This window comes from Electrona antarctica (assembly GCF_951216825.1).
Source record: "Electrona antarctica genome assembly, chromosome: 1".
Classification (NCBI taxonomy): Eukaryota; Metazoa; Chordata; class Actinopteri; order Myctophiformes; family Myctophidae; genus Electrona; species Electrona antarctica.
This window is the reverse complement of record NC_136806.1, coordinates 20382810-20662731: the sequence shown is the minus strand read 5'-3', so window position 1 is coordinate 20662731 and position 279922 is coordinate 20382810. Positions and strand designations below refer to the sequence as shown.

At 42.0% G+C, this 279922-nt stretch overlaps 8 protein-coding genes across 13 annotated transcripts; 3 read left to right on the top strand and 5 right to left on the bottom strand.

The window, feature by feature from the left end:
- The first annotated feature begins 39798 nt into the window (after nt 1–39798).
- On the top strand, nt 39799–43919 carry shisa3 (shisa family member 3). The gene is made up of 2 exons (XM_079498028.1): nt 39799–40581; nt 42652–43919. Exons 1-2 carry the CDS (start codon nt 40299–40301, stop codon nt 43254–43256), a joined length of 888 nt encoding a protein of 295 aa, XP_079354154.1. The 5' UTR covers nt 39799–40298; the 3' UTR covers nt 43257–43919.
- A 3362-nt stretch (nt 43920–47281) lies between these two features.
- On the bottom strand, nt 47282–206024 carry atp8a1 (ATPase phospholipid transporting 8A1). 2 transcript variants are annotated; one of them, XM_079509325.1, is made up of 37 exons: nt 205671–206024; nt 182201–182315; nt 171508–171607; nt 166628–166726; nt 158924–158969; nt 158742–158782; nt 155223–155296; nt 151800–151869; nt 149494–149621; nt 148765–148876; nt 148352–148517; nt 144616–144743; nt 142481–142558; nt 141808–141896; nt 138138–138182; nt 133205–133277; nt 122234–122339; nt 119327–119409; nt 118293–118342; nt 117420–117489; nt 116846–116930; nt 115083–115222; nt 109989–110127; nt 104551–104615; nt 98105–98277; nt 94868–95051; nt 89497–89607; nt 76997–77071; nt 74093–74215; nt 69423–69501; nt 65096–65157; nt 64652–64708; nt 63971–64078; nt 54253–54341; nt 52859–52951; nt 51925–52016; nt 47282–50313 (listed from the first exon to the last, which is right to left on the bottom strand). In XM_079509325.1, exons 1-37 carry the CDS (start codon nt 205717–205719, stop codon nt 50216–50218), a joined length of 3495 nt encoding a protein of 1164 aa, XP_079365451.1. In that variant the 5' UTR covers nt 205720–206024; the 3' UTR covers nt 47282–50215. The 2 variants fall into 2 exon arrangements, with proteins under 2 accessions (XP_079365451.1, XP_079365452.1); XM_079509326.1 differs by lacking the exon at nt 138138–138182.
- LOC306926649 (tRNA-splicing endonuclease subunit Sen2-like) lies at nt 128965–130170 on the bottom strand (the record flags this gene model as incomplete). Its single annotated transcript, XM_079506023.1, has 1 exon — nt 128965–130170. One exon carries the CDS (start codon nt 130168–130170, stop codon nt 128965–128967), a length of 1206 nt encoding a protein of 401 aa, XP_079362149.1.
- Nucleotides 206025–213729: 7705 nt separating the features above from the next.
- Nucleotides 213730–220617, top strand: grxcr1a (glutaredoxin and cysteine rich domain containing 1 a; the record flags this gene model as incomplete). The annotated part of the gene is made up of 4 exons (XM_079502412.1): nt 213730–214134; nt 218431–218670; nt 219179–219244; nt 220210–220617. 4 exons carry the CDS (start codon nt 213730–213732, stop codon nt 220387–220389), a joined length of 891 nt encoding a protein of 296 aa, XP_079358538.1. The 3' UTR covers nt 220390–220617.
- An 8112-nt stretch (nt 220618–228729) lies between these two features.
- Nucleotides 228730–249873, bottom strand: slc30a9 (solute carrier family 30 member 9). The gene is made up of 17 exons (XM_079499461.1): nt 249108–249873; nt 248585–248788; nt 243414–243461; nt 242996–243086; nt 240577–240669; nt 240364–240446; nt 240148–240206; nt 239513–239577; nt 237890–238048; nt 236960–237095; nt 235752–235791; nt 235577–235648; nt 234849–234956; nt 234175–234340; nt 232878–233007; nt 231213–231326; nt 228730–230786 (listed from the first exon to the last, which is right to left on the bottom strand). Exons 1-17 carry the CDS (start codon nt 249217–249219, stop codon nt 230742–230744), a joined length of 1725 nt encoding a protein of 574 aa, XP_079355587.1. The 5' UTR covers nt 249220–249873; the 3' UTR covers nt 228730–230741.
- Nucleotides 249874–249986: 113 nt separating this feature from the next.
- gsr (glutathione reductase) lies at nt 249987–258397 on the bottom strand. Of its 5 annotated transcripts, none has more exons than XM_079499472.1 (13): nt 258040–258397; nt 257368–257587; nt 256784–256810; nt 255705–255793; nt 254248–254317; nt 253895–254042; nt 253315–253369; nt 253028–253127; nt 252683–252922; nt 252183–252294; nt 251765–251896; nt 250769–250902; nt 249987–250668 (listed from the first exon to the last, which is right to left on the bottom strand). In XM_079499472.1, the coding sequence occupies exons 1-13, from the start codon at nt 258096–258098 to the stop codon at nt 250519–250521; spliced, it is 1536 nt and encodes a 511-aa protein (XP_079355598.1). In that variant the 5' UTR covers nt 258099–258397; the 3' UTR covers nt 249987–250518. The 5 variants fall into 5 exon arrangements, with proteins under 5 accessions (XP_079355598.1, XP_079355599.1, XP_079355600.1 ...); XM_079499473.1 differs by having other exon boundaries at nt 257368–257584; XM_079499474.1 differs by having other exon boundaries at nt 257368–257554.
- Nucleotides 258398–259635: 1238 nt separating this feature from the next.
- Nucleotides 259636–264137, top strand: znf518b (zinc finger protein 518B). Its single transcript, XM_079499746.1, has 2 exons — nt 259636–259825; nt 260272–264137. The coding sequence occupies exon 2, from the start codon at nt 260410–260412 to the stop codon at nt 263035–263037; it is 2628 nt and encodes an 875-aa protein (XP_079355872.1). The 5' UTR covers nt 259636–259825; nt 260272–260409; the 3' UTR covers nt 263038–264137.
- A 148-nt stretch (nt 264138–264285) lies between these two features.
- clnk (cytokine dependent hematopoietic cell linker) lies at nt 264286–279715 on the bottom strand. The gene is made up of 17 exons (XM_079495994.1): nt 279683–279715; nt 277870–277925; nt 273409–273574; nt 269473–269552; nt 269271–269325; nt 269053–269106; nt 268034–268068; nt 267843–267862; nt 267646–267714; nt 266972–266993; nt 266794–266818; nt 266624–266708; nt 266509–266534; nt 266322–266416; nt 265890–265967; nt 265420–265575; nt 264286–265310 (listed from the first exon to the last, which is right to left on the bottom strand). Exons 2-17 carry the CDS (start codon nt 277870–277872, stop codon nt 265143–265145), a joined length of 1137 nt encoding a protein of 378 aa, XP_079352120.1. The 5' UTR covers nt 277873–277925; nt 279683–279715; the 3' UTR covers nt 264286–265142.
- Between the last annotated feature and the right edge of the window lie 207 nt (nt 279716–279922).

The following is a 279922-nucleotide window of genomic DNA, read 5'->3' as shown; positions in this document are numbered from 1 at the left end:
CAGTATGGAGATCTAAGGGTGGCAGCTGGGGCAGTGTCTTGAGGGCCGGGCCTTCATTTACGGTGGATGCATGCATGCATCCACCGTAAGATTAACCTAAATAGGCTTGAATTTGGTTTCTAGGTGTAAGTATGTGTATGTATTCATCATCAATAATCAGAGTCCAGGCTCTTTCACACGGTTTTATATTAGGACCGGTTTAAATTAGGACCACGATTGTAGGGGTCGATGAGTTCTTTGAGATATTGTGGTGCCTGACCATTGAGAGCTTTATCGGTGAGGAGAAGGATTTTGAACTCTATTCTGTATTTAACCGGGAGCCAGTGATGGTTCTGATCACATGGTTCTCGGACCCCTATAGTATATATAATCATGACAAACTCAGTGTTACATATTACTGCAGAGGAGTTCCAAATCTTTGTGATTGCAACTTTTTTCATTTAGTATTCATTCATTCGTTCATATCATTAATGTAATCCATCCATTTTCATTTATGTATTTATTTATTACATTAACGACATGAAATCGTCAAAAACAGGTAAACAACAAGCATGCCCTCCAAGACCATGGACTATAGCCTTTCGCTTTTCCGTGATTTTCACCTTTTTTTTTCAAATCCTCCGAAATTGTGATAAACGACATACTATAGCATGCCCTCCGAGACCCTGGACTATAGCCCATATCAGGCGGCATACTATAGTTTTTCATCGTTTTTGAGGATTTGAGAAAGTCATAATTTTTTCATGATTTTCATAATTTTTTTAAATCCTTCAAAATCATGACAAACGACATATTATAGTCTTCTGAAACCATGAACTATAATATGTCGATTTTTCATGATTTTCATCATTTTTTAAAAACCTCCAAAATCATGAAAAACGACATACTATAGTATGTCTTCTGAAACAAGCCCAGTATCACAAGTAAAAGTCAAATCTCGACTTTTTGACAGACCCCGGGAAAAGTCACCGTTTGACTTTTCAAAAGTCAAATACTGACTTTTCTCAAGGGGGCGCTGTTTTTCCTTTGTCTTGTCAATATTAAACCGAACGGGGATAAAAACGGTTAAAACACGTGGATTTAATGCAACATAACGCACGTCACTCGCCACCCTAACAATCCTGGGAATATTATGATAATATTGAATATTTTTCAATTAGTATTGTTTGATATGGGCTATAGCCCATGGTCAAAAATGATGAAAAACGAGGATTTGAAAAAAAAGACGAAAATCACTCCGAGACCATGGGCTATAGCCCATCGTCTCGGAGTGATTTTCGTCTTTTTTCTCAAATCCTCAAAAATGATGAAAAACGGCATGCTATAGTATGCCGTCCGATATGGGCTATAGCCCATGGTCAAAAATGAGGAAAAACGAGGATTTGAAAAAAAGACGAAAATCACTCCGAGACCATGGGCTATAGCCCATCGTCTCGGAGTGATTTTCGTATTTTTTTCAAATCCTCAAAAATTATGAAAAACGACATACTATAGTCCATGGTTTCGGACGGCACACTATAGTATGTTGTTTTTGTGATTTTGGAGGATTTGGAAAAAAAATGAAAATCACGAAATAGGCCTGCTATGGTTTCAGACAGAATACTATAGTATGCAATTTTTTCATGATTTTGGGGCACTATGTCAGAGCGAGGACTTGAACCTGTGGCCTCCTGATTCCAAGGCAGGCTCTGTACCCAGTGAGCCACTGTGCTTGCTGTGTACAAAAAGCAAAAAAGATAATGATATAAGAGCCAGAGACTTGTTTCCATTGTGGTTCATAAGCATTCAAACCTCTAGAGATAAACAACAGCACAAGAAACAATAGACAAATCTCCTGTTATTTTATTTTTTGTATTTTATTTTTGTATAAATGTTGTTACTCAAAGGGAAAGGCAAACTGTGTTGTGGCAGGTAGCAAGTGAATCAGTGACTTAGCACACTGACTACATGATCTGGGTTCAAACCCCACTCAAATCATTACTTGCCAAAATCTGCCATTGAGCCCCAGTGTAAATCTCTCAAATTTGAAAGCACTATATTTCTAAAACTATGAAACATTTCAAAGATTCCTTTTCAGGCAAACATGTCCACCGTAAGATGAACCTAAATAGGTTTGAATGGGGTTTCTAGGTGTAAGTATGTAGGACTAGTAGCATGCCAAAGTTTGTGCTATTGCCATTGAGAATGCATTGGGCGTTTAAGTTAAATAACTCAGAAACTGCAAATCATTTCAAAGTAAAAAGTTCCAGCATGTGTCTCCACAGTAAGCTGAATTATAAAAAGTGTGAACGGAGTTTCTAGGTGAAAGTGACTTTTTGACGTGCCATAAGCTGCCATTGAGCCCCATTATAAAGTTCTCAAATTTGAAAGCACTATATTTCTAAAACTATGAAAAATGTCAAAGATTCCTTTTCAGGCAAACATGTCTACCGTAAGATGAACCTAAATAGGCTTGAATGGGGCTTCTAGGTGTAAGTATGTAGGACTAGTAGCATGCCAAAGTTTGTGCTATTGCCATTGAGAATGCATTGGGCGTTTAAGTTAAATAACTCAGAAACTACAAAACATTTCAAAGTAAAAAGTTCCAGCATGTGTCTCCACAGTAAGCTGAATTATAAAAAGTGTGAATGGAGTTTCTAGGTGAAAGTGCTTTTTTGACGTGCCAATTTTTTTCAAATCCTAAAAAATGATGAAAAATGGCATGCTATAGTATGCCGTCCGATATGGGCTATAGCCCATGGTCAAAAATGATGAAAAATTAGGATTTGAAAAAAGACGAAAATCACTCCGAGAGTGATTTTCGTCTTTTTTTCAAATCCTCAAAAATGATGAAAAACGGCATGCTATAGTATGCCGTCCGATATGGGCTATAGCCCATGGTCAAAATGATGAAAAACGAGGATTTGAAAAAAAGACGAAAATCACTCCGAGTTTTTCAAATCCTCAAAAATGATGAAAAACGGCATGCTATAGTATGCCGTCCGATATGGGCTATAGCCCATGGTCAAAATGATGAAAAACGAGGATTTGAAAAAAAGACGAAAATCACTCAGAGTTTTTTAAATCCTCAAAAATGATGAAAAACGGCATGCTATAGTATGCCGTCCGATATGGGCTATAGCCCATGGTCAAAAATGATGAAAAACGAGGATTTGAAAAAAAGACGAAAATCACTCCGAGACGATGGGCTATAGCCCATGGTCTCGGAGTGATCTTCGTCTTTTTTTCAAATCCTCAAAAATGATGAAAAACGGCATGCTATAGTATGCCGTCCGATATGGGCTATAGCCCATGGTCAAAATGATGAAAAACGAGGATTTGAAAAAAGACGAAAATCACTCCGAGACCATGGGCTATAGCCCATCGTCTCGGAGTGATTTTCGTCTTTTTTTCAAATCCTCAAAAATGATGAAAAACGGCATGCTATAGTATGCCGTCCGATATGGGCTATAGCCCATGGTCAAAAATGATGAAAAACGAGGATTTGAAAAAAAAACGCAAATCACTCCGAGACCATGGGCTATAGCCCATCGTCTCGGAGTGATTTTCGTCTTTTTTTTCAAATCCTCAAAAATGATGAAAAACGGCATGCTATAGTATGCCGTCCGATATGGGCTATAGCCCATGGTCAAAAATGATGAAAAACGAGGATTTGAAAAAAAGACGAAAATCACTCCGAGACCATGGGCTATAGCCCATCGTCTCGGAGTGATTTTCGTCTTTTTTTCAAATCCTCAAAAATGATGAAAAACGGCATGCCGTCCGATATGGGCTATAGCCCATGGTCAAAAATGATGAAAAACGAGGATTTGAAAAAATGACGAAAATCACTCCGAGACCATGGGCTATAGCCCATCGTCTCGGAGTGATTTTCGTCTTTTTTCTCAAATCCTCAAAAATGATGAAAAACGGCATGCTATAGTATGCCGTCCGATATGGGCTATAGCCCATGGTCAAAAATGAGGAAAAACGAGGATTTGAAAAAAAGACGAAAATCACTCCGAGACCATGGGCTATAGCCCATCGTCTCGGAGTGATTTTCGTCTTTTTTTCAAATCCTCAAAAATTATGAAAAACGACATACTATAGTCCATGGTTTCGGACGGCACACTATAGTATGTTGTTTTTTGTGATTTTGGAGGATTCGGAAAAAAAATGAAAATCACGAAATAGGCCTGCTATAGTTCATGGTTTCAGACAGCATACTATAGTATGCAATTTTTTCATGATTTTGGGGCACTATGTCAGAGCGAGGACTTGAACCTGTGGCCTCCTGATTCCAAGGCAGGCTCTGTACCCAGTGAGCCACTGTGCTTGCTGTGTACAAAAAGCAAAAAAGATAATGACATAAGAGCCAGAGACTTGTTTCCATTGTGGTTCATAAGCATTCAAACCTCTAGAGATAAACAACAGCACAAGAAACAATAGACAAATCTCCTGTTATTTTATTTTTTGTATTTTATTTTTGTATAAATGTTGTTACTCAAAGGGAAAGGCAAACTGTGTTGTGGCAGGTAGCAAGTAGCTCAGTGACTTAGCACACTGACTACATGATCTGGGTTCAAACCCCACTCAAATCATTACTTGCCAAAATCTGCCATTGAGCCCCAGTGTAAATTTGAAAGCACTATATTTCTAAAACTATGAAACATTTCAAAGATTCCTTTTCAGGCAAACATGTCCACCGTAAGATGAACCTAAATAGGTTTGAATGGGGTTTCTAGGTGTAAGTATGTAGGACTAGTAGCATGCCAAAGTTTGTGCTATTGCCATTGAGAATGCATTGGGCGTTTAAGTTAAATAACTCAGAAACTACAAATCATTTCAAAGTAAAGTAAAAAGTCCGATATGGGCTATAGCCCATGGTCAAAAATGTTGAAAAACAAGGATTTGAAAAAAAGACGAAAATCACTCCGAGACCATGGGCTATAGCCCATCGTCTCGGAGTGATTTTCGTCTTTTTTCTCAAATCCTCAAAAATGATGAAAAACGGCATGCTATAGTATGCCGTCCGATATAGGCTATAGCCCATGGTCAAAAATGATGAAAAATGAGGATTTGAAAAAAAGACGAAAATCACTCCGAGACCATGGGCTATAGCCCATCGTCTCGGAGTGATTTTCGTCTTTTTTTCAAATCCTCAAAAATGATGAAAAACGGCATGCTATAGTATGCCGTCCGATATGGGCTATAGCCCATGGTCAAAATGATGAAAAACGAGGATTTGAAAAAAGACGAAAATCACTCCGAGACCATGGGCTATAGCCCATCGTCTCGGAGTGATTTTCGTCTTTTTTTCAAATCCTCAAAAATGATGAAAAACTGCATGCTATAGTATGCCGTCCGATATGGGCTATAGCCCATGGTCAAAAATTATGAAAAACGAGGATTTGAAAAAAAGACGAAAATCACTCCGAGACCATGGGCTATAGCCCATCGTCTCGGAGTGATTTTCGTCTTTTTTTCAAATCCTCAAAAATGATGAAAAACGGCATGCTATAGTATGCCGTCCGATATGGGCTATAGCCCATGGTCAAAAATGAGGAAAAACGAGGATTAAAAAAAAAGACGAAAATCACTACGAGACCATGGGCTATAGCCCATCGTCTCGGAGTGATTTTCGTCTTTTTTTCAAATCCTCAAAAATTATGAAAAACGGCATGCTATACTGTAGTATGCCGTCCGATATGGGCTATAGCCCATGGTCAAAAGTGATGAAAAACGAGGATTTGAAAAAAAGACGAAAATCACTCCGAGACGATGGGCTATAGCCCATGGTCTCGGAGTGATTTTCGTCTTTTTTTCAAATCCTCAAAAATGATGAAAAACGGCATGCTATAGTATGCCGTCCGATATGGGCTATAGCCCATGGTCAAAATGATGAAAAACGAGGATTTGAAAAAAAGACGAAAATCACTCCGAGACCATGGGCTATAGCCCATCGTCTCGGAGTGATTTTCGTCTTTTTTTCAAATCCTCAAAAATGATGAAAAACGGCATGCTATAGTATGCCGTCCGATATGGGCTAGAGCCCATGGTCAAAAATGATGAAAAACGAGGATTTGAAAAAAAGTCGAAAATCCCTACGAGACCATGGGCTATAGCCCATCGTCTCGGAGTGATTTTCGTCTTTTTTTCAAATCCTCAAAAATGATGAAAAACGACATACTATAGTCCATGGTTTCGGACGGCACACTATAGTATGTCGTTTTCTGTGATTTTGGAGGATTCGGAAAAAAAATGAAAATCACGAAATAGGCCTGCTATAGTTCATGGTTTCAGACAGCATACTATAGTATGCAATTTTTTCATGATTTTGGGGCACTATGTCAGAGCGAGGACTTGAACCTGTGGCCTCCTGATTCCAAGGCAGGCTCTGTACCCAGTGAGCCACTGTGCTTGCTGTGTATAAAAAGCAAACAAGATAATGATATAAGAGCCAGAGACTTGTTTCCATTGTGGTTCATAAGCCTGCATTCAAACCGCTAGAGATAAACAACAGCACAAGAAACAATAGACAAATCTCCTGTTATTTTATTTTTGTATAAATGTTGTTACTCAAAGGGAAAGGCAAACTGTGTTGTGGCAGGTAGCAAGTGGCTCAGTGACTTAGCACACTGACTACATGATCTGGGTTCAAACCCCACTCAAATCATTACTTGCCAAAATCTGCCATTGAGCCCAAGTGTACATTTCTCAAATTTGAAAGCACTATATTTCTAAAACTATGAAACATTTCAAAGATTCCTTTTCAGGCAAACATGTCCACCGTAAGATGAACCTAAATAGGTTTGAATGGGGTTTCTAGGTGTAAGTATGTAGGACTAGTAGCATGCCAAAGTTTCTGCTATTGCCATTGAGAATGCATTGGGCGTTTAAGCTAAATAACTCAGAAACTACAAATCATTTCAAAGTAAAAAGTTCCAGCATGTGTCTCCACAGTAAGCTGAATTATAAAAAGTGTGAACGGAGTTTCTAGGTGAAAGTGACTTTTTGACGTGCCATAAGCTGCCATTGAGCCCCATTATAAAGTTCTCAAATTTGAAAGCACTATATTTCTAAAACTATGAAAAATTTCAAAGATTCCTTTTCAGGCAAACATGTCTACCGTAAGATGAACCTAAATAGGCTTGAATGGGGCTTCTAGGTGTAAGTATGTAGGACTAGTAGCATGCCAAAGTTTGTGCTATTGCCATTGAGAATGCATTGGGCGTTTAAGTTAAATAACTCAGAAACTACAAAACATTTCAAAGTAAAAAGTTCCAGCATGTGTCTCCACAGTAAGCTGAATTATAAAAAGTGTGAATGGAGTTTCTAGGTGAAAGTGCTTTTTTGACGTGCCAATTTTTTTCAAATCCTAAAAAATGATGAAAAATGGCATGCTATAGTATGCCGTCCGATATGGGCTATAGCCCATGGTCAAAAATGATGAAAAATTAGGATTTGAAAAAAGACGAAAATCACTCCGAGAGTGATTTTCGTCTTTTTTTCAAATCCTCAAAAATGATGAAAAACGGCATGCTATAGTATGCCGTCCGATATGGGCTATAGCCCATGGTCAAAATGATGAAAAACGAGGATTTGAAAAAAAGACGAAAATCACTCCGAGTTTTTCAAATCCTCAAAAATGATGAAAAACGGCATGCTATAGTATGCCGTCCGATATGGGCTATAGCCCATGGTCAAAATGATGAAAAACGAGGATTTGAAAAAAAGACGAAAATCACTCAGAGTTTTTTAAATCCTCAAAAATGATGAAAAACGGCATGCTATAGTATGCCGTCCGATATGGGCTATAGCCCATGGTCAAAAATGATGAAAAACGAGGATTTGAAAAAAAGACGAAAATCACTCCGAGACGATGGGCTATAGCCCATGGTCTCGGAGTGATCTTCGTCTTTTTTTCAAATCCTCAAAAATGATGAAAAACGGCATGCTATAGTATGCCGTCCGATATGGGCTATAGCCCATGGTCAAAATGATGAAAAACGAGGATTTGAAAAAAGACGAAAATCACTCCGAGACCATGGGCTATAGCCCATCGTCTCGGAGTGATTTTCGTCTTTTTTTCAAATCCTCAAAAATGATGAAAAACGGCATGCTATAGTATGCCGTCCGATATGGGCTATAGCCCATGGTCAAAAATGATGAAAAACGAGGATTTGAAAAAAAAACGCAAATCACTCCGAGACCATGGGCTATAGCCCATCGTCTCGGAGTGATTTTCGTCTTTTTTTTCAAATCCTCAAAAATGATGAAAAACGGCATGCTATAGTATGCCGTCCGATATGGGCTATAGCCCATGGTCAAAAATGATGAAAAACGAGGATTTGAAAAAAAGGCGAAAATCACTCCGAGACCATGGGCTATAGCCCATCGTCTCGGAGTGATTTTCGTCTTTTTTTCAAATCCTCAAAAATGATGAAAAACGGCATGCTATAGTATGCCGTCCGATATGGGCTATAGCCCATGGTCAAAAATGAGGAAAAACGAGGATTTAAAAAAAAGACGAAAATCACTCCGAGACCATGGGCTATAGATGAAAATCACGAAATAGGCCTGCTATAGTTCATGGTTTCAGACAGCATACTATAGTATGCAATTTCTTCATGATTTTGGGGCACTATGTCAGAGCGAGGACTTGAACCTGTGGCCTCCTGATTCCAAGGCAGGCTCTGTACCCAGTGAGCCACTGTGCTTGCTGTGTACAAAAAGCAAAAAAGATAATGATATAAGAGCCAGAGACTTGTTTCCATTGTGGTTCATAAGCATTCAAACCTCTAGAGATAAACAACAGCACAAGAAACAATAGACAAATCTCCTGTTATTTTATTTTTTGTATTTTATTTTTGTATAAATGTTGTTACTCAAAGGGAAAGGCAAACTGTGTTGTGGCAGGTAGCAAGTGGCTCAGTGACTTAGCACACTGACTACATGATCTGGGTTCAAACCCCACTCAAATCATTACTTGCCAAAATGTGCCATTGAGCCCCAGTGTAAATTTCTCAAATTTGAAAGCACTATATTTCTAAAACTATGAAACATTTCAAAGATTTCTTTTCAGGCAAACATGTCCACCGTAAGATGAACCTAAATAGGTTTGAATGGGGTTTCTAGGTGTAAGTATGTAGGACTAGTAGCATGCCAAAGTTTGTGCTATTGCCATTGAGAATGCATTGGGCGTTTAAGCTAAATAACTCAGAAACTACAAATCATTTCAAAGTAAAAAGTTCCAGCATGTGTCTCCACAGTAAGCTGAATTATAAAAAGTGTGAACGGAGTTTCTAGGTGAAAGTGACTTTTTGACGTGCCATAAGCTGCCATTGAGCCCCATTATAAAGTTCTCAAATTTGAAAGCACTATATTTCTAAAACTATGAAAAATTTCAAAGATTCCTTTTCAGGCAAACATGTCTACCGTAAGATGAACCCAAATAGGCTTGAATGGGGCTTCTAGGTGTAAGTATGTAGGACTAGTAGCATGCCAAAGTTTGTGCTATTGCCATTGAGAATGCATTGGGCGTTTAAGTTAAATAACTCAGAAACTACAAAACATTTAAAAGTAAAATGTTCCAGCATGTGTCTCCACAGTAAGCTGAATTATAAAAAGTGTGAATGGAGTTTCTAGGTGAAAGTGCTTTTTTGACGTGCCAATTCTTTTTCAAATCCTCAAAAATGATGAAAGACGGCATGCTATAGTATGCCGTCCGATATGGGCTATAGCCCATGGTCAAAAATGATGAAAAACGAGGATTTGAAAAAATGACGAAAATCACTCCGAGACCATGGGCTATAGCCCATCGTCTCGGAGTGATTTTCGTCTTTTTTCTCAAATCCTCAAAAATGTTGAAAAACGGCATGCTATAGTATGCCGTCCGATATGGGCTATAGCCCATGGTCAAAATGATGAAAAACGAGGATTTGAAAAAAAGACGAAAATCACTCCGAGACGATGGGCTATAGCCCATGGTCTCGGAGTGATCTTCGTCTTTTTTTCAAATCCTCAAAAATGATGAAAAACGGCATGCTATAGTATGCCGTCCGATATGGGCTATAGCCCATGGTCAAAATGATGAAAAACGAGGATTTGAAAAAAAGACGAAAATCACTCAGAGTTTTTTAAATCCTCAAAAATGATGAAAAACGGCATGCTATAGTATGCCGTCCGATATGGGCTATAGCCCATGGTCAAAAATGATGAAAAACGAGGATTTGAAAAAAAGACGAAAATCACTCCGAGACGATGGGCTATAGCCCATGGTCTCGGAGTGATCTTCGTCTTTTTTTCAAATCCTCAAAAATGATGAAAAACGGCATGCTATAGTATGCCGTCCGATATGGGCTATAGCCCATGGTCAAAATGATGAAAAACGAGGATTTGAAAAAAGACGAAAATCACTCCGAGACCATGGGCTATAGCCCATCGTCTCGGAGTGATTTTCGTCTTTTTTTCAAATCCTCAAAAATGATGAAAAACGGCATGCTATAGTATGCCGTCCGATATGGGCTATAGCCCATGGTCAAAAATGATGAAAAACGAGGATTTGAAAAAAAAACGCAAATCACTCCGAGACCATGGGCTATAGCCCATCGTCTCGGAGTGATTTTCGTCTTTTTTTTCAAATCCTCAAAAATGATGAAAAACGGCATGCTATAGTATGCCGTCCGATATGGGCTATAGCCCATGGTCAAAAATGATGAAAAACGAGGATTTGAAAAAAAGACGAAAATCACTCCGAGACCATGGGCTATAGCCCATCGTCTCGGAGTGATTTTCGTCTTTTTTTCAAATCCTCAAAAATGATGAAAAACGGCATGCTATAGTATGCCGTCCGATATGGGCTATAGCCCATGGTCAAAAATGAGGAAAAACGAGGATTTAAAAAAAAGACGAAAATCACTCCGAGACCATGGGCTATAGCCCATCGTCTCGGAGTGATTTTCGTCTTTTTTTCAAATCCTCAAAAATGATGAAAAACGGCATGCTATAGTATGCCGTCCGATATGGGCTATAGCCCATGGTCAAAAATGATGAAAAACGAGGATTTGAAAAAAAGACGAAAATCCCTACGAGACCATGGGCTATAGCGCATCGTCTCGGAGTGATTTTCGTCTTTTTTTCAAATCCTCAAAAATGATGAAAAACGGCATGCCGTCCGATATGGGCTATAGCCCATGGTCAAAAATGATGAAAAACGAGGATTTGAAAAAATGACGAAAATCACTCCGAGACCATGGGCTATAGCCCATCGTCTCGGAGTGATTTTCGTCTTTTTTCTCAAATCCTCAAAAATGATGAAAAACGGCATGCTATAGTATGCCGTCCGATATGGGCTATAGCCCATGGTCAAAAATGAGGAAAAACGAGGATTTGAAAAAAAGACGAAAATCACTCCGAGACCATGGGCTATAGCCCATCGTCTCGGAGTGATTTTCGTATTTTTTTCAAATCCTCAAAAATTATGAAAAACGACATACTATAGTCCATGGTTTCGGACGGCACACTATAGTATGTTGTTTTTTGTGATTTTGGAGGATTCGGAAAAAAAATGAAAATCACGAAATAGGCCTGCTATAGTTCATGGTTTCAGACAGCATACTATAGTATGCAATTTTTTCATGATTTTGGGGCACTATGTCAGAGCGAGGACTTGAACCTGTGGCCTCCTGATTCCAAGGCAGGCTCTGTACCCAGTGAGCCACTGTGCTTGCTGTGTACAAAAAGCAAAAAAGATAATGACATAAGAGCCAGAGACTTGTTTCCATTGTGGTTCATAAGCATTCAAACCTCTAGAGATAAACAACAGCACAAGAAACAATAGACAAATCTCCTGTTATTTTATTTTTTGTATTTTATTTTTGTATAAATGTTGTTACTCAAAGGGAAAGGCAAACTTTGTTGTGGCAGGTAGCAAGTAGCTCAGTGACTTAGCACACTGACTACATGATCTGGGTTCAAACCCCACTCAAATCATTACTTGCCAAAATCTGCCATTGAGCCCCAGTGTAAATTTGAAAGCACTATATTTCTAAAACTATGAAACATTTCAAAGATTCCTTTTCAGGCAAACATGTCCACCGTAAGATGAACCTAAATAGGTTTGAATGGGGTTTCTAGGTGTAAGTATGTAGGACTAGTAGCATGCCAAAGTTTGTGCTATTGCCATTGAGAATGCATTGGGCGTTTAAGTTAAATAACTCAGAAACTACAAATCATTTCAAAGTAAAGTAAAAAGTCCGATATGGGCTATAGCCCATGGTCAAAAATGTTGAAAAACGAGGATTTGAAAAAAAGACGAAAATCACTCCGAGACCATGGGCTATAGCCCATCGTCTCGGAGTGATTTTCGTCTTTTTTCTCAAATCCTCAAAAATGATGAAAAACGGCATGCTATAGTATGCCGTCCGATATAGGCTATAGCCTATGGTCAAAAATGATGAAAAATGAGGATTTGAAAAAAAGACGAAAATCACTCCGAGACCATGGGCTATAGCCCATCGTCTCGGAGTGATTTTCGTCTTTTTTTCAAATCCTCAAAAATGATGAAAAACGGCATGCTATAGTATGCCGTCCGATATGGGCTATAGCCCATGGTCAAAATGATGAAAAACGAGGATTTGAAAAAAGACGAAAATCACTCCGAGACCATGGGCTATAGCCCATCGTCTCGGAGTGATTTTCGTCTTTTTTTCAAATCCTCAAAAATGATGAAAAACTGCATGCTATAGTATGCCGTCCGATATGGGCTATAGCCCATGGTCAAAAATGATGAAAAACGAGGATTTGAAAAAAAGACGAAAATCCCTACGAGACCATGGGCTATAGCCCATCGTCTCGGAGTGATTTTCGTCTTTTTTTCAAATCCTCAAAAATGATGAAAAACGGCATGCCGTCCGATATGGGCTATAGCCCATGGTCAAAAATGATGAAAAACGAGGATTTGAAAAAATGACGAAAATCACTCCGAGACCATGGGCTATAGCCCATCGTCTCGGAGTGATTTTCGTCTTTTTTCTCAAAACCTCAAAAATGATGAAAAACGGCATGCTATAGTATGCCGTCCGATATGGGCTATAGCCCATGGTCAAAAATGAGGAAAAACGAGGATTTGAAAAAAAGACGAAAATCACTCCGAGACCATGGGCTATAGCCCATCGTCTCGGAGTGATTTTCGTCTTTTTTTCAAATCCTCAAAAATGATGAAAAACGACATACTATAGTCCATGGTTTCGGACGGCACACTATAGTATGTTGTTTTTTGTGATTTTGGAGGATTCGGAAAAAAAATGAAAATCACGAAATAGGCCTGCTATAGTTCATGGTTTCAGACAGCATACTATAGTATGCAATTTTTTCATGATTTTGGGGCACTATGTCAGAGCAAGGACTTGAACCTGTGGCCTCCTGATTCCAAGGCAGGCTCTGTACCCAGTGAGCCACTGTGCTTGCTGTGTACAAAAAGCAAAAAAGATAATGACATAAGAGCCAGAGACTTGTTTCCATTGTGGTTCATAAGCATTCAAACCTCTAGAGATAAACAACAGCACAAGAAACAATAGACAAATCTCCTGTTATTTTATTTTTTGTATTTTATTTTTGTATAAATGTTGTTACTCAAAGGGAAAGGCAAACTGTGTTGTGGCAGGTAGCAAGTAGCTCAGTGACTTAGCACACTGACTACATGATCTGGGTTCAAACCCCACTCAAATCATTACTTGCCAAAATCTGCCATTGAGCCCCAGTGTAAATTTGAAAGCACTATATTTCTAAAACTATGAAACATTTCAAAGATTCCTTTTCAGGCAAACATGTCCACCGTAAGATGAACCTAAATAGGTTTGAATGGGGTTTCTAGGTGTAAGTATGTAGGACTAGTAGCATGCCAAAGTTTGTGCTATTGCCATTGAGAATGCATTGGGCGTTTAAGTTAAATAACTCAGAAACTACAAATCATTTCAAAGTAAAGTAAAAAGTCCGATATGGGCTATAGCCCATGGTCAAAAATGTTGAAAAACGAGGATTTGAAAAAAAGACGAAAATCACTCCGAGACCATGGGCTATAGCCCATCGTCTCGGAGTGATTTTCGTCTTTTTTCTCAAATCCTCAAAAATGATGAAAAACGGCATGCTATAGTATGCCGTCCGATATGGGCTATAGCCCATGGTCAAAAATTATGAAAAACGAGGATTTGAAAAAAAGACGAAAATCACTCCGAGACCATGGGCTATAGCCCATCGTCTCGGAGTGATTTTCGTCTTTTTTTCAAATCCTCAAAAATGATGAAAAACGGCATGCTATAGTATGCCGTCCGATATGGGCTATAGCCCATGGTCAAAAATGAGGAAAAACGAGGATTAAAAAAAAAGACGAAAATCACTCCGAGACCATGGGCTATAGCCCATCGTCTCGGAGTGATTTTCGTCTTTTTTTCAAATCCTCAAAAATGATGAAAAACGGCATGCTATAGTATGCCGTCCGATATGGGCTAGAGCCCATGGTCAAAAATGATGAAAAACGAGGATTTGAAAAAAAGTCGAAAATCCCTACGAGACCATGGGCTATAGCCCATCGTCTCGGAGTGATTTTCGTCTTTTTTTCAAATCCTCAAAAATGATGAAAAACGACATACTATAGTCCATGGTTTCGGACGGCACACTATAGTATGTCGTTTTCTGTGATTTTGGAGGATTCGGGAAAAAAATGAAAATCACGAAATAGGCCTGCTATAGTTCATGGTTTCAGACAGCATACTATAGTATGCAATTTTTTCATGATTTTGGGGCACTATGTCAGAGCGAGGACTTGAACCTGTGGCCTCTGTACCCAGTGAGCCACTGTGCTTGCTGTGTACAAAAAGCAAACAAGATAATGATATAAGAGCCAGAGACTTGTTTCCATTGTGGTTCATAAGCCTGCATTCAAACCGCTAGAGATAAACAACAGCACAAGAAACAATAGACAAATCTCCTGTTATTTTATTTTTGTATAAATGTTGTTACTCAAAGGGAAAGGCAAACTGTGTTGTGGCAGGTAGCAAGTGGCTCAGTGACTTAGCACACTGACTACATGATCTGGGTTCAAACCCCACTCAAATCATTACTTGCCAAAATCTGCCATTGAGCCCAAGTGTACATTTCTCAAATTTGAAAGCACTATATTTCTAAAACTATGAAACATTTCAAAGATTCCTTTTCAGGCAAACATGTCCACCGTAAGATGAACCTAAATAGGTTTGAATGGGGTTTCTAGGTGTAAGTATGTAGGACTAGTAGCATGCCAAAGTTTCTGCTATTGCCATTGAGAATGCATTGGGCGTTTAAGCTAAATAACTCAGAAACTACAAATCATTTCAAAGTAAAAAGTTCCAGCATGTGTCTCCACAGTAAGCTGAATTATAAAAAGTGTGAACGGAGTTTCTAGGTGAAAGTGACTTTTTGACGTGCCATAAGCTGCCATTGAGCCCCATTATAAAGTTCTCAAATTTGAAAGCACTATATTTCTAAAACTATGAAAAATTTCAAAGATTCCTTTTCAGGCAAACATGTCTACCGTAAGATGAACCTAAATAGGCTTGAATGGGGCTTCTAGGTGTAAGTATGTAGGACTAGTAGCATGCCAAAGTTTGTGCTATTGCCATTGAGAATGCATTGGGCGTTTAAGTTAAATAACTCAGAAACTACAAAACATTTCAAAGTAAAAAGTTCCAGCATGTGTCTCCACAGTAAGCTGAATTATAAAAAGTGTGAATGGAGTTTCTAGGTGAAAGTGCTTTTTTGACGTGCCAATTCTTTTTCAAATCCTCAAAAATGATGAGAAACGGCATGCTATAGTATGCCGTCCGATATGGGCTATAGCGCATGGTCAAAAATGATGAAAAACGAGGATTTGAAAAAATGACGAAAATCACTCCGAGACCATGGGCTATAGCCCATCGTCTCGGAGTGATTTTCGTCTTTTTTCTCAAATCCTCAAAAATGATGAAAAACGGCATGCTATAGTATGCCGTCCGATATGGGCTATAGCCCATGGTCAAAAATGAGGAAAAACGAGGATTTGAAAAAAAGACGAAAATCACACCGAGACCATGGGCTATAGCCCATCGTCTCGGAGTGATTTTCGTCTTTTTTTCAAATCCTCAAAAATGATGAAAAACGGCATGCTATACTGTAGTATGCCGTCCGATATGGGCTATAGCCCATGGTCAAAAGTGATGAAAAACGAGGATTTGAAAAAAGACGAAAATCACTCCGAGACCATGGGCTATATCCCATCGTCTCGGAGTGATTTTCGTCTTTTTTTCAAATCCTCAAAAATGATGAAAAACGGCATGCTATAGTATGCCGTCCGATATGGGCTATAGCCCATGGTCAAAATGATGAAAAACGAGGATTTGAAAAAAGTCGAAAATCACTCCGAGACCATGGGCTATAGCCCATCGTCTCGGAGTGATTTTCGTCTTTTTTTCAAATCCTCAAAAATGATGAAAAACCGCATGCTATAGTATGCCGTCCGATATGGGCTATAGCCCATGGTCAAAATTATGAAAAACGAGGATTTGAAAAAAGTCGAAAATCACTCCGAGACCATGGGCTATAGCCCATCGTCTCGGAGTGATTTTCGTCTTTTTTTCAAATCCTCAAAAATGATGAAAAACCGCATGCTATAGTATGCCGTCCGATATGGGCTATAGCCCATGGTCAAAATGAGGAAAAACGAGGATTTGAAAAAAGACGAAAATCACTCCGAGACCATGGGCTATAGCCCATCGTCTCGGAGTGATTTTCGTCTTTTTTTCAAATCCTCAAAAATGATGAAAAACGGCATGCTATAGTATGCCGTCCGATATGAGCTATAGCCCATGGTCAAAAATTATGAAAAACGAGGATTTGAAAAAAAGACGAAAATCACTACGAGACCATGGGCTATAGCCCATCGTCTCGGAGTGATTTTCGTCTTTTTTTCAAATCCTCAAAAATGATGAAAAACGACATATTATAGTCCATGGTTTCGGACGGCACACTATAGTATGTCGTTTTTTGTGATTTTGGAGGATTCGGAAAAAAGATGAAAATCACGAAATAGGCCTGCTATAGTTCATGGTTTCAGACAGCATACTATAGTATGCAATTTCTTCATGATTTTGGGGCACTATGTCAGAGCGAGGACTTGAACCTGTGGCCTCCTGATTCCAAGGCAGGCTCTGTACCCAGTGAGCCACTGTGCTTGCTGTGTACAAAAAGCAAAAAAGATAATGATATAAGAGCCAGAGACTTGTTTCCATTGTGGTTCATAAGCATTCAAACCTCTAGAGATAAACAACAGCACAAGAAACAATAGACAAATCTCCTGTTATTTTATTTTTTGTATTTTATTTTTGTATAAATGTTGTTACTCAAAGGGAAAGGCAAACTGTGTTGTGGCAGGTAGCAAGTGGCTCAGTGACTTAGCACACTGACTACATGATCTGGGTTCAAACCCCACTCAAATCATTACTTGCCAAAATGTGCCATTGAGCCCCAGTGTAAATTTCTCAAATTTGAAAGCACTATATTTCTAAAACTATGAAACATTTCAAAGATTTCTTTTCAGGCAAACATGTCCACCGTAAGATGAACCTAAATAGGTTTGAATGGGGTTTCTAGGTGTAAGTATGTAGGACTAGTAGCATGCCAAAGTTTGTGCTATTGCCATTGAGAATGCATTGGGCGTTTAAGCTAAATAACTCAGAAACTACAAATCATTTCAAAGTGAAAAGTTCCAGCATGTGTCTCCACAGTAAGCTGAATTATAAAAAGTGTGAACGGAGTTTCTAGGTGAAAGTGACTTTTTGACGTGCCATAAGCTGCCATTGAGCCCCATTATAAAGTTCTCAAATTTGAAAGCACTATATTTCTAAAACTATGAAAAATTTCAAAGATTCCTTTTCAGGCAAACATGTCTACCGTAAGATGAACCCAAATAGGCTTGAATGGGGCTTCTAGGTGTAAGTATGTAGGACTAGTAGCATGCCAAAGTTTGTGCTATTGCCATTGAGAATGCATTGGGCGTTTAAGTTAAATAACTCAGAAACTACAAAACATTTAAAAGTAAAATGTTCCAGCATGTGTCTCCACAGTAAGCTGAATTATAAAAAGTGTGAATGGAGTTTCTAGGTGAAAGTGCTTTTTTGACGTGCCAATTCTTTTTCAAATCCTCAAAAATGATGAAAGACGGCATGCTATAGTATGCCGTCCGATATGGGCTATAGCCCATGGTCAAAAAGATGAAAAACGAGGATTTGAAAAAATGACGAAAATCACTCCGAGACCATGGGCTATAGCCCATCGTCTCGGAGTGATTTTCGTCTTTTTTCTCAAATCCTCAAAAATGTTGAAAAACGGCATGCTATAGTATGCCGTCCGATATGGGCTATAGCCCATGGTCAAAATGATGAAAAACGAGGATTTGAAAAAAAGACGAAAATCACTCCGAGACGATGGGCTATAGCCCATGGTCTCGGAGTGATCTTCGTCTTTTTTTCAAATCCTCAAAAATGATGAAAAACGGCATGCTATAGTATGCCGTCCGATATGGGCTATAGCCCATGGTCAAAATGATGAAAAACGAGGATTTGAAAAAAAGACGAAAATCACTCAGAGTTTTTTAAATCCTCAAAAATGATGAAAAACGGCATGCTATAGTATGCCGTCCGATATGGGCTATAGCCCATGGTCAAAAATGATGAAAAACGAGGATTTGAAAAAAAGACGAAAATCACTCCGAGACGATGGGCTATAGCCCATGGTCTCGGAGTGATCTTCGTCTTTTTTTCAAATCCTCAAAAATGATGAAAAACGGCATGCTATAGTATGCCGTCCGATATGGGCTATAGCCCATGGTCAAAATGATGAAAAACGAGGATTTGAAAAAAGACGAAAATCACTCCGAGACCATGGGCTATAGCCCATCGTCTCGGAGTGATTTTCGTCTTTTTTTCAAATCCTCAAAAATGATGAAAAACGGCATGCTATAGTATGCCGTCCGATATGGGCTATAGCCCATGGTCAAAAATGATGAAAAACGAGGATTTGAAAAAAAAACGCAAATCACTCCGAGACCATGGGCTATAGCCCATCGTCTCGGAGTGATTTTCGTCTTTTTTTTCAAATCCTCAAAAATGATGAAAAACGGCATGCTATAGTATGCCGTCCGATATGGGCTATAGCCCATGGTCAAAAATGATGAAAAACGAGGATTTGAAAAAAAGACGAAAATCACTCCGAGACCATGGGCTATAGCCCATCGTCTCGGAGTGATTTTCGTCTTTTTTTCAAATCCTCAAAAATGATGAAAAACGGCATGCTATAGTATGCCGTCCGATATGGGCTATAGCCCATGGTCAAAAATGAGGAAAAACGAGGATTTAAAAAAAAGACGAAAATCACTCCGAGACCATGGGCTATAGCCCATCGTCTCGGAGTGATTTTCGTCTTTTTTTCAAATCCTCAAAAATGATGAAAAACGGCATGCTATAGTATGCCGTCCGATATGGGCTATAGCCCATGGTCAAAAATGATGAAAAACGAGGATTTGAAAAAAAGACGAAAATCCCTACGAGACCATGGGCTATAGCCCATCGTCTCGGAGTGATTTTCGTCTTTTTTTCAAATCCTCAAAAATGATGAAAAACGGCATGCCGTCCGATATGGGCTATAGCCCATGGTCAAAAATGATGAAAAACGAGGATTTGAAAAAATGACGAAAATCACTCCGAGACCATGGGCTATAGCCCATCGTCTCGGAGTGATTTTCGTCTTTTTTCTCAAATCCTCAAAAATGATGAAAAACGGCATGCTATAGTATGCCGTCCGATATGGGCTATAGCCCATGGTCAAAAATGAGGAAAAACGAGGATTTGAAAAAAAGACGAAAATCACTCCGAGACCATGGGCTATAGCCCATCGTCTCGGAGTGATTTTCGTCTTTTTTTCAAATCCTCAAAAATTATGAAAAACGACATACTATAGTCCATGGTTTCGGACGGCACACTATAGTATGTTGTTTTTTGTGATTTTGGAGGATTCGGAAAAAAAATGAAAATCACGAAATAGGCCTGCTATAGTTCATGGTTTCAGACAGCATACTATAGTATGCAATTTTTTCATGATTTTGGGGCACTATGTCAGAGCGAGGACTTGAACCTGTGGCCTCCTGATTCCAAGGCAGGCTCTGTACCCAGTGAGCCACTGTGCTTGCTGTGTACAAAAAGCAAAAAAGATAATGACATAAGAGCCAGAGACTTGTTTCCATTGTGGTTCATAAGCATTCAAACCTCTAGAGATAAACAACAGCACAAGAAACAATAGACAAATCTCCTGTTATTTTATTTTTTGTATTTTATTTTTGTATAAATGTTGTTACTCAAAGGGAAAGGCAAACTGTGTTGTGGCAGGTAGCAAGTAGCTCAGTGACTTAGCACACTGACTACATGATCTGGGTTCAAACCCCACTCAAATCATTACTTGCCAAAATCTGCCATTGAGCCCCAGTGTAAATTTGAAAGCACTATATTTCTAAAACTATGAAACATTTCAAAGATTCCTTTTCAGGCAAACATGTCCACCGTAAGATGAACCTTAATAGGTTTGAATGGGGTTTCTAGGTGTAAGTATGTAGGACTAGTAGCATGCCAAAGTTTGTGCTATTGCCATTGAGAATGCATTGGGCGTTTAAGTTAAATAACTCAGAAACTACAAATCATTTCAAAGTAAAGTAAAAAGTCCGATATGGGCTATAGCCCATGGTCAAAAATGTTGAAAAACGAGGATTTGAAAAAAAGACGAAAATCACTCCGAGACCATGGGCTATAGCCCATCGTCTCGGAGTGATTTTCGTCTTTTTTCTCAAATCCTCAAAAATGATGAAAAACGGCATGCTATAGTATGCCGTCCGATATAGGCTATAGCCCATGGTCAAAAATGATGAAAAATGAGGATTTGAAAAAAAGACGAAAATCACTCCGAGACCATGGGCTATAGCCCATCGTCTCGGAGTGATTTTCGTCTTTTTTTCAAATCCTCAAAAATGATGAAAAACGGCATGCTATAGTATGCCGTCCGATATGGGCTATAGCCCATGGTCAAAATGATGAAAAACGAGGATTTGAAAAAAGACGAAAATCACTCCGAGACCATGGGCTATAGCCCATCGTCTCGGAGTGATTTTCGTCTTTTTTTCAAATCCTCAAAAATGATGAAAAACTGCATGCTATAGTTTGCCGTCCGATATGGGCTTTAGCCCATGGTCAAAAATGATGAAAAACGAGGATTTGAAAAAATGACGAAAATCACTCCGAGACCATGGGCTATAGCCCATCGTCTCGGAGTGATTTTCGTCTTTTTTCTCAAAACCTCAAAAATGATGAAAAACGGCATGCTATAGTATGCCGTCCGATATGGGCTATAGCCCATGGTCAAAAATGAGGAAAAACGAGGATTTAAAAAAAAGACGAAAATCACTCCGAGACCATGGGCTATAGCCCATCGTCTCGGAGTGATTTTCGTCTTTTTTTCAAATCCTCAAAAATGATGAAAAACGGCATGCTATAGTATGCCGTCCGATATGGGCTAGAGCCCATGGTCAAAATGATGAAAAACGAGGATTTGAAAAAAGTCGAAAATCACTCCGAGACCATGGGCTATAGCCCATCGTCTCGGAGTGATTTTCGTCTTTTTTTCAAATCCTCAAAAATGATGAAAAACCGCATGCTATAGTATGCCGTCCGATATGGGCTATAGCCCATGGTCAAAATGATGAAAAACGAGGATTTGAAAAAAGTCGAAAATCACTCCGAGACCATGGGCTATATCCCATCGTCTCGGAGTGATTTTCGTCTTTTTTTCAAATCCTCAAAAATGATGAAAAACGGCATGCTATAGTATGCCGTCCGATATGGGCTATAGCCCATGGTCAAAATGATGAAAAACGAGGATTTGAAAAAAGTCGAAAATCACTCCGAGACCATGGGCTATAGCCCATCGTCTCGGAGTGATTTTCGTCTTTTTTTCAAATCCTCAAAAATGATGAAAAACGGCATGCTATAGTATGCCGTCCGATATGGGCTAGAGCCCATGGTCAAAAATGATGAAAAACGAGGATTTGAAAAAAAGTCGAAAATCCCTACGAGACCATGGGCTATAGCCCATCGTCTCGGAGTGATTTTCGTCTTTTTTTCAAATCCTCAAAAATGATGAAAAACGACATACTATAGTCCATGGTTTCGGACGGCACACTATAGTATGTCGTTTTCTGTGATTTTGGAGGATTCGGGAAAAAAATGAAAATCACGAAATAGGCCTGCTATAGTTCATGGTTTCAGACAGCATACTATAGTATGCAATTTTTTCATGATTTTGGGGCACTATGTCAGAGCGAGGACTTGAACCTGTGGCCTCTGTACCCAGTGAGCCACTGTGCTTGCTGTGTACAAAAAGCAAACAAGATAATGATATAAGAGCCAGAGACTTGTTTCCATTGTGGTTCATAAGCCTGCATTCAAACCGCTAGAGATAAACAACAGCACAAGAAACAATAGACAAATCTCCTGTTATTTTATTTTTGTATAAATGTTGTTACTCAAAGGGAAAGGCAAACTGTGTTGTGGCAGGTAGCAAGTGGCTCAGTGACTTAGCACACTGACTACATGATCTGGGTTCAAACCCCACTCAAATCATTACTTGCCAAAATGTGCCATTGAGCCCCAGTGTAAATTTCTCAAATTTGAAAGCACTATATTTCTAAAACTATGAAACATTTCAAAGATTTCTTTTCAGGCAAACATGTCCACCGTAAGATGAACCTAAATAGGTTTGAATGGGGTTTCTAGGTGTAAGTATGTAGGACTAGTAGCATGCCAAAGTTTGTGCTATTGCCATTGAGAATGCATTGGGCGTTTAAGCTAAATAACTCAGAAACTACAAATCATTTCAAAGTAAAAAGTTCCAGCATGTGTCTCCACAGTAAGCTGAATTATAAAAAGTGTGAACGGAGTTTCTAGGTGAAAGTGACTTTTTGACGTGCCATAAGCTGCCATTGAGCCCCATTATAAAGTTCTCAAATTTGAAAGCACTATATTTCTAAAACTATGAAAAATTTCAAAGATTCCTTTTCAGGCAAACATGTCTACCGTAAGATGAACCCAAATAGGCTTGAATGGGGCTTCTAGGTGTAAGTATGTAGGACTAGTAGCATGCCAAAGTGTGTGCTATTGCCATTGAGAATGCATTGGGCGTTTAAGTTAAATAACTCAGAAACTACAAAACATTTAAAAGTAAAATGTTCCAGCATGTGTCTCCACAGTAAGCTGAATTATAAAAAGTGTGAATGGAGTTTCTAGGTGAAAGTGCTTTTTTGACGTGCCAATTCTTTTTCAAATCCTCAAAAATGATGAAAGACGGCATGCTATAGTATGCCGTCCGATATGGGCTATAGCCCATGGTCAAAAATGATGAAAAACGAGGATTTGAAAAAATGACGAAAATCACTCCGAGACCATGGGCTATAGCCCATCGTCTCGGAGTGATTTTCGTCTTTTTTCTCAAATCCTCAAAAATGTTGAAAAACGGCATGCTATAGTATGCCGTCCGATATGGGCTATAGCCCATGGTCAAAATGATGAAAAACGAGGATTTGAAAAAAAGACGAAAATCACTCCGAGACGATGGGCTATAGCCCATGGTCTCGGAGTGATCTTCGTCTTTTTTTCAAATCCTCAAAAATGATGAAAAACGGCATGCTATAGTATGCCGTCCGATATGGGCTATAGCCCATGGTCAAAATGATGAAAAACGAGGATTTGAAAAAAAGACGAAAATCACTCAGAGTTTTTTAAATCCTCAAAAATGATGAAAAACGGCATGCTATAGTATGCCGTCCGATATGGGCTATAGCCCATGGTCAAAAATGATGAAAAACGAGGATTTGAAAAAAAGACGAAAATCACTCCGAGACGATGGGCTATAGCCCATGGTCTCGGAGTGATCTTCGTCTTTTTTTCAAATCCTCAAAAATGATGAAAAACGGCATGCTATAGTATGCCGTCCGATATGGGCTATAGCCCATGGTCAAAATGATGAAAAACGAGGATTTGAAAAAAGACGAAAATCACTCCGAGACCATGGGCTATAGCCCATCGTCTCGGAGTGATTTTCGTCTTTTTTTCAAATCCTCAAAAATGATGAAAAACGGCATGCTATAGTATGCCGTCCGATATGGGCTATAGCCCATGGTCAAAAATGATGAAAAACGAGGATTTGAAAAAAAGACGAAAATCACTCCGAGACGATGGGCTATAGCCCATGGTCTCGGAGTGATCTTCGTCTTTTTTTCAAATCCTCAAAAATGATGAAAAACGGCATGCTATAGTATGCCGTCCGATATGGGCTATAGCCCATGGTCAAAATGATGAAAAACGAGGATTTGAAAAAAAGACGAAAATCACTCAGAGTTTTTTAAATCCTCAAAAATGATGAAAAACGGCATGCTATAGTATGCCGTCCGATATGGGCTATAGCCCATGGTCAAAAATGATGAAAAACGAGGATTTGAAAAAAAGACGAAAATCACTCCGAGACGATGGGCTATAGCCCATGGTCTCGGAGTGATCTTCGTCTTTTTTTCAAATCCTCAAAAATGATGAAAAACGGCATGCTATAGTATGCCGTCCGATATGGGCTATAGCCCATGGTCAAAAATGATGAAAAACGAGGATTTGAAAAAATGACGAAAATCACTCCGAGACCATGGGCTATAGCCCATCGTCTCGGAGTGATTTTCGTCTTTTTTCTCAAATCCTCAAAAATGTTGAAAAACGGCATGCTATAGTATGCCGTCCGATATGGGCTATAGCCCATGGTCAAAAATGAGGAAAAACGAGGATTTGAAAAAAAGACGAAAATCACTCCGAGACCATGGGCTATAGCCCATCGTCTCGGAGTGATTTTCGTCTTTTTTTCAAATCCTCAAAAATGATGAAAAACGACATATTATAGTCCATGGTTTCGGACGGCACACTATAGTATGTCGTTTTTTGTGATTTTGGAGGATTCGGAAAAAAGATGATAATCACGAAATAGGCCTGCTATAGTTCATGGTTTCAGACAGCATACTATAGTATGCAATTTATTCATGATTTTGGGGCACTATGTCAGAGCGAGGACTTGAACCTGTGGCCTCCTGATTCCAAGGCAGGCTCTGTACCCAGTGAGCCACTGTGCTTGCTGTGTACAAAAAGCAAAAAAGATAATGATATAAGAGCCAGAGACTTGTTTCCATTGTGGTTCATAAGCATTCAAACCTCTAGAGATAAACAACAGCACAAGAAACAATAGACAAATCTCCTGTTATTTTATTTTTTGTATTTTATTTTTGTATGAATGTTGTTACTCAAAGGGAAAGGCAAACTGTGTTGTGGCAGGTAGCAAGTGGCTCAGTGACTTAGCACACTGACTACATGATCTGGGTTCAAACCCCACTCAAATCATTACTTGCCAAAATCTGCCATTGAGCCCCAGTGTAAATTTCTCAAATTTGAAAGCACTATATTTCTAAAACTATGAAACATTTCAAAGATTTCTTTTCAGGCAAACATGTCCACCGTAAGATGAACCTAAATAGGTTTGAATGGGGTTTCTAGGTGTAAGTATGTAGGACTAGTAGCATGCCAAAGTTTGTGCTATTGCCATTGAGAATGCATTGGGCGTTTAAGCTAAATAACTCAGAAACTACAAATCATTTCAAAGTAAAAAGTTCCAGCATGTGTCTCCACAGTAAGCTGAATTATAAAAAGTGTGAACGGAGTTTCTATGTGAAAGTGACTTTTTGACGTGCCATAAGCTGCCATTGAGCCCCATTATAAAGTTCTCAAATTTGAAAGCACTATATTTCTAAAACTATGAAAAATTTCAAAGATTCCTTTTCAGGCAAACATGTCTACCGTAAGATGAACCCAAATAGGCTTGAATGGGACTTCTAGGTGTAAGTATGTAGGACTAGTAGCATGCCAAAGTTTGTGCTATTGCCATTGAGAATGCATTGGGCGTTTAAGTTAAATAACTCAGAAACTACAAAACATTTCAAAGTAAAATGTTCCAGCATGTGTCTCCACAGTAAGCTGAATTATAAAAAGTGTGAATGGAGTTTCTAGGTGAAAGTGCTTTTTTGACGTGCCAATTATTTTTCAAATCCTCAAAAATGATGAAAGACGGCATGCTATAGTATGCCGTCCGATATGGGCTATAGCCCATGGTCAAAAATGATGAAAAACGAGGATTTGAAAAAATGACGAAAATCACTCCGAGACCATGGGCTATAGCCCATCGTCTCGGAGTGATTTTCGTCTTTTTTCTCAAATCCTCAAAAATGTTGAAAAACGGCATGCTATAGTATGCCGTCCGATATGGGCTATAGCCCATGGTCAAAAATGAGGAAAAACGAGGATTTGAAAAAAAGACGAAAATCACTCCGAGACCATGGGCTATAGCCCATCGTCTCGGAGTGATTTTCGTCTTTTTTTCAAATCCTCAAAAATGATGAAAAACGGCATGCTATACTGTAGTATGCCGTCCGATATGGGCTATAGCCCATGGTCAAAAGTGATGAAAAACGAGGATTTGAAAAAAAGACGAAAATCACTCCGAGACAATGGGCTATAATAGCCCATGGTCTCGGAGTGATTTTCGTCTTTTTTTCAAATCCTCAAAAATGATGAAAAACGGCATGCTATATAGTATGCCGTCCGATATGGGCTATAGCCCATGGTCAAAAATGAGGAAAAACGAGGATTTAAAAAAAAAATACGAAAATCACTCCGAGACCATGGGCTATAGCCCATCGTCTCGGAGTGATTTTCGTCTTTTTTTCAAATCCTCAAAAATGATGAAAAACGGCATGCTATAGTATGCCGTCCGATATGGGCTATAGCCCATGGTCAAAAATGATGAAAAACGAGGATTTGAAAAAAAGACGAAAATCACTACGAGACCATGGGCTATAGCCCATCGTCTCGGAGTGATTTTCGTCTTTTTTTCAAATCCTCAAAAATTATGAAAAACGGCATGCTATACTGTAGTATGCCGTCCGATATGGGCTATAGCCCATGGTCAAAAGTGATGAAAAACGAGGATTTGAAAAAAAGACGAAAATCACTCCGAGACGATGGGCTATAGCCCATGGTCTCGGAGTGATTTTCGTCTTTTTTTCAAATCCTCAAAAATGATGAAAAACGGCATGCTATAGTATGCCGTCCGATATGGGCTATAGCCCATGGTCAAAATGATGAAAAACGAGGATTTGAAAAAAAGACGAAAATCACTCCGAGACCATGGGCTATAGCCCATCGTCTCGGAGTGATTTTCGTCTTTTTTTCAAATCCTCAAAAATGATGAAAAACGGCATGCTATAGTATGCCGTCCGATATGGGCTATAGCCCATGGTCAAAAATGATGAAAAATGAGGATTTAAAAAAAAGACGAAAATCACTCCGAGACCATGGGCTATAGCCCATCGTCTCGGAGTGATTTTCGTCTTTTTTTCAAATCCTCAAAAATGATGAAAAACGGCATGCTATACTGTAGTATGCCGTCCGATATGGGCTAAAGCCCATGGTCAAAATGATGAAAAACGAGGATTTGAAAAAAAGACGAAAATCACTCCGAGACCATGGGCTATAGCCCATCGTCTCGGAGTGATTTTCGTCTTTTTTTCAAATCCTCAAAAATGATGAAAAACGGCATGCTATAGTATGCCGTCCGATATGGGCTATAGCCCATGGTCAAAAATGATGAAAAATGAGGATTTAAAAAAAAGACGAAAATCACTCCGAGACCATGGGCTATAGCCCATCGTCTCGGAGTGATTTTCGTCTTTTTTTCAAATCCTCAAAAATGATGAAAAACGGCATGCTATACTGTAGTATGCCGTCCGATATGGGCTAAAGCCCATGGTCAAAAGTGATGAAAAACGAGGATTTGAAAAAAAGACGAAAATCACTCCGAGACAATGGGCTATAATAGCCCATGGTCTCGGAGTGATTTTCGTCTTTTTTTCAAATCCTCAAAAATGATGAAAAACGGCATGCTATAGTATGCCGTCCGATATGGGCTATAGCCCATGGTCAAAAATGATGAAAAACGAGGATTTGAAAAAATGACGAAAATCACTCCGAGACCATGGGCTATAGCCCATCGTCTCGGAGTGATTTTCGTCTTTTTTTTCAAATCCTCAAAAATGATGAAAAATGGCATGCTATAGTATGCCGTCCGATATGGGCTATAGCCCATGGTCAAAAATGAGGAAAAACGAGGATTTGAAAAAAAGACGAAAATCACTCCGAGACCATGGGCTATAGCCCATCGTCTCGGAGTGATTTTCGTCTTTTTTTCAAATCCTCAAAAATGATGAAAAACGGCATGCTATAGTATGCCGTCCGATATGGGCTATAGCCCATGGTCAAAATGAAAAACGAGGATTTGAAAAAAATACGAAAATCACTACGAGACCATGGGCTATAGCCCATCGTCTCGGAGTGATTTTCGTATTTTTTTCAAATCCTCAAAAATTATGAAAAACGACATACTATAGTCCATGGTTTCGGACGGCACACTATAGTATGTCGTTATTTGTGATTTTGGAGGATTCGGAAAAAAGATGAAAATCACGAAATAGGCCTGCTATAGTTCATGGTTTCAGACAGCATACTATAGTATGCAATTTCTTCATGATTTTGGGGCACTATGTCAGAGCGAGGACTTGAACCTGTGGCCTCCTGATTCCAAGGCAGGCTCTGTACCCAGTGAGCCACTGTGCTTGCTGTGTACAAAAAGCAAAAAAGATAATGATATAAGAGCCAGAGACTTGTTTCCATTGTGGTTCATAAGCATTCAAACCTCTAGAGATAAACAACAGCACAAGAAACAATAGACAAATCTCCTGTTATTTTATTTTTTGTATTTTATTTTTGTATGAATGTTGTTACTCAAAGGGAAAGGCAAACTGTGTTGTGGCAGGTAGCAAGTGGCTCAGTGACTTAGCACACTGACTACATGATCTGGGTTCAAACCCCACTCAAATCATTACTTGCCAAAATCTGCCATTGAGCCCCAGTGTAAATTTCTCAAATTTGAAAGCACTATATTTCTAAAACTATGAAACATTTCAAAGATTTCTTTTCAGGCAAACATGTCCACCGTAAGATGAACCTAAATAGGTTTGAATGGGGTTTCTAGGTGTAAGTATGTAGGACTAGTAGCATGCCAAAGTTTGTGCTATTGCCATTGAGAATGCATTGGGCGTTTAAGCTAAATAACTCAGAAACTACAAATCATTTCAAAGTAAAAAGTTCCAGCATGTGTCTCCACAGTAAGCTGAATTATAAAAAGTGTGAACGGAGTTTCTAGGTGAAAGTGACTTTTTGACGTGCCATAAGCTGCCATTGAGCCCCATTATAAAGTTCTCAAATTTGAAAGCACTATATTTCTAAAACTATGAAAAATTTCAAAGATTCCTTTTCAGGCAAACATGTCTACCGTAAGATGAACCCAAATAGGCTTGAATGGGGCTTCTAGGTGTAAGTATGTAGGACTAGTAGCATGCCAAAGTTTGTGCTATTGCCATTGAGAATGCATTGGGCGTTTAAGTTAAATAACTCAGAAACTACAAAACATTTCAAAGTAAAAAGTTCCAGCATGTGTCTCCACAGTAAGCTGAATTATAAAAAGTGTGAATGGAGTTTCTAGGTGAAAGTGCTTTTTTGACGTGCCAATTCTTTTTCAAATCCTCAAAAATGATGAAAGACGGCATGCTATAGTATGCCGTCCGATATGGGCTATAGCCCATGGTCAAAAATGATGAAAAACGAGGATTTGAAAAAATGACGAAAATCACTCCGAGACCATGGGCTATAGCCCATCGTCTCGGAGTGATTTTCGTCTTTTTTCTCAAATCCTCAAAAATGTTGAAAAACGGCATGCTATAGTATGCCGTCCGATATGGGCTATAGCCCATGGTCAAAAATGAGGAAAAACGAGGATTTGAAAAAAAGACGAAAATCACTCCGAGACCATGGGCTATAGCCCATCGTCTCGGAGTGATTTTCGTCTTTTTTTCAAATCCTCAAAAATGATGAAAAACGGCATGCTATACTGTAGTATGCCGTCCGATATGGGCTATAGCCCATGGTCAAAAGTGATGAAAAACGAGGATTTGAAAAAAAGACGAAAATCACTCCGAGACAATGGGCTATAATAGCCCATGGTCTCGGAGTGATTTTCGTCTTTTTTTCAAATCCTCAAAAATGATGAAAAACGGCATGCTATAGTATGCCGTCCGATATGGGCTATAGCCCATGGTCAAAAATGATGAAAAACGAGGATTTGAAAAAATGACGAAAATCACTCCGAGACCATGGGCTATAGCCCATGGTCTCGGAGTGATTTTCGTCTTTTTTTTCAAATCCTCAAAAATGATGAAAAATGGCATGCTATAGTATGCCGTCCGATATGGGCTATAGCCCATGGTCAAAAATGATGAAAAACGAGGATTTGAAAAAAAGACGAAAATCACTACGAGACCATGGGCTATAGCCCATCGTCTCGGAGTGATTTTCGTCTTTTTTTCAAATCCTCAAAAATTATGAAAAACGGCATGCTATACTGTAGTATGCCGTCCGATATGGGCTATAGCCCATGGTCAAAAGTGATGAAAAACGAGGATTTGAAAAAAAGACGAAAATCACTCCGAGACGATGGGCTATAGCCCATGGTCTCGGAGTGATTTTCGTCTTTTTTTCAAATCCTCAAAAATGATGAAAAACGGCATGCTATAGTATGCCGTCCGATATGGGCTATAGCCCATGGTCAAAATGATGAAAAACGAGGATTTGAAAAAAAGACGAAAATCACTCCGAGACCATGGGCTATAGCCCATCGTCTCGGAGTGATTTTCGTCTTTTTTTCAAATCCTCAAAAATGATGAAAAACGGCATGCTATACTGTAGTATGCCGTCCGATATGGGCTAAAGCCCATGGTCAAAATGATGAAAAATTAGGATTTGAAAAAAGACGAAAATCGTCTTTTTTTCAAATCCTCAAAAATTATGAAAAACGGCATGCTATACTGTAGTATGCCGTCCGATATGGGCTATAGCCCATGGTCAAAAGTGATGAAAAACGAGGATTTGAAAAAAAGACGAAAATCACTCCGAGACAATGGGCTATAATAGCCCATGGTCTCGGAGTGATTTTCGTCTTTTTTTCAAATCCTCAAAAATGATGAAAAACGGCATGCTATAGTATGCCGTCCGATATGGGCTATAGCCCATGGTCAAAAATGATGAAAAACGAGGATTTGAAAAAATGACGAAAATCACTCCGAGACCATGGGCTATAGCCCATCGTCTCGGAGTGATTTTCGTCTTTTTTTTCAAATCCTCAAAAATGATGAAAAATGGCATGCTATAGTATGCCGTCCGATATGGGCTATAGCCCATGGTCAAAAATGAGGAAAAACGAGGATTTGAAAAAAAGACGAAAATCACTCCGAGACCATGGGCTATAGCCCATCGTCTCGGAGTGATTTTCGTCTTTTTTTCAAATCCTCAAAAATGATGAAAAACGGCATGCTATAGTATGCCGTCCGATATGGGCTATAGCCCATGGTCAAAATGAAAAACGAGGATTTGAAAAAAAGACGAAAATCACTACGAGACCATGGGCTATAGCCCATCGTCTCGGAGTGATTTTCGTCTTTTTTTCAAATCCTCAAAAATTATGAAAAACGACATACTATAGTCCATGGTTTCGGACGGCACACTATAGTATGTCGTTATTGTGATTTTGGAGGATTTGGAAAAAAGATGAAAATCACGAAATAGGCCTGCTATAGTTCATGGTTTCAGACAGCATACTATAGTATGCAATTTTTTCATGATTTTGGGGCACTATGTCAGAGCGAGGACTTGAACCTGTGGCCTCCTGATTCCAAGGCAGGCTCTGTACCCAGTGAGCCACTGTGCTTGCTGTGTACAAAAAGCAAAAAAGATAATGATATAAGAGCCAGAGACTTGTTTCCATTGTGGTTCATAAGCATTCAAACCTCTAGAGATAAACAACAGCACAAGAAACAATAGACAAATCTCCTGTTATTTTATTTTTTGTATTTTATTTTTGTATAAATGTTGTTACTCAAAGGGAAAGGCAAACTGTGTTGTGGCAGGTAGCAAGTGGCTCAGTGACTTAGCACACTGACTAAATGATCTGGGTTCAAACCCCACTCAAATCATTACTTGCCAAAATCTGCCATTGATCCCCAGTTTAAATTTCTCAAATTGTAAAGCACTATATTTCTAAAACTATGAAACATTTCAAAGATTCCTTTTCAGGCAAACATGTCTACCGTAAGATGATCCTAAATAGGCTTGAATGGGGTTTCTAGGTGTAAGTATGTAGGACTTGTAGCATCTCAAAGTTTGTGCTATTGCCATTGAGAATGCATTGGGCGTTTAATTTAAATAACTCAAAAACTACAAAACATTTCAAAGTCAAAAGTTCCAGCATGTGTCTCCACAGTAAGCTGAATTATAAAAAGTGTGAACGGAGTTTCTAGGTGAAAGTGACTTTTTGACGTGCCATAAGCTGCCATTGAGCCCCATTATAAAGTTCTCAAATTGTAAAGCACTATATTTCTAAAACTATGAAACATTTCAAAGATTCCTTTTCAGGCAAACATGTCTACCGTAAGATGATCCTAAATAGTCTTGATTGGGGTTTCTAGGTGTAAGTATGTAGGACTAGTAGCATGCCAAAGTTTGTGCTATTGCCATTGAGAATGCATTGGGCGTTTAAGTTAAATAACTCAGAAACTACAAATCATTTCAAAGTAAAATGTTCCAGCATGTGTCTCCACAGTAAGCTGAATTATAAAAAGTGTGAACGGAGTTTCTAGGTGAAAGTGACTTTTTGACGTGCCATAAGCTGCCATTGAGCCCCATTATAAAGTTCTCAAATTTGAAAGCACTATATTTCTAAAACTATGAAATATTTCAAAGATTCCTTTTCAGGCAAACATGTCTACCGTAAGATGAACCTAAATAGGCTTGAATGGGGCTTCTAGGTGTAAGTATGTAGGACTAGTAGCATGCCAAAGTTTGTGCTATTGCCATTGAGAATGCATTGGGCGTTTAAGTTAAATAACTCAGAAACTACAAAACATTTCAAAGTAAAAAGTTCCAGCATGTGTCTCCACAGTAAGCTGAATTATAAAAAGTGTGAATGGAGTTTCTAGGTGAAAGTGCTTTTTTGACGTGCCAATTTTTTTCAAATCCTCAAAAATGATGAAAAACGGCATGCTATAGTATGCCGTCCGATATGGGCTATAGCCCATGGTCAAAAATGATGAAAAATGAGGATTTGAAAAAGTACGAAAATCACTCCGAGACCATGGGCTATAGCCCATCGTCTCGGTGTGATTTTCGTCTTTTTTTCAAATCCTCATTTTTCATCAAAAGACGAAAATCACTCCGAGACGATAGGCTATAGCCCATGGTCTCGGAGTGATTTTCGTCTTTTTTTCAAATCCTCAAAAATGATGAAAAACGGCATGCTATAGTATGCCGTCCGATATGGGCTAAAGCCCATGGTCAAAAATGATGAAAAACGAGGATTTGAAAAAATGACGAAAATCACTCTGAGACCATGGGCTATAGCCCATCGTCTCGGAGTGATTTTCGTCTTTTTTTTCAAATCCTCAAAAATGATGAAAAATGGCATGCTATAGTATGCCGTCCGATATGGGCTATAGCCCATGGTCAAAAATGATGAAAAACGAGGATTTGAAAAAATGACGAAAATCACTCCGAGACCATGGGCTATAGCCCATCGTCTCGGAGTGATTTTCGTCTTTTTTTTCAAATCCTCAAAAATGATGAAAAATGGCATGCTATAGTATGCCGTCCGATATGGGCTGTAGCCCATGGTCAAAAGTGATGAAAAACGAGGATTTGAAAAAATGACGAAAATCACTCCGAGACCATGGGCTATAGCCCATCGTCTCGGAGTGATTTTCGTCTTTTTTTTCAAATCCTCAAAAATGATGAAAAATGGCATGCTATAGTATGCCGTCCGATATGGGCTATAGCCCATGGTCAAAAATGATGAAAAACGAGGATTTGAAAAAAAGACGAAAATCACTACGAGACCATGGGCTATATATAGCCCATCGTCTCGGAGTGATTTTCGTCTTTTTTTCAAATCCTCAAAAATGATGAAAAACGACATACTATAGTCCATGGTTTCGGACGGCACACTATAGTATGTCGTTATTTGTGATTTTTGGAGGATTCGGAAAAAAAATTAAAATCACGAAATAGGCCTGCTATAGTTCATGGTTTCAGACAGCATAATATAGTATGCAATTTTGTCATGATTTTGGGGCACTATGTCAGAGCGAGGACTTGAACCTGTGGCCTCCTGATTCCAAGGCAGGCTCTGTACCCAGTGAGCCACTGTGCTTGCTGTGTACAAAAAGCAAAAAAGATAATGATATAAGAGCCAGAGACTTGTTTCCATTGTGGTTCATAAGCATTCAAACCTCTAGAGATAAACAACAGCACAAGAAACAATAGACAAATCTCCTGTTATTTTATTTTTTGTATTTTATTTTTTGTATTTTATTTTTGTATAAATGTTGTTACTCAAAGGGAAAGGCAAACTGTGTTGTGGCAGGTAGCAAGTGGCTCAGTGACTTAGCACACTGACTACATGATCTGGGTTCAAACCCCACTCAAATCATTACTTGCCAAAATCTGCCATTGAGCCCCAGTGTAAATTTCTCAAATTTGAAAGCACTATATTTCTAAAACTATGAAACATTTCAAAGATTCCTTTACAGTCAAACATGTCCACCGTAAGATGAACCTAAATAGGTTTGAATGGGGTTTCTAGGTGTAAGTATGTAGGACTAGTAGCATGCCAAAGTTTGTGCTATTGCCATTGAGAATGCATTGGTCGTTTAAGTTAAATAACTCAGAAACTACAAATCATTTCAAAGTAAAAAGTTCCAGCATGTGTCTCCACAGTAAGCTGAATTATAAAAATCACACCCGTGTGAACTGAGTGGTGTAAGGTTTTATATAGCATGATCAGCTGTGGTCTGACGTAATGTCTGACGTAATGAAATAAGGTAAGGTATTATGTAGCCTGATCAGCTCTGATCTGACGTAATGAAATCACACCCGGATGTGATTTCACAACTGGCTTTTTCTGTGCAGAGAAAATGACCATGGTTGCTACGGTCATCCAGTTCACCCGGGTGTGATTTAATTACGTCAGCAATTATTTTGAACATAGCAACCATGCTCATTTTTTTCTGCACACAAAAGCCAGTTGTAGGAGTGGTTTACACCACTCAAAAAGTGTGAACGGAGTTTCTAGGTGAAAGTGACTTTTTGACGTGCCATAAGCTGCCATTGAGCCCCATTATAAAGTTCTCAAATTTGAAAGCACTATATTTCTAAAACTATGAAACATTTCAAAGATTCCTTTTCAGGCAAACATGTCCACCGTAAGATGAACCTAAATAGGTTTGAATGGGGTTTCTAGGTGTAAGTATGTAGGACTAGTAGCATGCCAAAGTTTGTGCTATTGCCATTGAGAATGCATTGGGCGTTTAAATTAAATAACTCAGAAACTACAAATCATTTCAAAGTAAAAAGTTCCAGCATGTGTCTCCACAGTAAACTGAATTATAAAAAGTGTGAACGGAGTTTCTAGGTGAAAGTGACTTTTTGACGTGCCATAAGCTGCCATTGAGCCCCATTATAAAGTTCTCAAATTTGAAAGCACTATATTTCTAAAACTATGAAACATTTAAAAGATTCCTTTTCAGGCAAACATGTCTACCGTAATATGAACCTAAATAGGCTTGAATGGGGTTTCTAGGTGTAAGTATGTAGGACTTGTAGCATGCCAAAGTTTGTGCTATTGCCATTGAGAATGCATTGGGCGTTTAATTTAAATAACTCAAAAACTACAAAACATTTCAAAGTCAAAAGTTCCAGCATGTGTCTCCACAGTAAGCTGAATTATAAAAAGTGTGAATGGAGTTTCTAGGTGAAAGTGACTTTTTGACATGCCATAAGCTGCCATTGAGCCCCATTATAAAGTTCTCAAATTTGAAAGCACTATATTTCTAAAACTATGAAACATTTCAAAGATTCCTTTTCAGGCAAACATGTCTACCGTAAGATGAACCTAAATAGGCTTGAATGGGGTTTCTAGGTGTAAGTATGTAGGACTTGTAGCATGCCAAAGTTTGTGCTATTGCCATTGAGAATGCATTGGGCGTTTAATTTAAATAACTCAAAAACTACAAAACATTTCAAAGACAAAAGTTCCAGCATGTGTCTCCACAGTAAGCTGAATTATAAAAAGTGTGAACGGAGTTTCTAGGTGAAAGTGACTTTTTGACATGCCATAAGCTGCCATTGAGCCCCATTATAAAGTTCTCAAATTTGAAAGCACTATATTTCTAAAACTATGAAACATTTCAAAGATTCCTTTTCAGGCAAACATGTATACCGTAAGATGAACCTAAATAGGCTTGAATGGGGTTTCTAGGTGTAAGTATGTAGGACTTGTAGCATGCCAAAGTTTGTGCTATTGCCATTGAGAATGCATTGGGCGTTTAATTGAAATAACTCAAAAACTACAAAACCTTTCAAAGTCAAAAGTTCCAGCATGTGTCTCTCCACAGTAAGCTGAATTATAAAAAGTGTGAATGGAGTTTCTAGGTGAAAGTGACTTTTTGACGTGCCATAAGCTGCCATTGAGCCCCATTATAAAGTTCTCAAATTTGAAAGCACTATATTTCTAAAACTATGAAACATTTCAAAGATTCCTTTTCAGGCAAACCTGTCTACCATAAGATTACCCTAAATATGCTTAAATAGGCTCCAGCATGTGTGCCCACAGTAAGCTAGCTAAAAAGTGTGAATGGAGTTTCTAGGTGAAAGTGATATTTTGATTTCAAGGTCCTTTTCTCTACCAACTGCACTATCACTACCTTAGCCTGATGGAGTGAGATTTCCGGGCGCTTTTATCTTCTTCTTTCTTCAAAGTAAAGTTTCAGAGCAAAGACCAGAGTAGAATTTGAACCCACAACATTTGGATCATGTGGACAGCCACTTAAGACATTGAGCTACCAGGCTGTCTGTATGGCGTCATGGTTTCTCCATGTATTATCTGATTAACATCCATGATAACACTTAGTTAAAAGCACTAAATACACCTTTGATGCACAGCAAACACCATTAAAATGCTCTGTACATGATCCCAAGCCCCCATTTGAAAAGTGACACCAAGAAGAACAACTTAAAACTTAAAATCACAGAGAGCTCAGTGGCACCCTTGTTAAGACGATAGTGAGCCAGAGGTTGTGGTTCAAGTCTAGTTGAGTTCCTTCTACTCTTCCCTGTGGACCACATTTTGGAGAATAACACCCAGAAGAAGAAGGTTCTCAGAGAGCATGGTGGCTCTCTGTGATAAGCTGCTGTCTATGTGAGCCACAGGTTGTGGGTTCAAGTCCAGCCCATGTCCTTCTGCTCAACACATGTTTTAAGGAGTGACATCCAGAAGACTCTAAAACTGTGGCAGGTTACAGAGAACATGGTGGCTCCCTCTGTTAAGACGCTGTGTAGGCTTACCTACCTAATATATATCATTTGGGTGTCCTTGACATGAAGATGTTTGAGAATCATTTTATTGAAAAGAAGAGGCAGCTGAATGGGTAGTGAGGCCTGGAAAGCAGAAGGTCCCGTGTTCGAATCCCAGTCCCGTCAATGTGTCAAACCCTTAACTGCTCTTCTGTGGGAAGTAAATTGAAGCTGAAAAACAGAGCTTTACCTGTGGCATTAAAGCAACACTATGCAAGTTTGGGGTGTCCTTGGATACAAATAATACAGCAGCTAACTTCCTTACCAAGAGTCTCTGCAAAGATTTGACTGGCAATTAAACTCTCACTCTCCTATACAAAGTAATACAGTCAAGACCCAGAGATGCCCCCTGTGTTTATACATGGATGGTTTTATTGCTTTGTTAAACAAGTAAGCAAACATATAGTGCTGCTATAAATAGATTTATTTATTACAATTAGGAAGATGGTGCATTTCATTATTAGTCCTTCAGATTTTATCAAATTATCACACAAGTGATCTTTATAGTCATGTAATCACGCCGGATCTGTAAGCCAGCCATTTTTTGAGTGGTGTAAACCACTCCTACAACTGGCTTTGTTAGTCTGTCTGTCTGTATGTCTGTCTGTGCAGACAAAATGAGCATGGTTGCTACGGTCACCCAGTTCACCCGGGTGTGATTTCATTACGTCAGACATTACGTCAGACCACAGCTGATCAGGCTATATAAGACCTTACACCACTCAGTTCACACGGGTGTGATTTTTTTAAAACACAACATGGATTCATCTTTATAACATTACTAAGCATTATGAATATACTGTTACGTCACAAACGATCATATCCTGGTGGAGACCTGTGCCCCGATGAGGCACAGGACTTTGATAAAAAATTATCAAAGTCACGGTTTGCGCCAACAAAATAATGATGAAAACCATGAAAAACATTATACTATGTCGTTTTTCATGGTTTTCATATTTTTTTTTATCATAACAATGTTGGCTTGCCCATAAAGCTTTACTTTACAGCACTGATGCTGCACATCATCAATCCAAAGGGTTGGATTGGGGGGTCAAATCTACTAATCAAATGATTCCCGAGCGCGGCACGGCTGCAGCTCACCGCTCCTTGGCTGCGGCTCACTGCTCCAAGAGATGGGTCAAATACGGAGAACAAATTTCACCGCAGTAACGTGTGTGACAAATCGTACGACTTTGACTTTGATCATTATCATCATCATCATCATCAACATCAGCATCAGCATCATCATCATCATCATCATCATCATCATCATCATCATCATCAATACAGAGGTATTGAAACTTTTTTACAACATCTAATATTACTTCACCTGCCTGCCAATGAGAAAAAGGGAAATTAAGGTGAGCTTCTACCAGGTCGCCCTTATAGTGATCATAACCACACTCTTTATTGCTATAGTCTATACGTCTAGTGGTCTTGATGATGTAGTAGACCTATTGAATATTATTATCGTTTTATTATTGCATGTCTTTAAATGTCTTGATGAATTGAATATACACCGGAGTCGTCAGGAGTCAGGACCTCAATGGAAACAATTCAGCCCTTTAGGGACTTTTGTATTATCCTTATTATCATTGTATAATCGAACCAGTCTACTATAGCAAACTGTAAATAAAGTATTCAATCAATCAATCAATCAATCAATCAATCAATCAATCAATCAATCAATCAATCTCATATAGAGCAGTGAAGAGCACACTTTTCTAGATGAGTGGGATGAGCTCATGATGGGGCATTGGGATTTGGGGGGTCTCTTTAAAGAAAAGATAAGCTTATCTGAAAGAAAACATAATATGAAAGCTTCCATATATTACATTGCATGTCTTAAAGTGGCTTTCTGATGTTGTTTACAAGTTGAAAATGAGTCTCTGCTTAATTGGGTGGAAAGCCTGCTGACGCGAGGTTACTGCTAATAACATAAAAACAGCATGGTGTCGTGAATGCGCACGTCTGGTCAATGGGCTGCGTGCGCGCCTACGGAGAGTCAGTCACAACTCACAAAACCAACAGATTTCAAATGAGGTGCGGACGCACACCAGAGAGGACCGTGCATGGATGCCTGTCCGCATACACTCAACTTCTCCACGGAGATCAACTCCATTTATAGTGGATTATCATGAGCTGCAGTCTGCACTTTCATTTCGCCAGGATTGTTTCGTTGGCGATGCTCCCTGAATTATTTCAACAAACTTGGTCGCGCAGCCTTTTGGGGAGAGTCTGAACTGAACCCCTCGTTCAATTTGGACTAACTGAAGCCTGCGTAGAGTAGGCTAGTCTCCGCACATCGTTTTGGGTAACGATTAGCCCAAATAAATTAAATGGATGGGGATAAATAAATGGTACTCGGACGCCTGCAATTATAAGAATCATGAAACATAGCTGTTGGATCAAGCCGTGCAGGGTTCTTCCAAACTAAACGAATAACGATGAGGAGTTTTTCTTGTAAGCCGCTGATAGAGGAGCCGGGGCTGTATTAGGGGAAACGCGGTGAACAGTGGGGTTGGGGGTCCGTGGGAGGGGGCTTCGTTCTACTGCATGCACGCCGGGATGGTGCGCCTGTTGAACTGCCTGTTGTTCGGGTATCTGACCTGGAATCTACGGATATCGGACGCGCAGGGCGAGTACTGCCACGGGTGGCTGGACAGCAATGGGAATTACCACGAAGGCTTCCAGTGTCCGGAGGACTTTGACACCATGGACGCCACCGTGTGCTGCGGATCGTGCGCGCTGCGCTACTGCTGCGCGGCCGCGGACGCGCGAGTGGACCAGGGAACCTGCACGAACGACAGAGAGATGGACAACACGGAGTTCACAGCGCGTAAGTTCAGCACTCGAACCCCGCCATCATCGCATCAGCAGCAGCACCCCTCAGCTCACACTGTCTGTCACACTCACATACAACGTGGCATTGCGATGAGCTGTTGTGAGCTTGCAGATCTGCTATTTAGGACACAAGTTCACACAGTGAAGTTTTTATAGACGTATAGCCTATATATTTGTATAGCCTACGTCTTTAAATATTCTGATGAATTGAAAAGGGTGGACCCTGTTGTAAACAAGTTTAGTGCATGGTTCGTCCACAAAGCTTTTCCATTGACTTGTGCTTTTTTGATTGATTGATTGAAATATTTATTAACAGTTTTGCAGAATTACAGTACATTTCAAGCACAAACTCAATACAAAGACTGTTAACTGTGAGTGGACGACCCAATTAAGCATTACACTTGTTTACAAGAGTCCACCTTGTTCAATTCATCAAAAACGTCGTTTGAAATGTATCAATCAAGCAGCAGACAGGACATGCAACTCATGATCCGTTTGAGGATAGTTGGTTTAAGTGGTTAAAAGGCGCTCCACTTGATCATGCAGTCATCATCTTTATCTGAGGAATGTGAGAAGTTATAGAAACGTGTAGCCTATATCGCAAAAACGAACAAAGTTAACGCAGGACTATAATAGTCAAACAAATTAGAAATTAATAATGATATGCTAGAAATACGCTGCATGTGCTGATGCTCAGATGGCAACAATTGTTTTATGCATTAGCTATAATAATTATAATTTCGTTTATATATATATAGGAATAAGGCGAGCACGATCTAATTCCAGGTGTGCATAGCACCTGCTTTTTTGCGTTGCTATTGTGTCTATATTTTACCCCAGGTTAGATGGATTGTTATCAGCGTACAAAAAGGAAATGAAGTGGATCCGATGGTAGTCGACAGACGACACCTGGTGACTGTCCTCCACTGACATTGTACATGTGTGTAGTACACAAGTGTACTGCACTAATGTACAATGAAACAGCCCTGGGATACACATTTGAAAACAATTGGATATGTTCGCACACCCAAGAAACGCAATTGTGGTTTCACAAATTAAAATTTCTATCCCTTGGAAAAGATGTAATGTAGGCTATATAGCCTACATTACATTGTTATAGAAAACAATAACAAGGACAGACAGACAGACAGACAGACAGACAGACAGAGACAGACAGACAGACAGACAGACAGACAGACAGACAGACAGACAGACAGACAGACAGACAAACAGACAGAAGTTAACTTTCTTTCTCTTTCTCTCTGGCTTTTGTAGGCTATGCTATAGCTTGCTAAATTACCTATATACAACTAGTTTAGTACTGTATATAGGCCTACCGTAGTAGCCTACCTATAGGCTAATCACTTTTAATAGGCTATATGAGATTAAACTCATTCCCATTGGTGCCATGCAATTTTATTAGCCATCAATATTTTTAATAAATTACATTATTTATATTTAGATAGTAATCGTATTTTATCCTGTAGCTTTTACTGTTTTTCCTTCAATTTCCTGAACGGATAAGCATTCAAATTGACTTGGCACTTTCCCCTATAAAAATAAATAAACTTAAATGAATTTCCCTCCGCAATGAAAACCGCCGTTCTAACACGTAATCAGAGCTTTTTATCTAAACCGGGGACATTTTCTTTAGGCAGTCAAGCTTCTGTGTTACAGAAGTTCGTTAGCCTATTGGTGCAAAGGGGTTTAATATGAACTGCCTTAGTGTTACAGGATAAATCTCTAAAGGTCACAAGGTATACATTTGTATAGGCCTAGTGCATAGTATTTTCTTTCAAATGTTTTGTGTTACAAGCTTGTTACACATCATCATGGGTAGAGATGGCAGGCTGCATTGATCAAGTATATTTCGCATTTTTTGTATGTCCTCAGCTTCTCAACCTTTTGTCTTGACTTAATTGTATAGTGCCTGAAGAGCAATGGGGAAAGCACAAATGTTTAGAAGGCTGTGCATGTAGGCATTAGAGGACAAATTCACTGAGGCAATATTTTCCATTAACTATACATTAAGTCATTCCTTACCCATGTAAACTCTTTCCCCCAGAGCCCATCTATGTGCCCTTCCTGATGGTGGGTAGCATGTTCGTAGCGTTCGTGGTGGTGGGCTCCCTGGTGGCTGTGTACTGTTGCACCTGCCTCCGACCCAAGCAGCCCACCCAGCAGCCCATCCGCTTCTCGCTGCGTAGCTGCCAGGGAGAGACCATCCCCATGATCCTCACCACAGCCCCCCCCAGCCTGCGCACGCCTTCGCGACAGTCCAGCACAGCGACCACGAGTTCAAGCTCGGCGGGCGGCGGCGGCTCCGTGCGTGGTTTCTCCCTGGGCGGTCCGGGCCAGGGGCAGCAGCATGGGTGCCTGGTGTCGGCCAGCATCTCATCGGCCGCCTCCACCCCTGCCCCGCAGCCCCTCCCACCTCCACCGCCTCCTCCGTACACATCCCCGGCGGCCTCTGGAATGCAGGGAGGAGGCTTCCCGCATCCGCACCCGAGCACCTCCAGTCATACCCATACGCACACACAGCTGCCTCCTTCCATGCACTCTCATCCTTCCCAGGGCACAGCGTTCCTCCTGCCTCAACAGTACTTCTTCCCCCTGCAACCAGAGGCCTTCACAACCACCAAGAGCTTTGCAGACTTTGGCCAGAGCTGATAGGGTGGACTCATCCGGGGGTTCCTGTGGAATGGACGGTTGGTCATGTAGACACTCACTGTATGTGGAGTGCTGTGACCGAATCACAGAGAAGCAGATGTGACTTGAACTGAAGTGTGAAATTGACAATTGCTGTCCTGATTGGTCGCTATGCTTGGCTGTACTGTCCCATTGAGTTGCAGCACAGGTCAACAGTTTAATAATGAAATAATAAAAATGACCCTTTACTATTAGGGTACATGGTGGATTTGAGTCTTATGCACTTTTTATATTCATGCATATCGTAGACAAAGTTCTCTGTCCTTTGTTATATTGCTTTTACATGCCTTTGCAAGTGGCAGCTTGCAATTATAACCTACCCTTGTGCCAAGATTTTTTACTGTATGTTGGATTATTCTCACAACAGTTGACCTGGACTGGGCCATCTTTTTTGGAAGCAGTGCAGAGCGTTTTAAATCATTTTGATGGCCATTGGGCACCAGAGGATTAAAATGTGTATTTTGACAATCGCAAAGCCCTCTAAAAGAAGGGTAACTGGTACAATAAATGAAGCTTACTTTTTTAAGCTACAGGATGATCCATACAGGACGTTTACAGGTCAAACTAGGCCTACAGAACACCCACAATAGCACAAACGACAGAAAACACAGTGAATGTCTGCCATGATGAATGCAGCTTAATCACATTTTAACCACTTTCAATCTGGCATCCCTATTTTGGGCATGCAAAATGTTATGAAATGTTCAAAAAGAGCAAAATAGCAGACTTACATGCTCTTCTGTCGCAACATGGCATGCAGCCTACAGTAGATCTGCTATTTTAGCTATTTCTCTGACACTATCATTCAATGAAGTATAAAGTTGCATTTACTGATTAAGCAAAAACATTTTAAATTTAAAAGAAGAGAAGCCTCCATCGCTATCTTGGAACAGGAAACCGGAGTGTGTATAGCACAACGGTTCCCTACCTGTCGCTCATTCTCGCGCCACACTTCACAGCAGGAATGCAGAGCTGAGATCTGTCATTGTCAGTGTTCAATGAGCATGGCATGGTCACAGTGTTAAAAACAACTCGCCCCAGAAATAGAGGTTTGGATTGCACCAACAGGTATAGCAAAACTCTCACAAAGGGTCCCTCTGTTCTGCAGTTATCTGAGTGTGAAATAGACTTGGCAGTAACTGACTCATGAGTGTCCCATATAGTTGTGTCTGTCTCTCTCGCCACATTCAGGTTGCATGGGGATTTTTGCTACAATAGCTGTACCATGTCATAGAGTGCAATTTACAATATCTTGAGTGTCTATGTTCAAATCTCACATTTTCTTTGATTAATGAGAGTACTACTATTATCTTCCAGTGGCCACAACAAGTTGGGACTTGTGGAAATGTCACTTGGTTTTATTATTTCTTCAGAGTTAACTAGTTCTGTCATCAACAAGTTTTAGGTTGGGGAGAAAATATTGAAAATATTCCTATTCTTTTTGACACACCTGGATTACATTTCCCCAAACTGTGTGTGAGATTTTTTTATTTACATTGGAAGTCAATATGCCCCAACTACCCTAAATTGGAATAAGAATACAAATCCCCACTGTAATAAACTGATATTCATTTAATGTGTCTAATAACTCATTGTTCATAAAGGTCATGATTGTCTTTTGGATACTCCAAAGAGCCCACGTGTAATATACTTGAGTCAAAAATACAAATATTAAATACACAGCAGCTTGCATTGATTGGCTAGCTGCACAATAAAGGAGGGCGATATATCGGCTGAGATTTTGGATATTGTAATATCATGAATATCAACTAGATCACCAAGCTCATCATAAGTCACCGTGATGTTTTGTGAGCTTGTAGATCTGCTGTTTTTGCTATTTCTAATTCATTTCGTGATAAAATACCATAATATCAATATTGAGATTCATTGTGATATTTGATTTTGTCATGTGAACCAGCCCTTAATTGCTTCAAGGACCACTTCACAACTTTTCAACCTATCTTAGTATCTTCATATAATTTAATTGGTCCTCATGAATGTTCATGATACAATGGCACAATATTTTTCTACTTGGTCTGTGTCTCATAGGACTGCTGTGGGCAGTTCAGAAACCCGCCTACCAGGACTTTCTTTAAACAGATTTTTATTATCGTGAGAACGATGGCTTCCATTTTCGCATTGCAACTTTTCATGAATAGAAAGCCTGCAGTTCCTATTAGCTTGGATTCCCCATTCATGAGATGTGGATGGGTTTCTGAACTGCCTCCAGCCCTCCTATGAATAACCACACTGGGATATGTCATATCTCTGCTGTCGGGCAGAAACCACCTAACTCCAAAATGTTCATTTTCACTGGTTCAATATTTGTTTTTAACCAACACACAGACGTAAAGGGTGTTCAATAGCACCGATTTATTTGTATTTATTTATTTATTTAAAGGAAAAAATAAGGCTAAACGGGTGGAGTTAGCTGGTTTGGCAGACAGTTTGAGGATCCAATGGAGTTGGGAGGTTTTGGCCGTAGCGCTTTTTAATACTTTTCATTGGTTCAATATTTTTTTAAACAACACACAAACATAAAGGGTGTTCAAATCAATAGCACTAATGTATGAACATGTCTCCATGGACACATGGATCACATTTACAGTATATTATACAACTTATGAAGTAATAAACTTCAATAACAGGGACACTATTATTGTAATATGGATTGAAGTGGAGAGTCAGCAAGCCGGCTGACCCTGGCTGTCCTGAGACGGAGGCTACCATCATTAACAAAATGCTGTCTGATGGAAACCTTGTAGGTCTAAAACCATTTTCTTTTAACTGAAACAAAAGCCTGTGTTCCAGTGGATCCAATGTAGTTATTTAGTCAACTCTTAAAAGTATTATGTCTTGTTAATACTTTTCATTGCGTTTCATTGACACACTTAACCACTTTTACTTTCAAAATCTAAAAAAATAGCCGGTCTACAAGCTCACACGTCGATGCACTGTGAGCTGGTAGATTGTCCGTTTTCATTCATTTGTGTGACACTGTTGTAATTGATGTCTGACAAAGCAGTGCATTCATTTATTAAAAGTTAAAATATGGAGATACAAGGTTTCTGCCCGACAGCCACAAAATGGTGATTGTGTTGAAATGTGGTCATTTGTTTGTCCTTCATGCGGACTGATGTTTTTCAGCCTTTTCCTGTTTAGTTTCCATGTGGAGGATGTCCTGTTTGCTGCCACACACAGTCCCATGATTTCATGGGAGACGGCAAAGATTTATTAAAGATAGTTTTTTAACTACTTGAACCCTAGCACACCCATTCTACGGCAGGGACAGATTAACCCCCACGAGAGCCCCTGGGCCGGTATTTGTTTTGGCGTCCCCCGTAGTGTGTTGTTTTTTTATCACATTTCTTTTTAACACAACTAACAGCCAATGAAGGGTCCCAGGGGCCCTTGCCAGGGCCTCAATACTATGCAGTCCCATTTCCCTGAAGGGCCTCTGATAGCCAAGGGCCCTTGGGCCACAGTCCCACTGGCTAATTTGGCCCTGTTCTACGGGGGCAGTTTTCGGAAAAAATAGAAGATCTACAAGCTCATGATGACGGCTCAACCCAGGTCACGTTGACTAAATATAGAGGGTTTAAGTGTTTACACTTCTCCCCGTATAAGGAGCAGTTTTAAGATTTCACCTGCATTGCTGTCAAATTATACAGTAACAAAAAAACAGACCCATCTGAAGTGAGTGGTGCTGCACTGGCACTGTAGGAAGGCAGTACTGCCTTCCTCCCTGGCCTCAGTGTGTGTGTGTCGCTGCTCAACAGTGACATCCAGCGGTATTGGCGTGGTACTTCTGTGCTCATACACACAGATAGACATACACACACAAAGTCATGTAATAGGAGTGGCTAGCAAAATATATTTCATGCACATGATTTGTAATGTGGGAGTGGTGGGGTGAGGGGATTCCTTTTGCACGAGTTTGGATGCTTTTGTTGACGTAGCAGGGTTTGTATAATGACAACATAGCGTCTTATTTGTTTGTAAAGTTTATTTCAGTAGTCCTTCATGGCAGTAGAAGACGACACTTAAAATTTGCAGTCCCAACATGCAGAACAATCGTTTGAACAAAATGACGTGAAAAGTAACAAATACTCAAAATCAAAGATTAAAAGTGCATTTTTCTTCTGTAAAGTGACCAACACTTGAAGGAGAATCAAAGTAGTACGATTATAACACTTAACCAAAGAACAGTTTTAGTTATCCATTCATGCAGCCCACAACTTTCACAGACGACAATGTGTTGTATGTTCCAGAAAAGCAACAGTCCAAGCCTTCCACAACGACGAGATCCACATTCAGCATTTTTGGAAAGTTCTGACAGCAGATGACACCAATCAATTACATTAATAATTAAAAAAAAAGTAAAAAAAGAAAAAAAGCATAAATCAATTCATCAATAATACCCTCACTGAACCAAGATAAACACAAAAGAGAAACATTTTTTATGTCAAGTAGAGGTACACTGCATGAAGAACACAAGTTGAAAACAAATACACCCGGAAAAATGATATTCCAATTAAAACCAATAACTAGACTATAGCAGATACACTGAGTGCAACAGCACCTGTCAAAGCTAGCTGAGCATGGGAGGAGCCAAGAACCTCCAGAGCACGCGCACACACACACACACACACACACACATACATACATAGACCCATACACACACAACCACAATCACACATTATACGCAAACACCCTGAAGTGGGACATGCATCAGCTCACAGTAGTACACCGTTGCTTGCTATACCTGGAGTCGTGCAGACAATTAGAGCAGGTATTACCATACACACTGCACTCGCACACAAAAAGAAAGCGACAAGAGAACTAAGGGGCTGAGAGCTCTCAGTCTCACATATAGGACACACATGCAATGCATACATATAAGTTATCCACAGGTTACACACACACACACACACTCAAACACATGCACATGCAGACTACAATTCACGCACGCACTCTCTCTCTCTCTCTCTCTCTCACACACACACACACTCTTGCGCACTCACACACACTCGCACTCTCTTTCTCACACTCACACTCTTTCACACACACACTCTCTTTCACACACACACACACACACTCGCACTCTCTTACACACACACACACACTCGCACTCTCTTACACACACACACACACACACACACACACACACACACACACACACACACACACACACACACACACACACACACACACACACACACACACACACACACACACACACACACACACACACACACACACACACACACACACACACACACACACACACACACACACAACAGATCTCCCATAGGGAGAAAAAAGAGCAATCACACAGACACAAGTAGTCAATCAATTATAAATAAACAAAGCCATAACAATATTAATATTAATACTACAATAACAGGACATTTAACAAAGCTCGGTTTCCTCATTCTATCTTTTGAGCATTCTGTCAGTGTATCAGAGAAAAGAAAAAAGAAAGAGAACTTACAGACGACAGTTCATTACAAAGCCGGTCAATGCAAAATTCATACCTCTCCAATATAAAAATACAAATTCACAAAATAACTATAGAGACAAAGTAGATTCGATAGTTGTGGAGCTTCCTGGCTAATATTTCTCTCTCTCCCTTAAGCTAATGGCACTTATGTTAGAAAGTTAAAATCTCCATTTTAAGGGGAAAAAGTTGTGAAATAAAAGCCACCACTCTTAAGCATACAGACGTTCGAACAAGGTGGTCAACACTCTGCTCCTCCCCCACTAAAACCAAGAAACCTTGTTTTTACCTGTGCCATAATAAGACACTGTGTATGTTTCACATTGTACAATAATGTAGTGGTGGTGGTGGTCAGGGAACGACGTCTTCTCAATAGGTGTGAGGAGCACTGTTCTATTCTAGCTGGCTAAACTACTCTTGGCTATCTGTTTTCTAATAGGGAAAAGGTCTACATAGGCACCATTGTGATAGTCGCAGTCAAGCAATGTGTGGAATGCAATTATTTGTGGAGAGCAATTGAACCGCTATAGAAAATGGAGGGAAGCTGGACTAAGTTTCTTTTTTACGAGGCAAAAAACATGAAGCGAAATCAGGCACGATATCTACATACGTTGTTTGTTTGTGTTCTTTTAGAATAAATAAAAAGGACATGTAAATGAAAATGAAAACTATGGCTGAAGGCATAAATAAATGTAAGGCCTTATTATACAGTAGACTTTTCCTTGAGTGCAAAACAAAAACGAAGAACAAAACATCAACATGTATGGTCTGAAGTGGTCCATTCAGTTTCTGGAATAAACGCAGGAGTGCGAGTACATTATTTCTTAAATTTCATTTTTAGATTTCAACAGTGTCTTGGAAGAGATTGTATATACGACTGCTCTTTGGCAATCAACTCTAAGTTCTAATACAATAATAATCATTTAGGAACTAATCGTCTGGTGTCTTAATTTCTTTTTAGTACATATACAGTACGGGTTACAGCTAAGGGTTTGATTTGATAAAGTGATTGAACAACTCTTTTGGCTCAGAATTTAAATAAATAATTTCTTTAAAACACACAACCGACTCCCGACAGACCGAACGAGAACAGTGAGGAACTTCAGACCACAGATTTATGCGTAAAAATGCAAGCACAGTGATCATCACGTCTGCTGGACACACAACTACAGCATAGTGAAATACTTGTTCAACACTTTTCTCCTTGTTTTTTTTCCCTTTTTGAAGAAGTACAATACTGTACAATATCTCCCTCTCTGCTGTCCATTTCATTGTCATGTCCAAAAATCCCCTCACACTGGTGGGAAGGTGGGTGGGGAGGGGCATGGACTCGCACCGGGGTTCCCCCCCGGATTCGCTTCAAACCGCCTTTGGCAATGGCTATTGTGGCTCCTGATAGGCCGGCCTGGCCAAAGAGGCCTCACCAATCATTGGTCCTCTGCTTGGTGGTATCGTAGGCTCTGATGACCTCCGACTGCGACACCACGCCGTTCTCATCCTGAGAGAAGGCGTAGCCATCTGTGAAAAGGGAGAATGCCAGTTAGAAGTTACTCAGCACATGAGTTATAACGGCTGATCTGGGGTCAGAGAATGTAAACCAAAACCACTTAATGGACAATAGACAAAGCAAACTTCAAACTACATCAAAACAATAGACATAAATGGTTATAAATAATACAAAAGTAAATGAATGTCAGAATGATAAAAAGTATATAAAAAAAAAACGAAATATACATTTAAGCTCCCTTATCATCTGTACTGGGTGAGCCCTGTGGCCAATCCTGTAATGTTTTCTGCAATTCTAAAGCCAGAACCCTAGTATATAGCATCCTAACCTTTGACCCCTGACTCACCTTCAGGTGTCAAATGACTCAGTCAGTACCTGGAGGCCAACGGGCGGGTTCAAAAGGCCCCGCTGGATCGAGTGCATTGTATGGGGAATAACATCGCAAAGCAACATTGATCAATCGTTATCGGGCTCTACGAAACAACACTCTACCCACACGGCACACAAGGGAAGGACAGGAAATCAGTAGCTGAAACACAAATATCTACAGGAGAAGATATTTCTATCAGTGGCTAACGCTACAGCACTATATAGTCTCTATGGGTGGAAAGACAAGGAAAGGGAAAATAAGTCACACAATAATGATCTCATCTCCACCTATGAGACAAAAAAAAAGGAAAAAAACAAAAGAAAACAATCAGACAAAGGAGCAGAATGAACAGAACAAAAAGACAAGAGAAACACAGGCACACACACGCACGGACGCATTACACTACAATCATGTATTGCTGGCAGCACTGGAACTGCAACAACAACGTTTAGCCAGACGGGTGAATTTCCAGCCATGATTTGGCAGGAAACAAGAGCCTTGACCCATGGGTGCATTTTTAATGCTGCTATATATATTTTAATAACAAATTAATAAACAAAAATAGAAACATTGTTTGTTGCCCAGTGAACACGGACACTACCTCATCCACAGTAAGTGTTTAGGACAGGCAGACGGCGCAGCGGGCAGCTGCTAGGACACAAGCAGGGAGCTGTGGGTCTGTTTTAGTATACTTAATGAGTTTTAAGACAGCATTATGGATGTGGATTTCCTGCCTCAGGCTAATGTGGAACAGACTCCAGGTTAGCGCCACTCTAGGACCGAGGACGGTCCTCCTCTAGGGTCCATGGAGCTATACGCGTCGGAACAGGGATAATGACACACATGCAGTCTGCCCCCCTAGCCCCCCCCCCCCAACCCATTTGATTTGAAAGCAGACAAACGATCCGGATTTTTTGTTCTCTTTCCTCTTCTCTGGGATAGCATCTAAACTGTGTGACGCCTTGGCCGCGAGGTGCCTTTGGGGAAGGTAGTACGACGTGTGTGTGTGTGTGTGTGTGTGTGTGTGTGTGTGTGTGTGTGTGTGTGCGTGAGATAGTAAGAGAGATGTGAACAGTAACGGATAGACAGAGGGATACATTTTTAAGTAGACAAAAAGAGAGACGGCAATAGAAGAGGATGAAGAAAGGCAGAACATTTTGAGAGAAAAGACAGAGATAGAACAAGAAGGAATACACCCAGAGGATAGACAGACACACGTCTAGACAGTATGTTAGGAGACAGAAGGACTCACGTAGCAGGTTCTGCTGCATGGAGTCGGACCGGTACAGGCTGACCGTGCTCTTCTTAAAGACATTCTTCAGAAGTTGGGCCCTCTCCGTCAAACTGGAAACACACACACACACACGGAGTGTGTTAGTATCGTGCTGAGCGCTGCGGGCAGACTTAATGACCCGTATGTCAAGCTACTGCTCCACCCGAGCAGATGGACCCGACAACTGCTTCACCTGCTGGGTGAGACACAGCTCTGAAGACGCACCAGGGAGGGGGCAATAACCCTGTGCGCGTGACACACACACACACACATTATCAGTATATATGTGTGTGTGCGTGCCAAGGCTAGAGGTCCTGGTCTGCTGGGTCTGGGACAGCGTCCAGGCAAAGATCAGCTTTCAGTTGGCAGGAGATTTCACACTGATTGGCTCCATTCTAAAGCCCTGCACACAGTGCACAGGCCCACAGGAGAGCCAGGGAGTGGCTTCAGACCTGGTGATGTCTAAGATACAGTACATCATACCGGTATATCGTCGCTGTCGGGTGGAAATATCACACATGCCGCGAGGCGTTGTGTGCTTGTAAATGTGCTATTTGCGACACTCTTGTTTGATGTACAGTAGCACGGCATTCATATATGAAAAACATACACATTTGAAACTTGGAGATACAAGGTTTCTGTGTCTGGTTTTACTCTGCGTGTCTCTCTCTCTCTCTCTCTCTCTGAAATACTGTTGGCCAGGAGTAGTGAAATCAGAGATAAGAGAAATTTTCACCGTGGCATATTAGTGCAATTAGAGAACATTTGGGAGAGAATGAAAGAGAACTAGAGATGTAATTCAGGGTCAGAGGAGTGGAGAAAAAGATAGAAGCGCAAAGCAAAATCCTCAGTGTTAAAAGGTCTCAAATGAACCCTTAGGACTGTACAGTGTAGTGTGCATGTGGCCATATACCTCTTGCCGTGCACGACTGCTCCAGGATCTTTGGATAAGGCTTCCAGCTCTTGAACCTCATCCACCAAGGTCTTGAAACACACCTTCTTGATCCTGTAGAGAAAAGATCATGTCCAAATAGATCAGATATATTTTTTTTTTCTTTGAGCGGTGCTAGTCGATCCAACACTTGACTATGTGTTTAGCATTAGTCTATTTCAGCATGGTGGTTACTGTGGTTACTGTGTCATTACCTCATCTCCTTGTCAACCCCTGCATCAAAGGTCCCGCTGACTTCACACTGGGTGTGATGTTTTTAGATTATTAATCTGTCTAACAAACACAAACCCAAAATGCCTGTCACAGAATGTCTATCAATGGGTATCAGTGGTTGTGACATTCTCCCAGTAGGGCTGGATGATTTGAATTATTTTTTTCAAAGTTAGAAAATTAGTAAACTTTGAAACATCGTGAAACAATGTAAACAAAGACTCATTGTGTGGACCTTATTTTCTTTTCTTTTCAAAATCTTTTTATTCAAGTTTTTAAGTTTTCTAAACAGAAGCCCAGGGGCAAGCATAAAACAACTTCAATCCCCAGGACAGCAGTTCGGAAAGCAGTCCGAAAATAAATAAATAAATAATGAAAATAATAATAATCATGAAAAATGATCTGATCTTCCGTTTGTCCTGCCCCTGGACACTGAAGTGGATGTGCGTGTGTATATGTGCGTGTGTAGAGAGCCTATTTCACCCATGCGATAACCGACGGGTACATTTTACAAGGACCTGAACACCAGGTTCTGGCCAGGCTGTTCTTGGCAGAGAATTGCTGCGTTCACACGGGCAGATGCAAAGATGCAGTTTACCATTCATTTTCGATGGAAGCCAGCACCATGAAGCATCCGATGTTTGTATCTGCTGCAAAAGCTACAAAGCTAGAAATTGAAGCTGAGCTGAGTTCAACTTCCAGATGCAAAGCTACAAAGCTACAACTGTAGCTGAAATGACACACGTCACTACGGACGCACGCTTGAAGACGTCAACGACAACGACCGTGTGAGCAACAGATATACAAAGTGACAAATTATGCTGTGATCTTTTGCATCTGCCCGTGTGAACACAGCAAATGAGAAGTACTACCAAGCTATGAGCTTTAAATAACAATGTAGTCAATAATCACCTCTGGTTGTACTAACAAATGGTTAATATTATCGTTCGTGGGAAGTTCAGAGACTCTGAGGGGGAGTCCTGCAGTGAGATAGAGTTTGTCAGGTTACTTACTCCCTGTGGAGAGTTGTGTGTGTGTGTGTGTGTGTGTGTGTGTGTGTGTGTGTGTGTCTGTGTGTGTGTGTGTGTGTGTGTGTGTTGGTGGGTGGGGGGTGATGATGAGCAGATGGGGGAGATGAGACTCACACTTTGTAGGCCACGTCAAAGACCAGCGAGGTGATTGGGATGAAGACCAGGCCCGTCCAGAAGATGCCGGAACTGAACATCATGTCCGCCTGATACGCGCACACGCACACACACACACACACACACACACACGCAACTGAGTTTCTACATTGTGGATTGACTCTTCAGGTCATTGCAGACAACGAGGACTTGAACAGATGCAGTACAGAGATAACGGCTCATCAATGGAAGCGAGCCATCCCTGAAGGCACGGCCATCATCGCTGCCCTTTGCAACACTCCAACGGACACAATGCAACACAAAACCAGCCCCAAAACAAACAGCCGTGTTGTGTAAACAGAGACAGGATGGGTTCGATCACCGCAGCCAAACAGACTGGTCTTCCATAACTAAAATGGCCCAATGTTTGGATTTCCACTAGAGTTGAAGGCTCATACGCCCCAGGGCAGGGCAGAGGAAGTACCTGTGAACTACTAAGGACAGTAGTATCCCTTACACTGGAAGATAACTCCACTTGGAGCTGTGCTGACATTCCCCTGTTAATGCTCAACTAAGAGCTTATGTGTTTTGATGAAGTTGGGCATAGCAGAATTTCTCCAGTCTCTGACATCATTTTTGGAGCCAACAATCCTGCACAACTCCTATATAGCACGTTGATCTACTGTAGGAAGCTGTTGGGAACGTTGTTCCCACTGATGAAATATTGCAACCTCTTGCTGTTTGGATATCACGAAAGAATTTAATAATTTAACCAGATGATGTCAGAGTACGCTCCTAGTCCCAACCGTAGCTACACACCGTAGTGGTGCAAAAAACATAAATTCTACTTCAGTGTAATTTTAATGTCTGAATTTGATTATCTGTAATATACATTAAAATGTGAGCAGCCAAGTTGATTAAAGGTTTAGAGGGAGATTTTTTTCTTTTATCGCCGTCGTCCATAATATTAGCTTTGAATAATAAACATTGTTGTTCGGCGTCTAACAAATGTACTGCACATCATGTTCACGCGCCAAGATAAATCCTCAAGCGAGATAGCTGTGGTCTTCACAGAGGCCAGATTCAGTCAGCCGAGGCATGGATGTGAACCGTTTCAACTTCAACTTTGCGGCCCAAAAGATATAAGTCTGTCATCTGTGGAGACAGCTTCCTTTCTGTCCTCCATCATCTGCAGAAAACATGCATACATCAGAAAGAAGACAATCCGACGGACTGGTATACATGGAGGACTGTAAAAGTACCACGCCGTAGTGGGAGGTACTATTAGGCTTGTAAGACTAGAGGGGGACTGGGATCATCTTGGCATGGGCCGAATCATTCAGCCTCCTTGGTGGGGGCTGTATTTACTTTGGCACGGTTGTAGTGAAACTATCTGTCATTACGTGTCAAAGAGCAAAACGCACGCCCCTTGCATCGCAATTTAGGCCTTACATGCTTGCGCCAGTTGTTTAAACCGCCGGGGCCTGCAGACAATGTCTTTCCTGTAACGTGAAACAGCCAGGGCTATGAAACTTACATACCTACACACACAGGCACTCGGAACATATTAATGCACGCGTACCGTACACACACACACACACACACACACACACACACACACACACACACACACACACACACACACACACACACACACACACACACACACACACACACACACACACACACACACACACACACACACACACACACACACACACACACACACACACACACACACACACACACACACACATCAATGTGATCAGGTGCTCCCAAATTACCTAATCTGTTCGTCATTACCAGCCAATGGACTTTGATGTCTGACAAAACATCAGGGAAAGAGGAAATTCCAAATGACTGGAAATCAAAATGGGTTTTTCCTACAGTTGGGGATGAGGGATGGCGATGAATGGGGCTTTTCTGTGTTGCTCAGTGACTGAAAATACAGAAGATGACGGGAAATTACAGCACGAGACATTTTCACGTCAATTTTAGAAATTGCTCAGCACTGGTGGAAACATGGACTTTTTCTTTTTTTAAATCACAAAAGGTCAGTTTCATTATTTTCATATTCATACAGTGTATCACACATTTTAATGGGGGGTGTTTAAGCTGTCTTGAGAGCCTTTTGAAAATAAACCCCGGATGTATGCTCAGCATATTAAATCAAAGTCTACGAGCCCTCAAAATAAACCACCTCCATCTTTTACATCTTCAATCTATGAACAATATTTACATAATATAGCTCCACAAATAGTCCTCAGCCACAAATTAAGTATACACAGTACAGAGATACCTTGCAAATCTCTTGGGTTTATCATAATATAAAGTGCCTGCAAGCTACAGTCAAGCGTCAATCTTGCTAATCCTTGTACTCAAAACCTGGGTTACACTTAGGCTTTTAGGCACAAAAGTGTCAACCAATCCTTAGGAGGTGAAAAAGGATTACTGATTTGTGAGACTAAAAGTGTGAACAAACAACAAGGCTCCTCACATTATGTCAATATTTGAACGTATGATCACTGCAAATATCACTGACAGTTTAATATCCCCAAATGTTTGTCTGCGTGGAGACTCTCTCCACTGCCTCTAGCTGAGCCAGCAGTGTTTGGTGGATGCTAGCAATGGCTCATACCATGGGGCCCCTGGGGGGCAGGATGGGGGTGAGAGGGGTCCAGGGTGTGGGGGTGTATTTTTAGGACAAACTAATAAACTTGTCTGGCTGGGCAGACAGTGGTGTCCACTACCATGGCTTGGGGTGTTTTGACAGGCTATTGACCCCCTCATGGGCACAGGAATAATGCTCTATGCGCGCGCGCGCACACGCACACGCACACACGCGCACACACACACACACACACACACACACACACACACACACACACACACACACACACACACACACACACACACACACACTTTATGTATGTCCACACAGAGGAAATTGCATACAAGGTGATACTCGCACCCTGACACACATCATTACTCATGAACTTTCATACACAATGCATACATGAGCTTTCATATAAAATTATGTTTCACAGACTTTCAATTCCGTTTCAAATGTTGTACACAGTCAAATATGGGGTGTTCAATTACCTCAGAGAGTCTAAAAATGTTTGTCTCTCACACAAGGGTCCACTTGATCAGAATGTATATACAGTACATGATCGCACCGGAATTTACAGTGCATATAAGAAACAAGGATATACCAAGACACCATAAATCCTAAAATGTGATGGCATGATCCACAAACACCTGCAGTATTTTAGTAATATTCCCTAGAGACCTTGATCAGGGGAATCCATCAGAGCCTGTTTGGCCCACAGTGATGGTAGCTCTGAGAATGTTAATGCACACCATTGTGATGCTAAATGAGAGTAGAGGACAATCCACTACTTCACTATTAACCCTGTGCCTGAGCCTTTGGCTTTAGAAAGCATTGATTGAGAAAAGCTAACGCACGCTCGGTCACTCACACACACACAAACCTGAGCGCGTTCTATCATATATGAAAGGCTGTCAGATTTCAAGTCCACCAGCTTTTTTTTTTTTCTATTGACTTCACCAAAGCCCAGAGATGCTAATATTCAGACACTCACTGCCTGAGTGCACAGAGCTTCTTTGTGCACCACTTTTTTTTTATTAGGTACACTGAAAGGAGGAGGGTTTAGGCTCAATCAAATCCAGTCCCGGGCAGTACTTTGGCCTGCCTCTGGCCATCTTTCCTTTTCCACTGGCTAAGCTCAGCTGGCCCGGCTAGACCATGCATTCTGTCTGGGATAGAGGTACAGAGAGGAAGACCCCTCGACGGAATTGGTAATTGAGGAATGACAGACAGTAAATGACTGCAAGTAAGGGAGAGGTTTATGGAGAATCCAAAACGTAAAACCCCTTTTGATCAGCAAACGCCGTTCTGAATAGAAAACTCTGTGCACTGTAAGGCCTGTGGAGTGGGGAGGCTGAACCCGGGTATAGAGTGGAGGATCTGGTCCCAGAGGACTGGGACAGAGAATGAGGAGAGGCTTGGAGGATCTGGTCCCAGAGGACTGGGACAGAGAATGAAGAGGTATAGAGTGGAGGATCTGGTCCCAGAGGACTGGGACAGAGAATGAGGAGAGGCTATAGAGTGGAGGATCTGGTCCCAGAGGATCTGGTCCCAGAGGACTGGGACAGAGAATGAGGAGAGGCTTGCTCACTTAATGCCCCAAGAGACAAAGGGAAAGGCAAAACGTGAGAGGCCTTGCGTGGACAAGGCCTACAAATCCACAGATTCCCAAATGTCGTCATTGCGATGCAGAGGCAAATGAGGAATTCACAATCCCTTAACCCCCCCCCAAACTTCCAACATAGAAAACAAACAGTGGCTTTCTCAGCCGGGCCCATCCTGTTGCCTCAGAAAAGGCACATGAACATCCATTAGGAGAACCGAGGAAAAAAAGGGAAACTAGATAAAGTGCCCCTCGGGGGGACAGGTCTCCACCGCGTATATCTTTTCTACGTCCGTCCGAGCATAGACATGGTAACGCCCCGCCTGCCTCTGATTGGCCTACCGACACTGCCGGCCTTACCAGAGTTTCCTCTGAGGTGGAAGATACATGCTGGATAGTCTGCCGCGAGGTTACTCCGTGGTGGTACGATATATAATACGCGACAGTAACTTTTTGTAGAAGAGGCAAACTAATATTGTTTATGCCGTTGGCCTGTTTATGTGTAAACTTGAAACATTATTGTACTGTAAAAAGGTCTCTTTTCCCTTGATCTTTATCTTTTTTAGTAGAACAGTATTAGTTTACTATAATTAGATTAATACACGATAATAAACACTAACACTTTAATTCAGAACACAGCTTCAATCACAGATTCAATCAAAGCAAACGGCACAAACAATATTAGTTTGCCTCGTCTACAAAGTTACTGTCGCATTTTTCCATTCTCTTGTACTTGTATTATTTTCCACCACGGAGTGCCCTTGCATCTCGGAGGACAGGCAAGACGGGCAGTGTCGGTAGGCCAAGCAGAGGCAGGGGGGGCGTTACCATGTCTGCTCGGACGTAGAATAGATATACGCGTATCCACCAGGGCAGGTCAGCCTAGTAGGAAAGTCTGTGAAAGATTTCACGTAAATTGCATGCTGCGTTCATGATTTTGCAAACTTTGAAAGCCAATGTTAGCCAATCAGGATGGAATATGAAATATCGGACAGATCTGTCTTGAACACATGACTATAGAGATAGTGTGTAACGATTTGCGGGATTTTTGTACAGAATCTGGAGGAGTAATATCAAAAAATGTGTTTTTCAAAAGTCGTTCAGCAATCGTTGGCATCCAGGGAGTGTGTGTGCAAAATTTGACATCGACCGGGTTAACGGTGCCGGAGATTAGCTGGTAACGGACGGACGGACGGACACACATACACACACACACACACACACACACACACACACACACACACACACACACACACACACACGGACGGAGTGCAAAACATACTCTCTCCCCACAGAAGTACACACAGCCACAACTGTCCATCTGTGATTTATCATTCGTCTAGACCAAGATTAAAATGGCCATTGCCCATAGACATAAATCATAGAGCAGACCGTCAAAGTTTTACACGAATTAGCTCATGACGTAGAGTACACATTTGCATGGATGGATCCATCATGTAAAATAAACAACTATGCACACGCATGCACACATACACAGCACACGACTCCCCCCACCTATAAGCTTGAATTATACTTGGTTACAAACGGAAATAGCCGAGTTTGTAGATCTGCTATTTTTGGTGCATGACACTGCATGGTGCACACGTAAGCATAAATCAGACTTAATGCTTCACGCCACGGACAATGGTTCTGGGTTGGTTTCCCTGTGCAGTGGTTGTCATATAAATCATTACCCCTGTGGGGTCCAGTGGATCTGGGTGTGTTTAACTACATGTCTCACACGACACACATGTGGCTCTTTAAGAAGGACCCTAAGTATTCCAAAAACAGAGCAGGGGGGACAAAGTCAACAGCCATGGTGGTTGTGGTGGTGGTCTCTATTTCAATCACTGGGCCACTCACAGATTTAACAGTGAGGAACATTGAGCGTTCCTCCTGGGCTAATGAACTGTACCTATGAATTAGAACAGTAAAAGTAAGGGCTAGTCTATTTTCGAAATGCCACAATGCTCTCTTGTAGGGGACCATTTTTAGCAGTCTACACTGTTAATTGTCCTATAATTCAGTTGATTTCTAATGATCTACCCTTTTATCATTAGCTTTCAGATGTTTATTCTGCGCATCATTTGAACATTGCTTAAGAGTTTATTGTACCTTTGTGTAAGATGTATTAACAAGTAACAACACAGTTCAACATAATTGAATGAATAAATGACTAGTCTTCTTAACAGAAAATATCAGTCATAAAAAAGGTTGAAACACTTTTCAACCTATCTTCATATAATAGGTCCTCACTAATAATCATGATAAAGTGGCACCATTTTTTTCTACTCAGTCTGTGTCTCATAGGAGGGTCTCACAGTTCAGAAACCCTTCCACCAGTGACATCGTTAGGCAGATTTGTTTTTAAACAATATTTGTTTTACAAAAATGTTTAGATTTTTATTATCGTGAGAACGATAGAAAGCCTGCAGTTTCGATTAGCTTGGATTTCCCATCGATGTCACTGGTGGACGGGTTTCTGAACTGCCCACAGCCCTCCTATGAACACAGAGTAGGGGGGAAAAAGTGCCATTTTATCATGATTATTAGTGAGGACCTAGTATAATATGAAGATGAAAAGTGGTGAAGTGGTCCTTTAAGTGTTGAGCCATAGTCAAAGTACACTACACACACATGGTACCATGTATTGTTATCTCCACCAGGATGGAACGGCCAGGGGCAGAGATTATGTTTTCTCCCCTGTCCGTGTGTCTGTGTGTATCTGTCAGAAGCTAATCTCCGGCACCGCTGGACTGACCGGCATGTAACATTGCACAACACAACCCCAGTAACAGTAACCAAGGAAGGTCTGTTTCTTAGATAAAACAGCACATATATCATGAATATATCAGACACATATATCATGAATATATCAGACACATCATGAATGATTCCAAATTGGAATCACATGCTGAGGGGCCTCTATTGTACATTCAAAGGCATTTTCACTTCTGCCCATAGGAGGTGCCACAATCTGTCGTACAAACTATTTCTCTCCACAGCTTCCTTGTGTCCTGGCAGGTGCACCGCGTAGCACCCTACAACTGATACAGTCCTGGGTAGGCAACCCGGCCTGGAAGACATTCACTCTCATAAGAGCACACATTTCCAGTTAGTGGTGTGAGATATCTGTGTAGAGTCGGACCAGACCTTAGACAGCCAATCCGAAAGGAACATTCCACTGCTTCACAAACAGCTAAATTATGATGATCTACCTTATTCTTTATTATTACACTTAGAATTTACAATTCACTTAAGATTACTCCTCTATATGTCCTTAAATAGCACCGCAAAAGAAAAGATCCCATAAATAATGCAATCTCCTCTGAAAATCCTCATTCTTCTCTCTATGTAAATCCTTTCAACATCTCGTGCAGTGCCAGGCCCTTTAGAGTGTCCACTACATTTCACACACTTCTGGGTAAAATGATTTCCTACGCAGAGAAGGTCTCTTATCGCATGACGGGAACTGCGGAAGAATTTTGGCGCATGCTCGCTGAGAGCGCGAGGCCCATGTGTCACTGACAAGCGTTTATGAGAGCACGCGTGAGAGCAAGTGTGAGTCAGTTGGGTCAGCTGGGTCTTCAGCCCAGGCTGGAAGACCCAGCAGGTGTTGGAGAAAAGAGAGGAGGGGAGGACTGTGGCTGGAGGCAGCTGTGTTGATAGCTAAATGTGACTGAGTGTACCTGAGACATCTCCTGAGGTGCAACTAAGCTGCTTAGTGAGTTAGATTATATCTCCTGTTCAAAATGATCCGAAATCTTCTTTTGCCGTCAAGTGAGGTGAAAAATGGATTTGAGTTTGGGCTCCAGCCAATATGGAGTGCCAATAAAAGGCTTGGCCGGCCGTTCCAAGATGTCCCACGGATTGGATCCTATGCACCTGTCTTGTCTATGTCATCCAAAGAAAATCTCGCCCAGACACTGATGAATGCTTTCACATTGAAATGGATGGTTGCTAAATGTGTCCTGTTTAAAGAGGTGACATTAGGGAGTCAGTCAGGCCAGAAACTGGAGAAGAGGAGAGCTTCTGGTGTCATTTGCACCATTGTTGACCCCTCAGGTAGTTCAGGAATGACAGACACAGGGGAAGACAGCAGAGTGAAAAAGGTAAAAAAAAAAGAAAAGAAAAAAGGACAGGGCTGAGATGGACGATTGAGGAAAAAAAAGAGAAGGCAGGCACAGAGAGAAGAAAGAAATTATAATAGTAATACAAAAACTGAGGTGTGCAGGCTGCTCAACAACACCGCTGGCTGGCTGCTCAGTGTGAAAGGCCCTTTTAGGCTGCTCAGCAGTGCCACTTTAGGTCACCCAGCGGTATTGCAGCTGTTCGTACTCCAAACATACAGACAGACATACAGTACACACACGGAACGGTTCGGCACCGCTCAACAACAGAAGCACACACAGGAGAGGACTGGGTGAAAAAAAATGTGGAGTGGAGGGAAAGAGATAAGTTTAACCCTCCTCCACAGAGGCCTGAGATGATGTCTCTTGATGTCTTCTCGGGTGTCAGGGCGGAGGCAGGGGGTATGCATCCCAGTGTGATGATGTACGGGTGTCCCCATGTCAGGTCTGAGGCGTAGGGTTACCTGCTGCCCATAGGACAACATCATGGCCTTCCTCCTGTGCTACTACGGGGGCCTGGATGAAAGTACCCCGGGTCATGCACACAGGCTAGCTATACAATCAAGGTGAACTACCGTATTCACGCACGCCCGTGAATGTGTGTGTGTGTGTGTGTGTGTGTGTGTGTGTGTGTGTGTGTATATATAAAATGGAGAACTCGGCTCATGTGACACCTGAAAACACCTTCTAAAACACTTCTTTCTATAAATTCCACTGCTGTGACATTATAAAGTCATGATCCATCCACTCGCTCACTGTGCAGACCGGACTTCGGGTCGTTTCTTTTCTCTGCGCTTCAGGACAAAATCATCCAGGCTCTCTCCCGGACTGCTGTGATGCTTCGACATCACCTGCAGATACTCAGCGCAGAGCGAAGGCGACGTAATACAAACACGGGGCTAATTGGCCCAATTAAGTCATTACGCAACACAAGCCAGAAGGTCCGTCACTTTGAAGCCCTATGGCTCTCTCTCTCATTCACCCAGAGCCGGGTGTCAAGTTACGCCGTGAAATTTCCCACCAGTGTCACTCTGCAGTGGAGAGTGAAGTATGAGGTGTATGAGAGATCGGAATCATATCGGTGGTATTCTCACTGCTGGAGGGTGCAGTTCATGTGCACATCTGTGTATACTGTATATGAGTATGCATCAATGTTGATTTTTAGCTATAGTCTTTTGAATAAAATGTAATTTCGTTTGTCATATTTTAGTTATCTGAAATGTTTTAGTCAAATTTTAGTCTGTGTGTGTGTCTGTCTGTGTCTGTGTGTGTCTGTGTCTGTGTCTCTGTGTGTGTGTGTGTGTGTGTGTGTGTGTGTGTGTGTGTGTGTGTGTGTGTGTGTGTGTGTGTGTGTGTGTGTGTGTGTGTGCGTGTGCATGTGCGTGGACTGCTTACCTGTCCTGACATGTCGGGGGCCAGTGAGATCCAGGGCCACAGTGAGGAGTAGATGCCAAAGAACACCACCCACAGGCCGATGCTTCCCCAGATGGCAATGTGACTAAACTAGTCAGCGAGCAAGCACACAGGAGGACTGAATCAACATGAGCTTCTTCACTCAGCGGAACAGAAGTCATTAGATTCACACAGCTTGTGAAAATGTATCTGAACAACGTTGTTGTTTCCTCATTCTATTCTGTAATATATAACAATCAAAATGTAATAATGCAACATTGTTTTTATCACAGAGATGTTAAATTACTAGTTGAACTTTGGGTAGAACCTTGATTGTATAGCTGACAGTAAGAAACCTCAAAGGGATCACTGGGGAGAAAAGTGACCACTCTGTTGGGATTCAATTTTAGTCCATAAAGAGTCATTTTGATATATTATGTCTCAACACTTTTAGTTGAAGCTATACACTTTATTTAAAAATAAAAGAGAAAAGGTCTAGAGATATGTTCTAATACTGCATACATGGTATAATGGTTACAGGCCAAATGAAGAGCAACACATGTCTGGCTGAAGAGATTAAGAGATGAGAGGACGATGGAGAAGGTATGTTACAAGTGTCAATGGGCCTATAAAGAGAAAGGTAATGGACATCTTAGTAGGAAGAGAGAGAGCCATCAACCTTACCATGGTCCAAGATGAGGTCTCCAGGCCAGCTTTCAGGCAAACTGTGATTACCACAAACTGCGGAGACATTAAATCATAGACGTTAACACACACTGTCCCACTCCGTATCTAAATTCACCTAAAAGTCACGGGAAGTTCAACATGAGAAATCTACTCCAAGAGACCTATATGTTTGTATGTTTTGCATTCGGTTGACCCCTGAACATATGTATGGTTTCAGACTGTAAAGATAATCTCACAAAATTACATTTAATTAACTCAAAATGAAAACTTGATATCTAGATATCTTGAATCAAAACTACAGTAAGTGCAGACTGTAACAAAATGCATAAAGGCATAAACTAAGCAAGAGACAAATAATAGCAGTTAATTAAAAGACAACACACCTCACTGCTTTCCTTTCAGCATAACAAAACATTGCGTGTCAGACCCAAAAACACTTACTGTATAAACCATGTTACCCAGCAGGAGATAGTCCGGGGTCTTGCCATTGCCAAAGACAGTATCTACGAAGTGAATGAACAGCAGAGAAATGTCATTACAGATGAGTTAGACTGGCTGGAGTCTTTAGGCTGAACTCCATTAGTGTAACTATCGAGTTCCCTCAGGATTGCACAATTACACCTAAAATGATAATAATTGTTGGAAAATGTGATTAACATGAATAAATAGCAGTTTTAACCTTCATGTAACAGAGAACAAAATGATTTATTGGCCTTTTCTTACCCAACTACCTCCATGTCAACAGTTATCAATGGGCGTTCCAAATACAATGAAATGCATCAGCATTTGGCAATAACCCCACATTCTACAATATACACAGCCCGACAATGTTCAACAATGGCAGGCCCTCTAAAGACCCATTTAAATTTCCATTCTGAACATAGACATTATGTACATATTTTAATAATGCAAATTGCATTGCTCAATACTTTGTACTATTGCATGTTATGGATACACTTTTCTACAAGCTTTCAGAAAACATGGCGGAAAAAAACCCATTACATGTATTTAATGTATATTTACATGAAATACATTAAAGTATATAAATGGGCACTAAGTCAACAAACAGTGTTTAAATATTGCTGATAAGCCAATGTTCTGCAATTATTAAAGGTGCCTTACAGAACAAAATGTGTCAATTGAAATCTGAGAGTGTAAAAACAGACTCTTACGGCTAGAACAAAGAGCTATTGATCAAACAGGCTCTACTACAGGTAATGTGAAGGGTTGTGGTTTGATGTAAAATGTTGGACATGAAACCCACAGTCAATTAGTTCTATTACGACTCATTGAATTGGGTAGGGGCTGCAATTCTGTCTGATGTAAGAATTAGGAAACATTTTGGGCTGTTATTACAAGCTATCGCACTGCAAAACTAAATCACCCCACATTAATCATAGCTGAAAATTCTGGCTGAGTTGTGTTAAAACAACAAAATTAGCGGGAACCAGATATTGTTTTGCTGACAAAATGGCTATTTATTCAGCTTTACAGAAAAGCATAAAGTTCATGAAAAAGAAAATCCAAATTTGGCAATTCTAGCGCATTAACTGGTGTATTCATTTAAAGGGGGAAATATTAGTCTAATTGGTGAAATAAATAACATTTTGATTCGTAGGCAACTCTTTACTCATGCTTACTACCGAGTCATTTTATTAACCTATGCTTATCCACAGGTTAATACACAATTACGACACAATACAGCCATTGCAAATAAACAGTAGTTACTGTTTTTTCATGGCTGAATTGATGTAAATTAAGCACATATGAAATAAATGGTGTTCTCCAAACCTCCACGTGGGGCTGAGGCTGTGGATTGAGGCTAAACCTCCACGTGGGGTTGGGGCTGTGGGTTGAGGCTAAACCTCCACGTGGGGCTGTGGGTTGAGGCTAAACCTCCACGTGGGGTTGTGGGTTGAGGCTAAACCTCCACGTGGGGTTGTGGGTTGAGGCTAAACCTCCACGTGGGGTTGGGGCTGTGGGTTGAGGCTAAACCTCCACGTGGGGTTGGGGTTGAGGCTAAACCTCCACGTGGGGCTGTGGGTTGAGGCTAAACCTCCACGTGGGGCTGTGGGTTGAGGCTAAACCTCCACGTGGGGCTGTGGGTTGAGGCTAAACCTCCACGTGGGGCTGTGGGTTGAGGCTAAACCTCCACGTGGGGCTGTGGGCTGAGGCTAAACCTCCACGTGGGGCTGTGGGTTGAGGCTAAACCTCCACGTGGGGTTGGGGTTGAGGCTAAACCTCCACGTGGGGCTGTGGGTTGAGGCTAAACCTCCACGTGGGGCTGTGGGTTGAGGCTAAACCTCCACGTGGGGCTGTGGGTTGAGGCTAAACCTCCACGTGGGGCTGTGGGTTGAGGCTAAACCTCCACGTGGGGCTGTGGGCTGAGGCTAAACCTCCACGTGGGGCTGTGGGTTGAGGCTAAACCTCCACATGGGGCTGTGGGTTGAGGCTAAACCTCCACGTGGGGCTGTGGGCTGAGGCTAAACCTCCACGTGGGGCTGTGGGCTGAGGCTAAACCTCCACGTGGGGCTGTGGGCTGAGGCTAAACCTCCACGTGGGGTTGGGGTTGTGGGTTGAGGCTAAACCTCCACGTGGGGTTGTGGGTTGAGGCTAAACCTCCACGTGGGGTTGTGGGTTGAGGCTAAACCTCCACGTGGGGCTGTGGGTTGAGGCTAAACCTCCACGTGGGGCTGTGGGTTGAGGCTAAACCTCCACGTGGGGTTGGGGCTGTGGGTTGAGGCTAAACCTCCACGTGGGGCTGTGGGTTGAGGCTAAACCTCCACGTGGGGCTGTGGGTTGAGGCTAAACCTCCACGTGGGGGTGGGGCTGTGGGTTGAGGCTAAACCTCCACGTGGGGTTGGGGCTGTGGGTTGAGGCTAAACCTCCACGTGGGGCTGTGGGTTGAGGCTAAACCTCCACGTGGGGCTGTGGGTTGAGGCTAAACCTCCATGTGGGGTTGTGGGTTGAGGCTAAACCTCCACGTGGGGTTGTGGGTTGAGGCTAAACCGCCACGTGGGGCTGTGGGTTGAGGCTAAACCTCCACGTGGGGCTGTGGGTTGAGGCTAAACCTCCACGTGGGGTTGGGGCTGTGGGTTGAGGCTAAACCTCCACGTGGGGTTGGGGCTGTGGGTTGAGGCTAAACCTCCACGTGGGGGTGGGGCTGTGGTTGGGGCTGTGGGTTGAGGCTAAACCTCCACGTGGGGTTGGGGCTGTGGGTTGAGGCTAAACCTCCACGTGGGGTTGGGGCTGTGGGGTTGGGGCTGTGGGTTGGGGCTGTGGGTTGAGGCTAAACCTCCACGTGGGGTTGGGGCTGTGGGTTGAGGCTAAACCTCCACGTGGGGTTGGGGCTGTGGGGTTGGGGCTGTGGGGTTGGGGCTGTGGGGTTGGGGCTGTGGGTTGAGGCTAAACCTCCACGTGGGGTTGGGGCTGTGGGGTTGGGGCTGTGGGGTTGGGGCTGTGGGGTTGGGGCTGTGGGTTCTCTAAACCTCCACGTGGGGTTGGGGCTGTGGGGTTGTGGGGTTGGGGCTGTGGGGTTGGGGCTGTGGGGTTGGGGCTGTGGGTTGAGGCTAAACCTCCACGTGGGGTTGGGGCTGTGGGTTGAGGCTAAACCTCCACGTGGGGTTGGGGCTGTGGGTTGAGGCTAAACCTCCACGTGGGGTTGGGGCTGTGGGGTTGGGGCTGTGGGTTGGGGCTGTGGGTTGAGGCTAAACCTCCACGTGGGGTTGGGGCTGTGGGTTGAGGCTAAACCTCCACGTGGGGTTGGGGCTGTGGGGTTGGGGCTGTGGGGTTGGGGCTGTGGGGTTGGGGCTGTGGGTTGAGGCTAAACCTCCACGTGGGGTTGGGGCTGTGGGGTTGGGGCTGTGGGGTTGGGGCTGTGGGGTTGGGGCTGTGGGGTTGGGGCTGTGGGTTCTCTAAACCTCCACGTGGGGTTGGGGCTGTGGGGTTGTGGGGTTGGGGCTGTGGGGTTGGGGCTGTGGGGTTGGGGCTGTGGGTTGAGGCTAAACCTCCACGTGGGGTTGGGGCTGTGGGGTTGGGGCTGTGGGTTGAGGCTAAACCTCCACGTGGGGTTGGGGCTGTGGGGTTGGGGCTGTGGGGTTGGGGCTAAAATATCAGCAGCATGCGACTGTCAGTGAAGAAAGGCAGAAATAAAGAGGGGCTCCCTCTTCCTTTACTTCCGGCTGGTCACATGTCTATGTGTGCGCTGAAGCTTTGCTGACAGCCTGTCAGTCAGACTGAAGGGGCTTGGCGCCTTTGTTTAGAGAGCAGGCCTGAGCCTGTGTGGTCCCCTGCTCTCGCCAGCCAAGGCTCACCGACTCAAAGATCCCTATTCTCTTAGAGCATGAACATGTGCACGCACGCATGCACGCACACACACACACAAACGGAGTGTGAGATCCCTTCTTGGCTATATAGTGAAGTCTGGGCTGAATATAGACCTGAAAGGCTATGTGTATGTGTGTATGTGTGCACACGCGCAATCTATGCAAACATACTTTGCTCGTCTGTGCAGATGACCACAAATGATTGCGTGCACTGATATGCACGCATAGAAATCAGAGTGAGCATTATGAACATGCTTGTTAGAGTCCCATCTCTCTCTCTTGCTGAAGGCGCACACATGTTTGTAATTCATGACTGGAACGGTTGAAGAAAGAACTAATTAAGACAAAGTATGTGTGTTTAACTGTCCTACTCTCTGCCATGGGCCGACGCTACTACTATACAGAGTGCAATTGAGCCTTCTCTGCGTTAGGGAGCTACTTACCGTGCTGGAAGGCTTTGAGGGGGAACCAGAAGAGAATGACCGAGTGGAAGAGACCGTTCAGACAATGGGCCCAGAAGACCTGCCAGGGGGAGAAGAGGAGGGCGAGATGGAGTAAGGAGAAGGAAAAGGAAAATGGGGGTCGGGAGGGATTGGGGGGTCGGTAATAGAAATGCAGTAGGGGGTTCCAATATGGGGGGGAGACAGTACGAGTAAGAGAGAGATGAAGAGTGGGGAGGAAAAAAAAGAAGATAAAATGAGAGAGGCACAGCCAAAGCAGGGGGAGAGAGTGTGTGAATGAGTGAGACAGACAGAGAGAGAGAGAGAGCGGGAGAGAGAAGAAAGGATGAGAAAAGGATGTAGGTCGCCCTAGCCAGCCTAGAGACCTTTGACCTGGGCTCTTTGTCCTGTCCCAGCGCTAGGCTAAGTGGAGGTTTTGTAGGGGCCTCAGTGCTGAATGGCCACCCCGCTGACAAACACTTTGTATCATCTGTGTGTGTGTTACCAGAGTGAGAGGGTGCCGAGTGTGTGCAATGTTTGGGGGTGCATGAGTAAGAGTGAGTGTGTGTGTGTGTGTGTGTGTGTGTGTGTGTGTGTGTGTGTGTGTGTGTGTGTGTGTGTGTGTGTGTGTAATTTTAGATTAAGTCCTAATTGCGGGTAAAGAAAACAATTATTTACAATATAATATATAAGAAAGAAAGCCCAGATGAGAGTGACAGTGATACTGAAACCCAATAGGACTTATCGTAGGTGGTCTGCTAGACAGAAAAGACAACATTATGCAACATTAACGTGTCGTGCAGCATGGGAGTTTCCCCTCATTAGATTTCATTAGAATTCAATCCTTTCGAGGGAGAATTTAATGGAGTGCACGGAGAAATAAATAAGAGGAGAATTAAACGGGTAGACATCAATCCTAAAACATATACTGTACACAGGGATGCTGACAGAGATTAAGCTGTTTTTATGGTAATTAATAAGGAGCTGGAAAATGCCGCTTGTGTGTGTGTGCCCGTGCCTGCGCGCAGGCATGTGGACTTTGGATGAGCCGTTAAATCAATACTCTCCCTTTTCAAAACCACCTTGTTTCAGATTTACATTATGCGAGGCCACAGCCAAACACAACACTAATGGGCGATGTAGCATGAAACAGCCGTGAAATCTAGTCTGCCAAAAAACGAACCCTCCACATTTGTGCCCCATTTACCCCTCTGCTCTGACCCAGATGTTGGTGTTATTTCTACACATTCAAAATTAATCAAACCAAAAAATGGTCAAAAGAAAAGAAAAAAAGAAAGAAAAAGGTATACAAATAATGGCTGGCAGGAAGAAAAAAAATTCTTTGCATGTCTTTAAAATATTTGAAAACAATATTTGGGGGGGGCAGATTACAAGTTAAAACACTCTTAAAACTCAATTTTCAACAGGTTCATGAAATCCATCTGTACATACAAACATTACTTGTCCAAGATAAATTATATACAGTGAAAGCTCTTTAAATTAATGGGATTTTCACAGGTTTGAGACATTTCAGAATAACAGTTTATAGCCCAAGAGTTGTGCCAGACAACTTGGCCAGGAGAGGAGAGGACAGAAGAGGAAACAAGGTTTGTTCTAGGCAGTTTGTGAGAGTCTATGTGGCCTGACCTTCTCACCTTGTGTATTAGACTTAACAAAACAAAACCCTGAGCCCCATAGGAGCCCCCCCCCCGCCAAACTCCAGCCCCAAGCACACAGGCCTCATACACCAGGAGGGAGCTCCACCCCCAACCCACCATCTCTGTGGTCAAATGTGGTCAAATGTGTGATACATTATCTCTAATGTTACGATTACGCATTTAAACCAATTAGCCCCCCACTGTCAGACCCGGTTCTCCTCATAGCTGGGCCTGTGCCCCACATTCCCATCCGTTTCCCTCAGCCTTGACAGAGCACACAAAACCACCGTACTTCTCTCCAGAGTTGGAGCACAATAATGAATGCTAATGAAATCAATAAATGTTCATAATCATTTGTCACAGTGGGGTCCTCACACTCGCCCCTCCTCATTGCCACCCTGGCACCCTCCTCATCCCCTCTGCCTTGTCTCCCAGCAGGTTGCTAAGAATCCCACCAGAATGAATGCTGGTCTGTCCTGTAAAGATTTGGCCCTTTGTGTGACTCCTAATTGCCTAAAAAGGGGAAAAAAAAGGCATGAAAGCCTGTACTTTATATCGGGCCAAATATTTCTAAGCCTCCCCTCACCACCCTTACCCTAACTCTTTCCTCTTCTCTCTGTGTGTGTGTGTGTGTGTGTGTGTGTGTGTGTGTGTGTGTGTGTTTGAGAGGAGAGAGAGAGAAGTAGAAGAGGTGATAGATGCTGGTGATTTGTTTAGAGCAGCGGTACTGAACTTTGATGTCCCTGGGACCGAAACTAGTGAGAATAGCGAATAGAAAATAGCAGCTAGTTTCACTACTTCTACTTTGTTTTGTTTTGATGGAATTTCTTTTATTTTTTGAATATTTCGTGAAACCCCCAGTGTTTGGGAAACACTGGCACTGTAGAGGGGTGGTAATTGTGAGGGCCACATGAAGGAAGTGGGGTTTATGTGCTACAGTGACTTCAGTGTCAGGAATATTATGTGATTAAAAGTAAGAGGGGGTGTCACAATGTTGCCGCGCCTTAAATATTTAACGCCCTTTGCCCCTCCCTTCTCTCACCTCAACCCAAACAGCCTTAATTCACAAAGACAGTATCTGTTGTCTACAAAAGAGCCAGGCGTGCAGAAAGACAGGCTTCGAGGGGCCAAATTCCTGTTGGATTTTCTCGCCTCGGGCCAGCTGCAAGGAAAATATCACGGAAAAGAGCGGACGAGCCAGCAAAAACAACCTGGCGACCTGGCTGAGTCATCATTTATGGGTCTTGGAAAATGAGGAGCAAACAAAAAACCAGGTTCATTGCTCGTAACCATCAAACACATAACTTTGTGACCCTTCCTTGACATGTTCAACTTAATAAAGTCTCTTAACAGAAAATCCACCCCAAAACAAGATCCCCAAGTATATTCCTACAACATTGGATTACTCCGTCTGTGCTTGGACTTAGCCAGCAAAAGAAGATGATGTGATGCGATGTCATCAAAACACTTTGAACAGCAGCTCAGGGATCTCCATATATGGGCTTAATATTGATCATCAGGGACTCCATCCCTGATGATGTCACATGCTCCATCCCTGATGATGTCACGTGATGTCACATGCCCCATCCCTGATGATGTTACGTGATGTCACGTGCCCGACCAACCAACACACACACTGACGGGAAATGCACGATTCCATAGTTATTCCATGAATCTGTGCCCTTCAAGCCGTATTTGGAATTCCTGATTTGGAGGACCTTAATAGGCAATTCAAAGGAGCTTTTATTGGCATGAGAAACATAGGTTTACATTGCCAAAGCAAGTGTAATTTTTTTTTATTGAATTGAACATTAATAGTCCAAGGTCATAGAAATACCTGAACTTAATTAATTGACCACAATGTGTTATCCGTTTTAACAATCATTGTAAATCGTACCCCTGTATGAATTGCAAAGAGCAATCAACCAATCAATAAAAAACCCTCTGTTTTACAGTGTGCTTAGTTTTTCTCGCCCAATGCCTGACTTGAACAAAGCCGTTCCCACAATCACTGGCGAGTATATACAAGCCCTTTCTCAGCCAAATCAAAGTAACAACTGCTAAACTGGACACGGCATGGCCTAAGTGTCACTTTGACAGGAGTTGATTTACCAGGCCGTGGCTCCATAAAGCTCTCTGGAGATACACTACAGTACAGTTATACTGTCATATTTACTGCTTACAGGGGCCAGGCCCAGCCAGGCTAAACTAGACACGACAGCCTTGCTTCCAGAACAAACAAGCACTCGCCTTAACAAATTGCTTGATTTTCCGCAACGAATGCCGTCACACCATGACAGCACACTCCCCCATAGTCTTTGCTCCCTGCCCCAACACTTTTACCCCAGACTCCCCTCACTATCCTCGCTGGACCCCACCACCACTGCCCCAGTTGCCCCTGACCTCCACGGTCAGTCCGTCTTTAATCCATGTCTGTGTGGGGCTAACCAGGTCACCACGCCTGTGAGGAGGGTCCAGCAGTCTGTTGCTCAGCATGGAGAAAGGGGGAGACATCTTTATTAGCATGTGTGCGCACGCGCACACATGCACCCACACACACACACACACACACACGCACAGAAACTGACAAGGCCAAACCAAATCATGCTGGAGAAGGCCTGACTGCAGCTGGCAGATTATAATGACGGATATGTCTGGTTTAGCCACTGACTGATGACAACACTATGTCATATCCAAGAGCTGGAGCAAGTCAAGCCCCTTCAACTTCAAGGAATACAGTTAAAGTCTAATTCCATGAAAAAGAAAAAGGTTGACCTCACATTAGCGACAAATCCTACATACAATACGTATGTTTGTTACTATGGAGTAGATTTTATATACAAGCTAGATATTTGAGCAAGACACTGATCCACTAACTGTTCCCAACAGGCTGGTTGACACTTTGCATGACTGCCTCCGTGTGTGTGTGTGTGTGTGTGTGTGTGTGTGTGTGTGTGTATGAGAGAGTGAGTGAGAGATAGATTGTGTAGTGACATATTGCAAGTTTGACGTTACCTTTGTATTGAAACCCATTGCATTCTGGGACGTTTTGTAGAGTTCTGGGTATTTCAGCATGTTCTCTTTCCTGCAGGAGCGCTCAAATATGCCCAGAGTAAGAGGAGGCAGAGCTGTGAAGATCTGGTAAACACAAATACATGCAGAAATGTGTCAGCGCTGTATGAAACATCCACGGTTCAGATCTAAATGTCAGAAATGTGTCGGCACTATATGAAACATCCACGGTTCAGATCTAAATGTTCCCACAAATACCACAAGTATTCCGACACAACTATCCAGCGAAGATTTAAGTCATACAGTATTTATTAGCATTTTCGTTTTGTTGTTTCTCTACCTTTTTGGTTCTGTTATCAGATTCTGTCATGCAATTAATGAGCAAGACACTAGAACCTGTCAGTTAAGTGTGGTGCCTTGCATGGTTTCCTCTGGTATCGTTGTGTGACTATATTGTTAATGTGAATATAATGCATATAGTGTTAGAGTTATAAGCTAATGAGGAGATTTACATTCGGGATGGAGGTTCTTCTTGGCTTAGTAGGAATGTGCGTGCAGTCTCCCAGCAATCGGGTGCTGCATTCATTCAAAATGAACCACCTCCACAAACTTTGGAAGCCAATCATAGTCACATGGATTGGAATATGAGAACTGTGATAGATACTTTGATCAGGTGACTACAGACATAATGTACACAGATTTGTGTGAAGTTTGGACAAAGTCTGTAGGAGTAATAACACATGTTTTGCAAAGAAAATATGGGGGAAACTTGACAGGTGGAAATGGGCGTGGCTTATTTGGAGAGTTCTGTAATGATCCAAGAAATATAAGGGGGAAAAAAAAGATCTGTAGGAGTTACTACCAAAAAACGTTTTGCCAAAATCGGTCTCCTGGTGGCACGAATCCGGTAACAGGCCGATGTGAAACATTTGGGGCAGAGGTTCTGCTCTGGCCTCCAGGGAGTGGTGGAAGGCCTTCGGGCCTGGCGGGGACAATCAGATAATGAAACTATTATCTTGCAATAAATGCACAGAATCTCTGTCTGTACATCTTGTTATTCACATAACTCGAGAACAGTTCGCCCGATAGACTTTAAACTATGCGCTTGACGCCACCGACCCGAGGTAGTTGAATGCACCGCGTTGAGTCGGTCAGATAGGCAGTTGTTCAGAAACCGCCAATTTGACGGTGTGGTTGTCCTTGACCGTGCGGGTGACCACAACCTCCGATCCGACCGATATGCCCATATATACGAATGTTGACGTTCATTCGCACGGAAACAGTAATGACCCAGACCGCTTCAAGTAATGATCCTGTATTCCAGCTGTTCGGTAATGATGCCGTAGGTTCGTTCAGTGAACGAAATCCCAGTCGTTGAGCGCCCTAGGTTCAGCCCTCACGATATGAATGAAGCCTGAAGTGATGACTGCTCTGCAAATTTCATTCGCAAAATTACATTCGTAATTTTTGGTAATTACGTTTTTTGATAACAAAATATTTGGGAATTGAGATCAATGGCGTGCTGGCAGCATGCACAATAAATATGACGCTGATCTGCCAAGTATTTTGCGATATTTGCTGCAGACAGACAGACGGACTGACAGAAAACCAAAACGCAATATCTCCACCTGCCTGTCAGAGATAATAAAAATATGTCATATTTTCTTTTTGTCCAACAGTAGAAGAATGTCTTCACTGCTATGTTGCCGTTATAGTTGAATTTACTGCACGCTGTTTTACATTTGCTTTGATTGTGGACATTTGACCTTATAACACTTTTATTTTGATTCGACATGCTCAGAGTCCGTTCCGTTCATATGCAAAAGCCATCTCTGATGAACATCTGTGGCACCCTTGACTGAGAGGCAGGTATTTAGGCACGACTAGAGTGTCATTTCTGAGTGGTGTGGTAATGTTGTTCTGCATAGCAGCTGCCGAGAGAGCAGCGACAGTATTGTATGGCCGCAAGGGAGGGGGTGGCGGCTAAATTGGCGGGTCAGTTAGTGTGAGCTCCCTGCAGACCCATCTGGAGTGGGGGTATGCAGGCCTCAGTGTGCAGACTGGCAGGGCCACAGGACACGCTCCACTGGACTCCTTTCTCATTCAGAGCCAGAGCCAGGAAGATCTCCATTGAGGGGCGGATTCAGCCCACTGCTTCCCGACAAACTCCCACTGAACTGGAGGTATTTACTCCACTCTTCAGATAGTGAAAGAATGACTTCTGCTTCCCCATAGACATTGTGAATATTGCATGCCAGTGCCATGAACCTTCTTGACAGTCGGCCCCAGCCATAAATCATTTCCATTTGTGCGCTATCAATGATGTGTGGGCATGTCTCTCTTCACACTTCTCTCATTCATTTTTTGTTTATTGAATTGGGGGGATTTTTTTAATAAACAGTTTAAAGTTACACGTCAACTCCTTGCGAGCTAAACGGTGCAGTATTAAAAATTAGACAGTTGCAGATGTACACTTTCTTCCTCGGCTTGAATTGATATGACAGACATGAAACATGACTTCATTAAGAGTGGTCCCGTTACAGAGCCCTGAGGGACTCCCAGCGCCAACAGCCGCCTCAGTTGCCGCTCCATTCAACCTGTTCGCTTTATCATTCACAAATGGCTGCCCGGGCCAACTGTACTCTTTGGGGCATACTTCTGTTGTTTTTTCACATTCAGTACATAGTTTAGGGCACAGAGGGAATATGGACTTGACAAGGGGTCATAAATAAAGGAGAGATTTTTCAGGAGGTTGATGACATGGTCTTGCAATAAAGCGATCCTGTTAAGGGGTGCCACCACAGCATATGAATTCTGTGCCAGAGAGTGACATGGGGTGGGACACGGAATGAAGTGGTTCTCTTTCACTCTAATGGAGAGAGGACAGTAAATCACATTAACACTCACCACATTGTATAGGCCGATGCACCAGCGCTCAAACAGGATCTGGCCAGAGAAACCATTGACAAACGCGAACCAGATCTGAAAGAGAAAGTTGCACAGGAATGTTGAGAATCGCAAAACAGTGAAAGGTGATGTACAATGCATACATTAAACACTAAAATGTACATAAAAAATGAATTGACCAAATTCAATTTGAGATGTTCTTGTAATGTATGTGCACCTTCTATGACATTTTGAAGGCAGTAACATGTCCCAAAGTCTAACCTAACTTTTCTTCTTTACATTCAGGTCCCCTTCATTATTAAAACACTAATTCATGCATCGCTCTGCTTGAAGTGCATGCTTTCCATCATGGATGGATACTGATAGTGAGTAGCCACCCATTAAAGCTGCTATAAGCAATAATATATCAACATTTTAATTACCTTTCTTTTCTTTTGGTATTCAGACAGCCAGCAATGGGTAGAACGCTCCCAAAAAATGTAGTCTCTGTGACACATCTAGGGGCCGCAATCTGCATTCAAAGATGTTCCTAGAAGCTTTGTCATTGGTCGACAGGCAAATCGACCAATGACAAAGCTTCTAGGAAAATCTTTGAATGAAGATTGTGTCCCCTAGATGTGTCACAGAGACTACATTTTCTTTGGGAGCGTTCTACTCATTGCTGGCTGTCTGGGAAAAAAAGTAATTAAAATTGACATATTATTGCTTATAGCAGCTTTAAACCATTTAAATCAGAGACCAAGTCTGTGTCTACAGAGAATTGTATTTATTTTATCAAGCCCCTCATGTAGAATTCTTCACAGTCTCATAGAAATGTATTGTTTGCGGGGCACGGAAATTGCAATTGTCAACCTTGGCACACAACCAGGGGTTTAGGCCAGCTCTAAATTGTTTGATTAGGAGAGTGTCTCAGACATCTTTCGTCTCATGTCTTATAGAAACACCACCAGACAAAACCAAAAAAAAGATCAAAGGGAGAACTGTTTTCTCGCAGAGAGAAAATCATTAGCAGGATGGTGCATCAAGCTGCAATGCATCTTTTCAGAGGTAAAAGGGAGGATGATAAATGTTTCCAGCCTTTGTGGGAAAAAAATAGAAAATTAAACTAAATGACGGTGAGGCTAAACTCCGTTTGAAGTTATGACCTGTGCTCAACACATCATTAGTCTCTTGCAGCTGAGAGCTCAATGGGTATCGAATTTGGGAAGGGTGGGGGCGGAGGTGGTGGGTTAGATGGACTGAATTAGCATGGGTGAGTAGGAGCGAGAAAGGCAAGACCTCCAAATACCATCGCCACACTGTAAATCCTGCCGTCTTCATTGAAGGATTATATGTACCAACATATATCAAACCCACCGTTTCCCAACCTGACCCACCTGACGACAAGGAGCTGACATGGCAGGTTAGTTATGGGGGTAAAGTCAAGAGCTCGGGGGCTGAGTGGATTAAAGCAGACATTGAAATATATTGCACCGGGAAAGAGAGCAAGCAATAATAGAAACCATATGCTGGGTGGAGATAAGGCTTATCACCTCATATCTTGATTAGCTGTACTTATCGGCGATGGCAACGTCTGTCAGAACGAAACCAAAACCAGGTACTCTGAATAAGCAAAAAGACACTAATTATAATTTTAATTTTTTGAACTACAGACTTTTCTGTCATTGGTTCGAATCCCCATGGATCCTTAAGGTTCCTTTGAACAAGCCATGGTGCATTTGTGCGATCTCCAAGTATATCGTATCCTGTGCTTTTATACGACTATTTGTGTCTGTGTATCAGGACACGTAAATTACAGTTGGGTGCCACCGATATTGTCCCTTATCATTTGACCCATTTAGGCCCGACCTCAAAATTAAAAAAAAATCCTTCTAAATCCCCCAGTTTTCTGAAATAAATATTTTCACGATTTTTCAAAAATAGCAGACCTACAAGCTCGTAGCGCGCCACTCGGTGGCGCGCTATGAGCTTGTAGATCTGCTATTTTTCAATAGCTAAATTATAACAATGTTTAAAATGGGTTAACTGTCCTTTTGCGCAGATCACGCAAAACTCAGCAAAAAGAAAAGGACAATTTGACTTGATTTCACTCGATTCGGTGTACATGCATGAGTGATTACAAACCAGACGCTATGCTTCGTTGTGTTACTACGTGTTCCAGCAGACCATCTTCCCTGTCATGGCTGTGTAGGGGATCAGGGGTGTGATGTTGTGGCAGCTGAACATCCCCTCGCTTCATTTAACCTCATCATGAACGCATGGACGATCACAAAGCCTATCGGAGGGCCCTGCCCGTCATTGCCACTCTTAACTACACAACCAACACCCATCCACCGTTGCCTCAGTCCATTCAATTGTGTGAGCCAAATGCGTGAAAATGTTCCCAAAACAAATGTTGCTGACCCAGCCCCTCCATCTCATTTCACTGAGCGAGAAGGGGGAGAGGCAGGCTGCGTATAGATGAGGGATATGTACTGTATGTATGTACAGTATGCATGTGTGTGCACTCCTAAGCCCTTCTAGTCGCCCCGTCTCCCACATCCATGAAATGAAATGAAATGAAATGAAATGAAATGAAATCTATATTTACCCAGGGTATCTGGGCTAAGCTCAAGAACTTGTTTCCAGCCAGGCCCTGCTCATAGAACACATTTCATCGTAGTGGTTCAATGCCTTGTTCAAGGGCACTTCAGCGGTGGTAATTTTAACGTGTCGGACGGCTGATTCGAACTAGGAACCTTCCGGTATCAAGACCGCGCCGCTATCCGTTCGGCCACCGCTGCCACTAATTCATTCCAGCCTTGTGCCTGCATCAGGCACATTACTACCATACTGCTGTTGCTAAGAGATGACCAACACTGGGTATTCTATATGAGAATATATAAAGGTTAGGGATGACACCACAACTTTAGAAGAGTCATGACCAAGCTGTGGAAATGTGTTTTCTTGGTAGGGTGGCTGGCGTCTCCCTTAGCGATAAGGTGAGAAGCTCATCCGTGAGTATCGGCGAAGACCCACTGCTCCTTTGTGTAGAAAAAAGGAGCCAGTTGAGGTGTTTCTGGCATCTAGTAAGGATGTCTACTGAGTCCTGGTGGCCGCCCAGGGAGGTTTTCCGGGCATGCCAAGCTGGTAAGTATAGCCAGGGGGCAGACCAAGGAACAGTCTCCCTGCTGGCCTTGGGATCCCCCCAGTCAGAGCTGGCTGATGTGGCCAGAGAAAGTCAGGTCTGGTGGAAGTGCTGCCTCTGTGACCCAACTTGCAATGAGCAAAGGGAGGGAGGGGATGGAGGGAGGGATGTCTACATTAATAAATAATAATAATTCTTTCCCCAACTATAATCTTTTGAACATCTTTCTAGCCACACAGCAATTAGACATGTTATTGGTCTGTCAGTGAGAGAGCAGCAAATTATCTTTAAAGCTTTAAATCTCTAAAGTTACGATGCTTACGTATTATGGTCGCCTCACTCTCCTGATGGAGACAATTGCAGTGATATCCAAACTACAATGAAGATGGTGGCACATCTAGTGCCCAATATGTCTGCTTCAAATAACTTTATTGACATTGTTCACCAGTCTGTGTCCTACAGAACACCAGGGTCAGAATGTCTTAATGGAAGAGTAGAGAGACCACCTCCAACCACTGTAGATGTGCTAGTTATGCTTTCAAATGTTAGTCATTAAAATAAGTTGCGAAATCAACATTTCTCCAACATGATACCTTACATGAGTGGTATGTTAAAGGTATATTCAGTGATTTGACTTAATTCAAATATCACTTATTTAAAAAAAAAATCTGGATAATCCTCCCTACTATAGAGTGTGCTGACCATATAAGGAGTTCCTCCCTGTCCCCAGTGAGCCCCTGGGGTCAAAAAACCCTAGTTTCAGTTTTGGTGGCGGGTGGCAAAGCCTTCATCCAATCAGGATGAGAGGGGCCTTCCTCCAATCATGATCGAGTGGGGGCGGGCCTTGGTGCACATGCTGTTGGCCTGTTGCACTTCCCCCCACTGTAGAGCGTGCATGTGCACATTTTGTTACCGGGGCGGACTGGGTGGTTTTCCAAATCACCCAAATCACTGAATGCTCCTTTAAAGGGACATTTCACCGCTGGAAGAAACTGCAGTCACTCAATGTTAATAGTATTTGTAGTAGATAACAGCAGCACAATTAGACATTTGCACCCTATGGCCAGAAAAATAATGAAGTCTGTGTGTTTGACTGGATTGCTAAATTCCTACAATGACCAAAATGCTTTGGCCCACTGCCCCTCCTTGTGGAGGGGCAGTGGAGAGGCTGCGTGGATGTGTAATTTGTACGTCCAGGAAGGAAGTGAGACCACATCTTCATGACAAATGTTGGTCATGAAGATGGCACAATGACAAAACAAAAAAAACATATTACACACAGGAAAGTGTTTCTTATGTTCTAAACATCATTAAAATAAGACCTGGTTGCAAAAGGGATGAAGTGGCCCTTTAAGGGCTGCCTTGAGGTATACTCTCAGAAGCTGTTGCTAGGGGGTTGCTTATAGAGCACAAGCCGCAGGGAGGGCAGGTTAGCCCAGTGTTTCAAGCAATCGTAACAAGAGGCTAGTGGGCAGGTCAAATTGCTGAATTAATTACAGACTCCCTCAATGAGGAGCTCTGAGCTGATATATTGTTGTGGTTAGTTAAAAAAAAGGCTCCTATTCACAGCACGTAGTAACTGCTTCTGCATGAGTGTTTTGGCCCCGTCCTAAGGATCCTAACCAGCACCCCTCTTCTTTTTCTGCCTCTCCCTCTCTTGAGGGACAGATGCATTGATTTGCTCATTAGGGGAAGGACCGGGCAGATTTTTTTGTCCTCTTTTCTTCTCCTCTCACAGTGAGCGCCACTCAGCAGAGGGGTGTGGCTGCCATCTCTCCCCCACTGCACATTCTGAAAAAAACAGAGGGGCTGGATGGCGGGGGAGAGGGGACTTAAGAAAGAGGCGCCTGGGTGAGGAGAGGGGGCGGGGGACAGCCGATAAGGAGGCTGCATATTCATCTGCAAATCAAAAATCAATGATTCAGAGGCTGTCCCCGAGCTTCGCCTGTGGAGGAATGGGTGGGGTGATGGGGCGTGACATTTCCCCCCCCGCAACGTGAGCCCTGCCATTCTTAAGCCCTAGTATCTGAGAATTGCTAACGAGATTCATACACAAAAGAAAGGCGAGGAATGAAGAGTAGCTTGAAGGAGAGAGAGTGAAGAAAGAGCTGCTAAATATGCTGGAAATGTGTGCTGGTAAAGACGGGCAACCAGTGTTACAATGTTGGCCGGGGCCCTGGTGGTTGTATTCACAGCATGGCACCAGTCGGCAGGCTTTGCTCCCCTGAGCTGTGCTGAATGAGTTTTCATGTAATTACCTCATAAATGCCACTTGTCCATCAACTGCTCCGTGGCAGCCTGGCGATGTGTCAATCACACGCCAGAATCACCAGCTGGATTCATTTGAATGAATTTGCTACGGCAACTATCTTTAGAAAGCTCCCTCTTAATTTGAATGCGTTTAAAAATCCAACTGCTTTTCTTCTCGTCATTCTATTAGCAGAGACATTTTAAATAGACATTTAATGAACACAGCTTTAACAAACTTATTTAGCTTTCAATGACTTTGTGTACCAAATTGGTTATGGCGCATTGTGTGATCACCTCTTGCGATCCATCGGGTAGTAGCAATGAAGGTTCAACAACTGACTGCACAGCATGAGTTTAGTCTTAGAAAAACAACTGGCTGACAACATCAGGAAACCTACAAGAAAATAAGTATGAATAGTCATTCCACCCGTCAGTCAATCACACTGTCGAGTGACAGCCTTACTTCCTGACTCACAATTAACCCTCAACCCAGCAACATCCCAGCAAAACACCAATTATAATGCAGCTGCTTGCTGACCCTCAGACAAGAGTACCAGCACCTAGATTCACATTCACCACAATGGCCACAGAACCCTTTGCCCCTTCCCTCATAAAGGAGCCCCAAGAATGGCCGAAGACTCACTAGGCTACAGCTACACTCCTCTAAAATAGGCTTAAGGATAGTCTCTGGATCATAGCATTCAGATTGTAATGCATACTGTAACAGACAATGTTACCGCAGACCCAAAAAAAAGTTTAAATTCCCCTCAACATCCTCAATTCTCTCCTTGACACGTAGCCTGGGAGTCGACGGGAAAAAAAACATGCAAGCACAAAAGTAAACCTATTAGTGCAACAAATGTAGCTTTTAGCTCTACCCTGGGGTTGCTGGTGTGTTGGATGTCAGGGCCTTACAAAACAGGGACGTTTGATATATCGACACAGCCAAACAGGGCAGAAATCCCCTATTATGTGCTTGAATCCCCTGAAGGAGTGCAGCAACGGGAGTGGGGGGGTGGGGGGAGTTATGTTTTCAGAAAATAACAAAAGGTGAGGTGGGGAGGAGACTGGCCTCGCAGATAGAACAGTAGGCAGAATGCGCAGACTGTAGGAAAGGAGCTCCTTTGAAAAGGAGACCTGCTGCGTCTCAAAGAGAACTCCTAGCTGGTCACACAAAGAGAGGCTAAACGAAGTTCAGAAGGATTTTCACAAAGTTTTAATGAGCGTTTAGGCCCCAGCAGCAGTCAGGTCTATTAAGAATTCACGCAATTGAGAGAATGTGAGAGAAAATGAGAGAACGGGGAGAGGGGGGGACAAGAGCAACAGAGACAGGGAGACATAGAGGGGGATCGGGGAGGGAGGGAGAGAGACAGCGAGAGAGAGAGAGAGAGAGCATAGAGTGATAGTTGTAATACATTGATAAGAGGAACTATAATTGCCAGGTCTCATGAATGGGAAAGTCTAATTTCGCAGGACACTGTAAAATCTTCAGTGTTAATTCCATACTGAAGAACTCAGAGTGGGTTGGATGCTTACACTCAAAGTTGAATTAACACTGCAGATTTTAAAGTGTACCGTTATGTGAAACGGTGACCAAATCACCTCTAGGAAAAGAAAAGCTAGGGCAGCAATTAAAGGATTTCAGTGTTGAAATAAATGGACTTGTCTCATATCACCTCGTGTTTGCCTCTAGAAGTAATGTCTATAGACAGTATGACAGTAATGTCTGTAATTTGAACGTTATTTTGGCCTCACGTCTACAATTGCCTTACTATGCATTATGGGGCAAACTGAATGAAATTTAAGCCGTTCTTTGTGTGGACATTGGGTGCCACTTTAGTTTTCAATGGCCTGGCTTATCCCAACGTTAATACCCTGTGAATTAGCCTAGAGAAAAGTATCAGAACATATCTAATACAAAAATTGGCATGTGGGTAGACCGTGCTTGGTCATGAAGAACGTGATGTTACTTAAATGCTGTATGTTACAGTATGTGTCAGGTAGATTTTCATAATTTTTTTGAGAAGGTATATAGTTATCATACTGTGTTGTTGTTGTTACTAGACAACGTTCCAAAGGAACCTGTGGGTGGCTGCTTGGCAACCGGAAGGTTTCCAGTACGATCCCCCAGAGTTAGTGTCGAAGTGTCCTTGAGCGAGACTCTGAACTCCTAATTAAACTCTGTATACTTTGTTGACCGGTGTCCCACAGGAATATATATCAAGCCCCCTACCTTTTATGGGGCGCTAGCCCTTCCAACGCCTGGCTTTGTGTGTGCCGCCCGTGACATCAAGTCTATGGACTTTTTATGACGAATTTTGTTCCCTACAAACTTTCAGGCCAAGTCAATGGCAAATGACATACGTGGGTACCACAGTGGCAGCCTGTGAGCGTGAGGTCATGTGTGTGAACAAGTCTATGAACCTTTTACGGAATAATTTCTTCCGTACAAACTTTCAGGCCGAGTCAATGGCAAATGAGGTAAGTGGTAATCATCACTGAGCTGCTATTCTGGCCAAATGTTCATAGGGACGCAAGGGTTCAGGCCGGGGTGGTTTACATGACCACATCACCAAAGTCACTCGTATAAGGGTTGGAAGCCGGTTTCCACATCAGCTTTGATTCACAGGGAGAAACAGTTGTGCCATTTCAAGCCATATATGGTCCAAAACCAGATGCTGCCGACTACAGGAGCAGGTCAACAGACCAACAGTATATGCATACATGATGAAATCTGAATCAAAAGACCTATATGTACCTATATATGAAATCCGAAAGGTTCAACAGGGATTCACCACGGGACATCAACAATGACAACACTGGAGAGGGAGTTCGGAGGTCAAGTGGCGAAGAAAGAGGATGACAAAGGGGGATTTTAAAGGTCTCATATTTCCACTGCAAGTTGCGCGGCAACAGCACAGTACGACCTATAGGTTTCACAAACACGCTAGGGGCATTATTTTTCAGATGGTGGCATTCTCATGCCATATGGTTCATCGTCTGTTGCCAATGAATAGCTGACCAGGCAGAGAGTGTGCTCTGATAGTGAACCACTGTTTAGTGATGTCTCACTCCAGAGCAGAAAAAGGGAAGAGAGAGGAGGCGTGTAATCGACTGTCCTTCCATTGTGGACCCCCTCAGGCTGAAAGCTCAAGCCATAGGAATGTGTGTGTAATTCTGTGTGTGCGTGCGTGCGTGAGAGACAGAGAGAGAGAAAGAGAGAGAGAGATAGATTGTGTGCGTGTGTCTGCGTTGGGAACAGTTTCGAAAAAATATCCATGTACTGTAACTGAACTGAATAAGAACTTGGATTGATTCCAACGGCATGATTCATGAGGCTTGTGTTATTTGTGACAAGTGCAGTAAATACAGTAAATAGTAGCCATATCTCTCCTATTCGCCTATTATTAATAGCAATGCAAAGAATATAAAAGCTTCAGCACATAAATCACTAGTAGCATTTTAAATCAGTGATTTATAACAAAAGGCCAATCGCATAATGCTTGGTTACTAATATCTATATGGGGGACATGATACAGTGGCATGTTGGAGGAATGACGGCAAAAAGGAACAATTTTGTCTGGGCATGTCGAAAAAAGCGTAACATCTGGGCTGTCCGTTTCATTTAAGTTGTGTTCTCCATGATAGAACACGTACTGAAGCTGAATATAATGTACTTTCCTTCTTTTTCCATGTCCCTTTTCCCAGCTCACACAATAAGAGCAAACATTTTTCTTATCAGCACGGCCTTTAACATTAAGTTGCTATCCGTAACTTTCATGTACTACTTAGAATTCTAACCTGGATCTCCCGCATGAGAGAACAAAATAATTTCTAAATACCCCCATTTAGTCTGTGGGCGATAAGCTTCAGGGTCAAAATGTCTCAATGGAGAAGGAGACCACCAACAACCAATGCAGAGAGTTATATTGTATTAATTTGACAATGTACTATGTTATGTACATAAAGAACAGTGGCGTTGGGATCCTCATAGGAAGTGAGGCTGCGGCACAGAAGCTATAGTGATTGGCAGTTGGCACCAAACAAACAAACCTTGCCCTCACGGTCATCCATCGTAGAATACTCCCCAACCAAAGATGTCAGCATTAACGCCAAAGCACAGTTGTACAACAAGCTCAAGCAGGCAATTGAAAGCGTCCAGGCACATAACGCTCACAATGAACAGACTAATGATGATGGAAAAGGCATGTTAGAGACTGCTGGCCACCAACACAATGTTCCAAAAGGCATGTTAGAGACTGCTGGCCACCAACACAATGTTCCAAAAGGCATGTTAGAGACTGCTGGCCACCAACACAATGTTCCAAAAGGCATGTTAGAGACTGCTGGCCACCAACACAATGTTCCAAAAGGCATGTTAGAGACTGCTGGCCACCAACACAATGTTCCAAAAGGCATGTTAGAGACTGCTGGCCACCAACACAATGTTCCAAAAGGCATGTTAGAGACTGCTGGCCACCAACACAATGTTCCAAAAGGCATGTTAGAGACTGCTGGCCACCAACACAATGTTCCAAGAGAAGAAGGGGAAACATGGCAAACCAGATGGACTGCATCAACGAAGGAGGGTGCCCTTACGCTGCAAGCAAATTATATCCCATTTCATCCTCTCAGCCTGTTGTCTAACTGTAATAAGCTAATATATAACTGTAATAAGTATATTAACAAAGAATGCCCCCCTCCCCTCCCCCTTGGTGACTCGATCTCTGTGACTACTTTAGAGACCTTAAGGAGATGCTAAGCTTCTCCAGAGGTGCCATTTCCTTTAGACAAGAGCATGGCCTGCAGATCAAACCCTCCAAGCAAGGCCTATGATTACAGTTGGTGCTGATAGCAAGTCCTTAACTTGTCAGGTCATTCCTGGTCGTACCTCTGAAAGTGCTATCAGCACTGGGCCTGGCTTCTGTCAAACGCGATCACACCACACACCATTGCTGAGGGCTAAATTCCCATACTGCGCTATATACAGTGTGTGTGTGTGTGTGTGTGTGTGTGTGTGTGTGTGTGTGTGTGTGCGCGTGCATATAAATATACATATACAGGAGAGAGAGAGAGCTCAGCAAGACAGTTATACCAAAGTTAGTTTAAATTTCAAATACAACAATTTGAGTCCGTTCTTGATCCAGACAGACCGTTCTGAAGTTGAGAGGTAGAGAGAATCAAGCCTTGACCAAAAAGAGGAACTTGCAGCTCTAAAGATGGAGGGAATGAATCACTGCTGCTACTAGCAAAACATGCACTGCCAGTTACCCATTATCTCCAACCTTCCTCTGCTTAACCAGGACAGGATAATGGGTGGCAGCAGTCTAAACGAGGTATGGCAGACAATTCTATCCCCAGCTTATATTATTCAGCTCCTCCTGGCGATCTTACCAGTTGGATGTACGGTGTACGCAGATGTGATCAGATCTCTAAGGCTAAGCCCAGCCACCCAGGAAACTCCTTGTTGCTGCTTGCACCTACGACTTTGTTATTTCTCGCTCTATACCCAAAGCTCATGACCATACAGTAGGTTGGCGTTGGAAAGTCGATCTACTGGTAAATCAAAAGCTTTGCTCCCGCTTCACCACAATGGTCTGTATACAACGGCCACAGTAGTGTGGCTGCCACGCCACGTCAATCCACCTGTCCATCTCCACACTCCATTCTGCCCTTACTTGTGAACAAGATCCCCAGGCATTTGAACTCTTTGAGGTGCTGACTGCTCATCCTGACTGCTTCACAGTTGGCTGCAAAATGCCCTAGGGTGTGCACAAGGTCACGGCCTGAGGAATGCAACAGGACCACATCATATCATATCACAAATATCACCGAATATCTTAAGCGGTGCATTTTCCAAGAAAATATCTCAATAGTGTCTCTAAATAAAATAGCCAATTCATCAAATGCAGGCTCTTCCCGATGAAATTGCCATCTCCACATACTGTAGGGTGAATATGGTACCTTTCTTCTTGAGAGCAACTCACATAGACCAAACACAAGTGGCAAAGCCAGAACAGAAGTTTTGGGTGGGCCTGGCCAAAAGTGGGTGGGCCTGCATGCATGCAAGTGTCTTTTTTTTTTTTTTTTTTTTTTACATTATTCATTATAAAAGAAAATGCAAAAAATGTTAAAAATATTATTTTTTGGGTGGGCCATCTTTCCCATGGCTACGCCCCTGCTAAACACGCTATATCTTCTGTGTAAAAGCAGGGAATGACAACTTGTAGAAGCTTTCTTATATTACACCAATATTGCTTTTATGAAGCAGTTTTGTTCAAAGAGGTGATAAAGGATTGCTACGACCACTTTGGGGAGAACAACGCCAGACTGCCACTCCCACACAACACTAGTCAAATCACCCAAAAGCAGCCAGCAGCATATCAACATTGTGAGCATATTGAAAGCAGATACACTCCTTGTCTGCTCTGCGTGCACAAGTGACATGCCTGCGTGCCGCGCAATAATTAAAATATAAAAAAAATGAAGCATCCGAACATTGCAATTATGTTCAAATAGCAAATGGCTTTTTAATGATTTGGTTTTATCCAAATCGTTCTTAATTTCTATTGGCCTGAATTGTATCCTGCGTTGGCTGCCTCTGCCGTCTACATACTTAGAACAGGCTAAGAATTTAATTAAGTACAAAACCAACACACATGAAGAGACTTGTACCATTGCATGCAAGCTAGCCACACCCTTCGAGTACCTCCATTCCCTGTGTGCATCTATACTTCAGTGTTCCAATAACTGGCAGGGATTTCCTAAATGGCCAACTTCCAGTTAAGGTTACTAGAGTGTGTGTGTGTGTGTGTGTGTGTGTGTGTGTGTGTGTGTGTGTGTGTGTGTGTGTGTGTGTGTGTGCATGCATGCTTGTGCGAGCACGCGCATACACTCCTGTCTATGTATTTCAAAAGAGTGAGCTCACACGAACCATTCACGCAAGGAGCCACACAAATTGGCAGGTAATGTGTGCAAGGCCAGTCACCAGAAACACAAACATGGAAACTCCAATACGGAAATCCCTGCTTTTACTTAATCATGTCATGCAGAAAATTCCCAATGCTTTCCATTCAGTGTTTAGCATGAATTTTGGCATCCGTAGAGACTGTCTGAGACTCACCTCGATGATGTAGAGGACAATGTTCTTGTAGAAGCAGTACAGGATGCACTTGGCCACGCGGTTGTAGTTCCAGGCACCATGGACCAGCAGAAGATTCTTCAAGTATTTGAACTGAGTGGTAGGAAGGAGAAGAACATTGTGAGCTAGTACTTAATCAACCACAGGGATTAATGCAAAAACAAATATGTCAGGGCTGGAAATTATTCTTAGGCTGTACAAATCTGTGATTTTGTGCAGTTTTCTCCAAAACAATTAGCACAATATGTAGAATTGATGTTTAGGTATTATCATTCTAAACCAACTGTATATTCTTCTGTTTCTATACATCATATACTTCCAAAGATGTAACGAAGAATGTAAAACATCAAAGACGACAAATGTGACTGTGTAAATTAATCACGTTTTGACAATAATTTCACTAAGTTGATATGTACATAAAATAAGATAATACTAATTAATAATTAATAATTTCGTCGACTAAAACTGTGACGACAAATCGTGTACAACCTTTTTTCACTGACGAAAACTAAATAAAACTAAGCTATTGAGCTAATGAGCTAGGATCATTTTATTGCTCGGGTGTTAAACTCTGACAATAACAGATCTACAAGTGTCGCATCTTGAATATCGGCTATTTTCAGTGTAAAAGTGTAAAATCAGCCATTACGAGTACGACAATTATAATTTTTTGGTCTGCAAAATCAACTGTACATACAGAGACAACTAACATCTTATGACATTTAGTCAACTAAAACTAAAACCTTTCAAGTATGTCATAACTCTTCATGTATGACTAAAACTAAATGAAATTGTACTCAAAAGACTGACTAAACTATGTCAAAATGTTCCTGTAGAAATTAACACTGGCTCATACAATCTGAGAAGCAGGCAAACCCTCCTTGGAACAATGTAGTGTTAGCAGGAACTTTTGGATTAGAGAAAACAACCCTCGTATCGCCACTGACAGCAGGAAGCAGAGAGGTTGCAGGGGAGTCGAGGGCAAGGTCTACACTGATGCATTCCAGGCATTTTTAGTCACAGTTTGACTCTGCCAGACCCTGGTCTTAAGATGCTGAAAAGGGGAGCGAGTGGTGGGGGTATTGGTCTCCCAGGGCTTAGAGGGATAGCATAATGGCTTTATGATAATCCTAACATTTGGGGCCTGTGGCGTAAATCATATTTCAGTGCAATCTCTCACTGATAGCTGCGATTAGAATGCAGCTCCCTGGGTCAAACCTTTTCATAGTAACTTCCAGTTCCAGCAGACTATATAAAAGCGCAGTACGAGTGTGGGCGCAGAAGCGTTTAAGCCATACATACATCCTCCCGTACTCCAATGCAACGACAAGAAACATTCTAACATGAAACCAGAGGAACACAGTAGGTCTCTATTTAAGTCTTAAAAGCAAACGTCTAGGTAGAAGCATTGCTTATTTGAAGGCCAGCGTGTCTTTCAATGGAACAGCAGGGGAAGGCTGTAGTGTTCCTTTAGGCAGAATGAAAGCGGAGCGGTGGCCTCCTGTTTGTCTGACCCTTGGTGTGGTGGGATCAAACAGTCCAGTTACCACAGAGTCTGGCTGATGACAGACAGACAGCAGAGGCGCCGGGGACCGGACCCCTCTCTCTCCAGCCTCCACTTCAGCTAAACAGATACCAGAGAGAGCTCTAAGACAACTGTGTCTAACTCGGAATCTGGGAGCGATAAAAGTCCAGTGGTGTGAATGGCACCTAATGTTGCAACATGTTATATAAAACAAGGGATGAGTAAAAATAACATTTAAACCTTGCCTGTACTGTATGTTCTCATATATTATTTAACAAATAGAGGGCTCAATGTTATAGTGTAAAAATAAAAAAGTATAAAGCAACACTAGTGTGACTTTCATCTAATGTTGCAGGGTGTGATTGTAAAAATAAAACAAAACAGACAGGGTACAGTGCCCAGTTCTCCATGCTAGAAAAGCAGGTTAGCAACAGGTTTAGCAGTTAACTACTGCAGTGCGACATTTAATGCTGCAGCACAATGATATCATACAAACCAGAGGGAATCGGTTTAGAAACAGATAAACAAGCCGTACAACTTGGAGGACTGATTTTATTATGCAGCGCGGCAACTTGCACAGGTAATACTCCATTACACCAATAAGGGGGAAAACACCACAAGTCTGCAGAGTAATTGAATCCAACGCAGGAACACAAGTTAAACGGATTATGTGAGCCTGCCTGTATTTGAGAGACATACACTTCTCTAAATGTCATGCGGATGGAAGGGGCCACTTAAGACAAACCCAAGTCACTGTAAGAGTAACTGGACGCCAGAGTACATGGAATGTACTGTGTTTTAGTCTACCACTGACTTCTTGTATTCTCAAGCCCTGTGGCTATATACTGTAGTATAGGCACACACATGAAGCGAAGGCCGGCACGCTGCGAGAAAAAGAACATGATATAAGAGAACCATGGCCCTTTGTTACTGGCACAGTTCTGCTTGCTTATGTAGTATCACGTATCAACTCTGAGTTTCAGAGATACTAGTTGCAGGGATAGAAGAATGTGTTTACATAGAATTTTATCAGGAGCAGAGTGGGGACTTGGGACATCACCGCAGGTGCTAAGAGCTCACCTGTATCAAGCTGCAGCAGCAAGCAACACTGCAGCAGCAACGCTGCTCTCCTGTTACGCACACTATTTATCACCTTATCACATTTTCACGTTAGCGAACATGGAGGATCCTGGTCTGAATAGAATATACAGACACGGCCTGGGCCGTGGCTCAGCGGTCCAGGCACCCTGGCTGGTAGCTCAGTCTGGCAGTGTGCTGCACTGCCACGGGTTTGACTCCCGATCCAGACGGTCTTTACTGCGTGTCACCCCCCCAATCTCTCTCCCCATTTCCTGTCAGGCTACTATCTATCCCTCTATAAAAAATATAAAAATAAAGGCGAAAGCTACAAAAACAAACAAATTTAAAAAATTAAAAAATAATATACAGACACATATTGTCGTCTCTATAGGGTGGAAACCTCATATGTCCAAAACGCTTACTTTTCAGGATTCAAATAAAAAAATAGCAAAAGTATCAGATCCACAAGCTGAACGTGGCACTTGTGAATCTGCTACTTTTGTGTGTCACTGGAGTGTGATCGGGATGCACACGCAGATCCGACGGACCAACGATCCGACATGCGGGAACAGCGGCCGGACATGCGCTGCTCCCATGCTTGTGGTTAAGGTTTGAGGTAGGTTGTCGGTCTATTGAGTTGACACTCGGACCAATAGTATGTAGGAACTAAAGCCTGTACCCGTGTGATCAAGTACAACGTTAATTTACAAAAAAGCACAAACAGTTCTAAAGATAAGGTTTCTGCCCCACAGCAACAATATATATACACAGGTATACACAATTACACACCGGTATATATATTTTATAACCTTTATTGATGGTCTCACTGTATAAAGACAAACAGGGAGAGTAGGGGAGTGATATGCAGCAAAGGTTTGACCAGCCCATGAATATAATGAAGGACTCACTGTCAGCAGAGTGGCTAAGGAGTGTACCACCTCTGATGCCTATCAGTGCATCATATCTATTCTATCTACATAATAACTTTACACAAATCTTGGTAACGGCGTAAGCATACATTCAAATAGAGTTCACGGTGCCTTATTCATGTCCTCATGAACTCCATTATGTACATTAAGCATTAACTAAGGTAAGTACATCATCAGGAATGATGACTGATATTGATCATGTTTTCTTCTGCGTGTATCACAATTGGACTCCTGAACCAAAACCAACCAACGAATGAGGCGCCGTTAATTACCAATTTCCTTGTTCCTTATTATTATTATTATTATATCAATTATTAATGCCATTTCATGTACCCTTACCATAAAGTTTCACCCAAATATTATTTACAAACTCAGTTTGTTCATTTGGTTGCCTTTCGATCAACGGTTGCTGTTCGAGCCAGCAAGTTACAGTAGTGCTGTGGGAACCAACATACGGGCACCGGTCACGAGGACGTCCCCCATTAACATATGTGGATGTACTCAAGAAGCCACAGGCGTGCAAAGCACCAACGAGCTGGCCAGATGTATGGAGAACCGGGATGACTGGAAGCAACGATGGAGGCCTTGTCTGAGGATGACCTAGAGAGCATCACGATGCTCCTTGGAAAGCTTTCATCATTCGATTTCACAAGAGAATAATACTTTGTTATAACTGTGTTCGACATCACCAGAGATGCCCAGACGACTCACTGAAGCACATGAAATCCTGATGTTTATGGAGATGTTGACACTTTGGCCCTCCGTCAACACACATCAGCATGCTCCACGCAAACACCCTCCTAGTAACCCGTTATTGCCAAGTATGAATCTCCAGATGCACCAGTTGGAGTGACTGTTTGTACACTGATCAGGAACCACACATACTCCTACTGGATGAAGATCAAATCCCCCAGAGCAGTCTTTACCTCAGCAAAGACCTTTCCTACCATCAGTACCAATAAAGTAACAAGAGCTCTCTGCGAGAAGAGCAAAACATTTGACTGTGAACGACGTAAATTCTGGTATTCATCCATCTGAGAACAACCCTTAAGCTTAGTTGCTACACGTGATCTTTCTCCAAAAAATCTAAACAGCTGTCAGTGAAATAGACTTTATATACAGTAGATACTGAATGAATGCCTTTATTTCAAATCACCCATGCCAGTTACTAGTACCATAACACTCAGCTGAGCTTTTTTTCTGTTCCTTTGGCTTCAATATAAATATGAGTAAACAAAAATGACGAGTCATAACTGCCAGGTGCAGCAAGCGCTGCTGCTTGGCTATCTCCGTTGTGCAATGTTTCCCCTTTTATTATTATTAATATTATATAATTATTATTTCCTCAAAACATTTGTTTCTCTGTCGCAACCTCCCGGCCGTTGTTTTCGTTTGTTTCCGACGTTCTTTTGTTAGCTCATAACATTAGCTTCTGTTGCCACTACCTCCGTCGGACTATGGGTTTTATGAGCACATTGAGCAGGGTACTGTAAGTCTCTTTGTTTAGCCTAGAGGCAGCCAATCATGAAAAAGTGTCTACTAAAGTACTCTTTATGGTAGTAGAGAAGTAGCGCACGCACGCACGCGCGCACGCACGCACGCACACACGCACGCACGCACGCACGCACACACGCACACACGCACACACGCACACACACACACACACACACACACACACACACACACACACACACACACACACACACACACACACACACACACACACACACACACACACACACACACACACACACACACACACACACACACACACACACACACACACACACACACACACACACACACACACCCTCCTCACCTGTGCAATGGAATAGTCAGAGGAGTTGGCTGCCTGCAGGCCCTCGTTGCCAGAGATACCCACACCAACATGAGCTGTCTGGATCATGCCAACATCGTTGGCACCGTCACCTATGGCCAGCGTAATCACCTTTACCTGCTTCTTCACCATCTCCACCACCTCTGACTTTTGAAGAGGAGATACTCTACAGGGGAGAAGCAGACACACATGGAAACACAGACCTTATGTGAAGGATATCAGCTTACATTGCACTTGATTCACTATGGTCTTGTTCCAGCGTATTAATAGCTTGCACATCAATGAGTTGGAAAGGCATGGATTTATTCTTCAGTATCAATATCCGTACTGTGTGGGGAGGGAGGGAAAGGGTAAGTGAATTAAAAGGGTCAACTTAAACACCACAACTCACTCTTTTACGCACAATATACACTAGACAGGAAAACGGCCATGTTACTATGAACGTATATAACCATAAACATACCCGATATGCCCATATATAGGTATGACAGATACAGAGATCTCCATATGGGCACAAAAGGGACACAGACAGAGCGGTACAAAGACACTATGACACAGACATATTGGTCGGATCGGCGGAGCAACGAAGGTGTGAGGGAGGAGTAGTGGTTAAAAACCATGCATGACCCAAGGGTTGGGCGGCCATATAGCCGAGTGGTTATTGTAACCCCTAATTGCTCCTAAGTGCTGCTCACTGTTCCTAGTTGTTATAGGATGGGTAAATACAGAGGACAAATTCCATGTATATGTGCATAGCCTATACATACAGTATACAGTGACAGAAACACCCCAAGGAGTGGGGATAATATTATTATGGGTACTATTAGCCAATGGAAAATCACCAAAAGTAAACGGTAATAGATGGTATTAGAAGGGTGTACTGTATAATGTACTGATCCCTGCAAAAGTGTAGTGGCACTGGATATTGTATTAGAATCTGAATCACTGTAACTTTGGGGATTTTGTCTTGGTGATTTTAATGCAGAGAGACACATATATGTATTGATAGCTTTGCTAAATGTATATCGACTTGTTGCACAAACAGCAACACCACACATAAGCACAACCTGCCACAGTCCATAATTATGGACAGCAGACAATACAGCCTTACACATATTGTGGAGCCAGGATACATTAAGACCAATTTTCTCACAGGAAAATCTATTACAGACTTCCCCCCTATTGAGCAAATTGAGGTGCACATTAGAAAAACTGTTATTCAGAGCCATCAGAGTCATGAGATCAGCGGTATTGCAAACCCCCAAACTCTTCCTCTGCCTCGTACACCAGAGGACAGGGGTTGAGGCAGGCCGGCAGACAGTCAGGCGTGCCAACAGTGTGTGTGCACATACACATACAACTGCCTCTGGGTAGGTGCATGACACGAGGGGGTGCCTTCTGTGAAATATTTTCTTCACCCAAATTACCCAAAGCAATTTATCTCATTTTCTGGAGGGTAATTGCAGATGACATACGTTTTCCCCCCTACCCCTTGTCTGGTACTCTCTCCCTCCCTGTAGACCCCTGTCTGACCAACTTAACCTCCCTGACTGGGCCCGTGAAGTTGATCCAGTCAATGTGTGATGGATTTGGAAACGTCCTCCTACTCCTCCATTTTATGTATTTGAACATTTTGAGTTCTTTTTTTTTTTTTTCATTAGTGAGATTACAGTGTGAAAGCTGAGAAGGAAACTGCCCAGGGGAGCCACAGGAGAGAAGCAGGATTCAGTACTATAGGCCAGGAAACAGGCAGATGATGTGGGTCTTTTTACCACTAGGCCATCACAGGACTTCACAATGTATTTTCTTTCTCCGCCTCAGTGACAGCAAGCCTCGGGGCCTCCTGCAACACAGCATCCTATCCGCAGAGTAGATATAATGGATACATAATACGTACAGTGAAGCCTCTCCTCGAGAAATGGTGGTTGGTGCGCCACAGACTGGACGTCAACCTTTCGCAAGTTGGAAATGATTCCAATGCGACTGTTTATCGTCATGTTCTCATGGTTAAACAGACCTCATTCATTGGCTCGGGTCTGCCAGTGAACAAGGAGTGAGTGACAGGACCAAGGACGGCAGGTACAGCATAACACTTATGTCATGCACTGAGTCATGGCGGTGGCACCTGGCGGTAAGTTTGTTATTGTTTGAAGGACATGGCACCGAATTCTGGGGCCCAGACTTTGTCATGGTCGCTTGAGCAAAAGTCTTTACTGTATGTAGCTTGGGGGTGGTCAACATGGCACACCTTCATAATTTTAATTGACCATAATTATATTGCTGCTATAAACCCTTAATGATGCTGTACAAATGGCTTCATTTCAACATAAAGATGTTTTTAATAGCTTTTAAAATCTGTGATCTAGTTTGCTTCTGTGATGCACTGATACTATTATTGTGGGCCAACACGACCCAGCACTACCCAGTAAGTACCTGGATTTGATTTGATTTATTTAGCACAGTATAAAAACAATACAAAAAGGGGAAATACGTAGAAAATAAAAAAGGAAAGTGCTAGGGGGAGGCAAGAAGTCCAACGGGCTTAAGGGCCAAAGGGCAGGACCAGGATAAAATATGCAAACAGGTACTGATAAAGGAACTACTACAAAAGGCCCCTCTTCCTCTCTGATCCTTTCCTCGAGTTGTGTTTTTCATGCTGGAAAAAACAGAAATCTTTTTTCTAATGCCCATATGTTTTAATGCCCCCCTTTTACTTCCCAGAAAATGAATGCTCCCCTTTTGACAAAAATATGAATGGTTCCAACCTTAAGAGTTTCTGAGCCAAAATGTAATACGGTGGTCCATTCATAGGCTTGGAGCAAGTCATTTGTCAATCATATAGGCTACAGTTAGCTAGTGCCTTCTAGTGTACGTACTGTAGATACATGTACTGTATATGCTTTTATTAAAACTTCTATCTTTAATGACATAAGTTTATTACAAAACATAATTTTAAGCCATCTGTTTGTCCACCTTTTAATGCCATCAATATTTTTCTATTAATATTTAAAAGCAACAACTGATGCTCCAGATTTTGACTGGCCTAGTCCTGTACATCTATATTGCATTTGTATATTGCCCCCCTCTATGTATTTGTTGGAGAGACACGACATGGTGGATTGTCTCTTGTACCATTTGGCATTAACAGGCTGTGATTCTATTAAATGATTTAAGCAGAAATGTTTAATAGTTTCACAGATTCCACTGACCAACCCTTACCTGCAGCATATGACTGCTTTACAGGACAGCGCCAGGTCCAGGAAGTACTGTCGCGCTCCAAACGTGAGGGCGTATTTGAGGGTCTTTCCATCGATGATGAGGGCAAAGTCATTTTCCTTGTAGAGGGCATCTCCCAACATGCCACAGTGGTAACCGAGGGTCTCCCTGGTTCCCTGTATCGATAAGACAGAGGTTTAGGGAATTATTGAGTGTGTATTTATAAACTATATGTTAACGCCATTAACTAAGCCATAACCATCTTTGAGATTTTCAAGCTTCCAGTCCTCTTCTATATTGAATGCTTTAGTGCAGTAATACTACAGTGTTGTTCTTCACATTATGGAAAAGTTAATTTGCATTTTGTAAATCAATTCAGATTGGGTAAGATTACAAAAGATCACACAATGATGGAATATAAGAGAATACAAAGAAACAAGTATATGAGCCTTGCTCCATTAGGACCAGCTTGATGGTTCATTCAAATAATAACTGCATAATGTATGATGCATCAGCAATGCACCATCATTTAATTCAGCTTCCCCGATGGATTCCTGTGCGTTCTAAAGCTAGTTCTCCTGTAATCCGGCTGAATTTAGCAAAGTGGAGCCCAGGAATATACCATAATTAAACCCCTGATGTGAAAAATATGGTTCCTCAACTGGTAATGTTTTTGTTAACAGCTGTGACAGCATGGCTGGTATCGTTTTCACCTTGGGAATCTGTGTGGTGTTTATACTGTATTTGCAAGATGCGGTGACAACACCTTCCAGCGAGTCAACATTTTACTGAGAAATACAAAGACGACAGGGTACTTTTGCCACACTAAATTACTTAACTCCTTAGATAAGATCAATTGGATTGAGGATGAAGCTTTACTTTAATACGCAGACAACCAGGTATAGATACTAAACATTTTTCAAAACAATCGAAGTACTCCACAATGTGGCACAAAATTACAGACAGATGATACAGACCATTACTGTATATATATCAATCCATTCTCACAGGTCCAGTTGTTTATTAGTCTTTAAAATCAACAGGGGCTGTTAAAGAGATAAGCCTGGTCTTTGCTACAGAATAGCAGCTGTCCATGTTTTTCCCTCGGACAAATGAGTTGAGGTTCATCAGATGAATGGCTCTCATTCAGCAGTTAGATCATATTTATACATTTTAAATACAGCTGCGATGACAAGTGACGATGAGAAGCTATAAATATGAGTATGAGAACGGGATTAAGCCCCAAATCAGCATCCTTCCTCGCATCAGGACAGCCTGGGATAACCGGAAGGGTGAGAACAACATTTCGCCCAGATGGCAATGCCTGTCTGATGATGTAAGGGTTAAAATGGCCACCGTGAGAATATGGCGCAGGGGCCGCTCAACAGCTCTGTTGGAGGAGCAAGAGGGGAGGTTAAGACCTTTCCCAAGGTCACCTCGGTGGCAGAAGAAGGTGAGGACAAGCCGATGGTAACACAACGAAAACCACAAAGTTTGAGTGTGTACAGTATCAGCCATGTGAGGTTTGAGGGGAATGCATGTGCAATACCAGTGAGTGGTCCTTGAGGGGTTCCAGCCAGGTGGTCCCAAGCTAAATGATGGACAGTTGGTAACCAAATGGGCCCTTATTGATCTTTAACTCTTGAGAGCGTAAAATTAAACCAAATGGACCCCATTTGGTTTCATTTTACGCTCTCAAAGAGTTAAATTATTGTTAAACATCTGCATTACTTAATTCACAATAAGTCTACACAATTAGAGAATGTAGAAGAATTGTTATTTTGCCTCCTAATGGTACCAACATCATCAATACAACATGGACAAATTGGACATGCAGAAAAAAATAATGGGCCTTGATATGAAAAGGGTTGAAAACCACTGTTCTAGATTGTGTTAGGTCTTGCACCCAGTGGTATATCGGCACCTGGAAAGCAGATGCTCAAAACAAAGACATCAAACATCATGAAATCTTGGCCGACTTGATGGCCGTGAACAGGAGGCCGAGGGGGTGGGGGTGGGGGGGAACGGGAACGGGCGGGTCTTGCCCGGTGTGGAGGTCAGATACCTCGGAGCAGTTTGATTGTACCAACAGGACCAGGCAATCCTCGCTTGGCATAACAGCGCTCTGAAACCCAAGCTTAAAGGAAATATTTGGAAAGGCGAGCTTCACATTTCACGAAGCGAGACAGAAAAAAAAGTGAGAGAAATGGCGAGTATGGAGAACAAGACAAAGAGAGGGGTGGACAGAAGAGTGGAGAGAGAGACAGGGACACAGTGAGAGGCATATGAGCCATAGAGAAATGCAGCTGTGAGGACTTCTCCACATGACTACAGCCTGTGGCTGATGGGGGTTGGTGCAAGCTAGTGTGTGTGTGTGTGTGTGTGTGTGTGTGTGTGTGTGTGTGTGTGTGTGTGTGTGTGTGTGTGCATGCGTGTGCGTGCGTGACACGTGTGCGTGTGCGTGTGCACGGAAAATTAATTTATTATTGCTGTGAAAATGAGCAAGTTTGTAAATCCTTACACAGTGAAGATTCCAAAAACCTAGCAAAGCAACATAACGTGTGTTGGTATTTCTCAGTTTTGCGGAATTTTAAATTGAGCAAAGCCGACAAGCCTGTTTTGACCAATCAAAATGCTTGACCATTACTATCCGTTGCATAATTGATATATGAAACTTTATATGTGTGTCAAGTGCATGGACTCTACTGGAGTCCGACCAATGTCAGGTAGGCTGATTTAACAACTTTTTGACCACTTATTTTGGCATGACATTACTGTATAGGGGAAAAGCGGTGCTTCCTTTGTAAATTATTAGGTGCCAGTACAAGCTCTCGATGTGTTGTGATATGACGCGTTGTGAGCTTACAGATTTGATCAATTCTTTGAATAGGGTTAAGTAAGTAAGTAAGTCTCCAAAATCAGGATCAGCATCAAAATCTAAACATCTGCCATTGGTGTGGTTTCAGTCCATATTTGGAAAGTACAGTATATGTAAAGGTTGTCATTGCGTTTAGAGTGCAATCTATCAATCACGTATTGTGATAAGCATAGTGTGCTATAACAACCATTTCCTCAAGTAGGGTGCTCATTTCCCCCATCATTTCCACTGAGGAATTTTAGCTTTAATGCTACATGTCTCCTCCTAAAGCCTCTTTGTTATGGCTATAATGGCTAGTTTAGCGTATGTGACTCACAAGTGTTTGGTTTGGGAGAGGGTATGTGGCGTACTTTCGGGCCTCCGTAAGAGCTTCCCATGAAGACCATTGAGCTCCACTGTTGATTTAGATCTTGAGTGATATGGCCAACAGGACGGGACACTCGTGACGGTGATGTTGGATGTTAGAAGGGGCATAATGTCATCATCCGTCTTGTGCAGGCTTAGCGGCACACAAAGAGGCATTTCAACCTGGATCGAGGTGAATAAACATGCACGCGCTATCTCAACATTTTGCGGCATTCTTCGAAATACGAAGGATTTCTATGTTGTGTGCACCTGTTGTAGAGGCTCAGACATGGAGAGTCAAACGAAAATAAATAAAAGTGATCCCTACAACGTCTACTCATCTCTAAGTTAATACCATGGTGAAATTCTGCTCCACAATGAAATAGCGCAACATAGACTAATGCAGTTTCCAAAAAAACTGTGTTCCTTTAGGCCTGAGAAACAAGGTATTCCAATGTTTTCTTGGCCAACAAATCTAGTGAGATATAATTTCAAAGGCTCACAGAGATAAAAGACTGCTGCAGAGACTGGGCCAACGGATACAATAGCCTCTATGCACATGTACTGTAGCAACCATATTGGAAATACATTGGGCCTCTTCCTTCACAGGTCTTACCACTAATTAAGGCTTTGTTCCATTTAGTGTAGCATAGTGGTTTTCAAACCTCTTAATTTCAAGGACCCCCCCATAACTCTGAGAGTACACAAATTACCTGTAACCATTTGGTTCCATTTGTACAGTCTCAGAGTTACACACCATGAGGTTCCTGGACCCCACTTTGAGACCCACTGGTGAGCCAACAAGCACAATATCAGACCGGAGCTTGTATGGGCAGGCAGGCTAACTGGCAGAGAACCTCTGCAGGTATTACACTCGCTCTGTTTGATTCCTATATGATATTATTTGATGTAATTATAATATTAATCATTTGCAGCCATTGCAGACACTTGCATGCGGTTTTGATGCCAACAAATTTGGTTATTTTGAGTATGCCCGATGGCCATCGGCCTACTTGGGAACGATGCAAGTTGGGAACCTAGTAAGCAATACCCGTTGCCATAGCACCCGTTTCAACCGTCTGTCTGTGTCCCATATGGAGATCTCTGTCTGCCTGTGTCTGAACAGTGAAAACTGACCAAAAAAAAACTGTGAAAAGTGGACTGGTTAAGTAATCAAATGGCAGGTGTGGGGTTGTCATGGCAATCAATTGGCTGAGGCAGAGGCTGGGAATTGTACAGGTGAGGGGACTTAGGCCCATTAGGTCCAGAGCCTTTTGTGGTGTTTCTGGACAATGGTGTATCCCACCGACTCAAACGGTTCTCGAGTTACGTGGATTACAGATGGACGTACGTACGTACGTACGTACGTACGTACACACATACAGAGATGTGGTGATTTATAGTAGGCTGGACCTGCCCACCCATCCACTATTATGTGTACACTACATAATCTACTAATAATGAACAGCGCCATAATCTTCTCTTATCATTGCCTGTCCATATGACTACATTAACTGAGTGGACAACAAAACTTCAGCAAAGAACCGAATCATGATTTGCGGAACCACTTTCACTTTGCGTCTTTAGCAGTTGCCAAGATTTAGTACAGACCGTTTTCTCAAGCATTTTCAAGCCATCTAAAACTTTGTCCAGTCTTTGATAACCGTTTCAAAACACAGCAGCAAGAGGGGAAGACATGCTCCAATTACTCTCTTTCGCAACATGAGAGCCCTCCAGACTCCAAGCACCGCTGCCTGGCCCTCTGTTCAATGCCCCCCCCCCCCCCCCCCCACTTCCAACCCCCTCCTTCCATCCCCGTCGGAGGAGAGTTTCTCTCTTCGCATTTAAACCAGGAGCCTTATGTAAGCATCTGCGTAACCACAGGAGAATGGGAGCTGACATTTCAAAAGACTGTTCCGTGTGCCTTTATGAATGCGTTGACCCAAACATTTTAACTCCACTCCATTTATCACATTAAACGACTGGCTGACAGAGTGAAGGACGTCCATCATCACCCCCCCACCAACACGCACGCACCTCTGCCCTCTCTCCAGCTACTTCACCCCGACCTGCCCTGCCTTTCTCCTGGTCCAACACTCTCCGTCCAACTTGTAGCTCCTTCTTCTTGTGCGGCTCCCATCCCTCGACTCCTCGCCACTGGGAGGAACGAGAAGAGTTTCCCCTTTCGATCCAAGTGTCAACAGGCAAGGCTCTACCGCTAGGGATCAAACAGACGGCTCTGCTAGATGTTTTAAAAGATGTTAAAGGCAGATTTTGGATGTGTGGTTGTGTGTGTGTGGGGGTGTAAGGGTCCCTGCGGCCAGTTTCTTTTCTTTTCACACCGGTTTTGTTCATCTTCGTGGAAAAGAGGCATGTCGTGTCCTGGCTCTGTGCCTATAGCCTTCCAGAAACGTTTCCCTTCTCAATACCAGACTTTCAAAGATATACAGTAGTCTTCAACTGTAGGTCGCATTCAGTATGAATTGAAAAGTATTGCATTTCCGTGTGTCACGTCACCATATATGGTCACGCCTCATGACCTCACACCTCCATATATGGTCACACCTTGTGACATCAGCCTCTAGATATGGTCATGCCTCGTGACATCACGCCTTGTGAAACGTCACGCCACCATATATGGCTATCTCCATGAAGATCACGACACTGACCTCATCTAACCCTACCATACATGGAGAAGACTGGATCATCACCTAGATCTGCATATATGGAGCTGGCCAGCAAACCCTTAGATCTCCATTATGGAGCTGACCTGTTCTGACATTCAATATGTTGATCCTTCCCCACCCGTCCTTCCCGTTCCGACATTCCATATGTTGATCTGACCGCATCAAACCCTGTACACTCAAGACACACTCCATATATGGCCAGTACAGAAATCATTCCATACAGTATATTGATCTGACCCCCCATGCCAAAGCGCCTGCACTCACCCAGCAGTCTGCCGTCACCCAGGTGGATGCGTGGACGCGATAACCCATAAAAGCCCCTCTCTTACATAGAAAATGTTTGGACCGCTTCCCCCCCCCCTCTACATCAAATGTCTTTTCCATAAATAGACGATCTACAAGCTCACAACATATACAAATTTTACAATAACATTTTCGCCAATAATGATGTGCCCAATACTGCCCAAAATAGAGATGCAAGTGGTATGTTAGGTGAGTCAGAGTGCATGTAACTGTAAGCTGCTAGTGTTGATACTTACATCAAGTGTGTCTTCATTGATTACAAGCATGCCCATGTTCTTGGTCAGCAGTTTGCAGGAATGTCCTACAAAGAGGGTGAAAAGGATAATTGAATCAATACACAGCTAAATACTGTGTAATTTATAAATACAGTATATATATATTAATCACATTTATGTAGGCCTGCCCTACACAAACATAATGTATTTCAGAAATAGTGGAAATAGCAAATCTACAAGCTGTCAACACACGTTGGTTTTAGTTAACAGCCTGGCTGCATTTGACCTGTCTCGAGGTACGTTCACCAGAACAGAGGCATATCTATAGACAAGCGTTCTGCAACTTGAACGGAGTGCCAATAGTTTGTGTCCAACCTCAGCTATCCTGTCACTGACCAACAGCTCACCAAACAGCAAACTCGCTTGGCTTTGCGTCAAGTCTCGAACTTCCACAATAAGTACAACACAGAGCTATCTGATGATGGCGGAGTTAAATTAACACCGGTAAATTAAAAGATGGAGTGCCGTGATGTTTGTATTTTTTCCAGTTTTTCACGTGTTTATGAGGTGACAGTAGTTCATTAGACCCCTTGGTGTAGTTATTTGCAGTGATGTCTTCCCTTTGTATTTAGGGTTTCTTCCTGTAGGCTTAAACCTTGACAGTCAAAAGTGCTAATGAAATAAATGATATACAGTAGTGAGTGACATCACAATATCATCCCTTCCCCTAACCCCTCCCCCTTTATCATACAACAACAACAACAACTGTGGGTGCGGCTTCAGTCCAGGGAAACCAGGCATACTTAATGAACTAGTGGGCGTGTCCACATAAAAACGTTATTTTAACAAATACTGTACACTTTCTTGAAAAAATGGCTCCTCCTTATATAATTATGTTTTAGGGTGGAAAAAGATCACGGCACTGGTTTATACAGTATGCTGGCGCAAGTAACAAGACCCCCTGAGTTGGTCTTTGAGTTAACAAACTGTGTTCTATTTAGTCCCGATGTCTCGTCTTTTCTAGCGGAAGCTCCTCCTTGGTCGTCCCAGGCAGGAGAGCATCCAGCCGGGGTTGAGAAAATCACACACACTCAGTGTGCGTTTGTGTGTTTTAGTCATGCTGTCAATACTTTACTAAACAATCAAGTTCTATTTTAGTCATTAAATAGAACATGTGGTTGCTCAGCTCAATCTTTCTTATTTTAACACCTACAACTGTTAAAACTTCGTTATTAGAATTCGGTATGGTTTTCATAGTATGTATTGTGTGCAGCGACAGCATGTGCAAATACGCACAACAGGTGAACAGGCACATTTTGTCCCAGTGACCAAAATCACTCAAAGATACAAGAATATTATCGCCTCTCATAATGTGAACACACCTTCAGATTGGCATTCAAATTCTGCAATGTATAACAGATAACAATGTGACACCACAATACTAACACAAGTGGAACATATTAAAAAAGAATAATAATAAGTATTCTAGATTAAAACCACTTTTTGCTTAAGTGACAGCATGTTTTTGTGGCTGCTAATGTGAGGCTACAACAGCAAAGAGCTGATGACTTGAGACATGACTAATGACCCTGGTTTACCGGGGTTTGTCAGCATCCTGTTTTTACTGGTCAGTTACACCTCTGTTTGCCTAACATGACTCCCAGGGGAGTGTCCATCTTGGCGGTCTATTTGGGGTCACTCACAGGGTGGTAGATGCTCCCGCAGGAGGCAAAGAGAAACGTCTCAATAACTCGGGACCAAAATCCACAGCCTAATCCATCTGCAGTGTGAGAGGACTCCCATCTGTGGATGGCCACATGCATATTTGTGGGTTTCATTGATTCCCATTCTGTTTTTGATGAGATTTTAGTTTCTTTAAGAGGGTTTACCAGAAAAACACATCTATGAAAGGGAAAGCATGGGTGGCAATTTATACGTGAGTGAAACTGAGATCACACACACACACACACACACACACACACACACACACACACACACACACACACACACACACACACACACACACACACACACACACACACACACACACACACACACACACACACACACACACACACACACACACACACACACACACACACACACACACACACACACACACACACACACACACACACACACAGGGGGGATCTTGTATAAGGAAATGAGCAGGTTTCACCTCCGGAGCTCAACTCAACACCAGACCAGGTCAAGGTCTGGCTCAGTCAGAATGTTTTCTTAGGTACTAACTTCCACAAATTTGCCGCACGTGTGGAAAATGTCTCTCCCAGCTCAACATTGTCTCACCCACCCCCCTACCCCCCCTCACCCCACCCGCACAGACACGCAAACCTTACTCTCCTTGTCAATTTGTGCCACTGCCCAACAGTTTAACATGTTTACCATAAAGTTCATTTAACAGTGACCAGTTTTTCTTTTCTTTTTTTTTCTTCTTCAGGGAAAGCTGGAATTCCTGGCCTTTTTTCTGGATCAGGCGGAACTCAACTACAGTCCCGGCGGAGTTGGGGAATGTTTTAACAGCGACATACTAGTGTCACACAGGAACCACTGAGGTACTTGGGGACCAACAATTAAAAAGGAGCAAATTGCAGGGTTCAGTGATGGCGTGCAGTGAACCCTGGAAGTGGACCCTCGCAGGAACCGAAAGAAACCAGCCAAAGTATTCTGGTTTAAGTCAAACGTATAATATAATAATATCACTCGCTGAAAATGACAACGATTTTCAAGTAAGATATGCCATGCAATGCGTCCCGAGTTAAATTTGGTGAGCGACACAGACCATACAGAAAATAAATAAGGCTTTATACTTCCTCTATGCTGTCTCATCGTTTTCACACAATATTGTGGGCATTACGGCTTTCAGAATGGGGGCTGGAATGGAAGTTGGGAGCAGGGTGTAGACAGACCAGAGACTGGACATGATGAATGGCAGGCAGGCGTAGCCAGGTCAGGTAGTCATGTTTGGCTTGGCAGATCAGGAGAGTGCTGCAGTGGTTCTCAAACATTTTCATGTCGACAAGAACCCACAAAGTATTTATTTATTTGCCCGCAGACCCCATTTTAACCCATTTTGGGCGGGAACCCCTTTTGGCGTTAGCATTATGTTATGCTTTAGCGTTTGAAAAATAGCAGATCTACAAGTTCATAGCGCGCCACCGAGTGGCACGCTTACGAGCTTGTAGGTCTGCCATTTTTTTAAAATGGCAGACTGTCAGGATGTAGAAGACATTTGTAGAATTGTTCTTAGGTCAATATGGGTTAAAAGAGTTTGTGCCAGGGACCCCCATTTAGTTTAGTTTGTGTGAAAAGTATTAACATACAGTACAGTAAAAGCTTAAGGAGGATAACACAATAAAGTCCAGGACTTATTTCCATTGCCTCATACACACAACAATACATGTCCAAACACATGATCGACTCATGTAAAATAAATACACGTTTAAGACATGGATGTCTTCAAATTCACTGTAAATTTGAAAGAAATTACCAGGTTGTTCCATTGCGTAGTCAACGTAACATAGAAGTAGTACATTTTCAAAGCTCCAACTCTCAGTTCCAATACCCTTTCCAGTACTTTGTAGGCCATCATTCTGCCATCCAGATGACCCTCGAAGATACAACCCAAGTATTTGACTGATTACGACCAATTCCCTATTTAACAAATGTGATTATTCCACTAAGTTAGATTTTTGTACGTTTGCCCAGGTGCACTGAGAGCATGCTGTCAATGTGCCAAGAGATCTAGTTGAGCTTCTTAAAGATCTACAACCTCACAACACATTGCATCACCATTATAGATCAGATATTTTCACGTAGCTGAAGAATAATATGCCCCCTGAAAGGCCCTGAAGGAACCCTGGAGTCCCCGGATCCAACTTTATTTCTCACTGCATGTCTCTCTGTTAGTCGAGTTTGCCAATCTTTATATCCACCATAACATGAGTGAATGTTTTTGATATGCTCAACCAGGCTGGTGTCATGGAGTTGCCATGATCAACCGCAGCACCCTCCAAACCACAGACAGCACAGAACAACCAGGGTTAGAGAGTGTAGGCAGACAGTGAGACACGGGTTATGTGATTATGTGGTCAGGACAGTGGATCAAGACCATCTAAAGTTAAGCTCTCAGTTTAGCGTAATAATTGGATTTAGTTTAGTTTATTAAATTATGCTTTTCAATAGATTACGAGTTAAAACGATAACAAAAAATTGCATTCTTACAATCTTTACTTCTCAAGATCACATGCCAGAACGGACCGTTTTCACTTAGTTCCGGTCTTCACAAGCTGCAGTCAGAACAACGTGATGGGCACCATTCGCCAGCCAGTGCCGAAAAGTGCGCCACAAACTCTGGCAATTGGGATCGTCTTTCAGCGAGGAAAATGGTAAAAAATACAAAGTCAATATAGAGAGGGGGCTTTTTACAGAGCGACTCAGTCAAGCGTCGGACCTGTAAAAAGACTTCCTGTGAGCGTGTGCTTCGTAGCAGCCCCTCTCACATCTGGGTATGGCGGGCACAAAGGGCTGATTCAGCCAGCCCACAGTGGTAGGCAGCCACAAATGGAGGTGCTTCTTAATACCTATTTTTCTAGATGCTCATTTAATAGCCCGCCTGTTTTCGAGGTCATATCCCGTTTTCTTTGAGAGATTTGAGCTAATCTGACCACATCTAAGAGGCTAAGGGCAAGGTGCGTGCGTGCGTGTGTGCGCTGTGCATGCGTGCGAGAGAGAGAGATGGGGGGGGGGGGGACTGGGGGCAAATGCCAGGCCTCCTCCTGCTCCAAGATAACCCCTGCAGGGCTGAAGTCCCCTGAGGGCACCAAATATGTAAGAGGGGCCTGTTTGTGTACCTTGAGTGTGTTATTTTATTTCATGTCAGTGCAGTGTGCTCGTACATCATGTTGCATTCTGAGCCAGATGTTTCTGCCCGATAAGTATGACAGAAGCGGCCTGTCAGTGTCAGTATAGTGTGTCTCACAGGGTGAGGAATGACTGTGGTGCAGAGCACTGGAGTGGTTGTCAGGGGGCTGGCATGGACCGGTCCACACCGCAGACCAACTTCACCTGCAGCTCACCAATTTTGGTCTTTAACACCAACCGCTCTGGCGGAGCCAGGTCATGATGCAGGAATTATGCACACAACGCTCTGCCAGCAACTGGCTGTTGATCAGATATTTTTGGTATCCAAGTCTAGACAGCAGTCACTCAACTATCGTAAGCATTTTCTTTGAGATGGATATTAGGTGTAGGAAGAGAAAGTAATGAAGGTAACGAAGCGGCTCCTGTGGTGTTATCAAGTATCTAGCAGCCAAAATCCTTTAATTCATTTCAATTAATTTGAATTGAACAGAACTGCCCTGAATAAATTACATACAGAATGGACCAAAGGGTCAGCAAGCAAATAAGTCTCATCAACCAGTATCCTCTTCTCCTCTTACCAATATTGATGGCAGTCTCCTGCTTGTCTCCTGTCAGGATCCAGATTTTGATGTCAGCCTTCATCAGGGTCTCGATGGTCTCCGGAACTTTATCTTGGAGCTTGTCCTCTATAGCCGTGGCGCCCAGAAGCTGCAGGTTCTACAGAAACAAGACATAAAAACAGGCAAGGTAAGTGGAGAGATCTACCTCACACACTCACTTGTGGTCTCAATTCAAACTTCAAATAAGCAGCAGTGCCAAACTGATGTCGCCGCCAACTGCAAAAACAAACATCATGTGCACAAATATATACCTCCTGAACATGCTAAATGTTTTCCAAAATATCACAGGAGGGAGCAGAGAAAAAAAAGCAAGTAAGTGGAGATCTTAATGAGAGAGTGGCTTTACAATGTCATGTGTCAGAGAAATATGGAGACCAGGACTGTGTCACTCATTTGCAGGCGTGTTTTAGCCTCGTCAGCTGTTCTTGTTTTTCAAAGCCACTGAGGGTTTTTAGGGGGGGGGTTCAGATTGTATGTGTGTGTGTGTGTCTGAGTTGGTAGTGGAATTAGGGTACGTGAAAAGACAAACGGACATGTATACTGCATTTCTCTCCGGAAGCTGCCTGTGTGATTGTGTGTGTGGTTGTTAGGGATGAGGTACACGCACGCACGCCAGCCCGCCCGCCCGCCCGCCCGCCCACTCACTCACTCACTCACTCACTCACTCTCTCTCACTCGCACGCACGCAAAAATGTTTTCTCAGGAAGCCCAGTGGGTCTTTGGAATGGCTCGTAGTCTCATAGGGCCCTGTGGAGGCCCAGAGAGAGAGCGAGAGAGAGACAGAGAGAGAAGGGGCAGCTGGCGAGCAGAGACCAGAGAAGCCATGGTCAGAGCTCCCTGAGGAGCAGTGACCTGAGCTCTGGTGCATGTATGTCTGCAGCGCTACACAAGTATTAGCCACTTAAACCCTATATACTTTGTTGACCGTGGTCCCCCCAGGGCTCTACAATGTCCCCCCCCAGGGCTCTACAATGTCCCCCCCCCTCATCTCTTCGCTGAAAAACAGCTGAACTACAAGCTCACAACACTTCACAACATGAGGCGTTATGCGCCTGTAGATCGGATAAGAGTTAAATTACAGTAATATAGGATTTTCGTGCTGTGTGTACTCACTCAGAGAGAACCAGACAAAGGGTAGATATATGCACTGCTTAATCCTGCCATAACATTCTAATGACATCATGGCTGTGCAATAATTTTGCATCACCTCAAATCTAAAAGGAGTACTGACATAGATGTTGATGTCTACTTCAACACAATAAAACCGGGAGAAAGCATCTGTGTCAGTACTCCTTTTGACATTTTTTTTTTATAAAGCAAACTTCTTTAACTCAAATCGTTGCTTCTGGGTGTCCCGGGAACAAACGATTTAAGATGGAGGGGGGTTTAATGGATTGACGCAGGCCACCAGCCAAATGCTACTAGATTTCTTATGTGAGGTAAATAAACATTTTGTGTGTTCTATTCAATGCATAAAAAGGATTAGGCAGTAAGAGATACAGTAGGTGTAATAGCGACTATTGAACATTCTGAATCTCTTGACCAGTGTTCAATAGTGGGGATCAAAAATAAACGGGCTAAATACCAATAAAAAGGTTAAAAAATAAAAAAATCTGTTTTACAGTAAATGTTTAAAACGATATGTGTACACATTCTATACATACAGTAGATAAATAAAGCTCCAGTTTCCAGCTCTGCCCATCACATGCACCCATAGAAGTAATTGTAAAACTAGGAATATAATGTTAATGTACTAGTACCACTGTTGCTACTCCTCTGTGCACCCTCTGGTGGTGAACAGAGGAGTCGCACAAAACAAGATACAAGTGGAATGAAAGCAATTGGTTGAAATAGGCTCTCCAGCCGTGCTGAAATGAGCATGACAGCACACCTAGCTGTTAATAGAAGATTTGAGAACGTATTAATCACATTAGAAATATCATCGGTTGTGCTGATTAGTGATTAGACAGATAGTTTTGTCAGAACAGCAGCATTATTGGCTTAGGAATGGAACAAAACGGGCCAGGTATACGCTCCTGTATTTAAACATCAGTTATTAGGTGGTACTTGGAGAGCCAAATATTTTCTGAGGTGGTACTTCATTATAAAAAGGTTGGGAACCAATGATCTTCTAGACTATAGTGCTTGCTAATCTTGGTTTACTTTGGAACGGGGTGTCAGGGAGAGCTTCCAGGTTGCAGGGCTATCAATCTCTGGTGGGCCGTTCTTTATTTATTTACTGCCTGATGTGGATGCTAAGATAATTATCGCCATAGTTATCATTATAGTCATCATTCTTGGTGTGGATGGCCCTTTAGTTATGGATACTTGTCCAACTACCAGTTGGCAGAACAGGTTTAGTTTTCCCTACATTTATTGTAGATATTATTGAATTTATGGCCATTCAATTTTAAGACATGCTATTTTATGACAACAAGTCAATGACGCAAACAAGGAAAACCTGATCTGTAATTTGTATAATGATACAAGGCAGACATTTTGTTTGTCACTAATCAGCTTCAATACAGATTTTGTTGTTGGTTGCACTAGATTAGACTGGATTGTTGCAGTAGTAGTCAGTGCACAGACCTGCTGTAACAGAGGATCTTTCACCCCACCTACAGTTCACAAAGAGTACTACAGCTACTCTACTGTACAGGAGGGAAGGACATTTTACAATGGTGTATTAGCCTTTTGTATTACTGAGGCCAATATCACTACAAAATAATATCTTATCACTTAAATCTAAAAGCTTAAGGTATTAATGAATGATTAATAATATACTGTACATTAGAGTGGCAACACAATTTAAATAAAATGATTGCACACTTGTAATGTACATGTCTTATTGTTGAGCTAAGTATTAGAAACTCTTTGTCTCTGTAATTCCATTGTGTGACCCTGTAGTACTACCACCGACTTAAAGAGAAACCGATAAGCTTGATACTCATACTCTTCACCCAAGCACATAGCCGTGCTATAAGAGCATGCATGTTCATTTTATTTATTTTTTTACCATTGAGTGGCCTCTGAGAATGGACACCCTGATGCCATTAGTGCCATTCCTGCACTCGTTGAGCAACCCAGGGAATGGAACCCTTAACCCTGGCAGTGTCGTTGCATGCTCCACTCATTGAGCTTTACTTGGCAGGGCGAACGTTGCATTCTCCTCTGCGTGAAAGCTTTCATGTTTACTTCATGATTGAGTGGATCCATTTGGGTCCAGTCAGCGCTGAAGGGCCGGGATGAACAGGCCGGTCGGTTGATTTACGAGTGCGGCCGCCGATGTTTGACTAGTGCTTCCACATAGATGTTCCTCACAGGAAACTGATTACACTTCCCAGTACTAACTTTGAGCCACAGATACACACATGCGGGCACTCACGCACACAGCCAAGTTATTTAGATTTCCGTGTGTGTGTGTGTGTGTGTGTGGTGGGTGGGGGGGGCACATTAATCACACAGGAGGCTATATGGCTTCAGCTTGAATCAGGGAAGCCGTTCGGATCCTGCTGCAGACGAACTGAAGGCTTTCAAATGGACTCTTTATATAACCGGGGCCTACATTAGGTGAAAGCAGCAGGGAAGGCAGGTAAATAAACAGATTGTGATGTTGCCTGCCAAGCTGACTGCATTGCATTCCAAGTTGGAATGTCTCTTGGCGATACAAGGCTGGATTAGATCCAGGATGGGCCATAACTTAAGTGATGGTGGTAGTGGTCATCAATCAATCAAGGAACCTTTTTATCCATCCATCTATCCATCTAAAAAAGGTGCATTTATATAGCGCTTTAATCCAAAGTGCTACACATAGTGCTTACATAGATAGTACTATAAAAAATACTTGTAAAACTGTGATGTGACAAAGTTGATTCTGATTCATTACATTCACACACATTCATACACTGATGGCGGAGAAAACCTGCACATGGGGAGCAATTAGGGGTTCAGAGTCTTGCTCAAGGACACTTCGTCACCAACTCTGGGGGTTGCCCGGGATCGAACTGGGAACCTCACTCATAGCCATAAGTCACTCATTGAGCTTCTCTTCTTCCCAGATAAGTCCTGCCCCATGCAGGAGTTAATTATTTCCATAGACAATGTCTGGTAACTTCGGTTCCAACAGCCAAGAACCTTGTTGGTGTTGTCCTGGACAGTCAGCTCTCATTCAAAGCACACATTACAGCGCAATCCTGTAGCTTTACACTCTCTATAACATTCGACGAATTAGACCCTTCCTCCCCCAGGAGTCAGCCCAGCTCCTTATCCAGACATCACTCATATCAAAACTTGACTATTGTACCTCCCTCCTTACTGGCCTATACCGGCATGCACACTTCTCCAATTGATCCAAAATGCTGCAGCTCCCTTGGTATTCAACCAGCCAACATTCTCACGTTTCCTCCCTTCTCCGCTCCCTCCATTGGCTCCTTGTCGCCGCCCGCACACTCACACAGAATACAAAACTCTGATGCTAGCCTTCAAAGCAACCAAAGGTATGGCACCCCCATATCTTGCAAGTCTGATCGGACCCTCCTGCACGCTCAGATCAGCCGACGCAGGGAGGTTGAAAGTACATTCGCTAAACGCTCCACACGTCCCAAACTCTTCTCGCTTCTGGCTCCAAAACTATGGAATGCACTTCCCATTGCAATCAGAACAGCAGACTCACTCCCAAATCTTCCGCCGTAGTCTGAAAACCCACCTCTTCAGACTCAATCTTAGCCCGTAGCACTTGCCCTAGCCTCGACGACCTTACCGGCATATGCATATAGGCTCAATTTATAGCATTTTATGTAGACATAGCATAAATAGTGTATACGCATAGTTTCATTATATAGATATTCCACTGTTGGGTTCTTAGCTTACGTATCATTCATGATGACTATTCTTTTGTATTTGATGTATTACCATGTATTTTGTTCTTGCTTACTGTACATCACTCTGGATTAAGGGATAGGCGTCATAAAGTGTCATGTGGCATGGAGTGAGTTAAGGGTGTCTGCTAAATGCCTAAATTGTAATTCATAGGTCAAACAACACGTAACAAACCTTCTCTATGAGTTCGTAGCTCTCCTCCAGTTTGAGGGCTCTGTTCTGCAGAGAGGTGCCGGCCCTGTGATGAAGCTCCAACCACTGCTGGTAGGATGACTCACTGATGTCTGCCACGGCATAGCACAGAGTACGCAGCCCTGGGTGGAGAGAACAGTAGAATGTCAATCCCGTATAATAATTACATCCATGGTGATTGTGTTGATTGATGGTCCAATGTCACACAAAATTTGACTTTTTCTACGTTGACCGTTTCAACAGTTTGGCTCAGCACCAAGGATGGAGGATGGCGTTACATATTTTATTTCCAATGTCAATTGTAACCATCCTATGTCCCTGCAGCAAGTGAGTTGTGAGCTCTGAATACCTGAGTCAGAATGACAACATGCTGTGATCTAGTAAGCCCCACCCATCTCTGGCATGTCAAAAACATGCAAATGAAAACCAGGTCCGTGTGAGATGCTGCCGATTCTGGTTGTAGTTAAAATTGTGAATCTGTCTTGAGAGAGCCGTGCTTGATTAAAACTTTGGTTGGTTCGGCACAAATTCCATGCAATAATATGCATGCAGCGAATGCCAAATTCTAAAATAAACAGCAATTCAAACGTGATCCAAACTTAAAAGGAGTTGTAATTTTGTATTGGATCTTTAGAAAACAGTGTGATCTGAGACTCCTTTTACACGGCGACCATCTCCAGATAAAACGGCAAAGTCCCGTTGCGTTCTCATTTTTTATTGACCCTTTACAAGAGAACGCACACTTTATGAAAACGCTATAATATCGCTAGGTGGCGGTAAAGGGCTGCCAAATAGACCAGTCAACCACGTTGGGGTTTTGCTATTCAACATTAATGTTACATTGTCATTATAGCTGAATATTGGATGTTAAAAAAAAATAATAATAATATTGATCTGTGACCATTAGAAACTAAAGAGACACGACAGTAAACAATACCGTATATTTCTCCATTTCCATTGGGAAATGTGTTTGAGAATAGTTAGTATAGAAAATAATAGAACATTATAAATCTATAACAAATCAGAAAACAACGTGGTTGTGGCCGTCGCTCGCTGTCTGCTTTCTATAACGCATTGGGTGACAGACAGGCTGACAGACAGCCCAGAGCATGCAGGCAGAGCGCGCCACGGGATGGTTATATATTTTATAATACATTAGGCTACATAAACGCTGCTGCCGCGGCTGCCACCTATCACAATTAAGGCATTTTATTTACATTAACCATCGCTGATGAGCAGCGCTTTGTAGGCGAGGAGGGAGGCTTGTTCAGAAACTCTATTATATCATAATTATATGGCTCTGCATCAATGTAATAATATATGCGCTGCGAGCCAACGTGAGCCATGATGTCATACGTTTTGCGGATTCACCATTTTGCCACTAGTCTACAGAAAATACTTTTTATGACGCCCTTCTACTGTTGTTTCACTAGGGGGCAGTGTAAACACAGAGCAGACGAAAGGTACACACAACCTACAATGCAGTTATTCTCTGCACATTGTCTCTACTACTACCTTAGTACTAGTACCTTTACTCTCATCCTAACACGTGAAAATTATGTCTTTAAGTGAGGGACACAAAAGAAGCCTCCAACGCAACTGTTGATCTATCAGTGAGTGAAGTGATGATGATTACATTTACCAGGAGAGAAAAGGTGAAAAGGAAAACGTATGTATGCATACTGTAGTACTAACAGAGGATGATATAACTTCTGGCCAACAGGGGGCGTTGTTTGTCCACTCACCCTCGGTGGCAAACGCTTCCAGGTGCTTCAGTGTGATCTCTTTGTACCTGGAGCTGTCGGCGAGGCGGTCACAAATAACGGTGTCCTGCAGCAGCAACAACAAAATAAAGAGTCCTAGTGATTGGCTACTCGTATACAGAGCAAAGAAGAAAAGAATAAGGTCTTAGACAGAAACCTATTCCTTCCTATTTCTAATGTCAGCACCTAAGCAGAGACTTGGATGAGAGGCTTGGCTGTTAGAGGAAAAGGTTGATGACGGAGGCACTAGATTGCCTTTGTTACTTTGGCAATGTAAACATATTGTTTCTCATGCCAATAAATCATTTTGAATTTAATTTAATTGATTGGCGTATAGTATTTCACCCCCACACATCGAAATGTTTTACCAAGCCAGTGATGAAAAAAATGTTAATCTTGCATATGGCATTTCTACCATAAAACAGCAGAAGGCAGCTAAAAGAGGGAAGGCAGTGAGGGGAGCGGAGGGGGAGAGAGAAGCTTTTCGACAGACACTCCTGTGGTAATGATGGTGATGGCTCGCCGTGCGTTGCCATGGAGAGAGACAGACACTCACGGCTCCTTTGCAGTAGAGGCGGATCTTCCCAGATGGCATGCGCATGATGACCGACATCCTCTTCCTAGTACTGAGAGAGAGACAGAGAGAGAGAGGAGCAGATCAAAGAGTGAGGGAGAGAGAGAGAGATAAAGAGAGGGGACAAAGAGAAATTGATAGAAACAGAAAGAGGGAGAGAGAGAGAGAGAGAGAGGGAGCAAGAGAACATCCCAAGCTGTTACAGCCACCTGAGCAAATGATCACACACTGTACTGTTTGAACAGGCGTCTTTCGAAATAAAAAATACATGTCATCACGTGTCTCATTCTATTTGTATAGAGTAAGGTTTTACAAGTCTGCAGGAAAAACAAGAATGATCACCTTACGGCACCACAGTATCTGCACATTACAATACCATGATATCTGCACAACAAAACGATAAAACTACCCGAACAAAATGACTAAATTGGCGACCCGAGTTATTTTTATTCATGTATGTCGCAAAGCTACTCATGTTTTACCAACGAGCGCCATTTTAACATTTTGTACACAGTAAAATGTTGTAAAAGTGTTAACTTTATTGAGGGGCGCTAGCCCCTCCTATGGGCAGCTTTCCGGGTTTGTGTAAACACAAACATTGGCTTGTGATTGGCTGATCACTCCATAGCGACGCAAATTGTGATTGGCCAGAATGACATGATATATGATGATGTATGATGATACATCATCACTTCACACGGGTGTGATTTTATTTTGTAAATCAGATTTTCAACCTGAATCCTATTGTTCTGATTCCAATAATACAGAAAGAATTATACTATTGTCTTCTGTGCATCGACCATATGAGTTAGTATATTTTCGACCTAGATAAAGTGATTGAGAGAGAGATAATACCTTGTGAACTCCAGGACATGAAGCAGCTCAAACCTCTGCTCTGAGCCAAACTAAGAAAATAAGAACATGAGACTCAGTGTTACTGCAACAGGAAAGTGAAGTCAGCTTCACTCTTCTTCCATGATATCATCTTGCCTCTAACTGCACAAACCACAATCCCCAGTCCCCGTCCAATCAGGCCTAATTGCGCTTTAACAGTATTTATCAGTAACAAGCGCTGCCCAGACGGTGGCAAAATGATAAGGTAAGAGAGTCAATTTTACTCCCTAATTGTGGAAAGCGCCAGGTACAAGTTGGGCGGATTGAGTAGATGTTGAGGGCCTTAGAAGGCTAATAAAGGTTAAAGAACAAGATGTTCTCAAAGGACTAAAATCAGAGAACAAGTTTGGCCTGAGTGTCTCTGCCTGTAGTCATCAGGTTAGCTCATTAAAAGAACGACATACTGAGGTGACCTTACATCTGGAGAACACACACACACACACACACACACACACACACACACACACACACACACACACACACACACACACACACACACACACACACACACACACACACACACACACACACACACACACACACACACACACACACACACACACACATGATCATGAATAGTTATTATATTAAAACACAATATACAACATAATTTGTTAGTTGATGAAAATCAAAATTATATTATAGTAAATAACCAGTCTGTACCATCTATGATATAAAAGTTATGATATACTATATTTGTTTTTCTTATCATGGAGGATTGCTCCGTGCAAAGTCTATGGACTTGTATATTTGTTTAGTGCACTAAATAACGACGTAAGACCTCATGTGGCCGATATAAATACAGTGGGCGCCCCTCACTTCACACGACACAAGTGTGATTTTTATATAAACTATTATGAAGAGGTTCAAATGCAAACGCATGTCGCCCTAGGTTCACCATACAATCCATTTGTAATTAATGCATTGTATATTACTTTTAATAATAGGAAGAGCCTGCATGGTGCTCATGATGATGTTGCCCTGGTCGATCTTACCGATTCCATGATGACGGTGTCTGGGGTTCTGCCAGAGAACACAAAGCCCAGGCTCTGCGCTGCTCTCACTAGTGCTCCTTCATCTATCAAACAAACAAACAAACACATGTCACATACAGTACAGTACAGCTTTCTATGAAACATAATACATGTGATATGTTAAGACCCACATTTATATTTTGTACAGAAAAAGCTCATTATCAGCCAAGGCATGTTTTTTACCACAAGGAAAGCAAATCAACTTTTTTTTAACTTTATGCCGTAGATTTGTTTTACTCTAAAGGGCCTTGCAAACGTGAAGCAAGGAACGCAGGCGTTGTTGCCTGGATCAACACAGGTCTCCTCCAGGTCTGTTGAAGAGGGGCGCAACAACGCAAGCGTAAAAAGAAAAGCTAAACAGAATCCAGGTCTGGTGAGTCGCGGGCGTGTGCACGTAACGAGCAGCACGCGTGCAACAAATTCACGGGACCACGCTCACGTAAATATGCTTGCTTGCGCAAAAACGCTCCCCGTTTGCAAGGCCCTTAAGGCATACAATACAGTACATGCTCTGTATAGGCTGATGATAGTAAACATGTGCCATCTCGTCCTAGTGCACACCAGAGTTGATAGTAAACATGTGCCATCTCGTCCTAGTGCACACCAGAGTTCGCCATTAGGGCACTAAAAGTCCTTGGATTCAAAATGCATATCACATTTTGTGTTAGAAGCCTGAAGGGTAAGACAGTAAAAATCCACTTCACTTGGCCAAGTATCTCTTCTCCACCACTCAGCTCCAAAAGACCATACTAAAATAAACCCTCATCTTTATACAAACAAAAGCAACAATATGTGAAATGAAGACGCATATCCGCATGATGGAATAAAGTATTTTTGATCCAGTCAAGGTGGTTGATATGCAAAGTAAAAATAGAGAGAACAGCATTGATATAATGATATATTATGAGTTCATAGCTGAGAATAATCACAGCAAGAAATATCCCGAAATATCCTATAGTCACTGCAGTAACCTTCACTGGGAATAATAATGGTCTCAAAAATAGCCATCTGATGTTGTGATCTTGACTGTCCTCCTGTAATTGGAAGACCACCAATTCAATCTCTTGGGATAGCAATGTCTCTACCGATACCTTACAACTAGAGTGTATTCATTTCATTTGATTATAGAATGCCTATGCTAAATGCTTGAAACACACTGGATTTATTTTTGAAATTTCACTAGAGGATAGTCCCTTGAATTGCAGCAACTCGTTTTCAAGGGGGTCTTTCAAGGGTCCTTCAAGGACAACTTTGTTTTTAACAAGGGTTCATTTATTAGTTTGTAAGGATAATAATTAAAATAATTAAAAGACGGGTGAATGTAGCTCCCAATTGCTGTGAAACACCAGCCTCATGGTGGCACTATAACAGGCAGAATCAGATTCACAATTTGGTCTATAGCTCTTGAACTGTAGACCTACAGTTTAAGTTACAATCAACATATTTTTTTCACTGGATTCTGTGGCATTTCTTTCTTGGCCTAGTGGGGATGTGTGTGCAAAGTTTCAATGGCGTTTTTCATATCAAACTGGGGGTCCTTGTTTTGATACGAGGCATTTTGTTCAAAAAGGGCCACTCATGCAAACTTAGGAACCTTTTGCGAAGTTCTTCCCTAATCTCCATGAATTCGGGTTTGCGGAGACATAAAGCCTACTTATTGTGGAGAAGAAAAAAATCATAGTGTAGGAAAAAAAAACATTTTTACCAATTACCCAAATGCCGCCGCTCAGTTATCAATCGCTATAGCGATAGAAAGCAATACATGATTTATTTTTTTAGCACACATCTTTTAATTATCATCATTACAAACTAATAAATGAATCCTTGTTGTAAAAAAACAAAGTTGTCCTTTAAGGCAGACTCAACCTTGTCTTCCTTGGTTTTTGTTAGGGATATTGATTTTGGGAACATTTTTTAGTGTCATCTCTTCCTCTTCTGTTCTCATAACGGATGTAGAATACAGTCATAGTGCAGTGGCAATGTGTCCGATTCACACATGAACATAGGACATTGAGCTGTAAACCCTAAAACTACTAGAATTCACGGCTACATAATTGTCTCATTGACAATTTCTTATATAATGTATTGTGAATTTGCCCGTGTCCTTGGACTGACGTGAATGATGTTAGCACATGATCAAATCCCACCAGAGCCTCCTGCTCAGTTGTGACTCCACTCCACTAAACTGCCCTCTTCCTCATTCAAAATAATTATAGTAGTCCGACGTGTGCCGGTAGGTGACCGAACATACATGACCCAACATCCCCGGTTTGATTCCAGCCGGAGATCTGTGTTAACCCCCCAAAATAAATGAACTTTACTGGATTAATTAACATGAACCCTAGCATCCCGATTCTGGACATGTCATAACAAGGTAACATTCTGCAAAATCAGGCAAACATTCAGCAAAAAAAAAAGGAAAAGCCGGCAAAGAGTCACAACGCAACGTTGTTGAGACTCTGGTTTTCAGCTAAGAGATTTGGAGTAAAGGGGGAAAGGGAGGTGACCCAGTATCAATGAAGTATACAGTTGGGTGCCACCGATATTGTCCCTTATCATTTGACCCATTTAGGCCTGACCTCAAAACTTTTAAAAATCCTTCTAAATCCTGAAAAAATCCTTCTAAATTTTCACGGTTTTTCAAAAATAGCAGATCTACAAGCTCATAGCGCGCCACTCGGTGGCGCGCTATGAGCTTGTAGATCTGCTATTTTTCAATAGCTAAATTATAACATAGTTTAAAACACCAAAAGGGGTTCCCGCCCAAAATGGGTTAACTGTCCTTTTGCGCCGATCACGCAAACCACAGCAAAAAGAAAAGGACAATATCGATGGCCTCCAACTGTATATAGGGTTAAAGTGTGCTACCTGGAGATGCAGCTTGGTAGGTGAGTCCGTCCGCAGTGTGCTCAGGGACCGCGGTATGACAGATGGCCATCATGGTCATGAAGTCTAGAATGACAGGCGCTGTCGGCTGCAAGAGAGTAATGGGAAGGAGGGATGGAAGAGAGGTAAGGATCCAGGCCGACAGAGGGAGGGAGAGTAATTAAGCCAGAGTGGGAGGGAGGGAAAGAACAAAAGATAGCAATATATAGTAGTGTACAGTATATACACATGGACAATATTCTGACAGGCTGCAATTTCTCAAATATGATTGATTGATAATTTATTTCCGTGTCCTGCACACAATGTGCCCAACCCTCATGGGTTTATAAGACACCATTTCACAATTGCATTTACAGCATGTTTACATTACATAATTCATTACATTACAACTCAGATTTATACAGAGTACTCCGTCTTCTTTCCCAAGCTTGACAAATAAAATCTGCCACAACAAAAGTCCCTTTGGCAAAAGGGATACACATTAACAGACTGCTAAACCCAAGTTTCCTGAGGTAATTGATTGAGTCTTTTCCGGCTAAACACGACTTTCCCGGGTTTTGTTTTATCGAGCCTGGAGGGCGCTTTTGATAACTCACGAGACATCATACGATTTCCGCGAGTTCTTTGTGACACGTCACACGTTTGGATCACGTAACCGAAAAAAAAAAAAAAAATCCGGGTGGGGGCCGATGGAACATCCCCATACAATGGATTCCTATGGGACGACGCGGCGCAATACGAATGCCTGTTTTTCTAACTTTCGTGTCACGTAACGATCATGGATTATTTTCACACACTAGGACACTCGTGCACGCTATTTTAAAAGGCACCCGTGGGTGGAATGGAACGACGTACATTGGGTGATTCTTCAAAGGTTAGTGAAAAACACGAGCAGTCAAAGGGGGTTGAAGATTAATTAATTAAGCAGTTTTTAACTGAATGATAGCATATGTTGACTAATTATGTACCTGCATAATAGACATGTATCTATTAATTATGTAAAGTAACAGGCCCAGTCTACTCTACAGTACATAGTGAGAGCATCTGAGGTTAATGACTAGAGAGAATTCTATGAGGAATACATAACATGGACTAAGAGACTGGAAAACAACAGCTTCTTTCCAAGAACTGTGACAGCACTGATGGACCTATAACGTCATTCTCCCCTAAACACACAAGACATTCACACCCAGGAATCGCCCTGTACAACCACTGTGCACCAAGCCCCAGCCACCGAGAGGAAGCATTGAAGCCAAACGGACATGCTGGCGGACACTGCAGCTCTGGCGGAACTGGGCCCATCTACGTCATGGAATTCCTCCGTTGAACCTATGGGTAGAGCTCATACGACAGCGGCGGTGCTCGTTCATGGTTTCGGCCCGGTACGTTCTTGAATGCAATTCTATGATGTAGATAGGCCCAGAATGGGCCGAGCCCACCACTTTTCCAACCCGGAAGAAGGGGTGAAAAAGGGAGTATGTGCTGGGTGAGCAACTCAGTGCAAGTGGATGGGAGGGGTATTCCGGTGCTGTCTCTATTATTTATAACTCTGAACTAGGCTGATTATCAGACTGAAGCTTCACTCAGAGTGGGTGGTGTCTATGGCCTGGAGCCAGGCTGCTGAACCATTCTTGGTCAAACTGTTTAGCTTCACTGGACTAATTAGTAAAGAAATACCACGCTCAAGGGCTGTTGAGGGAGAAGAGAGGTTATCATTCAAGTGGTCAACTTAATTCTATCAGCCCATGTAACGTTTCAAACCAGCAACCTTCCAGTTAACTAGCTCACTTTGCTAGCCTCAAGTCTAGACTACCACCTTCCCCATCAGAGGCTGGGGCTGCAGTAACAGCAGGCCCTAATCAGCGCCCTCATTAGGGCAAACATAAACCGACTATCTCCCACTAAAAACCAAGTGTTTCCTTTTCAGGGTTGGATTCACACTGTACGCCGACTGTGAAGTCAAAACCCCATTAAATATAAAAATAACACAGTATGCGTCTATTAAAGTCTGTACATCTTGTGGCCTACTTTTGGTGTGATGTGTGCTCTTGGTTGAGAAATAATGAGCTGGAGCTGAGACGAATGGATGGATATTAACACATTAAGGTGCTAGGTGCTGCAGTAAACAGAAAATTAACTGGCCATCTTGTTTGCCGCACACATCCAGTCGTCATTCCTTTCAAATGCCTTTATCTCGGATTCCTTTCCCAGATTGCGTCCTTGGTCAAAACAAGCTTTATTCGACGACCCATAGCCAAAGTACAATGGTAGCAGTAACACTCCTCTGAAAGTGAAACTAATCCGTCCGACTGTCCGTCACAAGATACATCGTAAGCAGTGACGTAGACTCCGTGGGGGCGGCGGGGCTCGAGCCCCCATGAGGAATTAGACCTGAATATATCATTACTCTATGGAATATATATATTCGCCTCGGTCCGTCCCGTTTGTACTGTGCCAGGTCGCGCCGCGACCGTTCGCGCAATTCTCGTCTTTGCATTGACTTTGTATGTAATCGCGCTACTCTAACCATCCAAGTCTGAACGCACCTTAACACCTCTTTCGTCCTGGCCCGGGGGTAGGGGGGTGGACCGCGTTGCCTGTCCACTTGTACACATGCAGACCAGGCATTCAAATGCTAATCTGGTGGCTTGTTTTCACCTGCCAGGTAGGGTATGCATAGTACTGTACTCTGCAATAGGCTACTTGATCACAATGAGAAGGCGTAGCCAGATGATTCAGTGCAATCATGGCATTTAAACATGCTCTTCTGTTTATAATCTAAACACTGACACGTTTAAAAAGTGTTACAAAAGTGCGGTGGGGGGAGGGGGGTATATAAGCAGGGGGGGGGGGGGGGGGGGGCATGACGATTATACCAGACTACGGATAAGCGGTTGAAGATGGATGGATGGATGGAGTAATATAAATGGACCGTGAAGTCCAATAAGGTTGCAACAGTTGAGCACTTTCAATATGGCATCCCCTTGGATGCCATTTTAGGCAAAGATGTAAAACAATAACACAATAATGTGTTAACACATTGATACTTTTTACCTTTTTGTATCAATTTATTTAAAAAAAAAACAGTATATTTAATTAAAATGTATGCCCCCACAAAACATACAAGATAATAAAATAAAATAATCAACAGTTGCAGCTCTACACGAGACTCCACGTTTCTAAACATTGCAATAACTCAATGAAGCACTGTGCATGCATATAATTAAATCCTCTTTTATCCTTGCACACTGCACTGTCCCCTGGTTTGTAATGAGAGCTCTTTGAAGAGAGAACTGTGTCAGAGAACAAAGGAGCCATGAAAGAAGAAGGCAGGATGAATCAAAGGCTTATTCTTTTCCACAAATGAAAGTCCACAGGGCCTGTTGCAGCCCAGGTGGCAGTTAGGGCCCTCCCTGCCTCCCACAGGGCCTGTTGCAGCCCAGGTGGCAGTTAGGGCCCTCCCTGCCTCCCACAGGGCCTGTTGCAGCCCAGGTGGCAGTTAGGGCCCTCCCTGCCTCCCGCAGAATGCCAATCTGCTCCAGGTTGAAAGGTACGGCCGGATATGCCTACATGCACGTATGCGTGTGACACAAACATTGCAAGAGTAGATCGACCCAAGAGTATAATATGCGCGCGTGTGTGTCTGTGCACGCGTGCACGTGTGTGTACATCTGCATGTGTACTGTGAGCACCAGATAGGCCAGGGTGATGGTCACCTAAGCGGAGAGCTTAGAGAACGTCACTACGCCCACAGAGGGCTCTGACTGACAGTGCGATAAGATGTGACAGCTAAAATGGTGCCACCAACTCTCGCCCCCGCAGACTCCTGGGTAAATCTCTGTCACGGCAACAGTGACGGACACTCATCGCTTCAGACACGTCCAGCGTGGAAAGAAGGTGAAGAGGCGACACAGTAGGAAACAGAGGGCCCGACTGAGGCAAGCAAACAGACAGGAATAGAGTCAATACGAAGCACTCAAGGGGATGTCTGTATTTATTTATTTATTGTTTAAGATTATGTTTTTCAGCATTTCTGCTTTATTCATGATAAAAAGTGAACAGAGAGACAGGAAAGGTGTGAAATAAGGGGGGAGGGGGGTTATATGCAAGTCTTGGGTTATATTAGATCCCGGGACGGCTGTGGGAAGAACTATTGCCTTATTTATGTGGGATGGGTTCTTACCAGGTGAGCTACCAGGGCACCCTGGGGATGTTCATTCTGGGTCAATGTCCTTATTTCGACGGCGCATTATACTGACGGCGCGTTGGTCCGACTAGCCACATTACTAATCCTGTCCCTAAATCCATGTGAAGCCACATTTCGGACTAATGCACTGGAATTACGAGCGGATCCCGATCATTCATTTTCATCACTGAACACTGGTCATCCATACAGGCCAGAGTGATGCTAAACTGTTGTTAATGTGTGGGCTTAGGCATGATTAACCACATAAGCCCTGCCTATACTTTGTCATACATGATGCGATGCAATGTGTTGTGAGCTTGTAGACAGATCTTTGCTTTTTTTGGCTAAAATAATAATGCCAAGTTGAAAGTGTTTAAGGAGGTACAGTATGACCTCTGAACGTAGATAGTGTTTTAACTTGAATGCGTTGATCCAAGGAGGTTTGTTGCAAGTCATTCCACAATTTTGATCTACTCATATGTCAAAAGGTGACATGTTCCTACTGTAAAAGACGACAAAAAGTGACAATAAATGCAAGAGAAGAGTGCAAGAAACGGAGACATGCACCACCAATTAGGCAGAACGCTTACACAGCTACAAGGACCATTTGCCTGTTTTTCCTCCCAATTAGCAATTTGTGCACTGCTGGTTTCTCGGTATGTAGGCTAACCAAAGCAGATCCTAGACAAACTCATTAATGTGTGGAGAGTTTCTGCTGTCACAACATGGCAAACATCACAGTGGGATTAGTTCCCTTCCCTAGGCGACGCCGCTGTATGTAAGTAATTAGACGTGACATCTCGCCTCCCCCACAATGTCTGGCAACCCAGTGACGCAACCAGCCAATCAATCACAGCTGCCTTTAACCCATCTCGAATGTTACAGGTGGCACCTGCTACCCTGCTCTACAAACTGTTACAGGTGGCACCTGCTACCCTGCTCTACAAACTGTTACAGGTGGAACCTGCTACCCTGCTCTACAAACGGTTACAGGTGGCACCTGCTACCCCGCTCTACAAACTGTTACAGGTGGCACCTGCTACCCTGCTCTACAAACGGTTACAGGTGGCACCTGCTACCCCGCTCTACAAACTGTTACAGGTGGCACCTGCTACCCTGCTCTACAAACGGTTACAGGTGGCACCTGCTACCCTGCTCTACAAACTCTGGTACAGGTCCAAAATGTGTGTGACAGACTATATTCCTGAGATGAGACCGATTCGTGGGTCGACTTCTTAAGGTGAATCATACAGAACTGATTATCAAGCAGTGCCAAATTATATTAGCTTTCATTACATGAAGGATGACGCACGATGGAAAGATGACTAAATATCCAAGTCAGCCTTTATGCTAGTGTAAGCCGTCAGCTGGAGTAGCACTGTAGGAACACCCACTTGAATTACATAGTACTGAAACTATTTCCCCACTGAATAAATTACATGTTTGTTGCATTCCAAGGATAGTTTCTACAAGTTCTGGGATCCACATTTGGACTATATTAGACCTACATTGTCCGCTGCCGTGCTTAGGGGATTCCCATGCCAATCTTAATCATAACTGTCTGTATGCCAGCTTTATGTCATACCATTGTCTTGATATCCTTGGTAACTGATCTTTTCACCACTATTGTTTTATATTACATGGTTTCTAAAATAAAGCTCAGTTTTAATAGACTTTGCTTTTTCATTTTGTCATGTGTCTGAGTGGTCTTCTTGTCATTGGTGTTTGTTTATATTTTAACAAAATCAATAAACATATTTCACAAAAAAAAGACAATAAGAGTTTTAGGGCAGGGGTTCACAAAGGTTTTCTTCCAAGGATCCCCAAAAAGGCTATAGCCTATGGCTGCAGCCCCACTTTTGTGAAAAGAAACATAGCAACAATGTTTAATTTATTTTTGAAAAATGTCAACAAAAAGACAACATTCATTTTAATTACATTTCTGTTCATGCTTTTTTGTTCAGTACTTTCCAATTGCCCCCCAGGTGGCCCATCTGGAGGCCATGCCCTCCACTTTGAAAACCACTGTTCTAGAGTTTTGAAAACATTTTATAATTACAGTAGCAACCGTATAAAAACAGACAGCCCCTCAGAATGAGCTAATTAGGCTGTGTTTGTGCTTGTGTTTGCATTCGCTTAAGAGGAAACATTAGTCACACTGTTGGCATGATTTTAATCACAGATTTACTAATTATTCAGGAAATTACACAAGGTTAGATTAATGTCAATTTATTATAAATGTTTTGGGGTGTCGAGAAATGTCTGAAAGCGTACTTGAACATTCTACTGGGAGAAAAAGGTTCTAACCACTCTTTGAACATTGCAAATGAAAACATCAGTTAGCTTCTCGCATCAATACATTCTGTCACCATTCAAAATACCCTTTTCTTTGACCCAACCTTTCACTTTGACTACAGCAGTCTTCTGTTCATCCATTCCACACCGTGTTAGCTGACAGGACACACCCAAGTATTGTCTCACTCTCGGCATCCAATCAGAGAAGTCTTCTCGTCACTGGGTCTGCCAATTAAATGTCGTCTTGTTCTCGCTCTCGAGAAGAAATCCACCTGCTCATAATGACTTCCTGGACAGTCAGTCTGTTCAGACAGAGAGGAGAATCCAGGTCAGATTCTGACAAGTCGTCAGGGTGGATGATGTAACATAACAGTAGTTCCTTGGAGACGTTGGCAGTGATGCGGTTGAGAGCCGCTAGAGAACGCCAGCTGAACGAGCGCAGTGTTGCGAGTGCACCGCAGCCAACAGCCTGTACAACCACAGAATAGCTGGCATGATAGAATGGAGGGCCTTTCCTGTACAGCATTAGGTCAGATCCATATTTGAGTCCAGGTTTTGGAACCCAGCCTTTAGATCTGTAGAAATGATAGGCGGTGTATGACCACGGGAAGTTGCTCTGAATGGACTGGAACCGTCGCCAGAGCTGGACAACAGACTGAGGTTCCTGGTCAGAGTACACGGAGAGGCAGCCCAGTGCATACACCAAGAAAAACGCCTCCTCCAGAGTGAGTTGTAGATACTCTGTGATTCCGAATGGACTGACCTTCGCCTGTCTGTTCCCCTCCTGCTCTACCTGCTCTATACCATCAGCATCCAGCAGGAACCGGCAGTCTGCCCACTGTTCAGGGTCAGAGGTCGGGGGTGAAAAGGTCTGTTCAGTGCACCTTAACCTGCTAGGTATTTTAGCCTGGATCTCCACAGGGTGTGAATCCCTCTTTGAGCCCGACCATAGCCTCTTATCTTGGGCACACACGCTGCCCAGATCCCCCTCCTCAGACCCCATACAGCTGTCAACATCACTCTGCTCCTTGCGACACTTCTCTCCTGGTCCCGCCTCTTCCCGTTCATCCTCCACATTCGCTGGTTGAGACAGCTTGAGGAGAGTTTCACCGAGAGCCTCCTCGTCCAATCCTTGAGCCAGACTCACCTGCTGCTTGTACTTGGATTGTGTGATGTCCCGTATGCTACGGCCACAAAAGACTTGGTCGGAGGTGCGGTGCTCTGGTCTGGCTCTGGATAGAATGCCTTTACCAAAATAACCCTTCCCATATATGTCCAAGATGTGTGCTGGGTGTCGGATCAGTACGGTGTTGTTGATCAGTTCGCCCTGGTAAACCGTGTCCCTGTGCGGGCTTATCTCCTGACTCCCCAGCAGTGGGAACGGAGCTTCATACTCCTCATAGACTCTCTTCCTCCTCTGAGGAGCTGTAAACATCATGTTGTCATGAGTGTTTCATAATAATGATAAAACATACCAATCAAAGGGAAGGGCAAAGTCGTCCTATAACTAGAACCCGCCGCAGTGGTGTGCAGTGAGAACTTAACCTGGATATCTAACCCATGTGGTTCGGAAGGTGGGGCAAGGCAACTAGTGGCCGGATGCTCATGTCATCTCACTGATGTTAGTCAGCGATATCCACATATGGAGTTTCACGTTAACATGATGTCGGTCTAGATGTCTCCACCGGCTCCATATATGGAGCTGCAGATCAACCATGCCCAAATATGGAGTTGTTGTTGTCGGTCAGACTGTGGAAGAGCGATAGTCAAATAGTTTGGCACAATAGACGCATGTTGACTTGGGTGTTGTATAGTCATCATCATACTATAAGCCACCAAGTCTCTACAGTCTACAACCTTAGAATGTGTCGCTTTGAACGCAGAGCAAAAAACTAAAATACACTAGCATAGAGCCTTGAGAGACTCCGCTCAACCATATAGGTTGAGTCACTATGACTCAGCCATAACCATATACTGTAAGGGGTTCCCAATGAAACTATGCCCAAATATGGAGTGTGTTGTATAACCTCAATGTGTCATCATGGCTTCAGGTGCGAACAAATCAGTCAGCTCCATATACGAGCACAAAACTTATGACATGATATCATGGTTTTCAAGATATTCAAGGGACCCACAGTGCCCATGTACGACTGTATTATTACTTCAAAAGAGTGAGAAATGCCCACGGGCACAACACCAGAGGGAGCTCCACTGATCTCATTCCCCCCAGATTTGGCATCAACATGAGGATGAATTAATTCAAAAATGTGGAATGCCCTACCACCAGCCATCAAATATTTGTTACTGATCCTAGTATGATGATTTCTTGTATAGTATTGCATGTCTTTATATCCGTGGTTTTCAACCCTTTTCATATTGTATCATGTCTTGATGAATTGAATAGGACCACAATGGAAACAAGCCCTCAGGGCTTTATGTGTTGTCCTTTTAGCAATATTGTATAACTGTACCTCTGTACAGTTATACAATATTGCTAAAACTGTTGCAAACTGTTAATAGAGTATTCAATCAATCAGGTAGACAGATATAGAAACTGACATCTCCATATATGGGCATAAAGGGACACGGACAGACGGGTACAACAGGTACCAAACAAAGCCTCCCAGACATGACTCAGACGTACTGTATTTGTGGGATCAGCGGTGCGACGTAGGTGTGAGGGCCACATACCAGCCCCAACCTCTAGTCCAGTATATATTTTAAAGGAGCATTCAGTGATTTGGGTGATTTGGAAAACCACCCAGTCCGCCCCGGTAACAAAATGTGCACATGCACGCTCTACAGTGGGGGGAAGCATGTGCAGCATGTGCACCAAAGCCCGCCCCCACTCGATCATGATTGGAGGAAGGCCCCTCTCATCCTGATTGGTTGAAGGCTTTGCCACCCGCCACCAAAACTGAAACTAGGGTTTTTTGACCCCAGGGGCTCACTGGGGACAGGGAGGAACTCCTTATATGGTCAGCACACTCTATAGTAGGGAGGATTATCCAGAAAAAAAGAAAAAATAAGTGATATTTGAATTAAGTCAAATCACTGAATATACCTTTAAGTGTTAAATAGCTGTATATTATGATATTATTCATTGCTATAGTGTTTGTTCAGTTTTAGTAAACAGAAAATGCATTTAGTTAGTTTTATCCAATCAGGAGAGAGATCTCATAAAGGATACACAGTGAAATTAGCCCTTCGCTAAATCCCACCCCAAAAAGTGATTGTCCAATGCCAATCCAAATAGTTTTGCAACTGTTGCAATGCAGGTCAAGCTTTCGCCACCTCATAGCTGTCAATGTTATTTTGCATGGATGCAACATAACATTGTGCAACATGAAAAATCCTATTGGGTAGTCGTTCAAAGTTGATTTCTCCCTCTGTCATTTCCTCGTATTTGTAGTTTATTGAAATAATGTCTTGCACATTTGTCCAGTGCATAGCCTACTACAGGCCTGGTTGACTAGATATAGAAGACATTTTGAAGACTTTGCTACTGAAATGATCAATTATTAATATGGAGAAATCCTGTCATTTAACATGCATCTCTATGGGGAAGGACAGCTTGCAAGAACGGGTTGCGGAGGGACTTGGCGAAGGCCTATTGGAACTAAGTGATGACACAAAGAAATGAACTGCGGAACAGCAGATAGAATTTGAACTGGAACACAATTATTATATCATTATTATAAAATTGAAGCTGAAAAATGGGTACTCTCCCGATTGGCTGAAATTGGCAACCCATCTGGAAATGTATTTTCTGTTTATAAACACATTCAGACCGTAGGACGTGTACAAACGTCATATCTAATCCAACCGATGGATCCAGTGGAGGTGTACACACGTCATAGCGCTTTTTTTTATTGATATCAAACATAAATTCAGAGTTTCTTTTCTTTTTTTGGGGGGTTGGCCTCTCCTTCTGCACCATACTCCTTGCTATTTCGCGCATGCACGCTGCCGTTCACTTCCTTGTTTTACGGCTCAGAAAGAATGCCTCCATGGTTTTGACCAGATGGGCATACTTCAGTCTTCATTTCTGACTTCAACAAGCCTCTCGTTTAGAATATTAACGCTTCTAGAGAGACTTTAGCGTGATCATCGCGAGGTAATGATGCAACATTATGCCTAACATGTTTTTGGAGAGAACGAAAGGCGGGCTTTTCAGAGTAAACTTTCTCATATCTTCTGACACTCTAGCGCCTTTATTTTGAAGGAAATCCTGGCACTCATTGTGTTAAAGGGTTGGAGGGCTATCAGGATATAGAGCTTTAACCTTTTAACAATTATTTATACATTAAAAAAAAAACCACTTGCAGTACTACTAGCTTTAATAAAAGAGCTTCACTTTTCAACCCGATGTAATACAAATTATCCATTATTGCACCCCGGTTTCTCAACTCAATGGCAAGTTTGTGATACTGAATTGGTGTTATGCAAGGGGAGGCCTGGCTTTTACTTACGTGATTGTTTTGGAGATTTTCCAGTAAGCTTGGGTCATTAAATCCTTCCTCCTCTGATGACTGTATGCTGTGCCTGGAAGAGAGACAGCAGAGAGAAAACCACAAGGTTCACTGAAATGCTTTATAATGTAATAAGTAATAACACACAAGTGTACAAGACTAGAACACATAGTTAGTCAGTGTAGTTGGTGTGGTCTGGGCCAAGTACAGTACACCAGGTACCACTTTGATTTGCCTTTGTGTATGAAATGTGCTATATAAAAAGGTCCTATTTATGATTGACTGAAGACTGGCTAAATTCTCAAAATGTCCTTTCTGATTACTGCAATAGCAAAATTGAGATGCAGTAGTACATATTGCAACCTTTTGACATTATCCAGCAGTTTCCGCATCAATTACACATCCATGGCTCCCAGACTGTCGAACAAACTCTCCATTGCAGTCAGGCAGCAGAACTGCAGACTGACTCCCAATTTTCTGCCAACCTGAAGACTCACCTCTTCAGACTCCACCACAGATTCGCCGGGAAGGGGTATCCTGCCACCTTCTGCTCGACTGATGCTAGCAACTAACCAAGCAACTGACTACTATGCAGACATCCTGGTTATTCGTAAAATAAGCGCGTATTTTCTTGACCACAATCTTAAGAATGTTATTTAAACAAATTCTAGGTTCATTGATTACCTGGTATCCTATAGCTTCAATGTACAGTACAGATTATTATTTATGATAGTATATTGTTTAGACCAGTAGTTCTCAAACTTTTTTGACTTGGGACACCCCTGTAAATAACTTTTTTTATCCACGCCACACCTGAATTACATTGTAACGTTTTAGAACATTATGTCATAAAACTCCACGTAAATATGCAAATCTTTCCCTCGAAGATCCAGTATAAACGTGAGAGAATATCAGTTTTGAAAATAACTTTATACTTAAAATACAAAAATAGCAGATCTGCAAGTTCACAACGTGACGTGTTGTGAGCTTGAGCTATTTTTGTCGAAGAGATTCGGTGTAGATGGAAAAAGAATGCGCCAAGTACAGTGCAATTCAGGTCCATAGAGGGTCCAACTAGAAGATTTATATGGTTAAACTGAAGTGATATTGATAAATGCCAAGTATTCTGAGGCACCCCTGGACTTGTGCGACGGCATCCACTTTGAGAAACCCTGGTTTAGGCTGATGCATAGGCGTTTGGTACTTTGAATTAGTTGCTGGTAAGTATCGTTGGTATTCAATTCAATAAGAGGAAAAAATGACAGTCTCTAGCAGGAATACTGCAAAGGTTTGAGGCTTGAAAATATGAAAGCATATACACGAATTTGAGTTTAGAACTGCATCACAAACCAAAATTAAAAGGCACTGATGCAGCCATATTTGTTTGACAATGACATTTGCACTATTTTAACCCATTTTGAGCGGGAACCCCTTTTGGTGTTAGCATTGCGTTATGCTTTAGCTATTGAAAAATAGCAGATCTACAAGCTCATAGCGCGCCACCGAGTGGCGCGCTATGAGCTTGTAGGTCTGCTATTTTTGAAAAATCGAAGAACCACTGACAGAAACATAGCTTTTTCAGAAAACTGTCAGGATGTAGAAGACATTTTTAGAATCTGATCTCAGGTCAAAATGGGTTAACTCTTTGAATAGCTACAGTATCTGGATAGTGTGTTTCAGGGGATTGATTGTATGACATATACAGTACAGTGTGAGCATTTGGCAATACTGTCCATGCAGGCGGTAGTGGGAGACCCTTTGGCAACTCAGTGTCCTGAAAGAACTCTTGCACGACAGCTCATACAGAGGACATGGGGAGAAATATTACAGAATTCTGTATTCCCAAGAGTTTCTACTCATTAATTTTGCATCCTTACATGTGGGTGTGCTATTCCTTGGTGGCCGTTGTGTTTTTATAAGACACAAAAGGAATGGGTACCAAAGAGACAAAATAATTGCTAATACGGCTTATAAGAGTGTCAGCAACCCATTTCCCCAATCAGAATCATCCATTGAAACATAAAATGATCTTGTAAATTAGATAAAAAAGGAAACATGCGTATATCTATTTATAAAAACTGGTGTTGAATTATTGCGTTGAATGTCATTTGATAGACTACAAACAAAAAGGTAAGCATCAATAGTACATAGCCCGCGTCTGCTTACAAATCTCATGATTTCTCTTGAGATGCATAAGTCAGGCATCTCTGAATCCCAGCCAAAGCACAATAACTTCCTATGGCCAGCAGCCACTAATCCTCTGGCCGAGATCGATTGCCGATCCGGTGATAAATAGAGGCCGATAGATCACGAAGATAAGCAGACCTCTCCGTGGAACCGGTCCTTAATAGAAACATTACCACCGCTGCCATTAGCAACCGTAAGTCTCCCTAATCCCCAGAGGATGTGCCGTTAAGGCTGTAAGAGCCACCCAGCACTGCACGCTCTAGTCTACAGCACATAGCTTTGGGGCTGAAGGAACATCAGGGGAGAGACAGCAATGCAATTACAATGGTAGGAGTGGAGTTGACACAGTGTTACATCTAGATGCACTAGGCAAAGGAAATCTATCATACTCTCAGGCCTATATTAAAATATGTCATGTCATGGAACAGGCGGAAGGCAATTTCTCCATTTCTCCACGCCCCCCTGCACAGGGACACCACACTCGCTTCCTCTAAATGGCTTTCGGTGATTGTATGATAGTGAATATGTTATTACTGATGTCTTGCTCTGATTAGGTTATGGTCACGTGATTGTTTTTGGGTCATTCATCTTATGGTTACACATTCATCTAGTTTTCCCCTCTGTGGCTGTTGGGCTGAAAAGGTTAAAGATGGAGTGCCGTGATTTATTTCCACCCTAAAACATGATCATCAGGTCTTGTTATATAAGGAGGTATAATTTTGAAAAAAAGTGTACAGTATTTGTTAAAATGCTGATTTTATGTGGGCACGCCCACCAGCTGCAGCTGTGGGCACACCCACAGCTGTAGCTGTATGATAAAAGGGGAGGGGTTAGAGGAGGGGCTGATAGTGTGGTGTCACTATATCACTGTTTATTTCATTGGCCCGTTTGACTGTCAAGTGTTCAGCCTCCAGGAAGAAACCCTAAATACAAGGTTAATACACCATTGCACATAAAAATGACTCCAGGGTGTCTAATGAAGTACTGTCACCTCATAGACACATGAAAAACTGGAAAAATACAAAAATTGCGGCACTCCATCTTTAACTGCATATGGGTGGGGCACACAGTTGGACAAATAACTTAATTTGGATTCATTACCATTCTTTTGACCGAGTAAAGAAAATAAGGTTTTATAAATGCTAAGCTGTTGTCATCTTCAGCAATGGTGCAGCTCTCCAGTCCACACCCATCGTCTTGATGAGATTTCTGGAACTCGAGGCTCGCTTGGGCGATGGTCAGTTATTGATTATCTGCCAGCAAGCAGAGATCCTGTCACTATGGAAACAGGGGTGCTGGTTGTTCAGCCACCACAGTCTGACCACACCACATTCTGCAAGAGACCATGATGTCCTGCACTGTTCCAGTCATTTATGGAGAGCCACCTGTTTAAAAACCAACACTTCCTCACAGTTTCAATGTTGGAACTGAGTTAATTGAGATTGGTTACCGATGATTACAAGGAACATGTCACAGGCCTGTATCAACCTAATGTCTTCGTTACAACAGACTTCATTTCTATGGTAAACAAAAACATATTAAAGGAGGAATAGCGGGCTGGCCTATAGAGGGTATGCGCGTGATATCATCATCATACCCGGAAGTTATGCAGGAACGCCTACTGAGTGGCAAAAAACTACTTCCTGGCCTTGACAGCCCATACATCCAAACAGAAAAGTCCTTTCTGATTGCATTAAACAACGTTAAACAACGTTAAACTCTCTTTGCCACTCGATTTGTCATTCACTTTATGCATGTGCATACCCTCTATCCAAGTTCCTACCATTACAATGATTGTGGTTTTAACAAGTAGTTAGTTTAGCTAGGGGTCCCTTGTCATTATTCCCTCCTAGTACAGGTGGAAGGCCGGTGGAATACAAGATTTTAATACATTAACAGTTTAGGTTACTCTGGTGCCTCAGGTCAAGTTCATCACAGAGTTCAAACACTTGCCAGAGTTTTTCTACAAACACACATGGCCATGTTTGGGGAAAGGAAGCCAGGCTTGGAAGGTGATCTTTGTCGATGTGCTAGCAACTCTAACAGGTGAAAGCGTTACTTCCTCCCGGTGTACTGGGCATCATCTCCCAACTTTGCACACATGCTGCCACTAGGCCATGGCCGTTGTTTTCACATGTTTTGAACTTTGTTAATTAAACAGTTCTGTGATCGCACTGGCACCTTGCCCAGATATGGAGTCAGACGTCATCGATACATCATAGATGATGACTGATTTTATAGATGGTCAGGCTTGTCACATGAAGTCCGAGAATCCACATTGGAGCCAAGTCAGAGATCCACATTGGAGACAGGCCATTTCAATGCAGCATCAGCATCATTTCTCCACAGTTTGACATAACAGGTATTTACAAACAACCCCCATGCAGACAGGATAAGCTCATGCTATCAAATGGAAATGCGTGTCTGATGACATCTTTTTGACAGCCTCAACATCAACACACAGTTTTGGAGAGGAAAACATTTTTGACTCTGATCTGTTATTTGCAAGCCAACCCTGCCACAACACCACAGATCAATTTACAGCACCTGCCTATACAGTAGTTACGCATTTCCTTGCACACTCCGCATTTCAGACTTTTCTATGACATCAGCAGATACGAATCATATCAGACACGGACTGCTGTCATGTACAACAAGTCCCAAGACCACTGAACACATATAGTGCACGCACACACACACAAAACACACAAGCATAGTTGCACAACCACCCAGTTGGACCGCTTACCCGTCATCCTCAGCAAAACTACCCTCCTCAGCCTCAGGAACGTGACTGTTGAAGCGAAGGTGGAGAAAGTAAAAAGCATGTTGGTTTCCTGCATGTTGTGTTAGCACGCAGGCTCTGATTAAAGACTTTGAGGTTAGGATGAGTTGGATCACTTGCATGGTGGGAGTTACGATTACCGACAGGTTATAGGCACAGGACTAGAAGTGCAACGCAGAACTATAGGTGCAAATAGCGGGAGAACTCTCTATGAGAGTCATTCACCAATACATATAGGATCTGTTGTATTTGACATCATAAACCACATGAACCCAGGCGTCCATAATGTCATAATAATAGGCGAAGATCCCGCGAAAACAGGCAAACATTCGCAGAAAATTGCAGATATACAAGTAGTTGTAGCCGTTTTCGGTAAATAGGTTTGGTGTAGAAGCTAAATACGGGGGACTATAGCATGTACAGTATAGACCCCAGAGAACCATGATCAATGAACTCTACAGTTTAAATGGTGGAAATGGGGTAAGCTCCTAATAGCTAAAAGCTGGCACAGAAGAAATAGGTCAAGAGGGGAGCTGTAAATACATGTACAATGTACTGTATTATTCAATTATTATTATATTAGATGATCACTTATAAAAACACTAAACAAAATGTTAAAACGATAAAGAGAGGCAGGGCCAACTTGGGCAGAAATGTGAATATCTAGGAAGCAAAGAAAATTCAAGGGAGGTCTTCCACTCTACTTCCGCATCAGGCAAGAGGAGTCTTGGCAATTAGCCGTGTGTGTGTGTGTGTGTGTGTGTGTGTGTGTGTGTGTGTGTGTGCTTTCTTGGCTGCCATGTCCAATACCCCCTGAAATGGTGGTGAGAATGCACTGCTGTTCCAAGGCACCAAATGATTTTCAAACCTCTGCTGTGGCAGATTCAGTGCAGTCCAGGCTTTTGTTAATTATAATATGAGAGGGAGTGGAACTGACCGGGCACTATGCTTCACTGAACACTCTGGCTCACAACTTCATTACGACTGCCTCGATTTCATCACAAGCCCAAGGCGTGATTTACACGTCCTTGCATGTCGGTGTCACGCGCCGAAAATTCCACGATCTACAAGCTTGCAAGACACTGAGGTGCGACGCAAGGTGAGCTTGTGGGCAGGCTATTTTCTCTGCCACAAAAAAATAAATCAGGCTTAAGGGCTGAGTGAATCCAACGAACCTATGGAATGTTGTATTTATTACATATCTGCAATAACAAGCCAATTATATAGCCGTCATAGCCGAATGGGTAGAGTGCACAGTCTGGAAGAAAGAATGACCCCGGTTCGCATTCTGGCCTCGGCTATGTGTCAAAGTGTCCCTGAGCAAGACACTTCACCAACTGCTGGACCTTCACCACTATCCATCTGAGCAGCCATCAGCCGGGTGAAACTGAATTTCCCCCGGCCGGACAACCGCTTCCAGTCGTTATACAGGAACAGGATAGGATTATAGTAGGTCTGACATTTTGTTAAAACGAAGACGAAGGTACTTACCTTATTAAAATATTAACGGCCCAGAATCTTATAACAAAAATCACACTCATGTGAAGATTGTCTCTTTCTTTCCTATAGTTGTACTATGTTAAGTAATAATTATTTATGTATATCTTGTGTCAATGTTTGCCTTGTTTTTTGTCTTCTCTGTTCTGATGCGTTTTATGTGCTCTATGTAGTCGTAATGACACACACACACACACACACACACACACACACACACACACACACACACACACACACACACACACACACACACACACACACACACACACACACACACACACACACACACACACACACACACACACACACACACACACACACACACACACACACACACACACACACACACGTCTATTTTCACTCCTCCAATGATAACAAAAAGACCTCATATCACTGTTGAAAAACTGAAAACTATCTGAACTCTTGATAGTCTATTTTACACATAATTTCATAGGAATTTCATTAATATTTCTTCATTCCAGTCCAGCTAAATCAAGGAGAGTCAGACTAAGAGTTAGTCTGACTCTAACCCTAATGTATTGAGATGGACTCTTATCCAGTGGAATAAATTAGTGTCTACACCATGGGGGGTGGTTTTATTAATTACAGCAGCACTTCATCTATGCATGTGACGTGAAATAGGTGGGGGTGGCATCAGCAACTGTGTTTAGTAACCATGTGACGTGAAATAGGTGGGGGTGGCATCAGCAACTGTGTTTAGTAACCGGGCGTGCACTATTGTACAGGGGGAAACTAGCCAAAAAGCTTGGGTCAAATTAACAATTTGAACTGAACTATTATCGTTCAGATACATTGCTGGGACAGATTTAGGGTGATAAGACTATTGCAACTACCGGTACGTACTTTGTTAGTCTAACAGAGTAGTTGCTTGCAGTAGTATTATCAAAAGAGGCTTGGATCATTAATGGCTTCCTCTTCCTCCCCTGAAAGGGAATACTCATCCATATATGTATGTGTCCTCATTTGAGACTTCCAAAGGAAGGTAGTGTTTTTTTGGAAAGAAGGCAAGCCTCTTGTGAGGCTTCATGTTTAGAGGAATTAGTTTCTTTCCCTGTTGGCCCACAGTCTTTACTGATTTCAAGCAAGGGCAGAACTCTCATAACAATCCCAATGACCACCATATACTAACGAAGATAAAAGATAAGTAAAACTAGTTCAAAGGACTTTTCTGCAGAAATTAAATACATAAAATAAATACATAGAATCATCAATGTTCTGTGCTGGCATGGCATACAATAAACTATGGAACAGGAAACTCTAGATAAAAATACTCATGTCCTTAAGCATGCTCTTCACCGATCAGGTTTTTTAATTGAATTCTAATGGGATTAATCATATAGTGTCACACCAGCACTTCCCTCGGCTTTGTAGAGATACCCTGTTCCCCACCAAACTTCCTTCCTCTCAATCTGCTAATTATTTATGCGCTTAAGTGAATTAATGGTTTATTCATAGAGCAATTTCATCAAGGGTTGACTTAACTAATGTCAGCCTGTAACAGAATAAAGTACTGTGACAAAAGAGCAGAACCTTCGCCAAGTCGGGTGTTTTTGCCTGTTTTTGTTATGAACAAACAGCTCCTGCAATGCTGAGCATCGAATTAGATTTGTTAAAGTTGCAGGGTGCCAAGCTAACGACTTAGGTGAAGTCTACGTCTGACAAAGAAAAATGCAATCTGTTGTGCAGTCAGATTTCACACAAAACAAACATCCAGCGGGAACAAACTATTCCCGTGTGTGTGTGTGTGTGTGTGTGTGTGTGTGTGTGTGTGTGTGTGTGTGTGTGTGTGTGTGTGTTCGCTCGCGTGTTGGGGGTGGGTGGGTGACAGGGGGGCCGAGGTTGGCAGTGCCTTTGCTTGCAAATGTCTGTCTGCTTTTTTATTTATAGCCTTCGATGGGTGAAGCAGTGATGCAGCTGCTAATGAGGAGGCTGGGAGAGAGACAGAAACACCAGATGTACTCAGATTCACACTCGTTGTCAAATGAGGCCGACGGGGGGGGTGCGGTTCGAGGGGTGGTGTGGGTGGGTGGGTGGTTGGGTGGGTGCATAAAAGAGGCAGAGAGTGGAGGAGGCAGCTACGGTGGAGTGAGGTCACTGTGGGGAAGCGGCGACTCACCCATAGGTCACACCAGCGATGGTGCACTTCTTGAACTGCATCACGTTGCACGTCAGCGTTCCCGTCTTGTCAGAGAAAATGTATTTCACCTGCAGGTGGGTTTGTTGGGGGGGGGGGGGTGTAACAGAGAGCAACAGTATATTGCGCTGTGTGTCAAAAATATGAGGAGGGGATGGGGAGGGAAGGCGAGGCTTCCCTCACCATCCGTCTGACATACGTGGTAATGTGGCCGGTTAAGACTGAGGTTAGGATGGGTTTGGGTTAGTAATGTCCGACATACAGTACACATACGTTCCCCCGTGGCTTTGTGCGGTGCCACTCAAATTGACTACTGAGTGGCTGGATGCATGGACCAACCCCTAGTATTTCAGAAGCAGTTGAGGGCTGATTGAACCCCTGTGCGTGCGTGTGCGTGTGTGTGTGTGTACTGGTCTCCCTAATTTGGACATGTCATTATAGGCAATGTTTTCAAAAATTGGCCAAAATAGCAAAAAAAAAAATAATAATTGTAAATGTACTGTATGCACATTAATGTACAAATGTAATATATTAATTTATATTTTTATGTTTTGTATTTTATCATTGCGTATACACTCTAAGCTAAAAGCAGGGTGTGGTGTGTCGAAATGTATTGAGTGCAAGTGAGAGTGGAATTTGTGTCACATCATTTTACCTGGCCTAACTCTTCGTTCAGGTTGGAGGTGCGGGCCATGGCAGGAGTGTTGGTGGGCTCATACAGCATGTCTGTGTCCTGAAACCAATCACAAAGAAAACTTTCTAGGGACGATAAAGTCTTGACCCCCAAACTCACCGGGCCGACGGCGGCGTTGATAAGTGTTGGTTGGGAAGTGTCTGTGGCCAAAAATGAGTAATGAGGCGCCACAGCCAAGCTACACCGAGCGAGTGTGCGTGTGACATATGCCAGTCCGTAAAAATAATGCATGTGCGAACCGCTGTTTCCAACCGCTGTTTCCATTTGGGAGACAATATATGTGCGAGTGGGGCCGCATACGCACGTAAAAAAAGAGGACACTATCCGTGAGTCCGGTGTAGCCGGTATCATTGACATCCATCTTTCCAAATGCGCTGTACTTCCCCACACAGGGGAAGTACAGCGCGCACAAACGTGCTCGGTGTAGCTCGACAGTCACTCGCTGACCGAGCCACCCAGTCGATTGTCAATAGCAGTGTGGTAGCGGCCGGGGGCACAGAGAAGGGGATAGAGATCTCTGGTTAGCCGTTTACCCTTGCATGGAGGTGGTACTTTTGGTAAATGCATTTTGTCCATAGATATATATATATCGTCTGCCTACAGCACATAATACCGTGGTGTATCGCTGCCATGTGCTGCATGTTTGCTCAAAATGCAGACGCATAGGAACATGTGAGTGACTGGGTGTGCTTGTGAGACATTCACTGTAATGAACGCATGGTGCGTAATGTGCCAAATGGATATACAGCATTGTTTATTAGACAGTCCCTATACACTTTATCAGCTGTCAGATTTTCTATGAAAGAAAATATGAATGAACATAAAGCTTTATATGCTGTATATTTCACTTACCAATCCATAAGTGCTTTCTCCTGCTTTTCAGTCTAAGGCATATCCTTTGTAAGGTCAGTAAAATCCAACTGAATCCAACAGGTGTAAATCTAGATAATGGGTTTTCAACTGGTGGTCCGTGGACCACTGGTGGTCCGTGAAGGTATTGCATGTGGTTTCTGCATTTAGTAATGTAGGAAGTGAAGATTTGTAATTTATATAATTTTATTGACCACTAGTTGAGTACAGTAAATGATCTGGTAACGTATGATGACGCGCCAAAGTTGTCAGTTAATGGGAAGTCGGACATCAAGAACTACCGGATTTCCTGGTAAAGTCACCAGTATTAGGAAATGTGCCCATAATCAATCGCGTGTCTGCTCGCTCATACAGTTGTACCCATGAACGCCCATATCCCCCTCCCAACACAACAGATTGATTCTCAGTCAGGGTGGTCCCTGGTTGATAATCAGTTGAAAACCCCTGATCTAAATTGTATAGGTTTCACCATTGTTTTCACCGTTGCAATTAAGCCCGAGTGTGAGTGCTCATTCTCCAACAAACTCATGGGTAATGGGTATACAAGACAGATTGACCACGATATCAATGAAAAAATTATGAGTAGATGGAGCTGAATTCGGCTACCTTTTCACAGCTAACACCAGACATATCTCACAACTTCAGACGACTTACAGTCTGTGGTAGTCTGGACAACAAAGGTTGGTGTGTAGCCAATAAAGTAAAAAATGTGAGTACTTTTTCCACCACTGGGGATAAGTGCCCACTACGCTCCAGGAGTTTCAACCAGGGTTGCATTACACTCCCTTGTGTTGAAAAGCAGCAGCTGGCGACTCCATTTGTATCGGAGGAGGTCATTCAGTCAGTTGTCTATACAGTCCCCAGGCCAACAGTGGGGCACCTGACAGTGACAGAGACCATGATACACATTGGGGAATTTATTACTAAAATAATTGGGTAGACAATTGGGAAAACATAAAACAAAATGAAAGTGAAAAATGTAGGTGTAACGAACACATTTATTTAGAAATCTGTTTTTTTAAATGCACAGATAAATAATAAAACATCATGGCAAAAATAGGGAGAATATTTTCTCTCCCTTGTGGGTGGAGCTCAAGTACAGAGTTTTTGAACTAGCCAGACATCTTAGAAGAGACATCACAGAACCCCCAAAAAAAAACTATGAAAAAGTGAAGTTTCATTATAAAGGCCCTTTATTGTTGGGGACAATTTTAATTTGAACTCACCCAATTTATGAAAAAGGCCTGGATGAACTTGATAACCTCCAGGGTGACGAGGAGACTGATTGGAATGAGGTTGTTGAAAAGGATGATGAACGTGAGGAAGTTGAGGCCAAAGTTAGCCGCACCACCATCTGTCAGAGAAAACAAGTGTTTGGACAAAGGGAGCAATAGAGAGGAAGCTCATGAGTAGTGGTTCCACCAAGATTCGTTGGGAAAATGAAAATGCCCAAAGCTACTCCCAGCTAATGGCCAACGTTATCCCAGCGCTCAAGGATGCGTTTGTGCCAACTTTGTGCATTAGCTGGAGTTTAAACCATCTCTTCCACCCAACCTCGTCCCCTCACCACTCAACTGATTAGCAGACTAATTTGATGTCCCAAAGCCAACAGGGACTGAGACATCAGTAGATGTGTCAATAGTGTCATTATAGCAGCAGCCTTGGCATCCAGCATGATCCAGGCAATGGTTTCCACAAAGCACTATGCAAATGATGCTTTTCCCTCCCTCCCTCCCACCCAAATCGATGGTGATTCACATGTAACCCCCACTGACACCAAACACGAAATCATGAGCGATGTGATTTACCTTTCCTCAGCGTGTAGGAGGTTGCAAGAGTTACCTTCCTCAACCCAAGGCTTCATCTTACCATTGAGGGTTGAGAGGGACAGCCCTTCAGCAAGACATGAATGATCGCAAAAATAAAAACACCAAAATGGCACAAAAGGGTGGGGGGGTGGGGGTGAAGGGGGGGAGGTGGGAAGCTACTGCTACTGGTACAACAGCACATGAAAGGTTTGTAAGAGGTTGAGGGGAAGACAAACATGTTGGATGCTCTCAAGACAAAGGAGGGGGATTCAGTCCATAGCACATTTCCAACCAACAACATGTGGAAAAGAGTGGGCGGATTGCGATACCATTGATGGCATCAATTATACAGTAACTCCTGTAGTTTGCTCACTTCCGTATAAGCAGCCAGCTTGCGACTTGCACAAATTAGATTTGTTTTTAGTTTTGCTAGCAGAAGACAGTCGTTGGAGGATTTAAATTGAGAGCCTTTAAGGAAATGTTAAAAGCCAATCACACCACTGCACACTACATGCACAGGTCATAATTTCACTCCATGTGTTAGCCAAAATGGTTCCTTGTTATAGTGTACTTAAATTAAGCTGGCAAGCTGACCAAGAAAACACTAGGTTAGAGCAAAAGGACGGTTTTCAAATTTGTTCTACCATTTCAGAATATAAAGGAAGACTACCTCAAATCTAAAAGCAGCGGCAAAGAGACCAGTTACAACCTCCAGCAAACTTTTCAGGCGCAACAAGAAATCCTCAGTGCACCTATGAATTTAACAGGACAGCATTTTAAGAAGGTAAATATCAGCTGAAGCTAAATGACGCAGAGGGAGAAAAAACAACAACACAGCTACCTACTATTTAGCAGACATGGATTTAACAGAGAGGTATGGTCAGCGGGTGGCATGAATCCATAACAAGTCAAATCCTCCATGTTCATTTACCTGGAAAGCTTCATTCCATTTTCACACGCTCAGAGTTAAATGAACACTGAGGATTTTAATGTGAAATGGCCGCTGAATACATTATGTTGTACTTGATCTGCATAAAGGAAATATGTTAAGACATGTAGGCATTGGAGAATGCCAGCCAGCTGTACAGCTGGTGTCAGCGCTCTATGCCGAGTCAAAGTCAAATGAATTATTTATGAACCATGCATAATGACAGCCCTTGGTGACATATGGGCCATGGTGTTTCATGTGCGGTGGGCTAACTGCTCACCGGTGTTGACTGTTATATGGGCCATGGTGTTTCATGTGCGGTGGGCTAACTGCTCACCGGTGTTGACTGTTATATGGGCCATGGTGTTTCATGTGCGGTGGGCTAACTGCTCACCGGTGTTGACTGTTCTGATGCTGCTGTCTGCACGCAAGGCGTCCAATGTGTGTGCTTGGATAAACTGTGTGCAATTACAGTCACAATTGTGCGTGCATCTGTGTGTGCGCAACTGCGCATGGTAGAGCTATTGACAACTAGTGTGTGTGTGTGCGCACGGTAGAGCTATTAACAACTAGTGTGTGTGCGCGCATGGTAGAGCTATTGACAACTTGTGTGTGTGTGTGTGTGTGTGTGCGCGCATGGTAGAGCTATTGACAACTAGTGTGTGTGCGCGCATGGTAGAGCTATTGACAACTAGTGTGTGTGTGTGTGTGTGTGTGCGCATGGTAGAGCTATTGACAACTTGCCACCTCTCTCTTTTGTCACAGGTTGGATAATGTGCACTGGACTTAGTCTCCACCGCTCCTCAAGGAAAGACAATCAGTCCCAAGATGGACACCTGCTTTATGACTCACATTCCCCTCGTTAGTACAGTGCAGGGTCTTGATACAGTAGCTGTGGGTTTTAGTGTTACAGAAGGCAGCACTGAAACCAACCTGAATTCCAATCTGAGCCAATACAACATCTTCTAAAGAGGAACAGTGTGAGTCGTAAAACAGACTTAAAACTGACCAGGGCACAACCTCTCCTTCACAGGCCTGCCAGGATACAGAGGAATGGCAGAGGTGATACGATAACCGCTTTGCAAACCTGGTTTCAGAGCTTCACCACAACAGACACGCTGGTCAAGGACGTCGAATTTGCAATGCCACACCAGCAGCTGTACAGATCTTATTGCCTACTTTCCTTCCTACATTCATGTAAAATACAATTTTCATATTGTAACGTGCGTTAGAAATGAGTTAGCTTTTCTGCATCTCTCTAAGCCATCTCTTCCGTACAGGCTCGGTCTTCTCTTTAAAAATCATCACAACAAAATGAGACAGTGGAGACATTTAGAAAATGTCAGTGGTTGCTTGTCCCTTGGGCTGTGCTGTGTGTTTCATTCAAGCAATAAACAAATCTAAACCCTCCCGATATAAGAAATCTTCCTGAGAACACCCTCATCTCCCAGGCTCAGAGCAGACAATAAGTGTTCTAATTCATTTCCAATGAAAGAATGAGGAAAAGGAAAAAAATTGGAAGGGAGGGGTGGGGTGGGGTGGAGAGGTCTGAGGCTTGGATTTGCAAAGCGTTTAACATGCCACAAAACATGGGAGGAGAGGAGAGACACTGTTTGGATCAGGCACCAAAAAACAAAAGTCAATGAAAATATAAGAGAGCTGGAGGGGAAACACCTATGGTTGGGTCCCTGGTTTGTGCTCGTCCATGGCACGGGCCCCTACAAAGTAGGGCAACCGTATAGGGAGGGAGGGGACTTCATTTGCTTAGCAAAGGCAGAGCTTCAGTTAGGGGTTAGTAAGGGAGGGTCATTCACGGATGGCCAAGGCTTTAAAATGGTTGTTACCTGGAGCTGTTAAAAAACGACAACAAAGAAAAACAAAACAAAAATCAAACAGAACGTTAGAAAGGAACTAAAAAGGTACAGCAGCGCAGTGATATTCAACCATTTCTTTTTTTTCACTCAATCACATCACATGTCTATGCATGTCACAGATTTCTGTTTTACGATTACAGGGAATTCAGTTATTCCCGCACATTGCCACATATTTCATTCACTTGTGTTGCAATACATGTACTTTAACCAAGGCAACATAAAGAAAAAACAGCAACACACCGACACTAACATAAAGGTAACTCAAAATGACAAAGAATTAAGCAGACACAGACAAGTGAGACCAAATATGTGGAATTAAAAGGTGTAGCGTTTGTGGCATCAGGGCTCTTACAGTTGAGGTCCATGTACCAGGCTGCGTTGCCATACTGGTACTTCCAGATGGTTTGGCCAATGGAGCAAACCAGAGAGATAGCCAGCAGGCAGCCAAATAGTACCAAGATCTGGAAGTTGGTGATGCGTTCCACGTTGGACAGCTTCAGAGGAGGCCGGGTGGAATTCTGGATAATGAATGACAAAACCAGATGTTACGACTCATTGTTCCTTCTTTTTTATTATCATTATTATAATTTTTAACCCATTTTGACCTGAGATCAGATTCTAAAAATGTCTTCTACATCCTGACAGTATTTTTCAATAGCTAAAGCATAACATAATGCTAACACCAAAAGGGGTTCCCGCCCAAAATGGGTTAAATTTTATCAATACATTGTAAAAACATGTAAATACTCGGCAGACATTGTTCACCTGCATGAGTTTGGTGTCATGCCCGGTGTAGACCACAACACCATGGACCCACTGGGTGTTCCTCAGCTGGGCTCCTCTCAGTAGGATCTGATCCGGTCCAAGTGACGCAGTACTGCAGTGACACACACATATCTCTCAATATCTACCATCTGAAAGTGATACTAGTGATAGTGTGCACAAGACATATTACACTGATCTGTCAAGCAGTGTGAGAGATTAGCTCCAGACAGGCAGGCAGACTCTTACAGACAGCTACACCTGCGAACACCTGTAGGATCTCTCAACAGTTAAAATCTAGATGTACAGTATGCTCTGGCGCCAGTGCTTAATGTGGTTTATTCTCTCCAACTCCAATCATAAGGCCATAATATCATAAAACTAAGCTGCCTCTCCTATTTAAATAATGCACTTCGCAGGCTAGAATAGATGCCAAAACCTTCTAACAAATTACATAATTAAATAATACATAAGCAGTACTGTAGGTACTTTTGTTTTGTTTGGTAGGGAGACTAAATAATCCCTAAAATGATGTAATGTTGGGACAATGTAATTAGGCTAATGCATAATTTCAACTTTGTTTCATATCAGTGTTGTGTGCCGAAAATAGCCGATCTACAAGCTCGCAAAGTGTCGCACCTCGCAGCACACAACTAAGTATAAATCAGGCAGCAGCTGTGTCTGTGTAGGAAGGAATGGGTGCCAGACATGTAGCACTCTGTCAAAACCCACCTGTGTCCATCCAGTCGGATGTTCCCTACGAACTCGTACAGATGGCGGTTGGGGCTCTCACACTCCATGCGTCCAGAGAGACGCATTAGGCTGTCAATGTCCTTGATCTCTGCAGTGATCTGGAGGCCCTGCCGTCAAACAGAGCGGATGCACGCTGTACAGGTCAGCCACTGCAGCTTTTAACACTGTCCCTCGGAATAGGCAATCACTCTTCTGACACTCACACTCTTCTCACAATCTTCGAAGGCATTCCTCCATTTCTGACTAAAATTAACCCAACCTACATTGAAAAGGTGCTGCAAGTAATACATTTTGGTTCAAACAAAAAGTTTTTTTTCTTAAAGTTTAAAGCTATACTCTGATAGTAATCATTGTCATAGATTTTTGTTCAGTAACAGGGGTCTCCCAATCTTTAGTACCGGTATAATAGAAAATACATTTTCAGGTGGGTCACCATTTTCCTCCAATCAGTAGAGAGAACCCATTTAATGATTGATTGATTGATTGATAATAGTACACAGTGCTGTAGTCCAGGTATTTTCAGATGGTATACCATTTCTGGTGTCAAAGACTAAAAAACCACCAAAGTGGAAAAAGCAGCACTAAAAAATAAAAGATGCAAGATTGTCGAGGACCAGTTGCAAATTGCAGACAGGTACTCTCTTATGGCAGTTTAGTTTTGAAAGAGGGCAAGGAGTCACACTTTGTGATGGCTGTTGGTAGGGCGAATGTAACCCCATGTTTGTGCCAAATCTGGGTTGAACGAGATCAGTGGAGCTCCCTCTTGTGTTGTGCCTGTGTGTCTCTCACGTTATTGAAGTAGTTTGACAGGCACATGTAGCCTAGTAAACCGCCCAGGCCTCGGGATTCAATTTCGTTTCCATTCAGCAGACCGTCTGCTGAATGAAAATGAAATTGAATCTCGCGACCGAGTGGTTTACCAGGCTACGGTACATGGGCATTGGGTACTGATCCTTTTTAGTACCTTGAAGACGAGGCCCATCGCAAGTTGCGATGGTTTACCAGGCTACGGTACATGGGCATTGGGTACTGATCCTTTTTAGTACCTTGAAGACGAGGCCCATCGCAAGTTGCTGTATTCGGTCGGTAGTTCTCTAAAATACAATCCAGGTAGACAATTTCATCTTTCCTTGAGATAACATTGTCACCCACATTGAACGGACTCAAAAAGAATGGATTCAGTTCTGCCCAGGTGTAATGACAGTTGAGTTTGTTCAGCGAGCCATGTTCAGATTTTGCCAAGTTCAGAGCCAAGGGCTTTTTCAACTTGCAAATTGTCCTTGTCCTGAGACCAGGAGTGCAGAGTCATCCGCAAACAAGAACAAATTTCTGGCATGAACTGATGCCATGTCGTTAACATAAATTAAGAACAGTAAAGGCCCACATATGCATCCTTGAGGAACGTGGCATCTCACTGGGAGGGGGAGGACAGGGTTCCGTTCACCTCCACCACCTGTTTTCTCCCCCCCAGCTAGATAGGATTTCATCCTGTTCACGGATGCACTGTAAAAAACGATTGCCTTCAACTTATCAATCAGTATAGTGATTTACAGTGTCAAATTCCTTTTGGAGGTCCAGCATGACCACGCCAGTAGTATTTGCCTGAGTCCACCTCACATTTGATGAGTCGGTAAAAATAGAGTAGCTTCCATTTTTTCCAATATTCTAATTCCATTTTGGATTTTATCCTGATTGGATGAAATTGGTATCAAAATTGATCGATCTGGAGAGACTGTTACTGAACAAACAGCCTGCCCTATAACAATGATTGCTGTGGGAATATAGAGCTATTTATCACTAACTGCAAATATCACTTACACCCCCTTTATGAACGTATCGGAAATTATGGAACACCTTGCATCAATTTACATCATATTCATTCATAATGGCTTATTCAACATCACCACAGCAGCTTACCTACAGCTAGTTACAGGACATTGCCAGTAGATGTAAGAAAAGTTAAAGGGGCATTCCACTCATTTTCAACATTTTACTATGTCATTAATATACCTTAGAGCTGTTGTGTGGAAATAATAAAAAGTCCCCCCATTCTGTGTTTCCTAGAACTAGAGGTCTGAAAAAATCATTAACATGGTGAAACACATCTTGATGATGTCATCAAGATGTGTTTCACCATGTTAATGATTTTTTTCATACTTACAGTTCTAGGAAACATAGAATGGGGGGACTTTTTTACACAGCTCTAAGGTACAGCTCTAAGGTATATTAATGACATAGTAAAATGTTGAAAATGGGTGTTTTTCCCCTTTAAGAGGCTTGGTCACCTGTCTGATTTTGAGGTTGGTTTCTCCATCCAGGTTTGATGTTTCGATGTAGCACATCCCCTGGGGTTCACTGGTGACGAGAGAAAGGAGATAGAGGCTTGGAGTACTGTAGTCTAGAACTTACTCAAGCAAGATATCGAACAAAGTTTCTTTATTATTATTGTTTGAATTACACAGAATATTCAGTTTACTGGAAGTAACAGAGTAACTGATGAGACTGCATTGACCACTTGAACCCTAGTAGGGCATTCACTTCTAGTCATTTTTACTAGTTGCCTAGTTTACTAGTCGGCTAGTTGTTTAACTACCTATTGTGTAAAAAATAAAACAAATAAAAAAATAAACCTTTTTTTTTAAAAATACATATTTGTACATTGAAAAACTGTGTACATATAACTATAATCTACCTGATCTTGAGGCCTACAAAATCGTGGGAAATAAATACATAAATAAAAAAATTATCAACTAGTACCAACAAGGTTGACTAGTGGATTTACTAGTCGACTAATAAACTAGTCGACTAGTTGCTTAATGCCCTAAACCCTAGTAATCCACACCCTTGTATGACAAAACAGGCGAACATTTGTCGAAAATAGCCGATCTACAAGCTCACAGCTTGAGAGCTTGTCAGTCGGCTATTTTCAACAAAGAAATTTGATGTAGAGGGAAAAAAGTCGGGGACCAAATATAGACCCCTGGGGGACTCCGGTCAACAAAGTATATAAGTGGTTAAGCATCAAATGCATTCTCAATCACCCACTGAGGAGGAAGGTGCCGTTTGGTGGGGGATGTATGGCAGAAAGGAGGAAGGTGCTGTTTGGTGGGGGTGTATGGCAGAAAAACACCGTCAAACAAGAGCCGCGCAAAACAAAGATGCAGCACAACTAAATGACAGACTAGTTGTGTTGGATGAGCGCTAACCTCTCAAAAACAGATTCCGAGCTGCGCTACTGAATCTGTCAGTAGGGGCATTCAGAACATGTATACATTGTTGTTAGCGGGAATGAAAACATAGGCGCCCCACTGGTGATAGGTTCCCAGATTGGATGAACGCTACCAATTACAGTTATGTTTTGAATCCCACCAAAGTGTAAATCACCCTGAAGGGGCAAGTGTGCACACGAAAGTATTTAACTCCAAAAGTGAACACAAGTGAAACCAAATTCCGTTTGTACACACTAAATTAAAGAAAAACTTCATCAATTTCTTCCTAACTCCTATTGTTCTGCGAGGAGATTCAGATCAATAACATGGTGTGGCAAAAGAATACCCAATGTGTTCTGTGTATTTCCCTGCATCAACATCTTGTGCAGAAATACTCAGAAGACGTATTTTTGCAACACTACTATTATTGATCTCCATTCCTGATATAAGAACAAGGAATTAAGGTTGAAAATTTGTTTAAGTTATACGTTTTCCTTTAACACTCACACTTTTACAGTATGGCGTAGACTGAGGGAACAGACAAGGTTCTAAGCATCTTTGTTTGCTGCTGCCCTTGGTCCTGCGGTCTTTCAGAGCGCTACAGGACACCACTAAGGGAGGGAGGGAGGGAGGTGGAAAGAGAGAGATAGAAAGACAAAGAGGTGGATAGAGGAGAGAAGGAGGAAGCGGGGTGCGGGGGCTGCAGGCTTGCCGAGCACAATGATTAGAGCAGACAAATGTGCTTGTGACAGACACCGGGCATGGGGAGAGACACCGGGCAAAGGCGGGCATGGGGACAGAGAGTTGCAGGTGAGCCGGGTCGCTGGTTAGCTGCTCTTTTAATAAGAGCGATTTAAGCATGCTGTGCTGGTCCAAATACAGAGAAGGGGGGGGGGGGGGGGGGGGGAATCAAACAGGGCCCCGAGCACTAGAGCCCATTAACCAAAATCAAAGAGCCTTTTCAATATATTGGTAGCAGCCCAATGAGAGCTCATTTGGTTCATGGACAGGAGCTGTGCTCTGTTGTGAAAGCTGGGAATTAAACATTCTAGAAACGGTGTAGAATTATAACACTGTCCCCATATAAATAATGGCATTGTGCTTCAACTTTCAGTTAGACCATTCACATGGCAGATCCATAGTATCTACGGCTTCACAGTTGAATTGGCTACAACTCGCTAGATGCATTTGGCTGCAAGCAGGTTGTCACATGAAAAAGGAACCTTCTACATGCAGGGAACAGTAACAGCCATGCAAAGGCAAGAACGATGAAAATGCACTCCCACCCAAACTGAAAAGGATCCCTGGCTAATAAGACAAATATGCCTTAAAACATTCTACTTGCCATCTATAACTAAAATTCAAAAATAAAAACACCTGAAATATTATATTTCTTTGATTAAAAAGAGAATCTTTCACTCAATAGGATGCTCCCGTCGCAAGTTGATGATGTCATATGTCCAGCCCTATGGAATGTATGGAATGCACGTGCTAATAAAAAATATTTTAAATATTGTTTTGATGCTTGTATTAACCATAGGAAGTATTACGTTGTTTTATCAGCATATGCATTCCATATGGAGCAACAGGAGCAGTTCCTATTGAGTGAAAGATTGTCTATTTATGAAAGAAATAAAATATTTAAGGTGTATTTTTTTAGTATAATGTTTTAAGCCAAGGCATATTTGTCTAATTAGCCAGGGATCCTTTTAAGAGTCTGCCTCAAAAATATGAACATGCCATCTTAAATATACTCTATTCACTCTACGCCGTATGTAATTCCTTCGATTGAGCGTTAAAATCTATTATAAAATATAAGACGATGTGAAAGTAACTGTGCCAGAGTGGTCAACGGCACCACAATAGAGAGGAAAAGACAAGGGAGAGAGGAATCTGGCATTGTGTTGACCCCAGCCAGGCAGCTCAATATCTGGAGTTGGCAGACGTAATGAGAGGCCCCATCCTCCCTCCAAGAGTGGAAAATTAAATATTTATCACTGGTGTCAGCAGAAAGAGAAAGGGTCCTGGCCTTGTCTGAGCTAAACGTCTAGTCCTACTCAGTGTAAAAGTATACAGAGGACAAATAGTAGACAACAAGACCGTCTGGGCAAAATATCATTAGCGAATGTGATAGACAAACAACACACTTCCTTTGCTCTACAGTTAAGTCATAGTGCCCTTTAAGGACAAGGCAAGTTAACCCCTTAATTGTTCCTGTGTGGAGCTCAAATTAGGCAGCTGCCAGGACAGGTGTGAATGTATTCAAGTATGTGAGTAAAGGTTTATAAAGTATAATATAAAGCCTACGTTTTACAATTTAGGCATTTACCAGACGCTCTTAATCCAGAGTGATTTACAATAAGCAATGACAACACAAGGTAATGCATATAAATAGTATTCTAGGATCATAAGTAAACCTACGTATTAGTGCACTACACACATATCCAATCTATACCACACATATTCATAATTTCTCTGCAGTGTGATTGGTTTTCTGACCTGGAAGATAGAATGGCGAGGTCAGCCGGGAGGTGGTCCCCATTGGCCGCTCTGACTACCTCACCAACGCCCAGCTGATGTTACCACCACACACCAGCAGGGGGCGAGGGAGAGAGAGCAGGTCGCATGTAGGGGTGTGTGGGGGAGAGAAAACAAAATAGGGGTGTAGAGGAGAAAGGGGGAAAAAAGAAATAAGGGGGGGCAGACAAACACCAAACAAAAGGAGTTAAGAGAGACAATTGTTTCAATTGTAAGGTAAAATAAGTGAGGAGCACAAGAATGATCAGCCCTGCATAAATTAAGGCAAGGCTGGACGTCTCCTTGTCGTTCTGCTTTTCAAAAGCTCCATTCTGACCGAGTAATCATGAGAAATGCTGACTCCCCAGACGTAGGCAATATGAAACCAAAATTTATGGGACTAGAAAGTAATGCCATAATTAAATTAATTCAGCAGCAATAGATAGATATATTTGTTAATTAATGCGATTGTGGAGTACAATTCAGTAAGATTGTTTCTAGGGGAAAAGATTACGTAAATAAACCCTCTCATGCCAGAGGAAATAATATTTCCTCTGGCATGAGATACATATTATTATGTACACAGAGCAGGAAGAAGTGTTCCAAATGGCTTTTGAAAAGTTGAATGAGAAGAGAGGTTGACGTGAACACGTTTGATAAATCTGAACCCAAAACCTCATTCCAGTCACCTCCACAAAAGGAGTTGACCGTTTTAACAAATAAACAATGGATTCAACTCCATCTTGATGGTTCTGCACAGAGCAACACTTCAAATGATGAGTAAAAGCATCGTGTGTCTCTCCATCGATCCAAACCGTCACGTCTTTAGTGTGAGCTGTGCGTCGCAAGAGGGAGAGGGAGGAGAAATGAGGGGAGAGGATCCCCAGGATCTGGTTGGGGAGGTGCGGGTTGGGACCCTTTATACCGTCTAGGATGACAAAATCACTCCCACTTACTTTAATAATATCGCTCACCACAAGCTGTGAAAAATAGATGTTATTGGTGTACTGCACGTTGTTTGTAGACAGAACATGAGGAGAAACCTGAGACTAGAAATGTGAGATATGAGAAAACATATTGAAGCATTTTTATATATCTATGTACATGAATCAAGGCCATGACCACAGCGAGACACCAGGCAGTATAAATAAAAGCTGCTCCATTCCTTCGTTCGAGACGGTCCAGTTTGAGGGTGGTGAACTGGATAGCCCTACCGACAGGGTGGTGAACTGGATAGCCCTACCGACAGGGTGGTGAACTGGATAGCCCTACCGACAGGGTGGTGAACTGGATAGCCCTACCGACAGGGTGGTGAACTGGATAGCCCTACCGACAGGGTGGTGAACTGGATAGCCCTACCGACAGGGTGGTGAACTGGATAGCCCTACCGACAGCGCTCACCCCTCCAGTTTGAGGGTGGTGAACTGGATAGCCCTACCGACAGCGCTCACCCCTCCAGTTTGAGGGTGGTGAACTGGATAGCCCTACCGACAGCGCTCACCCCTCCAGTTTGAGGGTGGTGAACTGGATAGCCCTACCGACAGCGCTCACCCCTCCAGTTTGAGGGTGGTGAACTGGATAGCCCTACCGACAGCGCTCACCCCTCCAGTTTGAGGGTGGTGAACTGGATAGCCCTACCGACAGCGCTCACCCCTCCAGTTTGAGGGTGGTGAACTGGATAGCCCTACCGACAGCGCTCACCCCTCCAGTTTGAGGGTGGTGAACTGGATAGCCCTACAGACAGCGCTCAACCCTCCAGTTTGAGGGTGGTGAACTGGATAGCCCTACCGACAGCGCTCACCCCTCCAGTTTGAGGGTGGTGAACTGGATAGCCCTACCGACAGCGCTCACCCCTCCAGTTTGAGGGTGGTGAACTGGATAGCCCTACCGACAGCGCTCACCCCTCCAGTTTGAGGGTGGTGAACTGGATAGCCCTACCGACAGCGCTCACCCCTCCAGTTTGAGGGTGGTGAACTGGATAGCCCTACCGACAGCGCTCACCCCTCAAGTTTGAGGGTGGTGAACTGGCTAGCCCTACCGACAGCGCTCACCCCTGCTTTTGACATCAACTTTAAAAAAAGTTAACAAGTAAAAGAGGTAGTCAGTGGAGACCTAGCCCAAATCAGAGAGAGAAAGTAGCTTGTACAATATGTATGAACTCAAGCTGTAAAACATATTCATTATTCAGACCTTGCTACGCCAGAGAAGATTGCTCATCACTGAAATGGCAAAAAAAATGCAATCACCAGTATCACAATTTTAAAATGGCAATACAGTATTTTTTGAGTGGTGTAAACCACTCCTACAACTGGCTTTTGTGTGCATAAAAAAATGACCATGGTTGCTATGTTCAAAATAATTTCTGACGTAATTAAATCACACCCGGGTGAACTGGATGACCGTAGCAACCGTGGTCATTTTCTCTGCGCAAAAAAAGCCAGTTGTGAAATCACATCCAGGTGATTTCTTTGTGTTATAGCCTAGATCTAGGAAAGTGGTCACTCAGTTCACCCGGGTGTGATTTCATTACGTCAGACATTACGTCAGACCACAGCTGATCATGCTATATAAAACCTTACACCACTCAGTTCACACGGGTGTGATTTTTATACTGACACTTCACTAACGCAACAATATCTGCAGCCACCAAATGTAATATAAATCCATTTTTATATCTTCCGTCTTGCATCTCCTTTTATAACTTTTAAATGTACTGTATATCTAAAACATTATGTACTGTATCTTCATGTCCCTTTTTTACTGCACCTGACCATACACAAATTCCCTGAAGAGAAAGGAACCTGTAATCTCAGCCATGAGAACATTTAAAATGGTTATTTAGAGAAAAGGTTTTGTGCGTCTAGGAATATCTAGTAGTAGTCCGATGATCGGACTCTGATCCCTCACACAGGGCAACTCTCTAAAAGTACAAATTAAGAATCATCTTGGTTCTCTAGTTCTCCATTCTTCTGTTGCTTGGAATGATACTCCTTGTTCTAGTACAGTAGTTCTAAATTAGTCCATCAGCTAAGTGCATAAATCATGTTTTGATGTTTATTTAAACATGCTAAGGCTACATGCACTTGACTGGGTGTTTCTTGTTGTAGGAACACAGCTACATCCTCGGTGTTAATTTAACTCAATTAAGTGTGCAAATTATTACTATCCAAGTGTTAAATGAACACGGAGGATTTTACTATGTACATTGCCCTGTGTCTTCAGGCCTTCAGGATTACCCTAATTAGTGGCTGGATGCTGATGGGGAAGAGTGTGTGTGTGTGTGTGTGTGTGTGTGTGTGTGTGTGTGTGTGTGTGTGTGTGTGTGTGTGTGTGTGTGTGTGTGTGTGTGTGTGTGTGTGTGTGTGTGGTATGATGAAAGTGGTAGAATCTGTCCTGCATTCTAGATTAGCAGAACGCTATAGCTGACGATGACAGCAGCTGCTAAAGACCCTCTCTAATGTCGTGGTTTACATTTCATATAACGACAGTGTTGGAACATACCTTTTCCCAGTGAACAATCTCCCAGGCACCATTTCTTAATACTGCGACGAACAGAGAGAGAGGTGATGAGAGGGGAGAGAGTTTAAAAAAAAGAGATTGTCGATCATTTTCTTTGTTTAGCCTACATATGCTATCCCAACAATTTATACAGTATACAGTATTTTGCAGGTAATTTCCCCTACCTTGACATTTCTTTTTGTTGACGACATTGTCAGCGTTGTGACGTTTCTGTAAGGAAACAAAAAGGGGACAATATTCATCATAGACACATTCCATCCTGAAACACATTAATACTAATTAAGTAAGCGGGCAGCCAATAGGCAGAGTAACATCCTCATTCATAACCCTGGAGACATACCATGCCTGATTAAAGAATCGATGCACGAACAAGGAGGAACAAAAGCTCACTAGACAAGAACAAACTCTGTCCTGGATTTCAACAACCACCTTTGAACTGAGGGCTCTGAGGTAAAGCTGGTCAACTGCCTTTTGACAGATACAGCACCATCCATAACTCCATTCATGATCTCACTGGCTTAAGAGCTTTTAGCTTTAGATCCGATACTGAAGTTTGAAACAGTATGCACTGTGAAGCGAATAGCAGTGTCTCAACACTCTGCCAATTTTAAACCTTTTACCGAGGGAATATCTATGCTGTGCAATCATGCTCTTTTTTAGCATCGCCTGTTGCACTCACACCTGGGAAGTGTGCATAACATACTGTACACACATCTACGGTTGTTCTTTGTTTTTGTTTTGTTTTTTATCCCACGATTTTGTAACTAATTTTTCACCCCTGTGTTATTATCTAATGTGATCCTGGGCTCTACACACCCTCCGCCAACCTGGGGAGAGCAACGGACTTGAACTCATGCTTCCTTCATGCATGAGTGTCCAAGTCGCTCCTTTACACCTGACAGGGGGAGTTTCCCTGGTTGGACGTAGCGTGTGGAAGGAACACGTTATTCCAACCAGTTCCTTTCCCCTCCATCAGGCGCCCTGGCTGGCCAGGGGGAGGTAGTTTAGAGACCAGGATTACTGCATGTTCTTTGTGAGGGTACCTGCCCATCTACGGTTGTTCAATAAAACACCACTGTGAAACAGTTTTGTACCATACTCAAGATTCAAATCTGCAACTTTCCTAACACGAGCCTCGTCTAACCTTTACAGACATGGCCATAACCACACTGCCCTTTTAAACATTGCACTGCAGCATGTCTCTGGATTTGTAAGTTTGGGTCCCAGGAGTACCTTCCTAGAAATGTAGTCAAAAGTACAATATTTGTCTTTGAAATGTATTGAAGTGAAAGTCATAAGATTCCAAAAACCAAATACTTAAAAAAAGTAGAGATACTCAAAAATGTACAGTACTTGTGTAAGGGGCCATGTTCACACTTCACAGAAAGGGTTTTTTGAGCTGCGTGTGCCTTTCTGCCATGCACTGCTTACTGCTATGGTAAAGGCAAGCTGGAGCAGTCCCCTAGCAAGCAAGGTCAGGACCTGGACAAATTAGTGACGTCTAGATCGGGGCCAGATCAAGCCAAACCAACACTACTCAGATCTGGCCTAGAATATCACCTGATTTCAGCCAACAAAAGATCTGCCCACTAAGACGGACGTCCAGAGAGAGTTCGATCGAGGCCAGATCAACTTAAGTCATAACTAGTCAGATCTGGCCCAGAATAAGCTATATTATTTCAACTGGTGAAGACGTCCTGGAAATAACGTAAAGATCATCCCCATATGGGCTGGGATCTGGCCTAGTCCTGAACGTCCTGATCACCACCGGAGGATGTCTTCATAACATCATCATGACGTCGTTTGGCTTGCTGGGCCTCTTTCCAATGGCAAGCATCATGCTTCAGCGCCCGTTGCATGCAGCATTTATTGGCAGCGTGCCCTGCAAGCTTCAAGCAGAAAATTGTTTCACTTTTGGAGAGGAGCGGTGCTCATCAGTGTCAAATGTGATCTTCCTGGTTATGTCTGACGATCCAGTAATTTACGACCTGACGTTGAATGGTTAACACAATCAGCGCTGGGATTTCTTTCAAAATAGCAGCTCGGGTGCCGCACAGATATGGCAGCTTTTAGAGCTTTTAGAGCAAGAGAGCGCGCTGCTGGGCCCAGAATTAATTTGTGACGTAGGACGTGACGTAGTGGTACCACAAGAACAGCGCGAGGCGAGGGGTACTATCATAGGGGCCAACCAATCATATAAACACTCGAGGGGTACTACTACTACTTTGTCAGTCTTACGGGTCCTTCAAAACGCCACTAAGATGAATGAATAGCGGAGGGCTAGCGGGGGGCTATGTCGCTCCTCATCCGCTCTCTAGCTATATTAGAACTATATGGTTCAAGCACAGTACAGTTGATAGGTTTGAATGTTGCAGGCATCAATAAACGCTCCGTTGCTCATAAAACGCTTTCTGTGAATGTGAACATGGCCCCTAATGTACTTGAAAAACCTAACATAAACCAAACATAAGGCAGAGTGTCGGTTCAGCTAAGCTCAACTAAAGGCAGCTGCTCAATCTATCTGAGGAATTCTCCTTTAGGTTTAGGTTTATTTATTTAGCATGTAGTACAAAAGATAGACAATACATATCAAAAAACAAAAATACAATGCAAGGAAAGGAAGAAGCCAGCTGGCTTATTTGGAATCCTTTCCTGTATGAGGTCAATTGATTTAAAACAGATTAAAAGTTCAATTAAGAACAATACAAAAGTCTAAGAGGTTTGGCAAAGGGGGGCAGATGTGCAATAAAGAAATAAAAAACAACAGACTGCACAAAAAAGGGAAATAAACAAAACAACAAACATACAAAAGAAAATATAACACATAAAAGTAAATCATGTAATCTACAGAGAGGAAGACATAAGATATTTCTTTAGATGTTTTTTGAATATTGACAGGGATAATGAGGATTTAAGTGAAGCATCTAGGGAATTCCAAAGATGAGGGCCTCTAAATTTGATGAAAGATTGATGTTTTGAAGTACGACAAAAAGGTAATTCAAAATCATCTCTTTGCCTTGTGGGGTAGGAGTGAATGTCAGAAGTAACACGGAAAAAATTGTGAAAAGAAGAGGGAATGTCTTGTATGCATTTTTTGAATTTAAACATAAATAAACAGGTCTGAAAAACGTTTACTTTGTCAATGGGTAATAGTGAATATTTGATAAAGAGCGGGGCAGACGGCTCATACCGATTTGAATGTGAAATCATTCTCAGAAACCTTTTTTGAATGATCAGTAATTTAGAGAGATGTGTTGAATATGTAGCAGCCCAGACAATATTACAGTAATTAATATGAGGGAAAATTAAGCTATAATAGAGTGTTAAGTGACATGAAGGAAGAACAAAAGGGCAGATTTTTCTCAATATACCAAGCATCTTCATAGACTTCATACATACAGAATCAATATGTTGTTTCCAATTTAAATGTTCGTCTATAATGACACCCAAGAATTTAGTATGTGGAACCTGGTAAATTTCAGAGCCATTGATTACAATTTTAGGTTTTTCTTTGGGAAATGTTTTGTTAATATTGCTAAAAATCATGAAGTTGCATTTTTTTATATTGAGAGTAAGCTTATTCAATTGAAACCATTTGAAAACATCCAACAATTCATCATTAACATATTTAACGAGAGTATTTAAATCCCTGTGTGAGGCAATGAGATTGGTATCATCTGCAAATAAAATAGGAAGAAACTTATTGCAGTTCATGGTTAAATCATTAATATAAATCAAAAATAATAAAGGACCAAGTATGGAGCCCTGTGGCACCCCGACTGAGATTTTCAACTTTGCAGATATGCAACCATTGATACATACATATTGGTCTCTGTCTTCTAGATAATTAGAAAACCACTTGAGAGCAACATCCTGAAGGCCATATCTATTAAGTTTAGAAACAAGAATTTTATGATTTACAGTATCGAAAGCTTTGGTTAAATCCAAGAAAACCCCAAGAACAAATTTCTCATCTTCTAGAGCAGAAGAGATATTGTTTGCAAGCTGTAACAGAGCTTGTTCAGTTGAGTATTTCTTGCGAAATCCATATTGGTGGCAATAGAGGATGTTGTTCTGAAGTAAGTGGGCTGAAATTCTGGAATAGATAAGTTTTTCCAAAATCTTTGAAAAGCAGGGAAGAATTGATATAGGACGATAATTGCTAAAATTATTTGAATCTCCTGATTTATGTAGCGGCACAACTTTTGCTATTTTGAGTTCATGCGGAACGACACCAGATTGTAAAGATAAACCAAAAATATGAGTTAAAGGTTGAATAATAAAATCAATTATTTCTTTGATGAAACTACTTCTGAACCCATCATGCCCTTCAGCAGAATTCTTTAAGTTTAAGACAATGCTTCTCACTTCAGCAATACTGGGGGGCTCAAAACTGCAGAGTGGAGAAAACTGACCCTTAATCAGACTAGCTGGTATTTCATCAGAATCATTTATGTTTGCTGCCAGCGAGAGGCCAATATTGACAAAGAAATCATTTAAACCATTTGCAATCTCTCCCTGATTGAGAGGAGAACCTTCATTTCCTAGTACCTCAACTGGAACAATTAATTGTTGTTTTTTGCGTTGTAGCAATTGATTAATGACACTCCACGTGGACTTAGTGTCATTAGATGCATGGATGAATTTGTCTGAGAAATATTTCTTTTTTGCATTCCTTACAGATTGAGTGAAAGCATTTTTGCATTTCTTATAAGTGTCCACATTAAGAGGCGTGGGACTTAGGATAGATTTTTTATATAGTTTCTTTTTTAGAAGAGAATGTTTTCTTAATTCTGTGGTGAACCAAAGGTTTGCTTTAGGAGCTTTTTTCTCTTTTGTAGAAGTTATCATTGGGAAGCATTTCTCAAAGACAGGATTAAAAAGCATTAAGAACAACTGGTAAGCTTTCTCCACATCTTGCAGCCCTAAAACACCATCCCATGAAACACACTTTATAGAAGATATGAAGAATTCTACATTCCTTTTGGAATATTTACGATATTTAATTTCCTCTTGTACCAAGTTATTACTAAGTGCATTATCATTAATATGAATTAATTGGAAAACCGGGAGATGATCTGAAATATCATTTAACAAGAGGCCAGAAGTAATTTCAAGGTTCAAAAAGTTAATTAAAATATTATCAATAAGTGTGGCTGATGAAGTAGTTATTCTGGATGGTCTGAGAATTGAAGGATACAAATAAGTAGAATAAATAAATTAAGAAAATCTACAGTAGCTGACTGTTTACTGTTGAGAAGGTTTACATTAAAGTCTCCTAATAATACACACCTTTTCCGCTCTTTAGAAATCATTTCAAGCGTGTGATAAAGGGCATCATTAAAAATGGCAAGATCTGACTCAGGTGGTCTGAAGTAGAAATCATAACCGGTGGCAAAGAAAGCTCTGCCGTTTCCGTCTTCAACCCAACCTCCGTCATCTAATTGTTTTCTCAAAATAAACTCAGACATTCCACTGAAAAGCATGAGCTGATGCCTTATTTACTTCATCCGTGCTATAGCGACTCGTGTGCTCCACCTCTTCAGACAATTTCACGTTGTCCCCATCTTTCTCTCTGGCTGTATTCTTTCATACACTCGCCCCACCCACCCCTCACGTTTTCTACCTCTCTATTTTTAGATTTCACGTTGTTCTTTTTGCCGTCTCTCTCTCTAACTCTGTTCTCTTTCCTCTGCCCCTGCCCAACACACATTTACTTCCAAGCTCTCTGCCCCTCTCACACACTATTATTCTCTATCTATGATTTCATGAAGAAGGAGTATTATGTAAATTATGTAGGTAAGCACAGTACGGTGGAGGCAGAGAGGCAGGCTGAGGTTATGTGTAGATACTGCAGTATGAGGTCGTCTCTGCAGACTTCAACCAGAGAAAGAAGTCTGCAGTGCTCCCTGGATTAACCCACTAAACGGCCTTTTATTTTAAAAAAAAAACATACAGTTGGAGGCCATCGATATTGTCCTTTTCTTTTTGCTGAGGTTTGCGTGATCTGCGCAAAAGGACAGTTAACCCATTTTGGGCGGGAACCCCTTTTGGTGTTTTAAACATTGTTATAATTTAGCTATTGAAAAATAGCAGATCTACAAGCTCATAGCGCGCCACCGAGTGACGCGCTACGAGCTTGTAGGTCTGCTATTTCTGAAAAATCGTGAAAATATTTATTTCAGAAAACTGGAGGATTTAGAAGGATTTTTTAAAATGTTGAGGTCAGGCCTAAATGGGTCAAATGATAAGGGACAATATCGGTGGCACCCAACTGTAGCGTGACGGTGGTAAAAACAGTAAGCTCACATGACTGATTCGTCCCCACTCTAATTAGATCGCTTGGACATGAGACAGTGCAGTGTCTTATGTCTGCAGAAGCAGATATATTGAAGTGATGAGTGACCCGTCTGCAAAGTTTCAAATTAGGGTCTGCCTCATGGTCTCCTTAACTGATGTCGACGACAATGACGTAACATTTGAATTGAATTGATTTGAACTACATTGCTTTTCCCACCCAAAATCTACAGAAAGACGATTGCTGTTTAAGTTTGAATCTTCAGAGTAAAGCTCATTTAGTTTTGGACAATTACATAAGTGCGTTGTAACTTGCATGGCATACCAGATTTGTCCTGGATTAAGACTAAATTCAAAGGAATAGAATAACTACAACTTAAAAATTAAAACAGCTCGGAATAGATTTTCTGGCGTCTCTTTCCACAGAGCATACTGTGTAGGCTAACAGCAGGAGTACCGGTATGCGATCTACAGTTTGAACGCACAATGCATCATTCATGAAGCTCAAGAGGTCGATGCTGCCCTGGCATGTCGACCCGGGAGGGACAGAGAGCAGTGGTAGAAAATACATGTTGTGCAGCAGGTGACCTTCAATAAGGACAGTCATCAATTGCTCCCTGCCCATGTTTTTCACGAGAGGCCAGGAGAAAAGTGCTGCGCTGGGCACCTCAGCACTAGATACGAGCTAATGGTATAGAGTAACTGTCCACTGAGACCAGGGTAGAAGGATCGCATTGCAGGGTCACTGCAATACAGCATAATGCAACATCCTCTCACTTGGTACTGACAAACTTTAGCGGGCAAAGGAGATATATTGCTGTAACTAACTTATTCCGTTTTATCATGTAATGTTAACTGACTCAATGAGTAGTCCGAGTTCATAGCATACAGCTGTGGCCTCTGGAGTGAATGTGAGAGTGTGTGTGTACGTGCATGTGTGTTCGTCTCGGTGTCTGCAGTACAGTCTGTCTGAATGTGCCTGTCTGTGTCCATCTCTACGTGCATCTCTGCAGGTGTACCTCCACGTACGGGTGTATCCTTGGTGTGTGTGCGCAAGTGTTTCCCTGTCTATGTCTGAGGTCCAGTATTGTGCATGCGCGCGCGTGTGTCAGGGGATTGTGGTTGGGTAAGCATCACTGTCTTCTCTCTGCTCTACAGGGACACAGTTGGAAACACTCAGAGGAGACTGAGAAACCTGGATGCAAAAAAAAGCAAAAAAGCCACTCACCCTCCAATCTTGGATGTTCATTTTAAAACTTTTAAAGCCAGGCGATACTTGGGCGTCCCTTTTACCCTTGCCAGGCAAAAACTGAAAAGAACTACAGATGGAGGACCCTATGACGCGGTTGTTGAACCGGAAGTATTAACTGACGCTGTTTCCGTAGGTCGATCTAGCATGAAACTATCATGAAACACGATAATCTTTTATTGACCTTCTAATATCATGCCTCACCTCATATCACCTCATCTGCGCCTCAATTCGGAGATAAACGCCGCAAAATATCGCGGCCATTACAGGACTCTATGGAGTGCCATGTAAGAATTTAAGTAGTAGTAACAACGTTTCTCACCAGATCTTCAATGAACTCCTTGACCGCGGCCACCACGAGGATGAAGAGCAGAGGTACCAGGGTGGTCCATCGACCGGTGGGTGACACGTCAGGGATTTGCTGGTGGGGAAACGGTGAAGAACATCAGGTTAAGTCGAAATCACTGATAGCATTGACGTTTACTGCAAGTTTGTCACAAAGTGCTTTAGAGACCAATAAACATTATTAACAAATTCAAGGTCGACTGCCAGTTCAGGAAAAAACAGAGGACCCGAATGGAAACAAGACTTTTTTTTGTGCTATCCTTTTAGACCAAGTGTTTGACTGTACTAGTAAAGTATTCAATCAATCAATCAAAGTCAGTAAGCCAATTACTAGTAGTTTCGGCACTGTGGGCAGGTGCCAAGTCCTGCTGAAAAAATTAAATTTAAAAAAAAATCAGCATCTCCATAAAGCTCGTCAACATACGGAAGCACAAATAGTTTAACGTTTAAAAACATTTGAAATCTGAAGCTTTTTTTGCAAACTAAATAGTTTTGGGGAAAATGCAAGTTCTAATTGTCCCAAAACGTACACAAAATATGTTTCAAAAAGCTTTATACCAACATGTACAATGTTGCAATGTGACATACCGGCAAAAAGTTCTGGATGGTTCATAAAATGTAGCAGAAGATCAGAAATGTATGCCTGTTTTCCCATGCACACACACACAGGAAAACGGGCAATCACACTTAATACATAATACAGCAAACATAATATAATACATAACCCAAACTGTACACACAGACACACACATTGTCATACACGTCACACGCCTTCTTCTTTCACATACCAACATGGCATGGAATGACATATTCCAACACACAAGGACACTTACTGCACATAAACCATTTTACTGTACATGGTATGTCTGCGCACGCACACACACATGTCACAGGGCTCTCCTTGAGTTTGTCAGGACATTTGTCAGGGCGGGGTCACAGGTGCAGGCTATAGTATGAGTGGGGCCATTAAGCATTAGGTTGACATCGCTATGGACTGAGGAGGTGAAATAAAGCATATCCATCGCTCCTTCAACAGCAGGCGGGGTGGGGCAGAGTGTCATCCTCTAAGTACACAGAATGTCATCCACTCATGATGGCGAGATGGAGGTTATAGATGTCGAAGCGTGGTGACACACGCAGGGAAAAGCCAAAGGAAGAATAGCCCATCGTCACTGTCAGGTGGAAACCTTGCAGCCTACGTCGGAAGCCATTACTTTTCCAGGAAATGGAAAAATATTTATTTATTTATCCAGCTCTTGTTAATACTTTTCATTGGTTCAACATTTACAATATAATAAAATATTAGGGAATATATAATATATGTATATAAACTAACAGTAGGGTTGGTATTATTAACATACCCACATGCCAATAATACTTTCTATTGGAAATAATAACTGTAGAAATTAACTGAATATTTAATCATTTGAGTATTAAATCTTCAAAACTAAAGGCAGGCCAGAAGGACAGTCAACAAGCGAGGCATTGACAAGACACCCACGACTTTAGCATTGCTAGAAGAAAACTCTGGTAAACAGAGCTCTCTTTCTTCCTCATTAGGGAAGACGTTTTGTTCAAGGTTGCAACATCGACAGGGCAGGTAATGAAGATTCACACCAGCTGCTCTTCAAAGACACAGCTCCAAGGTCGTTGAATCCGGCCCCGCCCGTCCCCACAGCTCTCATTATTCAGTCAGCACAAAATCTAGGTGAAGACAAGAGTCTGAGCAGAGCCGGCTGCACTCCCTGGAGCTGGGGACACCTGGGGTGCAAGCTCATTTTGGGCTCCTCTACTGTAGGTCATGAAGTTGTGATTCGTGGGTGAAGATTAAGTGTTCTTAAACAGAATTATCAAAGCGTCTGGAGACAGTAGCCAATAACATTGCAGTTTATGTGGTACTTATGTGGTACGAGTGTTAATGGAGATCCAGAGCAGGGACATACAGTATAGGGCAGTCGGGTCAAAATTGACAATGAGAGAAATGTTTTTAATTTATTAAGTGAATCTATAGTATTTTGCCAAAGCCCAGTCTCTTCTTCATCTGTACTAAAAGTACCATCTCACTGGGCCATCTGTTTTTGTGAGATGGCCTTTCTTCCTTTTGTATTGTTTGTCATGGCTTTCCAAAGACAAAACACAATTTCCAAAAGGTCACATGTCTGGAATTTAATAACACCCTGACGCCCTCACAGAGCTATAATACATACTGTATATGTGCTTGGGATGAATAATACATGCAATGTATGTTCCTTTCCAGAGGCAACGTGAATTGACTGCAGCCTCATCACGCATTATAGCCTACCACACATCATAGGCCTTGAAAATACATGAGCTGCTATTGAGAACCATTATTTATGGACCATGCGCATTGCAATGTGCAAATCAGAAACACAACGAGCCAGCCTGCAAATTTGGAGCCATATATGGACCATATATTTACAGATAGTTATTTGAACAAATGTACGTATATTGTAAAAGATCCACATTTTAGCTGATGCACGCAGGCTGGCTATATCCTCCCCATGAGGCTGGCTATATCCCCATGAGGCTGGCTATATCCCATGAGGCTGGCTATATCCCCATGAGGCTGGCTATATGTCTATATCCTCATGAGGCTGGCTATATCCCCATGAGGCTGGCTATCTCCCCATGAGGCTGGCTATATCCCCATGAGGCTGGCTATATCCCCATGAGGCTGGCTATCTCCCCATGAGGCTGGCTATCTCCCCATGAGGCTGGCTATCTCCCCATGAGGCTGGCTAGATCCCCATGAGGCTGGCTAGATCCCCATGAGGCTGGCTAGATCCCCATGAGGCTGGCTAGATCCCCATGAGGCTGGCTATCTCCCCATGAGGCTGGCTATATCCCCATGAGGCTGGCTATATCCCCATGAGGATGGCTATATCCCCATGAGGCTGGATTTGGACAAATCAAGCTTGCGTTCTTTTAGCTGTTGGTCTGTAAATTAGCTTATTTATTTTGTTTATTTTGATTGCAATAAAACCCACAAATCAATTGACCTTTTACTGGTGCCAGTTCCTAACTACAGCCACCTGTAAGTGCTCCTTTAGAGCGGTTTACAAAGAGAGGAGGGATTCACACTTCGTTATGACATTCCACATTTTGATGGAATAGCAGGAGAAGGAATTTTAACCCTTGTTCGTGCCAAATCTGGGTTGAACGTGATTTGTGGAGCTCCCTCTGGTGTTGTGATTGTGGACTTGATTGACATTTTGAAAGAAGTTATTATTTTTCATTTAATTGCTGTATCCAAGATCTTACTTACATTGATAAGCATCTATTCGAGTACTGTAGCCTACGGTATATATACTATGTAAAAGATTGATTACCAACAAACCTTTTGAATTAAAAGACACACATTTGCTATGTTGGGTCGTGTCAATATATTGTGTGCCTCCTTAACATGAGTATAACAAAAACAAAAAAAGTGTGACCGTAGATTCTACTGTAAGCCAGTTGAGTTCTTTGCATTGGTTCCTGCCTACAGTATGTGTGACTGAGAGCGTAGTATGAATGACCCTGATGAATCTATGATGTGCAGTCTGCAGCTTGACTTTGAGCAGTTTACTTAAACTCTCAAACCATTAAGAGCACAAGTGCCATAAAATCAAGTAAGCTAATGGTCTTTTCAGATGGGCAGCGTGTGACGCAGACGTTGTCGCCCGGATCAACAGCAGGTCTGCTTTAGGTCTGCTCATGAGGGTCGCGACAACGCAAGCATAAAAAAAAAATCTTGTATAAAAAAACTCTAGTCAGTCTTTGGCGTGTGTACGTAATGAGCACGCGTGCAACAATTTCACAGGACCGTGCCCACGTATAAATATGCTTGTGTTGTCGCCCCTCAACTTCTCTGCGCATACCAAAAAAAACGCAGACCTCTCATTGAAAATGAATTACTAGCCGGTGTAGCCGACAGTAACCTAAAGTTATAGCAAAACAAGAAATTTAATTTAAGTTACAGCCTGGCTTCCCTCGCAATATAAAGAAAACAAGTGCATCTGTGTCTGACGGAAACACAATGGAGAGTCTCTTTTCCCTGTGTTTCATCCGGTTTGAACCTGTGAGAGCTCTTAGTGTATAATATCTAATCGAATATGTTCTATTTATTCTGACTTCCTCATTACTAGTGAGGTTTATTGAAATGCAATGTTTCATGTAACTCTCACTATAGAGTACGCCAATTTCTCTTAAATTGAAAGTCTGAAAATTACTTTTAAGATTTAGATCTACTTTAATAGTGCTTATAGTTAATTACATTCCAAGGAGTCCATTTGGTTACATTTGTGTATTCTTCAGAGCTACACCAAAACTCACAGTGCACGTCATAACGTCACCATCGACCCCCCTTCCCCACCTTCACCAATGTATCCTCATTTTTTTCCCTCATGCCGACGCGCTTGGCTGTTTTTTTCTTTTGCAACAGATTTTGCCTAAATATGCTTTGAACAGTTTACATAATGTGTAGCCTAGTGTGTGTGTGTGTGTGTGTGTGTGTGTATACACTTGCTATAGGTGACTAGGGTCGAGCGATCTAGTCATATCAATTTAGGATATGGTGGTAGGTTTTTACATCTTCACAAAAGACTTACAAAGCGAATGAGGGCCAGTGAACTCCCAACACTTACATTTCTAAACACAACCTTTTATTAACTGGTAATAAGAGTATAAATCACACAAGGAATTATCATCCTTTTATCCATTCCCCCATTGCCGTGGGCCATTTCATACTCACACCGCCCCAAAACAATGCGACAGACAGACAGACAGACAGACAGACAGACAGACAGACAGACAGACAGACAGACAGACAGACAGACAGACAGACCAGACACTTACCTGCAGGAGTGCAATGAAAAGAAAGAAGGAGTTAGCTGCCCTTCTGAACTGCGAGTAGAGGAACCGCGGAAGGAAGGTGAGACAGTTGTACTTTGCAGTGCTGGAGACACAACAGGACAGTCAACGAGGTGATGGAGGGGGGATGAGAAAGAGAAAACAAGAAATGTGTTAAATGAAATAAGTTGACCATTATTATTTGTTTGGTCTGCACTCAGTCAAACTTTTTGAATTGTAGATATTTTATAATAATGTATTATTCTGCGAAGCACTTTAGCCGTAGCCTTGCATAGCCAGCCTTGATCTGCCGTTGCAATGCATATTGCCCCAGGCAGATTAAGTCTGGCCCCTCTCAATTGTGGGAAGACTTCACGGGTGAAGTCAAGCAGATTAATCTGGAATCAGGCTATAACCAACCAGGGCCCAGTATTCAAATATGGGGCGGGACATTGCAAAACAAAATCTAATACTGAGAGGGACGAGATCAATATCCACGCAGTGATATTAGTATCGTTACGCAAGGCTACTTTAGCCGTGTATTCAATTTGCGATACAAATAAGGCTGCTTTCAGTGCCTTGCCGTGTTTTAGGAGTGCCTAAAACCTCTCCAACATCATTAATATTTCAAATAAGGTGCACTCTCCCTCTCGTCCTTTCCCATACAAATGAAATATTCAACAGCCAGTGAAACTGATCTGCACATCCACTTGGTATTTTTGTCAGCCAACCATGATGTTGTTAGCAATCCTTCTTCTACCAGATGATCCGTTTTCCCAGACAACCATCTACGAAATCATTTGAATTAATCTCTTAAAACAATGTATGAAACCATTATAAAACTTGCAAAAGAACAGAGAGACCCATGTGTATCTAGTATTATCTACTACGAAGCTCATTATTTAGGCCATGGTAATCCTTGTATGTAGTATGTTTACCAAAGCCGTCCAAATACACTTTGATCAATGTCAGCAGCCCTCCCCTTCCGGGAGGAAGTTTCCTTCCCCGAGGAAGGAATTTGAGATGAGAAGGCTGTATGTTTGTTCTTGTACTTGTATAGTTAGTTTCTGCACTTCAATAGAGGAAGAGAAAGCAGAGTATAGTCTTCCAAACAGAAGCTGAGGTAAGTATGAGATTAGATAATGTAGTGGTGAGGGCTGAGGTTGATTGATGCTAGGGAAATAATATAATATAATATTATTACACGTAATAGTGTGCGTGCGTGCGTGCGTGCGTGCGTGCATGCGTGTGTGCGTGCGTGCATGCGGCCATTGATGAACAGTGGGGCCAGCAGACTAAATGACCATAAAGAATAATTAGGAGCCACATCAGAGCTGGCAAGGCAGATGGAGATTGCCCCTGGCAGAAATGAGCAATGGGTGCCAGGAACGCGTGTGTGTGTGTGTGTGTGTGTGTGTGTGTGTGTGTGTGTGTGTTTAGATCTCCAGCAATCTGATTTACAGCGGTGTTGAAGGGCCAGCCAAACAGCCACTTTGGGAGCAGATATATGGAATGATCTATGCCATGCCACTGGCATTGCTAGGCGTGCCCATGCACACTGTACAATACACATGTGCTGCATGGGTAAATTCAGACGAATGTCAAATGTACATTCACAAAATTATTGTTATTTATTATTATTGCACAATCACACACTAGTTCTGTGTGCGTATAAACATGCGTTTTCCACCCTTGCTGCTCACATACAGTACATCTAAGAGTCAACCGAGTCTTTCATTCAAATCCACTTAAGGAGTGGGTTTTCTTTCAAACCCTTTTGTTATTTTGCCGTGAATAGGTTCTCCTATGAAATGGATTTTTTTGTATTTATTTTTTTGTAAAGTGGTACAAAATGTAACTCTGGTACAATGCAACATAATCCAACAACATAAAAAGGAGCTCATATACTATACTACTATAACTTGGTCTGCCTCAGTCGGACTGAGGACTTGATAATTATGTAAAATGTAGAGTGAAATGAAACGGAACTGAAGGCATTATTTACAATATGGTTGAACAAAACCAGATCTGCATACTGAAGACACATGTTAATGTTAAGAGTGAAGGGCGCTTGGCATGGAGTTCTCTTTTTGGTTTTGTTTTCGCTTCTACCAGTGGTAAATGTATAAATTGGATAGGTTATATTAAGCTAAGAAAACAACTAACACGGAATTAAAGTTCTAATTCACACCTTGCTTGTTTGTAAATGTTTGATCAATAGTGCCCCTGTCAAGTATTTTTCCTCACCCACCCAGAAGAAAATAAAATCTATAAAAAGGACTTTTATAACACCTTGATCTTGGCTCTGTCTTTGCCCTCATTAACAATTCCAGGATCTATAAATTATGCCACAACTCTTCATGAATATGCCAATATGCCACACCCCTGGAATCAACATGCAAGGAAAACTCAGCTCGGTTTATACAAAACTCCATTACGAGCATACCGGTAGCTGTGTAATGGAGCGGAGGCACCGCTCAGAAAATATAGGTCTGTTCCAGCGCCAGTCTGTTCTATTGACTTCCTACACTTGCTGTCTTGTGGGTCTGTTGTCCTGTCTTGTGGGTCTGTTGTCCTGTCTTGTGGGTCTGTTGTCCAATCAGAGGCAGAGTACAGCCATGCATTATGAATATGCAGAGACTTTCAGGCAAGCCATGTGTTTATTATGCATGCCTTTGAAGAGGATTTGATTGACATGTCACACGCCAAAGTAATCTGCGACAGATGATGTTGTGCCTCACCTGAATGTCATGCATACCGTTATGGGATAGGGGTGTTCCGTTTGTATGTAGTATTTTATGTTGTCCGTTTTTAATTGGACCCCGAGTCTGAACAAATAAAGTTGATTGATTGATTGTCACATCAGCTTTCACAGATCGGGTGGGTCTTAAGGCCAGTTTGGAGGTAAAAATACATTTAGAGAAAACATAGTGCCAAAAACCACCAGGATTTTTTTCATTGTTGGAACTTAAAAAACACTAGACCTGTATGTGCCCGTTAGCTACCGGCCTACTTGGGAACGATGCAACTTGGGAACCACCATGGCAATCAATTGGCTGAGGCAGAGGCTGGAAATTGCACAGGTGAGGGGATTTAGGCTGATTAGGCCCACTAGCAGAGCCTGACCAGAGCCTTTTGTGGTGGTTCTGGAGAACCGTGGGTCCGACCGACTTGATACCGGGCACTGCACTCCCTGCGGGGGTGTGGAACGCGTGTGTTGAATTTGAAGTCGGTGGGGCAAACAGTTCTCGAGTTACGTGCATTACAACCGTACGCACACACGCAGAGACGTGGCGCATTTATAGTAGGATGTTAAAAACTCCAAAAACATGATTTTATGCCGAGTGCCTCTTTAAGGACTTCTTTTCCCAGTGTAGTTTATCACCCCCTCCAGCTTGCAAGCCAGTCTCTCCTCTTCACTCATTTAGTGCAACTTTTGGCTGTTTGTGGGACGATTTTTGATGATGTACCTGTATATACGTACATACTGTATGCAAAATAAAGACAAATTAACTAGAAGAGGCATATATAATATATACCAAATATATAATATATACCAAAACGTAATCAAGACAGTGTCTTTTTCTGCGCATAAGTTTGGATATGCACATTTTGTTCATTTAGACCCGAGGCCGATTCTACAACCCATTAGACCTGGCTGGAACACCTATTCCAAGCTGCATTCAACCCCCTACCCTTGTGATTTTTTTATTTAATTCTTCTGTTGTTGTGATTTTGTGCATTTTTGACAATGTATTTTATTCTATTGTGTGCCTCCTTGCTATGTTTTTATATATGTTTCTCTGTTAAAGCACTTTGTGACTGGTTCTTAAAAGGTGCTATACAAATAAAGCTTTATTATTATTATTATTTCCAAATAGTAGCCGTACCGAACATATACGCCCGTCGCCTACCAACGAATATCTTCCAGGGGTCTGACACCATTTTGCGTATTAGATTTGTATGTTTTTTCAGCCTAATTTGGGTCCACCAGGGCTATTATTTGCAGTTTCTTCAGCCTAATTTGAACTGTAACCAAATAATAGCCCGGTGCAAAAATAAATAAAATCCTGGACCAAATAGCTGCCTGGTTCGTTTTAAATGCCCGGGGTCCAAATTGATTTTGCGTATTAAACAGCCAGGCTACTATTTGGAAATTTACGCTATACGTTGTTATACCTTTCAAGCCAGAACACCTCTGTGTGTAGGTGTTGCTATATACAGTACAGTTTAATACAAATTATAATATGAAGTTTTTCAGAAAACCTCAGGATTTAGAAGGCGTTTTTATAATTGGTCTAAATGGGATAAAAGTGTAAATGCACCGAACACACATAATACACAGATTTGATTCAGTACCCACACTTTTTAGACTTGAGAGCTACTTTCAAAATGACCAGCTCAACCAGATCTACCCACCAAAAATATATATTATCCCATTGCTGAAAGTAGTTTAGACAATTAGACAAATGCACTACTGATTGCATTGTGTGTTTGAGCTGTCCTTTTTTTAGGTCAATGATCAATCCAATGAAGTCACCGTAATTCAAGTGGCAGATGCCAAAAATAGTTTATTTATTTAAATTGTATATTTTAGGGGCATGTCATGTGGTCTACTGGTAGATCACGATCTACCTTTTGGGCAACCCTGGTCTACACTGTATTTACACATTGACCTTCATGTGGTGAGACACAATAAGAAACAGGTGTCGTTCTGGAACATTTTCTTATGCAATAGTTTATCGCAAACCGTACCTCAGGCTTTGGTGTCATATGCTACCTTTTGCACTGTGAAGGACTAGTATTAAGGCTGTAATACTGATAAGAGGTCTAGTCTAAATGTATGCATCGCTACCCCGATGCCTTTTCCCCCTCCAATAACGTCTAAACTCATCCCTTCCCTCTCTCCTTATCGCTTCATCTTCCTCCCTCGCTATATCCTCCCCTCTGTACCTCATGGGGTAGCTCGGAAAAGCATGTCATGTCTTAATCTTCCGTTATCCTTATACCGTAGCGCAATCTGCGCGGGGGCCAGGCAGACACAGAGAAGCTTTCATGCTCCTTTTAATGGCTGATTACGGGTCCTCATCGCCTTTCAGTTCCTGCCCGGTCGCCTGAGGACTGAGACGACACGAAGAGTGCACTTCCTCCCTCTGTTCTGCTTCCAGCCCTGCTCAGGTTACAGCCATGGAGAGGTTGGAATGGAAGCTTTTAATTCCTCCTATCCGCAACGCCACAGCAGAATGAGTACATGACCTCACGTCACAGTGAATATTCTCTTCGTTTTGCCCTTCGTGTCCATGCACGCAAGGGCTGCACAGCATTCACAGAACCATAATTTGGTATTGAGGCTGCAATATATTTTATTATTATTAAATTATTATTATTGTTAGGGCGACATAGGTGATAGTGTGGAGAATATAATATAAGATGAAATGTTTTCTCACAGTGCAAGTTTAATATTGAAGTCAGGAATTCCACAAAAACAAGGGGATCTCTGATAGTGAAATCAAAGAAAGAGAACCTGCACACTATCTGAACTTTAAAAAAAATGTTGCTCTTATACTTATAGGTAAAAAATATATAAAAGAGGCCAGTTACAAACACTTAATCTGAAAAATTGCAGCCGCCAGTGTCCAGTTTCTATAATGTTTCTGATCACCTGCTCAGTCTTTGACCTCACTCAGCACAGGTGAGCCATCGACCAGGATGTGCACAAACAAGTAGAAAAATGACAACAGCAGTGAAACGGAAACAACAAGGCTTGCCAACATCAAGATTGGCTGACAAAAATACCAAGTGGATGTGCAGCCCTGATAGATATGAGGTGAAAACAAAAACATCGAGCAGCCAGCCATTCACCAAGTATTGTGAGTTTGTGAAAGACACAATGGAATAACCTTCAAAAGCACAGAATTAAAGTGAAGGTTAAGAGAGACAATGTTAGATAGTGCTCCACTATTCAGTATAGCCTGCATAGCCTTCTTTGACAACGTAATATTTTTGGAAAGGTCAAGGCTATTCCTGGCATGAGTCATGACAGTTTTTACGTTCCTCCATAGATCAATAGTCTTGAGATCAAATGTAAAACATTTATTTGGGGATTTTATGTACAGCCATGAGAGGGCCAACAGTACCTGACCTGGCATGAATGATGACATCATAACATCTCGACTTCACCATTAGCAAACTCCTATTGTGTGCACAAACAATGACAGAGGAACTTTCCCAAAGAAACCAGCTAAACCGGTCATTAACATGGCTAAGGCTGAACAAAATGTATCAGAGTGTATCTGCATGTGTACAGTGCAATCAAGTGTTATTTAACCAACTGCATCACATCTGGTAAATTTTTCGGGGGAGAGATTTAGCATAGAGGGGGAAAATTAAGTAAAGATCCCTGGGTCATAATGGTCAGCAAAGTATATACGCTGGGTATAAGTAGGAAACTGTGTTAGTTAAATTAACACCCAGGGGTTTGCTGCGTGTGCGTTTGATTGCCATTGTATCACTTATCCCTTGTCTATCACATAAGGAAATGCAACATCAGCATTTGAAGGACACGCAAAAGACAATACCGTAAGTGTCTCTATAGCTCCGCGACTCTTGATTGCCATGGGACAAGTTGTGCGCATCTCACCGTGATCCACATTTACGGTATGGTCAGATGTGCTCCGACTACCAGCACAGCTGAATCAACAGCATCCCTCAGACACAATAGAGAAACAAGGTCACTGCGGCCCATAGTATTTAGCGAGTGCCTTACTATAATGCTGCCCGTACTGGCTGTTGACTAGTGTGACAATGAGTGTAGAGCATTTGAGAAGAGTGAAACTCAGCACGCCTTATTCGATGTCCAAGCTCAGTCTTTTTGGGTGTGTACAGTGGGTTGCAATTGATACTGGCATAGTAAGTAGTTGGACGCCCATGCATGCACTATTAAAATGAAGGTTGAGGGGTTTAAACGGTTTTACATTTTCAAAACTGCAACATTCCACTCAAGCAATCATCTTCAGAGCACACAATTAAATAATTGAAACATAGTACTTTTCAGTTTAAAAGAATGGGATTACACTCAATGCTATTTTATTACACAAGATATGTACAGTATGTATATTTAAGATATTAGATATTTAAGGTTGAAGGATACTTTAGTGTTCCATCTTGTGTACATGTACATAAGAATAAAACATTTTTGTTTGGCTTCCTTCAGACAAGCATAGATTACAGTTATTATAGTTCATGACAGACAATGTGTTTTCAGCCCTCCTCCCTTCTCTCATCATGAAATCGTCAAATGTGAGCTGCCATTCCATATTATACAAGTGCAGTGGTTGACCCACAGCTAGGGTTGATCCGAGCACGTGATCGGAAATCACCATTTTCAAATGATCGGAATTGGATCGGGAGCAAAAAAAACGTGACCGGGACCAATATTAAATCCATATCATGCTATTAGACTGGATATTGTCTGTGATTTTGGATATTGTACTATTGTGATATGGCTATGTGTTCTATAAAAATCACACCCGTGTGAAGTGAAGGGCGCTCTAATCATCATCATGCCGTTAATGCACTATGCCTAGTCTGCCTATTCGCTCAGACACTGTGACCTAAAATTCTCCGTACATTGTCAATGGGAATTTAATGTTTGTGTAGGACAAAAATAGACACTAGCCGATTTGCTCAGACACTATGATGTAAAATTCTCCATTCATTGTCAATGGGAATTTAATGTTTGTGTAGGAGGGAAATCTACACTAAAAGCTGAATATAGGAGGGGCTAGCTCCAATACCAGGAAAAACCGGAATTGTCAGATAAAATAAAATGATTGGAATCGGATCGGGAGGACAAAAACGTCTTCGGGACATGCCTACCCACAGGGGTGCCATGCTATTAATCCGATGGCCCATTTTGTCCGATGCACAATTGGTCCAACATGACACCAACCAAAAATGTTTAGAACTATTGGGACTTCTGGATAATAGGGCGTCGGACCGATGGACCACAGTACTGTACAAACACTTGAAACACTACACCGATGCTGATCTACATCCAACACTTGTGGGTTCCTAGTTTACTTAGCTTGAGAGAGGACGTGAAAGTGTGATATATTAAGTTACTACTGTAGTCTAGAAGCCTTGAGAACAATATCTAGAAATACTTATTTTGCTGAAACAAGAAACTATTTAGATGAGGTGTGCATCTTGCATGTGTCCAATCACTATTATTATCTGTAAAGGAAGGTTCACACATCTCAGATGGCAGTTGCCATGCAATGAACCATTTTAACCACCTCAAAAGAAAAAGAACAGTCAAACAGTGAGGGTTTCCGAGTTGAGTGCATCAGCTGCAGTTGCAAAGCCAGCTGCTACACGACCAAAACAAACAAGCCAAATAAAGGTATTAGAGCAGTGAATTGACCCCAGCTCGGTATTAGGCCACATACCCCCGCGTTTGAGTTTATTTTCATATACAGTGTATCTCTGGGTCCTCAATCTACACAGTAAAATCCTCAAATACTTATTAAATTCTGAGAGTGTACATGTTGAAAAAAACATTAGCATCACCCTTTTGGGCGCCCCAGCGAAGAAGCATAGTATAGCGTGGTATAAATGGAACGACTTGCATCAGTCCCGACATGCATAGCCCCAAATAGGCCGGCACCCAAAATGGTGACGTTAATGTTCTAAACATCATGCATATACCTGCTGTCACATAGGCTATATGTACTGTATATTAGCACGTCACTGGTCCCCTGGTTATGAAAATACCCGACAGGAGTCACAGGACCCCGAGACCCGTCGGTAAAACCATTATCTCGGACCTTCAGTTTGTTCTGTCCATCATTATACAGGATTCCAGAAGATTCCAGTGTTCAGCGCTGATTGGTAGAGAAAAGCATGAACCACTACAATGATTACACTGACCTGGGATCAGATTACTGCAGCGAAATATATAATATGCGGGGGAACAAAGCTCAGCTGAGCGGAGAGCACACAGACTCAGCGCATCAACACTATAAGTCACTCACTCTACCTCTAATCTCTCTCTTCTCACAGAATACTACAAAGCATGCATCTACACACCTGCAAATAAAGCTGAATCTGATTCTAGTGACGTCATTGATGACATCAATCCTGGTCGTCTCGGCAGCCTGCAGGCCCCATGCATGGCACATGAAAATCCCTTTTCTAAGCATTAGAACCTGCATGACTAGCCTAGCCCTGACCTTTCGGGCGTGTTCAGGGTGGTATGGCCGTAAGCAAGTTTTTAGCGCTACAACTACAGTATGTACTGTAAATTATGCTGTATGCTACAACTATATTGGCCTAGCATGGTATATCTGTACTCAGCCAACGCTGGTGTCCTTTACTCAAGCAGTGGAGCCCAAAGTGGGCCACACGTGGAGACCACAGGTTTTCATGAGGAACAACATTTTCACTAATATGTCATTTGTTAGAATTAGACGATGGCAAAGCAACACAGTTACAGTAAGTTACTTCTTAATAAATCATAAAACTAAAGTGCTCTCAGCAGTTGGTTTCCTGGGACAAAAACCTACTGAATGGTGTTGGCCCAAAGCCTATCTATTTAGAGGTTGTTGGTATGAATGTTTGGGCATAGGGGGGGTCCCCACATGATTTTGCGGGGTCCCCAGATGAGAGTGAACTTCACTGTCATCTACAATTCCAAGTGCTTGTCAGGGTGAGGAGTCCCCAGTTCAAATATGATTATTTTGTGGGGGTCACCGACTAAAAACGTTAAGAAGCCCTGCTCTACAGTACCTCCAGGCCACTGCTGAAATAGGTTGACATTTGTGTGGTGGCTCCACAGCTTAAGTATGACTCAATTCAGCTGGTTTGTTTGTGCCTCCGGGGGCTTATGTAGGGTTGAAGGGGAAAAGGCCAGTAATGCATCGGGTCAATGTGGAAAACACCCTTCGCCCGTGAGCTTCCACGTTGCCAGGTTCAAAAATAGCAGCGAACTTTACAAATAGCAACCTATACGCCAGAGAATAATGTAATGTTCAAAAGTATACTGCTGCTTAGTGCTTTCTAGTGATTAATTTTAGCAGTAGTGCCACTTGAACAGGCGATATTGTACAGTGAAGGTGAGCTTGCCTTGTTGGGTGGCAGATTTTTAGGGTACCCCTTGTGTGACTGACACGGACTGTCTGGTATGCAACCTATTTTTGTGGCTTTCGAGATCAGGTGCCTTTGCGGTCACCAGCTGCATGTTACATGTCTATCAAGCCATAAAAACCCTGTTTGCTTACACTTCTCAAACGGCCATGTTTCCTGTCTTCATTCACCAAGAATCAAGAGGGATTCAATTCATGTTATATTTCTCATACAGGAGCAAAATGTTGGTGGAGCATGTTCCATAATGTTGCACAACGACGCAATATAATAATATAATATAATGTTCTATTATAATATAGAACCTAATTATCAAAGACTCAACGTGTCACTCAACAAAAATAATAATAGTAGGGATGTGCATGACTCAACAAAAGCACCGTTCTTAGGACAGATTTTTCAGTAAAAATGTGGCAACGGACAGAAAAAAATCATCCGTAACATTTTCTCTCACTAATCATTATTCTCATGAATAAACTGTTACCATGAGCAGCAAAAATATGACTTAAATGTATTCAAACAAAATTATGGTATTGACCTCTCAAATCAATTTTACCTGACACGGTTGTTGCAGAACTTTGCGTACTGCGGCTGATTGAGGAATATGAGTCTGGCATCTTCTTGGTCAGCTAAGGAAGTCTTTTCTGTGGTGTCCTCTGTCTTCTCATACCCTGTAGAAAAGGCACAAAATATATATATTTGAAAATTACAGATAATCTCAGAAATTACAATTTCCTGTATGCTCCCATGTTAGTCCCATGTGAATTAGTAGAGCATAAGTCTATTTTGATCGAGTCCCCCCAAAAGCTATTAAATACTTGCCATTTTCAACCTGTAGGAAATTCAAATTCATTAAAATCTGCTCTCATCTTTGTCTCCACCAGGCCGAAGGCATGGGGAGAGAGTATGTTTTGCACGTCCGTCTGTGTACAGCTAATCTCCGGCACCGTTAACCCGGTCGATGCCAAATTTTGCACACACACTCCCTGGATGCCAACGATGAACCTCTGCCAAATTTTCCAGAACAGCCTGTTATAGCGCCACCAGGAGGGCGACTTTTGAAAAATATAAAAAATATATATATTACTGTTCAAGCCGGATCTGTCCGATATTTCCTATTCCATCCTAATTGGCTAACATTGGCTTTCAAAGTTTGCAGGATTGGCCCGTTTTGAACAAAAAGCCTCAAATCATGAACGCAGCGTGCAATTTACGTGAAATCTTTCACAGACTTTCCTACTAGGCTGAATTATCCCACCCTTTTCACATTGGCCTGTTATAGCGCCACCAACAGGTGGATTTTTGCAAAACACATTTTTGGACCAAAATGCCTCAAATCATCCAATCATCCAAGGCGTAATTAGAAATGGCACACTTTTCACATTGGCCTATTATAGCGCCACCAGGAGGCCACAACCTGAGTCCTGTGCCCCGAGGGGAACTTTATCTAGTTTTATTTATGTATTCATAAAAAAAAATTACAACATGATATAACACCACAAAGCAGACAGATGTTTCAGCTTGTAATCTTTTAAAATGCACAGTAGCTTTACACAGCACATCTGGATGCCATGGTGGCTTTTTGTCTCAGCAGTCCAACTCTAATGTGTTTATATGTGCACCATCAAGCACCAAGTCACCAAGTTCATTTCAGCTCACGACATTTTCTGCATGTCATCCCCTCTCCTTCTCCTTTGTTTACGGAGAAGAAAAGGCCACCGAAAGAATAGACTGGAAAAGAAAAGAATACAGAGACCATAAAGTATTTCCACATTTCTCAAAGTCAAACACTTGCACAGAGGAAGACATTTAGCTGCTGAAACTTGGAAAAATGATGACAGCTTCTTCTGTCCACGGGACTCAATTCAACTCAAACAATGCTATCATGAGGAAGGCAAACCCAAGGGGAGAGCACTCATTACCAAAGGGTCGTCCATCCTACAATGACTCAGGTGGCATGGTGGTCACTGGTCAGTGTGTGGGTGGGTGGGTGGGTGGGTGTGCGCACCCGTGCACGCGCGTGTGTATGCGTGTTTGTCAGAGAGGATTTGTGCATTAGAGTGCAGGGCTTGAAATTGCAATTGTTTTGGTTGCATGTCTCCTCAAATTGAACTCAATGTTTTAACTGGGAGCATTTAAGGGAGTGCAAACAATTTTCCTCTAGACTGAGACGACCGAAGAGTCGTAGGAAAAATGCATGGCTGCGACATTATAGAAGTTATAGATTATAGAAGTGAGTATGCGCATTGCACAATGGCAAATCATGTAACAATGTATGTATGTATATGCGGTACCATCCGCACTACACCGTACACACACAGTTCCTTCATCCTCTTCTCATAACGTTTCTACAGTGAAAGGCTGTTTATTCTGTTTTGTGTTTGCACAGAAACACACCCTTTATTCTACCATTGACTACATTGTGATATGTTACTACTGTATATTCACTGTACATTGCAATTAATTTATTATAACAGAAAATCAATTATATGAATCAAATGGGCTATCAAAGTAAACAAATAAAAACAGTTGAAGGCGTGATCGGTATAAAGTCTCCTCCTCCTCCAGAATTACAGTACATTTCAAGTACAAACTCAATACAAAGACTGTGAGTGGACGACCCAATTAAGCATTAAACTTGTTTACAAGAGGGTCCACCTTGTTAAATTCATCAAAACATTTAGAGACGTACAAATAGACACTTCTATATAGCCAAGGAACAGAACAGGAATTCATCATAAAGGAGGTAAAACGGGAAAAGAAACATATACAGTGAGGGGAAAAAGGGGTGGGTGGTGGGGGGGATTCAGATTTTACGGGGGCCAGTTTCGAATTGCAGCCGTCGGTAGGTGCCCTTTGAGAGCGGTTTTGAATGAGTCAAGGGATTTGCATGTCTTAATGACTGTTGGTAGGGCGTTCCACATTTTGGTGGTATAAGAGCGAAAATAATTTAGTCCCTTGTTTGTGCCGAATCTGGGTTGTACATGGTTCGTTGCACTCCCTCTGGTGTTGTGGGTGTGGACTTCGTTAACATTAAGGAAGTATCATGCTGAAAAAGCATGCCAGGAATTGTGTGAGATACTGATCACAGGGTGAACACAAAGAGAACCAAACGTTTCCTGATCTTGAAGAATTCCAGGCGGCCAAAACATGTAACATAAAGACAAATATATATATAAAAAAATGTAATTCATCCATTTGTTATTCAGAGTGTACACACCAGGGGTATTCAACTGTGGGCCCCCGGGGGCGCACCCTAGTGGCACCTGGAAGATTTTTTTAGGGCTAATGAAAGTTACAGGTATGGTGTGTGCTATATGAAGTGTGAGATTACAATAATGACAGTAATCCATAATAAAATAATAATAATAATAATAATCCCATTTCGTCGTCAGAAACATGCGAAATCCAATGCTCCTGAGATTAAACCAGGAATTAACATGAGGAGCGTCTGTGTTTGAACACAAAGAAGTTGATGTTCAGATTGGATGTTTGCTGTGTTGAGTAAGGATGCAACGATTAATCATAATCAAATTGATTATTCAATTAGTTGCCAACCAATTTAGTAATCGTAATGGAATCGGCACCTAATCGTTGGGAGGTTTTTTACAATTAATTGTGGGTGTTTTTCCACTGAGCCATCTCTCTTCCATTACAATCGGCTGATAGTTGCACACACACAGTAGCGCTCTCTTAACAGTCCTTTCATACTAAACGGAAGGCAAAAACTAGGACATAGCAAGTGGCAACACTGCCACGAATAACTAGTTACACTACACCGTGTTTGATTTTGTGGCGATGTAGTCAACAAAGCTGCATCCCACTTTGAATTCGGTCGGTGTGCTCTCTCTTGTTTAGATAGAGCATAGAGTTCCTTCATTACTGGATCCGGGTCAGTATCTCAGCCACTTTGGGTCACTATGCATGTATGCCACTCGCATGCCAAATTAGTCGCATGGCATACCAGCATGTCTGCAGCTACGTAGAGTTTTCTATTGACTTGTGTGCCCATGTGCCATGAAGCAATTGAACTAAATACAATTTATGTATGGCAAAAATGATGGGTGGAAAAAATAAATAAAGAACAATGGATTATATCTATCCACACAGTTTTTGATACTCCAATTTTTGATTTAATAGGAAGTTTAAATTTCAACCTTTGAGGTCTTCGCCAGGTACAAAATGAGAATATATATGAGGATTGGCTACGAGGATTGTCTGTCCTCCAATATTGGAGGACAGACAACACCTGAAAAAAAAACATATATCCAACAGGCAATTATCCATTTAGCTGCAGATGAAGCTTTGCCTCACCAGAAGCTCACCCCATTTGAACCATGGTCGGTGTACAATTTCACAACGTTCATATAATGACACATGTTACGGGTCTGGGTCTCAGGCGACTCTCCAAGGAAAGTGTTGATGACTTTATACTTCAGGAGATTAGAGAGCTGATGAGGGCCAGGATACAGAATAGACTGAGGGGGGTATTCTCCTCAAACCCTTCCAACCACTTTCCACTGCTCTATTCTGACAGCAGTCAATGGTGTGGAAAGGACAGAGAGCGGTGGAGACAACTCGGCTCCCCAATAACAATGCAGAACATACAGTAGAGAATACAGTAGGCAGGAATAATACTGGCACTGCCCTCATGGTACAGTGGTTAGAAGGAACAGCCGGGGATGGCACCACAAAAGTACAAGCTCTGACACCCGAAGACACTGGCTAAAGAAGAGGGGTTTACATTTAGCAGAGTCACTCACTTAGGAAAAAGACTAAAGAAAACATCCCGTAAAAAAAAAGGTATATTATTGCTCTAAGAAGGACACATGGCCGCCCACAACGGTATATTAATGCTGAATCTTGTAAAAGGAGAAAAGGAAATTCCAACGATTTAAGCCAGATTTACATTATGTAATCCCGATATTTTAATTAGAATATCCAGTATCCTACGCAGAACTGGCCTCTCGTGTGAAGCTAGCCAGCTAGCTAGCTAGCTAGCTAGCTCGCTCGCTCGCGTGCGTGCGTGCGTGCGTGCGTGCGTGCGTGCGTGCGTAGTCAACAGTTATTCAGAGCCTCTCAAGTTGCTGTGTGCATTTTCCAACGGTTCCTTCCAGATCATCTTTCCAAACATGCGAGGGTGGGAAGCAGAATGAGAGGCATCTCAGTACCACCCATGATGGACTAGTCAGGTCCATCATGGGTGGGCAATAGTTTCCATACAAGGGCCAAGTAAGGTATTCATCCCGTGCCAGGAATAAATGCTAGGATCATAAAACGTGAGTTAGAACTTTCATATAGCCCAATACAGCAAGAGAAGGAGCAAAAGGTTGTACGAGCAGCAGCCGACATGTCTTAGTTTTCACCACAAGCGGTAATATGGCGGGCGCGATGGGATTAAAAATCACTATTTACATCTGAACGTCAGGCGGATTGGACAAAAAACAACAACTTTGGAGTATTTTTCTGAGAAAACAAGCAGCAAAGAAACGACAATAAGTGGATCCTTATGGGAGGCACGCGCATTGATCCTCATGATGGGCAGCACGAAAGGTTAGTGTTGAGCTTCGGCTGCTTGGAATTGATATAAACCTTACAACGCGCCATATGACGGGTATGGCGACCTTCGGGGTTAAATCTTAACCAGTCATCTGATGGATTCCGAAGACTAAAGGGAAGTACCCTTCTGGAGGAGAAGAGACGTCAGGAGGGCAGTTGTCTGCCTATCATCAACAACAACAAACCACAGCGTCATGAGGCCTCTGTAACCAGAGCCCTTGCTCACCGGATATGCCCCAGTTGCAATGTGCCCCCCCAACCTCGTGCCCCTACCCCGCCTGCCTCGTCCGTTTCCATTCCAGAGGAAACCAAGTGGAGGGCTGCAACGTGTTGTTTGAGAGTCTTCCTGATTTGGGGTATACTGTACACTACAGCTAATGCTCTGATCCAGTGCAACTTACAACATGCAACCAGATAGGGGTCCTGGTCTCTTTCTCAGGGTCACTTTGACAGGATAATAAGCCTTATGCTATCACCGTTTCATTCTCACCTGACTGATTCTCACTCATGCAAACTACCCAAATCAATAATATGGGTCAGTCAATGCAATTCCTAAATTGCAAGAGGCTCCATTATGAAATAATACATGTAACAACACACGCATTAACACAACTTCAACATTTGTACACTTTATATAAGCGGACAATAAAATCAGATTGCAAACCAAACAGTATAATTCAATTACAAAATATTTCAATATAATTGCCCCCTTCAGTATCGTGAAGCATTAACACAACCTTCTAATGAACATAACGCCACATGTTGTCCCCTTTCCTGGGTCTTTTATGCAGGATTAGAAGGCAATGCCTGCTGCCAAACCTCTCTCATTCACACCACTGGCCTGTGATTCTCTCACTTTCTCAGCATGTGCTCTGGGGATAAAAATAACCATCCCGCCATAGTCCTTCTGGTCATTCAGGGCAACATACAGTAGGGTGGGTGGGCTATCCCAGTCCTGTTATGCAACCACCCACCCAGATGAAAGAACATAGGTGGATTATTGGATTAGCATCAAGTCAAGAGTACCGCTCCAGGCAACAACTGAACCTTGGTGTCTGCCTACCCCTTAACAACGGTCACCCTAAGTGTCCCTATTTTGGTCCCGTTTTATCATTATACGTTAAAAGAAATGTCAAAAGATTTCAAAACAGCATGAAATACGAATTACAAGCTTGAAGCTCACAACACGTCTCATCGTGACTGATTTTAGATTGGCCATTGTAGCTAATAACTATACAGTATGGCTGAAGTGGTTATTCGACAAACTCTTGGCACTAGTGTGGCATCCTCTTTTAATCTTTTTTCACACTTTGTCCCAGTGACTCCGTCTTATCGTATTAATCACACGCGCGCGCGGGGGGGGGGGGGGGGTTCTATACAATGTGATACTAATCTGGAAAGACAAGAACAGATGTTTTTTCCATATGTAAGTGATGGTATCGTTTGCTCAGACTTCGATGTAATCAAGGAAAAAAGGAAAAACAAACCTAGAAACGAGCTGTAGTTTCACAATCTGAATCAGCGGCAGGTGTGGATGCAATGAATAATATATATCATATACATGAATGATTTGCAAGTAATGGCAAGGAAGGGGAAGAAAGAAAGTAATACACATTCTTATATCAGAGAACACAAAATGCAAGCCAGGCTAGTTTTTTGCCAGGTGCGAAACCTGGCAAAAAACTAAAACTGAATGACGTGGCAACCACTAATTAGACCTTCTTATAAGATGCCTATACATTCACCACTAATTAGACCTTCTTATAAGATGCCTATACATTCACCACTAATTAGACCTTCTTATAAGATGCCTATACATTCAGACAAAACTAGAAAGATAAACATCTCCTTTACCCTTGAATCATCTGGAAGATGTCTCAATGTGGTGCAAGCAGCCAAGAGCTCACCTGAAGAGACAGCTGGTTAGGACTAGGAGTGAGTGACAGAGTTGCCCAGATGGAGGTGAAGAGACAGCTGGTTAGGACTAGGAGTGAGTGACAGAGTTGCCCAGATGGAGGTGAAGAGACAGCTGGTTAGGACTAGGAGTGAGTGACAGAGTTGCCCAGATGGAGGTGAAGAGACAGCTGGTTAGGACTAGGAGTGAGTGACAGAGTTGCCCAGATGGAGGTGAAGAGACAGCTGGTTAGGACTAGGAGTGAGTGACAGAGTTGCCCAGATGGAGGTGAAGGGAAGGACACAGACTCAAAGCCAAGATAGAATATGCTTCTTCACCGACCTTGGGCTGGATGAACGACTCTGAATGTTGGCAAAGCCTACAGTGTTTTTTGCCAAATGCCAACCATTTGAATTGTGGTGGAACCAGGACCGTTTCCACATTTGAAGAAGAAATGGCAGAATGAAGCACTCATTACTTTCGGCTGAAAAACGTGTTCTTTCAGTTGAAAATGCACTATTTTGTTTATTACAAAATATAAATTAGCCCTTACTATTATTTCAGTACTAGCAGATATGCTACAGATAAACTAGTGTGGAAATACCAGTTTGAAAAGTAGAAGAATAACGGATTATACATACAGGTATAATCAGGCAGGTGTCTTGACATTCGCACCATAGGCATCATTGAATGTCAACAAAATAAGTAATTAAAGACTAACAAGGGACAATGACACATTTAAATCAGCAGTGTGGGCAAAACTGATGACTGCAGCATAAGGTATGTGGAAATTGCAGGCCAAAGGAGTGGGCTTAGCAGCGGTGATTGATGTTTGTGTCTCCAGTCCATGTTGTGAAAGAGCCCCCACAGTGGGGAGCCGGTATGCTGGAGAAGGCCAGGTGGTGCATTGCACCACTAACGGTTGGTGCTGCTATTGCTAAACTTAGCCCTTTCACTCCCTCTTTTTAGCAGTGCGTTGACATGTGGTGAGGAGATACCAAGGTTTTTGCTCTCAAAAGGTTCCAGGTGAGGTACATTCCTCAAACACTACAATGAAACATGCTAGTAAAGAAGGGGGAAAAAAAGGTTCAGGTGCTCATTCATGACAGGATCAGATTTGATACGAAAACACTTGTACGAGTATTTCCACGAATGTTGTCTGTTTCATTATTGTTGTTCTTAGCTGAATGTATTCATTGGTGCACTGCACACAAAGAAACTCAGGTGTGCTCTGGGACATGGGTGAAAGTGAGGTTTAGTATAAGAATAAGAAATCAGATCCGAACATTTGTGATTTACCCCAATGACTGGGGCAAATATTTACTACATATTATTTTAGTTGAAGGCAAGCATTCATAACTGAACATAATTACACCCTCAACACCATTATGCCAGGGTGGCCACAATTTGGCGAATTCGACAATTTGTATTGCGTTGTTTGCAATATCTTTAACTTTGCATGACAGTGGCAGACCACAGACACCTCCTGAACCTAGGGTTGGGAGTGTGACTCATAGTTAGGCAGTTTTGTTGATTACCGGTATATGAATGCCATAAGATTAAGAAAATATTTTAACCATTTAACGAAAATGCAGCATAACATCTGTGTCCATACCCAATCTAGGCCTATCAGAGATATAATGGTTAATTTGGTTCAAATCTAAAGTGCACATTTCCCCTCAGTGATCAATAAAGCTCTGATCCATATCGGACAATGGCTTTCCAGTGTACCTGCATTGCAGCTTCATATCAAACCACTTTCTTTTTTTTCCAAGCGCGCACGCGCACACGCACACACACACACACACACACACACACACACACACACACACACACACACACACACACACACACACACACACACACACACACACACACACACACACCTTTCTAGATCGTACTGATTTCTCTCTTTATCTCTATATCCATTAGGGCTGTAACTTTATCAAGGAATCGAAACGTTCCAGCTATATCGATATGTAAACAGCAATATGTCGTATTGTGACTTGTATCGATCTAAAATCATAATCGCCTCAAAAAGGAATCGATATTAAAATGTACACCACACATCTACAGTACGTATACAGTGTGTGTGTGTGTCTGTGTCTGTGTGTGTGTGTCTGTGTGCGTCTGTGTGTGTGTTCTCATCTGAGCCATTCAGCTTAGATTTTAATCTGGAATTGTGCTAAACTGTCTGATGACACACATACCTCCTGGAACACATTTCACTTGCTCAGCTTCTGCCAAACACACACATTGTCGTGGATAAAGGACAAGAGCCACTGACATACATTTCTCAGTGGGTGCCTCTCTTAGTATTCCCAGGTGGAGGTGGACACTGCACACATCTTAGTATTCCCGGGTGGAGGTGGACACTGCACACAGCTTAGTATTCCCGGGTGGAGGTGGACACTGCACACATCTTAGTATTCCCGGGTGGAGGTGGACACTGCACACATCTTAGTATTCCCGGGTGGAGGTGGACACTGCACACATCTTAGTATTCCCGGGTGGAGGTGGACACTGCACACATCTTAGTATTCCCGGGTGGAGGTGGACACTGCACACAGCTTAGTATTCCCGGGTGGAGGTGGACACTGCACACATCTTAGTATTCCCGGGTGGAGGTGGACACTGCACACAGCTTAGTATTCCCGGGTGGAGGTGGACACTGCACACATCTTAGTATTCCCGGGTGGAGGTGGACACTGCACACATCTTAGTATTCCCGGGTGGAGGTGGACACTGCACACATCTTAGTATTCCCGGGTGGAGGTGGACACTGCACAGAGCTCCACACTGGATGTGGAGTGGACACTGCACACAGCTCCACACTGGATGTGGACACTGCACACAGCTCCACACTGGATGTGGACACTGCACACAGCTCCACACTGGATGTGGACACTGCACACAGCTCCACACTGGATGTGGACACTGCACACAGCTCCACACTGGATGTGGACACTGCACACTGCTCCACACTGGATGTGGACACTGCACACAGCTCCACACTGGATGTGGACACTGCACACTGCTCCACACTGGATGTGGACACTGCACACAGCTCCACACTTAATTTCATTAGCTGCAAGCAAGTCACGGCTGAACTACCCTGACATCAATGTTTTCAATTGGTTCTCTACAAAACCATTTTCTTCTTGGTTTTCCCACGAACCAGGTCATCCATGCCAACTCGTAGCATACAGTAAACAAAACTCAAAGCATGTGAAAGATGGGGTAAAATTAGTGCAATAATAATAAGACAGTTAATTATTACACAGAGGTCCTTAAACTTAGTATAAAGCGGTGGTTGTTTCAGCTCAGTGGACATGGAGAGCAGCATGCACCACACTGCTCTGGAGGGGAAGCCTCCGGAGGAGGGATCAATGCCACCAAGTGTCGTAATGAGTTTGGACGCAGGCCAGATGCCAGGATTATTGCCTGTGTCAGCCAACAGACAGAAGGCAAGAACAATGGTCACAAGGGGGCACGTATTTCGGAAGGGGTTGCCCACTGGGGGGAAAACTGGGCCCAGCATGGCTTGGCACTCCACTCACTTTCCCAGTATCCAACTCTCTCTCCCTCTCTCCGTCATCATGTCTACTCTAGAACCAACAGACATAGGAAATCATTTCTGTGATTCCTCTGAGGATAGCACTTTCTACACTGTGATATTTATCACAATGAAAAACATTGTACATCAATAGGTTTGCTATAATAACCAACTCTTTTTATACCCTTAATAGAGCAAATTGCCAGCAAATAAGTGCTATGAAAGGTTTTCAAGTGCAGTCACAATGTATCTTAATAAATAAGGTCATTAGGTCTGCCAGTTTAACTGCTGAAAGCTCAAAATCCAAGGAAAGCCATCATCATATAACCAGTTCAGCATGTGAATTTCTGATCAGCTACTTGTAGTTTCCCCAGCTTTCATACATCATGCTACATTCCTGTGCCGAGATAAAAAAGTTTGATAATGCAGTGTGCTACTGGACTAGAACAGTTCCTGCATAACAGTCATCATGGTTGTGGTGGCATCATGACAGGAACAACAGTAACCCAATCCCAAGGCATGTTTCCCTAAACAGCCTGTCTTGACCTGGATAGTCAGGAGCATCCTAATTACTTTGTAGCACTAATTAATTAATTTTCTTTGCACTCTACTTACGTATGCGACCATTTATTCATATTGTTTACTTGTTCTTGCAACACTAACCCTCTAACTCTCAAAGCAAGTCTGTCTGTGACTATGTGCAGTGTGTGTCTGCACTAGCTCAATATGCTAGCCACATAAGTACCTCCACTAATGTTCTGTCACATCGTTTTAATTGTTTAATGGAAGTCAATGGGGGCACTGATCAGGCAACCAAACCAAACTAGAAAGATGCAATCCTGGGAAATTGCGAGTGTGGTCTTTATTGGAGCGACGCGGTTCCCATGTGGATCCTGAGATCAACATGATTAGATTGAGCGGTGTAGCTGCACAGCTTTGTTTGTTTGTATGTCTTTGTCCGTTTGAGCACGGATTGTGCTCATATGATTGGACATCATGTTGTTGACATCATCAGACATGTGAATCATTGTGATGAAAGGCACCGCTCACTTCACACAAGCATGATTTTTCACTTAAGCTCAGGTACCCCAACTTTGATTGGCTCCCACAAAGTTTCCCAAGGGAGTTGGCTTGGAACACATTTTTCTGTGATAGTAGACACCTTTATGAACACATCTGTGAAGAAAGCTAGTGGTAAGCATTCCTTTTGCAGATTTGCCACAACTTTTGCTAATTTTACCTAACTACCAGGTGCCTGCATGACTAAGGCATACCAATATATGCTACTTTCTTATAAACACAAGTCATGGTCAACCGGAGGCTAATCAAAATTATAGATGAGCCTTCTCTGGCCTCCCATAAAAAGGCCCAGGCAGGCAGCACCCTAATCTAACCATGGTGGTATCGAGCGAGCTCTAATGAAGCCGAGAGACTCATGGGTCGGTCAATAAAACTGTAGAGGAAGATACACGTGGGATGGTCACAGCCAACACCCACACTGCTGTTGATTCAATAGTAGCAGGGCACGGGCAAACAGCACCACCGGGCCCACGCCAATGTACAAATGAATGGGAGGAGCAGCGGAGTCACTGTGACAATACTTTTTATCTGAAATATTGACTACTCATGAGAAAAATGGGACTAAAATGACAAAAGGAAATGTCAAGCCATTACAGCTTATACCCCATGCCCCAAGCTGACACCCCACACACACACACACACACTACTGGGAATGTCATATAGTAGGCAAAAATCACACCCGTGTGAAGTGAGTGTTGCAAGTTCGCGTGGGGGTCTCCGGAAGGTCCCCGGAAGTTGCCGTGGAAGGGTGCCGGCCCAGTTCTGGCGAGCCACCTCGCGTTCGAAACGGTCGAGAAATGACAGTTTTACCGTGTGGGGGTCCCTCTACTGTACCACCCCAAATCATCATATATACAGTTAATGTGTGTGTGTGTGTGTGTGTGTGTGTGTGTGTGTTTTTTTTTCTGTGCAATCTCTTCCACTATCGGTAGCCGCCAAATATAGCGAAGACGCTGTTACTTGTACCCCTGAAGGGTGTGTGGGTATTTGTCCGGGATTTGCTGATTGCACTCTGTACAGCACCTTGTAAATATTTGTGTCCTTGTATTTTATCTCTTATGTGGACATAAATAAATGATTAAAATGTGTGTGTGTGTGTGTGTGTGTGTCGTTGCGCAACAGTGACACTTGGTTGTGAAAACCAACCAACCAAATCTAAACTATTTTGTGCTCAGACAGACCCAGCCAGGGACAAACATAGCTGTCTATGGAAGTGGTTGCACTGCACCACTCAAAAATAAGCAAACAATCACTGAAAACGCCAGATCTACAAGCTCATCATGAGCTTGTAGAGGTGGGCTACGGTATATTCAGCAAAGACATTTGTTGTAGAGGGCAAAAAGGAGGGAATTCCGCTCAACCCAATACATAATGGTTTAAATGGTTAAAACCAAGGCTAAAGAGGTAGGTTATCTTTCCATCAATTGCAATTTGTTCTCCAGCAGCATGCACGGTCATTTGTGAGCACGAGATGCTGTGACCCTCCATAGACCATAGGGCAACATTTTTGTTCCACAGACAGATCAATGTCAAGTCCCACAACCTTCTAACCTTAGTTTCAAATCAATACAACAAATTCCACTACACCCATTGTCATTTAGTAAGTATAATAGCTAAGAAGAGTTAACCAATGAATGACATATCCCTGCATTGATTCATTCAAGCCAGATACTGGACATATTTTAGCAAGTACAGCAGATAATATACTGTATATCCATGAGTACCGTAAGTATCACACACACAACCCTGCTTCCATAAATGGGATGAGATGGGCGGCTGTGGCTCAGGAGGTAGAGCAGGTCGTCCAATGATTCATGGGTCGGCAGTTCGAATCCCAGCTCCTCCTGTCTACATGTCGAATTGTCCTTAGGCACAACACTGAACCCTGCATTGCCTACAGTGGTTGCCACAATTGGTGTGTGAATGTGGGAAGTGAGGACGCTGGCGTCGACTGTTCGCCGCTTCACCTCCCAATGTATGAATGAATGGGCCATTGTAAGCGCTTTGAGTAGTGCATAGAAAAGCGCTATAAAAATCCATTATTATTATTAGATGAGAGAAAGATTATGTTAGATTCATAACAGACTCAGGCCAAGTCATGGCACCATCCATAAATATGTTGCTTATCATATTGCAGTGGGGTAACTAGCACTTGTCACAGCAATAATGGGGCAGCTCAGCTGTAGTTTAAACTTGAAAAAGAGAGAAAGGCGAGCACTCATCAGATGAATAGTTCACAGTTCACGTGTATCGGGTACACGGTTCTGGCAGAAACAGTATCTTTGGAAAGATCACCAGCACTCTCACTTGGTCCATTTAGAATCTCTTATTTATTGTGTAGGAACAGCAGCAGATCACTGGCGGATGTTTCGGCCAAAGGCCTTCCTCAGCGTGAACCGAACTTGTTGGTCACATCTAGACTATGGCCGCCAAGCTATGCAGCCATCACCACTGATCTAAGCAATATGATCCCTTTTATTTTCCATGAAGATCGCTGCTGTCATCAGTATATGCATGCCCCCTTTAGTGCCCATATATATATATAGTTTGCACCTGATGCCATGACAAAACATTGAGGTGAGACAACAGAACACACTCCATATTTGGGCATAGCTTAGTCATAGTGACACACACACACACACACACACACACACACACACACACACACACACACACACACACACACACACACACACACACACACACACACACACACACACACACACACACACACACACACACACACACACACACACACACACACACACACAAAATGTACTGATGACCTATACATAACCTAAATCTGTATCTCATTCTCAGTACTGCTTAGGTTGATAACCATCATATCAGCACTTAACATTAGTCAGGCAGCACTTCACTTCCAAAGCACTCCAAGCGTTCAAATTAAACCCGCAAGGCACATAAAGATACGCTTGTACAAATATTCAAACCTCATTCATGGGCTAGAGCAGAGGTTCCAAAGCACTGGTACTTGTACCACTGGTGGTACTTGAGCCCCCCTCTGGTGGTACTCAAGAGGAGCCCCCCTCTGGTGGTACTCAAGAGGAGTCAACCCCCCCCAAAAAGGAGAAACTAGAAAAAGTGCCCTTCTGGGCACAGGTCTCCACCAGGAGGATAGGACTGTGTGAGATGTTTGGCAAAATGTTTAGGAGTAATATAAACATGTTTGCCTTTGATGGCAATTGGATGATTTGAGGCATTTTGTTCCAAAAATCAACCTGTTGGTGGCGCTATAACAGGCCAATGTGAAAAGGGTGGGATATATTCCTCAGCCTAGTAAGAAAATGTGTGAAAGATTTCACGTAAATTGCATGCTGTGTTCATGATTTGAGGCTTTTGTTCAAAACGGGGCAATCTTGCAAACTGTGAAAGCCAATTATAGCCAATTAGGATGGAATATGAAATATCGGACAGATCCGACTTGAGCACATGACCATAGAGATACTGTGTAACGATTTGTGAGATTTTTGGACAGAATCTGGAGGAGTAATATCAAAAAATGTGTTGTACAAAGGTCGGCCTCCTGGTGGCGCTATAACAGGCCGTTCTGGAAAATGCGGGGCAGAGGTTCATCGTTGGCATCCAGGGAGTGTGTGTGCAAAGTTTGGCATCGACCGGGTTAACGGTGCCGGAGATTAGCTGGTAACGGACGGACGGAAGGACACACACACGGACACACACACACACACACACGGACGGAGTGCAAAACATACTCTCTCCCCATGCCTTCGGCCTGGTGGAGACAAAAAACACTAAAGTGGAATTAAATATTTATACTACTACAGGTAGTTCGACTACGTCGGTCGCTATTCTTGACCTCGCTCTTGCTGGGCAATTGGTTGAAATAGGCTATACAGCCGTGCTGAAATGGGCATGACAGCACACCTAGCCGTTAATAGAAGATTTGAAAACGGATTAATCACATTAGAAATATCATCAGTTGTGCTGATTAGACTGATTAGTTTCGTCAGAGCGGCAGCATTGTTGGCTTAGGAATGGAACAAAAAGGTATACGCTCCTGTATTTTAACATCAGTTATTACAGTGGTACATGGAGAGCCAAGGTACTTCAGTATAAAATGGTTGGGAACCAATGGGCTAGTCTAGCCCATTGTTTGGGTAAGTCATGTGTGACCTATGCTGCTAGGTAACTTGCCAAAGTCCTATGTCGAGTTTCATATCTCACGCTTCACTGTAGACCACAGAATCAAGCAATCAAGATTTCATCAACTCAATTCACATCCAATGATGCCTGATCTAAAAATGCATGAATGCAATGCACCTTGAAAGCCTGAGTGATAACAGCACCCGGATAACAATAATCCACGCCAGTGGAAAATAGCTGCTGAATAAACTGATGCGTCAGTGGTTAGCTTAAACGGACAGATCAGATATGTCCATCAACCACCACTCCATTGTGATTAACACATGTGTGCAAAATTTACAATGCACCCCCCCACACGCACACAGTTTATTTTAACGCCTCTACCACTGTGTAGATTGAGGGTGTGCCCATCTTGATCAAAAGGGTGTATCCACTATTTTAACAAACAACCAGGTAGCAACAGTACTTCTGCTTTTACTGCAGGAACTATGGAGTTGATGGTAGCTACATAGAGAAAGAGAGAGCAATCAGACAGACAGACAGAGAGGTAGGGCAAATAGCAGGGGATATAGGGTGTATGGCTGTTGCGAGCATGCTATTAAGACATAACCACCTGCTAAAGAGCAGCCGTGCCACAGTGACATAGTTGTACATCAAGTTTGACCAGGAAGAGGGTCATGAAATGCACAAGACTGCATTGGCCAAGGGCAACGCTGGTGTCATCTTCCTAACCATTGATGGTGTTGCCTTCCCACTGAGTGCCAACCGATGCCTCACTGCCTGACCTTGCAGTTGTGCCGTGTCAGGGTCGCACTGACCGTCTCCACGGCACGTGCAGTTGGCCACTGCTGTGTCGTCCCGCCGTCTGGCACACGCACGTTGCATCTTCACAGACCAAACCAATACAATCCAGCAATTGTCTGTGCTGTGACATTGACCACTGAATGACTGAACCCCTTACAAGTGGTTGATTGTATTGTTGAATTTGTTTTTTATTACACTCACTGTAAGCAATAACGCTGTCAGTTAAACCACGCGACCACCAACCAGAAAAATACACCTTTTCTTTAGGCCTCTTCCTTCAATCTTTAATACTCCTTTTACAAATGATTTGGTGTTCGGCAGCGGGAGATCAGAGCAGAGTTGTGTTTTTTTTAGCTGGTGGCAAAGCTTGTGTGGAGGTGATTCATCGTTGTACGAGCTTGTTTGTGATGCCGCTTCCCACAGGATCGTAAATAAGATTCCACCTGAACAAATGGGGTCATTACTGAGGTCTTCCAACTGACCCGCAGATCACAGGATCAAATCCATTATCCTGGATAATGGATACTAGGCTTTTGGTTTTGAAGCAATGCCTGAGTCCTGCATTAATGTGCTAGTGATGACATTGCACATCACGTTTTTATGCTAGAACTTATAGTGATGACATGGCTTGACCATAAAGGCCTGTCACAGAGTGTTCAGAGAATGGTTAATACAATAGTTACAATGGGCATGTCACTCTAGTCTGTAACAGGACCTAGGACTGCTTGATTATGGCAAGAATCATATTGAGATGATTATTTAACACGATTATTACAATATCATACATTTATTGAACTTTTTTTCTAACAGTGGATTTTCTTGAACTTTCTCACTTTCTTGATCCTTTGTTTGGTCACAGACCAATTTATTAAAATAAAGCTAATAAATCTTTAACAACATTTCTTCTTCCTCATAGTCTCCTTGAAGCCAAAGTGTGTCTTGTTGACCAAATGCTCTCTTTCCAATATTTTGGCCCATGCTGAACTCCACATGCCACAGCCTAACTTAGAGTGAGTTTGGGCTTTTAGGCATGTGGGTAAGCATAATAAAGGAAAGGGGAGAGTTGGATTTATAGCAAGACAAACTGAGAGCATCATTGCGAAATAGAATGTGGCACAATAATAATTTTATCTCAATTATTTCGTTTTCATAATCATTGGAAGCCAAAATCATAATAGAAAATAAAATGTGATTAATTGACCAGGCCGAGCCGTAGCTGTAATAATAAACATCTGGAGAGAATGTAATGTAATGTCATCTCCATGTCCCTGACAAAATACAAGTCTGTATGAAAGGGTGAACAAGATATCAGGTATTTATACAACATCACAAATGGTGCAAGAGAAGAATCTTACTATGGCCTGACAGCCAGGTTATCAAAAATAGCTCTGATTACCAATCGTTAAAATTATCCATGAAAAACTACGTGCTCTCTACACTGTGTGCGTGCGAGTGCGTGCGTGCGCGCGCGCGCACGCACACACAAGCGTGCATGCATGGATACGTGTGCATCATGTACACGTATATGTATGCTTACGCATGCGGTGAGTATGAGCTCATCTTGTGCATGCACGAGTTGTCAAACTGCCAGATCTCCTTTTGCCTCGTAGACGGAGGAGAATCAGTGATGTGAGGAAAATAGAGTAGGTGAAGAAATTGATATTAGGCCAGCTGCAGCTTTAGTGATGGAAGGCAGGATGTGAAGTGTAAAATAGAGGAGAGGAGATGATGTCCCGTGCTGAGGCAAGGGGAGGGGCCAGCATTGTGAGGGTGGAGGGGACTTGATATGACACGCCGCCAGCACCCAGACAGGGGATTTACAGGCATGCTTTTGTGCCACATTATTATGAACCAGTGATCCGCCAGGCACACGAGCCGCTCTCGAATCCGTCAAAAGGGAGCGGCCTATTCCCCCTGTGGTCTCCCTCCCAGCTGTAACCACTATTCAGACAGACGGGGGCTTAGCTGGTGTTGCTGAAAATCTGCACAGAGGAGGAGGGGGAGAGGTTCAGTTTAACTAGAATAACAGGAATATTGAAAATGGGAAGGTGGGCGATAAAGCTTAACCCATTTAGGCCTGAGGCCAATTCTAAAAACGCCTTCTAAAGCCTGGCCTAAGTTTTCTGAATTTTTTTGTTTTATATTAACTAGCCCTTACCCGTTGTGAAATACTTGCCGCCTTGTGGCCGCAGGGGGTACTGCGCCCTGTGGCCGCGGGGGGGTACTGCGCCCTGGGTGCGTTTTCGCATTTTTAATTCACTAATAAATTCATTATTAATTTATAATTTGTTAAATTGGAAAAAGGGCTTCGTTAAGACCTCCATATTATTATGGTCAATGCCTGTGTGAAAAGTGGGAGTGATTGGTGCAGGCAGTGAGGAGCTACGGCAGTCACAGTGACACACAGATGGACAGACATTCAGACATTGTCAGAATCACATTCAGACATTGTCAGAATTATAGTATGATGATGATGATGATGTATAATATTTGTGTCAAATTCACAACTTCTGGACTAAATTTTTAACCATTGACCTTTAACCTTTAACCTTGAAAGAAGTAAGTAAAATGCCTGTAATATATATTTTTTGTGATCATAGGTAATCACACTGTATAGTAAAAGGTAACAACAATGTTGCAAACTCCAATTTATATGCTGAAGTATATGCTGCTCTAAAAAGTTAAGCAGTGAATGTAAATGTTATATCAATATGGTGTATCATCCGCCATGCTTGTCGATATGTGTACACATAGGCTACTGTATCGAATCAATACGGCAGGAAATGCATTACCTGTGGTTGCCACATAACCAGTGTTGTTTTTGGCAGTAAATTTAGATTTTAGTTTTAGTCTCTTGAATAGTTTATTTAGTCTAAGTCACATTTTAGTCACCTGGAATGTTTTAGTGTTTAAATCTACAGGTGATTTAGTAGAATAAAATGTATTTTGGCGGGCCTTGATGCCGTCGTAATGACTGATTTTACACTTGGTGAAAATAGCCGATCTACAAGCTCGCGACGCGTTGTGAGCTTGTAGATCTGCTATTTTCAGCATGCAACCAAGTGTAAAATGACTTATACGGGATCTCTTGTCCACTACTACCTTCCTAACATAGTTTTTATTTGTTGACAAAATTATCAGTATATTTAGTCATAGTTTTAGTCATCATGGCTTAGTTTTTATGTAGTTGTCAGTGAAAAAAGGTAGTCGACAAACATTTTTCGTCATAGTATTAGTCGACGAAATCAACACTGCACATAACACAGTCAGAAAAAGAGAAAAGAAACCACACACTCATCTGCTCCAAAAGTTATACTTTATTGACGACGTTTCGAGCCAAGGCTCTTCATCTGGTCAAACTCAAAGTTTCGCAAAGTCAATAAAGTAGGCTAACTTTTGGAGCAGATCATGAGTGTGCAGGTTCACATGAACTTGTGAACTACAACATTGTTTGTATCAAAAGAGTAAACACAAGAGACAATTACATTTTAAGATTATTATTATTTCTTTGCAGTTATTATTGCACTTATTATAGGAACTCTGGAATTATAGTAAATTATTTTACTTTAAAGATCTCTGTGGGGCTTAAATGAAAGTGTTTTATTTTATTTTTTTATAATTTTTATCCCACGATTTTGTAACCCATTTTTCACCCCTGTGTCAATTATCTAATGTGATCCTGGGCTCTACACACCCTCCGCCAACCTAGTCCCCATATATGGGGGACATGGGGAGAGCAACAGACTTGAACTCATGCGTCCTTCATGCCCGAGTGTCCAAGTTGCTCCTTTACACCTGACAGTTTCCCTGGTTGGACGTAGCGTGTGGAAGGAACACGTTATTCCAACCAGTTCCTTTTCCCTCCATCAGGCGCCCCGGCTGGCCAGGGGGAGGCAGTTTAGAGACCAGGATTACTGCATGTTTTTTGTGAGGGTACCTACCCTAGGGGACACGGGGAGAACATGCAAACTCCACACAGAAAGGCCCTTTCGACAACCCCGCCTCGGGTATGGGCACTGATGACGCGGAGGAGGAAACACGCCGCCAGCACCCACAGTGTCCCGAGCGGGAATCGAACCCAGGACCTTCTAGCTGTGAGGCGACAGCACTACCAACTGTGCCACCGTGCCCCCTATGAAAGTGTTTTAATTCGTGCAATACTTAAGGCTTTGCCTTTGCTCTTAAAATAAAGAAGAGCTCTTGTAGTAACGGTAAGACTTGACCATTACTCAAATTCAACGTGTATCACGATGCATATCGTCTCGTGGCCTCTATACTGCTATACGTATCATGATGTTGTGTAGGCAATACCCAGTCCTAAAAGTGATGGCTAATGACTTCACCTATGTCCCATTGTGCCCTGGATGGGATATTTTGGCAACACAGCAGCATGTGGGCTGGTGGGTAGTAGGTGGTTATTCCCAAAGCAGAGTAGAGCATAAGAGTAGGGTGGCACATGCATGGATGCCAGGATGAAGAGTGTATTCACACAGAGCTGAGGGACAGGCCACCAGTGGATTAGGTAGTAAGCCTGGCAGAGGCCTGCCCTTTCTAGATGGAAGGCTGCCTGACGCACAGTGATTAAAAAATAAAACTAGATGGCGGGGGGGGGGGGGGGGGGGGGAGCAGCTACCTGTACCAGGCAGTCAGCCAGGGGAAAGGGGCCCTTCACATTGAGAAGAGAGGCTGGCACGCTTGATGTACAGTAGGAGCAAGACAGCCACATAGTCTGGTGGTGGCACACCATTGGAATCTAATCAATGTCGATTCCAACATTGAAAGCTGACCTCTGCTCGCACAAAAAAAAAGAAAAATCAGACCCCTCTGAAGTGAGTGGTGCTGCACTGTACTTGTGCTGTACGTACTGCACAATCCCTCATCCCTGGCCTGTGTGTGTGTGTGTGTGTGTGTGTGTGTGTGTGTGTGTGTGTGTGTGTGTGTGTGTGTGTGTGTGTGTGTGTGTGTGTGTGTGTGTGTGTGTGTGTGTGTGTGTGTGTGTGTGTGTCAGTGACACTTGGTGGTGAACAAACGCTATTTTCGTGCTCGGACAGACCCAGCCACCCAGCCAGGGACAAACCCAGGGACACACATAGCTGTCTATAGGAGTGGTTCCACATTGCACCACTCAAAAAAGAAAAGGAAATCAGAGATGGGGGGTGGGGGGGGGGGGGGGCAGATGGCAAGACATGGATGGCCTTGGCTCTGAGGAGAAGTAAAATGTTTGCCCTTTATAAGTGAAATGAGGTGCAATGCTGCTCGGGGGGCTGTGGGTGACAGCACTAGCTGCTGCATTATTCATGCACTCGGTCTTATGACTGCAGAAACATCAACGACAGTCAACGGTCCTCTATGAAATCTATGCTGGCATTAAATTATTTATAACACGCTCAACACAATGACATGCACCCTCGAGAGTAATAAAGTGTCATAATTACAGCGATAATGCAAAACACATTTAGCAGTAATCCAGAGATGATTAGGGTTAGGGTTAGGGTTACTTTAAAATTACTGTGGTAAAGTCATCTCCAAAAAGATAAAGCCAAAACCTATTGGAGATGACAAATACGGCTTACACAATGCTTCATGTTTCATGAAATTAAACTTTTTTTTTATGCAAGTCAACAATGACTCACTGTAAAATATATACTACTGACATCCATGCCAAAAAGTGACAGTATGAATGAAATTACATTTCCTGGGTTGTGAATATGAAATGTCTGTATTGAAATGAAATGAAATGATTACTATATTTACCCAGGGTATCTGGGCTAAGCTCAAGAACTTGTTTCCAGTCAGGCCCTGCTCATAGAACATTTCATCGTAGTGGTTCAATGCCTTGTTCAAGGGCACTTCAGCGGTGGTAATTTTAACGTGTCGGACCGCTGATTCGAACTGGCGACCTTCCGGTATCAAGACCGCTCCGCAATCCGTTCGGCCACCGCTGCCACCGAAGTCACTTTTCCCATACTCACTCACTGAGTTACTGTATGAGTTTCCTGATTAGCATAATTATAAGGAAATAAATGGAAGTAAGCCTACATTAACTACAAACATCACATGGCAGATTATTTAGCAACTTGATTCAGTACAGTGACACACAGCTGCCAGCCTGCCACAGCTCTAATCAATTTACTTTGGCTGTGCCCATATTATAAATAATTAAAATAACATCCTTTTTGGATGTTATTTCAGTGTGCATGCACCATGCAGGCAATTTAGGCAAATGAAAATGAACCCTTCCATAAGCCCTACACTGACAGTTTATTAATGCGAACAACTGAATTCACTAGTATACTACAACTACAGAGTAGGAAACCGAGATGTATCCAATCCACTTGACCAAAACTGTTATCTGTAGATGCATCCTATTGCTCTAGCACTTCTCAAAGTGAGGACCCCTTGAGGCAGTTTAGAGTGTCCGAAATTCATTTTCACTATTATTTCACCAGCTAGAAGTTAGCCAAACGAAAGAATGCACAAGATGATTGTCTATTTGACTATTACAGCATAGCTTTCAGTTTCACTATCTCTCCAGCAGTAAACAGTGTATACTGTCAGTTGTAGAATTCTGACTGTACTAAAATCTAATCTATCAACAGAAGTATCCTCCTATGGTGGTCCCTCCCAGTCCCTGTCACAAACGAATGGGGATGACATGAAAGTATTTGAAAACTAGTGCTCTGTGAAGAAGTGATGCTCCCAAATCCCAAGGCCAACAAAGAAGAGACCTGCTGTGGCAAATGTCACAGCTGACAAGGGCACCTGTCCACCTACCTACCTGAGCACATTGTCTAAAAAATAGAATTCGTTAATTGATGGGCAGGGTTGGGAGTTGAAGTTGCTCTTGGTCTTTATGGGTGCCAAGATTGCATTTATAGCTGGGTACTCAGAGCTAGCTAGCAAGCAAGTTAGTGTAATACAGAGAACTGGCCTTCTTGCAGCAATAGCTAAGACTATGTACCAATTATTTTTTGGACATTTTCTCCTTCTCACGACTGTTCTACTTACCCTCCGCACGGGAGCGAAGATCGGACATCGTTCTCTGTACAGGCGGCATCTCTCCACGCAAAGCCGGGCGATGGCACCTGTCAAACGCCGCTTAACGGTTTATTATGCTCCCCCAGTAGCCGCTGCCTGCCTCTTCTCACCCGTCTAGGAATTTCAGCAGAAGCAGCCTACGTTCAACGAAGTAACCTCTTTCATGCGGACAGTAAAGGCTCCATTTAAATATCAACATTCATTATTTTGTCGACCAATCATGTCCTCCTCACGACTCCACGGCTTCCCCCTGCATCCTGTGTATGATAACTAAGTGGGTTGGTTGTAGAGAGAGAAAGACGCGGCCAGATAGAATCGCTGAAGCCAACACACGGGTTTCACATAAACTGAAATGAGGGGGACGCTGCCGCTTCATAATATGGACTGTACCATCTACACAGCCAGGGGTTGGGGGCATTTCATGGAACTTAATATATACCATTATGCGACGACATTACAATATTATGTATATACAATATTTACTCAATGCTGTAAAAAACAAACAAAAAAAGATGCCAGGGTGTTTTTCTAACAAGACGCCGTTGTTTTGTAAAGATGATGATAAGAATAAATACTGCACTTACCCAAAATATGCTGCATTGGTGAGTCCTGTGGAGATTCCCACTGCAGTATAGTTGTAGTGTGGGGTTGATAAATAGCCTACAGTTCACTTACTATTTGTGTTGTGAGTGTGACCAAAACGTCATCGGGATACTCATCGTTGTTTTTGTAAGTAAAAAACATTTGATAACAAAAAAAGATATAGGTTCATTATACTCAATCTGACATAATCAGATGTATCATTCAATTTATAGGCTATACATATACACGATTATTAAGGCATCATTTTTAGCTTCACTTACGCACACACTTATACACAGCACACACATCTCAAAGGCTGTACTGATTACTGACCCAGGACCTCACATGTAGTGATAGCAGAGTTAATGAAACGTGATAGACTACAGTTACAGTATACCAGGTCAAACGGTTAACAGTCAAATGTGTAAGCTATAGCATTGATATGGAAAATATACAAACGTGAGTCTTCAGCAAGAGTTCAAATGAGCCATAATTTGCATAGGTCTATTATCTTTGTATTGTTATCTTTTTTGTTATTTTTGGTGTATCAGAGACAGAGTCGAAAGCATCCTGATTCCTGATAATAGGATATAAATCCATACCAAAAATGGATAACTGAGAGTCTGAGAAACAATTGCTTCACAATCTCCTATTAAGTTTTTAGGTGCACTGCAGCTACCTACTGAACAATGCATAGTCTCACTCTCTGATGACCTCATAATGATTATGCTTTCATGTTAAATACTCATTTGATTTTCTTTGAATCAAAACTGCGGGTTAACTAGAAATACTAGGCATCTAGCACAATCATTATTTGGGTTATACATTATTTTATATTCTTAAAAATATATATATTTCATGAGGCAATAATCGCAATATGTTATTCAGCTCAGCCAGTATGGGAATTAAAACACTTATTATGAGATTATTGTCTAGAGAGACCTGCTCAGAGCAAAAGGTCTAATCCAGGGTGATTTACCCGAGCTTACAACTTCCTTTAAAGCCTTTGTCAATATCTGTAACATATCCGTCTGTGTTGTAATGTGAGAGAGAAAGAGAGAGACAGATGCTAAACTCTTACTGGTTGTGTTTATTTTCAGTTTGTCTTGCATTTATTGAAATCATACACATATAAAACAACAGACATGTGCACACAGACATACTCATGCCATGCACAACAAATGTGCTAGTGTACAACACCCTAAAAAGGGAGGGGGGGGGGGTAAAATAAATGATGCTATAGTCTTCTGTGAATTGACTGGCTATGCCTGGTAAGTCAACCTGTACAATACTTCCACTGCAGTTGAAATATGAATCACACTGGAGGCAGCATTTATACAGCAGCAGCACCACTGCAGTTACTTGAGAGAACTGCAGTGTTACAGATATGCCTATGTAGCCCACAATGTAGCCTACATTGTTTACCGTTATCAAGCTATGCGTGGCATCGTTTTTGTGCATATCTGCTCGAATGCAAACACATTGCCACCTCTCTGCTACTTTTAGCATAAAATGATCCATTAATTGAGTTAGTATTTAGATATAGATTTCTTACAGACCTATGGGAATGTTTCAAAGGATGTTCCTGGTCTGTGAAAACCTAGTGTAAGAATGCATTGGCTTTGAATGCAATGCAGCAAAACTTAGCATGGCCACACAAAATCTGTGTTTGAGACTTTTTGTGAATCCCTGATCCCCAAAATTAGGCCAAAATTAAATTAATAAATGACAGTGAGTGGAAATTATATTAATATCCTCAATAGTGCAAACCTGGTAGATTCTACTAAAACAAACAGTTCTGTACCGTGGCATGAGGCACATGAAGTCAGGAATATCACCCACAAATAAGAAATAAACAAATAACACTTGAGTGAGAACACCTCCACTCACAAAGCCTGTAAGAGAAGGATAATTTCCAAAGATTTCATTTTTTCTCCTTCTCTCCGCCTTATTCAACAGCATCAGCACACCACCACAGGGATTTGGTTCTGTAGCTCACAAGGTTGCTAAGCAACAGAGACAAGAAGCCTGCCTCTTCGATTATGTGTGCACTGGTTTTGTGTTTCAGCAGTCTAAATAATGACTTATTCACTCACCCATCAAAATCCCCCATGTCTCTCTATATACCCTGTCACAACAACCTGTCATATAGGCCTAGTCTATGGATTTATCAGGGTGGCCAAACAATATTTGCACTGGAGCCCGGCCCCAGGCACCTGCTGGTAATCAGCGCGTCGCGGGTTCGAGTTCCGATCCCGACTACCTTTGCTGTGTGTCTTCCCCGCATCTCTCTCCCCGTTTCCTGTCTACCTACTGTATATCTATCAATAAAGCAAGGCAAACAACACCCCCCCCCCCCCCCCCCCCCCCAATATACTTGCACTGGTACTCATTTCCTAGTTGTCTTTATTTGAACCCTAGCAGCATCCCTATTCGGAGGGTGGGGGTGTAACCAAAAATGGCAGATCTACAAGCTCACAACGGGTGCATTGTGTGAAAAAGAGATTTTGTGTACAGGGTAGAAAGAGCAGACCAAGTAAAGTATACAGGGCCAAATCAGGTCAAGTTTTTAAGCATAGAGGGTTTTAAAAGCTTCTAAACTCACACAAGTTGGGTTTCCTACAAAAATGTACGAAAAGAAAAGAAAGACCCTTATGGCAATATGACTTTGATTCAAAGCACTAATTGATAATACTTCCGTTATAATATATTTGATTATTATTTTAGTTTGACAGTATTATAGTGTCATATACTCTGTAGAACATAACAGAAGGTAAGAGGTGAGAGGATTTAGTGTTCCATTGATATACTCTGTAGAACATAACAGAAGGTAAGAGGTGAGAGGATTTAGTGTTCCATTGATTGTTCTTTGGCTCATTAGCCATGAAAAGCTGCTGAGACTGGGTAGTTTGCCAGCCTCCTCGCAGTTTTCAGTTTTACTAGAGGGCAGAGGCAGGTGTCTGTACTGTTTTACTAGAGGGCAGAGGCAGGTGTCTGTACTGTTTTACTAGAGGGCAGAGGCAGGTGTCTGTACTGTTTTACTAGAGGGCAGAGGCAGGTGTCTGTACTGTTTACGCCTTGAACTGCTTTTATCCAGATCGATTTAAACTTATCACAGCAGCAGTTAAAATGATAAGTGAATCACCAGAAAGATCACCACACAGTATATGCCAGTGTTAATTTGGACATAAAGGTCCATTTGTTTACATTTGTAAACAGAGTATTTTACTATGCAACAATCCAAGCAATAAAAGGACCAAAGCCATTGTAATATGACAGTGTTCTTATGTGATCTTATAGAATGATTATATAAATGTAGAGAAATCAGAGCCAATGGGAGACGTAGATGAGCTTTTTACACAGATCACGGGTGTGTGTGTGTGTGTGTGTGTGTGCGTGCGTGCGCACGCGCGTGCGTGAATGCTAGAATGTGAATATGTGATTATCTGTTTTTCTTTTTTTTATGCCATGAAACTGTTCAGATTACAGAAGTGGCTTTGGCTTGATCACTTTAGTATCTCCATCCACTCTGTTTGAAACGGCCAACACTGTCAATTCTGTCTGCCTCAAGCTATGGTCAAAGGTTGAGTGCTCTGACAAATCAACAGTCCTGTAGGCCAGAACTACATGGCAGCATTCATCTAACCACACCAGCAAATGGAAATCATTACAAAATCATTAAGTGCCTCAGTGGTTAACCATGTATTTTCAACGACTCTGGTGAACGTTGTTGAATACAGATCAGCAGTACATGTAATTGTGCCACAAAAACACATCATTTGAATCTTTTCATTTGTACGCCTTTCAGCTGCCATTCATTCCAGCCTTTCCTCGCCGTCATCAGAAATCACGGTAACTGCCTGCATGGGCGGGGAGTAATCTAATCTGACATGAAAGACAAAACGGTCTGAAGGGTCTTAAAACCAAGATGACCTAAATTAAAGATACCAAGCACCAACCAATAGGAAGATGTCCAATATGTTTGCAAGTTTGAACTGAGACCGGTCCTGTGACATACTGTAGCATCACAAGCTGTCTCCCTGTCCCTCTATGTCACTTCTTCCCTCTCTCTCTCTGTTTCACATGTCTCTTTGTTTCTGTCCTTGTCTTCAGCCTGTTTGAAAAGGAAACTTGGTTTACTCTGTTCCAGGCTGGCCTTTCCTTCATTTGGGTGATGGGTCCAGCTTCAAAACTGTGATATTAAAGCCCAGTGTACTGTGACGAGAGTGAGTCACTCTCACCACAGAGTGACAACCAACAATGACGAATGGCATTATTTCCAGCCAAAAGTTACAAACTAACAAAGCGTTCAAATTACACTGTAAAATGAGGAAAATAAGGATTCTGTCATAAAATGTGCTATTTATTTGTACGAGACTATGAGTCATCATTCATCGATACCTCATAATACACATATTTCATGACAGGCCTCTTTATTGAGCAGCTGTTGAGTTCGACTTCTCTGGTTCCAGTTCACTAGGCTTGAGTGATTTTGTCATTGAGAGATATTGATCCTTGCTTCAGCTCTGAGGACTGAACCAGACATGCATATAGATGCAGCCATCAGTCCTTGTCTAAAGCTCTATAGGGATAGGGACTCAGTGACAGGACAGTGCTGTTGTGGAATTGCAGTCTGCCCCCTGCTGGTGGGAGAAGGAGGTAGTGTCTGATGGTCAACTACTCACAATACAATTAACATAGGCTACATACATTTCCAAAGCAAGTGTCAAAATATAATAAAGAAACAGTTGAAAAGGGTGTACAGCATTGTGTAGGCTGTTAGTATGTTATGTATTGGGTATAAAGCTTTTTTGAAACAAATAGCACCAATCTTTGTTCCATTGGTGCTATTTGTCACTTTGGGACAAATGGAATCATTTTTTATAAAAAAACTATTTAAATAGTATAGAAAAAAGTCTCAGATTTAAAATGCGTTTAAAGGTAGCAGCTCACAATATAGGGAACCATTGTGGATGGCCATTATTTGAATCACCCCAAATTAAAACCATTCCTCATCTTGCTTCTTGTCAGTAATAATGCAACAAACATGAGAAATGGCTAGTGGTTAAAGCCATTAACTAGTTGAAATGGCTTTTTAATGGCAGTGGAGGCGATTGGTGAAGCCACATTAGCACTATTGATGAGCAGGGCCGAGGGGCAGGGCCTTTAGGTCACAAACTATCACCAACAGAGCAGGCTCTTGTCTGGGTGTGCTTAAATGAGATAAAATAGTTTAAGGACTCAGCATAGCGTGTGCCTTTAAATGAACTCAGGTGAAATTAAACCATTACCTAAAATCCCAAGTGTTAATTTAACTCTGAGAGTGTACAAATGGACCCAAATGATGTCCATTTTAAATGAACACTCAGGATTTAACTGCATAGTGAGATTCAAATAGGTCAGCTTAGGTTACCCTATAAACACAGCCAACCATTAGGTCAATGTCGCCTCTCATGGTCTTCTTTTCCTTTCGGCTTTTCCCTTCATTCAGGAGTCGCCACAGCGAATCATCTGCCTCCATCTCATCCTGTCCTCCAACCTCAACATCCTCCTACCAATATACTCACTGTCCCTCCGCTGTACGTGTCCAAACCATCTCAGTCTGGCCTCTGGCTTTATCTCCAAAACATCGGACATGCGCTGTCTCTCTGATGTACTTGTTCCTGACCATCCTTGTTACTCCCAGAGAGAACCTCAACATTTTAGACCTCCAGCTCTGCTTCCTGTCTTTTCCTCAATGCGACTGTCTCTAAACCATACAACATCACCCCCATCAATGTCGCCTCTGATGGTAGTGGCTAAAAACCAGGTCGTTGAGTTGTGATTTTTACCTTCACAGATTTTACTCCAGTGACCTCATTGGAGTCAACTTTCCAGCACAACTGGCAAATTCAGAGACACACGACTTCTAGGTTTTCCGGCTGCTAATGGAACATCAGCCCTTCAAAAAATATAGAGAGATCTGTTGAAAATCGTTACAGTGTCCCTTTAGGATCCCTCTAGGTTCACAAGAATATTGTAAGAGCCCTGTGCCTTGACCTTTGCAGCCTTCACCAAATACAGATTTAGACAAATGCTTTGAAAGTCAAATGTAAATGTAACGGTTAATTTGTAACCCATCGTACAAGAAAGTATAAATCAGGCTTAAGTCATCAGGACTTTGGAAGATGCTGGTAAATCTGTTGAGACATTGGCCTCCACCACCCCTGCCCCTCCACAGCCTTCCTCCCACTCCATCAGCATTAAGGCAACTGGGACAGGTGAAAGGATGGGGGGGTGGAGGAGGGAAGGGCCAGTGTTTACCTCTGGAAGCCAGACTAAGCCATTCAAACAGAGTGCTGTTGTCACCACAATAGGCTGACGTGTCACATTTCCTGGGGAGCCACTTCGTCACCTGCGACACGAAAAACTGGCTCTGCATGTGGACGCGCTGTTGTACTGCATTAGCAGTGACACATTATATGGTCCCCGCATCATCCACTTGTATTGCGTTTTGACGCCCAGTGAACACCTGCCCTATCTCCCTCCTCCATGCAACGACAGACACTTCCCCCAAGTGCAAAGGGAGGAGGGAGGAGTGTGTAGCGCAGGAGACAAAAGGGTGCATGGATGTAGCTTACGTCATTCATTCATATGTGTGGCACTGTGGCCTGTGAAGGCACACAGAGAAGACTTCATTATCATTTATCCCTGCCTTTACTACTGCAGAAATTGTCTTCACACAAACATGCATATAGTTATATAGTATAGTAGTATAGTATATAGTCATGCTATAGGGTATTTTAAAATGATACAACTGCTAATAACCATTAAAGTATGTTGCCAGGTCTCAAAGTCCTGCTATAGCATATTATTGATGTTTATAAGACATTATTCCATTGAATACACATTGGTTATAATGCATTATGACACAGACATTACAGCACTTCTCTATGTGCCTTTATAACCACCTAAGTTATAAGTTATAACGTGCTGTTCCACTGAGCATAATAATGCATTATGACCAGCATTTATAATGTTATAAACGTGGTTATACGTTGTTATACATGATTATAAACATTTATAACAAGTGTTATAATGCCTTATAAGTACATTATAATGCATTATAAAGACGACCTTAATATAAAGTGTTACCAAATTGTTCTGTCAAAGGGAAAACTGTATAAATTGTGATGAATAATTAAAAAGCAACTATCAGCTTACTAGAGGTTATCTTTCTCGGTTGCCATGGTAGGAAGACATGCATTATTTACTGGCTGGGTGGCTCTGACTGCAGCGGCTTACAGGCTCGCAGTCATTTTTAGAACTGTTCAAACTGGGAGGATTAAACATACCGGTAATCCATGGGGAAAAAGTAGTTTGTCTGACCCTCACGTTTAGCTTCGAATGAGAGGGAAGGGATTGGGCGGCAGTATCACAGATCATGTAATCTGCTGCCGGTTTACCAATGGAGGAGACGATGTTGACGCAAGAGGAGGTGAAGCCACAGAAGCGGGTGAGGTTCCGCGTGGCTTCGGGCAACAGCGGTCGGGTTCTGAAGGAGATGTTCAAGGATGAGGGTCCCTCTGACTCCTTGGATTCGGACTGCACCAGCAGCTCAGACGCCGATCGGGCCAGTACCCCGTCCACAAGTGGTGATGCCAGTGCACATCTGTACGGATTTCTGGGTTCCGAGCTGGACGACAGTGAGAGCGAGCCCGATGAGCTACTCATGTATGTCGGGGCCTCCAGGGATCGGACGTTCACCACCAAGAGGGTCAACATCCTAAGCAAAAACGGGACTGTCAGGGGGGTCAAGCACAAAGTGAGCGCGGGTCAAGTGTTGTTTGAAAACCTGCCCCAATCCAATGGAGTAAGTACATAGGCTATTGATTGAAAGGTGTGATGGGTATGTTGCTTGTCATAATATTATCACAGTCAATGGTGGAAAGTAACTAAGTACACTGACTCAAGTATCATGCTACTTAAGTACAATTGTGATGTACTTATATTTTACTTGAGTATTTCTTGTATGCTGCAACAGCCCCTTAGGCAAATATTGTACTGTTTACTCCACTGCAATTATTTGACAGCTTTAGTTATGTACAGATTTAGATTGCAAATACAGAACATGCATTAACAGGTGTATTATACTGTTGCACCTAAAGTAATCAACATCAGCCTCGCCTTTACCAGCCATTATTACCATTAAAGTAATAGTAACACATTTAGCATGACTTATCACAATCAATATGATTGTGAATTGGGCCATAATGGATAATTGTAAGTGTGGTACAGTGGTACTGGAAGTCCTATGCAAATACTTCTATACTTTGACTTAAGTACGGGGTACTGGGTTAAAGTCGGGGTACTGCTTCCACCACCGATCACGGTTCCATTTTCTTGTATAGAGAGCTAATTCATGACAGCAGCTCCTATTGAATTAGTGGTTCATATTATGTAAATAACTATATAATTATACATTTATAATTCAGGCATTTGTTTAATGTTATGTTCTAAAGATGGACAGCAGCTGTGGCCAACTGATGGTCCTCTTTACTCTTTCATTGACAAATCACGTAAAAGTACAAATAGAAACAAATGGGAGAAATAAGAGTGAAGACGAGGAAGAAGTTTACTTTTTGTTCCTTCTTTTGTTTCGTTTTTTGCTGAAAGTTGATTTAAGTTGTTGACTTCCCCTTTTGCTCAGCCTAAAGTCTGGTTAAAGGTACAATATAGGCTAACCTACTGTATATAAATGTAAGTCATGGTCCAGGAGGTAATATGTAAACATATAACCTATATGAATATAAGTCTGGTTAAAATGTAGCTGTACATGTAGACGTACAGATATAACCTATACAGTAAGTCTGGTTAAAGGTAAAGCTACATGTAGACATAAATATAAAAGGTTAAAAGATCTTTACATGTAACCTATATAATTATAACTCTAGTTAAAGATAGTGGTCTGGTTAACTAGCTACTGTATATAACTATAAAACATACTGTAGATCTGGTTATAGGTACTGTAGCTGCATGTAGACATAATAATCTATGTAATTATAAGTCTGGTTAAACCTACATACAGATGCATACCAATATAAAGGACTACAGAAGAGGACAAGGTCATGGTTCAATTAAAGATTAATGATGCATTTCGGTAAGTGTTACAGGAGAACCTAATCAGGTTAATGAATTCTCGAGCGTTCGCTTTCTAGGTTCCCTGTACAATGACCGGCTTGCTCTTAAGTAACACCTACACTGAAAAACCCTGACTGTTAAAGGTGCAGTAAGTGATTTTCTTTTGTTAAAATAAATAAGTGGCTTAAGTTAAATGGCTGTATATTCTGATAATCATTGCTATATAGTGTTTGTTCAATAACTCTCCAACTCTTCAGTAAACAGAAAATACATAATCAGGTTGGGATACCAATAATATCCAATCAGGAGAGACAACTCATACAGAATAGTGAAATTGGAACTGCATGACACAAATAACACCTAAAACTGAAGCTGATACATGGATTATCTTGAGACTGAACAATTATCTGAATAGAGCTTTAACCATTTCCCTGGTTTTGTTTTTACAAAAAATAAATAAATCACTTGCAGCACCTTAAAAGTCATGTTATTGTGTAACCTTTTCATAAAAAAGCTATTTTAATATAATCTTTCACTATATTTACACAATAATACTTGCACATAAATGTGTTTGTTTTTTACAACTTAAACTACACTATTTTATTTGAGTGTCTGCTAAACTGCCACAACAAACTGAGGAATTACTGAATCTATCAAACTATATTGGCGCAGTCGGAAATACCGCACCGGAGCGCACTCGCCTATATTAGTTTGCATTGCACAGTGCGCTATTTCCGAAAGCGCCCAATATGCTCTCAGACCTGTGGAAGAGGGAGAAGCACTGGGAAAGGTGGCTCATTTATAGTGATTGGAGGCCCTGGCCAGCTGCTTCCAATCCTTAATGATTGCCAACACTCTCCAACCAGCTAGATTAGTAAGGCACTATAGCCTGGAATGCATACCATTTTCAAGTTTCTGATCCGGTCGGGAGCGGAAATAACTTATGTCATGTTGTTGCATGTCACTGGTTCGTATCAGGCCGGAACCACCAAACCCGAACCAGAATTACCCAAAATAATTCCCAGCATCATCATTTTAGGGCATACCCAATACAACCTAACCTGACTCCGCCAGATGAGAGCGGTATTGATTCACAAGGTGTGAGAGGGTGACCGTCTTTGCACCTGAAATACAGCCTCCATCTGGGATCGCTCAGGGATTGGCGTTGAACCGGCCGTGGTCAGGACGGACCAATCAGCAGTAGCTACAGGCGGGATCTTGGCGAGAGCGGGTGTGACGCCATTGAGAAGCGCCTGTTGCAATTGTATTTCCTTCCTTTGCCTTAAAATCATCTTTTATTCTTGAAAGCAAGCGAAGACATGACCTAGTACACATCCAACACGATAGTGAGGGGTTTCTAAAAAGTGTTGAATCTAATGCTATCAGGCATTCGTTAACACTTGTCAGCGATTGGGCTACAGAGATCCCAGATGGAAGTACGTTGTGAAAGCAAGCGTCTCTTCCATCTGGCGGAGTCAGGTTAAATAAAACCCTTGTCCCTTGATGCAGCGTAGTTTAGCTGCAGCGTAGTTTGTTGGGTAAATCCATCTTCTATTCCAAGATTTCCAATTCGTAGCGTGGCAAGACTAAACTAGTAATGTAGTATAATGACTAGGCACACTATAAAGCTGGCTGCCAGAAAGGGGTTTTCTAGATGTATTAGAATGTGAGAATGCCCCGCCCTGTGGGCACCCCAATACTTCTTACTAGTATAGTACTGCCCTACTATACTGCAAGGAGGGGGGCCACTCAGATCAGCCAACGCAGGGAAGCTGGAGGTACCTTCACTAAAAACGCCGGGACAACGCTCCACACGTCCCAAACTCTTCTCCCTTCTGGCTCCAAAACTATGGAATGCACTTCCCATCACAGTCAGAACTGCAGCCTCACTCCCAATCTTCCGCCGTAGTCTGAAAACCCACCTCTTCAGACTCCACCATGGCCCGTAGCACTTGCCCTAGCCTAGCCCCTTAGATAGCACATTATGTAGACTTAGATAGTATTTTAAAAAGACTTGTTACGTAGACAGCTCTAGAATTGCACTTTATGTAGTCATAGCACTTTATAGTACACATGTGTAATGTATTATATAGTATAGTATGTATAGTTAACATAGATACTCCACTGTTACGTTCTTAGTTTACGCATGATTCATGATAACTACTTTTTATATATGTGATGTATGCCATGCTTTTGTTATTGCTTAATGTAAATCGCTCTGGATTAAGAGCGTCTGCTAAATGCCTAAATTGTAAATTGTAAATTGTAAATTGCCAATCAGAGGCAGGCAGGGGCGGGTCTTTGCGCAACCGTTTTGAATGACGCTGCAGACAGCGGGCGGAACAGAAATCGATCGGTCACCACATTCGGTGCAACACTTGCGTGCCTTTCACACCAAGACACAAGTCCTCTAAAAAACTCCAGTCGGATCAAGAACCTTACCTGACACACGGTCTAACAGGCCGTTCAAGGCTATATCTACAGAAAATCACGTCATTGCCATAGTGACTGGAATCTGCATCTCGTGGTGTGAGAGGGTGACCGTCTTTGCACCTGAAATACAGTACAGAGTCAAATAGTAGGTTGCAACCAGAAGGTGTAGACTTACTAGACTATATATTGAACACATGCTGCTCTTCATACTGACCTGAATTCTCCACTCCACACTCCCCTGATCTTAACTGGCACCGCAGCCTTTTATACCCAGGTGACCTGGACTGCACTATTGAAATGGGGATGTTTCTCAAACATGCACTAAATACATGAATACATAACTAAACACTATAAATACATAACCCAGATACAATACATAAACACACCATAAATACTTAAATACCCCTAACCCCCACAAGTATTATAAATATCCCTGAACTACACAACACTCTGTCCTCACTACAACAACCATAAGCAACACTAAAACACATCACAATCCCCCCTCTTCCATTCTGACTGGGTCCAGCCCAATTACACTGGACAAAATAGTGAGCAAGAAACAACATATTCATGAAGCTTTATATCTTCCTCCTAGCAGGAACTATCACTTGAGTGTGGACGGATTGTGATCTACACTACAAGCTTCCGAGTGGTCAGAACTACATTTGAGAGATGTGAGTTGGTGCGGAAGATCTTCCAGAACCACATCGTGAAGTTTGTTGAGAAGAACATTGCCCTGGACAATGAGTATGGCAAGGACCTGGAAGAGCGGTGCAAACGTGTGGGAGAGTCCCCCTCCCTACCAGTGGTGTTCATCGATGGACACTACCTTGGGGTTAGTGTTTTAACTTGTGTATTTTGAATCCCACAATTTGGCATCCATTCACCGCCATTTTTGAGCGGTGCACACCGCTCCAATGACTGGCCGTGTGTGTCTCTATGTATGTCTCCATGTATGTATGTATGTTTGGAGTACAAACAGCTGCAATACCGCTGGGTGACATACCTTCAAGTGGCAGGTACAGTACAGTCTAGAGTAGTACAGTACAGAGCACAGTACAGTGCAGTACAGTAGAGTACAATACAGTGAAGTACAGTACGAGTAGTAATGAGTAATACAGTACAGTACATTTACATTACGGGGAGTACAGTACACTACAGTACAGTACAATGCAGTACAGTAGAGTACAGAACAGTCCAGAGTACAGTACAGTACAAAGTACAGTACACTACATTACAGTACAGCACAGAGTACGGTACAGTACAAAGTACAGTACAGTAACTATCATCAGAATACAAGTATAGTTGCACCGCTCAGTTCACATGGTTGTGATTTTTTCCAGGGTGCTGAGAAGATACTGGATATGAATGAATCAGGAGAACTTCAGGATCTTCTAACAAGAATTGAGGTAAGTCTCAGTTAACACAGGAATATGTTTAAATATTCATGTTTGATGTTGGATTTGATCACGTATATACAGTGTTTATAAAATCACAATATATTATTCACTCTTGTTTGATCACTCTTGAGTAACTTAAGCCATTGAGATGAACATAATGAGAACAGGAGCTGTCATTTCTCCTTTTTCAATGAGAGCAGCAATAAAACACCAGTCAGTCAACTGCCATGTTGTACATCAATATTTGACCGGCAGTAATAGAATGCTTGCCACTGATTCTACTTCCAACACATGCACTAAAACGCACCAAAGCAGATCATAATGCACTGTAGTAGTGCATTGTAAGCAATGGAAGGCCTCTTCATGGTTACTGGTCACTGGGCCTGATTTGAACCCTAAAGCCTCCACTCACCACCAGTATCAAATGACCAGAAAAGCACTGACTTATGCAGTTACTGACTTGACAAGAATGTCAGTGTCAAAATGGCGAGAGTCAAATTCCACCAAGGAGTGAGTTTAGATTTAGGGCTATATTAAACAACCACGTCATAGAAACTGAAATTGTGTGACCTAGACTGAACTCAAACTAATGGTAACATTATACATTACACATTTCCTATAATTTGGAGGTCAGATCTCTCAAAAGTATTCACATCAGAAAACACATCTCTCTGCGGTTGAACTTGACAATAATAATAATAAATAGTCACACTCACATAACCCGTCATGCAAAGCCAAAGAGGGTTGAAATGGCTGGCAGTCTGGGTTTATGTATGCCTTCGTATGTTTAGCGACATTATGCAGAGTTCTATTATAAAACATGATCTATCCAAGTAAATTTAAAAAAATAACTTACAGCACCTTTCATTTTAGAAGTCTTACAGTAGGTTTTTCTTAGATTTGCTCCTGTGAATCTTAGAGTTTCCACCCTTTGAAGTTTTATTAAAACTCTGCTGGTTCTTTCTTTCCCCCAGAGGGTACAGCAGCCCCACACGTGCCAGATTTGTGGGGGCTATGCCTTCATCCCCTGCCCCATGTGCCATGGCAGTAAGATGTCTATATATCGCAACTGCTTCACAGATTCCTTCAAAGCCCTCAAGTGCACTTCCTGCAATGAGAATGGACTGCAACCCTGTCTGAACTGCAGCCAATGAGGATATTAAGTGCCTGTCCACAAGCAAAATCCTGAGTGTCAATTTGACTCTGAGAGTTAAATGACCACATAGGAATTTACTGTGCAAACTGTTCTTGCCTCTGGGTCTGTAGGAAGGGTCAAGCATTGGACTGCATTAGTCAGTGGAACGCACGCATGCGCACGGACACACACACACACACACACACACACACACACACACACACACACACACACACACACACACACACACACACACACACACACGTCCCATTGCCATTTGTCAGTAAAATATTAATTTGTAATAAAATAAATGAATGGATTTTGTATTTGGTTTTATATTGTATGTACACTTTATTTCTATTACGTGACACTGAAAATAATATCTGTGTAAAAGCAGATATGTGTCTTCAATACGTGATACGTGATCGATACATGATGCTGATTGGTTCAGAGGACACATGTAGACAACAGTAAGAGTAACATTATCTCATAATTAATCTGTAATAACTAGGCTACTAAACATTCTATGACTGGACTCTAGTCTTTATCCTCTAAGCAAATGCCTGTTATGCCATGCTAATAATCCCAAAACAACACTGAATTGGGAGGTAGTACTGAAGGCTCACTGTAAAAGTGTAAATCTAGCCTCTCCCCAACGTTAATTAATTAATTGAGTAATTACTGTAAAAGTGAAAACAATCCCTTATTAGCAAGGCTCACGTCACTAATCCCATAACAAACAGCATGAGGGTCAGCAGTCAGCACACAGAGGGAAAGTTGAGTATTCAGTTTACAGTCACATTTCCATATTATATATTATCCCCTACTTGGGAACGATGCAAGTTGGGAACAATGGAAATCGGGAATACATATACCCTAGTATGCAATACCTGTTATATCCATTGTCTGTCTGTGTAACTCCTTGTGCAGTGGTAAACATTTGTGGAGAATGTTTGAAGAGTGCAAACTGACTGTGAAAGGTGGACTGACTAAGTAATGATTGCCATTGCAATCAATTGCCGCAGGCAGAGCCTGGAAATTGCACAGGTGTGGGGACTTAGGCTCATTAGGTTCACTGACCACCTTTTCTGACAGTTATATGGACAACTATGTATCCGACCGAGTCAAGGTCGAACACTGCACTCCCTGTGGTGGTGTGGAACGCGTGTGACAAATTTTAAGTCGGTGGGGCGAACGGCTCTCGAGTTGCGTGGATTACAGACGTACACACACACAGACGTGGTGCATTTATTGTAAAATATGGATACAGGATAGGTGGGCACTAGGGACAATTGGCTATTTTGTCCAAAATGTTTAAAAAATATATTTGAAAAACGAAGTGGCTTTAATCGGCATTGCCGTTAAGTATTTTTTTTTTAGCATTAAAATCATCCAGCATGTACGCGGTTGGCCAATCAGAGGCAGTAACTAGGACGTGCAGCTAGCCAGTCGCGGTCCGGGAGGCGGGACATGGGAAGTGAGGAAGAGAGAATTTCAGTGAAGCCAAAACTTTAAAAAAAAAAGGTTAACGGATTAACGGCGCTTCGCACACGTTTCCGCGGTCTCCTATACTGCTGCTCTATGCATCTTTGAAACATGTCATCAACACTCAAGCGACCACGCGGGTCTCTGTGAACAGACAGTGGTAAAGCTGCGTCCTATGGAGAGTTGAATAACTAAGAAGGGACCCTATAGGGTACCGCCATCCAAAATTCAGAAAAGGTAACCGAGGGTTCCGAAAGGGGCTACAGTATATCAGACATATGCCCCAGAATGACTGGATATACAGGTTTTGTAGCAATTTGCAGCAATTACAGAAATATTATACCTTCATAATTTTCGAATGTTTAAGCATGTTCTAATCATCTATAGCCTATACATACTTTATACATATAAAAACATTTTTACACACACACAAACACACACACACACACACACACACACACACACACACACACACACACACACAATAGTCATAATAAGTAAAAGCACTTGATGCATTAAGCACTTGAGGCCCACAGCAGCAGGCAACACAATCCAGTTTTGTTTAGTCAGTTCAATAATATATTGGTGACTAGTTGACAGTTGGGGTTATAGTGAATAATTTAACACAGGAGGAAAACGTAATCTCTTTCTCTTGCATATGCACAACGCTAACCACCACTAGGCCCACTCGTTCGTTCCCTTTCAGATGTAGATCTATGTAAATCCAGAGTCAATGTATTTCAGATAAGGCTAATAGGCTAGGAAACTGTTTCCTAGCCTGTCCAGTAGTGGGCTAGGTATAGTGTCACTAGCCATTACTGTGCGCCGCAGATTAAGCAAGGCACCCGTCCCCTGTCCATGTCATGTTTAAATAGTCGAGCGGTAACCACACGACACGCGCCATTGTATGGTTTTATGTTGTTTTCCAATGGATGATGTCATTTGCTTGGCTGGCGTCCAGCTCTCTATGCTATCATAGCCCTGTACAATGCTGCTTGAACATGATTCGACAAGGCAGCACTGTAAAGAGGCTAAAAGCGTAGAGCATCATAGATGCGTCCTCCTTGCCCTTCGTTGTACAGCGCTCGAAACACAGTGCCTTGGCTTCTTCCATCATTCTCGGTTTTCTGGCGGTTTCCTGCTGTGATACAGTAATAACACGATTATGTGGAGACTGGGGAGGGAAAACAGCACAGGCGCGTGCGCGTAAAAGATAACTCAGCTTCCAGATTGTATGTAATGGTTGAGGTTCAATATTGATGCCAATAGTAAACAAGCCATTAGTGTGTCTGCATTGCATGCAGGATATGTGACTGCAAGAACAGAAAAACGAACAAATAACTACATTGACACTTGACACATCTTCACGGACATGCATGGTTTGAAACCAGTTTGTGGTGAGGTTAGGTAGATATGATGTTTTTAAACTATAAAGACCTCAAAAGCAGCAGTCAATTGCGCCCCCATACGGTACAATTGAATAAGGGTGGAAGGGGAAATTAAAGTTAAACTACATATGAAATGTTGCCAAAAATGCTAATTACGTATCACTAGTCGAGGCTAATTAAATAGCCTACAACAGTTCACTATATAGGCCTAGTTAGGCACAAGGAAGGCTATTAGAGGAAATAGCTTAATGATTCTGTGTCTGATTATCACATCATGTGCCAGGTGTGCTTCGACGCATGATTCGTGCGGTATTAATATTAACTTACATCAGTAAACTTCTATTTATGGTTGATGCATTGCACACGCGACCATTTAAGATTTAACTGAGGAGGGGGAACATGGAAGGGAACGAGATGGGCAGTGGCATGGGCACAATTGACTTGGGAATGGCATGACGAGACATGACACCAACCAAGCGCGCAACACCCAAATGTTAGACAACATTTAATGATTTAAAAACCTGCAGCGAAGAGTGTCCTTCTCGCTCCATTCTCCGGGCTCGTCGAATAATTATTTCAGTCGATTGGGTTTTTAGTATGGTCCAGCCGCGATGCCGTGCGTAATGTTTTCAAGCTCCGTCAAGCGAGCTTAAATAAACCACAAAACCCGCATGATGTCAGAAAATGTAAGCATTTGGCTTCCGGTCGGTGGATTTCAAAATAGAGACTCGTGTGCCTGTAGGTGTAGGTCTTCATTGATTGATTGATTGAAATTGTATTCACAGTATGCAGAATGGGTATCGAAAGCACAACTCAATACATAAACGGTGTAGGCCTACTGGCTTGTGTCTTTCAAGTTTACAGGGTTTGATGAGGTCAGATCAACAAGAGTTGCTGGCCGGCTCCAGATCTAGGTGATGATCCAGTCTTCTCCATGTATGGTTATCCAGGGTTAGATGAGGTCAGTGTCATATATGGAGATGGTCATGGCCATATATACTGGCGTGACGTGTATTTCGTGGATTAGGCCAGGGGCATTAGCCAGGCTACCGAGTATATCCATTAACCCACATTATGTAGTTTTTAGAGCAACACTACTTTGTCATGATCGAAAAAAATCGCATGTGTGCGCGATTAGTCAAAAAGCTCTTATTTTTTAAATTAGTGGACCGGAAGTCAAGTGGTTACCAGCATCTCTCATGACGCGGGTTTTGTGGCTCGTTATCACTGGCTTGACAGCGCTTAGAAAATTATTGACGTCAGCGTAGGCTACTACAGCTCGCCTTCTCAGTTCTCAATCAACCCTACAACTGCACCAGCTAAATAGCTGAACCACCGGCTGACCGGAGCATCACAAATTAAAAGGCCTTTCAAATTTAGGTTATTCAGATCATAATGCTTACGCATAGGCCTATATAGAATAAACCACCATTTTGTAGGCTACCAATGGTTTTCAATTTCATATTCATTTTTAGGAATAAGACATGTCCAAAATAGACACCTAAAGTGGCCAATTAATGGATGCATTGCATATAGCCCTATATAGTTGCAAGCAAGAAAACACTTGTTATTAATGTTTGCCAAATGGCACATGTAGATGCGTGGGTGTTGATTGAGATGCACTCAGCGGCAGCGCCACGCGTCTTAAATCAGATGAATCACGTAAACAGATGAATGAACATGAATAAAGACAGGATGAGGTTAAATGCGAACGCTAGAGGGTGGCAAATACATTACTCATGAAAATCCTGGTCAGTCAAAGTGCAGACGGTCAGGCCTGACCAGGAGCTTAAATGTATTTATGGTATGTTGCATCTTAGTACTAGCCTACTTCATGTATGCTCTTATCTGTATCTTTTTGAGTGGTTTAACCACTCCAAGGAACAGCAATGTCCCGACCTAACCTATGTCCCGATGTAGTACCAATAGGGATGCTATTGCACAACTCGCTTCAGACTGGTCTGATTACAACTGAATTTCCCTCATGGAATCAATAAAGGTCTATCTAATACAGTAGGACGTAGCCATGCTGTTATGCTATAATAAACAAAACATATCCTTTGCCATGTTTATAATGTAAGGTCTGCATCTTAACCAAAAAACACCTACTGTAGGTTCCTTAACATTAAGATTACTAAACCTAATTATTAAAAGTACATTACCACTACATTAAGGTAATACAGTACTAATAACTTATTTCTCTTTGCTTCTGCAGTCCTAGTAACAATCAGTTGTCCCCCAACTATAGCTGACCTGAAAAACAAACAAAATGATGACACAAGTTAACGCTTACTTCTCTTTATAGACATTTTCACAGCCCTGCATGTACTCAGTCACACAAGACAGAAAATATAATTTAATAAATTAATTTCAATTTATTTAAGTCCTTCAGCAGTAGTTTCAACGTCCTAACCAAAGGGAAATATAACATCAATTAACAGCTTTAAAAAATATATAATGTATATAAATCCACACCTGCTGAAACACCACAGTTCACTTAGCCATTCATTCTTGGGCTAAGCTTGCAGGTATGACCCTTACTTCAACCTCCATAGGCCCACCTGTAACTCCATCACAGACATCAAGTGCAGAATAAAAGTAAAAGCAGTATGAGATGCAGATTTGAGCAGAAACACAGAAACACAACTGTGATAACTCATTTGCATAAACTAGTGTGTACTACCAGAACAGTGGCCTATTATTGAATGCATGGAGAAAGATCGGCAGTGTTGAGGAACATGCCAATGATGTCACCATGTCGGCTAAGGAACAACAAATTGGGAGAGAGTATAGTGTCAACAGAAACATGGCGGTGTGTCCATCATGATCACCATCTTCATCACTGCTAATCAGTCTCTATACATAACACAATGGCCCTTTGTCACAATGTTGCCATTTCCACAAACCACTGAGGATGAGGAGTATGAACTCAATACAGGTAGACCATTCAAGTCTATGGTTAGTTTGTACAGATGGTCACTCTGTTTGGTACCATGTTTATTTACTTGCCACCATAAGACATAATGAAATTGTTCAGCATGTAGCATTTCACAAGGTGGTCCACTCCAAAAAAAGGCTAGCCCTCGATCACTATTATTTACAAAAGGGGGCATGTGCTTGTTCTGTGTGGATGTGTCCATAGAGTACTTCATCTTTGGAACAATACAATCGGTCATCTACTGACAAGCTGCCGATGTAGATGGATACGATTCTCATCAACTTTGGAGAACACCACAACAGTATTAGGAGAGAGGGATCTCACAGGCTTACAACTGCACTGCACTTATTCATGTATATCTCCTGTGCTTTAGAGATCGACAGGACAAATGCATCATTTATGAACAGTAAATGTGTTATCCATGCTTCTTGGGAAATTTTCAAGTGCCTCTCTGATGCTGACTTGGTTTGAGAATATAATGTGACTGAGTTACCCGTCATCCTATATTGTGTTCCGCGCATGTGGAAAAAGAGTATATATTTCATACTCTACTACTATATTAAGATTGGTCAGCTCACTCAATTCAGTCAAACGCATCAAATGAAAAGACCCTCTGAAGAGCTCTTGAATGAGAATATTGCATATCTTTGCTCTAACTGTAAAGGGCCATCCACAGCACACCAAGCTCTATAATAATCATCACAACTTCATACCATCATTGTTGCCGTTATAGCGTTGGTGTACTCTGCCTTCCACTTGAGCTAGAACTTTCACATTTATAGCTATAGTATTAGGTGTGGATGGCCATCAAATCTATTCACAACTAAATCATATCGTCTCTTAAATTAATGTTTTGTCTATATAAATCTGCGTAAGTGCTCTGTACGCAGCTTTGTGGTAATTTCCTTTGCACTAGAGGAAAACACTACCAAGAAAATTCAACAGGGTTAGATTTACTAACAGATAGGCCTACTGGTCCTTTTTTGGGTATGAACAAGTCACGACTCCAACTAAATCCAATCCCATTCATGTGGGAAACTATGAAATGGGCCTACTGTATAAGGGACCTTTTTTACACTCAAGGTTAAATTAACATGGTGATTCTGTGTATGAACTGAGACCAAAAAGTCCCATGATGAAATCTTCAAGACCTTTTATGAAAACCATGAACCCCTCATAACAGCAAAATGTAATTAACAGAATGGTTACTGTCACAATACTGTATTTGTATGTGATTCTGAATGTTTTATGTAGAGGTGATATGCGTGTGTGTGCAGACTAGACGTGGATTAGGCCAGGGGCATTAGCCAGGCTACCGAGTATATCCATTAACCCACATTATGTAGTTTTTAGAGCAACACTACTTTGTCATGATCGAAAAAAATCGCATGTGTGCGCGATTAGTCAAAAAGCTCTTATTTTTTAAATTAGTGGACCGGAAGTCAAGTGGTTACCAGCATCTCTCATGACGCGGGTTTTGTGGCTCGTTATCACTGGCTTGACAGCGCTTAGAAAATTATTGACGTCAGCGTAGGCTACTACAGCTCGCCTTCTCAGTTCTCAATCAACCCTACAACTGCACCAGCTAAATAGCTGAACCACCGGCTGACCGGAGCATCACAAATTAAAAGGCCTTTCAAATTTAGGTTATTCAGATCATAATGCTTACGCATAGGCCTATATAGAATAAACCACCATTTTGTAGGCTACCAATGGTTTTCAATTTCATATTCATTTTTAGGAATAAGACATGTCCAAAATAGACACCTAAAGTGGCCAATTAATGGATGCATTGCATATAGCCCTATATAGTTGCAAGCAAGAAAACACTTGTTATTAATGTTTGCCAAATGGCACATGTAGATGCGTGGGTGTTGATTGAGATGCACTCAGCGGCAGCGCCACGCGTCTTAAATCAGATGAATCACGTAAAGAGATGAATGAACATGAATAAAGACAGGATGAGGTTAAATGCGAACGCTAGAGGGTGGCAAATACATTACTCATGAAAATCCTGGTCAGTCAAAGTGCAGACGGTCAGGCCTGACCAGGAGCTTAAATGTATTTATGGTATGTTGCATCTTAGTACTAGCCTACTTCATGTATGCTCTTATCTGTATCTTTTTGAGTGGTTTAACCACTCCAAGGAACAGCAATGTCCCGACCTAACCTATGTCCCGATGTAGTACCAATAGGGATGCTATTGCACAACTCGCTTCAGACTGGTCTGATTACAACTGAATTTCCCTCATGGAATCAATAAAGGTCTATCTAATACAGTAGGACGTAGCCATGCTGTTATGCTATAATAAACAAAACATATCCTTTGCCATGTTTATAATGTAAGGTCTGCATCTTAACCAAAAAACACCTACTGTAGGTTCCTTAACATTAAGATTACTAAACCTAATTATTAAAAGTACATTACCACTACATTAAGGTAATACAGTACTAATAACTTATTTCTCTTTGCTTCTGCAGTCCTAGTAACAATCAGTTGTCCCCCAACTATAGCTGACCTGAAAAACAAACAAAATGATGACACAAGTTAACGCTTACTTCTCTTTATAGACATTTTCACAGCCCTGCATGTACTCAGTCACACAAGACAGAAAATATAATTTAATAAATTAATTTCAATTTATTTAAGTCCTTCAGCAGTAGTTTCAACGTCCTAACCAAAGGGAAATATAACATCAATTAACAGCTTTAAAAAATATATAATGTATATAAATCCACACCTGCTGAAACACCACAGTTCACTTAGCCATTCATTCTTGGGCTAAGCTTGCAGGTATGACCCTTACTTCAACCTCCATAGGCCCACCTGTAACTCCATCACAGACATCAAGTGCAGAATAAAAGTAAAAGCAGTATGAGATGCAGATTTGAGCAGAAACACAGAAACACAACTGTGATAACTCATTTGCATAAACTAGTGTGTACTACCAGAACAGTGGCCTATTATTGAATGCATGGAGAAAGATCGGCAGTGTTGAGGAACATGCCAATGATGTCACCATGTCGGCTAAGGAACAACAAATTGGGAGAGAGTATAGTGTCAACAGAAACATGGCGGTGTGTCCATCATGATCACCATCTTCATCACTGCTAATCAGTCTCTATACATAACACAATGGCCCTTTGTCACAATGTTGCCATTTCCACAAACCACTGAGGATGAGGAGTATGAACTCAATACAGGTAGACCATTCAAGTCTATGGTTAGTTTGTACAGATGGTCACTCTGTTTGGTACCATGTTTATTTACTTGCCACCATAAGACATAATGAAATTGTTCAGCATGTAGCATTTCACAAGGTGGTCCACTCCAAAAAAAGGCTAGCCCTCGATCACTATTATTTACAAAAGGGGGCATGTGCTTGTTCTGTGTGGATGTGTCCATAGAGTACTTCATCTTTGGAACAATACAATCGGTCATCTACTGACAAGCTGCCGATGTAGATGGATACGATTCTCATCAACTTTGGAGAACACCACAACAGTATTAGGAGAGAGGGATCTCACAGGCTTACAACTGCACTGCACTTATTCATGTATATCTCCTGTGCTTTAGAGATCGACAGGACAAATGCATCATTTATGAACAGTAAATGTGTTATCCATGCTTCTTGGGAAATTTTCAAGTGCCTCTCTGATGCTGACTTGGTTTGAGAATATAATGTGACTGAGTTACCCGTCATCCTATATTGTGTTCCGCGCATGTGGAAAAAGAGTATATATTTCATACTCTACTACTATATTAAGATTGGTCAGCTCACTCAATTCAGTCAAACGCATCAAATGAAAAGACCCTCTGAAGAGCTCTTGAATGAGAATATTGCATATCTTTGCTCTAACTGTAAAGGGCCATCCACAGCACACCAAGCTCTATAATAATCATCACAACTTCATACCATCATTGTTGCCGTTATAGCGTTGGTGTACTCTGCCTTCCACTTGAGCTAGAACTTTCACATTTATAGCTATAGTATTAGGTGTGGATGGCCATCAAATCTATTCACAACTAAATCATATCGTCTCTTAAATTAATGTTTTGTCTATATAAATCTGCGTAAGTGCTCTGTACGCAGCTTTGTGGTAATTTCCTTTGCACTAGAGGAAAACACTACCAAGAAAATTCAACAGGGTTAGATTTACTAACAGATAGGCCTACTGGTCCTTTTTTGGGTATGAACAAGTCACGACTCCAACTAAATCCAATCCCATTCATGTGGGAAACTATGAAATGGGCCTACTGTATAAGGGACCTTTTTTACACTCAAGGTTAAATTAACATGGTGATTCTGTGTATGAACTGAGACCAAAAAGTCCCATGATGAAATCTTCAAGACCTTTTATGAAAACCATGAACCCCTCATAACAGCAAAATGTAATTAACAGAATGGTTACTGTCACAATACTGTATTTGTATGTGATTCTGAATGTTTTATGTAGAGGTGATATGCGTGTGTGTGCAGACAGCTGGGTGCTGGGCTAGGTCACCCTTTCCTCTCCTGGCTGTGTTGGGGCGTTCCTTCAGTAGAGACCCAGAAGGTATTATAGAATCTCCAGGTCTACGTGACGTACCTCAGGGTTCCGTGCCTGTAAATGAGGCCAAAAAGAAAGAAGTCATTCACTGTATAGGGAAGATGGATGAAATACAGGATTTGTGCTCGTTTTTGCTGGACCTGGATCAGGCCTAGAATAGTAAGTGTCATTGACTGTGTGAATCATCGCTCATTGTTTGAAATGCATGCATGACAGTTACTCCCTCATGCTCTCAGCACATGGAAAGGCATGTGTGTTTAACCGCCACAGTCATGTGACTGCCTGTGGCTACGATTGAGAAATAAACGCAATTCCACGTTCCTGGCATTAATACGGTTAAATAACGAACAAAACAAATGTTATTACCCACCCACCTCTGGTCTACTGGTAACCACCCTCACATATTTCTGGATGGTATAACATGTGAATGTGATTGACAAGAGACAATGTTTCCACACCCTCATCCAGATAGTACTGTACCTTGAGTTCTTTCTCCAGTCGGTCTACCTCTGCACCCAGGGTGTCGATGATATTCTCTCCATGCTTCAGCATGAAGTTCTCTAGTTCATCTGCTGTCTTCACCTGTTGGATGTCCTACAAACAGTACACAGCATTATTAGTATCATTAGTATTATAATTATGAAAATAAATCACAATCGTGTGAAGTGAGCGGTGCATTTCATCACAATGACGTCTGATGATGTCAACATGATGTCACAGACATTCTGTTCACAGACTGTGCTTAAATGGACAGACAGACAGACAGACAGACAGACAGAGGGGGGGAGAGAGGCAGACGAGGTGAAGAGAGGGGGAGAGAGAGAAATGGGGGGAGAGGGAGCCGAGAGAGGGAGGGAGGGATATGGTATATCATATCCCCAAACGGGTATGGACTAGTGTAGCGGTTTGTTGGGGCGAGCTCGCGTCTGGGTGCCAGTCAGAGACCCAGTCTGACAAATAAGGTAAAATAATAACAGCCCCAACCACCGTACAAGGGTTAGACAAATAAATATATCAACCCCTGGAACAAACAGTAGACACACAATACCACCATACAGAATCATAAAGGAAACACGCACAGAGGACTTCATTTACCAGTGAGCAGTGTATTATGTTCAACAGTGAAACCAAACCCAAAATCAAATAATAAATGTTCAAATGTTTTCTTGCAGACAATGTTCAGTTCCCACGTCACTCAAGTGTGAACCAATAATGTGCACTTGCAGTATGACGCACAAATAATGTTCAGGCACGCAACACAAATATCAGACATTTAATGAATGTTCCCCCAAACAAATAAAATAACCAGTCAGTCAGAACGTCAGACAGTCACGGTCAGAGCACTGTGGAATCCCTTACTGACAGTTGATGCCGGTTGGCGTATCCTCATCGAACCCTCCGGGAGGGTTCACAGGGTGTGGTGTTGACTAACCCACAGCGGGCTACAAACTACGGACTGTTTGTCTCTCACAAGCCAGAGGTAGGCTACACACGGACGCGACCAGCGGACAGCTGAGTTGACAGCTGTCAACAGCAAACTCCTCGAAGCGGGCACCCGTTCCGTTCATTCATTCTCGTAGTGCACGGGCACGTGACGTAGGATAGTGTTAAATATAATGTTAGAGCAGAGCGCCACACTTGTACTATAATTTACGGAATCCGTGTGTCTGTCTCACAGCGATTTGTTCTGGGCGTAAATCAGAAAATACCTGACAAGACGGTCTCAAACCTGGTGTGTGTGTGTCATATATGAGCCCGAGGTGTGCTGTGCTGAATGTCAAGTCAGACAGACCAACGGTCTGATTATCCATCCCAAACCCTCTGCTTCATGGATTGGCGTCGCATCACGTTTGGGCCACTAACAAGCCATTATACTGTAAATCCCTGTTTGGCCTAACTGATTGGCCAAGCTTCCTGTATGCCTGTGTGCCACATGGCAAATACTGTAACAATAGTCCAACTTTCCTGAAGGTAGCATATTACCAGTTTGATGTTACGGTTAAATTTCCCACTGATTTGTTTGATTGGCTCCTTCATATGCATTTCCTCCTTCAATTCTGCTGCTAAACCAATCAAATTAAGCTATGGCACCTTTGAGAATCTGGAACCTACAGTTATGCATATACCGTAAGCTTTTATACTTACATTGAGAAGCTGGTCGATGTCTTGCTTCTCCAGGTAAGACCGTGTCACTACACGCCCGTCAAAGTCAACTTCTGCTTTGAAACGCACTTTACTTAATCCAATATCAGTGGCTTTGACATCATGAATGGCCCTGGTAATAATGAAATAAAAGTCAGTGTGAAAATATTGTAATATAAGGAGTGTCTTCACAATCAAATATTTCTCTGCTACACTGGTGCTTTTCTTATTTATTGCACAAGCAATAGTTACATGCCTTCTTCATATTAAACTATGCACCTGCAGTTACTATCTGCTGCTATTTTAACTGCCTCATCCCTTTAACCATTTTGTCTCTACAACCATGCACCTTATGTATATATTCTCTACTCATATTAGGAATATTGTTTCATCTGTTCCTTGTTTATTCTTCTATATAATATATATTCTTTTTGACACTTCTGAAATGTTTTCCTTCTTTTATTTCCATCTCTATCCTTTTCCGTTTCCTGAAAACTGCCAATATTTAGACCTGTAAACCTGTGATGACAATTCCAGGTAAGTTCTTTGATTTATTTACGTATAAAAGTAAACTTCAAGTTTAAAACAAGGCTCCAGATTGGATTTTGGCTACAGTGTCAAAACAAAGTGCACATCGTTACAAACTGTACTTGTTGTGGAGTAACTTAATGTCTCTCAAAGGAAATGATTTATACTTCGTTGTACACCGGTGTCGCACACAAAAAAAAATATTTTTGGTCCCGGACAAGACGTGCATAATGAATTAAGCATTATGACTGTCTGCTTGAGGTAGTGTCTACTCATTTCCCAGAAGAAGACATTAACTGTTGTGTCACTGAAGCAGCAAACAATTATGTTGTCCATCCATGTCACTCTGAACAGCAAAACCACTTATCACCAAGTGACCCATCAAGTGGAACACTATTAATTCATGCAGTTACTGTTTTTCGGCTCAGTATCGCGTATCCTGTTCGACATAAGCTTTGTGAGGCCCTCCTCACAAAGCTAACTGAGTTTTCTCAGTTATGTGAAAGCCCAGTCCAAGTAGTTGGGCTAGAACCGATACCACTACAATAATTTAACGTCACTGTCAAATGTTTTAAATCTTAAATTATTTTGCATTGCTCAAGTGCATTCGGAGTAAACAAACTCGCAAAGTTTAGTGGACTGACTCGAGATTTATTATGTTTTTGATTCGTTTGTTTTTCAGGTAGATTATATTAATATATAGATTAAATATAAGGGCTGTTGAATCATGTTACAGCAAAGACAGCTGTACTGTACGTCCGTTTTTGCTGACCTTACAGCAGGATCATTCTCTAGGAACTCTGTGAGTTTCTGCACGTGCTCAGGCTGTATGGAGCGTCCAATCAGCGCCTCTGTGTTGGTGTAGATGAGGAAGACGGATACTGCGCCCAACAACGTGCCCACACCCAAAGAACCGAGGCTGTCATAGAGCGGGTTGCCTGGATAAATAAGGACAAAAACGGTGACTGGGCTAAAAACCCATTTCGACCTTTCAAGCCGTTGCTATATACGGTATATAGCAACATTAATTTGTTTAATTATTTTTAATAGAGATTTGATGTTTTTCAGAAAACATGGGTCAGGATTTAGAAGCCGTTTTAAGATTTGGCCTGGGGTCTAAATGGGTTAATACATACAATAAGTAATATTAGAGGATTAATACTGGATCCATAAACCAATAATCTCTCAAAACATGTATCCAGGTCTTCCAAAGACCTTCCAAAAGCATAAGGACTGGAAGCTAATGCTGAGAATTAGCTTCCGCTCCTTTTGCTTGAATAGAAAAGAGTTTCTCGAACATGCAACTAGACAGCATTGTCCAGGGAAAAGAGAAGATTTCTCAGTGAAAAGAGAAGATTTCTCAGTGAAAAGATGTCTCAGTGTAAGAAGTTGCACTCAGGACGCTGCGACCTATGTACAGTATATCATTACCAACTATGTGTGTACCTGTGAGTGAGGTGAGCCCCATGCAGCTGGCGGCCATGATGACACCCAGTACAGCAGCAGCATCCTCCAGCAGCACCACATTAGTGCTGGGGTCTCGACTCTGCATCACTGACCGCACAAGGACGAGAGTAACAGGAAAACATATTTGTGGGGAAAACACTTCCATTTTCCATTTTCCCAATATGAGATCCTTTGCAAATCATGCCCCCCCCCTCCCCCCCTCCCCTTAATCTCTTTACAGAATTTGTTCTAAAAACTGTATTACTATACTATTAAGGTGTTTGTTTTTCCGGACCAATATCGGTGCAAATTTCGGAGGATGTATTAAAAAAAATCGACCACATTTTATGTCAATTAAGTTTGTTTATTTAGTGTTTCGTTCGTATAAGGTTTTTTCGGACCGGGGTCAATTTATCCGTTTTCTGCAGCTGTCTAGTGCGGTCTAGTGGGGTGTTGGTGACAGGCTGACAGCTAGTGATAACCCCTACTTTCGGATCCGCAAAACGCAGCGAAAACAAAGAAAAAGCACCAGTATGCAACCACATTCACTGTGTTTTTATATTTTTGCACTTGTTTAAATCACTTACATTTTAATAATATTCTTTATAATTGGTATGGAAACATATGTGAATATGTTTCTCTATTCCTTAGCTGTGCAAATGCATCTTTGTCTTTAAGTGATATCACTTTGCAAAGAAAATACATAAATTATGAGACAAGAAACAAACCATATTCATAAAAGGTCACATCATGCTGAAGGGCACTCTTCTTTATCTCATTGATGGCAACTAGCAGTGTTGCTAAAAGAGACAGTGAGACATCATGGTTAATACAATATCCAGCCACTGTGCCTGCTTCATGTCAAGTGTATGTCTGATTATGACTTCATTTCTAGAAACTTACCTCCTTCAGAGACCAAAGAGCCAGCCAGAATACAGTATGCCTAAAACAATTAGAACAGTTACAACACCTACAGGGGTCTAGTCAATTTGTTGCCATTGATTCAGATATTCATATGTTATTTTAATACAATGAGTGCCACCTGGTGGACGAAAGTGGTAGCGCTTGGGTGCCACGTGATGAGAAGAAATTCCAGTATGTCAGTAACAGTTTTGGATGCCATCTTAGATGCTAAAGCATTAGCGCCAAGCTAGCAAGCTAAAATGTGGTCCATCCTTGCTCTAGAAAACGCCAATGTTCCAATCGTGATAATCGGATAATCAGAAAAGACCTCCGAACATCAGCGATTTGTTCAAAACCACGGACAGCGGTGTAGTTTCCGAGAAAAGACGTGCAAAGGCTGCGGCTAAAACAGAAGCTAATGTGGTTGGTCGCGCACACAGTGCTGGCGAGGCCCTAGCAAGCGTCCCTAGCAACCGGAGTGATTCCAAAAATGGAAAATAGCGAGGCAATGTTATAGCTATATTAAACGACTACACGTCATGAGCACCTCGTGACAATTAAGTAATTAAGACGTGTCGTATACCTGTCCTTAGCAACAAATGTGTTAAGCTAGAAAGGTCAATATAGTGTATCAGAATTTCCTAAACATAATATGCCCCCATTTGTATGAGTCATGACTAAATATGCCGTTTTTGAAACATTCCCAACATTATTGAGGAGTGAAAACGCTCCAATGAGTGACCAAGTGTATCTGTATGCCCGAGTACTACCCATTGACCCTGCATCTGATTGGGGTCGCATTCAGGACGGACGGACGGGCACACAGACATGGGTCGCATTCAGGTCGCACGCATTCAGGTCGCGCACACACACACACACACACACACACACACACACACACACACACACACACACACACACACACACACACACACACACACACACACACACACACACACACACACACACACACACACACACACACACACACACACACACACACACACACACACACACACACACACACACACACACACACACACACACACACACACACACACACACACACACTTTTAAAAATGTATACAAATAAAAAAAATCATTCTTTCTAAAGATTTTCAGAAATTAAAACAAATTAAGAACCACACAAAAGGTTTGGGTCTAGATGCATTACATTAATGTGGGTGTAGAATTTGGCCCTCACTCACCCATAACAGAGACTCAATGTGCTGTGGGTGCAGCAGTCCCATGATTCCATGGTACCACGACAGCCCTGATCCCATCATGAAGATACCCACTCCACTGATGAGGGAGGCAATGTAACGCATATTCGAGAAGCCATAGCTGAAAAGTCACAAAGAACAAAAAGTTGACATGATATTGAATAACTTCTTTTCTCAGATTAATTTGAAGCAAACCCTATTACTTCTCCAACAGAATTAGTGATACTACTAACTACTCTTACTACCAATTTGATTGCTAACATTATTATTGATATTACAAGTATAAAGGCAGGATTAGTAGTATAATCTAGCACAGTGGGTCACAACTAGAGTAAAAATTTAAGTATTTTCCTACATTAAAAAAAAGCATATATTTTAAGTTTTTTTTTATATATATAAAATAATAATGTTATGATTTTATATATATTCTTTATTTAAGGACATCTACAATCATGTTAACCAGACAGTGGTCTTGTGGTTAGAGTGACCTGAAACTGGGAGGTCAGGGGTTCTATCCCCGGCCGGGTCATACCAAAGACCCCAATGCCTCCCTGCTTGGCACTCGGCATCAATGGGTTGGATTGGGGGTCAAATCAACTAATGATTCCCGAGCATGGGGCACGCTGCGGCTCACCGCTCCAAGATATGGGTCAAACAAATTTCACTGCGGTAACGTGTGTGACTAATCGTACGAATTTGACTTAAATCATTTTTTAAATAATATTTCTTCGGTTGTTCAAAGGTTTCTTTCAAACAAAGACAAAACGATACAAAGAAATCTAAGAATTCCATAAATAAATAATAATTGAGAAGTAGTGAAAATAGCAGATTTAGAAGCTCGCAATGCGGCGCATGTAGATCTGCGGGCAAACATCTAATCTCTCTTTTGGGTCTCCCCAATGATCTAGAACTTACGGGTGGTCACTATCAGGGTTGCGGATCGACTGGCTGATTCCCACTGCGAGCAGTGCCTGGTTGCAGGTATCAGCCAGGGAGTGGATAGCCTCAGAGAACATGCTAGCTGATCCAGTGTACACCCAAGCCAGAAGCTTGAAAAGGAAGTTCAGCCCATTGCTGAGGACAAAGACATGAAAACATGAAGCACTTAAGAGAACAATGGGGAGGGGGAACATATTTTGTAATTGTTTTTTGATGGACATGATTAGTTTAGTTTACTTTCACAGAGATAAAACTTAGTATCTAGGCATTACAGTGGAGTAAAGTGGGGGAGAGGAGCGATCAAATTTCATGATACACAAAACAATTACTGCAGTGTAAAAAAATACAATGTGTAACAAACTAGGGTTTAAATAATAAAATAATATTGGGTTAACAGTTTTGCCGTGGCCTTCCATTTAAAAAATCTCCATAAATTCAAGGCTCGAGTATATCAGATTCGAGTATCTGATAGGGGGAAAAAAGTATTTTTTTTACTACCACATTAAACCTAAATTGTTCTGATCATGTGAGGAGAATATAGTAGTGTTGGAATTTGGAAAATACCCCTTGTCTTCTGTGTATTGCTCCCAAGAAATATGTAACTGTAGACCTGTGATGTCAAATGTGTTGTTTCGTGTCATCAGACAGGCACATGGTTGGCCATCATCAGGCATACAGATTACAGACCCAAAATGACACGTTTCAAATCACAGGTGGACATACACTTCATACACACATACTGTATGCAGGATGCAGGATATTTTACATACAGGATATTTTTCTCTAAAATTGGAACACTCGGAATGATTTTCAAAATCTGCTAAATGTTCCCTTTAAGAGCAACTGATTCCCATGTGTCTTGAGATGGCAAGTGCGCACACACACACTATGATGCGGCCCAAGCTGTTCTGCACGTGATTGCACATGCCTGTTAACCGAATCATGCTAATCAAATCGACCTGTACAGTACTCCATTGTGAGAACTAGTCCCGTTGTGTCGGACCTTAAACTGAAACTGGCTGGAACTTCGGTTCTTCTGCATTATGGTTTATTACTTTTTTTTAACTTAACTTTAATTTCAGCACATTGATATACAGTGTTGTTTAACACATTGAGATATGTCAGGCAATAAATAATTGTATTGAAAGAAGGGAAATAAATTCTGTAAGAGAATGGTGATCTCAATTATTTGAATTCTTTGAAGAAGTTGTGATTCAAATTTTAGTACGAAATGTCCTTGCTTTTTACATTAAGGCTGTCAGATTGGATCTAAAGATTATGCCTTGAACAGGAAAATGCACACAGGATTTGATATTATTTTTCAGCTACGACTCCCAAGACCTCTGGAATCCTTGTGCCACTGTTCTTCTGGACAACTGAAGGCTGTTGATAACATCTATTATTTCAGTCCTGTTCTACAGTTTGTGTGCCCTTGTATTCTTTCAAAATAGCGATGTGGGGTGCCCATCCGATTTTCAAAAAAATAAAAAATAAATGTTTTGAATGGTATGAATGGTTGTTTTCAAATTGCTCTGGGATTGACCGATCAGTTGATCCCTGGGCTACATGATGTTGGAGCGAAGTTTATGAAAAACTTACATGCAAATAGCTACCATTACCACTTTCCCGGGCCCTTGTAGAAATATTGCCCTCTTCGATCGAGGCTGTATGAAACATAAAAATGGATATCAAGTTTAAAAGACATGTAGTAAGTATTTCAATATATAATAGAGTGGTCATTGAGTGAATCTAGAATATACAGCTGATATACAGTCACTGTAACTTGGGGATTGCTACTTTCATTACCCACACTTGCTTCTTTACCAAATCACATTTAATAATTAAATAAACCCCTATGATGAACCCACCAAACTGATGGTTAGAAATATTTGCAGCAATAGCCCAAGTTCGAACAATGCTTGCCTTGTACAGTGCCATTGATCTTTCTCATTTTACAGACAAAGCATTCATTTTCTGGCAAACATATTGAGCCGAGTACAGAAATCCCCATGCCATGCTGGCAGTGGCAAAGCAGAGAGGTGCACTGCATAGAACCATTCAGAGCTCAGCATCATACAGTAAAGAGGGACAACATGAATGACTTTGTCATGGAGATGGACTGGTTAGAAAGGGAAGTAAGGGGGACAAAGGTCATGTACCAGTCTGTCACACATGGCAGCACCATCAAAAGCAGGTATTGGATGGATGACAATTTTAAAAGCACACACACTTACCTTAGTGTATCCCCAAAAGTCTTTGTACTCCTTCAGCAATTGCTGATTTCTGAAAATATCTGGAGGACAATAAAGAGACGAGAGTAAGGCAATGACTGCAGGCTATTTCCATTGACAAGACAAATCCTTTCATGCATACTACAATAAATAAAAGTTGCACAAAGAAGACAATTTAAAAAAATATGTGTAAAACTGTAAAGGCGGGTAAACACCTACTTTCTTGATACTCTCTCTCCATCTCTTTCCTGCCTTTTCTCTCCCTGGTGAGAGCTTCAGGACTTCCCCATACATCAAGTGCTCTGAAAGTCACAAATTAGAAACATTAAAATATTTCTTTCCCTTGGAAACAAAATTGAAAGCAGTGAGTGAGTAAGTTTGGGTAAAAGTGGTACAATGACGTGCAATGACTAAAAGAAGCCTTCTACTAACTTGGCCTCCACATCAGACCGTAGGAACACAGTAAAAGCCTCTGTGTCGTCATGGGGACTGCGCCGTCTGATCTTCCTCAGTTGCTCCAGGTCACTGTGGTCACAATGCATACGGAAGAAGTCATTAATGGAGAACCAATTTATCTTAAAGCAAAAGGATATTTGCAGATCTGGATCTGCGGATCCAGTCCTTGTCTTCTTCCCAATACAACTGGGCAATAGTACTGGGTTGTGATGTTACATTGGCAGAATCTGCTTTGTTTGTGTTCATTCTAGGATGACATATTAGCACACTTAAAGCACAAGGACACTTTGGTAGAGGTTTTTGTTATGTAGTTACCATATTATGATGTGACTAGTCCATTTGCAGAGATATCTTCCTCCGTTAATTAGAAATGAATAATCCAAAAATAGTCTCAAAGCCACTCTTTTAGCAAATAAATGAACAGCAACAAAGCTGATATATAGTAAAATTGACTTGACGTAAATAAAAACAAATTATGTGCCAGGTTTTGTGATGTGATGTTTTGTGATATTTGCGTTCGTTTATGTGCTATAACAGAGTGACATTGAGACCTGTTTCACCATGCAATGCAAGTCAATGAGGAGATATTTGGAATATCAATTTCAAATCAATGGAGCAGGACACCTCACCAACTGGACTAGTTATATCCTGAGTCTGTCAAGGTAACTGCACAACCCAAACCTCCACCAAAGTGCCATAGAGATATTCACTATTGCCTGTCAATATTCAAGGTTAATACCTATGATTTTAATTTCAATAAAAGGCCCTCAGTGGTGAAAACTTTTCACCTTTCATGATTCACCCCAGGACTCTTATTTAAGCACCAGGACAATGGAGTTAGCACAAGTCAATTTATATATTTGGAGATTATGTGGAGAATAAACAGTTTAAGGCTAGTCCACACCAATGAAACTCCTTGCAACCTTTATCCCCAAATGGCACCGGCCTGCAACTGCTCAGTCCAGACCGCTGCAATTTCTACAACAGGTTTACGACTCGTTGCATGTGTGGACTGGGCTTTAGTAACATGCCCCTTTAAGCCATGTATTAAAGTCTGTCACAACAAAGTTAGCCGGTCTCCGGTTAGCTAATCAGTGCAGTGCATTTACTCATTAACTCAATGTAATTTACTACAGCAGTGGTCAGTGGATATTACTGTACACGCAGCCAGCCTTAGTAGTGGGTAGGTTACTATGAGCAAATCACATGTAAATGTAAATGTGACAATAATACTGCTAAATCAAACCTCAAGCAAAACAAACTGTATACAAGACATGTTTATAATGCATTACAACATCAATTCGTTTAGTAGTCGCGCTATGAGTTAGAATAGAAAATGGACATACCAAACCATTATTATACCAAAATAAACTAAACGATTATACCAAACTAAACAAGATTTAAACTGCAGGAATCATTTTGGAGGTGCGTGGCGCCAATGGTTCAGATTGTTGGTTCTGGCCATCTGATGATGTAAAGTTATTTCTGCTCCGACCGGATCAGAAACCCGAAATGGTATTGATCCCAGGCTAGCTTGAAAGTTCCAGGGGCAGATTCAAACTAACCAACCAAGTTTCTTCTCTGCTACCGTGGAGTCCGTCCTCCTCTATGGCTGTGAATGCAGGACACTAACAAAAGCCCTACAGAAATCCCTGGACCGGTGCTACACCAGAATGTTACGTGTGGTAGTTAACATCAACAGGGACGAGCACATCACCAACAAGCGTCTGTACGGGGCATTACCAAGTGTAACAGAGAAGATAGCAGTAAGGAGGATGAGATTAGCTGGCCACTGCCACAGACACCAAGAACTACCGGCCAAAAAGCTTGTACTGTGGGAACCAACACACAGGCATCGATCAAGAGAACGTCCCACACCTACCTACGTGGACGTACTAAAGAAAGATGCTGGTGCAGAAAGCACAAATGAGCTGGCCAGATGTATGGAGAACCGAAATGACTGGAGACGCCGTGGAGGGCTCGTCTGAGGACGACGTAGAGAGAACCTAGGTCCCCCTCCTCCTCCCCGGTAGAACACAGCGGAAAACACTGACGTCACCAAATTTGGAGACGACCAGGCTCTTTTTTTGAGGGTACAGGTTTAATGTTTGTTTTTAGTTCAATGTTTGTTTTACAAACGCCATTGACAATGAAGGGAACTTAATGTTTGTTTTGACACCGTTTGTTTTACATCACCATTACATCACCTAATCATAGCAACATGAGTTAGACTTTAATATATTAGCGCCCCTCACTTCACACAGGTGATATTTTTTTAAATTAATACATTAAGAGATATATATATCTTAATTTCCCTGTCCTGTCCTCATCAGTGATAAAGAGAAGTTAGCACTGTGGAGAACCTATGGAAATAGTGAAGTGAACACGGACTTACCTTGGCTTGAGGCAAAACTCATTCAAGGCTCTGACCGCAGTGATGAAGTTATTTTTAGTGCCATAATCCCTCTTCTTTAGGACAGCCCGAACTGAACACAGCAGAAAGAAATATTTTTGCTTATTTGCTTTCAAGGCAAGCCAGTAAGGTTCTAAAGAATCAGATCAATTCAAATCTGCTCATTATTAGAGTGAATGTATCCACGAGAAATTTGGCATTACTTTTGCACAGAAGAAAAGAAAATGTATTAAAATCAAAATTGCTCTGTAGAATCAGAAACATTTGATAAAAGACTGAATGTTGTGTCTGCGATACATTACAACATCACAATAACTTTGATATCAACTTTGATATCATCACCCGACATACAAATGCAAGGCAATAATACATTAGAAACAGTAAATTATGGCAACATTACCTTTCACTTGAATTGCCTCCACTTTAGTCAACCCCAGTACTGTTGGGCCTGAGAAAGTAAAAAGTAGTGATTGTATCAGTTGGATTGTATAAATACATTACACAAAACTTCACCTTCTTGTTCACGCTCTACACATCGGATTTCCGCTTCAACTCCGAGACCTGTCACCTTCAGAAGTTCTCGGATGACACCATGGTGGTCAGCCATTACATATCTCTGGCGGCACCACTACTGAACATGATGGTGTGGTGAGGGACTTTGTGCAGTGGAGCGAGGCAAACCACCTCTGGCTTAATGCCAGCAAGACCAAGGAGATGGTGGTGGATTTACGCACGACCAGGAGAGAACCCCCGGTGCCCAGCACCATTAACGCGGGGAGGTGGGGAGGTTGTGGACAAGTACAAATTCCTAGGAATACACCTGAACAACTCTCTGGACTGGTCGGACAATGCTGTGGCACTTCACAGCAAATGGAAGAGCAGGCTGTTCTTCCTGAGGACGAGGAGGCTGAGATCGTTTAGCGTGTGTAACAGAATGTTACATATGTTTTACCAGTCTGTCATGGCAGGCTCTGTTGTGGAGTCTCGCCTGGTGAGAGTGGAGGAGGTGGCCAGGGTGAGAACTGCAACTAAGATGGGCACGATCCTGAATAATTCCTTCCACCCCCTCTACCTAGAGATAATGGGGTACTGGCGCAAACACGTAAAAGGCAGATTCTCCCTCCCGTCTCACAGGTGTGAAAGACTTGGGAAGTCCTTTGTGCCTGTTGTGCTGAAAGGTTACAACGAGACACACAACGGCCGCTTGGCTAGGACAATGAAAGCATAACCTGGATTTGTCTTATTATTTTTTTCATGACTCTGACCTCTTAACCCTCTGATTAATTAGGCCTCTCAGACTTTCACGTGATTTTCCGTAGTTCTCTTTTTTTACTAATATCAATAGATTAATTCGGTCCACACCTCTGTATAGAGTATTGAGCATAAATATCAACTACATTTCCCAGAAAACCCGTGTCATGTGACACACGTGTACGCTTTGCCATTGGAAGCTGATCCCACCCCAGTAAACAGTGGGGGCAGAGGGAGTTTTCATAGTTTTCAGTGTTCAGCCCGTTTGCCGTCTCGCCCGAGCGATTTTCTAGCAGAAAAAGTTGAAAGCAGTAATATGTATTTGAGCGAGTTTTGTGGTAGTAGTATTGATCCATGCGCGTCCCAGTCGCGTTCTCCAGTCCCCACCAGCCCGGTCGCTGGGACCGGTGGCTGGGCTTAGAACCGGAGCGGGGACCGGCCACTACCCAGCCCGGGTGGCAGCAGTCTCCCTCCCTCCTTTTTTCATTGTCTCCTCATCGTCGTCCGATGAGCCATACCGGGAAACCATTGAAGAAGACGATCAACCCGGAATGTTTTGAGGTAATCTTATTGTAGAAAATGCCCTTCTATAGTGATCAGAAATCATGGACAAAAGAAATCTACAAGCTCACAACGCGTCGCGCATGTGACCTGTTTGAGCTTGTAGATCATCATAACCACGCGTTGCTTCAGTAAACGATGCATGTTTGTTCTCCGTCTTTGTAGACAGTAAATAAAAGGAGCGAACATTACTCTTCAGATCAGATCGCCTATAAGGCACGCTACAATATAAAATAATTGTACTGCCATGCGTGCATGCCTGCTACGATACATTTGTACTGCACCGACCGACACCAACCCCCCCTCCAGCCATTAGCCAGCACCTTTTTGGTAATGCTGGGGGCCATCGTGGTGAGTCATTCTGGCGTCATGATCTGACTAGTAGTAGTAATTATCCAAGCATCTATTTGTAGCGATCATCTTATAAGATGATCGGATAATTACTACTACTAGTCAGATCATGACGCCAGAATGACTCACCACGATGGCCCCCAGCATTACCAAAAAGGTGCTGGCTAATGGCTGGAGGGGGGGTTGGTGTCGGTCGGTGCAGTACAAATGTATCGTAGCAGGCATGCACGCATGGCAGTACAATTATTTTATGTTGTAGCGTGCCATATAGGCGATCTGATCTGAAGAGTAATGTTCGCTCCTTTTATTTACTGTCTACAAAGACGGAGAACAAACATGCATCGTTTACTGAAGCAACGCGTGGTTATGATGATCTACAAGCTCAAACAGGTCACATGCGCGACGCGTTGTGAGCTTTTAGATTTATTTTGTCCATGAGTTATATGAGCTTGCACGATAATCGCATTCATTGTATTGTATACAATCATGATTGTACATTGTTTAGTGTGTCACCGTGTGATGATGATGACGAGGATGTCAGATAGCCTACGCCCCCCCCCCCCCCCCCCCCCCCGGCCAATAGCCAGTACCATTTCTGCAGTGTTTGCTAGCAACTAGCCAACAGCCAGTGGAATGTGGCGACGCGATGGTGCTGGATATTATACCCGCGAGCACTCATTGGTGTCATTCTAACGTCGCCCATTATTTTATCGTGACACTAATTATACAAGCATCTATTTGTAGCGATCAAGCCACGACTAGGCCCACAAAGGCACGGCACAATAAAATCATTTGATCGCTAGCAGCCAGCTACAAACACCATGTAATAGTAGCGTGCACTGACTACAGATAAATGTTTATTTTTTATATATTTAGAACTGACATCAGATGAGGAGGAGGATGATGATGATGAAGACGAAGAGTCAATACTGCGATGGAGACACTGAACCGGATTCATTCATTCTTGGCCTCATTGCACTGGCTTCCGGTTGTTTTTAGGATTGATTTTAAAATTCTTTTACTTGTTTATAAAGCTCTCAATGGTCTCGCACCTTCCTACCTACATGACTGCCTGCCGAAATATGTCCCAAACCGCCCCCTAAGGTCTTCCACTGCTGGCCTGCTCGCTTTGCCTAAAAGAAATGGCAACTAAAAAATACGGGGAAGCAGCTTTTTGCTTCTACGGGCCGACGGCGTGGACCAAACTCCCAATGTACCTTTGACAGGCAGCCTCTGTAGACATTTTTAAAGCTCAGCTCAAGACCCACTTCTACACCCTTGCTTTTAATTGATTTATTTGTCTTTTAAAAAAAAATGTATTCATGTCCTCACTGTATTGTTTATGCCCTGCCTTTCTTTTATTTTTTGTGTAAAGCACTTTGAGCTGCATTTCATGTCATGAAAGGTGCTATACAAATAAAGTTTTATTATTATTATTATTATTATTATTCATTTCAGGGGGGCAGTTTTTTTTTTTATTATTATTATTATTTAGCCTACACACACACACCGTCAAGAACAACTGGAATGCAGTGGTTTGGGGACACTGGGGAGTTTGGGGACAACTGTTTTGTATGTAGGCCTATTTATTTTCTGTAATATTTATTATAATTTTATTATGTTAGTAGTCATAAAAAATAAGACGCTTTTACAATGAGTTAGACCTGTCATGGCTATTTTGTTCACTATTGTGAGGTTTATTGTATATGACTAAGCGAGTTTCAACTGTGATTTACTCTGTAATAGTAGATGGTAAGAACTCTTTTTTTTTGTATAATACAGTATACATTCAAGTCTATATTTTGATACATATCATGGGCACCAAGTCATATCAAAACAATGTCCTTGGATGTGTTTTATCAAAACTGTGTTTCTTCACAACAGGTTTTTGAGATATGTGCATGAATAGACAAGGTACTGGTAAGACTATGTAAACATGGTATATATCAAAATGTGCATTAGAATGTCTAATTTTATCCCAAAAAAAGTTTGAGTTTATATGATGTTCCAATTCAGAGCTATGGGGACGTTTAGCTGGTTAGGTCAGATTGATCATGACTGACCATGCTATTTATAGATGGCAAAATATCTACAGTGGTACATGTGAGAAACTTTTTTTTTTTTTAATTGAACTAGACAACTCACCCTTTAAAATTAGATATTGCATGGCTGTGTACGCCCAGCAGGAAAAAAAAATGGAAAATAAAACTTGCCCAACCGGGCATAACTTTTTTTGTTGTCCTAGAAACACTACCCAGTGTAAATGCAGGCTCTTCTAAATGGCTTCCAACACACAAACTAAACATTTTATCAACTCAGTTCATTTTCTTCCTGGAAGCAGACAAGTCAAGTTTTCTCTGAAGGTCTTTCGTTGTCACACATTCACAACAGAGAATTTTCAATAAATCATTCAAAAACGGGATTCTGCCATAGAGAACCCTACCTACTATATCGAAATCCTTGAATCTGGGAAAGAGTTAAGACATTTCCGAGCGTATCTTGTGCTGTTTTTTCCACATCTCACGCTTTCTTGCATTGACCAATGGACACTTTTTTTGTTAGGCTTTGCACTGTTGTCTTTGTCTTGTTTTTTCTTATGATGAGACGCAGTAATACACTTTATTATGACATACTGATCGACTGTATATATGTTTTTGTTTATCCTTGTTTGCCCTGTTTATTTTATTATTATTATCGTTTCTTGATAATGCAAAAAAATATCACAGCATGGAATTTCTTGCTCATAATATTCTACGGTGGATTTTTATGAAACAAAAGCTTTGCAGATTGAAAGAAGATAATTCAAGCTTGGCCTACAGCTGCAATGTTGGTGAGTTTAACGTTGTTTAATAAAAGTATTAATTGCAAATCTAGATTGATCCCATTATTTAAAAAATCGAGTTGCAAATTGCAGCTACCATCTATCAGGCATTATATTTCTGTAATATCATTACAATTACACATTTACACGCCCTTAATGGAATATTTGATTAAGCCAAATACCCAAAAGGTGCACACCATTGGTCTACAAGTAGATTAAATCAAGTTAATGAAAGATGCACAGCTCTCTGCACACCGACATGTTTAAGCAATATGCATTCTTCAGGATGTTGTGTTCTGAGGGTGTAACATTACATCACCTCCTTAAAGCACAATTTAACCCCGCTCAAGTAAAATTACATCACCTCTTTAAAGCACAATTTAACTCCCATACTACTAGTCACTAAACATGGCAATTTTGTAATGTCAGAGGAAAAAAGAGGCCATGAAACTATATGTTGTCTCCTTTGGATGTCGCTTCTCAACCATGTCATCTAGTATCAGCCAAGTAGCTAAGCATACACTACTGAACGATTCCGTATTAACAATGGCACAAATATGTGATCAGAAAATGCAATACTTTGTTACCTGGTGATGGACCTGTGGGAGATTTTGTGGCTCCAGCCAGCACTTCCTCTGCCGTAGGTGGACCACCACCAGAGCCTTGTTTTGGGGGATCATCTTTATTACCACCAGAGGTAGAGTAGAACTGGACCTGACCCAATGCTAGAGATGCCACTCTGCAGTCTGGAAGGCTGAACCATAAACTATGTATGCCTCCAATGTTCCAACCTATGTAGAAGAATGTGACAATAGCTTCATTGACGTGCCTGTTTCCCCCTGAACATAATAATTGAAGGGTGTTGAGGAGTGTATTTCTTCAATAATGACTTGTTTTCCCACAAACAATTTCACAATAGATTAAACCAGCAAAAACACTGATGTGATGCACTATAGCGTTATTAAATATATTCCAGCTATTGACTGCCGCATATACCTTTACTAGGCTAATGTGACTCAGCAAATCAAGCAAATTTCCACCCAAGACTTTAGGTTACAGTGTTGTGAATTGTGATACACATAGCATGTTCACAACACTGGTTGTCCTTACCATGGGTCGGCAGCGGAACTCTTGGTGGTCTTTGCGAGAGGGGTGCTCTCTGCTGTAGGTAGACCTGCCTGCAGAAGACATTCCATGGTCTGTGGGCCAGGCAGGGAAACATCCTCACTGTGGCTGGCGGGGTTTACGTAGTGTTGCTGGGATAACGGTGTTGCCAGCACATCAGTCAACTTGCCAGGCAAATGGCTACAGTAACTGGTGGCCACAGCCAAGTTAACAGCAACTGTTTGGCTAAAGCATCACTTCAGTGGAGCTGATCCGTGGCGTTATGGAACTATTTAGGAATCAGTTAAAATATATATACTTGGCCAACTTGGTAGTTAATAGTTTGACTGAAACGACTGTCATTGACGCTAGCCACAGGAGTAGCTAATGCGGTTACTGGCTAATTCTAATAATGTTGGCAGCAGCAGCTAACAAACAGTACCTAGCTCCACCGTTAGCCAGAGAGGTAAGCTAATCTAGTTAGCCACAGTAACCGGCGCGAGCGCAAACAACGACACCACTACAGAGTTTAAAAGACAGCTTTGCGCTCTCGCATTATGATACTTCAGAAAAGCCCTACTTCTCTATTGTGACATTTGTTCCATATCGTCTGAATCCATAATGATATAATCCCTTTCGTGGTCAGACCGCTTGAAAGTTGAAATGAATGCCCGGCGTCACGTAGCTACACAAGCACTGCCATGTACAAAACACACCAGTGAGTCTGCTCTGTTCTCGTGAGAACGTGATCACTTCTCGTTCCGCTAGATTCTTACAGGAAATGCGCAACACACGGAACACAGTGGTTCTTTTCTTTCTTTTTTTCCCCACATCCTCACAAAAGATAGCATCCAAGAAAGTCAAAGTTGCATTTAGTGAGAAAGATAAAGCTTGACATGTTTAATGAATCTGTTTACAGTACAGTAGATTGTATATAAGCTTGTGACCTTGGACTGGTAGAAAAAAAAACGGGCAGCAATGTTTGCATTGCAATGTTCATTCAATAAATGTCTGACAAATGAAATGGTTTATATTTATACACATACACTAGGAGAAATGCTTTGACTTTACCAAGCAAATAACTCGACAACAATAATTGTAGGGCCACCACTTCTAATTAACAATAATCATCCTGAATATTGAATGAAATTGATCTGCACCCTGAAAGACCCACAATACAATTGAAAAAACTTCGTATTGGTCCATTTAAGTAAAATTCGATGGAAAAAGTATCAAACGCTGCACACAAATAAGGTCACTTAGAGGGAAAAATATGTAGGTAATAGGTCTTATACAACAAGTTATTAAGCTGTTGCGAGAGTATATGGTGTAGGCTATATATATAATATATATATCAATCTTTTTTTTTTCTAGTGATATTGGCAAGGGACTTCTGCTTTGTTTGTTTGTTTGTATCTTAACGCATTGTGACCAACTCCTCAGACGAGGTGGGGTGAATGGCAATGGTGTTGTCAAAATCTGCTTTGGTGGCTCCCATCTTTATGGCTACAGCAAAGCCCTGGAGCATCTCATCACAGCCTAGCCCCTGCATATGCAGGCCGACCACCTGGAAAGAATAATTCAGTTTAAGGCAGTAGCGGGTACAGATATTTTGCCTTTAAATGGCTGCTGTCAGAAGACTTTTCCTCCAATGACACATACTGTACCTTCTCCTCCTTGCCCACACACACCAACTTCATGACGCACTTGGACTTCCTAATTGTGAGGGAATGATACATTGGTGTGAAGGAAGTGGTGTAAGTCTTTACATTCTCCTTCCCGCTGGTTTTAATGGCCTCCGCTGTAACATCAAAGTATAGAGCGCAATTGAGAACCAATGCTGTACTATTGTATACTGTAATGGTAAATGGTGCATTTATATAGCGCCTTTATCCAAAGCGCTTTACATAGATTGTGCATTACATTCACCCATTCACACACACACATTCATACACCGATTGCGGCGGAAGCCATGCAAGGTACCAACCAGCACATCGGGAGCAATTTGGGGTTCAGTGTCTTGCCCAAGGACACTTCGACATGTAGACAGGAGGAGCCGGGATTCGAACCGCCAACCCATGGATCATTGGACGACCTGCTCTACCTCTTGAGCCACAATGGAAATGGACATTTGGACAAATTGACATTTGATGTTTAAAAAACAAAACTAACCCAGTATTTTCTCACCCACTATTTTCACCGACCAGGGTGTTACCCCGGTTGGGCGTAGTGTGTGGAAGGAACACGTTATTTATTAGAGACCAGGATTACTGCATGTTTTTTGTGATGGAACCTATCCTAGGCCTAGGGGACACGGAGAGAACGTGCTAACTTTTTGCCAACCCCACCTAGGGTATGGGCTCGGATAGTCTCGTGTGGCCAGACTGTTGCCTCTCGCAATTTTCAAATGCTTTCGTCATACAGTCAAATATATTTTAAAATATATTTTCGTGAACAGAAATGCCAGACGATATAGCATTCAGAGATTGTGGAATAGTTGTCTGCCTACGTGAGACTAGGGCACTGATGACGTGGAGGAGAGAACACGCCCCCAGCGCCAATAGCATCCCCAGAATCGAACCCAGGACCTTCTAGCTATGAGGCGACAATCTTACCCCCAACCCAACCGAGGACATCTTGAGTAAGGGCACTCTGACTCTCACCTTCCGTTTCACCAATCGTACCGATGGGTGGGTGGGCAAAGACAACAGTGGGAATGTTGGAATAGTCCACTTTGAATTCGGTCTTTCCGTCAAACAGCCTGTGTGCCAGCTTTCTACCTGCAGCAATGGCAACTGCCCATGTGCAAAACTTATGTCAGAATGCAACTCAGAACAAATAACCAAAATACACCAATCCAATAAAATATAATGCAAAAAATATTGATCAGTTACAGGTTTTAGCTACTGATATTGATTGGTATAAAATGATTATTTTTTGTTTGTGCCAATATCGAGGCAGTACAAAATTGCACCTGCATACTATGAAATGCACAAATGTTTTATAGGGGAAATAACATCAATCAGTATCAAACTTCCCTGTCTTTACAATATTATAAACATGATTTTATGCAGAGCCTACCAGGTGTGAGAAGGGCCTTGCCACAAACATCCCCAACAGCATAGATACCCGGGCGGCTGGTATTTTGGAACTCGTCCACCACAATATTGCCTCCTTTGTCTGTATCAATGCCCTGACAAACAACACAGACAAGAATAAATATTGAAGCAAGCCTTTTTGGTTTTTGGTATTTACCTCCGTACTCTAGTGCCTATTTATTTAAGCTGTTAATTAATCATAGAAAAGCTATTACAACAATATGTTAAACTCTCTCTGACACATACATTAGGAACATAGCCTTTCATTCTGAAAGAAGAAACTAATAAGGAATACATCAGTTAAAACAAGTTTTTAACTACCCTATCAACCCTATAGCACCCCATTATGGGGGTGCAATACATTTTTAAATAGAAGATAGAGTCTGTTGGTTGGTTATTTTTGGCAAAGCTATTTAGTGTATTAAATATTGAATTTAGTATTACCAATTAAATGGCCTGTAATGCAAAACTGGCAATATTTACCATCTGTTTGAGGCAGAGTCCAGTAGTGTTGGGTACTCTACCGATGGCCCAGAGGAGACAGTCCACGCCTTCGATAGTAACAATTTTCTCCTCCGGGTCTTTGGTGACAAGTGTCACCTCCAGGCCCTGGTCTGTTTTACTCACTGACTTCACCTGACTATTCTTCATTAGTTCTATGCCAGAGTTTTGCAGTTCATTTGTGCAGTTTGAACTTATAAGTGTGTCAAAGTTCCTTAAGACCTGCAGTGAATATGAAAAAGACAAGGGGGAAAAATGTATTTCTCACAACACAGAAATAAATGTAGTTGTCTAGTATTTCTGATGAGCCAATCACTCCTACTGTACCTCTGACTGTCGAATTACGAGAGATGTTTTGGATCCCAGGGTAGACAGAATGCCAGCCATCTCCACTGCAATATATCCTGCTCCTACAACAACACTGCGCCTGTTGGGGTGATGCATGGTATATTTAACATATACTGTATGAATGCACATCTACAGTATGAAGACATATTTTTCCAACTTAATTCAATTTACTGTCATATCACTTTACACCAAGTATAAAAAGAGTGAGTGATGTTATTTTGTGCAAACTATCTTATAATAACATTATCATCAATAACATATCTTACTTTGGAAGGCTTTCGAGCTCAAAAAAGCCATCACTGGTGATGCCTAGACTTGCTCCTGGAATTATTAACAAACAAAACCATTACTATATAAATATTTTCTTGCTATATTTTGTGCTTGTTGTAAAAATCTGATAAACTTCTATACATTTCATTATCAGATACACAATACATAGATGTCTATACAGTAGGCTGTATAGACATAAGTATGTGTTTAGTTATTACGGTTTTCAGATGCATAGTAGACGGACGCTCCACCATGTTGTGCCAAAAGGGGGTGAATACTTAGTTTAGACTAGTCATTGGTTAGACATGGGTTAAGGTTAGGTTTAGGTGTGCTGCCCCGTAGGTTGTAGTTGTAGGACTAATGACTGGTCTAACCAATGACTAGTCTAAACCAAAAACTGTCTAAACTAAGTACTGCACCCGCTAAAAGCACCAATGCCAATACCAGATGTGACTAAAATAAACTTTCCAAAATATTTGTAAATATATCCCTTAAAATAAATCCCATTCTCACTACATGATTTCTGCTAAATCAAACTTTTTCAGAATAATGTCAATGAACACTTAACTGTTTTACCTGGGATCTCACTATCACTTTGTTCACAAGGGCGCCCTCCAGTGGCAATCAGGATGTGGTCCGCTGTATACTTCTTCCCATTGACCTCCACTGTAGGTTTAGGGTCATCTGTGAACCTGGCTGGACCTTGAATCATTTCGATTTTAGCCTGTAGGAAAGGAGTTGTTGTTATTTTGCCTGCAGACAAACAGTAAGTCAGACTCCAACTTACTTACAACTTGCTGTGCATTGCCACAAAGCCTAAGGGACAACAATATTTCATTAAAAAACTGTTATGACAAATTCTGGATAGGACTAGTTGTGAATTTGATTAATCTCTAGAGGTAAGAGTAAATCTAAAAAAAGGACTTTACCTTGTCAAGGTTACTGCGATAAATATTATTCAGGCGACTGATATAGGCATCCCTTTTAGCCTTGACATTTCTGAAAACAAATCATAAAGGCAAATTGAACAATTAATCCAGAGAACGTTTCTCTTCTTCAATGTCATACTTTGCATTCATAGATTTGCACATTCGGAGAGTGCCACCACAGTTTTAAAAAAATAACGAATTGGCCAACAACCAGCTCCTCTGGTGTAATTGGAGCTTGTATATTGCAATGGCACAACTGTGTTGCAATTTACAGTCAGGACTGTCAGGTAGGGGAAGCTAAAGGAAGCCCAATAGCATTGTGGTATATGGAACTGTGTTCCAAAATAAATACATTTGCCCATTTTAAGAAAATAAATAAATTTTCTCTTACATCCACTGCCAGAGTGTGTGGTTTCAACTCGTTTATTCATTGTCTTATGTTTCCCATTTGTATTCCTTATAATTCATGACTTTTAAGTGTTTCCGATCTCCTTTTTTCCACACATAAAAAAGCACTTCGTGGACATGAACACATGGCTGTGTTTGGCCTACTGGCTGAAACCTTCGAACAACCAATCATTCTGAGTCATATTGTGTAAACAGGGAGTACTTGAATAAATAATATTCATTACTATTATGAAATGCTTCTGCTGGGTTTGGCCCGTTGACTGCAACCTTCGAACAACCATATCATTCAGAGGCATCTTGTGTAACAGAGGGTGTGGTTTAACGGTACTGCTCAACAAGAGAGGAGTAGGCAGCTCAGCCCAGCTCCTAATCCAGACAACAGTCTTGTCAAAACTTGACTATTGTAACTCCCTCCTTACTGGCCTACCGGCATGTGCACTTAAGCCCCTCCAACTGATCCAAAATGCCGCAGCTCGCTTGGTCTTCAACCAGCCAAAATTCTCACACGTCTCCTCCCTTCTCCGCTCCCTCCATTGGCTCCCGGTCACTGCCCGCACAGAATACAAAACTCTGATGCTGGCATCAAAGCAACCAAAGGCATGGCTCCCCCATATCTTACAAGTATGATCGTACCCTACAAACCCTATACTATATATAATATAGTATAGTATGTATAGTTTACATAGATACTCCACTGTTACGTTCTTAGTTTACGCATGTTTCTTGAAAACTACTTTTATATATGTGATGTATGCCATGCTTTTTGTTATTGCTTAATGTAAATCGCTCTGGATTAAGAGCGTCTGCTAAATGCCTAAATTGTAAATTGTAGGCAAAAGGAAACCAATGAAATAGAATATTTGACTGAAAAGCTGGGTTATAAAGGTGGTATCACTTTCCACAGAAAATCTAACAAGCATCCCTTTGTTGCCAAGAAGTAACTGTCATCTTCCTAAACCTCATCACGTCTGGAAATCAGACGTGATACAGTATATGATACTTAATATATGTGTATCCTCACAATAGAGGCAGGAAGAACAATAACTTACTCCCAGCTGAAGTGAGCATGCGCATTTTCAAAGCCATAGTCAGAGTGGTCATGCAGGTATTCAGCATGTACCGCTGCATTCCACATAACCTATGAAGAAAGACAGACACCCTGATATAAAAAAGACAGCATCTCAAGATAACAGAGATGCAACATTACTCCTATCAAAGTAATTATTTTCAGGGTTGTTTGCAAAAGACAACGTATGATTATCACAGGGTTTATTAGCACAATTTAAATATGTGCCAGAGCGCAATTGTAAACTGCCAATTGCACTCTGGCAGTTTAAAAATGTGGCTATAGAGGCCTTTATAGCCACTTCCCGAGGAAGACATTTTTTTGTTTTGTTTGTTGTACTGTATCTCGACGACACTGCAAATGAGGGAAACCTCAATGTAAATAAAGGTTTGAATGAATGAATAAATGTTGAAACCAGTCGGCATCTAGTGGCATTTTATTGATTTTAATATGTAGTAGCCCTGTCATCTTAAAGGCTTTTTAACTAAGTCCTAACCTTGAGTGGGCTTGAAGTTTTCCCATTTTGATTGGACCTCTCTTCAACTATGATCCTGTTTTGACTTTGTGATCACCCCATCACCACCCAGACTGGAGACTGGAGTCGTAGTCACCCAGTGAACTAGAAGCACTCAGCTTCACTGCACAGATAATCGAATGTATTTGATGTATTAACTTGTATTGTTCCTGCTTAGTAGAAATCGCTCTCGATTGAGAGAATCTGCTAAATGCCTAAATTGTAAATTGTCTTTAAATGGTAAATGGTGCATTTATATAGTGCCTTTATCCAAGGCACTTTACAGAGATTGTGCATTACATTCACCCATTCATACACCGATGGCAGCGGAAACCATGCAAGGCACCAACTAGCACATCTGGAGCAATTAGGGGTTCAGTGTCTTGCTCAAGGACACTTCGACAGTAACTCTGGGGGAGCCCGGGTTCGAACTGGCAACCTTACGGTTACCATCCAGACACTCTACCCCTGAGCCACCGCCGCCGTCTTTGTTCTGTATTGTCATCCGACACTGACCATTGCAACAGTAAAAGAAAAGGGAACAATACCTTCTTTGGGACACAGCCAACATTAACCTGAAAAAAATGTGACAAAGAAAATGGTTTAAGCTTGGGCTAAATAAATTAATAAATAGCCAACTAATGTTTCATATCTCCAATGTATATAGCGCTTTCCCCAAGTACCCAAAGACACCTTACATTGGGGAAGGAGGGGTGGGGCATGGTTCTGTTATTCATTACTGACTTTTAAACTTCAAGGTACTATTATATTAGGCCTATATTATATTGGACTGGTCAACGAGTAACTGGTATCTTGTGCAATAATGTAACCATTCAGGTAAACACAAACAGACATCCACTGCTAAAAAGTCAGCAATTAATAACAGAACCATGCATTGCACACACTACTAGGCTACAGTATCGGTTGGATCCGTCCGTGGCAATTGCTTTTAACAGGCTGCTAAACAACCCAAACATTGTGCACAAAAACATCCCACAACAAAAAGGAGTATGGAGGTTTCGCAGTGCGCCGGTTATCTGCATCTGCACGTGACGGATGCACCGGCCAGTTGATCAAACAGTAGTGTGGTATCCAGAAGAATATATTAAGTTAACTTGTGTTCGTTACTCACGCAGGTACCTCCAAGTCTGTGACTTTCTATCACCGCGGCTTTGGCCCCGAACTCTGCCGCTCTCCGTGCGCCTGCCAGACCCCCAGAACCCCCGCCGATCACCAGCAGATCGAAGTGCGCTGCTGTTGTCTGCGAGGCCATGACGATGCTCCGACGATGATGTCTGTAAAACGAAGAAATCAAATTCCTGGCCGGAATGAAAGGCAGAGTTTGTGTTCTGCTGAAGCAGAAGAATAACACTGTCATAACCAGGAAGAACACACGCGACGAGTGGAAATGGGAGGGTCAAGTGAATGCAACCGCTGCTGTGTCATTATGAATTACAACAATGGTCTGCAAATCCCACAAAGTGTTCACAATGCCATGGTGATGATGGTGCATGCTCTCACTGGGCTACAGACAGCAAGGGGGACTACAATAATAATTTGGGTAAATAAGTGTATGAGATGAAAGATGGGTGGTGGGGTATCACAACAGCTTTTAAAAGCACAACAACAATCGTGGAACTTATATGGTCATTCAAAGTTACTGTGAGTGCACCGTCAAGAACATTTAACTGTTTAAGAAGTGTCATGATGTAGGCTACATACATCAATAGCATAATCAATAGACTAATATGCTATGCTATTTGCTAAATAGTGTGTAGCCATTTTATTATTGCTGTATACTCACCTCTGCAATGCATGGCACACTCGACAAGAGAGTGGCAGTCTACAAACTCTGCCGAACATGATTATTTATGGCTTGTTCAAAGTCATAATTAGAGTGACAGTGAGACGATGGTGTATAGTAGGCTACGGTACTTCTCTCCCTGGACTTTAATAGCCTGCGTGGATTATCAGTAAATATAGTGTTGTTGTACCAGTCCGCTTATTACTCCCTGCGCTTAGCCTGCGCTGCGTGGATAGATAATTTAACTCTGTCAACAGTCTCACACAGCAATGGTGTGGTGGTCTATGGTGGTAAACACTGGCTCGGCTTCAAGTTCAAACACTTCCTGTTTCATCATCACTGCGTGAATGAACCGAACGGGGTGAACATAGGGGGGGTGAAGGGGGTGAACCATAGAGTTATAAGGGGTGAACCGTGGTGGTGAACGTGTCTTGCAAAAAGCATAGAAGATAAACGGATCGTAATTGTAGTACAAAATGAACAGCACAGACGTCAATGTGGCCGCACACTGAATGGCCAAGTCCCAATTTAATCTTAGTTGAGGACGCAGACGCAGAGTGAGTGAGAGAGACTAGAGAGAGAATAAAGACATTTAACTTTGTGGTGTCACCACTCACCGTGCGTGCGTGTGCGTGTGTGTGCGTGTTGATTCCTGTGTGTGAAGTGTGAACTGCGAAGTTCTGTGAACTTAATTCGTATAATTAAGCCCATCCTCGATTCAGTTTAATTCATGCACAACGAGTCACGAGTATACCGGTAGTTATTAGTTTTTTAATTATTAATACAAAATCACATCAAAACAGTCTACTAGTATTTACAGTCTAGACTCTACTAGTATTTACAGTACTACATGCATTGCAATGCCTGTCATCATCAGAGAGAGCGTGCATGGGCGTGTTTTCTCATGCCAATAATGCTCATTTGAAAGGCTCATTTGGTGTTCAGATCCGGTCTATAGCCCGCCTACCGTATCCTGACCATATCCGGTAATTTGTAAACACACGTCTCGCGTAGCCAGACAACTATTCCACAATCTCCGAATGCTATATAGTATGAACATCATATAAATTCATCATATTGTATGATGAAGCGTTTGAAAATCGCGGAGGCAACAGTCTGGTAACGCGAGACTATAAACACACAAACCGACTGTTTCCGTATCCGGTCATGACCGGATCTTCAGACTTTAAAGCGTAACGTACATAGGGTAGCGTTAACAGCGTAAACATGAACGTAAATGGCTTCAAGTCACATGCACGGGCGAGGAAGGAAGGCAACGACGCGGGAGCCTGCCCTTAACTAGCAGCACATGCGCAATACAAAGCAATGGTCCAACTCCAAACACCAGTGTTGTCATGTCCGCTTATGAGTAATGGTAACATTTAGTAATGTTTTAACTTTTAATTAAAAGTAAATAAATACATAACGGGATGTAGGCCCATTTTGATTTGCACCACAGCAAACCTATTTTAGGGGAACATAATCACCAACCACGCTTATCTGCGCATGCGCTTACCGCTAAGTAAGTCGTTGTGCGTCCTCTCCTTCTTTCCTCCTCCCAGCCAACAAGTCTTGCTAGGTGAACAGCGTAAAGAATACGCAACAGTACATTACGCACATTACGTATTGGAAGATACAAGAGAGATGCGATAGCGTTAGCAGCGCTTTACGACTGCCCGTGTGTTTTTAGCAAACGTCTCCAATTACCGGACATTGATCAACGATATTCACACATGTGGATTACATCTGTTAAACGCACAAACGTCGATTAACAACATTTCAGCTGGTATGTGTACTGATCATTTGTCCCGTTACCTTGCGGTAACGTGTAAATAGTCAAATCGGGCCTTCGCCTTTGCAACCCCCCATCCGTTATGACCGGGGGACATTGTTTTATTTTTTATTTTTCTTAATGTATTATAACTAATAATACATTTGTATGCAGTGTTAATGCGGTTAGTTACTATTGATACATGAATGGTTATGCGTTCATTGATTTGTTGTGCATGCAGTTGGTTGGTGACGTGCAGGAACGCTTAGCATGCATAGCCTAGCCTCAGAGAAAACCATGGAGGAAAACCCAATACTTGATCTTGGGTGCGGGGGAGGGGGCGCAGCTTCCGGATGGCTGACACGATAAGCGCTATGACAGGTGTTATGTTGTGTTACATCCATGTGTTACTGTTAGGTTATTAATCATGCAACGTTTTTTTCGTTATTATTTGTATACAGGAAGAAGGCAGCTATAGCGCCCTGGTCCACTGTGGCAAAGACGTACCCTCCTGCATGGGGGGAAACCTGGACAAGTGGACATGAATGGCAAAGAACCAATACTCTGAAATTACACTTTAGGATTATTGTCTACTAGCCATGCAGCCCACCGGTTATCAAAGGACGACGGAATTGAATCGACAGCATGACAAATTAGGGTTGGATTCTCTGTTAAACACCACACAAGTGATGTATTGTGAGAAGTGTGGATATATTTCTTCAGACCCCGCAGTGTTCAATGCACACATGTTGGAACATTTGGCAGCAACGAAATATTACTGCTTTTACTGCAATCATGTGTCTTACAGCAAGGCAGAGTTGCATGCACACCTGGAACAACATACCACAAAGTATCCATACACATGTCAGTACTGTGGTCAGGGCTATATGAGGCAGGACCTCCTTGTCACTCACATTCAGTGTTTACACATGAATCCCCCCAGCAAGGGCCTCAATATCCCCCCAGCAAGGGCCTCACCTGAGGTGATAAAAACCCCTCATGCCCCTGTCCCCAGTGCCTTGCCAAGAGTGACAATAAATGACTCCTTGCCAAGAGTGACAATAAATGACTCTTCATCAATGAGGCCACTTGTTCGTGTCACAGCACCACTCATGCCACCTCCAGCCAGAATGGAAAAGGGCAGGCAGGGAAGTAAAGTAGTGGACATACATTTGCCCAGTGGTCCCAAAGTAGGGGAAACCTTGCAGTCCCGTACAGGTGAACCAATTCAACACCACAGAGCTCTAACTGTCTCACTTCCAGATGAAGTGTCGATCCCTGCAGGTTGCTTGGTTGAGCTTATCGAGGTGAAAACCGTCAACGGGACAAAAGAATTAAAGCTGAGAATTGTTTCACAACAAGGAGATGAATCTACGACAAAAGACACTAGGAGCATAAGTTCACAAAATAGCACATTTGGGAAACCATTATCTTCCACATCCAAGAACCCAAACGCACAATCCGGGAGTGCAGCAATGTGCACGGTTAATAGAAAGCTCTCTGACACACAGACTCCTAATGCAGAGCATCCTGGAGTTTTCCTAACAAAGGCCACAAGCATTCCAAATTCAACTAGTAGAGGAGCATGTGGAACCAAGAGAACATTAAAAGAAATGCTGGACTCAGCACAATGTCATACGGTTCATCCACCCAAGGTTGCCAGGTGCACACCAAATACAGTGACTGCAGGAACACGAGGAATCAAAATAACACAGCAAGAAACGTTGAAAGCAAATGGTGCATATCCCACAATTACTTTAGCGAAGCCTTATAATCTGTCAATAAGCAGTGTGAGGAGTCTGTCCAGCAAAATGCCATGTAGGACAAACGGTTCGATTTTAGAGCATCCCACAAGTGTCTCAACTAGGAATGTCAGTCAACCAAAAACCCACCTTCAGAATTTGCAAATGGCTGTGAATGGTGCACCAGTGGAGGTCGGCACTAAGGACAGCACTAGTCCAAACAAGAAGTTGAAACATGATTATGGACTTTTTCTCCAAAAGCAACAGTGTCTGTTTGATAGTGTTCTCAGAGCAACAAATGGACAAGAGACACTTTCAGTGCGTAATGAGAAAGTAAGTGTGGAGCCATCCTTGCCAAATCCAAATGGACACAAGATATCAATCAGTCCTTTGATACAAATAAAGCCACCTAAAATTGGAGAAGATTCTACTCTTAAAAGCCAAAAGCCCTCCGCTTGGACACAGTCAAGGAGATTCAATGGTACTAGGCCCATCATAGGAGATACACCAGAACCTAAGGGATTCCCAGTGATCTCGCATGTGTTTTCTTTGTGTCAACAACCAGGGGCTGTCCAAGGTGCCATGCAACCATTAGTGAAGGCTTTACAGATGATGAGCAAAAGCAACTCCCATGTGACAATACCTTCAGTTTCTGCCAAGACAAGTAACATGGTCACAGGGCAAAGGAAGGGGACGATTGTGTCAGCAAGCGGTGCCCAGGTGGTCAAGGAGGATGTTTCTCCTCATAAGACATCAGTGACCCAAGAGACCAGCAATGCTGTAAAGTTGGAAAACGATACATGCTCTCGGCTGGCTCAAACATCACCTCGGATCAAATTTTCTAAACTCAAGAAAGAAGGAAAAGCTGACATTATGAAAGACACTAAAAAGTATGATCCAACATCAGCTGGGAACCCTTCTATTGTCGAGGGAGAAGAAAACGGTAACCCTATAAAAGACACTAAAAAGTATGATCTTAATCCTGATCCAAAATCTCAGCCCATAACGGCTCAAGATGAAGCTTTGTCCATCACCGCTTTTAACATGGATGCACCCACCCACGGCATTCCAGGGCAACCCCCACATGTGTCACAAAACACGGAGGATGATTCAAAATTCCTCACAGTGTCTTTAAAAAGGATACGAGTAGGCTGGTGGAAACCTCAAAAGAAAAGGCTGAGGCCAAGCGAGGCGTTCCAATTTAAGGCTCAACCTCACATAGACACTTCAAGTGAAAATGCCATCCTTTGCCCAGCACCACTGAAGGTAGACCAGCTGGTGAAGCGTCCGGGTCCAAACCAGCCAGTGGTGGTGCTTAATCATCCAAAACCGCAGGTCCCTAAAGGCGGAGTGAGAGCACTATCTATTACTGATACAGGAACGTCTGATGTAGTTCCAAGGTGCCAAATCCTGAAGATGCGGTTGGGTAAAGTAATGGGACATAAATATGAGGTGATAGGCTGCACTGTAAGGGTCTTTTCCTGACTTTATCTGGCTTGTTTAATGAACGGTAGAAAGATATGGACAAACACGAGTTAAAGCATATAATGGGATGATATTGACATTTGCAAGAAATTCAACATTTAGTTCCATATTTTTTGTACAGACATGGAACACATTTTAAGTGCAATGCTGTTTGATTGCTTTGAGCAACAAACACTTCCCCACTGTAGTAGCTAGCAGTCACAGGGGTACCTATCTTAAGTACTGTGTCAGAAATAAGTGTTAAGACTTGAAAGTCATCTTGAATCATTATTATTGCATGTGCAGTGTATACTGTATACCCCCTTTCAAAGGATTAAATTATTTTGTATCATTTCCCATGTCCCATCTCAGGCTAGTTTGTTCATATTGTAAAATAAAAATTACACTGAGTGAAAGCAAGCACATAACGTATCGCTGCTGTCATGGACCATACAACTTATGTTTGTGTTCCAAAAGTTAACATGCTTACTTACTTACTGTACATGCTTGAGTTTCCAAATTTTTGATTAAAAAAAACCTAAACACGTACAGTATTACTGTATTCAGAGCCATGTTATGCAAAAATATTTTTTTGCATAGCAGTAGTGTCTGACCAAATCGTAATGTTGATCTGTGTATTCTTGTTTTGAAATATGACCATAATGTATAAAAATGCTAGGCCTAATATAACTGAGTTGCTGGAGTTTAGTTGCCAACCTGTTTTACCCCTGAATTACTGTATATATAGTATACTACTCTCACTTAAATATGACTAGTGTTCCTATTTTTTCTTATTACTAAAGCTAACATGTTCACAGTGAATCCTGCCACACATGTTATACAGTATATACAATTTCCAGGTGTGTTAAGCGCACACTGCCTCTTGTCTGAGGCTGCCTTGCAGCCATCAGTATTACATTCTAGAAGTCTGTACATAGTTGTATTATTGCCTCTGAAACCTTTTATTTGCCTTCCTGTCTTGGTTTTGTGTGGAAAATTATCATATTCTTTGAAAAGGACATTGTTTAAATTTCAACTACGATTTTTGTCTGTGTTCAACTTCATTCATAATTTTTGTATTTACAACTGTAATTTTACATAAAGATTTTTATTGAATGACACTACATTGTCACAGTGTATATACTAAGGGGATGTTAATTGTTGGGTAATACTGTGAGATAAGTTAAGATACAACTTTATTGATCCTCGAGGGAAATTCAGTTGTCACAGCAATGAGAATGAAACACACAAGATATACTAGGTAAGAGTCACGAAACCAAGATACATAATAAAATATTAAAAAAAATGCAGAACTGCAGGCCTAGAGATCTGCACTGCATCATTGAATGAGTGAACATTTCTACATTATCAAATATAAATGTGCAGTGAATATATAATCATGCAAACGGTATGAGTGGATAAATGTGCCGTGAACAGTGAGTATATGAATGAATATATGTATTGACTATCAATATAAGAATCCATACAGTATGTGTACAGTATCAAAGAAGATCAAAAGTCAACCTTTTGAAGTCTGATTCAAAAGGAATAAAGATCAAAGGCTGTGTCTGACTAACTCCAGTGATACAGATACAGTGTGCAGACCTCCTTTTTTGCCTTTGGTGTATACAGCAACAATGAATGAGAATATACATTATATGGTATGACCATCAGTGAGTATCTACCCTATTTGAAGAGTAACTTTGTATGGAAAAAAAGAAAAGAAAAAGCACAGTTTCATAACAGACATCTCCACATTCACTGGTCCAAAACCTCACTAACTCCACTTGGGCTGGATTAGATAAGAGTGTGTGTGTGTGTGTGTGTATACTAGCCTTATTTCACTATTATTTGCATGTAATTTATTCACTGATGCTCTTGATTACATAAATTCAATCTCAAAACCTTTTACAAACTAGAAACAATCAATACAAGGTCAGACTATAGGACTGATGAGGAAGTGTTTATGTGGTCTTATTGGATCAGGTGTGGAGTATAGGTAGGTAGTAGGTACAGATACAGTATAAATAATAGGTACAAAGCCATTTTTGCATTTTCCAAAGTATTTGAAAGAAGCCAAATCAGTAAAAGAAGTGAGTAGGTTCTCCATCAGAGTGTCAAACGCTTCATCCTATCAGCTGTTGAACATCATGGCTTGTGATGGGGCATGTCAGCAAAAGGTTTTCTGGATAGGATTTTGTCGCTGCTGCTGCTGCTTTTTTCCCATCAGTAGGGATCAGTATTATAGGAAATAGGGAGTGGAATTTGATGATATCTGCCACAGACTCAAACATCTGAGGAAAAATAGCAGGTGAATATGTCTTAAGCCCGACATGCAAAAATAGCAGTTCTACAAGATCTGAGGATTTGTTGAACAGGGTTTCAATATATGCCTATACTCACATCATTTGCCCGTTGACCTGTTCCTAAGGAGTATTTTCTGGTCTTTTCGATGAACCGAATTTTGACATTGTAAACTTTCTTCTCATGATACACTGCCAAGACGAAGGGAACACCGGCAACACTCCTTGAGCAATCCCGCACCAAAAATGCACCATCCTACCAAGATTGATGCCAATTATTATAACAACAATGACCTGGCATCTAAATAGCATTTTAGCCTCTGCATAAGCCTGCAAGGTCATCGAGACTAGGGCAAGTGCTATCTTGCCTTCTAAATCAGTAGTTCTCGTATTTCAAAATTATTCAAATATTTTCAAACACTTTCAAGATTTGTTTCAAAAATAGCAGATGTGCAAGCACACAGCGTGGCACAAAGTGACACGCTGTGAGCTTGTATGTCTGCTATTTTTGAATAGCCAACAATAAAATCTAAAATGAAGTTACATCAAATATTCTTTTGTGATCAATACCTTGTTCACCAGGTGTAATGCGTGGTCTGCTTCTATGCGGTTACAAGTCCCAACATACCAGTCCTCCTCACGATAGGTCTGTCAAGAGATACTCTAAATTACAAATCATGAAATCATTGAATATTGACTTTATCTAAACAATGGCAAATTGAAAAGATGTTTAATATGCTATTGCTATACTATATCAACTTTATATTGACCATTTAAATGTATATGTATAAGTGTTGCATGTGGACCTACATAATAGCTAGTGCTATGTAACATTGGCCTACATTCCCTTATATATACACACACACACACACACACACACACACATACACACACACACACACACACACACACACACACTTGGGAATACACGTATTAGGCAAATTTACAAGAAGAATCAGCATGGCATTCCATTTGGATGCCCAAGAATAAAGCCAATTTTACCTGACGGGGTTTCTCCTTTGAAACAAAATCATGTTGATCAAAATCTTCTTTAGTTTGGGGCCATTCATGGTTTTGACGCCTTGATGGCATGTTTTCTGATTTCAGGCAAAAAGAAAGGTTATTGGTTCATTTTAACATTCCTCAATACTCCTAATATAACATTGAAGCTATATCTTGCACCACTTACCTTGGCTTTTAGATTTTTGATGTGAGCTGCATATGGGATAAACAATGCATAAGAATCATAATGAAGTGAACATTAGTAGTATTGTATTAGTCCGAAATGTTGCATATGACTGTACCTTTTGTCTATATGAAATGTATCTAAATCCAAAGAATATCGTATACTGGTATGGTTGGGTGATTCATTGTCAGAGCCCCATAAACCTGAAATGCGTTAGATTTGGTTACGTACGGCAGCATTTCAATAATCTAGTTTCACAAATGTTGAATTAAGAATTAAATCACTGGCCTTCAGGGTGTGCACTGAGTTCTGCCTGTTGAGTGGGAAATACATAAGAGATGAAAACACTATTGTCCATAAAATGAAGAAGTCCTCTCTAGCAACGTAGGAAGGACAACATAGATTATTAAATAATGATAATAATAATAATATGGTGACTAACTATGTTGCATGATTCACTGCTTACATTTTTAGTTGCTTGCCATTTGCTGAAACAGAAAACACAGCATCATTGGTACATCATTTATAGTTTTTGCAAATATGTTGTGCATTTCTGCAGCTGCCATTTCTTACCAATAAGTGGCACTATTGCTACACCTTGTAAATAACTGCACTAGTGAGCAAGAGAGAGAGAATGTTATAGTAGGCCTAACCAGAGTAGTATAAAAGAGAGTAATGACACTCCCGTTGACTCTCATTGTAACAATGGAATGCGGAAGTGCTCATTCTATCTCAATGGAATAGTTCCAGCCATAGGAGCAATGTTTGGAACTATCGCCCATAGGCACCCGCTTTGCGGCGAGATCAAAGCGTGTCACCACTCTCTTATTAGATTACTCTGGGCCTAACAACAAGTAACAGTAACAGTAACAACTTTCATCACCTTCCTCTCCAACGTCTTGCCTTTTATTATAATAGTTTTTATTGGTATTTCAATTATAATTAGTTTTTATTGGTATACATTCTAATTTGAACACCCTACTACTGGACATAAATTAAAGCATTGTCTGAATGTCTGTATTTTGCCAGTGAGGACAAGAATAGCATTTCCTTCCATCTTCCCACCATTATTTATCTACCAACACTGTGATATGATTTTCCTCTCTGTCTCTCTGAGTATTCCATAAAAACAGCTCTCACTCTCTTCTGCTGACACTCCGTAGATTCACTCCAGATCCCAGCTCTTTGCTAGATGATGCTGGAGAAGATCTAGAACAATAGACATAGGTACATCTGAGAACATGCTATACCAAGATGTGTGCTCTTGTTTTAGGTATTTACATTAAAACATTATGAATATTGTGTTTTCAAAAGGTGCATTGATATTATATTGTTACCTGCGTAAGACTGTTGTTTGCTGTGGAAGACATGACAGTGATCAATATTGCCTTATGAGTTACAAGAAACACACACACACACACACACACACACACACACACACACACACACACACACACACACACACACACACACACACACACACACACACACACACACAGTACACTTTAAAGATTACGCTGGATTTTACCTGTTCTCTTGGCTCCACCACGGGAATATTCTCATCTGTAAAATACAAAACAATTATCATTGCTATTGCTGCTATTGTTGTTGTCATGTTTCCCCCCCTCTTTGGCTACTTAGAAATAATACCAGTAAGACGCCCTGAAGGTCGCGCTGAAACAACAGAGCTTCTTAATACCGCACAGTTGAGAAGCAGGAGTTAAACTATTAATCTGGTGTCACTGTGGCGTGCACAGATAGACACTAGGGAATGCTAGAGCTGCAGAGCACCACCTGCCCTTGCCCTCTGGACAGCAATGTGCCCCTTTGAAAAAAAGGGGGAAAAACAGTGTACAGTATGTGGACCATGGTTGATAAAAAAGCTTCTAATATATTATTTATGCCCCAAAATCTATAAATCTCACACTATTAAGGCAACCAGCCGGTTCCACGCGCTGCACAAGGTGCCCTTTTTTCACTTGAGTACCTGCCCCTCTAAATGTCTGTGCACGCCACTGAGTGAGGTCAGATGTAGAGCTGCTCGCTGGCTCCATATGCAGATCTAGTATGTCAAACCATGTATTGCTATCCAGGGTTTGATGAGGTCAGTGTCGTGATCTTCATATATGGAGATCCAGGTGATGATAGTCAGCTCCACATATGTGTTGTACCAACTTCATTTGCAAGTGTGTGACTTGTGTCGCGGCAACCAAACTTGTTATCATGAGACTGCCACAATATGGCCATATATTGACATTCCCATATATGGGCTTAATATTCTTCTTTCTTTTCTTTTTTTTCCCTCATATATGGGAAATTGGGCATAACAGGGATTGTAGGCGTGACGTCACGAGGCGTAATGGAATGGCAACCATATATGGAGGCGTGACCGACCGAACGACTGACTATGAAAACTGACCGAAGTTTTCATAGTAATCTGCAACCTGCGGTCGCAACTAACACCTCCACCAATAATGTGTGTGAAAATGAAAAGAAAAATGATAATAATTTATATAATAACACAGTATACATAGTTCATGTAGTTACCTAATGGGCATCTCCTTCTGCCTGGCTTCAGGTCTCTGTTTACAGCAGGTCTTGCTTCACAGAAGAACAAAACATTTCAGAAAATGTACAGTCCTCTTGTTACCATGAATATATAGTTTTAATTCAAGTCCAATCAATCACCATATGATTCCACCAGTGTGCAGTGTGCATTTGTATAGGTGTGTATGTAATGTAATGTAACACATTTGCAAACGTACTTAGATTACCGGGAGTCAGTCTGGGTGGACACGGAGGGGGAGTGTCAGAGTTAACCTGCAAAAGTGTATTTGGAAGGAGGAGGATTACATGTCACCTTTCTTAGACACTAAAGCTCGGTCATACAGGCCATGCAATATGCATATAATATATAATAAAATACAGACATCTATCTATATAATAATAACAACAACAACAACTCACACTAGTGTTTGAGATCAGGCTCTGGGTAGATGATGACCTTGGGAGGCTCTGGGTAGATGATGACCTTGTGAGGTCCCGGTCTTGAAAACAAAGTAATTTTATGATCACACAGTGGTTACTACCATTGGTTTTCACTTTAAAAAAAATCAGACCTGTCTGAAGTGAGTGGTGCAACAGCGCCCCCCCCCTGTTGGTACCCCACACACACACACACACACACACACACACACACACACACACACACACACACACACACACACACACACACACACACACACACACACACACACACACACACACACACACACACACACACACACACACACACACACACACACACACACACACCAGATTCCCGGAAAAGCTTGCCCCAGCGGCATTCTGCCGCGTGGGGCTTCCTTTCCACCCACCCACTGTCTAAAAACCAAGGAAGCTTTGAGAAGGAAAGGAAATGGTCATGTGACAGGGCTGCGCCATGACACTTTCATGGGAGCCAAACTACACCCGGAAGTTCGGCAGAATGCACTGGAATCAATGAGAGCTCAATGACTAGCTCATGAACAAACACTATTTCTGAATGACAGACCTTTTGTAAAGTAATCGCTTCTGGAAAACAACAGAAGATACAGTATAACACATTATTGTCTGCTGTGTTGCTTTTCGATGTGTACACTGTGTAATGTTTATATTATAGAGGTATGGTATCTAAAGAGCACAAAGTACCTTTCTGAACGTACCAAGTATCGCAAGACTTCCCACCGTTTCCTGTCTGGCAGCCAATATACCTTGGAGCCAGAACGATACCTACTGCTATTTAGATCCTCAGATAAAATTATAAACTGTGCACTGTGCACATCGAAAAGCAAGTGATTAGGAAACAACCAGTGATATGTCTTTTTATATTCCTGAACTGATTATATCAGTATATCAATATATATATATATATCAATTGTTCAGAAATAATATTTGTGGCCTGGGCCATGGCTCAGTGGTCCAGGCACCTTGGCTGGCAACCCAGTCTGGCAGTGTGCCGTGGGTTCGACTCCCGATCCCGATGGCCTTTACTGCATGTCTTCCCCCCCATCTCTCCCCATTTTCCTGTCAGCCTACTGTCTGTCCCTCTATAAAATATATAAAATAAAGGCGAAAATAAAAGCTGGTCCAGCCGGCTCCATTCACTGCCATGTATTCATTGGACTTCCGGTGTGAGTTTGGCTCCCATGAAAGTGTCCATGAAAGTGTCATGGCGCAGCCCATTCACGTGACCATTTCCTTTCCTTCTCAAAGCTTCCTTGCTAAAAACCAGGAAGAGACGCCGGCAGACAGCGGCTTTTGGCCGCGCATGGAAGCTCAGGTGTGCCTGCGCTGATATATCAGAGTGCAGTCTCTCCGTATAAGCACACCTAGGATTCAATATGCGGACAAAAGAAGCTGTCTGCCGGCGTCTCTTCCGGGTTTTTAGACAGCTGGTGAATGGAAATGAAGCTTGCCCCAGCGGCAATGTGTGTATATATATATATATATATATATTATAATGTAATGTATACAAGCGGTCTTAAATGGACCCATTATAGTGATTATAAGTTTGGCCTGTGTGTGTCTGTGTTAGGCTGTGCAACAGTGACACTTGGTGGTGAACAAACGCTAGCTATTTTCGTGCTCGGACACAGGGACAGACCCAGGGACCCAGGGACACACACACATAGCTGTCATTAGGAGTGGTTGGACCACTCAAAAAAAGGCCCACATAGCGACCCTTGTTTCTTCCACCATGATGAAGGACATTCTAAGCATTCACTGATAAGACCTATACTTTAGCAATAACGGTTGCCGCGGCAATGGTAATAGCAGAGTAAGTCTTTGTGTTATCCTTTTGGAATCATTGTATAATTGTACCCCTGTACTATACAGTACCTTGCAAACAGTAAAGTATTCAACCAAAAAAGTCTCATTAGAAGTTTGTCACATTTGGGGGGTGGTAAGAACCAATATAACAAGGCTAGATGGCCGGGGTTTGAATCTTTACTGTACGTCATCCCCCTCTCTCTCTCCTTTCATGTCTCTCTGCTCACTATCACAAATAAAGCAGAAATGCTGAAACAAAATATTGGGATGAGCCAGCAGTAAAACCTATGAGCGGAAAACTTTTTTACTTTTATTTTAACTTGAAAACCAGTGATCATCCGATAAGTTAGGGACAAGCAGAACGTGCTAGCTGTGCTCAAACTTGAACTGACTGATGTGAGCCTCCAGGCGTGGTTGAGTACTGGGGTCTCAGAGACACACCACAACAAGATACCTTCAATTCATTCTGTCTGTGTTCTGTTATTAGATGGGGAAGAGAGCCGACAAAGCCCAGAGACTGACTCACAGTGAGTGAATGTGTGAGATTCTGATCTTCAGTTTTATTTGAGGTATAAAGACTTCATGATGTGTGTCCCGGTTTCCAAGACAGTTGTATAGTGACATTATTCACAGCGTAGAAGGGAGTCCATTATCCTACTGCTCTCATTCTCTCCCATTTCTAGATCTATCCCACAGAGCAGCCGACAGATGGCCCTGGAGGCCCACTCTCTCTGTTATATTCATGCTGCTTGTATTGTCTCCGCCAGGCCGAAGGCAAAGGCAAAAACACATTTTTAGCTATAGTAAGTAAGTCAGTCAGAGAGGCTTATTGTCGGCATCAGCCAGGGTGCAGGAGTCTATCCCGTTTCAATGCGCTAGGCTAGACCTCTGGGAGGTGGAATGCAGAGGTGGAGTGCAACACCTACCATCAGCTCCCAGTATTTACCGCAAGACTTCAAGCCGAGCTACTCATACGTCGAGTTGGCGGTGACCGGGATCAAACCCGGTGAGTGCTCTACTGACTGAGCTACCTGGTATAGTACCCCTACAGATTTTGTCAAAACTATTGTCCCATATTCCATCCTGTTTGACTAAGAATGGCAAAGTTTGCAGGAGTGGCTAGCTTTGAACAAAATCTCAAATCATGAACTCAGCGTCCGATTGTGTCATGAAACTAGTTTGCAGGAGAGGCTAGTTTTGAACAAAATCTCAAATCATGAACTCAGCGTCCGATTGTGTCATGAAACTAGTCAACATCATGCAAATCGGTACACATTATCCCAGCAAGCCAAATAACGTCATGATAACGTTATGATGACGTCCTCCAGTGACGTTCAGGACCAGGCCAGATCACAGCCCATATGGGGATGATCTTTACGTCATTTCCAGGACCAGTTTAAATAATATAGCTTATTCTGGGACAGATCTGACTAGTTATGATATGACTTAAGTTGATCTGGTCTCGATCAGACTCTCTCTGATTCATCCAGGGACGTCCGTCTTAGTGGGTAAAATTTATGGTTGAAATATCAGGTGATATTCCAGATGCGACTAGTCTTGGTTTGACTTGATCTGGCCCCAATCGAGACGTCACTAATTCATTCAGGTCCTGACCGTGCTTGCTGGGATCACTATAGTCATGTCATATTTCATCCGAATTGGCTAAGATTGACCTCTACTACCTGGCTTGGCATAGACCGAAGAGCACATTTTTCAAGTTCTCTCTATTTTCCAGTAGAAATGTTACTCTCAGCTCCATAATTATGTTCACTGGACCTTTGCTGTGCAGACAAATAAAGTAAACGCACCTTCATAAATGAAGTGTATATAGCCCACACATCATTTTAGACTGAACTTCTAGCAAATAACTTTTTGATTACGGCTTTGTGTAATTTTTGTTTTTTGGAAGCTCACAGTAAAATCCTCAGTGTGATATTTCAGATTAATTTGATTACATTTGTATGTTGCACAGCGCTCACAGATTTTACTGTGCAGTGATTTGGTCTATTTACAATCCATTTGCTCTCTTTATCTTTTTTTTGTTGTTGTGGAATGCAAGACGGTCTGTCTGTCAGATATGTTGGCCTATACCTGCGTACTCTCTGTCGGCCTGTGGACAGTGTGGAGGCCTCGCTGGCTGGATGTGCACGTTCAGCGTTTCCTCTGGATCGTCCACCACATCATATTCTGAGTCGTTGACAATTTTATTATTGCTACTGCATCTCTTTTTCTTCATCTTGCTTTTCTTGAACTGTGCCTGTGAGGAGATTAAGCAAGTTGGAGATAGTTATAATACAGTACACAACTGACATTTTGGCATGGCAACATACAAAAAGAAGAAAAAAGGAAAAGAAAAACATTTATGGTGTTAAAATCAGTGGTTAACTACCAGCTGCCATTCGTCCCTCCCATTTTCTGTGAGTTATTAAAAGCTATTTATTTCCTTTAATGTAATTTGTCTAGCATGGCAGTATGGCGTGTAACGGTTGATCACTACTCTCTAAATATTCAGGTAAGCAAAGCAAAGCAAAGTTCTTTGTTTACCCAGGGAAGTGGACTAAGCTCGAGATGCTTGTTTACAGCCACACCCTGCTCATAGAACATTTCATGGTAGGGGTTCAATGCCTTGCTCAAGGGCACTTCAGCGGTGGTAATTTTAACGTGCCGGTCCAGGGATTCGAACTGGCGACCTTCCGGTATCAAGACCGAGGTAACATATCAATCAGCTGCAGTACTGATGTTTTAGCACAATGGAGAATACTCAAACTTTAATTTCATATTGTGTTGTGTGTGCACATTTGTTTTGTATAATGTACGTGTAACCTATTGGCAAGCACTTTCCAAGACCAATCTTAAAGTACAGTATGCACAGATCTGGTATGTTTAGCCCATTGACTCATACTTGACATTACTGCTGACGCTTTTCCAAAGCATGCTGTGGTTTGTTTGATTTCAGAGAAAGGCATTTCAGTATACTAAGAAAATCAACTTGCAGAGGCTTGAATGAAACTTGTTTGTCATCAACACACTAAATATCAATCGTTGCATAGTTTTGTTTTAAAGTTATGTTATTGTTTCTTTTAGTATATTTTACATTAATGTGAACAAGAGCAAAAGAGTATGGCTTTCATGTGTATTTCAGACTTCATTTGACCAGTCTATGATGCCAGTCAATCATCTATTCTACCGGTATATGACTTCTCTATATTTTGGAGATGGTTTTAGCCAGATCCGACCGCAAATTATTTATATATGATTAAAAAAGAAAAAGAAAAGAAAAGAAAAGAAAATCCAAAATGTCAAATAACATTTGAGTAAGTTATTTTGCCTATTGGAAGTGTGCACATTACAACACATTTGGCACTGATTGGTCTAGTGGTTCACAAGATTAGTCCGGACAGGGAGACTCACAGACATACCTCCTGCCGTGCGTGCGTGTTAGCTTCATGTTGTCCTTTTATGTTTTATGCGTTTAACTTGTGACCTTTGTATTGTCTTTTTCAGTGTTTCATTTTGAAAATCAATACAAATATGTGAAACAGATAGATGGCCAATTTATGGGGCTCTTGACTATGATTTATGTTATTATTATTTTTGACATACACAGACATACAGTATGTCTTTGATTTCACCAACCAAGGATCTCCACTGATCAGCCATGAACTAGCCTCAGGTACCGCAGGCGTTTTGTTTTAGCCATGAACCAACCATGGCAAAACGCAGACATGCTGACTTGTGATGTGTGACTACTTCTGGGATGCAGAATACAAGCGTAAAACACAGAAGTGAGTTCACAATGGGTTCCCTCATCAGAGTCCAACGATTAGTTTTGTTTTAACATACAGACTTCCGTTTATGCCAAACACGAGGTCTGTGGTTAAAATAAGTCTTGATGAGTTTCTAGGACATATCACACGTTACACCTGTTACCGGTATTTCAACCATTAATTAAGTTGTGTGTTTCGAGACTTGTAACACGTGGTGGTGTGGTGATTTGTGGATATTATCTTGAGCAAAATGTGTGAATACGATTAATCAACTTTTGGCTACAGAGCATAATATTTTAATTCATACAAAGTCCACTGGAAATAGTTGATGGGAACCGATATAGTAGAGGTAACCTCTAGGCTCCTATGATTGGACCATTTTTAAATCTGCAAAGCAAAGAGTGATATGGCAGCATGTTCTCATATTTTATGACCTCTTTTCTTTGTTATCTTGCACTGCCACATGCTTCCCCATCCACCCTACAGTATATAAGTCACCCAAGGTTCAGAGCATGGTGTTACAGTAGATCTCCTTATTATACACATTCTGACACACGGAGGCAAACTAATGTGAGGTGCAGCAGCACACTGATTAACTCCATGAGCTTTCCATATTTAAATTAAGTGTCACATTTCATGCGCATGTGCGCACGCGCACGCACGCACGCACGCACGCACGCACGCACGCACGCACGCACGCACGCACACACGCACGCACGCACACCTAACTTACATGCATTAGTCAAATGGGCCATGGTGTGACAGTCTGAGACCACTCGCTGCAGGTGGTTTGACATGGGCAGCAAATTCATTAGCTAAGGCCTTAGGGAATGAGCTACGGGGTTTTGAGCAACACACATGCTGTGACATATCTAATAGACCTAATTATGAAAACGCACGCTGTACTTCTGTTGATTCCCTGATTGAGTGGCAATTAAAACAACTTAGCTAATGTTTGAAGTTGCCATGTTGAAATTACAACAGGCTTCATTTGGAATAACTCAAATGACAATCACTGAACAAAAACAAAAAAGTGTCAAGATAAATGAAATAACTTAAAAGGAACATCCAACTAATGTTCACATTCATTACGGTTCAATTTATAAATGATTGTTGTTTCCACAAAGTAGTATTATTCAATAAGACCTTCCTGGGAACTAGGACTATCTGAAAAAAGAGAGATTGATTTGGCATACATCAGATGGAGACATTAAAGTTCTCAGTTGCATATCGTTTGCTGTTGGATACAAACCTTTTAGGCCTATCTCCATATTTAATATTTTTAAATAAATAAATAAGCGTGTGCGTGTGTGTGCGCAAGCGTGCATGTGCATGCGTGCATGTCTGCATGTGTGTTATAGGCTATAGGGGTAGGCAACCTTTGGCACCAATGGGGGTGAGAGAGATGATTTTTGGTAAACTATTGAAAAAGAATGTAGTCAAATAAATAAAGTCCCTCACATTTGTATGTAAATTACGTCCTGCACATAATTCTACATTCATTAAAACTCTGAACTCTGACTGGGGAGGGAGTCTGGGAGATATACTTGGGTTATTGCTCCACGTCTAATGATCATTATAACAATGTGAGAGAAAATATTTAAAAAGAATGGAAAAGGTTACATTCGTGGACAATCAAAATAGGTTGGAATTTTGTATGTGGTGTCGTTAAAATTAATGTTGACAATGACAATTATTGACACGGCACACTCTCTATCTAGAAAATAACAACATGGCACTTAGAAAAACCCTTCGGCTGTGAGTGACATGTCCAAAATGGGGATACAATGTTGAAAATGGTTACATCTATCTGTGGGTTTTATACAGTCTCTCAAGGCTCACACAAGTTTCAAATGCTTCCGCCATACAGTCTGTACAACGATAGCATTGAAAATGATAAAAGATTAAACCGGATGTCATGACTCCACCCTACTCCTGATTTCACCACACGTGAATAATTCCTATACTGTAAATAAAAATTGAGCTTGTAGATCGGCTATTTTTGCTACGACTAGAACGACAGTAATGTAATATGCAATATGGCCCTCTGGAGTGAGTGGGGAAATACAGTGGCTCTCTCCATCTTCAAAGTTGCCCACCCAAGATAATGCATTTCATACATTAGATGTTCTAGCCACAATATGCAGGCTTCACATCCATATTTTCAGGCAGCTTCTCTGGATCAAGTCACCAGGGTCACAAATGTGACATCTGGATTTGGACAGAAATGTAGTGTTTGTGACATGTTTGCACCCAACATAACATTTGTGATGTCCCACCACCACCCACCCACAACAAGCCAAATATAATATAAGATAGGATGAAAAGTAACGTTATTGGACATATATAGGTTTCCACCAGACAGTGACGCTATACTATACTATGTATCATTCTTCTGTTTAAATTAAAAGCTATAAACTTCCAGTGTCCTTCGGATCCGTTACTGATTATTATTTTAGAGCCATTTTCAGCTTGTATTGAAAACCTGGTCCGTAAATGAAGAAGATATTAGTAGCCCAAACATAACACATAACACAACAGTAAGAGTCGTATTTTTCCTTAACAACTGCACACTCAGAAAAGCATGGTTCTGAATCTGCCCCATGTCATTCCCTGACAGTGACAAGTAAAGCTACCGCCTGACTGCAGGACCTCACTTTTTCCATCATGTCCACATGAAGAGGTAATTACAGAGGGGTGTTGAGAGCTCTAAAAATGTTCCCCTGGGAACAGTGATGTAGAACCAACAGGGAAAGGGCACGGATATATCAGTCCCATAACTTACCATTATCACAGCAGAGTCGTGGCATATTCCGTCTCTTTGTAGCTAACGAGGGGCTGCTGAAACAAATAAAAAAAAACACATCATTAGTCTGCCACTGTGCATGAGACCGTGGGATTCCACCATATAGCACGTCCTTGAGGTCTGTTCTCTGCTGATGCACACGCAGGAGTATCGTAGCTTTCTCTCATTAGATTAAACAACGGGTTTTTCTTTTTTCTTATCTTCACACTGTAACACTCGGCAAACACATTATGATCAGTCAACCATCTAATGAGATCAAACAGCACATTTACACCTTCAACACACTGTATTCAGTACAGAGTGTATTAGACTACAACACATTTTTTGAAAATTATACCATAATTATTATTATTTCTGTATGTGCCTCAAACATCACTGCATCAAATCTTGATCAAATTTTGACGAATGGTAGCATTTTCCAAACTCCAGCAGCAATTGCTTCCGTTGACGATGATCTACACCGGTTATAATTAATCATATTCACTGATTATTTAACCCCCGTAAAAAGACAGATTTTTGAACCACCACATGGCTTTCACCATGTGTGAAAGCCCTACAGAGGGAATTAAGTAGCAGCACAGGATCATTCTAGAATAGGATGAAATATTGTCCCTTTATCCTGCTTTTTATCCTATTTCAACGTAACATAAATATGTATTTATTTATTTGGAATATTATACAGGGGAATCAAGGAGAGAAAAGATGGATTTTTCTTAGCTTTGTTTTTTTGAATACTGAAAATCTGTTATTTAGTATAAATTGGACTTTATCATTTATCATCTACATGCATAACCTTTCCTTGACAAATGTTAAGCATTCAACCTTCGTTTTAACAAAATGATGTTTGTATGTGGAGAATATTTGGAATAGACCCTACGTACCACTGCAACTTTAAGCCCTGACAGTGAGCATCGGCTTATGAGTAGAATTGGGTCTGTGGTGTAAAACGTAGGGGACTACTTTGTTAAGCTCCCTGAGCTATGGGAAGATGTGCTGGATGAGTCCGACGAAAGGGAGAAGATTAGATACAGGGTGCTAGCAGACCAGGCTGAACAGCAAACTTCTGCCCCATGGAAATTGGGTGAGGGATTTGTGACGACTCTCACTGCCAGACAACTAAGGTTTTGTGAGTAGGCTTTGCTACAGGCCTTCAACTAAGTCAGAAGTAGCTAAGGAAAGCAGTCTGTGGCTCAAACGTGGAAATCAGTATCACGAGGAGGCTATGGCAGAAACATGGTATATACTATAGCTTAGTTACTATAGGATTATAGTAGTATCCAAACCTTCTCATATCGTTTTTGTTGTCCCCGATGTAGCTAATGGTTAAATCAGATGGTTCTACCAGATGAAGCCTATGTGCTTTCCAATGTTAAAGGTAGTTCTTAATTTATTATCCTTTTTTAAGCTTTTGTTTGAGGTGCATTTTATTTCCGCTACATCAGATCCTAATGATCTAAATATATATGTAACTGTGGTTGAATTTAATTCTGAGCCCCAAGAACATACCCAAACTCACCCCAGTTCTTATGGTAGGCTACATATATATTTGAAAACCAAGATCATTCAAAGAATTATAGCCACAAGGTTTAATGCAAGCAGGAGAGCACAACAGTATCTAATCTAATTTGGTGTTGAGTTTCAAAACCAGTCTGCTCTTTCAATCTATAACTATTTATTTTTTAACAACCAAACATCAGTTCTGTTTTGATCTGCTGTCACTGCTTTTACACTGTACACGCACCGAGGCAGATAAAGGTACAATAAAATGGAAAAGAAATCAATGTTAACTTACCTCTTTAGATAACCCATATACTGGAACATGCACAGTCAATGACAGCCATTTAGCTTAACCTTGAGCGAGAAACTGTGAAGATTGAGCGTCTCTCTAACTGGGTGAATCAAGCAACCCACTGCAGAAACACAAGCTCATTTCCTTTGTGGTGACTTCTAGCTGGCCTAAAACTTCTGGTCTGTGCTGATCAGATGAGTGCAAATACACTTTAAGGTATGTGCGAGGCATCTTGTGCAGCTG

Coding starts and splice junctions, on each gene's coding strand:
- shisa3 (XM_079498028.1), top strand. CDS start 40,299: ATGCACGCCGGGATGGTGCGCCTGTTGAACTGCCTGTTGTTCGGGTAT. Junction 40,582..42,651: donor CAACACGGAGTTCACAGCGC/GTAAGTTCAGCA, acceptor TCTTTCCCCCAG/AGCCCATCTATGTGCCCTTC.
- atp8a1 (XM_079509325.1), bottom strand. CDS start 205,719: ATGCCGCCTGTACAGAGAACGATGTCCGATCTTCGCTCCCGTGCGGAG. Junction 95,052..98,104: donor AAAGCAGTCATATGCTGCAG/GTAAGGGTTGGT, acceptor TCTCCCCTGTAG/AGTATCTCCTCTTCAAAAGT. Junction 52,017..52,858: donor GCAGTCGTGCACGGCAAGAG/GTATATGGCCAC, acceptor GTGTGTTTCCAG/TTTGACGGAGAGGGCCCAAC.
- slc30a9 (XM_079499461.1), bottom strand. CDS start 249,219: ATGTTTCCCTGCCTGGCCCACAGACCATGGAATGTCTTCTGCAGGCAG. Junction 238,049..239,512: donor GTAATGGTAGCTATTTGCAT/GTAAGTTTTTCA, acceptor CTTTGTCCTCAG/CAATGGGCTGAACTTCCTTT. Junction 231,327..232,877: donor ACATCGACCAGCTTCTCAAT/GTAAGTATAAAA, acceptor TACTGTTTGTAG/GACATCCAACAGGTGAAGAC.
- gsr (XM_079499472.1), bottom strand. CDS start 258,098: ATGTTCGGCAGAGTTTGTAGACTGCCACTCTCTTGTCGAGTGTGCCAT. Junction 257,588..258,039: donor GTGTGCCATGCATTGCAGAG/GTGAGTATACAG, acceptor CTTCTGCTTCAG/CAGAACACAAACTCTGCCTT. Junction 253,128..253,314: donor GAGCTCGAAAGCCTTCCAAA/GTAAGATATGTT, acceptor TCACCCCAACAG/GCGCAGTGTTGTTGTAGGAG.
- znf518b (XM_079499746.1), top strand. CDS start 260,410: ATGCAGCCCACCGGTTATCAAAGGACGACGGAATTGAATCGACAGCAT.
- clnk (XM_079495994.1), bottom strand. Junction 268,069..269,052: donor CAGAAGGAGATGCCCATTAG/GTAACTACATGA, acceptor TGTATTTTACAG/ATGAGAATATTCCCGTGGTG. Junction 265,311..265,419: donor CAGGTCAACGGGCAAATGAT/GTGAGTATAGGC, acceptor ATTTTTCCTCAG/ATGTTTGAGTCTGTGGCAGA.